The 246,768-nt window shown below is 38.3% G+C and overlaps 1 protein-coding gene and 1 pseudogene across 20 annotated transcripts; one reads left to right on the top strand and one right to left on the bottom strand.

Moving 5' to 3' along the window:
* The first annotated feature begins 3,816 nt into the window (after positions 1-3,816).
* UBE3D (ubiquitin protein ligase E3D) lies at positions 3,817-220,495 on the top strand. Of its 20 annotated transcripts, none has more exons than XR_011974386.1 (12): positions 3,817-4,123; positions 10,349-10,545; positions 14,869-14,959; positions 25,619-25,847; positions 50,980-51,049; positions 58,962-59,087; positions 59,971-60,040; positions 63,907-64,015; positions 66,031-66,200; positions 130,498-130,636; positions 188,180-188,398; positions 189,634-189,732. XR_011974386.1 is itself a non-coding variant. In XM_072642683.1 (12 exons), exons 3-12 carry the CDS (start codon positions 10,407-10,409, stop codon positions 188,231-188,233), a joined length of 1,197 nt encoding a protein of 398 aa, XP_072498784.1. In that variant the 5' UTR covers positions 3,932-4,123; positions 4,275-4,308; positions 10,349-10,406; the 3' UTR covers positions 188,234-189,732. The 20 variants fall into 20 exon arrangements, 12 of the variants coding, with proteins under 12 accessions (XP_072498783.1, XP_072498781.1, XP_072498782.1 ...); XM_072642683.1 differs by adding an exon at positions 4,275-4,308 and having other exon boundaries at positions 3,932-4,123; positions 188,180-189,732; XR_011974390.1 differs by lacking the exons at positions 188,180-188,398; positions 189,634-189,732 and adding an exon at positions 126,846-126,909 and having other exon boundaries at positions 130,498-130,572.
* LOC140526471 (TATA box-binding protein-associated factor RNA polymerase I subunit C pseudogene) lies at positions 149,848-152,338 on the bottom strand (annotated as a pseudogene).
* Positions 220,496-246,768: the final 26,273 nt, after the last annotated feature.

The raw sequence follows: 246,768 nt of genomic DNA, 5'->3' as shown, positions 1-246,768 counted from the left end.
TGAAAAGCCAGAGGAGGGGGAAGTTACCTGTGATAGCACTATGGGAGTTTCAGAGAAGTCCAAAATCAGCATAGCTAGTGGGTAATGGGGAGAAAAACTGTGCTGAGTTCCCTCTTTAAATGGAGTCCCTATCAATGGAAACACTTGGGTAGAGGTTAGATGACCATCTGTCAAAGATTTTGTCCATAGGATGATGGAGTACAAGGGGCACCATTAGGGGAATCACTGATTGCCAGAGTTATGAGATAATAATAGGTAACATTTTTAATGGTTTTCAAAACAGATTAGTACTCATTTGAGTACCACATGGCCCTGAAAGTACTACAGAAATTATTCTCATTTTTCAGATGAAGAAACAGAGGACCTACAGAAGTTCCATGACTTTTATGAGTTGGAGGTAGTATTCAAAGGCTATTTTCTACTCCTAGTCTTTGTCTGTCCTTCGTTCTGGAAGAGGACCAATCATATCAGGAAGATGATGCCATGACTTGCAAGTAAATTGGATTTAAGTGAGGGAGGGCTGTGCAAAATCATGGTAAATACCTTTTTGGTTTTAGTAGGATCAAGTGCCTCTGATTGGTAATGTGATTCAAGAAGATCTTCCCCACCCATTAATAGGCCTGGGGAGATTTGTAGGAAAGCCACACCTTTTGTTAATGAGGCACTGGTTCTCAAGGGTTGTGATGCCCTCTGCCTCTAAAAAGTGTATAAAGACTCTGAGGTGAGGGTTTACTTCCTTATTGACTGGAAGTATTGGTTTGGCCAGATGAGATTTTGCGCATCTGCTAAAGCTGTATTGCTTATGTCAGACAGTTGGAAGCCATATCTGTTGATTATTATTTCTTTGTATTTTCTCTGAAGTTCAGGGTGCTGACTTTTTCCCCTGAACTAAGTGAATGATACATGTGCTTGATTAAAGTGATTGTTGATCCCTCAAAAGCTGCTCTCCTTTTACAAATGCAGATCTAAGAACCTGTGATAGTAGGCTCTCCTGTGTATGCCAGGGTCATTGCTTTTACAGTCACCAGCCTCACTCTCTCCTCTGGACCCCTTTGTGTCCCATGACAAGATATAGATCAAGATGACTGGAGGTGGTCCTAGTCTAGATGCCTGGTCTAAAGCTCATTCTACTGTATTACAATACCTCTTCATGATCTTAGTGGTTATCTAATCCAGTTCTTCATTTGAAAGATGAAGAAATTGAAGCCTTAGAAAATTTAGCCATTTCCTAATCAATGGACAGTATTTCCAAGTTTGTGCTGTCCCCCAAAGTGTTACTATACTTTCTTCACTATCAATAGCCTTTTTGGGGTATAAACCTAATACTGAAATCTCTGGGTAAAGGGTATGCACTTTTCGTCACTTTATTTGTTTAATTCCAAATTGCTTTCAAAAATTTGTTGTGATGATCACAGCTCTAATAATTGTGAGACCCACTTGAGCCCCTCTTCACCCAAAGAAGGCTGAAAACCTGGACTGGCCAATCAGAGAAGACAATTTGAGCCCTTCTGAACTGACATACCAATAATTCAATAATCCTTTGTGATGTTCTATGAGTGAACCCAAAAATCCTCCTGCTGTTTCAGCAACCACAAGACTAGATTAAGGTTGTACAGGCATCCTGAGTAAGAGGCACTGTCTTGCTTATTGGAAACCTTATTCAGGGGCACTTCCTTGCTTCATGGCTTTATAATCTGTGTAGCCTAATCCCAAAGTTCAGGTTGAACTGCAGTTCCACATGTATGCCTGCCAGCTCAAGAGAAATAAACATACATATAACCTAATTCTGTTTGTCTTTCTTAGACTGAACTCTGGAGGTTGACACAATGCACTAGTGTGTACAACCCCTGCAACATAGATTCTTCCTTTCTTTTGTTGTCTTTGCAAGCTTGCAGGGTGTGATTGTGAAACATCAGAGTTATTTTGATTTGTTATCTGTCATATTATTTGTGATTTGGAACACTTTAATACATTTGTTAATAGTATGGAATTTTTCTTTTGAGAATTGTATATATCTTTTACCATTTATTTAATGGTGAATAACTTTTAGTTTCATTGAATAACAAATTTGATACTTTTTTTTTCCTATTCAGCTGCTTCTCTTCTTATCCTTGGTGCCTCTGAAAGTTAAGTGCTTTGTCCAACAGTAAGGAAGCCTGCAGTTTAAATCCTAGCCCTGCCCCTAATTCAGAAGTTCCCAAACTTATTTGGCTTACTTTCCCCTTTTCAAAAAAAATCACTCCGTGCTTCCTTGGAAATATACTTTCTTTAACCCTTCAACAGATTTTTTCTTTTGGAAATTTGCATCATTTCAAAAAATATAAATTTTTTTTGAAATGATGCATCTTAAATTTAATAATTATTGTAAATTTGTGATTTCTTCCTGCATTGAAGTTTTGAAGTTTTGATGATGCAGTATTGCCAGCATAGTATTGTATTGTAAACAAATCATTCCATGCACGTGTTCTTGCCAATGCATGCTGGACTTCTGGTCTGCCAGCACTTGATTATTAAGACCTGTCTTTATCACTGATCCGTTATAACTTGCATTTTGTGTATTTATTTGGAAAATAATGTAATCACTACGACTTTAACTATTACACAACAGATGAAACATATGAAACGTACAAATGGTTTTTCAAAATTTTCTTCTTTCTTTATGTTTCCACTTCCTCAAATTTTTTTTCAATTTTTTATTCAAAGCCCCCCCCCCCCCCCCCCGCCCCAATTGCACTGGAGTCTACTACTGCTCCCCCTATTATTCCAGTGCCCCTCAGGGGGTGATATCACCCACTTTTGTAACCTATGCATTAGTTGTGTGTGTGAAAAGTCTCTTGATGTCTATGGGGCCTCTGTGCATCTGTCAAATAAGGGGGTTAAAATAGGCAACCCCTGTGGTCACCAAATCAGTGAGAGATAGTGTAAAATAGTGAAAGGAGTGATTGAACTTGAAGGCTGAAGTCCTGGTTCAGATCCTTTACTGATATTATAACCTTGGGCAAGTCATTTTACGTCTTGGAAACTTCAGTTTCTTTATCTGTAAAATGGGGATAAGAATACTTCTCTTGCTTACTGGAAATCATCAACCACAACGTTTCATATTAAATGAGCTATTATTAACCAAATAGTAATTTTTTCCCGGGGAGAAAACATACATGAATCCTGCAACTTGTCTGCTATTTGATCCCACTCAAAATCCTTTTCTGGGCCTCATAGGATCACAGATTTAGAACTGGAAGAGGCCACCAAATAATTAATTTTACAGATGAAGAAACTGAAACTAAAGGACCTGCTTAGTCCAAAGCGGGATGTCTCGTTTTTGCCTTTCTAGGTGTCCGCGGGGCTTACCACGATGCCTCCCTAGCAGCGATAAATAAATGTTTTTTGACTGACTTTAAATCTATAGCCCTATGCACCGTGTCAGGCTGCCTCAGTTTCTTCCATCTGTGAAATGAAGAGTTTGGATGAGACGTCTCGCCCACTCCGAATAGGAGTCACCTATGCTGTCAGACGAACGAAGCCCCCACACTCACTCTGCTCACTCCTTCAACCCCTCGGTGTTCACAGCCCCGCCTGGCCCCCTGGACACGCACTCTCCTCGCCCCTGCTCTCCTCCCCAAGCTAGCGAGTCCTCAGACCGGGCTGCAGGGAGCAGCGGTGGCCAGCGGTGGCCAGCGGTGCCAGAGGCTGCTCCGGATGGGGCTGAGCGCCCGGTGCGCTGCTCCTGCTCCTCCTCCTGCTCCTCCTCCTCCTCCTCCTGCTCCTCCTCCTGCTCCTCCTCCTCCTCCTCCTCCTGCTCCTCCTGCTCCTCCTCCTGCTCCTCCTCCTCCTCCTCCTCCTGCTCCTCCTCCTCCTCCTCCTGCTCCTCCTGCTCCTCCTCCTGCTCCTCCTCCTCCTCCTCCTGCTCCTCCTCCTGCTCCTCCTCCTCCTCCTCCTCCGGCGGTGGGGGCGGGCGGCGCTTCTCTTGAGCTGCGGCAGCGTGAGTTACCGTATCCCTACCTCCTTCCCAACACTCCCCCTCCCCCAGGTCACTGCCTGGCGGGAAGAGAGGCCAGGGAGCGCTGGCCATGGATATGTTCCTGGAGATTAGGAAGCGGCTGCAGAACGCACTGCTGATTATCCGGTATAAAGCTACCCACCTCTCCGTCCCTAACTTTGTAACGGCTGGCTGGGCAAGGGAAAGGGCTGGGGGCCCGAGCGAGGGGTGGGGCGGGGTGGACTGTCCACGGATTTGCGCCCCGGGCCCCAGCCAGCGCATCCCACTTCTTCCCCAGGATGCAGACGTGACTGGGCAGGAGAAGGCTGCAGGTGTGCGTAAAATGCCTAGCTGGGGAGCGGGGTACACCTGACGCGTGGCTGATGAGCCAACAGACTGTGTACTAGCTCCGGAGAGCCTGGCACGTTCAACTCGCTGACGCCTCTGGAGGCTTAGGCGCGAGCCTACCCTGCTGAAGGCGCACGCGCCGGGGAGCAGTTGTTTCTGACGTCATTCCGGCTAGGGGAGACTCCGAGGGCCTGGCCACCTTGTCTCTCCCTCCGCCCTCCCCTTCCTTCCCTTTCTCTTCTCTTTATCTGAAATTAACCAACCCTGAGCCCCGCCCTCTTCGTTAGACCTAGTCCGCGATTCTCCTTTGAGGTTAACTCTGGTGTGATACATTGTTGTTTTTTCTGGGCGATCTCTAGAATATTTCCAAACAAACTGATGGTTATTTTTATAATTATAATAATTATTATAATCCTATGATTATTCTGATTTGCTCATGTCACTTGCTCTGTGAAGAGATGACTTATTTTTGTTAAAAAAAAGTGGAGTTTATCTGAGAACTATCCTGTGCCAAGCCAGTGTTTTATTGACCTGTTTGAGTCCTTACTAACCTAGTTAACCCGTGGGTGCTTTTCCAAATTGCCCTTTGAATAGGAGTGGCATGAGTGTCTCAGGGTGTGTCTGTATCCTCTTCACCTTTGGTGCTCCTCACCCTTGTTACCTATCCAGTCCCAAGGCAAATCTCACTTAATAGAAACAAAGCAGACCTTACCTCTTCTTGTTTGATCCTCCCATTTTGTAGATGAGGAAACGGGTCGAGGCACAGGAAGTGATTTTCCCTAGGCTTCACTGGTAGTAAGATACATACTCTAAGTCTCCTGACTCCAAATTCAGCATTCTTTCCACTACAGTGGTCATTTTGACAGCCTTCTTAAATTAACTGTACACTATTTTTCCATTACCTTTTCAAATTGAATAAGAAAGAAAGCACAAGTTTTATTTGTTGTTCAGCTGTGTCCATGATCCCATTTGGGGTTTTCTTGGCAAAGATACTGGAGTGATTTGTCATTTCCTTCTCCAGCTCATTTTACAGAAGAGGAAACTGAGGCAGACAGGGTTAAGTGACTTGCCCAGGGTCACATAGCTAGTATGTGTATCTGAGAACTCAGGAAGATGAGTCTTCCTGACTCCAGGCCCAGAGCTTCCTCCTCTGTTCCACCTAGCTGCCCAGGTTTTCTTTGCAAGAAAAGAGGTACTTTCCTTGTTTTCTCTTGACATGGTGAGGATGCTGTTGTACATACATGCTGTTCATCAATTTTCTCTTAGATTCTCTATGTGACAAATCCATCTTTCAGATATATATTTCTCTGGTAACATCCTTTGCTTCTGTTTTTTAAGTTTCCTTTTATTGACTGCTGTCCCCTGATCACACCCACCGTAAGCCTTTTCGTTGCCCTCTTTATGATATTTATTTTCATTTATTTAGAGTTGTATTTCATGTACTGTATCCAGTGATAGTTAACTATCATTAAAGGAGTTTTGTAATTTTCTGAAGGCAATTTGACTTGCTTTTGTGTTTAATTCTGGGCTTAACTTATCCATTGGTACTTTGATCCCATCCATATATATTGATGCATAATCCACATTGATATTTATATCTACATCCATACTTATACTACTGCATAGATACAGATCTATATGTGCCTACATATTTCTCATACGTATATGCATACATATACATATTATACATGTGCATGTATAAATATACATGCATGTAAGCTTTACAAGTTATCTTTTCACTTGTATGTTATAATATAGGCACTTGGCTTTTCTTGTGTGGATGTTAAGCCAAATTCTTTGGAGTTCTTATGGATCTCTTAGGATGGTCTTCAGTGTTTGATATCTGGAGACTCACTGTCCCTAGGGAATCGATCACCTTTTATCTTATACTCTTTGAAGGACCTTTACTTAATTAACTGCAGTCATTTCCTATTGCTTCTAGGATAAAGTATGAATTCTTCTGTTTAGCTTTTAAAATCTAGCTTCAATCAATCTTTCCAGACCCGTATGTTCTTCTCCGTCCTGTACTCTATGACTCAGTCAAGCCAATTTTCTCTCTGATCCTCTGATATGATGTGCTATTTCTCATGTCTGTGCCTTTTCACTGGCTACCCTCTGTGCCTGGAATGCTCACCAGGCCTGACTTCTGCCTCATATGATTCCTTTCTTTCTTCAAGATTCAACTTAGATACCACCTTTTCTATGTGAAATTTTTCCTGCTCCCCTGACTGCTTATTCTTAGCAAACTACTTTGTATTGATTCTTTTTATATTTATTCTCTATATATACTTATATATGTATTTGTGGTCCCCATTAGAAAGTAATGCCTTTTTCAAGTAGAGACTTTTTATTCATTCTCTTTGTTTCTCAAGTGCTAGACCATAGTAGGTTCGTATAGATTTTCCTATTGTATCATCTCATTAAGGAATCTTGAATGAAACTGGGACTGTGTATGTATATATAGAGGGGACACCTCGTTGGAAGAGAGACTTTATAGTTGGATCAAATGATTTTTTTCATAATCAAGTAACAGTAAGCACAGTGGAATTTTATATTTCTGACATCTTTTAGCCAATTTGGTGATGGCAAAGATGCGCTTTACCATATAATATTGCACTTTAAAGCCTTCCTTTTAGTATAGCTTCACTGAAGATGTCATTGATTAGAATTCAGATGATTTGATAAACATTTATGTAGATGAGAAAGTAGGCATATAGAATGTCAATTCTCAGTCATCTTTTAAAGGTATTAATAAGGTCCCATTTGATATCTTACACTTCTTCAAATGTATTGTGACTTTTGAAGTAGTGAGATGTCACAGTGGATAGAGGGCCAGGTCTGGAGTTCAAATATGGCCCCAGATACTTTCTAGCTATGTAACTCTGTTTGCCTCAGTTTCATCATCTGTAACATGAAGGTACTAAAAATGAACATACCCTACCTCCCAGGGTGGTTGTGAGAATCAAATGAGATAATGATTGTAAAGTACTTAGCACAGTGCCTGGCATATAGTAAGACTATATAAATGCTAGTTATTATTAATAATCATCCATAAGACCTTCCCTATTGTGTACCTGCCACCATGGGTCTCCTCTCCGTATACTTGATCTGAACCAGCTCATTTTTGTTCCCTTTAATGACATTTCTCATTCTTCCCTCCTCTGGAATTCATATTGGAGTTGTTGTTGTGTTCATCCTTCGTTTTTGAAGAAGACCATGCCATCAGAGAAGTGATATATGACTTGCACTTGACTTTGTTTTGAGTATTGGAGTACAGCTCTGGTGACTTTGTTGTACTTAATGGTTAAAAACAGTTTTTTATAAAAATCTTTGCAGATTTTTTATATTTTTCTTCTATTTGTCCTCTTAAATACTCTTTGGATAAATTTGCTTGGTTAAATCTTAGCCAAACTAGTTTTGTATAAAAGTGAACCAATGGGTGTCAGAATTGAAAAGGAGTGTTCCTATTTTCCTGAGGTTGGATTAATTGCTGTGGATACAGGATAATTTAAATGTTTTATATCAAAGTGAATCTGAAATAACCTGCAAATTATACATGGGAATGAACCAATGCCAAGAAATCTGGTCTGTGGTAGCTAACTGGTGATCATCAAGACAACTTAACTTTAACCTGGTAAAGACAGCTGTGTGATTTTTGGATAAGTCACTTAAGTTTTCTGGGTTTTCCTTATTTATAAATTGAACGGGTTAAGTGATCTTAAAGCTTTTTTCAGCTCTAGCCCTATATAACAATTTGTTACATTATGTAATTATATTGTGAGGAGTGCAGGGCACTTATGAAAAGTCACAGACTTTGGAGAGTTTTTTCCTACTTCATAATCCTATGTTTTTGCCTATTCTAACTAGACATATTATTTATAGTTTCACTAACATTATTAGGATTGGAAGAGACTTTAGAGACATCTAGTCCAGATCTCTCATTTTACAGATGGGAAAACTGAGGCACAGGGAAGAGAATGAATTGTCCATCATCATAAGGATAGTTAAGTATCAGAGTTGGGATTTTAGCACAGCAGATCCACTGAGATTTCTACTATGAGACTGCAAGTTTTTGCAAGATGGCAGTTTTTTACAAAAAAATTTTCTCATCCATAAATGAAGCAGTAGGATTTAAGCTGTTTTCCAGGTTAGGATACTTTGTGACTTTGTGATTTTGTTTCTGGATTTGAATGGGAGATGCAGCTATGTTGTTAATTGTATCTGTATCTTCCATATAAAAAAGGGCAGCTAGGTAGTACAGTGGATAGAGCTCTGGCTCTGGAGTCTGGAGAACCTCTTACTAGCTGTGAGACCCTGGGCAAGTCACTTAACCTTGTTTGCCTCAGTTTCCTCATCTGTGAAATAAGCTGGAGAGAAAATGACAAACCACTCCAGTCTCTTTGCCAAGAAAACTTCAAATGAGATCATGGGGAGCTGGACATGACTGACAACTAAAAGGACACAACAACGTAAAAAGTTGTGTTAATTACATTCTTTTTGGCCAAAGAATTTGATTTGCCCAGAATTAGAGAATAGGGAAGTAGATACATAATTTCTGAATTTTTTTCAGAAATTCCATTGCAAATGAGGATAAAAACCAAATCCAAACAAATTTGACCCAAGTTGATAAAATCATCCTACCTCTTTCAAGCATTGTCATAGGACAACCTAAATGCAAATCTTGACTCTGCTACTTGCTGTTTTACTTTTAAGAAAGCTAACTGTTCAACCTTTTTTGGCCTCCTTTTCTTCTGTAAAGTAACATTGTTGGACTAGGTGGCCTCTGAAATGCCTTCTATCTCTAGATCTATGATCCTGTGCCCCACGTATATTTAAGATGACTCGCAAAAATGACATTCAACTTGTGAAATTTTCTAAAGCCTTTTCTATTGCATATTCAAAATGATTTTTATTAAAATATTGCCTAATACATTACCTGAATTATTCTCAACAAAACTAAATTGTAATGGTCCTGCCTCTACCTTGACACATTCTTCTCCCATTCCTTGTAGGTGAAAGTGATCTCTCCTTTCCAAAATCTCTTCGTATTTTGCCTAGATCTTTTCCTTTGTACTTTTCTCATCCTTCTTCTATCAATATTATTTACATATTCATCCTTCCCCTCTATCAGATTGTAAGCTCCTTGAAAACTGATACTGTGAGCTAGAATGAATCCTTTAATGAGTAAGCCATTATGGACAATAGGTATTATGGTGTAGTGAATAGAGAGCCAGTCTCAAAATCAGGAAGACCTGAGTTCATAACTTGCCTCTGACACATACTTGTGACAGTGTTCTTGTCATTTAATCCTTGAGTGCCCCGGGCACCTCTTGAATAACAGGAGTTGCAAAGGAAGTAGCCATATGCATTGGTAGAAATAGTTGACTCACCTAAGAGTTCCGTGTATCAGTGAAACTACAGGTCCAGTCAAAAACAAAAACGCACATTACAACGTTGGTGTCAATTGTTCTTCAGTAATTCTGACTCTTTTCATGACCCTATTTGGGGTTTTCTTGGTAAAGATACTGGAGTGGTTTGCCATTTCCTTCTCTAGCTCATTTAACACATGAGGAAACTGAGAGAAACAGGGGTAAGTGACTTGTCCCAGGGTTGCACAGCTGAATGTCCCAGGCTGGATTTAAACTCAGGTCTTCCAGGCTCCAGGGCTACCTAGCTGCCCTAAATATGAATAAAACCTATATTACAGACTTTCTTTGTTATAAAAATGGAAGATACTATTGGGGTTGGAGACATGGTTGAATTCGAGGTAGAAGGAAACCCATGAGACAATCTTCTTAGAGAATTTACTGTTGGTATGGACAAGAATTGGAGGAGATGAGATGGTATGTGTGGACCATTATCAGAAGTAGCCACGTTGATAAGATTATAGATCTGTGCAAATATTGAAGCATGGTATGATTTGATACATTATAAACAATTTAATGCACTTAATGTTAGGTTTGCTTAATTAGTGTTCTTAAAGTTGAGTTAATGGGAAAAAAAGTTTTATTTTTCAACCAACAGAGAACCAAAACAAGGAAGCTTGCCCGTGGATGTTTCTATAACTCCATCAGTGTTGAAGATGAAAACTCTTGAACAGTGCAGAGAAATCAACTTTCCACCAGAGGTCAGGCTTGTTCCTTCTTCCCTTCGTGGGCTGCAGTATGTGTCTGGAGATGGGATCCATATGCGACTTCTCGTTCAGGCTGACTTGAACAAGAGTGAGTAAAATGAACACGAATTACTGTGATAGTATTGACTTCCTCATAATAAATTAAAGATCACATCTGTCCTGAAAAGTTAAACTTATCTGTCAGATTGTCACTTCCAAAACACATGATTATTTATTTTGAGGAAAATATATGTGGTTCTTAGGAATGGATTGGACAAGTGGATAGGATGACATCAAAGACAGGTGTGAAAGGGCACAGGGCTGGTCATTAAGAGGGAAATGATTTTCTGAAGGAGCATGAATAAAAACACCCAGTAAATAGGTTGATTGAGGCACTAGTAGTCCCATTTCCCAATAGGCAAAAGGTTTTCAGGTAAGCCCTGGGAATACTGATCTAGATTGGGAAGAGTTCTGGAGATGGTAGTACAGATTCCTTTAGCAATGACTTGTTAGTTGCTTAATGTTATGAGTCTGAATCAGAATATGTCTTAGGAGTTGATTTTTGGAAACATTGACATTTAACCCTATTCTAAAGTTTCAAAAAACCTGACTTTTCAATTACAGGAAACTTCTGTTTGGATTTGAATAGATCACAGATCAAATCATTGAATCATAGATTTAAAGTTGAAAGAGACCCTAGAGGCCTTCAAGCCCCACACTCTTGTTTTACAGTTAAAGAAACTGAGGATCAGAAAGGTTAAATGATTTGCCCAAGGTGACACACCTAGGGTCTGAGGCAGGATTTGAAGCCAGGTCTAACTGGCTGTAAGCCCTGTACTTGATCCATACTATCAATTGGTAGCTTTTAGAATTTGATTGCTGATAAGATTGTGTGTTGAAGCTTTATCAGTAAGCACCCCAACATACACAGGGGGGCCTGCTATCACAGGTTCTTTGATCAGAGTGGGAAGCACCTACATCTGGGTTCCTTAGTGGCTTCCCAGAGTCTCTCTGGACAAATAAACACTTCCAGTCAGGAAGCCCCAAAGTAAAACTTGACCCTCAGAGTATTTGTACACTTTTTAGAGCCACAGGGGTGTTGACCCTCTGACCCAGTGCCTCAAAAGAAAAAATGAAAGGTACTTAGGACCCTCCTACAAAACAACTCCTCTAATTAAGCTTCCCTCAATGGGCAGGCCCACCAAGGGGTGGGGAAGATCTTTAATCACATTATTCATTCAGCGGCACTTTTAGTAAAACAGAAACGGCAAAAGATTCTACTTTGCTTGACTCTATAGAAGCAAATATTATACTGCTTTTATTTTAACCAGTTGCTTCCGTTACTCAACTCTTTCTTGTTTCCTGAAAGTAGAGTTTCACCTGCAGTGAAAGAATAGCAAATGACATGTTAGTATAAAGCATAGGCATCAGACCTGTCCTCAGAGCTCTGTTGTTCCTGAAAGCCTTTCTTGGTGGGGAAACAAGAACTTTCCCTCTTCACCCCCCAAAAAAGGACAAAGTATGGTTTCTCTTGTTTCACCAGCAGATGGTAGTGCTGTACTGGTAATTGACCTTTGAGTCTTGGACAGCTCCTTAACAGCCTCTAATTTGAACAGCCTACTCTGGCCCCTCTTGCAGTTCAGGAATACTGTGTTTTCTTCCTCACTGAGCACTGTTAAGCTGTATTTCCATCTTTGTAATTTGTAAATTTTCTCATTTGAGAGAAGCATGCAACTAGAGTTTGTTCAGTCCTAAGTTCCCTAAATACTTTCATTTGTGTGGTTACTCTCAATTCTGCAAAGTCTTCTGCGCCCAATTTTATTCAGTTTTGTACCATTATCTGTTGTATCAGGAACGACTCTTTTACTTCGTAAGATTTCAGGAAAAAGGAGTGATGTAAACCAAATTACTGCATTCTGCTGGTCCAGGGCAGGGAAGGGGGCGTAGTGGAGAATAGAGAATGTTATTTTTCTAGAGAATTTAAATAAACAATTATGCTCTTATCCTCTGAGGAACTGAAATTAATAAAATGGACTGACTGTGTTCAGATAACCTTGCAAATGGCTTGGTAAAAATGATACAAATCCCCAGAATTTTCACCAGAGATGATTTTTGCTTTTGAGAAAGAGAATACTCTCTTGGAGCTAGCTTTTCCATCCTCAGGCACATGCTGAATGTAATGATACTTTTTCTTATTGTCAGTAAATAATATTCTAGAACAAACTGAAGTTTTTTTTGAATTCTATGGAGCTGAATTAAAATGGATGTAGTTTGTTTCTTTTACCTAAATCACTTCAGAAATGATATAGAGCTTTTGGTCTGGGGACATTGTTTTAGGTCCTTGGTGGCAGCATTAATACCAGGAGATGAGGGTAAAGGAGAAACATTTTGGCCCCATAGAGCATGTGGGGACCTGCTTATCTGCAAAATATGTGATGTGGGCCAAATGAGACAGGCTGCATTGAGGGAAATCTAACATCCTGCCCTGATTAAGCCACATTTGGAGTCTGGTGTTCAGTTCCAGGTACTATATTTCCGGAAGGACATTGATAAACTGATGAGCATCTAAAGGCAATGCAACTCGAGTCCATGACTTATAAAGATTGTTCCAAGGGCTGTTTAGTCTGGAGAATAGAAAATTTAGTAGGGAGAGGCTTTTCCCATGGGGTGGTAAGAGAAGTGAAAGAAGAGAGTTATATTTCAAGGGTTCTTATGTGGGAGAGTGATTCACCGTGTTCTGCCTGACCCCTGAGGGCAACACCAGTAGTAATTGGTAGAATTTGCATACAGGCAAATTTAATTTTGATGTCAGGAAGAACTTTCTGATAGAGCTGCAAATGTGTAATACAGAAGTATCACACTGTTGGCCCATGATTATCCTGAGTGCTCCTGAACCAGATTAAAATATAATTGGGAAATATTTAGCAAAATAAATAAAAATACAATAGAGTGTAGATGATGTGAGGTTTTATAAGTCAATATTCAAGGGGTAGCTAGGTGGCACAGTGTACAGAGCACAGACTGTGCAGTCAGGAGAACCTAAGTTCAGATCTGGCCTCAGACACCTAATATCTATATGACCCTAGGCAAGTCACTTAATCCTGATTGACTCAAAAAAAAAAAGTTAGTATGTGGTTGTTTTTCAGTTGTGCCTGACTCTTCATGACCAATCTGGAGTTTACTTGGCAAGGATACTGGAGTGGTTTGCCATTTTCTTCTCCAGCTCATTTTACAGATGAGGAACTAAGGCAAATAGGGTTAGGTGACTTGGCCAGGGTGACTCAATTAGTAAGTGTCTGAGGCTAGATTTGAATTCATGAAAATGAGTTTTCCTGCACTACCTAGCTGCCCCTACATGTGCCCTTATTTTTTCCTTATGTAATGTTTAGTGGCCCCCACTTCTCTTTGAGTTTGACACCCTTGGTGTAATGGGGTTGCCTTAGGAGGTTCCCATTCCCAGGAGGTTTTTAGTCCAATGTTGAATCATCACTTGTTGGAGATATTGTAGAAGGCGTTGTTGTCCAGGTAGAGAAGACGGTGTCTGAAATGCTGTGCTTTTGTCTTACTCTCTTTTTGTTACACTCAATCTACAAAATCAGAGAAGTGACATCTTACTTCAAGTAACCTGTAGAATAAATATTTATGAAGCAGTTTGCAAAGTTCTTTGACATTTTTTGGAGACAATGCAAAACCCTTTATAGTGTTTGCTCCTGGTTGAATGAAGTAAAAGATTATTTGTAAAATGGATCTGGGGAAGGTGTCATCATTATTTGGTGGTAGGAGTCTAGTACTGCTTTTTTTTGGGTCACTCCTCTCTCTGGCAGTCACACAATTATGTTATTAAATAATTGAAGGAAGTGCTAAATTTCAGGACAGGTAGGAAAATAAAGATGTAATTTTTTTCCTTATTCAAGTTCGTGGACCTTCTGACATCCTTAGATAAAGAACCTCTGATTCCATGTAACCCTTTTATTTTCCAGGTAAGCAACAAAGGCCCTGGAGGCTAAGTAATTTGTATAGAGTCCCAGAGAGAATGGGGCAGGTAGATGGTACAGTGGATAGAGTGCTGGCCCTGGAGTCGGAAAGACTCATCTTTCTCAGTACAAATTCAGCCTCAGATACTTACTAGCTCTGTGACTATGACCCTGTTTGCCTTAGTTTTCTCATCTGTAAAATGAGCCAGAGAAGGAAATGGCAAACCACTTCAGTAGCTCTGCCAAGGAAACTCCAAAGAGGGTCATGAAGAGTTGGACACAACTGAAATGACCAAGCAACCACAAAACACTCAGAGAATAAGTAGTAGAGATGGTATTTGAACTCTGGTCCTGTGACTTACCCCTTTGACTTCATCATGCTTTCCATTGCATTCCATGGATGCTAACATGTATATCCTAAAAGAAAAATGATTTGTTCTTTTGTTTTTTTCCTTCAGAACTGGTTTCCACTTTGAACCAAAGCCTGGAAACCCCCAAGTGCTATGTGTTTTATTGCCAGTCCTGTGGTGAAATCATCCTAAAAGAAAGGTAAGGAGCACATTTAGTGGTGACTGATGAAGGCTGTGTATGCTAGGTGTTGTTGGACCACTCTGTGGTGCCTCAGATCTTCCCATGGTTCTGCTGCAAGACCAGCATATGACAGCTTTAACATGAGTGTGCCAGTGTGATTAAATTTAGGCAGGACCAATCAGGAGCCCCTTCAGATCATAAGATATACTTGAAACCCCTAGGTAGCATCCCTTTGTCTCCAAAGATACAGCAGCTCTTCTTTACGTACTTTATGTATGATTGAGGAAGTGTAGCGTTCCACGGAAATGGATTTTCTAGGCAGATGGCTGGAAAATTTTTCTCTTGTTTGCCACTTTTAACAAAATCTGCTTGAGAGACAGCATGATGTGTCAGAAATAGCACTAGATTTGAAGTTGAGATATCTGCATCTCAGTCCCAAGGCCCAGTACTCACTAGCTGTGTGACCCTGGGTAAGTCACTTTGTCTTTTAACCCCCATTTCCTCATCTGATCATGAACATAACAAGACCTCCTGTATGACCTACTTCATAAGATTCTTTCTGAGGGAAGTGCTTTATAATCCTTACAGGGCTGTATAAAAGTGAGTTGCCATTGTACTTACTTGGACCTTTCTTGATGATGTTGGCTTATCTTTATGATTATGGTAATTTTTGAAGTTAAATTTTTTTCCATTAACAAGCATTTTTCCTCCCCTTTCATCTTCTCTCTCTACCATTTGGAAAAACAAAAAGAAAAATATAGAAACCCTCGTGACAAATATTTTTTAGAGTGAGGCAGAGGAATTGCCTGCATTGACCACATCCAAAAATGTTTCTCATTGTCCATTTCAAGTCTGACAGAAGACGGGTAGTGTGCCTCCTCGTCCTTCCTTTGGAATCCTGGTTGGTCGTTGCCTTGATCAGGGTTCTTAATGACTTTGAGAGTTTGCTTTGTGATATTGTTATTAAATAAATTATTGAAATCTGGAAGGACCTGTTGGATTGGATGCGGAGTGAAGCAAGCATGACCCTTGGTTTGTGATTTCACAGTTGAATGTTACTTTTTGTCCTTCTAACAAATGGACCCAAGATGACCATGCTTTTTGACTTCTTGCTTCTCCTGAAGGACTAGAGTGTACCTTCCCTTTTCTCTATTCCCTTCTTATTTGCTGCTTCTAATCTTACATTCAGATGCTTTGTTAAAATTCTGGTTAAGGTAAGTAGGCTGCTGAGAATGAAGTTCACAAGCCCTTTCTAAAGTCAAGAAATTTGCTCTATTTATTGGGCTTTCCCCCTTACTTCCTTATCCTGGCTTTCTTACTTCTTGACTCTGTAGGTTAGATTGCCAACAAATGTCTTCAAGGTAATTGAAGTGTTACTGTTTTATTATCCACCAAATGAATATTTGACAAAGCTGTGATGAGAATTGGGGTTCATTAAAACATATGAAGATAGTGAGAAAGCACTCTAGGTGCAAATTCAGTTCAACAAACATTTATTAAGTGTCAACTGTGTACAAAGCATTGCATTTTGCATAGATTATCCAAGAACCCCAGATAAATGAAACAATTTCTGCTCTCAAGGAGTTTGTATTCATCTATGTTTTGGGGGGAGGTGGTTCATACAAACATGTACGCAGGTGAATAAACACAAGATAACTGGAGAGTAGTAACAGCTGGAGGAGATCAGAGGTGGCCTCTTACAGGAGGAGCTGAGCCTTTAGTTCTGAAAAGTAGAGAGGATGAAGTACTTTGGGAGAAAGGAAGAAGTTGGGGAAGAATGCATGGTGGCAGGTGATGGAAAATTATTATCCCACCTGTTAGAGTTTTGACTAGTTATATTTAATTTGGGACTATGAATGTCTAGTCTGTGGCCATTATGACAAACCTCCTTGGGATTCTGGGTCCCCGTATCTCTGAGAATGTGGGAGAATGAGTCTTTCCCTTTTCTCGTGTAAGTTTTGTTGTAGTTAGTCTTGTGTATTACCCGCTGGCTGGAGGTTTCCTTTCTTAGGTTGAGTTCATTAAACGTTCTTCCCTGCGAAGGTTATCTAGCCTTTATGCCTGCTGTCAAGTGCAGTGGCATCTTATCCAAATTCATTTGATAGCACTGATGGTAATGGAGGACATGCAGTCTCAGTCTTTGCTGGCTTCTGGATGTGTTTGAATGGGGAAGAAATGAGGAGGATAAAATCTTATTACTAAATCCAAATCTCCTGCTTCAATTTTACATCTTTAGGAATCTCATAGGATTGTAGCTCTAAAGCTAGAAGGGATCAACTTCATTTTATAGATGAGGAAACTGAGGCCCAGAGAGGTTAAATACTTTGACCAAAGTCACACAGTTGGTAAAAGTGGCATGATTTGAACCCAGGTCCTCTGACCCCCAATCAAATACATATTTCCTTGCAAGTTTTGCTCGTATCCATCTTCTAGAATGGTCTAGAACCATCTACTAGATAGAGCTAAAATAAATCTTCTTAACTAGGGAATAGAAGGGAGGAAGAAGAGTTTGTAGGGCTTTTCCTCCTTTTTTCCACAAGTTCTTCAAATGACACAGTTAAAATACAAAGTAAGAAGAAATTAATTTCTTTGGAGCAGGTGACTTTCTGGCTTAGTGTTTTCCAAACTTTTATTATTTAAGGCTGACCTTATTCCTGACTTCCTTCATGTTTGTATGCCATGGAAATTAATCCTCTCTGTCTCTGTCTTTTTCTCTTTGGCTCTCTCTCCCTCTCTTCTCCATTTCTTCCTTCTTCTCTTTCCTTCTCTTTCTCCCCTTCCCCTTCTCCCTTCATTTTTTCCTCCTTCTTTTTCTACCTTCCTCCCTTTTTGTTCTCTCCCTCCTCCTCCTCCACTCTCTTTCTTTCTCTTTCTCTGTCCCCCTCCTTCCCTGCCTCCCTTTTTGCCTCTCCTAGGAGGTAAACAGTATGGTTTATTTAGTGTCTGCCTCACTTAGGCAAGGCCCTACCTGCCCTACCTATGTCACACCTGGTGTATTGAGCTTCTGCTGGTTTTTGTTACAGAGGTCATCATCGTTAAGTGCTTACAGTAATTAGTTTGTATTCAGATGGCTGCCTCTGAGGCTTTGCACTGTCACCCTGCAGTTCTTTTCCCCCCCTATTACAGACACTTTCCCCAAGATATGTGGATTTGTGTAGATGGTTTTTTGTTTACTGACTATATGGCTGTCTCCTTAAGCTCCCTGCCCAAGGGGGAAGGGGATGACAGTGGTGGAAGAGGAGAACCCAGCTTCTGTGCTTATTAAGGAGGTCTTTCAAAGGAGATTTTCTTATGGCAGCCATAGAGTCAGGACTGCCTTACTTGGGCAGGTGCCATAGACTACTGGTTCTCTTTGCTGGAAACTACTACGTAAAATCTTACTCATTTGTACCCCATTGATTGGGAATTCACACTCTCATTTGAACAAGTCCAGATTAATGGCTGAGTTTTTTTCAGTACAAAGAAAAAAGAGTCTTGCTAAGTAAATTGTATAATTAACATTGTAGGGAGCAATGTTTAACCTACTTTGGAAGCCACCTGTTTTCAAGCCTTTGGCAGACACTTACATGTAATATTGCCAATTACATTCATCCATCTTTGAGTGCTATAATAATAACTCAAATTTATATAGCACTTTAAAGTTTGTAAAGTTATTTACATATGTTATTCCATTTGGTCCTCACAACAATCCTCATGCAGATGATAAAGCAGGCCTAGAGAATTAAATGACCAGGCCAGCTAAAAAGTCTGTGAGGCTGAATTTGAACCCGTAGGGTACTTAGTCTGTTCAATTTTAGAACTTCTTTGGTGGATTGAAATATTTTCATTACTGAAGGGCCATTTTGCCATCTCCTCTCTCCCTGCTCCACCTCCTATTTCCTTTTCTGAATTCTCTTCTGGGTAGTGTAATCAAATCAAAACTACCTTTGTATCTGGAAAGGCCATATCAACTGGCTGCCCTATGAATCAGCTCACCATCTATGGGATTCCCTGACCAACAACTCTGTGTGGGCTGTCTTCGTCAATAAGAATATAAGCTTTTCTTACCTCCTTTCACTTTTTTCCCAAGGTGGTGGGATATGTGCCCATAAGTGTGCAATATAGCATATACTATCAAATTTTTAATAAATATATTGATCATTTTGCTTTTTTCTCTTTTGTCTTCATCTTTGTTTTCTATCTTTTCTCTGTTATGAAGGAGAGCTCTCTGAAAGGGGGAGGGTTAAAGAGGGAAAATTTCAGTGACATTAAAAATTTATTTCTAAAAAAAAAAAAAGAGTATAAGCTTCTTCAGACCAGTACTACTCTAGCTTTTGTATTTACATTCCTAGAATTTAACAGAGTCCTTGCCACACAGGAAGAGTTTAATAAATACTTGCGTTTGTTTTTATGGAACCTTTGTAAGTTAATTTAAGTAACTTAAGAAACCCTCAATTTATTAATTGACTTAATTTGTTAATTATCATAAATTGAGAAAATCTCAGTTTCTTAATTTGTAAAATGAAAGGGTGGACCTGGTGACTTTTAAAGTAGCTTCTAGTTCTAAATCATACCACAATCCCCAATTATCATAGAGAAGATAATAGTGATGGAAACAACTATAATAAAAGGCAGACTTTGAAAATACAGCAAAGGGAGAACTAGGATGAGATGGTGTTTGAGGTCCTTTCTAACTCAGATTCTGTGATTCTGGGGAAACCCAAAAGAACAGGATCATTCCTGCCAATAATAGCCCATATTTATAGAATGCTTTACAGGTTGCAAATATATTGCCTCTTTTGAGCCTCACAAAGGTAGAGTAAATGCCCTTATTATCCCCATTTCACAGATAAAGAAACTGTGGCTCACAATGGTTAAGGGACTTGTCAATGGACTCTTAGGCATTCGTTTACTGCATTCTTGATATTTGGAAGTTGTAACTGTTGAATCATGGTTGACTCTTAGTGATCCCATTTGGGTTTTCTTGGCAAAGATACTGGAGTGGTTTGCCATTTCCTTCTCCAACACATTTGACAGATGAGGAAATTGAGACAAACAGGGTTAAATGACCTGTTGAGGATCACATAGCTCGTAAGTGTCTGAGGCCAGATTTGAAATGAGGAAGATGAATCTTTCCGACTCCTGGCCATGCACTCTGTCTGCTACCTAGCTGCCCTTTGGCAGTAGTAATGATATCACTTTAAGGTTCATATTGTGCTATATATACAATGTGTCCCCAGAGTCTTATAGTAAACGTTAATAGCTTAAAACTACACTAAGACTTTTGAGATACTGTATACCTTATTTCATACGATCCTTACAGATTACTGTGTGGTAAGTACTATAGGTATTGCTACTTTCATTTTATAGATTTTAAACTGAGGCACAGAAAGTGTAAGTGACTTGCCCAGATTTATACAACCAATAATGGTCAGAGGTAGAATTTGGACCTAGCGCTTTCTTAACTGTAAGATCAGTGCTCTTTCTTCTACAACACACTGCTCAGAGCAAGTATAATTTCCTTAATAATTTTTTAAAAATGAAGGTGTTTTTTGTTTTGATTTTTATTCTTTTTTAATGAACTTTTTTTTTTTAATGAACAGGATGTTTCTTCCAAAATCAGCCTCAGTTGTGGAAATTTTGCTGTGTTTTGTGTGCTTGAGACCACAATATAAAGCCTACAAATAAGTACCTCCTCTAAGATCTTAGTTTAATGGAATTTGATATGGATGCTATTACTTTAAGGGCAGCTAGGTGGTACAGTGGATGGAGTGCCTGGCCTGGAGTCAGGAAGACTCCTTGGCCTCAGACACTTATTAGCTGTGTGATCTTGGGCAAGTCACTTAACCCTGTTTGCCTCAGTTTCCTCATTTGTCAAATGAGCCAGAGAAGGAAATGGCAAACCACTCCAGGATCTTTGCCAAGAAAACCTCGAGTGGGATCATGAAGAATTGGACACAACTGAAAAACAATTTACGTTACTTTTAAGAAGATATTAACTTAGAGAGAGAGAATCAGCTGATCTGTATAGCATTGAGATGAAAATGACCAAGTTTGGAATTGGAGGACTCATCACGCTAGATCAAATCACAGACTCTGTGGCCTTTAGTAGGTTCAGTACATAAGCAGCAATGAAGTCCTGTCCAATGTGAGCATTGTCCTGTCAGAAATTCAGAAACACTAGGCCTAGGCAAGCATTTTTGCCTAATTGGGTCTTTCAGAAAGAAGTTCAAGGCCAGTTTAAACTATGTTAATGGACTAAATGGACCTTCTAATTCTATACCTTTTATCGGCAGGGCCTCATTGTCAGAGACCTTCTGAATGAGCATGTTGTCCAGAGTTTTTTGGAGAGAGAGTGTCCATACCACTTTGAGTATACCTGGCAGTTCTTAGGATCAAGCCAGTCTCTCAAGGGGAGCTTTGTAATTCTAGAAAGAAACAAGTAGACGTGCTTTATAGAAATATAACGAATGTTGGAATATCTAGGCAGATGAGGTATCGGTATAGGTTTAAAATAACCACTCACGTCAGGTGGGGTTCCCTCTCCCCCCTTTTTTTTAAATCAAAGGAGATTCAAATACTTGACTGTAAGCCAGGATCTCATTGTCAACTGACATTGTACCTAACTCTTGGTGAACTGGTTCCAGTGTTTTCTCCTTCATGCCACAAACATTTATTAAGCACCTCCTTGGTGCCAGATTCAGTGATAAACACTCTACAAATATCTCATTTGATTCCCACACCAACTCTCTGAAGTAGGTGGTATTATTATCTCCATTTTTACATTTGAGGAAATTGAGGCAGACAGAAGCTAAATGACTTGTCTGGGGTCACACAGCTAGAAAGTGTCTGAGGCTGGATTTGAACTCAGGCCTTTATTGCTCTAGATTTGAAGGAGCTGGCTTTGGTTTAAAATGAGAAGCTCTTTTTGTGGCTTAGCTTTTTTTTTTCTTTTAGACTTTAATACTGAAACTTAAATATACATAAGAAAGGAAAAGGAAACATATTATAAACTTATATATTAAAACTTAGATATAAAATAAGAAAAGAAAAAAAGTCATGTGCACAGCAGAACATAAGAGAGGATTCAAAATATATAGCAATACATTTCTATTGTGGCTTATCATTTTGATGGCATCAGCTAGATTTGTGCTTGGGCCTAGCAGTAGTTCTCAGATCTTTCAGAGCTGGATATAATTTTAAAAATTGAAAATGTAGACCCTGCCCTCAAAGTGGGGAAGTCCTCTTTCCTTACCACTGAAGGTTGGGGTGGGGAGGGGGTTTGGTCAGGAGGAGGTGCAGCTGATTTATGATTTACCTTAGAATTAATGGTAATTTCATTTTTCCCTACCTTGTTTATGGTATTTTAAACTTGAAGCCTTTCCTGATCTGCCCAACTGCTACCAAGCTATGCTTTCTCCCAAATTACCCTATATATAACTAGATTGTATATATCTGTGTTTATTCTCTTTATGTTTATTCTGTACGCACTTATAGGTGTTCCTGTTGTCTTCCCATTAGAATGTAAGGTTCTTGTGACTGTGGATTATTTTATTCTTTCTATTCTTAACACCGAATACAATGCCTAGCACATAGGAGGGGCTTAATAAATGCTTGTTGATTGATTGAAACATTATTTACCCCTCGATGATACAGAAGTAATTCATCCCTATCCCATTTTCATGAATTTCAAAAATTGTAACCCCAGTGAAAATTGGTCAGTAGTTCAGAAATGCATCTGAAATTCAGCTGTGTTGCTGGTTATAGGATCCTAAGATTAGACCATTCCCTTTCAGATTTTCATCTAAAAGCTACCCGGATGAATAGTAATCTACTTTCTTTTTAAAACTTCTCCAGGGAAGTAAAGTCTATAACTCAGTGGAGATTAAAAAAATAATATCAACCTTCTCAGGGTTTAAACTACCCTTTAAAAAATACTTTTTGTTACCTTTTGTTTTTAAATCACCTGCATTTCTCACTGTATTCCCCTCTTCATTCCCTTATGAAAGCCTTTTTTTAATAATAAAGAAGAAAAAGATTCGGCAAAATAACAAACATAAAAACAATACCTTGGAGTCTTCTTTGACATTTCCCTCTTCTTCACTCTCTTTCCTATGTAGGGAAGGAGAATAAACATTTTCTATAACACTATTGTGTACCACCTCTTTACAAGTATTATTTCATTTGGTTTTCACAACAATTCTATTAAAGTAGGGAATTGTTATTATTCTTATGACATGTGCAGGGTCACATAATTAGGCAGTATCTGAGGCTAGATTTGAACTCGGGTCTTTCTGAATCCAGGCCCAGTGCTCTATCTATGGCACCTGCTGGCTGTCTCTGTAGCTAATCAGTTGTCAGATCTTGTTCATTTTAACTTCATGAGTCTTCCTGTGTCCATCCCTATGTCACACTACTGTCATCGTAGTTCAGACTCTCATCATTTCTTTCTTGACTATTATAATAATTCTCTAATTGATTTCTCAGTTTTCAAATCCTCTCCTTTCCAATCCATTTTCCATCCAACTATCAAAATAATATTCATAAAGCAGGAATTTAACCATGCCACTCTCCTGCTGAAAAATCTGCGGTATCTCCCTAAGATAAAATATGAACCCTTTAGCCCAGTGTTTAAGCTCTCCACAATTTGGACCTGGCCCTACTTTTACCTTAGTCCCCTTTGTGTATTCTGCCATTCTACCGAATAGAATTACTGATTATTTTCAAAATACAACATTACTGTTTCTTGCTCTTTTTTTTTTTTGGCCATGGCTTGCATGCTAGGCATTTGCACAAGCTGTCATTCTTTGCCTAGAATGCATTCTTATCCTTGATTTTCAGAATTTTTAATTTCCCTCCATCTTTGGCTCAGTTGTCACTTCCTCCATGAAATCTTTCTTGGTTCCTAGGTATTAATGTTCTTTCCCCCAAATTTTCCTTGAGCATTGTCTGATTCTTCCCTTGCTAACTTCACTCAGTGCACCTCACATTATGTTTATCTGTGTATGTATTGAATTTTCTGCTGTAATATTATTCTTGTCTTTTTATCCACAGAATTCAGCACATAGTAGGGACTTACTACGTTTTTTTTTTTGTGAATTGAAGTGCCTGTCTCCTCTTTTGCATGATAAACCATTTGAAGGCTGTATCTATCCTTTAGCACTTACCCTTTAAGTATACATGTTATTGTTTATGACTGCCTCTCTCACTTAACAAGCATTTGGTTTGATGGATGTCATTTCCTGTCCCTTTTGTTTGTCAGGGGAAGCTGTGGTGAAGTCTGATTAGTTTTCTTGGCAAGATTCTCAATGTCACCTTCTAAATACGGAGGACTCCAAAATCTTCTTCCTTTCCTGTTCCTCATTTCTAACCAGGCCTTAGAAAAGACAGGTGTTAGGACTCTGTTAAGGCAATGGCTTTCTTGTGCCATCATGACAAGATTCTCTCATTTGAAACTGATTTTTGCATTTTAAGGGGGTGGGTGTGGAGAGGGGAGAATTCCAACAGAGTTGGATTGTAGATGGTGTGATTTTTGGTTCCAACTCCCAGAGGACTTGAAAGGACCAACGTAATTTCAGCTAACATTAGTAAAGTACTGACTGTGCTAGGTACCAGACAAAGATAAAAATGAAACAACTTACCCTCAAGAAGCTTACTTTCTTTGGAGAGCAGACTGTAGGGATGTAGTAGAAAGGGAGATTTTGCTGTGTTCATTGGATGTGGAAATCACTTCTGTTTCTTTCTTCCAGGCCAGTGACCAAACCATGTCTCTTCTTTCTTTCTCCTTTTTTTTTTATTCCTGTGTTTCATTCTTCCAAATGCTTGCAGCATGGAGCTTCAGTGGGGTCTGGAAAAGGCACTGATTTGTTATTGAGATTCAGTCTACCACAGTGTTCCACTGGCCAAATGCTAAACTCCCCTGGAATTGCTATTGGAAAAAGGGAGTCAAAGTGAGCCTCAAATCCCTTTCTGAAACACTGTTGAACACTACTGTCCCCAGTGATAAACCTCAAGTCCAGAGGATTGAAGATAAAACATATCTTCCACCTACTGCCAGAGACTTATGATACAGAATAATACATATATTTTTGGATATGGCTAATATGGGAATTTGTTTGTTGGACTATATGTATTTGTTTTGAGGATTTTCTTTTTCTTTTATTATTTAATTGGGAAAGGGTAATAGGAGGGAGAAATGATAAATACTTATAAAAATAAATAGGACAACAGTCCTCAACTCCTATGTGTACTTAGAATTTTAAAAAGCAAGTAGATATAATAAAAACCCTTTTATCTAGGAACATGCATTTTCTTTTTCTAAATTTATTTTTATTCTGACCTTAATCACTAAATTATTTCTATGAACATGGTAGACTAGGAAAAGAGGACTGCACCTGGCAATAAGCTGTTTCGAAGAAGAGGCGTTTTAATATGATAGAGCTCCAATTTTTTTCAGCACTATATAGATGCTTTATTATGCATTTGTCTAGCCACGTTATGGGAAAAAAAATTGTAAAAAGAAACAGCAGTGGGTGCTGTTTGAAAAAGACGATCAATGTAGAATGTGGGTTTAAAAACAAAGTGAGGTAGAGCCAGCCTTTCCATCTTTTTCAGTGTTTCATTTACATAAATGCTTAATACCCCTGTTGAGATGTGGGGGTGGTGGGGAAACGCTTAACATTTTTCTCTTTTAACTAGGAAGCTCCTTAGAGTTCTTCCTCTGCCAAGTGGAAACTGGAATGCCTTAGTTGAAGAATGGTGTTGCCACCCAGATCCCTTTTCTAATAAGCCACTTAATCCTGGAGTGAACGACTGTTTCATTGGAGACACTCACTTGCTGGTGAATTTAAGAAGTGACTCATGTGCGCCAGGACCTGAAATAGCCCAAGTGGAGATTCACCAGCCTTCAGAGAGCTATTTGGAATCGGTAAACTCTTGTCTCAAAAATAAATGCTAATTTAGATGTTGCCTTCGACACTGGCTTCTCCAACGTTTCTTAATTCAAGGCTTGTTAGGGAGATCTATCAAGTGAAATCCTTTATTTTCATCTCCCTTTGTTCTTCTAGGCTATGTTTAAATGCTACAGAATGCATATATACTCTTTAAAAGCTTTTAAAAACTGCTTTGGAGGTAGGAGGAAGAGGAAGAGGTGGTGAATACAATTTCATATCTCTTAATGTAGGAGTGGGGAACCTGTGACCTTGAGGTAGCATGTGGCCTTCTAGGTCCTTGAGTGCGACCTTTTGACCGAGTCCCAATTTTATAGAACAAATCCTTTTGTTAAGGGGATTTGCTCTGTGAAGTTTGGATTCAGTTAAAGGGCCACACTTGAGGGTCTGGAGGGTCACATGTAGCCTTGAGGCCGTAGATTCCTCACCCCTGTCCTAATGGATAGGCATAGACTGGAGTACTCTCTGTGACCTTTCTTTGTGATGCTGGCCAAATAATGCACGCTGCATTAGGGAGACGTGCAATCCAGGAACCCATCAGACCACAGTATTCAGTCAATAAGCATTTATTGTTTACTCTATGCTAGCCACTCTACTGACGGCTGAGAATACAAGGAAACAAAAATGGTTCCCTCCCTCAAGGAGCTTAAATTCTAGTGGGGGAAACATTTTATACACACACTACATAAAATATATATGTTTATCTTATATAATGTATAGTATTAATATAATAAAAATAATGTATAAATCTAACAATATACCATTTATAGAATTCTACACATTATATAAAACATAGGTCTATATGTATGTAGCACAAACGTGTATATATACATTTGTGTATAAGCACATATACAATAAGCATGTATAAATATGCATATTACACATGTAATACGTAAGTGATAGATTAATGTGTATATAGAATTGTATGTATGCATATGCACATGTAAATGATATAGAGATAGAACATGTAAATATGTAATATAAATATGCATGTATATGTAAATATATTGTACAACTATATAATACAAATACATGCATATATTATATAAGCATGTGATATAAACATATCAATATATAAGAAATATATATTAGATAAAAAATTTACGTGTGTATAAATTCATACAGAGTTGATGTAAGGTAACCTTTGAAGGGAAGGCCATAGTACCTGTGAGGAATGGGACAGACCTCCTGCAGAAGATGGCTTCTCAGCTGAGTGTCAGAGGAAATGAAGAGTTTCTAAGGGATAAGGGTGAGGATGAGAAGGGAGAATGTTCCAGAAATAGAGACTAACCCCTGGGAGGGGGAACATCGCAAGGGAGGAAGAGCAAGCTGACCAGGATGGCTAGACTGGAGAGTTTGTGGAGAAGAAGAATGCCTAAGAATTCAGTTGGAGGGATGACGGCAATCGAGCCAGGGAGCATCATGGTCTGCATGGTGAAAGGACTTTAGTTCATAATAAGAACTCACATTTGTATGGTGCTTTAAGGTTTGCAAAGTGCTTTACAAACGGTACCTCATTTGATCCTCAACAGCAGCCACACTGGAAGGTAGATACTATTATTATCTCTGTTTTACAGATGGGGAAACTGAGGCAAACAAGTTAAGTCACTTATGCCCAGGTAAGTGTCTGAGGCTACATGTGAACTCAGGTCTTCCTGAATCCAGATCTAGCTCTCTAATCACCACTCGACCTAACTGTGACGCTAGATGTGTCCCTTTGGACAAGTCACATAGCTGCTTTTTGCCTCATTTTCCTTGTCTGTAAAATGAGGGAGTGATTCTTAATGGCCTCTAAGGTACCTTGTAGCTTCTCCAAATCTATGATCCTATGACTCTGTGACTTGATGTGTGGTCTCTTCAAACTCAAACAAGGGTTTCCTGTACTTGAAAGATCAGGTTTAGTGTTTGCTTTTTCAAACTTTAGAATAAGATTAAATGTTAGGGTTAACAAAGACCGACTCCTGAAACACATTCTGATTCAAACTTGTAGCATTTTGCATCTGTCGAGCAAGTGCTGAGCAACTTGTTCTACTCATCTCCCCCTCCAAAAAAAAAAAAAAAACCAAAAATAAAACTTCCTAGAGAAGTAATGAATTTGCAAAGAGACAAATTTAGGACTTAGTATGAGGAAACATTTCCTAATGATTAGACCTATGCAGAATGTCGTGGTGAGTTCCTTGTCGCTGGTGGTTGTCACACACAAATAAATAATAACTTTGAGGTATATTATGCGGGGGGGATTCTTTTTTGGTTATGGGTTAGGCAAGATGGCCACAGGGGTGCATTCTGACTCTGAAATTCCATGGTCCATTCTTCAAACCACAGAAAGTCATGCTTTCTCATTTTCCCACATCAATTGGTTGTCCAGGTATGTGTTACATTTTGCCCTCAGGGTCTGATTTAAATTAAGGTTGTGTTTCATTGCTCTAGGATATATATTATGTGAGTAGGCTTGGGTAATTTCCTCTGTCTGCCCAACGTCTAGACTTCTGATGTGATAAAGACAGATGCCATTTAAGGAACAAGCAATAGAAGTTCCAAAATAGAAGGCAAAATTTCTATTTTTAAAAAAATTCATTTCTGGACTATGTCAGGCTAAGTTGGTTCTTGCTCGAAGTTCTTTAAGAAAAAGGGGTAGTTTTCTCCTCTCCCCAGAAAGTAGTTGATTTAATTTTAAAGGCTAATCAACGCCATTGAATCGACACTTAAATCATAGTATCACAGAGAGTTAGAAAGGGTTTTTTAAGGTTATTTAGTCCAATACCCTCATATTACAGATGAAGAAACTGAATCCTTGACATAGGTGAAGTGACTTTGCCAGGTCCACTGGTAATAAATGCCAAAGCTGGGATTTGAACCAGATACTCTGACTCCAAATTAGACTGTGAGCTCCTTGAGAATGAGGAATTTTTTTTTGCCTTTCTTTGTATCCTCAGTACTTAGTACAGTGCCTGACACAGAGTAGGCACTTGGTAAAATGCCTGTTGTTTCTTGTTAACTCCAATTCAACACTCTACCTTGTAGCATTCTGCCTTTCCATGAAACCAGTGTTATAAATACATAGCTAAAGTTGTGGCTCTGAATGGTTGCTAAAATTTATTCTAAGTTCTAAAGCATAGTTGTCAGTAGAAGTAGAAAAGTAATTTTCACTTTGTAATTTTTTTTTAAAGTAAGGACTAATGTTAATGTTCAATAAAAATCAGTCAATGAACAATTGTTTATCAAGCCCCTGTGTACCAGGCTCTCTGCTAGGTGCTGGGGATCCCAAACCAAAAATCCAACAGTTCTTTGCCCTCAAGGAATTTATATTCTATCAGGGGAGATTAGATATACTTACAGCACATATAGAATAAATACAGAATTTATACAAGGTAGTTTTGCAGGGATCACCTAGCAGCTATTGGGGAATGGCTAGATAAGATATATAGGGATCAGGATGTAGGGAGGAGCAGACATTTATTGAGCATCTACTGGTGCTAAGTATTTTACAGATATCTCCATTGATTCTCATAAGAGTACTGGGAGGTTTCCATTTTACAGTTGTGGAAACTGAGGCAGACAAGTTAAGTAACTTGCCTAGGATCACAAAGTTAGTAAGTGTCTGAGGTCAAATTTGCACTCAGTTCTTTCTAACTCCAGGCCCAGGGTTCTATCTACTTTTCCATTTAGCTGCCTCCAGGAAAGGTGTCATGTAGAGTCTTTTGAAGGAAGGCAAGCATTCAACCAGATAATGGAGAGGAGGAGGTGCATTCCAGGTAAGGGAGTGAGACAGAGTGTTGTAAATTAGGCACCAAGAGCAATTGGGGGGGACCATAGAGCACAGAAAGGTCAATAATGTATAACGAGGCAGAGAAGTAGGTTGAGGAGATAATGTGCTGGAGTTGGGCCCAGGTCTTACTTAGTAAATAGGTTTATAAAACCTCTTAATGTGTAGAACAAGATTTCAGAATAAGGGATTTCTTTGGGAGTATCAGTCAAATTGTTATCAGTGAGAATTATTTAGGTACCTCATCCATCATGTTGGGCCTAAATCCCTTTGCCCAGATTGAATACATTATCATTGATGACACTTTAGTAGCTTGCCTTGGTAAGAGATAAAGGTTAGGTTCCAGCCCAAGGCTATTGACAATAGCTTCGAGGTTGTTTCAAATGCTTTACCTTTTCATCATTGTCATTGGATCTTAAATTAATAATCATTCAGATATCTTTATTGTGCCAGTGGTGGGGGTAGGGTTGGTGTCAAGGTAAGGGAAGAGTTGTTTAAGTAAAGTGGAGTTGTGGCAAGTGCCCTATTTAAAAAAAGAAAAAATTATAGACAGTCTGAGACTGAAAATAACTGACCCTCTCCCTTCCTTTTAAACTTTGAGAGGTTCTATGTCACTGCCCTGAGAGCTCTCGTGAAAACCTTGGGACCTTGTAGAGATGCAGTGAGTTCAGAAGTTGAAAAAGGGAGCAAACTGTGAAAAGCAGCAGTGATAGAGGGGATCTGACCCAGGGGTGGATTCCCAGGCAGGATTAGACTGTGTTTGTGTGGCTTCCCTGCCCAAATATGTCTCTCTTCTCTGCCTTAATTCTTTTCTCATCTTCCAGTGAGAGATTCGTTGGGATTACCAGTTATCTTCTTTTAAAAATCATTTTTAATATTTCAGTGGATGTCTTTTATTTTAACATCATCTTCATTTCCAAATGCATTCCTTTTCTTTTTCCTACCCAGTGAACCATCCCTTGACATGGAAATTAGAGAGGGAAAAAAAAATGGCTGTTAGCAAAACTAACCAACACCTCAGTCAGCTCTGATAGAATATGCAGAATTTCATACCCGTAGACCCCCCATCTCTACCAAGAGATGGAGGTGCATTTTCTTATCACTTTGGAGTCAAGCTTAGTCACTATGGTTAGAAAGTGTTTAGTATCAGATTTTTTTTTTTTGAAAGTAAGGGCACTGTCCTTTTCATTTACATTGTTGTCATTGGTATAAATTGTTTTTCTGGTTCTGTTTTTTCTGTTCATTCATGAAATTGAAAAGTCACTCTATTTTCAAAGGTCCTGGAGTTTGAGGGAGATTGGGTGAGTAGGTGGTGTAGGAGCATTTGGAAGGTAGGACAAGTTTGAATGTGGAGAAAGGGTGATTAGAGGTAGTAAAGGTATATAGAAAAGGACGTTGGACAAACTTCATACGTTTCAGGGTTTGATCTAGGACTATAGCTCTGCCCAGCAAAGTAGGAGCAGCTAGATGTGTCAGTGTACAGTCTGTCAATAGGCATTTGTTAGGTGCTTATTTTGTGCCATGCTGGATGTCTTTCCCAGGCAGGATTGGGGTTACCATGTCAATTGTGGAAGAGCTGAGTTCAGTTCTGCCTTAGACACTGCTTATGTAACTGTTTTCCCTCAAGTTCTTCGTCTCTAAAAATGGGGCACTGACAGCACCTACCTCCAGGGTTGTTGTGAGGATAAGTGCTTTCCAAACCTTAAAAATGTGATGATGATGATATTTTTAAAGGGCATTTAAAAAATACCTTTCTTGTACTCTTTCCCCCTCACCCCTTCCTTCTACCTGTCTATTTCCTTTCCTTCCAGTTTCAGAGTCAAGGACTCAGCATTCCAGCTACAGTTGGGACTTTTGGAAGGCTAATCTTTATAACCTTTATAATCTTTATAACCCCTTTATAACCTTCTTCCTATGGGGAAATGTTGCCCCCAGTTCTAAGCAGTCGTGGTCTAAACAAACTTTTGGAACAGAAGCATTCCATTTGTAGACTTTGGCACTTCCTTATCTTCTGAAAGCCATGCTTCATTTGCATCTTTGGTAACAGTGGCATGTCACTGCCAGTGTCCCATTGATTTTAAAGCCCGCCCCTGCCATGCCATTAAAGGAAAGAGCCTGCATTTAGGCATGATTTTTCATTGTAGCAAGCAGAGTATTGGAAGCAAGTAGCACGACAAACCAGTATTGGCAACACCATTCTTGGAGTTTTGAAGCCTCCCTTGATCAGTTTCCCCTCTAATTTCATAGTGTAACTGTTGTAAGATTGTGCTGGTGACCAAAATAGTAACATAAATTTAGGAGGGACATGCTTAAACACTGATCCTGCAGCTAGCTCCTAGGGGAACCAGGCAGCTCTCTGCTATTGAAAACCTATTTCTCATCTCACCTCGTTTAGTCATATAGCGGTACTTTGAAATGTCACATGGTGACATAGCATCCTAATGGTATCTCTTGGGAAACATTTTCTTGGCGAGACGATATCAAGGGTCCTTTGGAGCCGAAACTGAACAAAGGAAAATAAAAATGAAGACAGGAAGGTAATCCACCTTTGTGTGCAGAACCCTGGCAGCAGTGTTTCCTCTCAGATATATTGATTTAATTAGTCCCTGTAAAGGTGTCATTCTCAGAGGTTGGCTCCAGAAAGTTCCCAAAATGTTCAGATGCTTCCTCACACAGCTTGTCTTTAGGATTTTCTTTAAGTTGTAGGTCAAGAAAGAGAAGTTTGGAAGGACTATTTCTCTTTAAACATAATCGCAAAGACCCTTTTTATTAAAACATGTCTGTGACCAAAGTACTAGAGGGCCTCATCTCTTTCCCCCCAACAGTCCTTTTCAGTTTCTTAATTCCTTCAGTCCCTCTGTCTGCTTGATGTAGACGATCTTGCTTCATATTTTAAAGAGGTGCCCACTCATGCTTTTCCTTAAGCTTGAACCTGTTTTTCCCTCTCTCGATTTTGGTGGCAGTCACCAAAAATAGAACAAGGCTCTGCATCTTGTACAAGGACAGCAGAGAGGGGACCTCGGCCTTCTGCAAGATTCATAAATATTCATGTAGACACAGTCTATCTAGACACAGGAGTGGCTTTATTCCACCTCAGTGAGAGCAAATGAAATCAAACACGTTGAATTTACATGTTGCCATTATAAGCAAACATAACTGGAGCTATCGTTTTGTTATCTCTTTTGTAAGGGAGAGGGATGGGACATCCATTTGATTTGCTTATTTGCAGTTTAAGTTATGAGATACTGTGTTCAAGTAACAGACTGTGGTTTATCCCTATATAAAACATAATGGTGACTTCATTAAAGAGAAACATTCTTTGAGAATGATTATGATTGGAAAAAAAATCATAGAAAGGCAGCTTGATATAGTTCCTAAAATGCTGGACTTGGAACCCAAAAGACCTGGTTTCAAGCCCTGTTCCACATACTTACTAGCTGTGAGACTCTAGGCAAGTCACTTAATTTCTTGGAGCCTTAGCTTTCTTGTCTGCAGAATAAGAGGGGAAATGAAAAAAATTAAAGGAAAAAATAAGACTATGTTTAGAGAAGATATATCACTTTATCTCTTTGTAGAAGTGAGAGGGGGAGGGTCTGATGGGTGTGAAATATTGCATGTATTATCAGATTATCTTAATTTATTGATTAGTTTTGCTGATTTTAATTTAAAAATTCAAAAATTTTAAATTAAAAAAGTATTTGTTAAATGAGATGGCTCTCTGGGAATTGGTAGGGGGAAGTATACATGAGGAAATCTAGTTGATGTGAAAACAAAAGATGTCAGTAGTTGTTTATATTTTTAAAAATCATATGTAGAACCTAGCTTTGGTGAAATTCCTGCTTTCTTGTCCAGAATTGTTAGTCTAACCCCATGATTTTAGGTCAGATTTTATTAATGAAATTTTCAGTCTTCAGTAGGCAGATCCAGGGGTAAGTTTGTGTGGTTAGCTTAAACTCATACTTACTGGGATCTGAGATGCAGTACTATTAAAAAATCTATTTTTAAGAAATAATTGTCAGGGTATACCTAGTTCCTGCAAAGTGATTCCTTCTCTAATTCTCTGTGCCTTCATGTCTGGACCAAGGACAAAGGTCCTTATCTTACCCCAGACCAGCTGTAGGTACTTGATCCCATCTGCAAGGATCATTTGCCTTGGCCATCCTGTGAGCTTCAGTGATTGGCTGGGACTAATCACCCTAGGTAGCTACAGAACTCAGAGAGCTTAGGAACTCCTGTCTCTTGGATGTCCCTGTTCATTCAGATTCCTGAAGCTTATATCATGGGTATGCTATGCTGAGCTTTTCCATTTGGTGTTTGATGCTGGTCTGATCTGGCTCTCCAATAGTGTTTGGTTTCCCCTAAGAGAGGAGGTCTTAGAGGCTATTGGAAAAGCTTTTCTGCAACTATGACTCAAAGGACAGATGTGGAAGAATTAGTTATATTATTATCAAAGGGCACTTTGATTTTTCAAAGTTTTACTTTGGAAGACCCATAAAAGAATAAGGTTCAGTGAAACATTTATTTCCAGGTCACTAATTATTTAATTAGATACTCAGTGTTGTCATGATATAATACTAATTACAACCAACACATATATAGTACTCTAAGGTTTGCATTTTTACTCCAGCAACAATGCTGGTAGGTAGGTGTTAATATTACATTTATAATTACATTTTATAGATGAGGAAATTAAGGAATTAAGGCAGATAGAAGTTAAATGAATTCCCCAGGGTCACATAGCTAGTAAAGTAGATTGGATTTGAACTTAGGTGTTCCTGATTGCAAGGTCTAGGACTCTATTCAATGGGATACCTTTTAGGTGCTCCAGAGTTAGGAAGAACTGGGTTTAAATTCTGCTTCTTACACATACTGGCTGTGTGATCATGGGAAATTTACTTATGCAGCTAGGTGGTACAATGAAACAGAACGTTAGACTTGCAGTTGGAAAGATCTGAATTCATATCCTACATTAGACACTTACAGGCTCTGTAACCCTGGGAAAATCATTTTACCTCTCTCTCCCTCAGTTGCCCTTATCTGTAAAATGGGAATATAATAGCACCTGCCTCACAGGGTTATTATGAGGTTGAAATGTGATAACACATATAAAGAAATTGGGAAATTCAGAATATGGTTGGTTTTGCAAGGGGGGGAAGGGAGTTTATGAGTTCTGTTTTGGACATGCTGAGTGAGATTTTTATGGGACCTCTAGTTGAAATGTCCAGGGGCATTCATAAATATAGTGCTGGAGTTAATGAGAGAGTAGGTCTGGATATATCGATATGGGAGTCATCTGTGTAAAAATGATAATTGAACCAATCCATGATAGCTGATGAGTCAATGGCCCTGGACAAAACAGAGCCTTGGGGTATGCCTATAACTAAGATGCTGGTCACAGATGATGATTCTGCAAAGGTCAGGCAGGCAAGAGGAGAACCAAATTAGAGCAATGCCGTGAAAATCTAGGGAAGATGATCCAGAATGAGAGGGTAGTCAGATGCTGCACAGTGTTAGACTGAGAAAAGGACATCAGAGTTAGTATTTAAGAGATCACTGGTAACTTTGGAGAGAGTGGTTAATGTTGGTAGGAAGCCAGATTTCAAGGGGTTGGGAAAGAAATAACAGAGGAAGCACCTTTTTCTGATAGTTTGGCTATGAAAGGGAAGTGATATATGGGATGATAGCTTGAAGAGACGGTAGGGCCAAGAGAGGGTTTTTTAAGATTAGGGGAGATATAGGCATGCTTATGGGCAGTAGGAAACATCAGATAAGGAAAGACTGAAGATTAGAGAAGGAATGCTTATTATATAACGTTATATAACACATAAGTATGTCATAATGTAACATGTAGCAATATACAATGTAAAATATATGATTATATATTCATTATATGAATGTTATACTATAACATGATAATATATGAGATATTTATATACGTACACTATATATGAATATATCATATCATATATATGAGAGGGGAAGAGTCAGTAGCTTATAATACACAGCAGAGGGTGCATTTAAGGATATAATAGAGAGGTTGGTCTTGATGAAGTGACTGGAGTGAAGGAATGGAGAATGGGGAATGATAGCAAGGGGTTATGTTAGTCAGGGAGAAGAGGGACCTCATGGAAAATGGCTTCTTTTTTCCTAGAGTTATAGATCTAGAACTTGAAGAGACCTCAGAGGCTGTGTACTCTAATCCCCTCATTTTATAGATAAGAAAATTAAGACCTGTGCAGGTTAAGTGATGTAACCAAGGTCACGGAGGGAATAGTAAGTGGCAGAGGTGGGATTTGAACCCAGGTCTTTTGACTATAGTATCAGTGTTTTTTTTCACCGTATAATGTGACTTCTTAGTAAAGAATGAGTGAGTCATCAATTGATTTCGGGATGGTGTGGGAGGCTTGCACAGGTTTGGAATAGCTGCTGTAGGAATGGTGATTGAGGATCATTTAAGGAAGAATAAAGAGATTGGGCTGCTACAGTGAAGGTCCAGTTGACATTAGACAACAAATCTGCATTCCCATTTGGCACGTTATGTGACTTTTATCATCAGTAGAGAGTGTAGTGTCCTGGCAAAAGAAGATGAGGGGAATAATTCAGGGTTGGAGTTTTGGCAAGGCAAAAGTAAGGACTAAACAAGGTGCTAAGGAGGAAAGTTAAGGACTTTATTAAATACATAGTTTATGTTCTAATATTATCTTTTTATTATAACATCTTGTCCCAATTATAACTCCTTTAGATTAAGCCTTGGCACATTGTGTATTGATATATTTATAAAGATCAGTGTGACTCTGGGCTTCAGTTTCTTCATCTGTGTAATGAGAGAATTGGACTAGATGACTTTTCTTTTTCTTTTCTTTTTTTTATTTAGTATTTTATTTTTCCCCCAATTACATGTAAAGATAATCTTTAACGTTTCTTTTTTTTTTTAAATTTTGAGTTCCAAATTCTCTCCCTCCCAACTCACCCCCCTCATTGAGAAGGCAAGCGATAGGTCATTTCCAGCTTTAAATCTATGGACCTTTGATTGTCTAAACCCTCCCCCCCCCCCCCGCCCCTGCTTGTTGCACAAATTTCTGTAAATTGGTGGTGTTTTTTGTTCAGTTGTTGTGTCCAACTATTCGTGACCCTATTTGGGATTTTCTTGGCAAAGACATTGGAGTGGTTTGCTATTTCCTTCTCCATCTCATTTGACAGATGAGGAAACTGAGGTCAATAGGGTTAAGTGACTTGTCCAGGGACACACAGTTATTAAGTATTAAGTATCTGAAACCAGATTTGAACTTAGGAAGATGAATCTTCCTGACTCCAGGTCTGGCACTTTATCCAGTGCACCACTTAGCTGCCCTCAAATTGGTGGTTATCCAATTTGAACATTTTTAATGATGGGGAATTCATTATCTCATTAGGCATTGTTTTCATTTTTAGGGCATTTTAGCTGTTGAAAAATTGTTCCTTATATTGGGCCACATATCTTCCTTATAGCTTTCTCCAACTTGTGCTAAGTTTCCTTTCTGGAATTATGCAAAGTATAATTTTCTACAAGATAGTCCTTCAAGTTATTTGGAGATAGAGATCATCTTTCTCTTAAGTTTTTCTAAGCTAAACATCACACTTTTTGCCTGCTGATTGTCATGTCTCATGGGTTTAGGACCTCTTACTATTCTGGCCACTCACTTCTTGGCATAATCTGGTATAGCTCAAAAGTGGTGTCCAGAACTGAGCATAGAGAACTGCTCCCTGCCCCACTTCTGAATGCTGTACTTGTTTATTTTGGCAGTCAAGTCATAGTTGACTCATTGAGTTTGTTCTCCCCTAAAATCCCTCACTCTGTCTTTTTTCACATGAAAAACTTAGTCGTTTTCTGACTATCCAGCATTTATTTGTTGTTGTTCATTCATTCAGTCGTGTCTGATTCTTTGTGACTCTGTGGACCACAGCATACCAGGTTCTTCTGTCCTCCGTTATCTCCCCAAGTCTGTCCAAATACATCGTTGTTGTTTCCATGACACTATCTATCCATCTCGTCCTCTGCCATCCCCTTCTCCTTTTATTTTCAGTCTTTCCCAGTATCAGTCTTTTCCAGTGAGTCCTGTCTTCTCTTTATTTGGTCAAAGTGTTTAAATTTCAGCTTCAGTATTTGTCCTTCCAAAGAATAGTCAGAGTTAATTTCTTGTACTTATGCAGATGAGTTTTTTAAGCCTAATTGCAGGATTTTTATTACCAAATTTTATTACCAAAACCAAATGACTGAGAATATCAGTGACTACTGAACCATATGCCTACTTCCCCATCTCTACAAATTCTTTATGAGAAGTGTTATACATATGTTTAGAGTATCCTTGATGAAGCTATGAACAAGAATGCTTTCGAAAATATGCTATGATGGATTACATCTTTATGTTCATATATTTAGCTAAAAGATGTAGGGCAATGGTGTTAAATTCAAATAGAAAGAGGCCACTAAACCATACCTAAGGATCTTTGCAGGTTGCATGTTGACTTAGAAAACTGTATATTAACATCATGTGCTATTATATTTATACTTATTTTGTTAAATATTTCCCAGTTACCTTTTAATCTGGTTGAATGCACTGGAGAATACTGTAGTCATGACCCTTAATTCCTTTGTTGTAGAGGATAACAACTCCAACTGTGATTATTGTTTGTTGACAATAAAAATATTTTGATTAAAAAACTGCCTTTGTATTAAAATCATACAAGATTTCTTTGAAGTGGTAACAATAAACATAACTTTGTTCAAATGACTTCTCATTAATATCCTCAAATAGACTAAAACAGGGAGACATACTTAATAATGGTATTTGCCACCACTGTGGAGGACAGAGTCCAAATGGAAGAGGGAGTCACTATAGATGGTGAATTTGTGGATGACATTGTAATGATTCCTGCAAGCCCTGATACATTGCATTGCCTCCTTAGGGAAATGAAAAGTCTTTAGCCTTACTATCCTCACAGGGAAAATCAAGTGAATGAATAATACTTTATGGGCATACCATGATGTGCAATTCATGTGCTGCCCATAGAGCTGGTCAATCAGTATATATATCTTGGAAATATACTGTTGGATGGACAGTGAACTCTGCCCCTACGTTGAATAGGAGGATAGCAGGATGGATTGCTTTTGTGAAATCTCAGTACTTTGAATAGTCCAAGCTTCTCTGTAGAACAGAGGCTCATTTTTTAGTGTCAGTATTCTTCTGATGGTGTTGTTATCTGGGATTCATGTATTGCCACAGTTTTCAAAGATCTTAAGTTTAGGGTCATCCCAAGAGCAATGGAAAGGCACTTATTGATCATGAATAAGTGAAAAAATATTCTTGATGAAGTGATATGAAGTATGTCATCACAGAGATGTAGAAGTAGTGAAATAGATGACTAATCAATGGATATCCTTCATATGCCATGATCTATGCCAGTGCCATAAGAAGTAGAAGAAGGTCCCTAATGCATCAATTGGAATACCTGTAGAGGATTCATGGGGAGAGACAGACAAAAGTTGCACAGGATACAAAGATATGAATGGGTTGTGATCTGTGCCATTGGAAGGAGTGAATTGTGATGATATTGTAGTCTGTTGAAGTAATGCAAAACGAGACATTTATCCTGATTACCTCTTTTCTTGTTAGATTGAAATGGTGGACCAAATCTAGGAAGATTCTTTCACCTCGCATGTAATATATCCCTTTCTGCACCCTGTCATCTTTCTACCTGGTAAACCTATCATCTATCTTAATCCAACTTAATGATGAAAATTTTGAACAGAAAAAAGTGAGGGGTAGATCCCTGGGGTGTTCCCGTACAGACCTGCTGGTTGACATCTATCCTTTAATTAATACTCTTTTGGTTTTTTCAAACAGTTATGAATACACCTAACTTACCATTTGTCTGGTTCCTATCACTCTAGTTTTGTTCAAAAGGATGTCATGAGGCACTTTCTCACATGCTACAAAAAAAACTAGATATACTGTTTATAGTGTTCCTTAGTTCTACTAGTCTAGCAATCACATCAAAAAAGAAAATGAGGTTAGTCTGACTTGATATGTTCTTAATGATCCCGTGTTAGCTTGTAGTGATCACTGTTTTTCTTTCTAAGTGCTCACAAATTCATCCATGTAATAATCTGTTCTAGAATTTTGCCAGGGATAGACATAAAGCTCACCAATTTTCACAATTTACCTTCGTCCTCTTTTTTGGAAAATTGGGACAGTGCTTCCCCATTTCTAGTCCTATAGCACTTCTTTAATTCTCTGCTCTTTTTCCAAGAATACAGGTGGTACTTCAGTAGCCTCAGCTGCAGGTACTTTTTAATATATATCTTGGCATGTAATTGATTGGGCCCAAGTGACTTGAACTCATTTAGAGCAGGTAGGTTCCCTCTTACTATCTCCTCACTCATCTTGGCTTTCTCCTCCCTCAAAACCATTTTTATTCTCCCGTCTTTCGGGCTGAAGATCATTCTTTGTGACAAGGAAGGTGAAAGCAAAATAGAAATGGAATTATTTTCTGCTTTTGCTTCTGCCTAGAACAGAGCTTTTCTCCCTTTCTTGTTCTTCTTGGTCCAATGATAACATTAAAAAATATTAAATTTTAAAAAACCCAACTGTTTTTGCCTTTAACTTTCCTGACATTACTCTTATAGAATTGGGTCAATCTGTCCTTTCATTTCCTTGGTTACATTCATGCAAACACTTATTTAAGGGAATTCTATTTGCAAGATGTGGTGCCAGATGTTGGAAGAAATACAAACTTAGCCATTGTTCTCTTTTTCTTGGAATTTATCATCCGGTGGAGGTGATAAGACATGTATAAAGATAAGTAGAAAACAAATTAAAACGTTTATGCATAGGGATGAGGACTGGACCTTTGATTTAATTGGTACAAGGAGCTCCTGGATGAGGGAACACCCTCCACCAATGCAGATTGGTGCCTACTGTGCAATTTATAGTCTTCAAGAACACTGAGAGATTAAATGACTTGCCCATAGTCTCATAGCCATTATGAGTCAGAGGCAGGGCTTCAACCCATGTCTTCTTGGCTCTATCTGTTTTGCCATGGTGTTTGTATAAGAGCACTAAAATAACATAAAGTACTTTGAGACCCATTGAGGAATAGCTTTCAGTTGGAGGGATCAGAGAAAATTTCATGGAGGAGGTAGCATTTGAGCTGAGCCTTGAAGGATGGCTAGGATGTTAGTCGGCAGCAAGAGAAGAGAGTATGTAAAAGGCTCGAGATGCAGGGTGACAGACATCCCTTTGGTTTAATAATAATGATAGCTAACATTTTTATAGCATTTTACCATCTACCAGGCACTGTGCTTAGCCCCTTAACATTTGAATCTCACAAAAATCCGGTGAGGGAAGTGCTATTATTATCCCCATTTTATAGATGAGAAAACAGGTAAACAGAGGTTGAGTGATTTGTCAAGGGTCCCATAGCTAGTGAGATACTCAGGCCAAATTTGAACTCAAGTCTTCCTGACTCTCAGTCTGGTGCTGTACCACCTAGCTTCCTCTGTATCTTGTCATTAAAAAAGTGTAATAATAATTCAGGTTTATATAGCATTTTGCAGTTTACAAAGTGTTTTATCACAGTGATTCTCTAAGGTAGCCAATGTGCAGTGTTTATTCCTAATTTATATTATTTTTAAAAAATAATAAGCATTTATTTTTCTCTAGTTCCCTCATCCCCATTAAGAAAAAAACCACAATACTGGTAACCAATGCGCATAGTCAAACACGACTAATTCCCATATTGTCAATGTTAAAAAATGTGTGTCTCATTCTGTATCTTGTGCTGTTCACCTTCCTTTCAGGGAGCAGGTTGTGTGCTTTATTGTTGGTCTTTGGGATCGTAGCTAGTTTTTATTTTGCTCACCGTTTTTAAGGCTTTCAGAGTTCTTTGTCTTTACACCACTGTGGTTTTTGATATATCATACTGCTGGTTCTACTTCACTCCGCATCAGTTAATACAGGTCTTCCCAGGGTTCTCTGAAACTGTATCTTTTGTCATTTGTCATTATTTTCATTGCTGTTTCCTATGCCTAGAATTCTCTTTTTTCTCATCTCTGTCTTCTGGCTTTCTTGACTTTCTTCATGTCTGAGTGGAAGTTCTGCAAGAAACTTCTCACAGTCTCCTTTAATAGTAGTGTTTTCTTTTTGGATTAGTTGCATCATATTCTGCATATACTTTGTTTGTACATAATTGTATGCTTGTTGCCTTACTCACTTAGACTGGGCAAGTGAGCTCCTTGAGAGAGCAGTGACTTTTTTTTTTGCCTTCCTTTGACTCCCCAGTGAGTAGCATGATGGTGTTTAATAAATTCTTATTGCCCTGACTTCTTAAGGTATTGTAGTATTCTATTACATTCTAATACCATAATTTGTTCAGACATTCCCCAATTATTGGGCACCCCCCCCTTAGTTTCTTGTTCTTTGTTATTACCGAAAAGACTGGCTATACATATTTTTGTACAAATGGGTCCTTTTTTCCTTTGATCTTTTGAGTATCATACCTCTTCTATAAACGAGGCTTAGAATTTAAGTGACTTTCTCCATCATCATATAACTAGCGAGTGATACAGCTAAGACTAGACTCAGGTTTTTTGACTTCTAAGTCTTGTGTTCTTTCGTCATATCACATTCTGTCTTAAAAGTACTCCCTTCCTTTGCCATATTCTTATCATGAGTGGCATACCACCAAATGGCAGTGAGATGGGTAAGCCTGTATTTCCCTACTTGTGGTCAAATTATCGGTTTCATTTTTGTTCGTTTTTCCTGTTATTTTGTGCATTGGTATATGAACATCTGAGGCTAATAGTAGTATTTTTACTTCTTCTCATTCCCTGGCACTTTTCTTCTTTCTTTATCAAATGTTGTATTATGCCTGGGATCTGGTTTGACACATGCACCTCTTTCCTCCCTTCTCTTTCATTTCATCTTAAAGCCCTCTATATAGGAACATAAATTTGTTATTGACTGTCTCAAAAATTCATCTACTTGATAGATCTCATTAAGAGATCTTAAAATGGCCCTTAGAGGTCATGAATTCCAATTCCTTCATTATACAGATGAGGAAATGAGAACTTAGAGAGATTGTGATTTGCACAAGGTTGGTGTTTACTTGTCTGTCTTGCTTTAGTTCCTGAACTGGATCTTTGTTTGAGGGACAGATACTTCCCCTTGCTACACTTTTGGGTGAGGTAATTGGCCCTACTTGGTCTTGCTTGGGTCACTGTAACAGTAAGCACCCTGACATACACAGGAGGGCCTGCTGTACAGGTTCTTAGATGTACTTTTTTGAAAGGAAAGCAACTTTTGAGGGGTCAGCAATCACTTTTATCAAGCATATATATATCATTCACTTAGTTCAGGGGAAAAAGCATCCTGCACTTCAGAGAAATAAAGAAATAAATACAGAGAAATAAAGATCAATAGACAGGGCTTCCAATTGTCTGACCATAAGCAATACATACACCACAGGTCAACAGACAGATCCTACTGTCTGACCAAACATACGCTGTTACCAGGTAGAGAAGCACCAACATTTGTATTTTCAAAACCAGGGGACTCCTAAGTGGCTGCCCAGAGTCTCATCTGGCCATACGAACACTTCCATTGAGTAAGCCCCAAAGTAAAACCTCACCTTAGAATATTAATGCACTTTTCAGAGCCAGAGGGCATCACAACCCTTGAGAACCAGTGCCTCATTAGAAACTAACAAAAGATGTGGGTCTTCTAACATAAAAAAAAAAAATCTCCCCTAAACAAGCTTCCCTTCATGGGCTGGACCATCAATGGATGGGGAAGATCTTTAACTCTCTAATTAACATGACAGTCACCTAAGTTCCTGTACTGACCTTCCTGCTTGGGTGAGAGCACTTTGGGTCTTTAGTTTCAGAGTCCTGACTTTTCAAGGTCTTCTGTGGAGCCTCAGGACAATACTACGGACCTCCTAGACCCTGGCCTGTCTGGGTCAGAGTGCTGCCTTGCCTTTACTGCATGTTTCCACTCTTCCTGGCTTCCAAGGTCTCCACTGAGAGTTTCCAACCACCTTGGCCCGTCATTCTATCAGAAAGCATTTATTAAGTGCCTGCTATGGGCCAGGCACTGTGCTAAGTGCTGGGTATGAATACAAGTAAAAACAAAGACAGTCCCTATCCTTCAGGAGTTTACAGATTAATAGAGGAAGAAGTTGTAGGGTTAAGTCACATCTGGACTCTTCATGACCCCATCTTTGGAGTTTTCATGGCAAAGATACTGGAGTGATTTGCCTTTTTTCTTCTCCAGCTCATTTTACACCTGAGGAACTGAGACAGATAGGGTTAAGTGACTTCTCCTGGGTCAAACAGCCAGTAAGTATCTAGAGCCAGATTTGAACTCAATGAAGAAGAATCTTCCTGATTCCAAGTCCAGTCCCTGTATCCACTGCATCACCTAACTGCCAATAGGAGAGGACCACATACAAGAAGAAACAGAAAAGTGCGGAGGAAGAAGAAGTTATCTGATGCCAGGGCATGATGGAGAGTTCCAAAGAAGTCCAAAAGCAGCGTAGCTGGTGGGAAATGAGTTGAAAAACTGTGCTGAGCTCCTTCCTTAAAGCTTCTTCTATTTAAAAAAACTGGATCCCATGGACCTGGTGTCCAATCAGTGTATCCAAACATAGGGTCCCAATGAAATGGGACTGATTCAGTCTTGCAGGATAATGAGGTTTCCCATTGGTGAGTTTCCTGGGGAAGGAAGGCATGATGGAAACTTCTGGATATGTCGAAAAGCAGGATAGTTAGTGGGAAATGTGGAAACCCTGGGAATGTTCACCAGAGCCTTCTGCTATTCCTGAAGTTGGATACAGATTTCTGTAGGCTGTAGTGTCTCTGGCCTATCTCTGGTCCATCTGAGAGGTTGTAGATTTGTCTGTCTACACTGGTACTGGCTTTGTTGATGGCCTCCTTTCTAGTTGCCACAGGCTGATGTGCAGTTTAGAGTAGAAGAATCTACTTACTGTATGTAGGTTTCCTATTGGAGTTCTTAATCATTTATTCAACGTCATGTGATTTTTAGTTTTTTGTTGGAGTAAGTTTTGGGCGAAGCTGATCTGTCTGTCTCAGTTCTGACAAGCATCTTGTCCAGAACCTCTTGTGATAAGTTTTAACTTGTATTGGGTTTGTATATTTGTTATTGAGGTAAGAATTTCCCCTATAATCCATATACTTGATATTATTAAATCTTTGTGATATCATTAAATCTCTCTCTCTCTCTGGCAAAATTGTATTTTTATTTTGTGGGATTTGGTTGACATTTGTTGACTGATGCCAAGATACTGGGAGTTCTGTCCCGCAAAGGATTGTGGTACAAACAAGTTTGTAACATACTTTTCTTGCCCTTCTCATCTCTCATGCTTTAATTGGAAAGTATGATGAAAATACCAGCCTGTGCTCCTAGTATCTTCACTTATACATTTAGGACCCCAGAATCCCTTGAGAGTCTCTGCTGGTTTCTTCTGGGAGTATCTCATTAATCTTCACTTGAATCTCCACCACTGAAGAACAGTCTTCAAGTCTGGTATGCCTCAGGTGTATCTTCGTGTCCCACATAGCATTTCTCCAGAACACAGAGCACCACTGGAATGGCTGTATCACATCTATGTCTACATCTACATCTGCATCTGTATCTGCATCTATATCTACCTATCTATAAATATATATATATGTAAAATCACTTTCTGTCTATATATAATCCCTTTCTATCTCCTCAGCTACCAAACTGCATCATTTGTTTCTTTTTCTCAAGCTGGCCAGTTATGAGTTGGTTGACATGTTCTAGCACTTGTCAGTTCTCTGTCACAATAATAAGAATATACCTGGAATGCTCTCCCTCCTCTGCTCTCCATTAAAATCCCACCTTCCGCAGGAACCCTTCCCCATCCCCTCTAAATTGCAGTGGCTTCCTCCTGTAATTATTTCTTATTTATCTTGAGTGTAACTTGCTCTGTATATATTTGTTTGCAAGAGCTTGTAAGCTCCTCGAGGATCGGGATTGTCTTCTGCCTCTTTTTGTATCCTCAGAATTTAGCACAGCACTTGGTACTTTTTAAGTGCTTAATAAATGTTTATTGATTGATAATAATAATAGTACATAAATATATTGCTTTAAGTTTTGCAAAGCTCTTTACTTTGGTTATCTCATTTGATCCTCACAACAGCCCTTTAAGGTAGGTGCTGTTTACAGATGAGAAAACTGAGGCGGAGATTATGTGATTAGTCCAGGGTTGTACAGCTAGTAAGGGTCTGAGGCAGGGTCAATACTCTGGACTTTCTGATTTCCAAATCCAGCATTCTATCCACTGCTTTACCTAACTATTTTTTTAATCTTCTCTATGGAGTTTGGTAAATCACTTGTTCCTCAGAAGGTCCAAATCTGCAATTTATTTTAAGTATTTCCTGCCTGTTTTATAATAATAACTCTAGTAGTTGTCTTTTCTCTTTCCAAAACTCTATCCTTTGTATAACATTCTTTTTTTTGCCAGCCTGTCAGCACCTCCTTTACTTCCCTTCCACCTCCTTAAGACATTGTTTCTTATTTTCTTCCTGGATCATTTATTCCCATGTTCCAAACTCCACTTCCTTCCTTGTAACAGGGAGACCAATTTTCTCTTGACACAGACAAAGTTGTCAGTTATCTTATACAGAAATGCAGACACAGCACAAACCTATCAAGTCCCTAGATCAATCTTCTGGCTTTCGATACATCTGAGATTTCATCCTTCAGGTCTTTGGGCCCACCCATGATAAATGTGTTGTTACTGATAATTAATCAATAAGCATTTATTAATGCCTTACCGTGTTTCACTGTGGTAAGCATTGGGGATACAGAGAAGGAGTAAAAGTTGTCCATGCCTTCAACGAACCTACATTTGAGTAGAGGAGACAACATGTACATAAAATAAGTATATAAGATACACATGTAGAGTATAGGCAAAGGCAAAGGCAGGAACTAGTAGCCTGGGGTCTAGGTAAGACTTCCTATGGATGATGAATTTGAGCTGAATCTTGAAGAATTGTTGGGTTTCCAAGAGGTGGGTAAGAGAAGTAAGAGCATTCTAGTCATGGGAGATGGCCCATGAAGAGGCTCAGAGATGAATGCTGTAACTAGACCATAGATTGCATGAGGGGAATAATGTATAAGAAGACTGGAAAGGTGGGTAGGGATGAAGTTGTAAAGAGCTTTAAATGCCAAACAAGAGTTTATATATGATTCTAGAAGTAATAGGGAACTGTTGAGAATTCGTGGTGTGTCATGATGGTACTAACTTAAAGAATTCAGTCAGACCACCTCTAATCCAAGTACAGGCATTTATTGAAGATTGATGCTCCTCAGAAGCAGGCTAGGTTTCAAGAGGAGCCATGAACTTAGTAAGACAAGACAGGCAATTTTTATAGTGTAATAATGCTGATTGCAGAACAGGAATTAGGAATATTAAAAAGGCAGGAGGAGTTTGTTAAGGGATTAGTAATAGGGGAGGTGTCTCTTCTATGGTTTGATGGTCAGACAACCTAGTTGTGCTGCTTTCTGATTGGCTAGCTATTGTGGTCCTGTTGTGGCCCTCTCTTGGGCCAAATGAATGATGTGATTGTAGATGGTGGCAGTGGTTGTACTGAGTCTGGGGGCCTAAGGGGTGGTTAAAGCCAGATTTTGTGGTTAAATCAGGACAAGCCTGCTGTTCAGTGGGGCCCATAAGGAAGCTAGAATGTTGGGGCTGGGGGCAGCTTTATTAGATTCCATCAGAACGATTAGAGTTTATTTAGTGGAGGATATATGTGACATGGTGTTCCGGGGCAGAGCCTGACTCAGGCCAATCCTCTTGACAGTTTAGATATAGGAACAAAGTGAGATGCTTTGTTAAGTCATTCAATAGTTAACAAAAAAAGAGATTTAATGGGAGAAGGTTATTCTGTGAGGATAGATGTAGAGGATGCCTCCATATGAATGAAGCATCTTGCCTAATCCACCAGCCAAGAATCAAAGAAAGGACTTGGAGCCCTTTTTGACTGATTTGTACTCATGTGAACAGGAAATGATCTCAACAGCCCAACCTTTAGTTTCTGGAACCAATCAAGTCTCAAGGATGGTCTTCATAGTGTTTAAAGAAAAATTAGCCAAACTTGCAACCTGACCTTACATAGATAACTCCCAACACTTCCATGAGTCTCAGAAATAAATAATACCTTGCATCCATACAGAACTTAATGGTTTTCAGAGAATCACCACACACACACACACACACACACACACACACACACACACACACACACACACAGATATGTTCTGTTGATTCTCATATAAACTTTATGAAACAGTCAAGAAAGGTATTATTGTCCCAATTTTATAGATTTAGGAAACTGAGGCATAGGCAGGTTTAGTGACCTGCCTGGGGTTAAGCTGTTGCTCCTACCACATATGGTCAGACCTGGACTTTAGGTTGTAGTGTAAAGAGCACTGGGTTGGAACTACGATCTAGTTTCAAATCCTGATTCTACTACTTATTATCATTGTAATCTTGGAATGGTAATTTTACCTCTTGGTCCCTTTTTATTGTCTCTGAAATAAGAGATTTGGACTAGACATTCTCTGTTGTTCGCAGTCATTTTTTTAGTCATTTTTTTAGAGTGGGGTCCCACTCTTTGTGACCCCATTTGGGGTTTTCTTGGCAGAGATACTGGAATTATTTCCTTCTTCAGCTCATTTTACAGATGAGGAAACTGAGGCAAACAGAGTTAAGTGACTTGCCTAGGGTCACATACCTAGTAAGTGTCTGAGGCCAGATTTGAACTCAAGATGAGTCTTCCTAATGCCAGGCCTGGCACTGTATCCACTGCACCACCTAACTGCCCTAGATATTCTTTAAGGTCCATTAGAATCTATGAACCTACGAAGTTTGAAGGGTTCAAAAAAAGGTGTGTTTGGAACTGACATTGCTCAGTAGTGGATCTTATCTGTTTTCTGTTCTAGATATCTGTTCATCTGAGGGCTCTCAAAATTTCTTAGATTGTCTGGTTCTTGTTTGACTAGGCATCAGGAATCTACTAATCTGTTAAATACAAACATATAACAAGGTGTCTTGATAGAATATATTTAGTTTTATGTTGAATATTATCATTATGCTGTGTTATATCAGAGAAGGATGTTAATAGGAACCTATATGAGATTTTCTCAACTTTTTCTTTAAACGGCCATTAACAAACAGTTCGATGTACAAAGAATAAATGATTGTATAAGTGAACTTTTTGACTTTAATTTTTAAAAAAAGTATATATTAAATTTACTGGATAGTAACAAAAGTGCTCTGTTTGTGTATCTGTCTGATGTTTTTTTTATCCTCTGTATTTTTATTGATACTCGTCTTTCTTTTTATTTTTTGCATCTTTGTTTCTACCTACCACATCCCATCTCATTCCTTTCCCCAAATCCTTTCCTTACAACAGATAAGTATATGTAGCTAGGTAGTACAGTGGGTAGAGCACTGGTCTTGGAGTCAGGAAGACCCCAGTTCAAATTCAGCCTCAGATACTCACTAGCTATATGACCCTTGGCAAGTCACTTAGCCCCTATCTGCTTCAGTTTCCTCAACTGTAAAATGGGGATAAAAATAGCACCTACCTACCTTGTAGGGTTGTTTTGAGAATCAAATTTTGAGAATCAAATTGTAAAAGCACGGTGCCTGATATTTAATAAGTGCTTAAGAAATGATTATTCCCTTCCCTAGTCAAGGAAAACAAATCAACATTTAGGCCACACCTGAAAATGTTTGTCTAACTTCTAGATCTCTAGCCTCTTTTCTTTGCTTTTTCACCAGTCTTCTGAAGTCATGATTGGCCATTTGCTTTAATCAGAACTCTGAAGTCTTTTAAAGCTGTTTTTCTTTATTGTGGTGATTGTGTAACTTGTTCTGCTCTGTATCAGTTGATATAGGTCTTCCCATTTTTCTCTGGATCTGTCATATGGTTTCCTTTACATCTCTGTTGGACTGGCAGATGCTTTTCCATGTACCAGTCATTCCAGGTTTTTTCACCTGGACCAACACAAACTATTCTGTTGATTTCCAGATGGGCTCTACTATTAAGAAGCACCAACCACAATCTACTTTCCCTCAGTCTATTTTTATTTGACATCTAACCCTTCTGTATGGAGTTCATTGTGTTATTAATAATGTTTTTGTGCTGTAGATGTGAGAAGGGAGGCTTTCATAACTAATTTCATTGATATCTTGTTGTGTAGGTTAATAGTCCAATAGCAAAAAATGACCTCTTTTAGAAAATGTATTTTTAATATTAAAAAATAATTAAGCATACTTTTAGGGTTTATTTTAGGATACACATCATCCCTGTACACTTAACAACATATATAAGCATTGGGTGCAAACATTAGTCTACTAGAGTGAATTCAAATGAGGCAGCTAGGTGGTATAGTAGATGGACCTAGAGTCAGGAAGACCTGAGTTCAAATTCAGCCTCAGACACTAGCTATGTCATCCTGGGAAAGTCACTTAACCATGTTTGCCTCAGTTTCCTCATCTATAAAATGAGCTGGAGAAGAAAATGGGCAACCAAGAAAACCTCAAATCAAGTCATGGAGAGTTGAACATGACTCAAATGACAGAACAACAGCAAAGTTGAATGAACATCTATCAAAAATTTGAGTAATGAGCTGTTTCAAGAGATAAGCAGCTTATAGTAGAGGCAGTGTGGTATAATGTAAGAGCACTGTATTCTAGGTGACAGAAAGTCAGGCTTCTAGTCTCTTTTATGCTTCTTACTAGCCATGTCAGGATTGGAAGGGACCAACTCTTACTAGCTTATATGATTATCCAGAAGAGGAAAGGTCACCAAATCTGCCTCTACCTCACTTTCCTCAGTCTATAAAATGGACTCAGTAATACCTTTCTTGAGTACCTCATAGAATTTATATGAAGATCAAATGACAGTTGTATATTGTGATTCTTTGAAAACCATAAAGCCTGTACCAATGTAAGGTACTATTTATTGTTCAGAATGATGGCAGTGTTGGGAATTATCTATGAAAGGTTAGGCTGAGGGAAGTCAATCTATATATTGATGAGTCTTTGGAATGTTATGCTTGATGTGGAGAAAAGAAGTTATATCTGTATGTAAATTTTATATACAAATCCAAAGCAATCTCAGTATTTGAAGGGCATATAGAAGCATAAAGTTCAATCAGTACTCCAGAGAATAGGTTAAAATTATACATTCCTTTTAGGAAAAGCTGAATGACATTTAAATGACATTTTTTTTTCCTGTTCCACAGAAACCAAAGGCAAATACCAAGATAATTTGCAAGCGTTGCAAAGCAATGCTAGGAGAAAGCGGATCATCAGGTAAGAATTTCATGGTAAATACCTATGTGATATACCTCATTTGCAAAAATTTCTTTTAGGGAAACATGAGGAAAAAAAAATCAAATGAAAAAGATCCGAGGGTTTTAGTGGACTGCAAGCACCATCTGATTTCAGTGACTTTGTACCAACTTTTTTGACTACCATCTGAGGTAGCATTAAGATAATCAAAGTGTACAGAACAGAGGCTGCAGTATTCCAAGGTTGCGGTCCTACTCTACTTGGAGGATTGTGTTTAGTTCTGGGCATCACATCTTAGGAGGAGCCTGATTACTTGGCAAGAAACCAGAGGAGGATAGCCAGGATGGCAAGAGGATTTGAGACCATGCTGTGTGAGGATTGATTGAAGGAACTGGAAATATTTAGCCTGGAGAAGAAAGGATGTGGGAAAGAAGGTGTGGTGAAGTATCTGAATGTGATATTATCTGAAAGTGACATATGGACGAGTGACCATTTCTTGTTGGCCCCAGAGGGCAGAGGTAGAAACAATGGGTAGAAGATGCAGAGAGCCTGACTAAGCCTGCCATAAGAGAAAAGACTATAGCACAGAGAGCTTTCTAGGAGTTGTGCAGGCAGCCACAGGAGGGCAGTGGTTATCCCTTCACTCAAGGTCTTCAAACAAAGACTGAATGACTAATTCAGTCCAATTAGACTGAATTAGTCAATCAGACTAATTGGAGAGGTTGTAGAGAAGATTCCTCTGCAAGTATGAATTGAACTTGTATGAATGAATGGTCCCTTCCGGCTCTGAGATTCTGTAAAGAAAGATTTATATGTGTTATAGAAATAAACTTGTTCAACATATTAACAGTTTTATACGTAGTATCACAATATCAGAAATTGTTGGTGGGGGGAGCTACAGAAAAGAATAAACTATTATATGATGCATACTATATAAAAAGCACTGTACTAAGCACTTTACAAATATTATCTCATTGAATCCTCACAACAACCCTGGGAGGTAGGTACTATTGTTGTGCCCACTTTACAGTTGAGGAAAATGTGGCAGATGGAGTTAAATGACTGTCTTAGAGTTATACGGCTAGTGAGTACCTGATTCTGGATTTAATCTCAGGTCTTTTTGACTCCAGGTCCACCACACTATCCACTGTGGCCCCTAACTACTTCATTTCTTTTTATTGTTTTTATTTTGACCCTTGGAAGTGTACTGTAGGCTGTTTTTAGCATTCACAAATATAAAAAAGGGCCCCTTTCAGAGAGGACACCAAAAGGTTGATAAAATTGGAATCAGGAAGTCCTGGGTTCAAGTCCTGTCTCTGACATATACTTATAACCTTGGGAAGGTCTGTTAGGTTCTCAGTGCCCTGGGCAACTCTCAGCCACATTAAGTTGAAGAGCATTTACTTATCTCTGTCAGTAGAGATAGAGAACTCCTCCTAAGAAATTCCTTACACCAGTGATTTTGTTTCACTCCCTCTATACTCTTTGAAGAGACAAAGAAATTGTAAGATGTAGGATTCAGTCTTAGGAAGATCTTTCTTATCCTTATTCCTTCTAATTCAACCTCTATCTAGTGTCAACTTTGTGCCTCTATCACTGGGGATGCAAAGATTTACATTCTACTGAGAAAGCATTAGCAACCAGAACGTATGGAAGGATCAGAAAATATCCCAGTGTGTATGGTGTATAGCACATGCTACCTGGATTGATCCAATCTATAACAATATCATCTGTGGTGCTCTTGCTTTCCTCTACTCCCCCTTCTCCGCACCCCCAATACTTAGTCTTTCTCTTTCTGGCTCTTTTCCCTTTAACCTGTCTTCCTGTTATCAGGAAAGGGGGCTACTTTAGCTTCCTACTCCTAGGTGAAACTCTTGTGGATGACTGTTCCTACTAACACTAGCTCATGAGCCCCCATTGGTGTACTTCCTTCTAATCAGTTACTTATTCTTAGTCAATATTAATCAAAACATGCTGAAAATGCAAAACAAACACAAAATGTTTACATATCATTCCACACATAAATCTCCCACCATTACACATACTATTTTTTGGGAGACCCTTTAAATCTCTGGATCCCCATATGTTGGGAATATGTGTGCTAGGACAACTCACAACTCTGGAATTATGGAATTCAGTGTCCTCTTTTGGGAAACTGGTATACTTCAATATCCACCTTTCTATCCAACTTTAGGAAATGTCCATAAGAATTTTTTGATTAAGTGCAGCTTCTGTGTCAGCAAATGCTTCTACTGCTAAGCTGAATTGATCCACTGAATTGATGCCAACCTAACACCTCACTAGACACAGGCTCTCAGTTGGATGAGTCGATTTGCTTGGCTGCTTCTTTGATGTTCCACTTCTAAGTGTTTCCTCTGCCCAGCTGGGTTTGCTCATCGGAAGCAAATTTAATATCTGCCACTTCTAGCTTCATGCCTTCAGCTGATAGAATGTTATGTTCTTTTGGGAAAAGGCAGTGACCTTTATCATAAGATTAACAAAAGCCTCTTCAACTTTGTTCCTTTGGCAGGATTCTTTTCTATCTCAGCACTAACAGGTGGTTATACAATAAATATCTTCTGTCTTTTCTTTTCTTTTCCTTCTCAGCAACAAGTGGCAGTATAAAGCACAATATCTCTTCTTTCCTCTCCTCTTCTTTTTCCTACTCTTACTTCTCTTTTTCCTTTCCTTTTCCTTCTCCTTCTCTTCCTCCTTTTTTTTCCTTGTCTTCTTCTTGGCAGCTGATGGCAGTTAAGAGAGCAAAATTTATCCTTTCCACCTCTTCTTAGCAGCTAGCAGCAAGTCATATATAGATGATCAGTAAGTCCCCTGTAATATGCAGGTTGGTCATTACTTTTTAAAAAAAAAACCATTAACGAACTACTTTTCTCATAACAGTTAAGGAAATTTATGACCCAGATAAGTGAATTGTCAAAGGTCAGTGTATCACCAAGGCAATATTCACACGAATATGTCAGCATGGTTCTGGATCACAAAGTGTAACAGACTCTCCATATAGAAGGCAGAAGAAAAACATTGATCCCAACACCAGAAAGCCAGATCCCAACACCAGAAAGCCAGATCCCAACACCAGAAAGCCAAATCCATCATAATAACCAAGAGATCAATCATATTAGCACTGCAGGGGCAATACCATTCCCAAGTCTTCTCCCTATCCCCTGCCAAACCAGGGCCAACACTCACAAAACTAGCTGTGCCTGCCTGTGCCCTCTCTCCTAGTCCCATAACCACTCTCATCAACTTCCTCCTGGTTCTGTGCCATCTTTCCCCTCCCACTTGTTCAGCAAGCTCCTTCTACCACATGTGACTTAGGCTTCCATGTGGTTTAAGCAGGTCACATGGGCCTATTAATGGGAGGGAAAGATCTTCAAATTAAGCAAAAATACATTAAGAATACAGTCAGTCAACTTAAAAGTGGAAAGATCCTTGGCTCTGGAGTCAGAGGACTGGATTCAAATCTTACCTCTAAAGCATATGCTTATATGATCTAAGGCAAATCATTTTACCCCTGTTGGCCTCAATTTCCTCTTTTTTTTCTCTCTTTTTTCCTCGAGAGAGAAAAAATTGGAACTAGATGACCCTTGAGGCCTCTTCTACTTCTTGATCTGTCATTTTGTGGTCCTTATAATCTTCTTTCCGTATTCCCCCCTCTCCTGATATGGGTGGATAAAATAATTTTTCTGAACTGCTTTAATTTTTTCATGGGACATTATGCGATTAAAGAGTTCTAAACAAATTCTGCTCTGTGTCCCTCATTTGTTGTTCCAGTGTTAATTTTAAAGTCTGGTAGTGAAAATTCTCATAATTGAAATGAATATCATTATTTCAATGTATGCTTTTAAAACATCTTGAGTGCTACAGCCTGCTGTGCTCCCACTGGGTGTGATGACTAATAGCTTTTAATATCATTAATTATGAAAAGTTGGAGTTTAAATGAAACTCAGTTTCAGTTATGCATAAAGGCAGAAGGTATTTGCTCCTGAATATGGCAATAATCTTGAAAATAGTTACTGAACCACTTGCTAGGATTAATGATGACTTGTTCTGAACAAGTATTAATGAATGCTACAGTTAATGCCTCATTTATCCAGTATTGTCAGGACACAGAGTATGCACCCTAAGTGAATTTTTCCAATTACTGAAATTTTTCCCTACAAACAGCAAAACTTTATTAACTTTACAAAAAAACCCCCTCACTTTATAAAACATTTTTTAAAAGAGTCTTTTTATTTTTTTATCCAGACCTGTCCTTGATGTAGGGAGCTCACAGTGAGGAAAGTTAGCAAATTCACTTTTGTTAACAAATATTCTGTAACTTGTGGTCTTAGAGATGCAGATTAACAGATGTTCTATAGCTTGTAGTCTTAGAGAGTTCTCTGGAGCACTGGGAGGTTAATTGCTTTCTGTTTGGTTACACAGGCAGTGTATGTCTTACTTGAACTCAGCTCTTTCTAGTTCCGAGGGTAGTTCTCCCTCCATTATGTGCTATGTATGAATACAAGTTAAACTTTTCTTCAAGGTGTAGAGATTTAAATCAACAAGTATATATTAAGCCCTTGCAGTGTCCTAGATACCGCAGCTTCAAAACATCTTAAAATGGTTTGAGAACAAAACCAAACAAACAGACCAAAAAACCTCCCCCAAACCGAGCCCCTGTTCTCAAGGTGCTCACACTCTCCTAGCGGAGACATCAAGGCAGTAACGCTGCACAAGTACCATATAGACAGAAGAAAAAATTGGAACTAATATCAGAAGGAAGGGACCGAGAGTAAGGAGGACCATGAAAGTCTTCTTCAAGGAGGGTGGACTTTGGCTGAGACTTGGAGGAGGCCAGGAAGATCAGGCAGAGATGAGAAGGGAAATCGTTTCAGGAATGGGGGGCAGATGGTGAAAATGTCTGGAGTTGGGAGGTGGAATGGCATGTGTGAGAAACATCAAGGAGATCGGTGTCACTGAAGGACACTGAAGTATTAGAAGATTGTAAAGGTAGGAAGGGGCCAGATGATAAAGGGCTTTAAAAGCTAACTTTAAATTTGATCCTAGAGGTAATAGGGACCTGTAGAAGAGACAAGGTAGCACAGTCAGACTTATGCTTTAGGAAGATCAATTTGACAACTGAGTGTAGGATTGACTGGAATAGGGAGAGACTTGAGAAAGGCACACCAACCAGCAGGTTATTGCAATAGTCTGGCACGAGGTGAGGAAGGCATGCACCTAGGTGGTGGCAATGTCAGAGGAGACAGAGGGATGGCATGGGGGGAGTATACAAGAGGGATTATGAAGGTAGAAACAACAGTACTTCACAACTGATTAGATATGGAGAGGAAGGATGAGAGTGAGGGATTGAGGATGACATCAGAATGAGCATTTGTTACTGTCCTGTGCAGTTGTACCATTTTCTGTGCATTTCTTAGCTGTTCAATCTCTTAACCTTGATGTTAGAATGTCAGCTGCTCCTTGCTCACTCTCATTGTGCCTGCTTGTGATAGCCTGACTCCTGTTTCTCCACAATCAGTCTTAGAATTTGAAGGAACCTTAGAAGGCATTCAGGAATCCTCCTTCTCTGTATTTCAGTCCCTTCTCTAGCATCCTTAGCCATAGATGGTCTTCCCTCCTTCTCTTTAACAATTCTATGGAAGGGAAGCTCATCCATCCCCATGGTAGACGGCTCACGTTGTTAGAAAGTTTTTCTTAATGTTCAGTGGAAATCTACCTCCCTGTAACGTCTACCTATTTGTCCTAGTTCTGGCTAATAAAGTAGTATAAACCACTGGATAGCCTTGAATACTTGGAGACAGTTATTTTGACCTTTCCCTCTGATCTCTAAGCCTCTCAGAGTCTTCTTTTCTCAGCTAAACATTTTGAGCTTTCTCAACACTTACTGATAGGACAAGGTCTTTCACTATCCTAGGAGCTTTCCTCTTTTATCAACATACATGTTAGTGATATCCATAATTCTATGTAGGACTTTCGATTGTTGTTGCCTGATCAGGGAAGAAGTCAATACACTTAATATTTTCCTTATCTTGGCCCTGTACTTTTATTAAGGCAGCCTAGATTGTATTATTATTTTTTTAAGCTGCTGTGGCGTATTTCTGGCTCATTTAAATTGCCACTAGGTCCTTTTCACATAAGGCACTATCAGAGAAGGTGTCCTCAAAAAGAACTGGATCTAACTCCTGGATGAGGAAACCCCTTTTGCCAATTCAGATTAGCACCTTCTCTGCAATCTGTAAATGTCTAATAGCACTGAGAAGTTAAGTGACTTTGCCCTGGGTCACGTGGCCAGTGTTTATTAGAGGCAAGACTTGAATCCAGATCTTTCTCACTTCAAAGCTGACTTTCTACCCATTATGCCTTGCTGGCTCGCTACTCACTAAGCCACTCTGTCCCTCATTCCTCTAGTTAATGCCCCTAGATTTTAAGAATCTAAATGAATGTCTTTAACGCCATTTAAATTCCTGGTTTATTGCTTCAGAGCCTCTGTAGGTCCCACAATCACAAGATGATCTGGCTTTGAAAAAAAAAAATCAGGGTGGATTCTGAAGTGACTCCTATCAGTATCTAGTCATTTCCCTTTCGGTAGAATGGAGCCAATTCCACATTTTGTGATTTTGTTTGTTGCTTGCCATCACCAGTGTTTTCTTATTCCTGTTGAGGAAAAAATATACTTGTTAAAGATAAGCATTGAGCTTCCGAGTCCTTGATACCTTTGATCATTTTCGTTCCTACTTTGGGCAGCTAGGGGGTGCAGCAGATAAGAGTTTCAGGGCTAGAGTCAGGAAGACTCATCTTCTTGGGTTCAAATCTGGCCTTACACTCTTAACCTTGTTTGCCCCAGCTTCCTCATCTGTAAAATAAGTGAAAGAATTGCAAATCACTCCAGTATCTTTACCAGGATAACTCCAAATGGGGTCATGAAGAGCTGGACACAATTGAAAAATTCTTTATTTTCCAACAAACTTTTTGTCATCCTTTCCTGCTCAACTCTATATGGCAATCGCAGAGTATTAATATATATTTTGACTTTGAAAGATCTAAATTTTACTTCTCTATCCAGATATTGGCATATAAGCTGCCATTATTATTAGAGAACTCTTTTTGCTTATGCTTATAAGTGCAACAAGGTAAGGTGACCAAGCCATGAAATTCTTTTTAATTGCATTGATATTAGCTCTACCAACTTCTCTACCTGTCTGTCCAAGGAGATCCTAAGGAAGAGGTGCAGCTTCACTTTGTCTTCTGAATTTTGCAAGAATCAGTTTTTGAAATTGATGTAGTGCATTTGCTCCAGTGGCATATCAATTCATTGGTCAGTGGACAAAGATTTCATGTTTAGAATCCCAGTATTTAAATTGATGTTTATTGGTGGTCTAAAAACTGGTGTTTTCTTTAATACCCTCTGCCCTTTTTTTCCATCTTTTCACTGCAGTATTCTGTGGAAAGTGAATAAGAGTGCTACCAGCAGTGAAGTCCCATTTTGTATTTGTCTTTGCTTCATTGACTGCTGTTAATAAAGAATTTTGCATCTGGTCATCCACCAACTACTGATGAGCTTCTTCAGACTTAGCCATATTGGTCCTCTGATAACAGATTTAGTTCATCACTGATAACTCTACTTCAAAGCCTTTTCAACATGGCAGAATGTGCCAGAGTTATAGTCCACTGGTATAGCCTCTGATAATACAGTGCTACCTCTGTGCTGTGATAGGACATTGAACTAGGACTTGGTAAATGTGTAGGAAGACCTCCTTCCTCATCATGTTGAGTAGATGCTTTGTGGAGGAACTTTGGAAGAACCTGGCAAGAGTCTTGTAGGATAAAAAGGCCTGGAGGAATGGTAGTCTGTAGGATCCATGTCTATAAGGTCATAGATCCATTTCAATCAATCAATAAACATTTATCAACTCAGGCACTGTGCTGACCCCTGGAGATACAAAAAGAGGCAAAAGACTGCTTCCTGCCAATGTTGAAGATTCAGATGGGAGCATAAACTCTGGTAGATCTTACCTTGATGGAAAGCTTCAGATATGGATTGGTGAGGAATATGTTTCTGTTCTTGGATGACTAGTCTAATTAATTAAGAGGGCTTATTACTAGAAGTTTGGCTACCAGGTGACAAGTTCATGGGATCATAGATTTGGAGATGGAAGGGATTTTAGAGGTCACTGTGTCCAGCTCCCTAATTTCACAGATGATGAAATTGAAATGCAGGTTAAGTGACTTTCCTGGGGTCACACAGTGAGTGTCTGAGGTAAGATTTGAACTCAGCTCTTTCTGACTTCCAAGTTCAATGCTCTGTCCATCTAGCTGTCTCTACTTCTTTGCGCTAGCAGCAGGTTGTTATCTTCATGGGACGAGAGGAGAGAGGACAATATATCTGTGAGTACAGCTCTTTAAATAGCAAAAATATACATTATATATATACATATATATGTATATGTGTGTGTATGTGTATATATATATATATGTATGTATGTATATTTTCATGTAGGTGGCCTACACTCTGCACCTGTTGTGTCAGAATGGTTCCGTGGAATTATATGGTCATAGATTTAGAGCTATACAGGATCTCAGAGGCCATATAATCCAAATCATTTTTTACAGATGAAGATTTAAGACAATTCAAGTGACTTCCCTAATGTTACATCTACAGGTAGTAAGCAGCAGAGACAAAATTCAAACCCAGATCCATCACTGCAAGTCCCATACATTTTCTACTGTAGCCCCCATAGAAAACTGATCACAAGTCTTGACTCAGGAATTCTGAAAAGATTCACAATAATGTTATTTCGTTAGGGCTTTAAATATTTAACTTGAAAATGTCATGATTTGATTTTGGGATGTATGAAATGAAAGTTTTATGTTTTAGTATTATTGTGGGAATTGCTTCCTCTTAAATTTTTTTCTTCCTGTTTTAGGGACCACAAAGTTTTATATCACAGAGATAATTATCCAGCCATCTGGGAGAGATTTTGACATGATACCAAGGTACAAATAGCAAATTGAGTTTCTTTTCTAGTCTCAAATGATGCAGGGAATTGCGGAGAGAATTTATTCTATCCTAGAATTTGTTTTGGTTACATAATGTAATAGACAAAAGTGTATGGATCCAGATTTATTGATACTTTTTGCAGCATTGAAATAATAAGTGCCTTACATTTATAGAACATTTTATAATTTTCAAAACTTATTTCATACTATATTTGGTTCTCACAGCTAACTAGTGAAGCTGGTTAGGGCTAGTCTTATAATAAATGAGGATGTTATGACATCCAAGATCACAGTGCTAATAAGTGACAGAGCTACGATTAGAACCCAAGTCTTCTGATCACAATCCCTGTGTTTTTTTAAATTATTTTATTTGTTTTGAGTTTTCTACAATCACTTCCATATATATTAGTTTTTTTCCCCTTCCTCCCCACTCCCTCCTCGAGATGGTGTGCAATCTTATATAGGTTCTACACATACATTCTTATTACATACATTTTCACCTTAGTCATGTTGAATAGAAGAATTAAAATAAATGAGAGAAACTATGAAATAGAACAAAACATAACACAAGACAAAGTGGTCTGCTTCATTCTGTGATCCAATTCTGTAGTTCTTTCTCTGGGTGTGGAAGGCATTTTGCCTCAAGAGACCATTGGGAATTTTTTAGGTCCTTGCATTGCTGTGAAGGATTTAGTCTACTAGAAAAATTCCTCACACACTGTGGTTGTTGCCATGTACAAAGTTCTCCTGGTTCTGCTCCTTTCACTCAGCATCAGTTCATATAAGTCCTTCCAAGTCTCTCTGAAGTCTTCCTGTTCATCATTTCTTATAGCACAATAGTATTCCATTACATTCATATACCACAACTTGTTCAGCCATTCCCCAATTGATGGGCATCCCCTAGATTTCCAGTTTTTGGCCACCACAAAGAGAGATGCTATAAATATTTTTGTACATGTGGGACCTTTTCCCATTTTTATGATCTCTTGGGGATACAGTCCTAGAAGTGATATTGCTGGGTCAAAGGTATGCACATTTTTGTAGCCCTTTGGTCACAGTTCCAAATTGCTTTACAGAATGGTTGGATCAGCTCACAGCTCCACCAGCAATGAATTAGTGTTCCACCTCTCCCACATCCTCCCCAACATTTATCATCCCCCTCTTCTGTGTTAGCCAATCTGATAGGTGTGATGTGGTACCTCAGAGTTAGTTTGATTTGCATCTCTCTAATCAATAGTGGTTTAGAGCATTTTTTCATATGACTGTAGATAGCTTTAGTTTCTTCCTCTAATCCCTGTATTTTTTGAACTGTGTCACAGTCTCTCAATGAAAGAAAATGTATCTAGAGCCTGTTTTGTGGATAGCACTGTGCTAGGTGAGCCATTATTCCAGGGAATCTGTGATCTTATTGATGTGAGTATCGTCAGTTCTGTCATGACAAGGGATATGCGTTTCTCAAATGCACATTATTTTGCAAAATTGCTTAATAAAAGCCAAGGAACTTACAGAAAAAATGAGGGTTAAGGGCATAATGCTTAAATACTTTGCTGGTGACACGTAAAGAAAAATTAGGCACCTAATAACAATGCTACCACCGTTCTCCACATGGTTAAGTGGTTAAGAAATACATAACTACTCCAATAAATACAAAAAATACTCCAACAGTAGTGTCCATGACTTTAGGCTGCCTAGGCCCCAGGTGAGTAGGCCATGACAGATGGTTATAGGGGGAGTAGGGGGAGGTGTGTGGACCCACCCTTCTCAACCCATAGCTTCTACTGTACCCAAACACATACCATAAATATGGCACTTTAAAATTTTCTTGTGGAAGTGGGCATTAGAACGGTTGCAACTTATGAGTTACTGAAATGATAAAGTTTTCTACGTTCTCACTGTTTCTCATGGAAGAATTCATGCATAAGCAAATTGAAATTCATGGTATGCTCAGAATTTTACCTGATATGTCCAATTGCATTGGAAGAAATTTGAGTTCTTGAAAGAAACATTATGGCACAATTGACTGTAATTCCTTCATTATGACAGAATATCACCCATTCATGCTTGTCCGTCCTGTGCAATTCTTATCTATACCTTTTTTTTTTTTTGTGGGACTAGATCTTCCCATCTCACACATGCTAGAAAGTCAGCAGCCTCTCATGGGCCTGATGACAATTCTGATTGGCATGGAAACTTTAACTTGGCCCTCTTTGCCCTTTTTGAGGTGTCCTAGTGTCCCTACCCTGCTCTTGGGGTTCGCCATATTGGTTCCACACTTAGTGTGGGCATCCATTGGCTTTAGCCCTCTTGCAGCTCAGAACTGCCATATTCAAGTGCTCCACCAATCTCAGCCTTCCCAGATCCAAGGACTACAAGTGCTGCCCCCATGCCAATCCATCCATCTCCTTTTACAGGTTTGACACAGACAGTCTGCCTAACGTGCTAGATTTCTTCCTTGTGTTCTCTTGACATTAGGTGACTACTGAGAGGGTGTGAAAACTCTCCATCAGTTATCTCTCAGTTATCTCTAGCTATATGACTGACATTTTTTTCCCTAGTTATAGGTTTCCCTGCAGATATCCTTTGCTCTTTTTAGATACCAAGTATTCAGGGGTATTTATTTGGGGAGGGTCTGGAGCTGTATTTTCATTGGTGTAGGACATATCCAATGAGGAAGCCCCTTCATTAGTATGGATCACCTCATTACAGATTCTGTCTTAGAGAATTACTTGAGGACAAAGAGTTTGGAGACTTGTCCAGAATTAGTATCAAAGGTGGGACCTACGTCCTCCTGATTCAAGTCTGGCTCTCTTTACCCTAATCCTGTTATACCATGGTGCCTTTCTGCATGTTACAAAAGAAACATATGATAGAATTTCTCCTCTCCAGGAACTTGGAGCCTGTTTCTCCTTGTGTTCTTAATAATTAACCATTGGTTATTTAAACTGACATTTAAAATTCAAGAGATATTATGGATTAACTTCCTAGTAGTCCTTTCTATTTATATATCATTGGAAGATCTATTATGGCAAAATAATACTTCCCTTGCATCCTACAAGGTTCTATGTTTTCAAAATCTTTTTGTTCTTATAGTGAAATTTACTGCAACATTTCTATATCTTGGTCTTGTTGGTATCTGAATTCATAGTAATCTGGCCATATTCAGCCTTGAGTATATTAGACTGTAAATATCTTCACCTCGGAATTCAGATTCTGTATAAACTAAAAGAAAGCCTACATCATGACAATAATACTAACACCATCAACTATTAATATTGTAGACATTTTCACAGTGCTTTAATATTTCAGTTACAATTCATAACAAATCTGTGGGGTAGGTCCAACAGATATTTTCTTTCCCTTTTTACAGATAAGGAAACTGGGGCTTAGCAAGTTTAGGTGACTTGCTTATGTTCACTCAGTTCCCAAGTGTAAACTAAGGTCTTCCTGATTTCAGGTACAGTACTCTCCCTTTGTCACACTACCTTTCAAATATATAGATGGTAACGTATAATCCTTTTCTCATTTTCCTTTGAAACTTCACAGTTCAGAATTGCCCCCTAGTAGATCTTTTGTCTTGGTCTGCTGGGGCATTTCTTTAATTTTGAATTAGTGGAAAGTGGCTAGGTTCCTGGGCTAAGAAATGGGTCATAGTAAAAATTGGAAGAAGAAAGCAAACATGTTACCACATTAAAATGTATTAAATCCACATCTGCTCCAGATTGTGAGAAAACCAGCAGTATGCAGAAAAGTATGGCATCCAGATGTCTCTGACTTTCAAGCACCCTGTGGGTATTTTTGGCTCATCTCGCCAGTTACAGTTATTATGAGAAACACACTGTGAAAATTGATTTCTGTTCAAACAGGTCTCAGTTTGTACAGAGTGTTATTGCTCAGTGTCTGGTGGAACTGTCCTCTGCTAGAAGCACATTTAGATTCACTGTTCAAGGACATGATGGAAAAACCTACATCTTGGTAAGAAATTCTCTTTTCTATGAGGGTGGGCCCTTCCTCCCTTCTTTGCCAAGGTGGGGGACTATGGGTGTGGAACACGGCATATAGTGTCAGATTTGGTTCATGAATTGGGAAGTTTTGCTGACGTGATTTTTTTCACCTCACTTTAAAAAATTTCTTTGAATGCATGGCTCCTCATGTGGTAGAAGGGAGGGAAATATTGGAAAATGAAGATGATATAATAATATAACTAATTAAAATGAGTTACCATTTCTAGTTATTTGACTTGGTTTCTTTTAAATTCTCTTGAGGCCAGAAACCTTGTCTTGCTTGTCTCTCTCTCTCTCTCTCCTACCTCACCCAGGACCTTGTATATAAATAGGCACACAATAGATATCTGTTAAATTTAGTTGAGCTGTAGTCTTTTGTAATAAATTTTCCATGGGAGACATGTTCATATCACAGATTATGAGCTTTTATTGAACATTTTTATTTAATTTGTCATGTTGATGGATCCTCAGAGATATATCTGGCAATTAGACAGTACAGTGAGCGGAAGACTGAACCTGGGTTCAAATTTGGCCTCAAGACACCAGCTGTGTGACTGTGGACAAGTCATATAATTTGAATGCCTCAGTTTTCTCAACTGTATGGAGATGTTAATAGCACCTACCTCCCAGGGTGCTTGTAAGTATCAAATGGGATAATATTTGTAAAGAGTTTAGCATAGTGCCTAGCACATAGTAAATATTTAATAAATGCTTTTTTCCATTCTTTCTTCCAAGATAGTGCCCTTCCTTCACCTCCATTGAGTTGGAAAGGTTCAGTAGTTGAACAGTGTCTTTCTCTGTAGGTATCCCTGAATTATATGGATTAAGTTTTGCCGAGGTCTGCCAAGAGTCCAGTCATCCTGCAAAGAGGATTCTGAGATGCCCTCAGTAGAATGTCCCCATATCACTTTTGAACTTCTATCAGGACACAGCTTCCATCTTTGCAAAAGGACTTTCTATGAAATGCTGAAAAGCTGACTTAAAGCAATCTTCAAGGAAATTTCACAGACTATGAAGTCAGAGTTTTGATTTGTTTTTGACTTACTTAAAGACCTTATCAATCAATCAACATGCATTTTTTGAAATTAAATTTTATTTTTTTAAACAAATCTATTTTCTCTCTTTTCTGTCCTTTACCATATTGAAAAAGAAAAGCAAGATCCTTGTAGCAAATATTCAGTCAGGCAAAACAGATTCCATCGTTGGCCATATCTCTCTCTCTTTCTCTCTCTCTGTCTCTATCTTTCTCTCTGTCTTTCTCTGTTTTTCTCTATGCACACACACACAGTATACATATACATATAAACATACATACATATACACATATATGTTTTATTCTATATCTTCTTACTATATGCAAGGCACTATGCTAAATACTGAAGAAACAAAAATCAAAACTAGCCCCTGCCTTCAAGGAACTTGTATTCTAATGAGGGAGATAACGTGTACATAAATAGGTATATATGAAATGTACAGAGAGTGGGTGGATAGTAGCCTTATAGAGGAAGGCACTAGAAGCAGGACGAACTGGGCCAAGCATCCAGCAGAGTGTAGGACTTGAGTTGAGTCTTGAAAGAAGTCAGGGATTGTTTTCTACAAAGTAGGGGTGAAGAGGATGAGCATTACCAGGCATGTTGGGAAAACCAATACTAAGGCATGGAGATAGGAGATGGAGTTTTTCTCTTCATTGCTTTTCATCATTCATCCCCAAGAAATGTGCCTATATAAGACTGGGAACTTAAAATCAATACATGCCATATATGTTTTGATACCCACTGGCTGTTCTTCATCTTTCTCTCACCCTCTCATTTGGCCTCCCTATTCCTTGAGACACAGTGCCTTTCTCATAGTGGGCACTTAATCAATGCTTGCTGCTTGATTGATTGGTTGGTTGATTGATTTTGAGATTAAGAAGAACATATAGAGAATCATTGTAACTCTTGATTTCAGTTTTGATGTTTTTTCTTTCCTTCTTATTATCTGCAGTTGTGGCTTTTAAACTCTGACAGTTTACTGATTGAATGTCTGAGAAATTCCAAGAACTTCCAAGCATTCTCATTATTTGAAGGCACAGAGAGGTTGGATTCCAACTCCGTAGGCATCTGGAATGTTGTCAAGGTTCTTTTCCATCCATGCACCAAAAATAGAAACAATGAGTGAGTTGCAGTTCTTTGTTTAATTATGTTCTCTCTTTTCACATTATGCTTTGGTTTCTGCTTGCGTGTTTGTAGTTCAGGGGATTACTTTTGAACATTTCAATAATGAATTCCATAGGAAACTTGGATTATTATTTTTGATTAGATAAAAATATTTGAGGTTTTGGTCCTTCTTCTCTTTGGAAAACCTGAGAACCTTACTGTTAAATTCCATATTTTCAAGATTGAGAGGAGAAAGTCGACTTATCAACTTAGATAAAATATTTGCTGTTGTTATCATTCAGTCATTTTTCAGTCATGTTCAATTCTTCATAACCCCATCTGGAGTTTTCTTGGCAAAGACATTGGCGTAGTTTGCCATTTCCTTCTCCAGCTCATTTTACAGATGAGGAAACTGAAGCAAACAGGGCTAAGTAACTAGCTCAGGGTCACACAACCACTAAGTGTCTAAGGCCGAATTTGAACTCAGGAAGATGAATCTTCTTGATTCCAGACCCAGGGTTTTATTCAGTACACCGCCTAGCTGCCCTTGAAATATATACCTATTTAATTAAATTACAACAAATTATTATTATTTTTTTACTTAACAGTTAAAAAAACTTCCTCTTCTTACCACTGCTTGCAAATTTTTTAATAACTATCTCAGCTTCATGCAGCATACCTCCCTGTATAAATTGGGATTTCATCATTCTCAGAACTATTCCAGTTTATAATGCACCTCTGTTCTCAAATGAACTTTAGTTTAACATTATGTGTCTTATAAATGTTCTAAGAAGAAAGGGCTCCAAACTTAGACCATGGAGCATATTCACCAGATAAAGATGCTGTTGACATCTTTAATACTAAATATGGTCATTCAGTCAGATTCCAAAAGAATATAAAAGAAAGGACAAAAAGTTGTCAAATAGAATATTAAAAATGAAATTCTTTTATGCTTTTCTGCCCCCATATGCCTTTTAACAACAAGGGAAGTGTTGTAGATGCAAGAAACTGTGTTAGGAAAAAGTGATGGTTTGTGGAGTGGTTGGTAATGGGGTGAGTTTCATGCTTCTTCCTTATGTAGCCTTCCTTCCAAAGGGCTCTAGGCAATTCATCCCTTTAGATCTCATCTTATTACACTTATTCTGTCAGAGTAGAGTATTTAAGAATAATATTGGAAGTGTTAACTTATAATGAGCTGAGGCTGATGAGAAAAGCAAAGGCAACACAAAGTTGTTTTTTTTCTTTTAAGACATATTGAGGGAAAAAAAGGATGAAAGAAGAGATGTTGCTTTGCATAGATGGGACGATAATTGACAACAGTGTTCCTTCATTCTTACTTTGCAGCTGCTTTCTTTGCCAGAGTGTGACTGATGTACTGGAAAGGACAGAAAAAAAATTAACTAATAGGAACTAAGATGAACGATAAATGAGGAGATAGCAAGTAAGAGAAACACCTAGCTGTACTTGATGAATTCAAGGCATCTAGCCCAGATAAACTCAGTCCTCAGTTACAGGAAGAATGGGTGAATGTGATTAAGTCATTTTTAGGGATATTTTGAGAGGTTGCAGAGAATGAGAGAAGTAACGGAGAATGTTATTGTTGAATCATTTCAATTGTGTCCAACTCTTTGTGACCCATTTTGGAGTTTTCTTGGCAAGGATACTAGAATGGTTTGCCATTTCCTTCTCCAGCTCATTTGACAGATGAGGAAACCGAGGCAAACGCAATTAAGTGACTTGCTCATGGTCACACAGCTAGTGTCAGAGGCTGGATTTGAACTCAGGTCTTCCTCACTCCATCTCTGGCACTCTGTCTCCTAAGCCACCTAGCTGCCCTCGTGGTGAAGTAGAGAAGTCAAATGTTTTGATTTGCAAATATAGGACAAAAATGGAGTCAGGGAGCTTGACTTCCATCTTAGCCAAATTCTAGACCATAGGATTTAGTTGGCAGAGTGGATAGAATGCCAGACTAGGAGTCAGGAGAATTTGAGTTCAAATCTGGCTTCAGACTGTGTGACCTTGGGCAAATCACTTAATCCTGTTTGCCTCGGTTCCCTATCTATCAAATGAGCTGGCAAAGGAAATGGCAAACTGCTCCAGTATCTTTGCCAAGAAACCCTGAATAGGGTCACGAACATTTGGACACAACTGAAATGACTCAATAACAACAAAATTCAAGAAGGGATGCCATGATGGTAAAAGGTAACATATGGAGATCATTTGAAAGAACTTAGAGAAAAGGTTATTGGAGTTTTTCTTTCATCTCTTTTGTTTCGTGATCTTTTGCTTTATTTGGCAGCTTTCAAAAAATTGTCATGAGATGGTTTTTAAATGAAGCCCACCTTATATTTTGGCATGGTTTTCTGCCTTGAGTAAATATCCTGTGTACTGTCTAGTCTTCTTTTGAATGTAAATAGCATTGATTTCTAATGTTCCTTTTCAATTGGGGCCTAAGTGGGGAATTCAGGCATGTTTTAACTACTTGAGCTTCTTCAGCAGTTACAACTTTTACCATTGGAAAAATATGGAAAAAAGCTAAGATTTCAGGGGTCTGGGAAACTCCCAATGTGGAAAATACCTCCAGCAGTATAAATCTCTCTTTTTATTTGACTTGAATACTAAAACTTAAATATATAATAAGAAAAGAAAAAGAAACATTGTAAACTTAAATATGAAAACAAATATAGAATAATTTCTGGGCCCCTATGGTGTTTTTCATATTTAATTTATATTGATTCAAACTATTTATTGGAAGGATGAATACTGAAGCTTAAATATTTTGATCACACACTGGAAAGAGAGGACTCATTGGAAAAGACCCTATTCTTGGGAAAGATTGAAGACAAAAGAAGGAGATAGAGAATGAGATCGATAGATAGTGTCATGGAATCAGTGAAGTTGGACAGACTTTGAGAGATTGTGGAGGACAGAAGGGTCTGGCATGTTGTGGTCCATGAATTAGACAGGACTGAATGACTGAACCACAAAAATGGTCTTTTTTCTTTGAAGGCTCTCTTTTTGAAAAAAAAATATTCTATTGATGCCTTTTGTTTTTCTGTCAGTTATTTTTAAAAATGATTTCCCTTTAGCAAGAATTTAACCTTCCTATGTAATAAAGAAGTCAGTCCAGTGATAATCTGACTGAAGGAAGTATGTTTCATTATCTTTTCTCTAGGACCATGATTGTTTTTTCACACACTTAAGACTTTAGCTTCCTTTTGGTGATTTATGCTCTTGTACTAGCTGTATATTATTCCCCTGGTTATTCCTATTTCTTTCTGCATCAGTTCATATGAGTCTTCCCCAGCTTCTTTGAATTCCTTATAGTTGTCATTTCTCATAGCACTATACTATTCCATGGCATTCTTTTATCAAAATTTATTTAGCCTCTTACTAGTTAAGTGTCACTCACTTTGTTTCTAACTCTTTGCTGCCACAAAAAGTGCTACTACAAATATTTTGTTGTTTGAAGAACTTTTAACATTCAGGATTTGCTAATCATGAATTAATTAACATGGGCTGGTCATGTGACAAGAGTGAGGTGTAACTGATGGACAGCTTTTTGACTCCCTTGTTAAGAGACCTAAGGGAAGGCATCCAGCAAATTGGGTGGATCCCAACCCTCTGTGGAATATTTAGAGGAGGTCATGGATAGGAGTCAGATAAAATGAGATGACATGAATGGGTCAAGATCTGAAATGTTGGAAGGCATAACCATATGGAGGGGTCACAGATCCATTGACATATTCATTAATCTTTATGTTAGAATCTAGTTTTTCCACTCATCTAAAATATCAGTTTTTCTCCCAGTACTTTAGACTTATGCAGCTTAAATTTCAACATCATGTCTCTTCCTTCTGTCAGTATTTCAATAACTTTTTCATATCCCTTAGTGACTCTAACATAAACAATTTGATGAGTCTTTTCTCAGGGTCCTATGGCTAACCCTTTTCTGAGAATTGTCATGTCTTTGGGTCAGCAAATGTGAGAGAATATTATGACATGAACCAAACTACCCTTAATTACACATGCTGAATATCTTAGAATAAACAGGATAAATGGTGAGGTAAAGTGTAAATGTTTAATGTTATCTTTTCCTCTCTACTTTAAATAAACTTGAGAAATAGATATATTTTCATTAAATCCTAGAGAGGGATTTTATAAACATTTAACACCTTGTTCTGCAGTGTTTTACAGAAACAGGAAATTAGAAAAATGAGACCGTTCACTCTAAATATTTTAGAAAGTGAAGAAAAAGTGGGTTTTTTTTAACTGCTTAAGTTAGATAAGCCCTAAGTATATAATTTGTTGGGTATTTTTTCCCCTAAGGAAACATCTGATTTTAGCATTTTGGGGAGTTTGGATTAAGAACCAAAATAAAAGCTATAATCATGCTTTTAATAGCACCATATCCTACTAAAGTCTATTAGGGATTCAGACAGAAAGATCTGGAAAGGTGATATTCACCAACACTATCATTGTTTGTCCAACTGAGGAAAAAAAATTACGAACTAAATACATTTGAATTTTTTGCCTGCATTATGATAAATATATGTAATATATATTGTAATATAGGAATGTTTCTGTCACAAATGTCAGGTTGCTTTTCTGAGAAATAGTAAACTTTTTTTGGTAAAAAAACCCCAAACAAACCATTAAGTTTAACAAAAAATTTTAAATTAATTTTTAATTAACTAAATTTAAAAGTATTGTCAATTTAAAATGTAATTAAAATTAAGAGTAGTTCTGCGGTGGCATTTAAATACAAAAAATATAGGCAATGTTCTTTAGAATGGAATAACAATGTGATACAGTATAATAACTGCATAGACATCTGTATTAGTATTTCCTATCACACTTCATGAAAATACTTATAATTTTTTATGTGTGATAAGATCTTGTGTGATTTAGTTATTTTTCACACTTTTTTTTACTCTGATCACTAGAGTAGGTCAAATTTGGGATATAAATGTCTTAAGACATAAAAATTCATAAAGTACTCTTATACAATTTGATCAAAGTGCAACTTTTCTGGTGGTAAGAGTTTTCTGTCTGAGAGAGATGATTTAATCAGGGTTGGATGAGGTGTAAATCAAGATTCCAAATGCCTTCAATTCCATAATTTGAGTCAGTCCTTAAAATTAAATTTTTTTTTGAAGGTTTTAAGACTTCACCATTTAAATAGAGTAGAGATCATAGATTTACCCTGGCATATTAGATGCTGGTACAACATTTTGAAATGCATTTTGTGTGTGTGTGTATGTATTTGTAAATTTACAAACCACTTTAACATAATAAATTGCATCCTAGGTAATGGAGGAAAATCTAAACAAATATATTAATTGTATGTAATACAGAAATATATGTATTTGTATTACAACATTAACACTTATAATAGGTTTTTGGTACTTACAAATAATATACAAAAGAGATTGATAATTACAATGTTACTGGATTGAAGGGGCAATGTAACTTTATCCACCTATTTATTCTTTAGAGACAAGATGGAAAAAGCTTTTTGTCTTTTTGTGAAAAGAGCAGGTTGAGTGTGTACACAGCTACAAAGAGCTACGTAGGAGTGTCTGCCTTCCAGACTAGGTTTTTCCGTTGTATGTATTAATATATTGGAAATTCTACTTTTCAGATTAAGGATTGAAACATTTTTAAAGCTACATTATTTTTAAATGTGTTGGCATTTTCTTAGTTGACTTAGAGTTAAAAACTCTGTTTCAGCTCATCTTGGTTGAGTTAGAAACTTTAACAAACCCAGTGAAATATATGTGGTAGATATATTTATCTACTCTACACATTTTTGTGTCTCATTTTCAGGAGATGAGACTGTTAAAGACACTATTAAAGCTGATTTTTTTTTAAAGAGAAATTAAAAATTTACTTTAAGAATTTTATCTGAAAAAATATTGCCTGTCTGAGTAATAAATTTACCATATATATGAGAGTTTCTGCATTTTTTCCTTGAGACATTCAGTGGAAAAAGAGTGAGGGGTTTGGAGCTGGAGGACCTAGGCTCATGCCTTGGCTCTGCCTCTTTGTGTATTATATGAACCCCTTTGACCTCATTTTCCTCACTTGTAAAATGAGGAGGTTGAACTAGATGTAGTGAATAAAGAATGGCTGTTAGAGCTAGGCTGACTTGGGTTCAAGTTCTGATTCTGACATATGTTAGCTTTGTGATCCTGGACAAGTCATTTTACCTGTGAAGGCTCCAGACAGCTTTCTAACACACTTCAGTTACTGAAGATCTGTATCAGTGCAGAGGACTTCCTCACTGGGATTGCCCTAGACTGATAAAATCATAGATTTAGACCCTCCTCTTCCTGACCCTACTTCTCACCTCAAAAGAATTATTATATTCAAGGCTAACCTTTAAAAAAAAATCACAATAGCTCATAAGTCTAACCCAAGTTTTTGTCAATTAATTTCCTAGTTTCAGCATTTGTTAAAACAATAATGCATTATTCAAAGCAGGATACTATTATATGCATGTGGAAATGAAGAAAGTGCCTTTGGATTAACTGTAATAAACGTCCTTTACATGATATGTATTTTCCTTATATCAGATAGCTCTCATACTTCAAATTTCTTTGTCCTCTTTACCCTAATGATTTCCTAGTGACATTATAAAAAGTAAAACTGGTAAAAGAACACGTAAACAGGTATTTGTTTTGCAGTTTAAACCCCTTACCCAAGCTCGTTCTCATTGCTGCTAAGTGAAATTTCTGTAGCTTACGGTTTATTTCCACTTCCCTCTCCCCCAAGTTTCAGTTGGAAGAATACGCTAGTAGAACATTGAAACAATAAATGACTAAAGTGTCAGGACAAATTAAAAAATTATTAATATTGATTTGTGAAGCTTCATTACCCTATGCTTTTTTTTGGTTTTTTTAACTGGTTGGATTATGTATTTCTGAGTGTTCTGTACCTGCAATGAAAAAGATAATCTTTTCCAGAAAAATTTTAGAGAGAGATTTAGCTAAAAGAATATCATTAAGTTTCTTTGGAGGGGATTTAAAGGACTTTTTCTTTTTGAATGACAAAGTAGTAAAACATCAATATATTACTTATGCTAATTTAAAATAGAATAGAATATTGAAGGCTCGAGATATTTACTTAATGATTTTATGTAATTTTAAAATACTACAAATTAATTTTTAAAAAGAATTTGATAATGTGGCATTAGAACAGTTATCTTGGAATGTCACCAACTCAAGAATGCTTTAATTAAGTTACTTCAAGTAGGATAGAGTGAGGTATAGATACATTGATAATGATAAAGCATTTCTTAAGTACTTGCTCTGTGCCAAACACTACGGCTGGAAGAAAGAATCTTGGACCATGAGTCATTAGTGCTGGCTTCAAATTTTGATCTTGTTACTAACTAGGTGCGTAACCATGAGCAAGTAAGTCATTTACTTTCCTAGGCCTCAGTTTACCATTTGTAAAGTGTGGGAGGTAATATAGATCCTTTCTGACATCTTTTCCAGCTCTGACACTTTAAGAATCTAAGGTATTTATTTTTTCGGGACAGGTGAGTAACTAAGTAAATATACATACATATCAGAGTGATTGTCAGTACAAATGCATATTCTCACCATGGACACTGTTATTTTTCTGTAAAGGGGGATATGGCTTCTGAATAGGACCATCCCTGAAGACTAACTTAAACTTAAGATTCTCTGGAAAATTTCAACTGTAGAATAGAACTGTAGCATTTTAGAGCTGGAAGAGATTCTGGGAAATTTACCGAATCCAATGATTTCACTTTGCAAATGGGGGAAACAGAATCCTCAGAGTCATACATTTATAAGTGGCAAGGCTGAGACCAGAACCTAGGTATTTTGATTTCCAATTTAGTGTTTTTTTTCCCCCTAGTACAGCATTTTGCTGCCTTATTATGAAAATTTGGAAGACCTGAAAATGCTTTGAAAAAATTAATTCTTCTTTCAAAAAATACCTACAATGGTTTAGAATAATCTTATGTTTTGATCAGCCTCTTAAAATGCAGTGTTCACAATACTATTGTGAACTGTTTAACATTGGTAAATGTCATCTTATTTGAGTCTCATGTCTCAGCTTCTTCAAATGCGAGTCTGTTGAATGGAAATTAATCTAACAGCATGGGAAGGTAGCCAGATACCTATGGGAAATGTAATGATTCTTTGGATGCCACTTTATACTCATTCATCTCCTAGCACCTTGTCATCTAGTAAGGCTCATCCATCCAAATCCTGGATTGTGGTTCTGGGGAACATTCTTCATCGTTAAGCAAGTTGAGCACATAACTCCTTTGAATGTAATTGGAAAAATAACTCCTTTGAGTTGACTACATTATGGGGACCCAAACTCAAATTCATTTTAATTGGAATGTCTCTTTGTAGCCATAGAGTACTGTATCTGCAACGATCAAAGAAGATATAGAAAGTGATACCATAGTCTGGTTAAAATTGTGTTCCTTTTCTTGGGGGATCTGGTGTGAAAGTAGACTTTATCGCAAGAGAGAGAAATCTCTTGGGATGCTTCCTAGAGTAAGCTCTGTTTTCTTTCTTCCCATGAGAAGCATTAAAGATGAATGTTGTCATGACCTGTGAGGAAAGGAAGAGTGGGAGAATGTGTATACAAAATGTCATCCTGTTTCCTCACAGGCTTTCCCTGAGCTAATTTCAGGTTTTATTACCAGTCAGTGTAAATTGCTGAAAGGAAATAGCCCCCTGGGAGAGAATTCATCCAACAAGCATGTATTATGCTTCATATGAGTGTCATGTTACTAATATGTGTATGAGAAGCAGCGCATGGAGTGGATGGAGTACTAACCTTGAAGTCAGGAAGGCCTGTGTTCAGGTCCTGCCTTTGACACTCAGTTGCTGAGTGCCTGAGTAACTCTCCAAGACTTAAATTATAGACAAGCTTGCTAGACCGCAGATCTGAGTAGATGGTGGGAGCTTCCACATTTGGAGCTCTCCGATTGAGACCAAGACAACATGAATAACACTTTTAGAAAAGTTTGCAGTTTAGAGATGTCAGGCAGAACTTGGTAGTCAAGGGTGAGGAAAGATACAAGTAAGCAAGACAGAAAATACCTTTACTAAGTTTCTACTATGTGTTAGGCTCTGTGTTAAGCACCTTATAAATTCTTACATCATTTGATCCTCCAAACACCACTGGGAGGTAAGTGTTATTGTCATCTCCCTGTTATAGTTGAGGAAACTGAAGCAAACAAAGGTTAAGTGGCTTGCCCAGGATTATGTCAATAATAAGTGCCAGAGGCTGGATTGGAACTTGGGTTTTACTAACTTCAAGGAAGCCATTTCTGGTTGTCCTGATCTGGGACCCAAGATGGTTTTGAAAATAGTTTGGGCTCTTTATGACCTTTTCCCAGAACTGATCCCATTGAGTGGGCTGGGATGTAGAAGCACTGACTTCCGTGTCTTCCCCTGATGGTGAGCACCGCTCTTCCTCATCAGAAGGGAGGGGAGGAGAAACCTGCTCACCAAGAAAGTAACCCTCAATAGTCTTGGTTTTTTTCCCTTTTCTGGGCATTTTCCCAGCCAGTGACTTGAGCTCTGAATATTCTCCTCACACCCACCTCACCTCCTGATCCTCCCAGCCCGCGCTTGGGGTCTGAGAATCAAATGCTGCTTCCCAGCCTCAGTGCTTGGGGCGGGGGCAGAGCTGCTATTCAGTGTGAGATTATGTTCAGGTGCTCAGGTGGGGGCAGGGCCGCCTCAAGGGCTCAGTTCCCTCAGGGGGTTTATGCAGAGACCTTCAATAATGGATCCGGGCTCCTGTCTGCTTGGGGAGCCCTGGTCTGCTCCTGCCTCCGCTGTTGCCTTCCGAGGGGGCCTGAGTATGGGGGCACCCCACTCCCCTCTCGACCCACCAAAGAGACCTTCTCACTGACCCCCGTCACCTGTGGGTGGAGGGACCCGCGTGGCCGCTGGAGATCCCATCCCTGAAGTCAGATCTGTTCCTCTCGGTGCCGGGCCGGTGCAGGGCTGGGCTGGGCTTCGCGTCCGCAGTGCGACGGACTTTTGGCGAGAGGTTTGCAGGTCCCTCTGGAACAGAAATCTTATCCGCTCTGCTATTATGTGGCTTCTCCTGCTCCCGAATTTATTGGCGGCTCTTTACTACAGATATTTCATGGGCTGTGGGTTCGGAGCTAGCGTATTTGTGTGTTTCTACTCCGCCATCTTGGCTCCGCCCCCCCAAGATGGTTTTGGAGGAAAAAATGAGGCTGGTGACTTTGCACAGCCCTCCCTCACTTAAATCTAAGTCACTTGCAAGTCATGACATCACCTTCCTTTTGTCATGGTCCTCTTTGAGAATGCAGTACAAACAATAACAATAACCAAAGCCTTGGATACTTCAGATAGCATGAATGATAACGCAGAACTGTCAGGGAGGATGAGATTCGTTTTTAGTTGTTCTTAATTATAAAATTTCTGAAAATGTCATTAAAAATCCACAAAATTCTGTGAAAGCACAGTTAACAACTGGAAAGTTTTCTATAAGGCTGGTATCTGGAAACTATGTATTTAAAATACATTTAAACAAGCAAGCCACTAATCCCTTAATGGAGTTTTAGTACTCAGTGGAGTATGTGACCTTTTTTTCTTCGTTGATTTGCCCATATGATTTTTTTTGTCACCCCTACATGTAAGACTAGACTGTCCCCTTTTAGTTGAAGAAGAAGGTTGCTAATCTCTCAAATCTACTGTAGCATTAATTTCATGAATGCAATAGAAAGCAGCTGCGGTGTTGCTGGTTAATTCCACTTTTATACTAGAGGCTTAGATTGACAAATGAACCTTGGAGACAAATATTCATTGGTGTAGACTGAGACAGCCAAGTTCTTTGAATGTTATATGGAAGAGGACTCTTATCCAGATGGCTTGAAGAGCTATGTAAGTATTTGCGTCATTTTTGAGAGCTGGAGAAAATTGATTGTTACATAAGTAGTCATATCATTGAGACTGGGTGTTTTGTAATTTCAGATGATACCAAAGAGCTGTTATAATCATTTTATTCCTCTTTTGTTTTTACATCCACAAGATTTATGCTTGTACCCCTCTCCTCCCCCTTCCAGAGAGCCATCCTTTATAATATTTTTTTGAAAAGAAAAAAGAAAAAGAAGAAAACTCAGTAAATGATTACCACATTAAAAAATAGGACTTTATGTGCCATGTTCCATATTTACAGGCCTCTGCAAAGGAGCGGGGGGAGGTATCTTCTCATGTCTTCTTTGGGGCCAGGTTTGTTCTTTATAATTTGGTAACAGTTTTGATATTTGTATCCTTGTTATTCTTTTTGATTACCTTGTTACTGGGTATATTTTCATGGCTCTGTCTACTTCACTCTGCATTAGTACAGGTAGATCTTTCCATATTTCTCTTCATTCATCACATACATCATTTCTTTCAGCACAGTAATATTCCATTACATTTATGTAGCACGACTTGCTTAGCCCTTGACCAATCAATAGGGATCTATTTTGTTTTCAGCTATTTGATACCATGAAAAGTGCTTCTATAAATACTTTGGTGTGTATGGAATTTTCAGGGAAGCTGAAAATGTGAATGAAAGGTGTCAGGAAGACTCATCTTCCTGAGTTCAAATCTAGTTTCAAACATTTACTAGCTGTGTGACCTTGGGCAAGTCACTTAATCCTGTTTGCCGCAGTTTCCTCATATGTAAGATGAGTTAGAGAAGGAAATGGCAAACCATTCCAATATCTCTGCCAAGAAAACCCCAAATAGGGTCACAGAGAATGAGACATGATTGAAAAATGACTGAACAACAACAGATAGGGTATTTTTGGTGAATGACCGCCTTTGGGATATGTGCTAAGCAGTGCAATTTCTGGGTTTAAGGATATTTAGCCACTTAATTTTTTATTAATTGAATTTTTTTTCCAGAATGATTTTGCCAGTCCAGAGTTCTATCAATAATGTATTAGTGTGTCTATCCGTAGTCCCTTCCCACATTCACTATTTTTGTCTTTTGTCAACCTTGTCAATTTTGTTGGGTGTGAAGTGAAACCTCGAGGTTATTCTGATTTATATTTATTTTATTATTAACAACTTGGAACATTCTCTTATATGATTGCTTATAGTATGCAGTTCTTCCAAAGAGCCATTATGTAGAGGATTGTCTGTAACCGTATTGATTCTATAGTCTTGCGAATGCAACATGTATGCTTGCCAAAAAGACTATTTTATGGAGAACTCTCATGGGGCAGGTGATCACATGGTGGTCAGAAGAAGCGATACAAGGTCTCTCTCAAGAACTTTGGAATTGATTGTGTGACATGGGAGACACTGGCACAGGACCATTCAGCATGGCGTGCCCACATCAGAGAATGTGTTGTGCTCTGTGAGCAAAGCAGAATTGAAGTAGCTCAAAGGAAATGTAAGATGCGCAGATTTAGAGAATCCATCCCAAATGTTCACACGGACTATTTAGAGTGCCAGACCTGTGGTAGAACATTCTGAGCTCATATTGGTTTGATCAACCATGGTTGGATTCATTGAAACTTGACTCGAGCATAGTGATGTCATTTTGGTCCTCTTCAAGAACGAAGGACAACAACGAACCAGCAGTCTTTCTTAGAATGACTGTAGTCAACAAATATTTTTTATTGTATTGTATTTTAGAGTAGAATAGAGCCGTACTATAACCTTGTCTCAAGAGCCTGCACTCTGGTACTGCTTTATAGAAAGAGAGAAATCATAGTACAATAGATAAAATACTCCATGAGGAGTCAGGGATGCCTGGGTTTGGATCTTGCCTGAGACACTACCTGTCTGACCTGGACAAGTCACCCATCCTCTCTGAGCCTTAAATTTCTCTTGCAAAATGGGGATAACAAACACATCTAGGGAATTCATGTAAAATAGAATGGTGGTGATAAACAGTGAGAACAATAAGGAATCCAGGCCTTGATGATAATGAGCAAATTTGGGAGGAGTTAAGACAAAGAAGAGGTAAAAAGTGAGGTTGTGATTAGAGGTGAGAATTTAAAAGTTTGAAAACTTTGAAGTGGAGTAATTGGGAATGATGGTAAGGTCCAAGCAGGGGACAAGGAGATGAAAGTGATTGAAACTTGATATTTTCTTTAAATAAGTACTTGGCACTGGGGACATAAAGAAACATTTCCTGGACTCAAGCAGCTTATAGTCTACCAGGGGAGACAACTTATACATATATTAGTATAAACAATTAAATACTAGGTAAAGTGTGGGCAGGCGGATACTAGGAGATGTGACAGATCAGGAAAGACATCATGGGGATAACATTTGAGCTTAATTTTGAAGGAAAAAGGCATTCTGAGGAAACAATGGAGAAGAAATATTGAATCTCAGGCACAGAGTATATATAGCCAGGGAAAAGCACAGTGTATTGGTAAATAAAGTATTATCTCTGAAAAACAGCAGGAAGGCCAGCTTGGCTGGACTGTAGGGTGCAAGAAGAGGAGTAATGTTTAATAAGTCTGGGAAGTAAGTTGGGATCAGATTTTGAATGACTTTAAATGTTTAATAGAGGAGTTCATATTTTATTCTAGAGGCATTAGGAACCACTGAAATTTATTGAGTAGGGTAGAAACACGATCAGATCTGTCCATTGGCAGCTCTTTGATGGACGGACTAGAGCCAATCAGTCATCCATTGCAATAATGTAAGCAAAAGGTGATGAGGGACTGAACTAGGATTGTAGCTTTTTGAATAGGGAGAAAGGGACTGAGGTAGGAGATGTTATGGAGTACGCCTGCACAATATATGGCCCATAGGCCACTTGAGGTCCACCAGAGTATTTTTGGTGGCCTGCAAAAAATGTGAAGAATATAAAAGAAAGTGAAGATGTAACGAGTGCTTTGTCTGTGCTCCACCTATCCTGTCTTCCACTAGTCACTATTATGCCCATCATGCAACTTGGTGGGTGGGTTGCCGTTGCGCACTCTCCTGTTTGTCCCGTTACCCGTGGTAAACAACCATCATCAGTCTGTCTCTAGTTTGAGAGGAGCAGTTTCATGATAAAAATCTTGTGTAATTAATTGATATTAATTGAAATTTCCATTTTAAAAAAATATGGTTTATTTGCAAAATAATTTAATCATTAATTATAGCTTTATTGGAAAGATAGCTGCAAAAAGCCTCCCTGCGACCCGAAGAAGTTTAGCCTATTTTAGTTTTGGCCTCTATCTACTGCCAAGTTGTGCAGATCTGTTATAGAGGTTGGAAAATCATTTCAGAAAGTATATGGAGGAAGAGACTTGAGGCAGGGATACCAATTAGAATCCTATTGCCTAAAATGTTCCTCCCTTCTCCCCCTTTGCCTTTCTACTTTCCAGAAGCTTACACATCCTTTAAGACTCACTTTCCTCCACTTGCCAAATAGGATTTGACCTTTTCCTCCTCAGAACTCCCATGTTATTTGTACTTCTGTTAAACTTTCTGTATCATTGTCTACCTTGAAGCCCAGATTTTATTTTGCTCCTATCTGTGTCTCTCTTCCCCTTGTGGTGCCTTGTTATTGGTTTTCATACAGTAGGTGTTCAATAAATATTTGTTGAATTGAACTCAGAAGAGGACAGGCTGTTAAGTGGGTGGCAGGACAGTGCCCTGGAGGTGGTTGTGGGAAGCAGAGAGAAGGCTGACTTTTCTTCTTCCTTGCCTGCCTTGATTAGAGGTGGTGCTAGGGAGGTGGAAAGGGAAGATATTTTAAAGGAGTTGTGGTTTCTTCAAGGGAGAGCTAGATTTCATTTATGGTGATGAAGTAGGAACCCTTGTGAGAAAGGTAGAAGATGTAAGGGAATTTGATTGCTCAGGGCTTCCCCAGTGGAAGGGATTAATGGGAATAAGGGAAGCATCTGCCTGAGAGAAGAGGGGTGAGTGGAATAGGGGCACTATAACAATAATAACTCACCTGTACATAAAGCTTTAAGGTTTACAGAGCACTTGATTACATTTCTGTCTACTATGGGTCTCTTTGTTACACTTTGGGAAGTCTTCTCCACTTGTGTGTGAAGAACAGCAAATAGGCCTGTGTGATTGCTGTAATGTTGTCCATTCTTTGTTCTCAAAGAGGACCAATGTGATCAACAGGGTGATGGCTTGACTTTTGAGTGAATTGGGTTTAAGTGAGGCAAAGCTGAACTATCAGTCTCAATTCTTTCCTCCAGTCATCAAAATCCGTTGGTGAGGCAAAAGTCAGGACAACTGGCCCAGGATGCAGTGGGTCACCTTGGCCATTCTAAATTAAGGTCTTTCCCAATTTGTCTGAGGCCATGCCCATTCATTGAATAAGGACTAGGTAAGAACTGAGTCAAAAGATTGCCTTTTAGAGTATATAGAAGTAGTAATATGTAAGGAGACTGAAAATATAGGAAAGGGTCAGGTTGTAAAGAGCTTTAAATGTCATAGAAAAATATATTGGATCTTAGCAGTAATAGGGTACCATAGAATTTGGATATAGAAGACCTGGGTTCAAATGCTGATTTTGCCATTTATAACCTTTGTGATCTAGGGCAAATCACTTAATGATCTGAAACCTCAGTAGAATAAGGAGATTGCTTTAGGTGATTGCTAAGGTTCCTTCTAGCTGGAAATCCTATGGCACGTATAAACACAAATTGATCTCAGAATGCTGCTCAAAGGGTTATCTTGTCCCTTTACTAAGTATGGTAATTAAGAACCATCTGAAAAGAACTATAAGAATAAGAATGCATTGCCATGGGTTGGATAATTCTTGTAACATTTCATTTGTGGCTGAGAAGACAGATAATTGAGCTGTTTAAACATCACCTCATTTATTGAACCTGAAACAGTATTCTCATTTACGCAGTATTGTTAATTCCACCAGTTTCCTCCTTTAAGCATCAGAAACTAATGATAGTTCTTTTGGCAAAGTGACTTTAACCTGCTAATTTTATCTTGCATTTTGTTTCTAAATCAATAAGTACAAAAGAGGGAATTGGAAGACACAGCTGACATTTCAGATGTTGGGGTGATCATGTTAACTTTTAGAAGTTATCCAGGCTTAATTTTGTTTTCTAAATAGACTCTGCCATGTGTTTTCAGCAGTGAAATTAGCAAAATAAGGACTTCAGTTTGCTATTTCCTAATTGATGCAAGGAGTTATATTCCTGTTCTCTTCCCCCACCCCCTTTCATTTATTCATGTAACTGGATAATTAGCTATCATAGAGGTGGGAAATATCAGTTGTAAAGTTTAATATAGTTCATATCTTTTGCTCTAAAACCTTAAAGAATGGATCATATGGATATCATTCTTTATGTGTTTCTCATGACCCACTTGTATAAATTTCACAAACCTTGATCAAACATACTTAGTTGTTTTTTTAACTATTTCTTCTAAGTGAATTAGTGATAGAGGAAGGTAGGAAGGAAAAAAGGAAGTACATTTATTAAATTCCTATTGTGTGCCAGGCACTGTGCTAAACACTTTACAAATATTATCTCATTTGAACCTCACAACAACCCTAGGAGATTGGCGTTGTATTATGTCCATTTTGCAGTTGAGGAAACTGAGGCAAACAGAGATTAAGTGACGTGCCCAGGGTTGTACAGTCAGTAAGTATCTGAGGCTAAATTTGAACTCAGGACTTCTGACTACAGACCCAGAGTACTCTCTACTGTACCACCTAGCTAGCTCAAATGGTAGAAATATACCTCTAAGTCTGTGCTCTATATCAGCGGTAACTGTAAAAGTTCACCCTAAACCTAGCCAAGCCTTTGGTCAGAATGGAGATACGAAGCTTGGATTAATATTAAAATGTCTGAAAAACTTGAGTGGAAAATTTAGGTATAGCAGGAGTTCGTGCTTAAATGACCTGAATAGCTTCACTCAGTCCCTTTGAAAAACAACACCAAAAAAAACTTTTTGAAAAAGCCACATACAAAACACCCATTCTAATAGTGTAAACAAGTCTGGCTCCGCAAAGTAATGGAATGCTGCAAATCCAAGATTCTGCCCATGAAAACAATGATGATGCATCTTTAATACTAAAGTTTCGGAGCTATAGAAAAAAGTGCTCATTCTCAAAGCCATTCTCCAAAGCTTATTTGTGCTCCTTTGTTGGTGCATAATAAAGTTCCAGGGGTTTGTTCACTTGCCAATAATGGAAATATCTTTTAGAGAAAAGTTGTAATTTCTCTCATTGGCTGGTTGGCGGTTTTCCTTTTTTTTTGTGGAGAGACAAAAAAATAATCTGAAAGAGAAGGGAGCTAAAATTGGTGGGAAATTGCTTTAGTATCAGGCCATGGAAGAGGCTAGTCACCGGAAATTATTCTTTAGTTAAGATAGTCATCAAGAATGGGCTTTTCAAGTTCAAAGCTCAAATTTAACACATCACTGTTTAGCAGAGAGCATTTTGCTATATGCTAGAGGAGAGAGAAAGTTTAGCTAAGAACCTAAACCTTACTTTATGGAGATACCATGAGGCCTCGATGAGAATCAGGATGAGTTGTAAAGAAACATTCTAATCTAGAATTGAAATAGGACTAATAATAGTTAATGACTAAGGCAAAAGTTACCAGATTATACACAGTTCGTATCTTCAGATGTTTATTTATTTAAATCTTGAGTATTGTCTTTTTAAACATAAAATAAGGCCTTATAAATAGCCCATATTCTAAAAAGTTATTTGAAACAGAGAATAACATTTTTTTATATAAACAATGTGGTAACTAACTGGTAGCAAATTTGATAGGCAAAGCTTATTTGAACCATTGTGTAGCTATGATATTGTATATCTCCAATAAAAATAATAGAAAATAAGACTACCACAATATTGATTTTTTAAAAAAATTTAATGCTGGCAGTATGATGGGAAAAAGCTAAATGGACACAGACCCTGCTTTCTGTAAGCTTTCATTAAAGGGGCAAATGTGATGTAGACCCTACACAAAAGGACATGTGCCCATAGACACATATATAAATAAACTAAAGGGAAGTCAGCCAGATTCTCTTTGTGCCTTTTCTATTTTCTGACAGGTTCTTTTGAGGAAAGAATCTACTTTTTCTTTCAGATCAGAAAATTTTTTACCTTAACTTTATTTTAAAAAAAAATACTATATGGATACATTTTTTTATTTGTTTTTTTGAAATATTTATTTTTTAAACATTCTTAACATTAAACTTTTTACTTCTGTAGTGTTTTCAAGTTACCACCTGCAGTGCCAGTGTGATGTTCACAGTGCCTATGGTGGCTATGAATGTACCAGCACAGTTCTGAATCGCAAAATAAAACAGACTCTCCACATGGAAAACAGAACCAAGACATTTATTCAAACACCAGAAAGCCAAAACCATCATAGCAACAAAGAAATCCATACACAGTAACAATGCAGGGGCCACTACCATCCCCAAGCCTTCGCTCTATTAGGCTTCCCACAAACCACCTCCCTTAAAACAAATTACAAACAGGCTCCCTTAAACAAAATCACAATCAAGTTCTGTGCATGCTAAGTACTTCCTGCTCTCTCATTTGCAGCTCTGACTGCTCTCACTTCCTGTTCCACCTGTTCAGCAAGCTCCTCTCACCACAGGCTCCATGTGATGCAGACTTCCATATGATCTAGGCAGGTCACATGGGCCTATTAATAAATGAGAAAGATCTTCCCATTTAAGATCTTCCCATTAAAGATCTTCCCCACCTACCTCGTGCCTTTTTTTTAATAAAACAAAATGAGTTAAGTAGATTTGTAGTAGCTGAAATTGATATTGTATGTAACATTCCACTTAGTTTGCCTCCTCTCTACTATAATATTGTTAATTTAAAAAAAAATCTGAAGCAGAAAAGAAGATTGAGAAGATAAGAAAGTCTTATTTTTATTGAATATTAATACTTGGTTGAAGAATAGAACAGGATGAGGATGTAAATGAATACTTGGGGAGATTCTGAAGAGATTTTCTGGGCAATTTTAAAGAATTTTGAGGTTGAAGGAAATGATTCTTTTAAATTCTACTTCAAAACTTATGTTTTTTTCTGTTCCTTTATTGGCATCACTTTTATCCTTATTACCTCCATTAGGATTTTTTTTTTTGAGGTTTGTAGAGGAATGAAGGGAGAAGGTGGTAGGAAAGAAGACAGGGAAAGTTACCATGTTTAAGTTGGAACAAGCCGGAAGAAAGGGCAAGGAAGAAGTCATATTGAAGACACATGGTGGGGGAGATTGTCCGAGGCAGAATTAACTTAGTTGTGAATGATGAAAAAAAGAGGAAATGAAAGACTCAAATCTTTGGGCAAGTCATTCAATTGGACTGCTGGCCCAGAATGGATTTGTTTGGGGAGCAGAGATGCCTCAGGAGGAGGTTCTGTGCAATCAGCACTTCATATAATAGGGCTGTTTGCAACTCAGATGCTTGGGTGGGGCGTGGGGCAGAGGATGCTGTGCAGTGATAATTAATAAATTATTGTGCGTGTACTGCAGCACTTTGGTGACTCTCATAATTGTTGGTTTTTTGTCAAGCAACGCAAGTTACCATCCATTCTTATCCTTATGTTTCTCTGATTCTTTCCCATGGCCTTTCCTAAATCCTCTCTAGGGAGTTCATCAGACATGCTGAGGGCACTTCCTTTGGCTCTCTTAAAATTATGTGAGTTCCAGAGAAGAATGAAAAATGTCTACCTTCTATCATTTGCCTAAGTGTATTACCATCCCTTCTTCATTTCCGATCATACATCTCTTACTTGACATTTTTTACACAACTTTGTGCATGCAAATCGTTGTTGGTAACATATGATATAGCCTATGAATGCCCATCCTTTGTATGGCCCATAATTTTGATTCCTTAGCTACTACAATATACCAAAAGAATATCAGAATGAAAAAGATATCATTTTTTTCTAGAGAAATGAGGTTGTTAAAAGTACAGTTCAATTTCTCAAACTCAGTACAGTTTATCACTATCTCTTAGTCAGTTCTTTTTTTTTTAGGCTATACATGTACAATTATATTAGACATATTTCCACATTAGTCATGTTGTGAAAGAAGAATCAGAACAAAAGGGAAAAACCATGAGAAAGAAAAAACAAAAACACACAAAAAAGAGAAAATACTATGCTTTGATCTATATTCAGACTCTCTAGTTCTTTCTCTGGATGTGGATAGCATTTTCCGTCATGAGTCTTTTAGGATTGTCTGAGATCATTGTATTGCTGAGGAGAGCTAAGTCATAGTTGATCATGTCACAATGTTGCTGTTACTGTGTACAGTGTTCTCCTGGTTCTGCTCACTTCACTTGACCTCAGTTCATGTAAGTCTTCCTAGATTTTTCTGAAATCTTCCTGCTCATCATCTCTTATTCTGTTCTGAGCCTCCTTCATTGTTCATCTGCTAATTATTCAGCATCTTGATGGTTTATCTACCTAAAGTCTTACAGTCTGTGCAGAAACTTTTCTTCATCCATTGGTTTTTTCTTTATGGATTGCTACATTGAACTCCTTTGAGTAATTATGGATCTCATTAAGGAGGTTCTGTAGTGTTTTGGGGCTGGGTGTATTCAATGCAGTGTCATCCACAAAAACCATGTGATATAGAATCTCTTTTCTGTTTGGACCCAGTGTTGGACCTCATCCATGACAATGGTAGATACCTTGGTGAATATGTCTCTCCTTGTTTTATGCCTTATTTGATATTAATAATCAGAATTGTTGACCAAAGTTGACCATTACAGCTTTCAAAGAATGCTGCATGAACTTAACATATTTTTGGAAGACACCTTGTTGAAGAGCCTTTAAAGTGACTTTTGGTTCTACTGAAATAAAAAAGCATAGGGGGATTCTACTTTATGTACCATTAAGTCTGTTAGGTGAAAGTGGACATGTGATCTGCTGTAGAATAATATTTATGAAAGGCTTTATATGTTAACTTCTAATTTTTATGAATAATACTCTTGCTGTGGGTGGAGATTATTGCTGGGCCTGAAGTCGGGAAGACCTAAGTTCAAATTTGGCCTCAGCCATATATTAGCTGTATGACCCTGGACAAGCCATTTAACTGCTGTCTGCCTCAGTTTTGTCAATTGTAAAAAAATAGGGAAAATAATAGCCCCTACCTCTCAGGGTTGTTAGGACCAAATAAGATATTTGTAAAGCATTTAGCATAGTGCCTGGCACACAGTAAATGTTCCTTTCTCCCCTGAAACTTAATATAGGAATACTTTGGAGATATTGTGGGTTTGGTGCCAGACTACTACAGTAAAGCGAATATTGCAATAAAGCAAGTCACATGATTTTTTTTGTTTCCTAGAGCACATAAAAGTTATGTTTACACCATAATGTAGTCTATTAAGTGTACAATAATATAATATTTAAAAAACCAATGTGTATACCTTAATTGAAATACTTTATTGCTAAAGCATGCTAACTATCATGCAAGCCTTCATCAAGTCATAATCTTTTTTGCTGGTGGAACATCTTGCCTTGATTTTGATTACTACTCACTAATCAGGGTGATGGTTGCTGAAGGTTGGGGTAACAGTGGCAATTTCTTAAAATGAGATAAGAATGAAGTTTGTCGCATAGATTGACTCTTCTTTTCACTTAAATATTGAGAGACCATTGTAGGGTTATTAATTGACCTAATACTAATATTGTTGTCACAGGGAACAGGAAAGGGAGAGAGCCCAGGCAGGTTGGGGGTGCAGTCAGAACACACACAACATTTATTAAATTCACCATCTTATATGGGTGTGACTTGTGGCACTCCAAGACAATTACAGTAGTAACGTCAAAGATCACTGATCACAGATTACCATAATAGATCTAATTGTGAAAGTTACCAAAATGTGACAAAGAGACATGATGTGAGCACATGCTGTTGGAAAAATGGCGCCAATAGACTTGCTCATAAGGTTGCCACAACCTTCAATTTGTAAAAAACACAGTATCTGTGAAGGCACATTAAGCAAAGTATGCCTGTAAGCACCAATTCAACTAAATATCTTTTGCAACTGTACAGTCAAATGAATTCATTTCAATTTGAGAAGGTCAAGATCAATGTGATTGGCTTCCTCCAGGGATATTATTTATTAATAGCTTGTTGTATAGAGATCTCACATTTAGAATACCAACCGCCAAGTTAATGTTTAGACCATCTCACAGCCATGTGAGTCTGCCATCTTCCACTTCTTCTAGTCTTCCTGCCATCATTACTGTAGAAGTGGGAGTGACCACATGGGATTGGGGGCAGTTCTCTATTTTTCTTTGAGTTTCTATTCAGTCACTTTTTTCAGAGCTTCCATCAGAATTCTTTGTCCATTAATTCTCCTTCACTTTTTATTAACTCATCTCATTCTCCTTCACTTTTCCTTGTATGTATTGTTAATGCATAGTCTGGTTGTTCAGTTCTGCTTTTATTGCTTTGCATTATTTGACAAAGTTCTTTTTCAGATTTCTTTATATTCCTCATACTTGCCCATGTGGATTGAATTATAATATTGCAATATATTTATGTACCACAATTTTTCAGTGGTTCTTTAATTATTGGACATTTAGGATACTTCCTCTTTTTTTTTTTTGAATTATGAATGATGCACTGAGAAAATCTTTGAACAGATAACTATTTTGTGTGTTTATTTTTAGTTTTGAACATTGCATAGGTTTTAAATTTTTTCCCCTCCTTTTCCCCTCCCTCCCCAAGACAGGTTGCAATCTGATATAGGCTCTACATATACATTCCTGTTAAACATATTTTCACGTTAGGAGAAACCATGAGAAAGGAAAAGCAAAGCAAAACAAAAAAGAAAATAGTCTGCTTCGCTCTACACTCAGACTCCATAGTTCTTTCTCTGGATGTGGATGGCATTTTCCATCATGAGTCCTTTGGATTTGTTTTAGGTCCGTGCATTGCTGTGAAGGGCTAAGTCTATCAAGAAATAGTCCTTGCACACTGTGGCTGTTACTGTGTACAATGTTCTTCTGGTTCTGTTCCCTTCATTCAGCATCAGTTCATAGAAATATTTTCAGGTATTTTTGAAGTCTGCCTGTTCATCATTTCTTATAGCACAATAGTATTCCATTACATTCATGTACCACAACTTGTTCAGCCATTTCCCAGTTGATGGCATCCCCTCAATTTCCAGTTCTTGGCCACCACAAAAAGGGCTGCTGTGTGTATTTTTGTACCTGTGGGTCCTTTTCCCATGTTTATGATCTCTTTGGAATACAGCCCTAGAAGCATTATTGTTTGGCCAGATAACTATTTTTAAAAAATTTGTTTTTAGTAATCATGGAATATTCCACAGAAGCCAGGTCATTCTACCAAAAACTTTACAAATTTTTGTAACCAGCAGTGAATGTGTATGTATATTTTTTACTATCCCACTAGCATTGAGTTGCTTTTAATTATTTTTTCCATTTTGATAGATGTCAGGTGGTACTTCAGTGATTTTAATTTTTAAACCTTTATTAATAAGCTTGAACATTTTTGAATAATTATTAACCATTTGTTTCCTCTTTCAGAAATTGTCTCCTTTGATCACTTACCCATTGTGGATTATGAATTGCTTTTGTAAATTTTCCACAGTTTCTCATATATTTTAGGTATTATGTTTTTGTCTGTTATTTTTCTAAAAATAATGTTGCAATATATTATTACTTTTTTCTTTTAATAGTATCTTTTATATGGAAAATTTTTATTTAAATGTTTTTGTAAGCACACCTGCCCCCAGTTTTAAAGTACTTCCATCTCCTTGTTGATTAGAAAAAATGTCGTTTTCTTTTCATAACTGAGATGTGTCACATTCCATTTTGTTTGTTATAGTTCCTTCCCACCCTTTAGAATACAAACTCCTTGAAGGCAGGGACTTTTTTTCAATTTTTGGTCTTTGTATACCTAACACCTATTGCAGTGCCTAGCGCATGAGGCCCTAGGGAATGCATGTAGAATTGAATTATATTTAACTCCATGTCATTCACATTTATCGGTGTGAAATGTGGACCCGCCAATATTTGAATAATATTTTATTTCCCCCCCCCCAAATATCCAATTTTTAACATTCCTTTTTTAAAAAACTTTTTTTGAGTTTCAAATTCTGTCCCTCTCTCCCTTCCGCCACTCTCTGTAAGGTAAGCAATTTGATATAGGTAATACATTTCTTACACAGTTTTCTCAAGTACTTTTGTTAAATAAATGACTCTTTTACCTAGAATTTATTTCCTATAGATTTATTTTTTTAAACTAGTCTTTTGTATGTATGTGGCTAGATATCTTATAAGCAATCGATTCCATTGTTCTAATTATCCACTTTTTTCCATGTTGGGGAAGGGGAAAAATTAAGCATATTATAGTGCTTATGATGTTCCAGGTATTGTGCCAAGTGCTTTTTATAAATCTTACCTTATTTGATCCTCATAATAACTGGGAGAGAGGTGCTATAATGCCATTCCCATTTTATAGCTGAGGAAACTGAGATAAACAGAAATTAAATGTCTTGACCAGTCACACAGCTAGGAAGTATCTTAGGCTAGGTTTGAACTCGGGTATTCCTGACTCCATGCCCAGTGTTCTATCCACTGCTCTACCAGGTGCCTACTATTAGATGGTTTTGATAATAACCACTTTGTGGTCTATTTTAAAGTCTAGGAGTGCAAGAGCTCTGATATTTCCTTTATTTTTTATAACCTATCCCTCATTATTACCTGGTTGTCTTCCTGTATAAATTTCCTTATGATTTTATTGAATTCTGTGAAGAAACCCTTTGATATTTTGATTGGTATTATGTTACATATGCATGTTAATTTTGGAATATTGTCATTTCTGCAGTATTTTTCTAACCTGTCCAAGAACACTGACAATTTGCCAATTATTTTTCTTCCTTTATTTCAGTTGTCATAGTTTTATGATTGCCCTTATACAGAGCATAATGTGTATTTCTAGGCAGCTTAATTCTCAAATCAAAGGCAGCATGGTATAGTAGAGAGAGGTGGCCTTAAGGTCAAGAAGACCTGGGTTTAAGTCCTGAATCAGACATATAGACCGCACTAGGATTTTGGGCAAATCATTTTATTTATTCCTTTTATGGACAATTCTCTAAGACTGTAGAGAAGGCTGCAGAGGAGGTGTTGATCTGGGAGAGGATGTGGTAGTCTGGTATAGAGACTCCCTGGAGTCTACGTATAGAATACGTATATTCTCTCTATATAGAAACTCTATACCACTGGTATAGAGACTCCCTGGAAGGAAAGTATTTGAAACCCTCTAGTTTCCAAATATTTGGTGACTATTATTATAAATAATATTTTATTTGTTTATTGCTGACAAATAGAAATACAAATGATTTTTATTGGTAAAGCATAGTTTGCTTTATTTATTTATTTTCACCATTAATTTTTTTCACTGAAACAGTTGAATTTTCTTTTTTTATTTGAAATAGCATTTTTTCAATTACATATAAAGATAGTTTTCAACATTCATTTTTATAAGATTTTGAGTTCCAAACTTTTTTCTCCCTCAAACCTCCCCAAGACAGCCAGCAATCTAATACAGGTTGTACTTGTACAATCTTGTTAAACATATTTCCACATTAATCATGTAGCGAAAGGAGCATCAGAACAAAAGGGAAAAACCAAGAGAAAGAAAAAACAACAAAAGGTGAAAATAGTATGCTTCTATCTGTATTCAGACTGTAGCTCTTTCTCTGGACGTGGATAGTATTTTCCATCATGAGTCTTTTGGAATTGTCTTAGAGCATTATATTGCGGAGAAAAGCCAGGTTTATCCAAGTTGATCATCACATAGCGTTGCTGTTTCTTTGTACAATGTTTTGCTGGTTCTGCTCACTTTACTCAGTATCAATTCCTGTAAGTCTTTTTAGGTTTTTCCAGGTTTTTTTCAACTGCAGCAGTTGAAATTTTCTAAATTCATCTGCAAATTAATATTTTGACTTCTTTATTTTAATTGCTGGTTCCATTTACTACCTTTTTTCCTGTCTTATTTGTATGGTTAGCATTTCCAATATTATGCCAGATAAAAATGGTACAAGTATCTCTGCTTTGAACCTGTTTTTAGGGGAAATGTCTCTAGTGTTTCTTCATTGAATTCTATATTGGCTATTATCATAAGGAAGATAATTTTTATAGTGCTGAGGCAAAAATTCCTTTCCCCCCTTGTTTTTAAGTGAATGGTGAGCTTTAATTAAAAGTTTTTTGATACATATATTAATATAATCAATAGGGGCATTGTGGGGTTATTAGCTAGAGAGCTGGCCAGAGAAACCAGAAGGCTTTAGGTTCTGTCTATGTGATCCTCGGCAAGTTACAACTTTTCAGAGCTTCAAGTTAGTTATCTAAGACTATATATTGCTGAGCAGTTGCTGATTTGCAACCTTATTGAAAGGGTTTCCTCCTTAGGAAACCTTGGTGAAATCTCAGGTACAGGGAAACAAAACAAAACAGCCTAATAACTGCATAGCTAGACTAGCTTGAATTTATATAGTGCCTATCAAGTACTTTATAAATATTGTCTATATATAATTATATCTATAATTATTTTTGCAACAACCATGGGTTGTAGGGTCTGTTATTATCTGCATTTTACAAATGAGGATACCAGGCCTGACAGAGGTTAAGTGACTTACCCAGATTCATACAACTACTAAGTGTCTGAGGCTAGATTTGAACTTAGGTTATCCTGATGCCAAGTCTAGCACTCTCTCCACTGTGTCACCTATCTCCCAAGATCAGTCACTCAATCTTAGCCCTTTGCCTCTCCCTCATTGTATCCCTCTGTCATTATTATCATGGCTGCCTAGGACTGGAAGTCATTTTGTATTTTCCTTTGTTGCATAAGTAGCCATGTTTAGTTTTGACCATAGAATTTGTCATCTCATGTTCAGCCTTCTGAGGTGGAGTTTTTCCCTTTTTAGCTAGGCTGCTTATCAGATATCAACAGAGTTCATCATTTTACTATGTTAACATTTTAAATAATGAATTGTATATTTTATTGGGGCAACTAGGTGGTGCAGTGGATCGTGTAAGATCTGGAGTTAGGAGGACCTGAGTTAAAACCAATATTTTATTACTTCTGTATTTCAGTGGCTTATTCATAACTCAACTGTATCTTTTTTTAAAAAATTATGTATATTTGTTACGTATATGTATATGACACCATTGTCATTTTCCAGTGTATCTCCCCCATCTCCCACTCCCTGAAATCCTTCCTTGTAATAAGATAGTATAGTTATGCAGTACGTTGACAACACACTGGTAACATATAACTCACTGAGGACATGTTCACCATCTCTCTTTTAAAAGAGAGAAGGCATTTCCTTATCAGTCCTCTGAAGTCACAATTAGACATTGCATTGATTAGAGTTCTGAATTTTTTCCTTACATTATCATGCTCATTGTGTAATTCTTCTCCAGGTTCTATTTACTTCACTGTGTAAAAGTTCATACACATCTTCCCCAAATTCTCAAAATTCCCCAAATTATCTCAAGTGAAATATTCATGAAGCACTTAGCGCAGTACCCAGCACATAATACCTATATAAACATTAGCTATTGTTATTATTAGCTGTTACTCTCTGAGTTCTTCATATTTGTTATTTTTTGATGGTACAATAATATCCATTATATTCCTCTACCACAGTTTGTTCAACTAGTCCTTAATCAGTGGGCACTCACGTTTAGTTTTTAGTTCTTTGCTACTACAAAAAGTGCTGCTATAAATAATGGGACCTTTCCCTCTTTCTTTAATGCCCTTCGGGTATTTCCTTTGTAATGGTATCCCTGACTCAAAAGATATTTACAATTTAGCGACCTTTTTGGGGGGTATAATTCCAAATTGTTTTCCAAACTCCATCTATACCTTCTTATCCTATACAATCCTTATTGGTCATGATAATTTGGACTTCAGGTTAAAGAATATATCTTGTTTTTTAGACCATGAATTCAGCATGACAAAAAACATGCTGTTAGAAACCCGCTAGAAGCTTCTTTCCATTGATTCATCACCCATAAAGTAACCTAGGTGTTGAATCTCTTCTTTGCACAGGTACAAATAGATAACTAAGTTAAGTAGACTCTTGTTGTCCACCCCTGTGGTGTGCAGAATTGCCACAGAAGTTCACAGTCAGGGGAGTGCTGGAGTGCAAATTGGCTAGTGAGAGCTGACTGTTAAATTTTCATCATGAGCATTTACACTTTGGAAATAGAAAAATGTTATTGTTTTAAAATTATTGTCTAGCCAGTAATTCGTTTTTAAATATTAAATATTATTGAAAAATTATTGTTTTGTTGTCTAAATTTAAGAAAGTAATGGAGGAAATAATTCAGATTAAACTTAAAAAGTGTGTTCTGTGTACATTCCCCTCCCCGCCAAGCCCTTCCACAGAGCCAGGTATTAAACATTTACAAGCATATCTTTGTTGACAGAAGAGGCAAAGAGGCAACCAACTCAAACACAAGTAGCCATACTTTTACTCACCCTTATCTCTTCTATAAGTTTTGGCTTCTCCTAGGTTCATCTTTACTTCTCTTTAAAAATTTAACAAAATCTTATGGAGACTTTGATGTAATGTGGTGGAGTGGATCTTATGCTGACTGGACTCGAAGTTCTGGGTCCAAATTTGATCTGGGTTCAAATTCAGCTTTAGACACTCAGTACCTGTGTGACCCTGGATAAGTCTTTTATCTTCTCTGACCTTCAGTTTCCTCTTCTATAAAATGAGTTAGACACAGTGAACTCTTAAGATCTTTTGTAGCTTTAAATCTTTGATCCTATGACTTGAAATGTTTGTATAAATCCTATACACACACATATCTAAAATTTTAAAGCAAAGAAAAATATCAACATTAACAATTTACAACTGTTCTTTTCCTGATAGAAAGATCTTAATCTTCCACTGATGCACATGGGGCTTTTTGCAGATGACACTAATTAATGGTGATGTGGTTTGTGCTTCTAATTCTCTGCTGCCATATTGATTATGCCCTACAGCTGTACCTCCTAAGGCTGTGTTCTTGGCAGGCTTAAAGATAAGCAGAACCTGGATCTGAAATCTTTGGGGAAAATTCCAAAGCCTGGAAATTCAGAAAATATTCAAGGGAAGGACAACCAAGCTTGAAACTCATTTTATAGCCAGATCTGAATTGTCATTCCTATTGGTGAGGCTGCCATCTTTTATAAGTGAGGGAGTTGTGAGTTGCTATATTTTAGAAACCACAACAAAAAGTAGAGCCTGACCTCTAATCTCATCCTTTAAACATAATTCCATGAATTTCACTCTTTTGATAAGGTCTGTCTTTGCTAAAACGTCTTGGAAGCTGATTTGCTCCTGAGCAAGCAGAAGTTGAATTGGGATCCATTCTCATTCTTGCTGTCAACTTGGAGAACTCACTTATACAACAGATAAGCAGAGAGTGTTTGAATATCCCTAAAGATGCCATGTAATGAAATTCACAGGGTTGTTGTAGAGTTTAATAGCTATGCCATTGTCTAACTCAGTGTGTCAATCAATCAGCAAATATTTATTGAGCTACAGTATGGAATCTGCCGACTAGTTGGAGAGGCTAGACTCATGTAACATCAGAAAGTATATAATTGAGTGCTGAATTACTTGGCACAGGCTCTGGGCCTGTGCCTTGTGCCTAGTACTTTCTTCCTTCTCATCTCTGCCTCCTAATTTCCCTGGTAGCTTGCAAGTCTCAGCTACAATCATACTCATTTCAAGAAGCCTATCCCAATTCCCACTTTCCCTCCCTTTTTTGCTTTCCCTCCATCGATTGTCTCTGTCTTAACTTGTTTATGTCTGGTTTCTCTGCAGTAGTTTGAATGTTGTCTCCCCATTAGAATGTCTTTTACATTTCTTCATATCCTCAGTGCTAAGCACGTCTTAGGTACTTCGTAAATGCTTATTTACTTGTAAATAAATCAGTAGAGTGTTGACTGAATTTGGAGGAGAGAATGAGTAAAATAGTTACAGGAACTGAATGGGAATGAGGAAAGTTGGAGGAAACACACTGATGAATATTTATTGGTAGTTCTGGCAATTGGGTTTGAGCTGGTCCTTGGTGTAGGATTTGATTTGGTAAAGAAGGCAAATGAAGAAGGAAATGAACGAGATATGTTTGTGAGATGCCAGTAAAATCACTTCCTTTAAGACTCAGGTCATGTGTGGTGATACTGCTTGTGCTATTTGGGGCTGAATTCCCATTATTCAGATGAACATTGAATGATCTGTAGGTGCTTGATTGAAAACTAGTTTCCTGGTTTCCTAGATGAAGGGCTGGCAAGAACCTCAGAAGGACCAAAGAATCCAACCCCCTCATTTTGTAGATGAAGAAAAGGAGCCCTAAGTTTTGCTTAATCATTTTGCTTTGTCGTAGTGTCCATCTGATTTGTTCATTTTATCAACCAAACCAAATGTAGTCTCGTGCCTTGTTAGGAAAATGGGATCAGATTAACCCGTAAAATGGTGGTCTAGTATATCCATAATGAAAAAATGTCTGGGTTTATGCCAAATGATAGATAGGAATTTTGGAGAGTCATATAATTTTAAAGCTAGGAAGGAACCTTGGAGATAATCTTGTCTATAAATGGGAAATTGAGATCCCAATGACTTGAACAGTATCTAGTCTCTTTTTTTGTAATTTAAAAATTTTTAAATTTAAGTGCAAAATGAGAATAGAAAAAAATTGCCATGTGCACAGAATATGAGTATTCAAAATATAAAGAAATACATTTCCATTTAAAGAAAGCCTGTGTAATAAATACTGCATATGTATTCTGATCTGTCCTTCTTTGTTTCCTTGTAGGTTTCCTTTTGTTCTCTGTTGTGTACTTTTTACTTGGTTCTTTTCTCCCCCTCCTTCCTCCTTCCCCCTACCCCAAGAAGGCTATAATTAAGTGTAGATATATTTATATACATACACATACATATATACACACACACATATATACACATATGCACATCCATATATACACATATGTACACACATATATGTGTATTTATGCACACATATATACACATATACATTCATATGCATTTGTGTAAGACTATACTGTATTCTCTGTTTCTCTGAAGGTGGATAACATCTTCCTTCGTAAGTCCAAGTCTTTCCATATTTTTCTGAATCCACCATCTCCTCATTTCCTCCACCACAGCAACATTCCACACCTTAAAACTCTTTAGTTATTTTAAATAGTCTATACTGATTAACATTGCTGACATATCATGTAGTTTCCCTATTTTTCTCTTTTGATTAAATTTCTTTTAGCTTTAACTTTGAGATCATGATTACTACCCCTGCTTTCTTTCCTAGTAAATTTTACTCCTGATCTTTATTTTGTGTTTGTGTGTATCTTTTATTTACTATCCCTCCTAACTCCTCTGCTTTACTTCTGTTACCTTGCCTGCCTATTACTTAACATACCCGCACCTCCAAGGATCCCTCCCTTATACTCTCTCTCCACCCTTTCCCCTTGCTCTTTTGTTTCTATCTGAATTTCGAATTTTATAGCCTTCCAGATATACATTTTGTTCCCTCTTTATCCCTTTCCTGGTAATCTAAACACTCTTCTATATGCACCCTTATCCCATTTCCTCACTATCCTCTCCGTCCTCCATATCCCTTAGGCCTTTATTTTTTTTCTCAATGTAGAAGACTTTTATACCCTTCTAGACAGATATGTATTGTTCCCGCTTTAACCCGTTACTGATGAGAGTAGGGTTTCAGAACTACTTGTTCTCCTCTCCCATTTACTTCCTGTGTCAGTTTTTCCTCTCACATCTTATTTGTGTAAAATAATTACTCTTTTTACCTTTTCCTAGATGGTATTACTTTTTAGAATCACATCATACTCAGCTCTACCTCCATCTTTTTTTTCAAACTACTCAATTACTAATTACCATGTTAGGCATACAGTTTACATTTCTTCATGTAAAAAGTAAACAGCCTGTCCTTATTGAGTCTGTTGTCATTAGTCTTTGTTGTATCTTGTCTGTCAAATTTCCTATTAAGGTCAGATCTTTTTGCAATAAAATCCTAAAAGGCTGGCAGTTCATTGAATGTCTCTTTTATCATTCAGGATTATGCTTAATTTTGCTGGGTATGATATTTTTTGCCACAATCCTAGTTCTTTTGCTCCTTGATATATAGTGTTCCAAGACCTGTGGCCTTTTAATGTAGCTGCTGCTAGGTTTTGTGTGATTCTACTTGTCGCACCTGCATATTTGAATTTTTTTTCTCATTCTTATAATATTTTCTCCTTGAACTGTAGGTTTTGGAATCTAGCTATGATATTCCTGTAGGTTTTCCTCGTAGGATTTCTTTCAGGTGGTGATCAGTGGATTTTTTCTATTTCTACGTTCCCTTCTTGTTCTAACACTTCTGGATAATTTTCTTTAATTATTTCATGTATTATTGTATTAAGATTCTTTTTTTGATCGTAGTTTTCAGGTAGTCTGATTCTTCTTATGTTTTCTTGATCTGTTCTCCAGATCAGTTGTTTTTCTTATTAGTTGTTTCACATCCTCTTCCATTTTTCATTCTTTATGTTTTGTTTTATTATTTCTTGGTCTTTTATAACTTTGTTGGCTTCCTCTTGCCCAATTCTAATTTTCAAGGAGTCCTTTTCTTCCTTAAGATTCTGCATCTCTTTGGGGAAGGGGGAGGGGAAAGAGGGGGTAGAAAATTTAAAACTCATAAGCTTGTGGAACTGAATGTTGTAAACTAAAAATAAGTAAATAAATTTAAAATAAAAAAAAAAGATTCTGGATCTTCTTTTCCAGTTAGTTGACTTTTATTTCTTGGATTTAAAATAATTTTTTTTCCCTCAATCTCTCTCATTTGATTTTTAATTTCTTTTTTAGGTTCTGTGAATTCTTTTTGGTCAGGTGACCATTTGATATTACTCTTTGGGGGAGGAAAGGCTTTTTTTGCTTCAGTATTGTCCTTTGAAGCTGAACTGCAGTTTTCTATATTCCCATAGTAACTTTCTATGGTTGGGTTCAATAATAGCTAGTCTCAAAGTTGATAGAACCTAGATTTCCTGATGACTCTTGTCCAGGGCCCATGCCACTCTCTCATGTTACCTCTCCTAGAATTGACAGATTTATAAAATAATGTGACCTGTTAGGAAGAATGATAATCTAAGCATGCCTAAATGGTAGATAGTTTGACAGTATAGGCCTTGGACATTCTCATTAGGTGCAAAATAGCAACTCTTATGCAGTATTAGAATTTTTTTCCATATCTTGTGAGAAAACTCTCTTTCAGAAAAGTTACTTATCTGTATGTCTGCTGCAACTTACATAGAAGAGGTTAGCATTTGCCTGACCTAGAAGCATTAACTGAAGTATACCTTGATAACTGTCATCATAGAGGAGTATAGTACAAATAACTGAACAGCCTGTTCTGCATGTGGGAAGTAATATCAACCTGTATTCTCAATACTCCAAAGTGACTAAAAAGTCCCTGGCCAAAGGATGTTAACTCCAGGTACTGTAACAAGTGGGATTTTTAGATGTAATTTACCAATCTTTGCAATAATTGCTGCTGGTTATGTAACTTCCTCCCCCCCCCCCCCCACCTTTTTACATATCTCTATATATTATCTATATATCTATGTATCTAGATAGATATAGATATATAAATACAGATACAAAGGACAGGATAGGTGGCACAGTGCATACAGCACTGGACCTGGAGTCAGGAAAACTCATCTTCAAGAGTTCAAATCTGGCCTCAGACACTTACCAGCTGTGTGGCCCTGGGGAAATCCCTTAACCCTGTTTGCTTCAGTTTCCTCATCTGTAAAATGAGCTGAAGAAGGAAATGGCAAACCACTCTAGTATCTTTCTCAAGAAAACCTCAAATAGGGTTATGAAGGGTTGGACATGACTGAAACAACTGAATAAATTATATGTATGTGTAAATAAATAAAATCGTATATATGTATTTATGTATATATGTATATACACTCATACATACATGTATATACATATATACATACACACACACATATAAAATCTCTTTATAGATGAGAAAACTGAGGCACAGAGACATTGAATAACTTGCCCAAAGTCAAAACAGTCAGAGATGGAATTAGAATTAAAGTCTTGCTGACTTCAAGACCAGCACTCTCTCCATTGCACCATGATGCAGCACCTAGCGCATTTGCCTTATGTTCATCAGGTACTCAATAATCAATCAATCAGTATACATTTATTAAGTGCTTACTGTGTGCCAGACCCTGGGTGAAATACACTATAAATTTCTTCAATTAGATTAAATCAAAGGGATTCAGGAGCATGATGTTAGATCAAGCCTTTCTCATTTAGTAGCCATAAACTTGTGCTTCAGCAATGGAGAACTTTGACCCATGTCCATTTTCTACTTTTTTTGATCTCTCTCAGAATGCTCAAAGTGCCTTGCACATATTATTTCCTTCCCATGATCCTCACTTTAGAATATTCTATAGAAAATTCATTCCCTTTCTCATGGTCCTTCTCATTAGTTCTAATTCTTTCTTTGTATCATGACTAATGTGAAAATATGTTTAATATGCATGAGTAACTAGAGCCTATATCAGATTATATACCATGTTTGGGAGGGGGGAGAAAAGAGTAGAGGACAAAATTCAAAACTCAAATATCTTATGGTAGTGAATGTTGAAAACTAAAAATAAATAAATTATTAAAAAAAGAAAATTCATTCTTTAAAAAAAGGATCATTGAAGGTGTTTTTTTTTTTTTTAACATTCCTTGCAATGTTCAGTATAGTTGGATATATACAGTTGACTTTGAAAATCACTACTTGCTCGAACTATGAATATTATTTGTAGGCACAGTTCTAGGATTTCTTCTTTAATTAATTTTTTCTTGTTATCTGTTAATTATCTAATAATTATTGTTCTGACATGAGAAAGCTTTAAGAAGTTAAATCCACTACACCTTTAGAAGTCCAGACCTCTCTGGTTTCATAAAATCAGAGAACTTTAGAGATGGAAAGGGACTTAGTGAGTTAGCTCAATTCCTTTCCCTTAATATAAGAGAAACTGGCGAGAGGGCAGGAGTAGAGAAATTCTGCCTTGCCCAAGGACAGACAGCTAATTTAGTGGAGGTCTAGGATTTGAAACCCAAGGTTTCTGATTCCCAGCTCTTTCTACTGTACCACAATAAATTCAGACATAGACCTCTGAGAAGAACTGGCACACAGGCATGGGTATGCTACACAGAGTTCCTTATAATATTGCAATTTACTGTAAGTGGCTATGTAAATACTCTGCCTCAAGACTGAGATCTCTATGTACCTCATCGACTGAACACAGGCTAATGTCCCCAGCAGGAAAGAACAATTAGCAGATTCTATTTCCAAAGTTAATTGTCCAAGAGTTTCTCTCTTGATGACTACTTCAGAGTAAGTGAAAGCATATTTGCATTTTTCATAGCTTTCTCTTCACACCAGGAGCCCAGGCTCACCAAAGGCTTTGATTGGCTAACACTTCTAATCAGACTGAAAGGTTTTACTTAATAATTACTGAAATAATTTTGAGAATGTATGAAGAGTCATCATTGATTGCGTCTTGTCTTATCATCCCTTCCTGCAATGGATTTTTAACAATGTGTTTCAAGAAAAGAAATGAAATGGAAAAAGTGAAGTCTTCTTTTCTTTCAGTAAGAATCTCCACAACACTTTCTAAGTCTCTACAATAAATAGTAGTTTTTTCTTCTTATTTGAAACCATTTTCATGAAAAGTTTAGAATGAAAGTGAAGAGCCACTCTTGTGCTTTATATAGCCATTAACTTATTTTTGATACAACTCTGGGAGCTTTTTGTCACAAGCAGGACAGACCATTCCCAATTTGCTAACAGGTTGCATTAAAAAATTTGCATATGAAGCAGGTATTTGGAACTGAGAATTTGTCACCCCCTAAGAATTCTATTGTAAATGATGGTTAACCCACAAAAGTCCATCTAACTCATAATGTAACTGAAATAGTACTAATAATATTTCAACTTTGCCAAACTTCCATTTATAAAATTATTTCTATGGCAAAAGTGTGTTCTGAGATTTTGATTTGCCCCTGAGAACATGGAAGATGGTGTAGAGCAGTGGAAAGGGTGAAGCCATTGAATACTTAGGATCTGAGTTTGAATCCTGGCTCCATCATTCATTACTTTTTTGACCTTAGATAAGGTGCTCTCTCTTTCTGGACATCAGTTTCCTCATCTGCAAAATGAAGGGGTTGGACTAGATAATGTCTAAGTTTTCTTTGAGATTTGTTAATTTACTTTATTCATTCAAAGATTTCTATACAAATTAGAAACTGCTTTTATGTAATCAGTATACTTTTTGGTCTGGGAACCTAAAATAAATAAGGCAACAAGTTGAAATGTAATGATTTTGCACAAGGAGAAAAAAGTTCCTGGCTTGATAGTCTGGTTAAGTATAAGATCAGCTATTTTAATGTAACTTGTATGGGAGGCAGTATGATGTAGAAGAATGAAGGTTGACCTTGGAGTTAGGAAGACCAGAGTTCAAGTCCTACCTTGGACACATACTAGATGCTTGACCATGGGCAGAGTACTCAGGGCTGGGTCACAAAAATTATCCATCTTCAAAAGAAAATGAATTGCTGATCTGCACTGATGAAGAGATTTGCCAAGCTAGTAGTTTTCACACTGCTGAAATAAGTCTCTCGATCCCTAATTTAGTAAAAGGAATTCACATTTCTTTAGCCATTTAGAGTGTGCAAAGTGTTTTCTTTTGGGTGGCTAGCTTATCAATAGGTTAAATAATTTTCTTTGTACCTTCTTTAGTATCCCTTTAGTATCCGTGATCACTATCACATCACTCACTCGCCCTTTAAATATACTGTACAAGATTTGGGATGAAAGGGTTTCCCTGGGATGTGGTGATATGGTAACGTTGTTCCTTAGCTCTGGTGGTTCCAGTGATCACTTTCTGTGAGAGTAGCTGATCTTATCACTTTTTCATATCAACACTATCTGCTCCTCTCCCATTTCTTCCAGGACGTAAATTCTCTGAGTGGGGTAAAAAAAAAAATTGTAGGTATCGATAAAGTGACCTCTTGAAGAGGAAGGGGGAAAAGGATAAATACAGATTAAAAATTACCCTATATGTATTTGTACAACTGCTACAATAGCCCCATAGGCATAAACTGTATTCTTGCCAGGGTAATGTATTAGAATCACAATACTTGGTAAACCTATGGATATGTGCTTTGTGTTCGTGTGTGTATGTATGTATTTTGTGTACTTAAAATGAGATTTTTGTTTGAATAGTGTCTTTCATTTGGCATGCTTCCCCGTGATTTATCATAATAGGTTGTTTTAAATCATTTCGAATAGCTAGACACATGAATTTCAACAATAACTTCCCCAAGGCAATGGAAGTCAGCAGGAGCTCAAACTGCTAGGTAGACATTTTTTTTTTCCAAACTCATATGCAAGTGTAAAACTTTTATGAGGCTGCTTTAACGAGGCCCTTTGGGATTTGGGATTATTTATCCGAGTCCTTATTAAAAATGAAAACTTTTCTATGTTTAGCTCTGTAAAGCAAAACTCATTCTAACAATACAGTAAGCGAGAGGGATGGATTGAATTTTAGAGACGGATGCAAAAATAAAATGAAAGAAAAAGTTTGGGGAAGAGGTTTTAAGAGCAGCATCTTTTACACTTGTCATTATGGTAAAGGTATTTCATTGGTAGCAGGTGATTTATTTTAAAAGTCATCTTTAAGAAAAACTTAGTAGCCACTGAACTTATAATGTAGCATTCTCTGATGTGGAATTCATTTAATAAAGAGATTTCCAGCACTGGATCCAGCCTATCCTTCCTTCAAAAAAGCCCCATGAAGCTTTCCTGGGGTCTCTGAGGGAGACCTACCAACTTGCAATCTGGACTTCACTCCATCACTTTGTAGGGAATATGATTTACTCATTTGACTTACAGTCTCTGCCCTTTCATAAGTAGTTCAGTCTCCCATTCATTCTTGCTGCTAGCCCTAGCTTGGGAAAGAGGTCATTCTGGAGATTAACGTACTAGTTTCACTAACTGAGGAGCTAGAACCATAGTCAGAAGTTGTGCTCACTTCACTTTGTGTCCTGACTTGATGAGTCTCATATCCAGTAGTAAATCTGTTCTCCACCTTGCCCTGCCAGCTAGAATGAGAAATTTACAGTATTCGACAGTCTCTAGAAGTAAAACCATTAAGTGGGGAAAAGGCAAGTGTTACAGTCAGTAGCATAGTCTTCTGCTGGACCTTGAGAGTGTCAGAAATGATTCATCTTGGCTAGTTGTAAAGATTTCCAAGTTAGTGTCTTTAAAGGGCTTGGCACTTAGTAGCTGTTCCCATCAGGAGGGTTGTGGAGAATTGGACAAATAGGCACATCTGAGTGATATCATGGTGATCAGGGAATGATTCTGAAAATATTTTTTTTAGTACTGAAAAAAATGAGAAACCTACTGGGAAGCAATTTAGGAAGAGCAAAGATTCTTTTCTCAAAAGTTAGGCAAGGTGTTTGTCATAAAAGAAAATTTCACTGGAAAGTGTTTTCCCTAAATGGAGTTTAGCTATTTCAACAATAGATTGTGTGTCTTGCAAGGACAGGAAAGTTACGTCCAAGGCAACAAAGCAAATAATAAGGAAGGAAAGCCCATGGTGCCCATTCTTGATGTAGATGGCAAAGAATCACTTAAGTGATCACTTGTAGGCCAACCCTAACTAATGCTATTTACTGGTTCCATAGAAACCCTTGTTAGGTGAAATTGTGTCAGAGAGTGCAATTGGTTCCTTAAGAACAATGATGTAAATCTATGAGGGTGATTGGCCAAACACTTCGTGACCAGTTTTCTCAATATTATGTTGGTCTTTGATTATAATTTATTAGTAATATCATGGCGGAAAAACGTTGGTTGGGGAGCATCCTTATGAAGAGGATATGTCTCTACTTTGGAGTATGGAGTAGAAAATTAGCAGAGAATGAAGGTTCTGGGTAGAAGTGAAACTAGGATTAAAAATTTAAACAGGTGCAGTGAATTAATCAGAATGGCAAAGCAGAAAGTTGGGGAACTTCTATTCTGAAAGACTCTCCAAGCAGCTGCAAATGGGATGCAGACTGTATTTGGGATTGGTTTTAACTTGTAGAGTGGAGCAGCTGTTTAACAGTTGAGTTGCTAGGCACTGTCAGGAATAGAATATTATAATTTCATAGCAACCCAACTGTTAAAACAGCTGTTTGGTTTGATTAGACTTAAAATGACTTTGCTTAGGTTGCTGGATCTAATGTGGTCAGAGTGCAACATGGAATGGCTGTAGAGAGTGTAAGAAATAATGTCATCAATGGGACTTTTGTGTCATTGAGGATAGTGGTATATCAAGGTATTGACCCTTCAAGTTCTTCTTTTTAAAGAAAGCACATGAGCAAAGATAATAGGCTTTTCCTTGATTCCCACTTCACTGGAAAACTTTGAAGTCGGTTTGCCCAACATAGAGTGTGAGACAATAAGAAAACCATTGGTCTTTAAAATAATGTCTGATTAGTTCTATTTAGACTTGTTAATCTGCTTTTTAGACTAAAATAGCCTGCACGATCTCCACTGAAATCATACAAATCTTAAGCAGTCAGTGATTTTTATTCATCAGCCAAGAAGAGAACACTTTTATCCACAATTGTCGAGTATTCTCAATTTGAGGCCAACACATTTTTAATATCTGGAATGACTTGATTGATAGTGATACTGGAGATGTTGAATTTCAAGGTTATAATCTTTAAATATGCCCCCAGTGGATCTACTTTGCTATTTTCTATTCTTCAGAGATAGCTGGCCAGAAGGATTTAATCTAAATCAGATTAATTTAAACCTCTGGCTAAGGTAACTTGTTTTTCGGGAGTTAGGGAGCCAAGGGGAGAAAGACTCTTAAAAAAGTGAGATTTTATTTGATGTAAGCTTGGGAAGCAACTTGGTATCGTCCACAGGGAGCTGCTTTCTAAGTCAGCAAAGCCCGAGTTTAATTCCTGTTTCTGACATGTTGGCTGTGTGACCCTGGGCAAATCACTTAACCTCTCAGTATCACAGGCAACTCCAAGGCAGTGAGTTAAAGAAGTTGCTGATTGGCATTGGTAGTTGGAGTTTCCTGTCTATGAGTTCCCTACACTGATGAGGTCATCAGTATCGAAACCAAATAAACAAAAACCAAAGAGAGAAAAAGAGAGCCAGAGACAGAGTATGTGTGTATGTGTCATCACAATTCAAAATGTAAACATCTTGAAAACAGTTCATTGATGCCCTTTGTTTTTATAATATATTCATTTCTGAATATATCTATCCTACCTCTGTACTCATTGAGCTATCCTTTGTAACAAAGATTTTAAAAGAGAGGGGGGAAGTTTTGAAGAAATTAGGATAAAAAATGCTACCTACCTCCTGGGAAAGAACTGAGTCTGAATGGAGACCTAAGCATACTTTTTAAACTTTATTTTTCCTGAATTTTTTTTGCTCTGTGTTTTCTTTTGAAGCTAAGATGGAAATATATTTTGCATGACTGCACATGTATAGTCTCTGTCAAATTGCTTTCCTTCTCAGGGAGGGAGAAGAGGAAAGGAGGAGAAAATTTGGAATGCAAAATTTAAAAAAATGAATGTTAAAATTGTTTTTACATGTGATTAGAAAAAAAATATTTTTTTTAAAAGAGGGGGGAAAAGCATATCAGAAAACCAGTCAACACGTTGACTGTGTCTGACAGTACATTCAGTATTCCACACCCATCGTTCCCTACCTGTTTTGTACCACAAGGAGGGAGCATATTTCTTTAGCTCTTTTCCTGACTCATGTGTGGTCATAATTGCACTGCACTCAGTTTTATTGTTTGTTGTTGTTTTGTTTGTTTGCATGATTGTAGTTATTTGGAATATTGTTTTCTTCCTGGTACTATTTTCTTTACTCTTTATCAGTTCACATCAGTCTTTCTGTCCTTCTCTGAATTCTTCATATTTGTTGTTCCTGTGCTTCAGTCATATGTTCTCACATTCATATTGCACAGTTTTCTTAGCCATTTCACATTTGATGGGCACCCACTTTGTTTTCAGGTCTTTTAAAATAGAAAAGTGCTGCAGTAAATATTTTGGCATATATTCATTTCTGCCTTTGACCTCCTAGAGTGTACCATACTTAGTGGTGGAATCTCTGGGCCAACAAATATTGTTGTTAGAATAATTCCAAATTGCTTTCCATAAGAAATGGAAATTGTCAGAACCAATTGGCAACTCCACTAACTGTGTATCAGTGTGCCTCTGTTTTCTGTAGCTCTTCCAAGATTGATTCTTCCATTGCTATCTTTGCCAGTTTTCTGGAAGTGAGGTGAAACCTCAAAGTTGTTTTGACTTGTACCTTCAATTAAATTGTTAAAAATTGATTTTTTTTGTTTTTAAAATTATTACCATTTCTAGATATACCCCTATTATCCTTTATTTCTCTCCATTCTTCTCTCAATCTCTGATGTTTGGACTCTAAATGAAAAGAGTGAATCATACTCCCTACAGAGTGATGGAGTGAAGACCAGATTGCAATTTGAAGAAAACTTCATGGAGTTTTTCTGAAGGGACTAGAAGATAGATCCAGGACTGGAAATCTCTTTATTAAATGAATTCCATATCAGGGAATGCTACATTTTAAATTCAGTGGCTGAATTTATGTTTCTCTTAGTTAGAGTTTTAAAATAAAATAAATAACCTGCTACCAGTGAAGTTCCTTTACCATAATGACAGGTGTAAAAGATGCTGCTTTTCAAGCAACCTTTCTTTGTCACAAATAATCAAAAACAACCAAAGTGATTACAAACCCTGATACTGTATCCACTGTTCCACACCCCTAGTTTCCTAAGAAAGAAAGGAGATACATTCCCTCATTTCTTCTTTGGTTCTAAATTGGCCGTTATAAGTACAGTCTTTCCCCCTCCACATACTACATTTTAAGGCAGTAACTTGGTGTTTTCTTCTCAAATGAATTTCACAACTACATAAAAGGGTAGAGTAGATAATTTGGTTATTTTATTTACCAAAGTTAACTGAAACAAGATAATTTGTAAAGTTATTAGGAGGGGGAAACTGCAGTTGAATTAGATTGTAAAGTCCTGGAGGGTAGAGAATAACATCTTATTTTTGTAACCTTGCCAGCACATTAGCATTGTGCTCTGTGCACTGTGGACAGTTAATACATGTTCATTCAGTATTAAAGGAAAAATTACTTTCATATTTGGAAGATATTTTTGTCACCCTGTATAACTTTAGAAACATTGCCAAAAGAGATTTAATACTTTTATGTAAGCCTCCTAATTGATCTTCTTGCCTCCAGTATCTCCTCTCTCTAATCCATTTTGCACATAGCTTCCAAGTTCATATTCCTAAAACATAAATTTGACCATGTCAGCTCCCCACTAAAACATCTTCAGTAGCTCCCTATTGCCTGTAGGGTCTGTGAACTTAAAAAATGATAACTGTATTTGGATATAATTGGTTTCCTTTGAAATTCTATGTATATTATGCATTTAACAATATGATTCTGAAAAGGTGTCTGTCCATAGTTTTATCAGACTACCAAAAGAGTCTGTGACACACACACACGCACACACACACACACACACATACACACGCACACACACAAAGAGGCTCCATGGATAAATGATAAAACCCTTAGTTTGACATTTAAAGCTCCTCATAAGCTGACTCTTACCGATCTTTCCAGCTTTATTTTATCCCCTTTCCCATATTTTGCATGCTAGTTAAACTGACTGGTAGCTGTTTCTACCAATAGCATTCTTTTTCCTAACCTAAATGTTGTCACACAAATGACCTCCCCAGTCTAGAATTCACTCTCTGATTACCACTGCCTCGTAGAATTTCTAACTTGCTTCAAATCACTTGTGCCCCCTGCTATATGAAACTTCTTTATCTTTCTCTCAAGGTCTCCCCAAGTTGCTAGCATTCTTTACCTTTTGAAATTACTTTGTATGTACTTTTTTTTCTTATTTCTGTACACGTTATTAATCCCCCAGTAGGAAGAAATGGGAATTCCTTAAGGCAGAATTTGCTTCATTTTTGCCTTTGTATCTCCAGGGCCCCACACAGTGCTTGCCAAGGAGGCATTTAATAAATGTTTGTTGCTGAACTGAACTAAACCAGAAATTTTATGTAGCCTGGATGTTGTATTAATAAAATATAATTTTAAACAAAGATTTTTTTAAACCACATGCATATTTGATTCTAAAAAATTTTAATTTTATGTGTGAATTTAAAGTTGCTTTACCTGGATCATCATGAGAAATTTAAAATATTCTTCCATCATCTTTGACCTGTTAATTCGTAGATTAGAAAAGAAAGGGAATTTTTCCTGCTTTTCATTTGCAAACAGTTTATGTAGAATGAATTAGTCTAAGAAGAAAACACTTTTTTTATACTTGCAGCCTCTAAAAAGCCAACAAAACAAAAGAAAAAACTTCTTGATAATCATTAATCTTTGTTTGGTTTGAGTCTGAACTTGTGATTTCATCGATGTAGGGTACCCCCTGTGTAGAAATTGCCCTTTGATGGACAACTTCTCTGTAATCTCTAGCCTTTGAGAATTTCAGGGAGCACTGATTTGCTGGTACTCACAGAACTAATATGCATTACAAGGCAAGACTTGAACCTAGATCTTCTGGACTCCAACTTGTTGATTAGCTGTCCTACTCTTTGTGACCCTATTTGGGGTTTTCTTGGCAAAGATATTGAAGTGATTTGCCATTTCCTCCTCTAGCTCATTTTGCAGATGAGGAAACTGAGGCAAACAGGGTTAAGTGACTTGCCCAAGGTATAGAGCTAGTAAGTATCTGAGTCTGAACTTGAACTCAGGTCCTCCTGACTCTAGGCCTGGCACTCTATTCACTGTACCACCTCACGACCCTGGACTTTAATACTGTCCTTCATCCAATGTATCATTCTAATGAATATAAGTATTGAAATGACTTTCATCTGTAAATACTTTATTTGAAAGCTATCCTGTTAGCCCTGAAATTTACAATTAATACTATGTAGGGATGATTACTCAAGTTCTCCCTATTTTTTCTTCAAATCTTCATGCCAGATATTGAGGAAACCATCTCCCTGGTGAGCTTGAGGTACATCATAGTCAGTTTCTATTATTTGTAAAAGGTATATACTAATATGTAAATATGTAAAACACTGTATCCCTAACATGATAATCACAGTGTCTACGGTGGCCATGAATATGCCGGTGCAATTTTCAATTGTGAAATACAACGGGCTTGCCACATGGAAGACAGAGCCAAAACATTTATTCAGACACCAGAAAGCCAAATCCATCATAGTAACAAAGGTACCTATACACCATAGCAGCGTGGAGGGCAACACCAACCCCAAGTCTTCTCTCTGCTAGGTTTCCCACAAACCAGCACCCTTAAACAAGTCACAAACAGGCTTTCTCACTCACACTAGCCAGCTGTCTGCCTCCTTTCTCTCCTTCAGTTCTGACTGCTCTGACCAGATTTCCCCTCACCTCTGCTCTAGCTCTGCCTCTTCCTGTTCCACCCTTTCTGCTTCACCCCTTCCTGTTCCATGCGACTTACTTATGTGACTCAGGCTTCCATGTGACTTAAGCAGGCCTATTAATGCATGGAAAGATCTCATTAAGAAGCAAAATTACATTAACAATAAGCAAAAAGGTCTTATCAATGCAAACATACATACATATATAATATGATATATATAAAAGGCATATACTAATATGTCAAGTCAAACATTTAAAAATGCTTTTAAAAACCAGACCTGTGATTTTATTAATGTAGGGTACTCCTGGTGAGGCACATCCTCTGCCATTAGAGTCCAACATCTTATAGTCTTTGAGTGCCCTGGAGGGGCTGAGAGTTTAAGGGATTTGACCAGTGTAGTACATTCACTTTGTGTCCAAGTTAGGATTTGAACCCATTTTTCTAAGTAGGAGGTCAGTTCTTCCCCATTCTGTTGTGCTGCTGCCCCTCCGTATGAATCACTCAACATGGGACTTGAACCCATGACCTTCAGAGTCTCGTGCTGTATTGTGAATAAGTACTTTTTATTATGTCCAAACTGATTGCTGCATTCTTTTATGTGATGATGGGCATCTGTTTGTATCATTATTATTTGAGGTTGTGCCATTAGCTGTCCCTTCCACTGGTATCTGTGTACATGTTACTGTCAGGTCTCAGGCCTTTCTTGTATTCTTCAAGTACAAAAGACCTGAATTTACAAATGTCAAGGTCACCCACTGTATCCTGGGCCAGCCAGTCATCTTGCCATTTGTCTTGCCACTGCACTTCAATGATTCTGGAGGAGAGAGTGAGGCTGATGACTTGGTGCAGCTCTGCGTCACTTAGATCCAATTATTCAAAAGTCACGACAGCCCTTTTATGATGTCATTAGCTCTCTTTTAGAATGAGGTCCCAGCAACAAGAAGAAGCCTTTCCATGTGATTTAGACAGAATTTCAAGTTAATGTTTCTAAAATTTAAATTATCTTGCTAATTTTTTTTTAAAGAAGTAAAAATGTTGATAAATGATAACTACAGCTAATGTCAAAGTTCATTTCACTTTATGGCCTTTTTTTTTTTGAGTAAAGGAAAGAGATTTTTAAAATAACCATTACAAAAACAGCTAACAAGTATTAAAGTTAGACTGATAATTTGTTACTTACTTTTTTTCTCTGTCATTCCCCTACTTAATGATGGAGGTGCTAGTGAGGAATGAAATGGACCAGGAGCAATTATCAGGAATAAAAAGGAAGGTTTTACGGTCTCCAAACTAGATAATTAGCCTGTGGATAATTGACAGTCTCTGTTTCTTTACCTGGTAGGAAACTACCTGACTTTCAGCTAATGCAGCCAGAGATCATAGGGTCCCTTCCTCTCTCCTCCCTTTCCTATCCCCCCCAGTAATATTTAAGGACCTTTCAGGGTTCACTTTAACTGATAGACAACAAAGCCTAAAATCAGAACAAGGCATGGTGGATGGGGAGTGGAAGTGCGGTGGGGGAACGATTGGCAGTTGAATCCAATAGCAGTGAAAGATGGCAAGGAAAACAAAGAGTTAAGTGAAGTCTGGTTTATTATTTTGCTGCAGTTCTCCCTTCAGATTTCCAGGTTCATCTAGAGTGTCTTAGCTCAGGGCTAGGCTGTAGGAGCTCAATTTGGTTTTCTCCTATTAAGCCAGTTTCTAGCATTAGAGTGCCTTCTGTCCTAATCATCCCAATAATAAATGATCCCTTGTTTTTAGTAGTACTTGTTGCCCTCAGGCCTATAATGCTTTCTAGAGAGGGTCTTATGAATCTTTCACACATGCCTGTGAGAGAGCGAAAAGGATGGCAGTACTTTATTTACTTGGGCATTTTCTTCCTTTGAAAATTCTCCTTTCTGCCTCTTGGTAGTGATGAGAAAATAAAACATCCTCTTCAGACCTTCCCCTTTGTTTCTGGAGCAGTCTAAAGAGCTTGAATGACCCTATTAAGCCTTCAGAAGGAAAATTATGTTCTTGGTTATAGCATCTTTGAGCCTAGAGCAATTTGATCGTGATTCCCCTTCTCCCTTTAGTGGTAAAATATCTTCTAATAAAAAAGGGGTGGGAGTAGAGCATGTTGTGAGTAAATACAGTGATACCTTAATGAATGAATTATTTGGTGGCAAGCACTTTATTTTACATTTTTAAAATTGTATTACACCTGTTTGATGTGTGGTGCAGTAGAAAAATCATTATATTTGGAGTCAAACTTGGAGTCATGGTATCTGGATTCCAATCCTTGATCAGTACCATAATATGGATATTGTCCTGGGGAAGTCACTATTCACCTCAATGGACCTCAGTTGATCATCTGTAAAATGGTAGAGCTGGACTAGGTGACTCTGAGACCCCTTCCAACTATAAAATTATGATATCATGACCCTATTTTGATAAAAATATATACTTTTCATACTCTGCATCTGCTTGTTCCCATATAGGTGAAGTTAAACCAGTGTAATGCCAATGTGATACCCATAGCAACCACTATGGATATGCATGCATATTTCCAGGGTAGATTCACAAAATATAAATTCTCTTCCCCAAAGATAAAACCAAATATTTATTCAGATATCAGAAAGCCAATTCTACCATGGTAACAACAGAGTTTGTACGCATTACCAGTAAAGGGAGCACGGCCATCCCTAAGCCTTCCTTCTGTCAGGCCTCGCCACAAAAAAGTTCCCTTAGGCAAAATCACTCCCTCTCTCACTCATGCTAGCTGCTCTGCTCTGCCTCCTCTCTCTTCCAGCTCTACCTCACCCTCTCTTCCTGCTGTACCCTACCTGCTCCACCCATTCATCAAGCTCCTCCTACCATGGGCTTCATGTGACTCAGGCTGTGGGCTGGGCCAAAGCTCAAAGCAGGTCACATGGGCCTATTAAGGGGCAGGGAAGATTTTTAAATTTCCGTACCATTATAGCCAGGCCATAGGATCTTGTGTAAACAAATTTCCCTTTGTGTCCTCTTCCTCTTCAGTAGTGTTGTTCTCTTACCTCTTCCCTGATCTGTGTAAGGTTCTTGAGGAGGGTATTCACTATCTCGTTTTTGGTATATGTATTAACAGTGTTTAACAGTGCTTGGCAAAAAGGTGCTTAATTAAATGTGTGCCGGTTGATTAAAGAAGATAAGAGTCTTATATCAATGAATACATTTTAGTGGGCTTTTCTTCCTCAAGCAAGCATAGTTTTAAAAGTCTTATCTTGAACCATGGAGTCAGAGATGGTATTCAGTTGAAAAGAATTTCAGGCATCATTAAAAACAAAGTAGGGGAGAAATTTGAGTGAGCAGGAGGGTACTTGGTTTATTCTTCATTCCTGTCATGTAGTTAAATTTGATTTAGATAACTGAGGTTAGCTTGATTTGGATGGTGAGGTAGGGAGGTAGAAGAAAGAAGGAAAGGGTAGTTCAGAAGGGAGCGTTCCCTTCTACTCACCTCAGATTTCTTTTTCTTTGGAAGAGGATCAGCTTGAAGGAATTTTGAGGTAATGCCTATTCTCAGAACCAATATTGGAGGTAGAAAATCTTGTTATTGCCAAATATCTATATCTCAGCTCTTGTCATGGTGAGCATCGAGCAGTTTTCCCCCCAAGTGAAATAAACACTACCTTAACAGACCAAAGGAACACCTGCAGCACAGCTTGGCAATTGATACGTCATGTGACAAATCTACTCCAAGAAGACCACTGACTAGGTGTAACAAAGGTCAAAATTAGCACCAAATTAGATGGAAGGATCAAGACAAGAACAAGATTCTGTATACTGTTAGAACATTTTTAAATCAAACTGTTTAAATAAGTTATTGACTCCAAGAAGCATAAAAATAAAGCTATTGAGTCTGGTTATACTTTTTTAGAGAAACTTAGCCAATATATAACATTCACTTCAAGGAGGCTGAGAGAATCAAGAAACAGCTCCAGTTTTATCACCCTGCCAATTGGAAAAACAGGATAATGAAGGGCACTAGAGGTAGCACAAACTCATTTGCAAAATATTACAGATTAAGTAATATTGCTAATGATGTGATGCTGATCTGAGTTAGTTGGCTTTGATGACAGTGTATTCAGACGAGTAGCATGAAACAAAGTTAGAGAAGAATGTGAAAGATGATGTGGAGTTAAGTAAAGTCAACAAAATTTAGCAGTGTGTTTATTGTGGGCTTAAGGAAAAGTTGAGGGTTATAATAAGGGTGTAAATCTGAATAACTGGAAAGTCAGTGATGCCATCAAAAGAGGAGGGGCATTTTGGAGGGGAGAGATTTTGGAAAAATGAATTCTGTTTTGGACATTTTGGATTTGAGACACCTAAAATATGTTTAGTTGGAGATGTGCAGCAAGTGATTGTTAGTATAATAATGGAATTCAGTAATAGCAGTAATAATGGTAGAATGTAATAATAGTAATGAAATTTAGGAAAAAGATTAGGAATGGAAGTAAAGAGTTGGAAGTCATCCACATAAGATTGCTAACTATTTTACAAATATGATCTCATTTGATGATGCCCATCAATGCTTACAAGCTTCACTGTATTTTTCTGATTTCTTCATATTTCATATGGGAATAGGCTCCATTACATTAGCTCTATAACATCTTGAAGACAACAGTGTATACCTGTATTGACAGTATCCTTGATTAAAATATTAAAAAGAAATAAACCTGTTTTCACAGATCATTTTCTCCAGCAGACCATATCTTCATAGTCAATCACAATTGTTTGACAGGCATAGAGAATACAGAATCCTGCTATATTTCTTGTTTGTTGATTGCAGAACATTTGAAACTAGGAGTAGTTTGTGCATACCTTAAAATCATACAATATGCCTGATGTATATCACCATAGTAATCCCTTTGTTCAACTATCCTCTAGTTATTGATATCAAACAAGGCATAAGACAGTACTGTTCAGAATTAATGTGGAAGGTATTACATGCAAAATCTAGATAGAAGAGATTGCCCATGGAAGGTGGAATCCTCCAAATATTTCTATTTGCAGATGACAATGATGTCTTTAAGACCCAGAATACTAGTAGGACTCCTCATTGAGACTAGTAGTTATTCAAAAGAAATCTGCCTAATAATTCACATGAAAAAGAGGGACATGAAGAAGAAGGCATACCACTTGGAGTACAATAATAATAGCTAGCATTTGGGGTAGCTAGGTGGTGCAGTGGATAGAGCATCAGTGTAGGAGTCAGGAGGATGTGAGTTCAAATCTCACCTCAGACACTTGACATTCACTAGCTGTGTGACCTTGGGCAAGTCACTTAACCCTGTGTCTTCTCCAGTGATCCTGATGAATATCTGGTCATTGGATTCAGATGGCTGTGGAGGAGAAGTGAGACTGGTGACCTGCACAGCCCTCCCTCACTCAAAAAACAAAGTGAAGTTGTTATTTCTCTGATGGCATGGTCTTCTTTGGCAACAAAGGATGAACACACACACACACACACATACACACAATAGCTAGCATTTATACAGCACTTTAAGGTTTGCAGAAGTACTTTACAAATATTTTTTCTTTTATCCTCACAACAAACCAGGGAGGTAGATGTTATTATCATCCCCATCTTTACAGATGAAGAAACTTGAAGCAGACAGATTTAAGTGACTTGAACAAGGTCACAGAGCAAGTAAGTGCTTAAGGCAAGATTTGAACTTGGGTCTTCCTGACTCCAGGGGTGTAGAGCTTCATGTGCTGCCCTACTTAGCTGCCTCTGCTTGAGACAGATGAACCGAGATATATAAGGAACACGAAGAAATTCAGTTTTGCCATACCATAGAACATGTGAAGGGGAATAATGTCTACTGAAGCCAGAGCAAAGTTGTGAAGGACAAGAATTACACAGGGTGCAAAGGTGTGAATGGGTTGCAACCCATAGAAGTGAAGGTATTACTCATGTCAATCTGTCCTCTTATCCTCCGAGTTGTTAGTGCTCTTCCTCCCCACCCCCTGAATATGCTTTGTATTTACTCTGTATAGATTTTATACATTTTTTCCCCTTTCAGTAAAATGTAAGCTCCTTGAAGGCAGGGATTGTTTCCTTTTTGTCTTTGTATGTATAGTGTCTGGTACAGGGCTTGGCATATAATAAGTGCTAAGGAAACGATTATTCAAATTGAACTGAATCTTTGAGGTCACAGGTCCATTGGAGTGGAAAATGGGAAGATAGAGTGGTCTGGCAAAACACACATTAAATTGAGAGTCAGGATACTAGGACAGGGTGAACCTCTGGGTCCCTCTGATGTCTAACATAACATGAGACCCATGGTTAAGCTTGTGTGCTAACTAGTACTGTAACCTTGGACAAGCCACTTTGCCTTTTTTAGCCTGTTTCCTCATCTGTAAAATGATGAGGTTGTAGAATATAATCTCTAAGGTGTCATCTGGCTCTAAAATGCATGATACTTAAGATAGATAAGTTTGTAATAGTTTTATATCTTCTTAAAAATTCAAGATAAATCTTGTTTGATTTCTTTTGTTTTTGTAGCACTATTTCCTCCCCCTCCCAGAGAATTATCTCCTTTACTGAGGAATTAAAAGAAAAAAATTTTTAAAATGTCAGTAAAACTGATAAATCAAAAAAGTTTAACATTATATGCAGTGTTCTACAACCCTAGTCTCTTCCCTTTGCAGAGAAGTGGAAGGATATGTCTTCTCTCTCATCTTTGGGAGCAAGTTTCATCATAATTTTGCAGCATTTAGTTTCAATTATTTCATTGTTTTGCCTTCTTTCTATGTTCATTAATGTAGCCCTGTATACATTGTTTTCTTGGTTCTACGTACTTCACTTTGTAGCAGTTTATGTAAGTCTTTTCAGGCTTCTTTGGATTCATCATATTCTTCTAGCCCAATAATATTCAATTACACCCATATACCAAATTTGTTTAGTGATATTACCCAATTGATGGTTATCTACCTTATGTCCAGTTCTTTGGTAGGTTAGGTTAGGTGGATAAATAGAGAAATAATACAAGTATTTGTTCTTTGCCAGCCTCTATGGGAAGAGCTAGAAATACAAATGAAGCAAAAACAGAAGCATGAAATGGTGTTTATCCTCTTGGAGTTTACATTTTAATAAGGAAGGATAACATCATAACAGCTGGAAAGTAGGGAGGGGAGGGTAAAGGATAGTCGTATAAGGGAAAAGCCTAAAGATATAGAGAGTAGCAGATCTGGGAGAGCAATAAGCATGGACACTTCCTGAAATGGTGGTTCTGCATAAGAACTCACTAATTAGAGGAGGGGGAAGACAGGAATGGAGGCATCTCCAGTGGGAGAAGACTGATGGTATGGAGAGTTGGAAAAGTCCAGAGTCAGATCCATAACCACAAAACGTGTTACTGTATTTTTGTGTACATGAGTGGTGCTTTGGAGTGGATAGACTGGGGTTGAAGGGGGATGCAACCATAATGCCTAACAGTAGAATCTCTGGGTACGTACATTTTAGTCATTCTCTTTGAATACTTACAAATCATTTTCTGGAATGGTTGGACCATTCCACTCACAACTTTGCTCTTTCTTAAGAGAGATGTTACTATGTAGTGCTCCCTTGTGATCTGTGATGATCATTTTTATGGTCTGGGCTCTTATATGATTAATATTTTATACTATTACTATTAAATATTATTATTAAATCATTAATATTATTAAAATTATAATTATCATAAACATATAATTATTATATTATAAGTTATAAATTAATATTATTAATTTTATACTATTTATGTATTTTATACTATTAATATTAATATTTTAATATGACAGCATCTGTATTTGTGTTCTGACTACAGTAATACTTAGATCATTTACTGATATCCCACCATTTACCATATCAGTTTTCCCATCCATTCATTCTTGATCATTCTCAGTTATTATTGTTCTTATATACTAATAAATTAATAATATAACAAATTTTATTGCTATTATAGATAATATATAAGTTAAATAATAAAATTTAAAAATTAATAACTAAATAATATGATAACTATATTATAATTATCCCAGTTATTCTCCTTGCTTTACTGAAATAGTCTATATATGGAAAGTGTGAAAGTCATTGCTAGAGGATGTTAATCTTAGGTTGTACGAGATTGAATTTCCTGTCTAAAAATGCCACCAATTCAAAAAAGAAGGGAATCAGTAGAGTACTGTTCACAGACCATACTTTGCTAACCCCTGACTTAAATGTTTCAATTTTTTTCTAACCTTGAGTCTTTAGGAAAAAAACTTCTTAAAGAATATATCATGCCACTTAACAGACCTGTTGATAGATCACTCTCAAGTTTAGAGGTAGAAACTGAATGATTCATTTGGCTTTGCTAATTCATTTTAAAAAATGACTATTATTCAAGTATGGTTTGAAATCCTCTGTGTTTCAGATTCCACGTAAGTTTTCCTAGCATACCTAATAGCAAGCTATAAGGAGCATGCTTTTATATAGTCAGTGAATCTGAATTTTATGCGGGCCTAACAGCTACTTATTGATGAAATTCAGCAGAGCATCCATTAAAGTAGTATGCAGGTACCACCACTTCACTATATCAAATTATGGTTGTATTTTTATGATAAGCCCTACTATCTGAAGATCAATTCCTTTAATTTATATTTAATCTAAATGGAATTAAGTTGCTGTAACTTATCTTCAATAAGGCAGTATGGTTATTGGTTGTTCTGAGAATTCTGGGTAGAAGAATTTTTGGTTTGTTTTTATTTCTTGGCCAAAATCACCCTATGAAATATATTTTCCCCTTTTTTTGTAGCTGTTGATGCTTAGTCAAGGTCAGTAAACCTTTTTTTAATGGTTTGAGCTCATAAAAACGTTTATATTAAATTTAAGAGCTTGGCTCATTTTAACTTGGAAATTAAATTCTAAAAATTACTTGCCTATGAAATATTTAAATTTAAAACATAAAACTGTGTCAGGCAGGAATTAATTCTTAAATGTGTAGTATCATAGCTATATTTTCTGAGGTTCCAGAGTCATTAAAGAATACTTCTGTCTGTACCTCCCTCCATCTATACACATGGAGCTTGCTTACTTTCTTCCTTTTGTATTCATTCATTCATTGATTTATTCATGTTCATTAAGTACCCTCTGATATAGTGGATAGAATACTGGATTCTGAATTGAGAAGTCCTAGATTCAAGTCCTATTCCTTTAAAAAATATTTACTTAATATTTTATTTTTCTCCAATTACATGTAAAAACAATTTTTAACATTCATTTTTAAAATTTTGAGCTACACATTTTCTCCCTCCCTCTTCTCCTGCCTCACTGAGAAGACAAGCATCAGATCCTATTCCTAAAGCTTACTGGCTGTGTGATTATAGGCAACTTACCAAATCTCATATCAGCTTCTATTTCTTCATCTGTAAAATGGTGATAATAATACTTATGGTTCCTACTTCATAGGGTGTCGTGAGCAATGTATGTAAAGCTCTTTGCAAACCATAACAAACTACAAACCCTCTTTGCCTCAGTTTCCTCATCTATAAACTGGAGAAGGAGATGGCAAACTACTCCAGTATCTTTGCCAAGACCCAAATGGGGTCAAGAAATGTCAGAAATGGCTGAAATCACTGAACAACCACTTTCTCCATAAAGCTCTCATGAACTTTGATAGTACTTTCCACTTTTCCCTTGTATGAATATCCTTTCCCTTCCCCTCCCTACTTTCCAGCTGTTATGATCTATTATCTTTCCTCATTAAAATGTAAGTTCATGAGGACAAACACCATTTTATGCTTTAGTTTTTGCTTCATTTGTACTATATAGTACAAATGCATGTATCATATTCTCTTTAGTATTACATTTATTTGTGAACACATCTTATTTCACCCAAAACATTTTAAGCTCCTAACTTGAGGGCAAGGATCATGTATTCTATATCTATATCTATATCTATCTATATATAATATATATATATTCTATATATCATCCAGCTTAACATACTTTCATAGAACAATAATAATAATACTTGTAACAATAATAGTTGAAAGTGTCTTGAGGCCAGTTTTGAACTCAGATCTTCCTGACTTTTCCTGACGGGGGTAGCTAGTTGGCTTAGTGGATGGAGTGCCAGGGTTAGAGTGAGAAAAACCTCATCTTCCTGAGCTCAGATTTGGCCTCGCTCACTTACTAGCTGTTTGACACCTGGACAAGTCACTTCATTCTGTTTGCCTCAGTTTATTCATTTGTAAAATGATTTAGAGAAGAAAATAGCAAACCATTCCAGTATCTTTGCCAAGAAGATCCCAAATAGGGTCATAAAGCATCAGACATGACTGAAAACAACTGAACGACAACTTCTTGAATGCTATATCCACTGCACCACTTAGCTGCCTCTAAATATGTGATACTGGGTACAGAAGTAGTAGAGGCTAAATGAGGTAGTACCATTAATTATTCTCAGTGAGAATATACTCTAATATGTTTACTAATTGAGTCCATTGATTTAGAACTGGAAGCAAGCTCAGAGGTCATATAGGCCTTATTTTATAGATGAAGAAAGTGAACTTCAGGTTAGTTAGGTAGTTTGCCCAAGATCCTGTAGGTACTAGGTAGGAAACTTTGATCTCCTCTCTAGCCAGCTTATGGTCTAAAAGTTGCTACTGCTATTTGTCCTTCATTCTTGAAGAGGACAATGATGTCAGGAAGGTGATGCCACAACTTGCAAGTGAATTAGATTTAAGTGAATGAGTCATCAGCCTCACTTTCTCCCCTGGAGCCATCTGGGCCCAGTTTCAAGATATAGATCAGGACAACTGGAAATGGCCCCAGTCTTAAAGTACATATGTTTAGAACAACCATTATGTCTATAACTATTCTAATTGTTAAAATAGGCTTGATTTAATTTTTGTAGTGGTGGTTGGTGCTCACCATGTCCAGTACTTACATACTCTTCTTAAGGTATTTATAGTTTTTATTGAGTCAAGGCTTCTATTTGGTTTACAAACCTTTAGCTACTTTCATAAGTAAAAATTATCAGTCATAAACCATATTTTTGCCAACCTTCCTGTTGAAGTTACAGTGTCTTAAAGTATAGGTGAATTTAATTGGAAATCCTTCATAGAATTTTTCTACACTCTTCATACTTGTTATTATATAAACTGTAATTGTCTTCATAGTGGTCTGTTTGCTTATATTTATCATAAAGAGAAGAAAGGCAGGATGACCAAGGAGTCCATAAAATTTTGTTTATATTTTCCATGTATAATGAAATCAACCCCCCAACTCCGTTATTTATACCTCTAATGAGGGCTGGAAGTTGGCCTTCATTTGTAATGTGAATGCCAATATGGATATGGTTCAGTTTCTCCAGTATTGGAACAACTCCTTGATTGTTGGGTAGAGATTGCATATTGAAAGTACCAACAACTGAATTAATATTAGTTGGCAGGATAAAATTTATGTGATGCTTAGCACTGTCTTCTCCCCTTGTCTACTGCTTTATTACTGCAAAAACAGAAGTGAGCCACACAGGATGGAAGAACGTTTTGTAGGTTTAATGAGTTGCCATCTCTAAACAAAATTTATCAGTTGGTAGTCAGTCTACTGATGATGAAATTCTCTACACATAGCAAAGCTATTCCTCAGTACAACAGATAGAGTCTATTTCTGGGCTCATCTTATAAGAGTTTTCAGCTTGGTAGAACCTACCAAAGTTTTGCTTTACTAATGAAGCACTTTAGTACAACAATTCAGAGTTACTTCTATACCATTAAGAGACATCAGAATAGACTTTATTAGAGATTGACAACTTACAAGATGTGGTGGGGCAGTGGCCCTTTGTCTATATTTTGGTCTTTTAGTACTGTTCTCATCTAATAGTATTTTCATTCTAATACTTTTGAAAATCATTGAAGCAGGTCTCAACACTTTTTTATAACTTTCCTTTTTTTCCTCAAAAAGATAGTGATTCAACCCTAACAGTCTCTCATTTTATTACCTTTCTATATAGATAACTCTAGAAAATACTTTGGACCTTCACTCTGTGTTTTTGGGAATATCAGGGTCATTAGCAAAGTTTGTGTTAATCATCCACAGCCTAGATAATTATACGTTTGAACATGGTGCAGTGAGAATGTGTAGCAGAGATAATCACTGGTCCATAACATTCATGAGAGTCACACAACATAATTTATTTTAAAATACACTGAATTAAAAGATGCTGCCGAGGCAGTATGGTGTAGTGTATAGAGAGTTGGTCTTGAAACCAGGAAGACCTGGGTTGAAGTCTCACTTCTGACACATATAGGTTACATGACTATGGACAAGTCTCTTAACCTCTTAGAGTTCTAGAAAACTCTCTAAGTCTATAAATTGCAGATAAAATGCTGACCCACATTGGTAGAAGGAATTTCTTTATTTGAGCATTGTCTGTGCTAATAAAATCACAGTTTCAATCCCTATCTATATCCTTAGAAAAAAATTTCATTTTAACTTTTGGGAAAACAGGCCTTGTAATTCACAGAGGAAAAAAATGCTCTGGGTAGTGAAATAGGAAACATTAATATTTATGAAATAGGAAAGGTAGGATTGATTCACTGTCAAGATTTTTTTAATAAGTTCTATTGGTTGGCATATATCTGTTTTAAAAATAAGTGCCAGTTATTCAGAATGAGTAGGGAATCATGTTTTCTGCATAACTGAATTTTCTGGATAACTGAATTAATTTTATAAACCCATTTACTTCTTTGACCCTTTTAAAAAAATAAATACTTCCACAATATCAAACTATCTTTTAAAAAAATGCTGAACTTTATGTGATCTAAGATCTTTCATAATTTACAATTATTATGACTGATTATTATGTAGTGATATAAATGTACATAATTTGAATTAACATGTTGATCTTTGAACATACCCTGGAATTTACTTTCCTAAATAAATCCCTAATACCTTCTTTTCTTGTCATCCTTAATTCCCATAGACGTGTTGCACTGATTCAGCACCTAGGACAGTGCCGTTCGCATTGCACCTAAAGTAGGCACCTTTAATGAATTTTGCAACTACGTGATCTTTTAGTATAAAACATTTATTCATTCAGCAAGCATTTAGTAAGTATCTACTACGTATAAGATCCTGGGGAGACAAAGACAAAATGAGAAACAGTTCTTGCCCTCAAGATGATTACAGTCTCTGTGTGTGTGTGTGTGTGTGTGTGTGTGTGTGTGTGTGTGTGCCAGTTGGAGTTAAGTTACTTTTTCAGTAAGTCTCAGGTGTCTGAGGCCAGATTTGAACTTAGGCCCTCTTGACTCTAGGGCCAGTGCTCTATCTACCGTACCATCTAGCTGCCCCAATGAGGTTACATTCTGCTGGGCTATCACTCTGCAAAAAATATTGAATCTAAGACTGAAGCAACCTCCTTTTGTTGTGTTGTTATTTTTTTTAAATTAATAATATAGTCATCTTCATTGTAAACACACACACATATACACATACACACACACACACACGGATAAAGATGCTTGTCCAGCATCACAATAAATAAATGCTAATACCGTAACTGAGACATAGGTCTTCTGACTCCAAGGACCATCTTACATTTCTATGCCATTTTATAATTTTTCAAAACAATTGCATTCATATGATCTCATTTGAGTCTCACAACAAAGGCAACATGTTGTAGCAGAAAAAACAGCAGATTAAGAGTCAGGACATCTAGTTTCCTATTCTAACTATGGCACCATCTAGCTGTTAGATCATAGTTCTCTTCTCCCTGAGCCTGAGTTACCACATCTAAAACGATGGGGCTAGACTGGATTTCTGCCTTTAGCTCTTAAAGCTGTGTTCTAACAGCCTGTGGGATGGCCAGGGAAGGACTTAACTTCCACTGTTGAAGATGAGAGAATTGGGCTTAGGGAGGTTAAAAGAGTTGTTCCAAATCACGTGACTGGTCAGTGGCAGAGCTCCAACTAGAACCCAGGTCCTTTCACTCCTTTTTCAGTGCTTTGCAAAATGCTGAGATGCCTGTATTTATCAGTGAAGGTTGACCTTTCAGCAGCTTTGCAAACATTCTGTCGTTTCATCTTCACTAGTGATATCAGCCTCTCAGTCAGGCTTAAGTCTGCTTTCGTAATTCATTTTTCTTAACTTCTTGGAGCAACATTTCCATCTTGTAAAATTTTAGAATAGTGATGCTAAATGTTGTTGGGACCAAGTCACATTGTAACAACTGTAGACATAAATAAGACAATATTGCCAGGCCTAGAGGCCTGAGGGCTACCCGAGTCTTCTTACCTTACCTCTCGCAGGTCTTCGGCTGGCCAAACCGGATAGTCATATGAGAGAAGAGACCTCCCAGAGTCGAACAAGGGTTAAGCTTTTATTCAGGGTCCTGGTTACAAGTGCAGGGGGAATTCTTCCTTAGGAGGGAGCGAGGAATCTCCCAAGGAGGCAAAGATCTTACAATAAGAGATTGGAAGTAGAAGTGTAAGTGGGGAGAGAGGGGGAGGGAAGAGCGAAGAGAGGGAAAGGGAGGAGAGGCCTTCTGTCGGTCAGGGCCCCTCCCGAGCTAAGAGTGCTTTCAGGCTTTCCCGATCCTAATTAAGCTCTCCAGCCGCATAGTTTGCACCTGAATACCGTGCCTGTTAGATAACAATAGGTGTGCCCAGATCCGGGACAATCTCGAGGGGGATGCTCCTCCCATCACGTTTCTCACGGGAAGAGGCGGAAATACACGAGATAGCTCGGTTCACCTCGATTCCCAGCCGTTTCCTGGGGGGCCTCGTGAGAACTCTAAGATTTAGAAGTTCCCACCTTTACCCGCCCGAGACTGTCCACATGGAATTGAGCTTCCATCCCCAGCACAATATCTGTCTGTAGACTATAAAGAATGAGTCAGTGAGGGGGAGGAGAGAGAGAGAGAGAGAGAGAGAGAGAGAGAGAGAGAGAGAGAGAGAGAGAGAGAGGAAGAGAAGAGAAGAGAAGAGAGAAGAGAGGAGGTGAGAGAGATGGCAGAGGAAGAGGAAGAGAAAATCTAAATGCTAAATTACTAAAGGAAATCAAGGGCAAAAGTAGAGAGGGATCATCTTTGGTGAAGATGAGCACCCTCTTACCCTCCCTCTCCTTCCAGTACTAGAGCAGAGGGAAAAATGGGAAATGTTGATGGAGTTAGTTAGGAGAATGGCATTAGGGAGAAGAAGGTGCTAACAACAGATGGCCTCCATTTCCTCATGACTTGAATGTTGAAGAGAGAAGAGTTTGGGAACTATGGTAGAAAGCTAATCAGGAAAAAGATGATGGGGAATGACTGAATAAACTGTGGTACAGAAAAGTAATGGACAATACTGTACTGTAAGAAACAAGCCTCATGAATACAGAGAAGCTTGGAAAGACTTACATGAATTGATTCAAAGCAAAGTAAATAACCACCAGGAAAATAATATACTCCTTGACTCCAATAATATAAATGGGAAAAACTCACCACAAAATAATCAAAATTTAGTATTATGACATTATGAAGAAAAAAGCTTGATTCCAAGGAAGAGATGTGAGAAGACACCCTCTCCCCCAATCCATATGTGTGAAACACTGCATGTAATGTTAGACTTTTTTTGATATATTGCTTGACCTTATTGAATTTTTCCCTCTCTTTAAAAAAAAATCCTTTGTTATAAAGGATAGTTCTCTGGAAAAGTGAAGCTGAAGAATATGGGGTAAGCATTGTAAAAACAAAAGATGTCAATAAAAATCTGTTTGAAAAAGTAAGTCTTCCTTGGTATATATTAAAACCTTTTTTTCTCTTTTTATTATTTTTTTTTAGGAGGAACATAGCTAATTTTGTTCTGTATGACTTCATATTTGTAATGAGTTTATATTTCTTGCCTTCTCAATGGTTGCAGGAGGGTGTCAGAGAAGGAAACAATTTGGATATGAAAATAAAATGAAATTGAGTAAAAAATAGAAAGCTTATCATAAAAAAGCTTCCGGGATTTATATTAACAAGCTACTGTTTGACTAGTACTTCAGATTTGAGAAAAAGAAAGTCCTGAGATACAAGAAAATAGAACTAAGGAAGCTAGACTTGTCAGGGATGTTGGTCATTAACTAGTCCAACACTCTTGTTTTACAGAGGAAGAAACTGAGGCCTGGAGATTTGCAGTGACTTATCCAACATTATAGTGAATAAGTGTCAGGTCAGGAACGATATCTGTCTTTTGACTCCTACTCTAAGGCTATTTTTGTTAAACTCCACTGAAAAAGAAGCATTTTAAAATTCGTTTAACCAGTAGCTATTTTAAAAATAGCCTTTTCTTTACCTTGAACCTCATCGATCTCTATTCATGGAGCAAGAAGTTAAGTATTGCCTTTCAATCCCACCCTTCTTTTCTACCCCATTCTCCTTCTACCATGAACGTTACCTGTTTTTAAAAGTGCTATTTGATTTTTTCCTTCCAACCTTTCTTATCCCATTTTTCAAAGTCATTCTTTTAAGTTGTAGCCAAAAGTTTATAAAAGAATTTGTAGCAGTTAAAAAAACCCAACAACCCAAAACACTTAGAACAGAAGGTTCATATCACAGCTGAAGACTGGACATAAACATGCAGTAGCTATTAGCAAATTCATTAAACTTCTTGTTTTGGATTTCTTTATGTAAGGTAAACATTTCTTAGCTTTTAAGTAAAACCTCCTATTCTCCAGAGAGTCATCATTCTGTAGAGTTGTTGATGGAAGGGTGGTTCCTTTGGAGGAAAATTTAGGTACATATAATTCACATGTATTTGTAAAATACTGCTACTTTCTTCTGGAGACCTGTTTTTTAATAATTGGTATTTAATATTGAAACCTTCTCTGGAAAATTCAGCTCAAGTGTACATTTCCCCCTTCCAGATTGGAAATGGTTTTTTTTTTCCTAGTGCTTTGGCTAGCACTTTATTATGCCTATGTTATGCTTTTACAGTCATTCTATAGTGTATTTGTTGATCCTTCAATCTTGGAGAGAACCAGTGACATCACCAGGGTGATGTCTTGACTTGCTCTTGAATTGGATTTAAGTGAGGCAGAGTTGTGTGAAGTCATCGGCCTCACTCTTTCCTCCAGAATCATCAGTCTGGTGTCAAGACATAGGTCAAGATGATTGTCTGTGGCCCATGATGACTTTGACCTTTTTAAATTAAGGTCTTTCCCAGGTCTCAATTTGTCTGAGGCTATGGCCATTCAGTGACTAAGGGTTAGGGTAGATTTGAGACAGATGGTGGCTTAATTCACTATCACAAAAGTATCAGTCTGGCAGGGACCCTCTGAGTTTCTGACCATAACAGAAAACAATTGCTATTTGCACTCACTCTCACCCATCAAAACCCAAACAATAATCAACTGAGGCTTGAGCTAAGGCCTATTATTAGCCATTCGATGAAAGCCAGAGTGATTTGAATAGAACCTAGTAGGAAGAAATAAATAGAGAAATTCAACTGAAAATAATTCCAGACAGTGTAAAACATTTGAGAGTCTACACATCCATTCTGCATTATAGTTACTTGTTATGGTGCAGGGAGGAAGGAAAGCCACCAGACTGTAAGCCATCCAAGGGCAAGGGCTGTTTCTCTTTTTTAATTTTTGTATCTGCTCCAGGATTGAGCATTGATTTTTACACCATAATCCTTAATAAATGGTTGTTGTTGTTGAAATTTACTTGCATATATAAGAGCTCCATTTAGCTCCTCCAGTGTTCATAATAACTGTTTGAGGTTGATAACTATTTAAACCATGGCCCAAGCCCCCATCTGATTTGTCATTTTATTACCAGACTTGCCAGAAACATATAAATCCAGTTGTAAAAAACCCATTTTATTAAGTTAGACATGATGTGGAAAATAACAAAGAATAAATCAAGTAGTGAAATATTCTCTATACTCTTACACAGAGAGATATACATCACCTATACCTTTAGGAGAAGTATAATTGAATTCTCCCTTAATCCCCATAAAGCCCCAGAACAGCAGGAGGCAAATCACTTTGTGCACGGAGAGGGGAATGCACAGGGTGTAGTGAGGTCTTCTCCTTTGCCTCAGGCTGCCATGACCCTTGCCCCAAGTGTTGATCGTCTCTTGCTTTCCCCCAGATCCAGCTCCATGTTTTGCCTCTGTTACTCTCTCAGCCCTATTTTCTTGCTTTTTTAAAGCTGAGTTTGCCATGTTGTTGCCTCATTCCTGGCCCAAGTATTGTAAGAAATGAAGTCTGCTGGAGGTACCTCCTTTTAGTTATTTCTTTTCCACCATTAGACATGGGCAAAGGAAGTTTGTGCAGTAAAATTCTCTGAATAATTCTCCTCCTCTCTTCCTTACTTTCTTATCTATCAGTATTAGTAGTCATGTGCCAAAATTAAGTTTAATTGATTTTAGCTATTAGGTGTGTATATTAAAGGGAACGATGATGATTAAAGGTTCTCATAACAATTTCAAATTATGATCATAGTCATTTAAATGTAAAAGGATTGCATTTTTCTAATATAATTAAACTGTTGTGGAAAAATTTCTTCCCTCTAGTTCAGAATTCTATCATTCTATCATTTAGTAAAGATTTTATTTTCAATCTCAGAGGGAAAACAGCAGACCACCCCCCAGCTATGCTTTTATTGCAATGTGAACTTTTTTAAAAATCCAAAAACAAAACAAAAACAAAATCCAACCCAAACACAGAGAAACACGAAAAAAGTCCTTCAAAAATCCCTTTAGGTCAGGAGTTCTTAACCTCTTTTCTGTCATTGACCTCTCTGGAAATCTGGTGAAACCTGTGGAGCCTATCTTGGAATAATATTTTTAAATGAATAATAAAAATACATGATATAAAAATACTTGGGATTGATAATAATAATATTTATGTAACACTTTAAAGGCTTGAAAAGCACTTTCTAATTATTCTTATTTTATTCTCCAACAACCTTGGGATTTAAGTGCTATTTTTATTCCATTTTACTATACCTTAATACCTGCCCTGAGTCACATGGCTAGTAAACATCTAAAGGAAGATTTGAATTCAGGTCTTTCTGACTCCAGGTCCAACTCTTTCTATTCATTGCACCTCCTAGTTTCCTATGGATTAGAATAGAAAATAACTATATTGAAATACAATTATCAAAAATTTTTTAAAAAGTTCACAGATTTCAAGTTAAGAACCTTGCACTAAAGCCATGAGAGCCCACCCTGGGGTGGAAGAAAATAAAAGAAAGAAAAAAAAAGAAAATCTTGTACTATTATTTTAGAATTTTGGGGATTGGTGAAGAGGGAGATATAGGGTAGGTGTTGGGTGTGAAGACAACACGGAGTAAATGTGATCCTAGATGATATAGAGTAAACATGACTCTAGTAAATGAATTTTGGGGCAAGCATTACCTGCTTAGACTTTAGCCTGGTTTCCATCTTTCTGTGTCACATATGTAAAGTGTAACTAGAAGTATAATGAGGCTATTTCCACCAGCTGCACACAGAATCACTCTCATTACTTTATAGTCACACTTCATATACTTTTGAAAATGAACTGATGACTTGGAAAAAATTGTTTAAACCTTGTCTTCTACCAGCAGTACCGGGAGTGTACCTTGGACAGCTGCTTCTTCACTTGTGCTCATGTCTGGGGATTTTTTTTTTCACATCACCATTGAATCTTTTCCCTGCTTTGAAAATTTTGACACTTATTTAGCTCTGACTCTTTTCTTCTTGCATATCAGATTGTGAGTTCCCTAATCAGAGAGCATTCACAAAAATGTGAATATTGGTGTGTTTCAGGCTTGCCAGTTCATGGGAAAATGATATTGGAGTCCATTCCCTTGTCCTCCCTTCCCAAACCTGCTTGGAGCTACTGTTGATATTATCAAGGAGCAATGATTCTTTGCCACCTTCTCTTCAATATATGAACTCCTTTCAGGTGAGAAATTGCCTTACCAATAATATGTTTGTTTGGGTTTTGTTTTCGTGTATATATTGATAGGAGAGGGGAATGATTTGTGTGTGCGTGTGTAGGAGTGTGTGTATGAGAGTGTGTGTTTTCTGTGTCTCTTTCTGAACTTCCTTATACCCTCTTTTATTTTTAAATGATTCATTGATGCTCTTTTCTTTCTTTTCCTCCTTTTTTTAGTAGTTGTGTCCCTACCCTGAAAGGTATTGAAGCATTGTTGTTATTTAACAGATTGTTGTGAAAGAGTCATAGCTAGATTCCTAGCTAGGCTCATTCTTTAGCCTATACGTATATTCAAAAGCACCATAGTGTAGTGAACAAAATGTTGGACTTGAAGCCATTTAGACTTAGGTTCAAATCATGCCCCCAATGCTGAGAAGCTATGTTACCCTGGACAAGTCATTTCACCTGTCCAAGCTTCCATCCTTTCTGAGAAGTGGAAATAGTAAAAGCATTTGCTTTACAGAGTAGTTGTGAGGTTCAGTGAAGTTAATGTATATAAAATGTTTTTTAAAATTATATTATAAACAAGAAATATCAGTAAACATGGAACATTTTAATATACAGAGATTAACAAAAAGGGGGATTTATAATGAAATTGTAGGGTTTTTCCCCCATGTAGAGCTTTTTTTATTTCACATTTAACATGCTAGATCTAACATCTGCCCTATTTTTCTTTATCCCTTTCTCAATTTCCTTGTATTCTCCTTTTGTTTAAATGATTCATTGATGTTCTTTCCTTTCTTTTCCTACTTTTTTTTGGCATCCGTGTCACTATCCCCATGAAGTACTTTATGTTGTTAATATTACTACTACTGCTGTTATTACTATTTTTTGTTACTACTATTATTTTTATTATTACCACACCACCGCCACCACCACCACCTCCACCACCACCACCGCTGCCGCCGCCACCACCACCATCACCGCCGCCGCCGCCGCCACCGCCACCATCACCGCCACCGCCACCGCCACCACCACCACTACCACCACTACTACTAATACTCCTGCTACCCCTACTACTCCTACTACAGGGCCCTCTAACTGGGAGCCCTGCAATACTGGGCATTTCCTACCACTTTAGTTCCTTCTAAAATCTTCAAGAGGAAGGCCAAGAGCAGTTGTCTTGAGCAGCTGACTCTCATGTTGAGAGTCTTCAGGCTTTTTTCACCTTTGTCCTGAGCAGAATTCCTAGAACAGAAATGGGTGAATGGTTTTCATGCAAACTTAGGAGTGATTCTGGACAAAACTGTGATGTAATCAGACAGTCTTTTCCCCAGTACCTCTGTCTTCAGCCTCCTTGCCCTCCTCCGTGGGTACTCTCTTCCTCTAATTTTCTGTATTCCGACCTGTTCTTCGTTTTGTGTTCTTTTGCCATCTGGCTTAGTTAATTTTTGCTAATTTTCATGGTATTCTGCTTTGTTATCCTTGCTCTCTCCTGCCCCCAAAACTTACCATCTTCTTTCTCCCTTCCTGATTCCCCCCACTTGGGAGTAAATAACGAAAGCATGCTCACTGACTTCACTACAAATTCTCAATAATTCCACCGGGGTCTTTTTTGCTCCAGTTGGTCTTTTACTTAATTTCTTTTTTGAATCCCCTCACCCATTCCTGACAGCAACACTTCCAAAGCTTTCTTCCTCTCCTTCCTTCTCACCCTCAGTAGAAATTCAGCCTTTACTCTTTTAAAAAAATAACTATTCCTGATATTTTACTGAAGAAATTGAAGCTATATATCCTTAGGTCTCTCACCTTTCCCAGTCCTCCTTAATCTTAGTGTCTTCCCCCTGAGATTATCTTTAATATACCTGAATATATAATTTATATATTAGAGTCCCCTTTAGACTATGAGCACATAAAGAGAAGGGACTGGTTTTTGTCTTTCTTTGTATCCCCAGGACTTAGCACAGTGCATAGTATGTAGTAAGCACTTAATAAATTTAAATTGACCGGCGGGCACATAGGAAACAAATTCAAAACAAGTACAGAGCAAATGTATAATACATTTATTCTATATGTGCTCACATATGTTTCTGTCTTATGTATGTTGCAGTTGTCATAATACGAACTTCTTGACGATAGGTTTTGTTTTCATTCTTTTTATTTGCACTTATTGTTCAGTCTTGTCTGACTTGTCATGACCCCATTTTGGGTTTTTATTGGCAGAGATACTATTTGCCATTTCCTTCTCCAGCTAATTTTATAGATGGGGAAACTGTAAGTGACTTGCCCAGGGTTACACAGCTAGTAAATGTCTGAGGTCTGATTTGAACTCAGGTCCTTCAGACTCCAGGGCTGGCACTCTATCCACTGTGCCACCTGGATCCTCCTTTATTTGTATGCCCAGTAGCTGACGTGGTGCCTGACACAGAGTAGGTGCTTTATAAATGCTTTTTGATTGATGTTAATGAAGAGTTAAAAAGAGATGATTAACAAAGGAGGGCACTTCCATTTGTTTCCCATGAGCTGCAGAATGCTTGTCCTCTTTAAAATTATTTTCTTTTAAAAAATGGCTTTATTGTTGCCTTTCATCTTAATTTCATAGTTATTTCTCAAGGAAAAATAAAAATTCTTTCTTACCCCTCCGGATTGAATCCATCCTTGTGACCAAGAAGAACAATTGAGCAGAACACATCTCATATGGTGATCCTACTGGATAGCATCTCTCTGGTCTTAGCAGAGATTTGTTTTCTAGTATTTCTCTGGTTTTTCAAGTACTCACTTTAGGAAGTTTCACTTCCTTATATTAGGCTGCTTGGTGGCACAATGGTTAGAGTGCTTAGTCTGAATTCAGAAAGACCTGAGTTCAAATTCAGCCTCAGACCCTTACTAGGAATGTGACTCTGAGCAAGCCATTTAACTAACCCTGTTTGCCTTAGTTTCCACATCTATAAGATGAGAAGGAAATGGCAAAACACTTTAGTAAACTTTGCCAAGAAAACCCCAAATGAAATCATGAAGAGTCAGATGCTACTGAAAAACAGACAAGCTTCCTTTTATTGATCATTGTTGAAATGATTGTACATGTTGTTCTTTTGGATCAATTCAGATAAATCCCAAAGATTTTTGCCAAACATAGAATTTAATGCCTTATTGATATCAACCTGTTGTCATGTAAATATTTGTATATAAGAACTTTGCTCTTTAAGCATTGGTAATGGTGCTTCCACTTTTAATCAAATAAGAAATGGCTATTTCTGTCGGAAAGAGTTGCTTGGGACATCTAGAGGTTAAGTCATTTGCAGGAAGAGTTGTGGATGTACTCCCATTTCAGTCCATTTGCCACATCCTGTTATATGCATATTGTTGGTTTGTAAGGCGCTACTATTGATGTTGACGGAAGCACTCAGGTTGTTTCTGCTTAAGGCATTTTATCCTCTTTTCCTAGGAATGAGGGTGGGAAGCGTCCTTATTAGAGAAAGTACCAGATCACTTTTCATCCCAGATAAAGAATAAGGGAAAAGACAGAATGTCTCTTTGCACATATCAGATAGAGTTGTCTCTCTCATTCATTTTCTTTTTTTTTTTTTTATTTTTTTTTAATTTTTTTTTTGACATTTTTTTTTATTTAGCTTTTAACATTCATTTTCACAAAATTTTGGGTTACAAATTTTCTCCCCTTTTCTCCCCTCCCCCCCCAAACGCCAAGCATTCTAATTGCCCCTATGACCAATCTGCTCTCTCTTCTATCATCCCTCTCTGCCCTTGTCTCTGTCTTCTCTTTTGTCCTGTAGGGCCAGATAGCTTTCTATACCCCTTTACCTGTATTTCTTATTTCCTAGTGGTAAGAACATTACAGTTGATCCTAACACTTTGAGTTCCAACTTCTTTAGCTCCCTCCCTCTCCACCCCTTCCCTTTGGAAGGCCAGCAATTCAATATAGGCCAAATCTGTGTAGTTTTGCAAATGACTTCCATAATAGTTGTGTTGTATAGGACTAACTATATTTCCCTCCATCCTATCCTGTCCCCCATTACTTCTATTCTCTTTTGATCCTATCCCTCCCCATGAGTGTTGACCTCAAATTGCACTCTCCTCCCCATGCCCTCCCTTCTATCATCCCCCCCCACTCTGCTTATCCCCTTATCCTCCACTTTCCTGTATTGTAAGATAGGTTTTCATACCAAAATGAGTAGGCATTTTATTCTTTCCTTTAGTGGAATGTGATGAGAGTAGACTTCATGTTTTTCTCTCACCTCCCCTCTTTATCCCTCCACTAATGAGTCTTTTGCTTGCCTCTTTTATGGGAGATAATTTGCCCCATTCAATTCTCCCTTTCTCCTCCCAATATCTTTCTCTCTCACTGCTTGATTTCATTTTTTTTTAAGATATGATCCCATCCTCTTCAATTCACTCTGTGCACTCTGTCTCTATGTGTGTGTGCGTGTGTGCATGTGTGTGTGTGTAATCCCACCCAGTACCCAGATACTGAAATGTTTCAAGAGTTACAAATATTGTCTTTCCATGTAGGAATGTAAACAGTTCAACTTTATTAAGTCCCTTATGACTTCTCTTTGCTGTTCACCTTTTCATGGTTCTCTTCATTCTTGTGTTTGGAAGTCAAATTTTCTTTTCAGCTCTGGTCTTTTCATCAAGAATGCTTGAAAATCCTCTATTTCATTGAAAGACCAATTTTTCCCCTGAAGTATTATACTCAGTTTTGCTGGGTAGGTGATTCTTGGTTTTAGTCCTAGTTCCTTTGACTTCTGGAATATCCTATTCCATGCCCTTCGATCCCTTAATGTAGAAGCTGCTAGATCTTGTGTTATCCTGATTGTCTTTCCACAATACTTGAATTGTTTCTTTCTAGCTGCTTGCAATATTTTCTCTTTCACCTGGGAGTTCTGGAATTTGGCCACAATGTTCCTAGGAGTTTCTCTTTTTGGATCTCTTTCAGGTGGTGTTCTGTGGATTCCTTGAATATTTATTTTGCCCTCTGGTTCTAGAATCTCAGGGCAGTTTTCATTGATAATTTCATGAAAGATGATGTCTAGGCTCTTCTTTTGATCATGGCTTTCAGGTAGTCCCATAATTTTTAAATTGTCTCTCCTGGATCTATTTTCAAGGTCAGTTGTTTTTCCAATGAGATATTTCACATTATCTTCCATTTTTCCATTCCTCTGGCTTTGTTCTGTGATTTCTTGCTTTCTCATAAAGTCCTTAGCCTCCATCTGTGCCATTCTAATTTTGAAAGAACTATTTTCTTCAGTGAGCTTTTGAATCTCCTTTTCCATTTGGCTAATTCTGCTTTTGAAAGCATTCTTCTCCTCATTGGCTTTTTGAACCTCTTTTGCCAATTGAGTTAGGCTAGTTTTCAAGGTGTCATTTTCTTCAACATTTTTTTGGGTCTCCTTTAGCAGGGAGCTGATTTGCTGTTCATGCTTTGACTTCATGTCTCTCATTTCTCTTCCCAGCTTTTCCTCCACCTCTCTAACTTGATTTTCAAAATTCTTTTTGAGCTCTTCCATGGCCTGAGCCCATTGAGTGGGCTGGGACACAGAAGCCTTGATTTCTGTGTCTTTGCCTGATGGTAAGCATTGTTCTTCCTCATCAGAAAGGAAGGGAGGAAATGCCTGTTCACCAAGAAAGTAACCTTCTATAGTCTTATTTCTTTTCCCTTTTCTGGGCATTTTCCCAGCCAGTGACTTGACCTCTGAATATTTTCCTCACACCCACCTCACCTCCTGATCCTCCCAGCCAGTGTTTGGGGTCTGAGATTCAAATGCTGCTTCCAGCCTCAGGGCTTTGGGCGGGGGCAGGGCTGCTATTCAGTGTGAGATTAAATTCAGATGCTCAGGTGAGGGCAGGGCTGCCTCTCAGGCTCAGTTCCCTCAGGGAGTTTATGCACAGACCTTCAACAATGGATCCAGGCTCCTGCCTGCTTGGGGAGCCCTGGTCTGCCGCTGCCCCTCAGCTTCTGTCTCCCGAGGGGGCCCGAGCCATGGGGGCACCCCACTCCCCCCTCGACCCGCCAAAGGGACTCTCTCACCGATCCCCGTCACCTGTGGGTGGAGGTACTTGTGCGGCTGCTGGAGATCCCGTCCCTGAAGCCCGCTCGGATCTGTTCCTCTCGGTGCCGCGGCCACGGCAGGGCTGTACTCAGCTCCCAGTCCCGGCGCCCAGTCCGCAGCACGAAGGACCTTTTACGAGAGGTTTGCAGGTCTCTCCGGAACAGAAATCTCCCTCGCTCCAATGTTCTGTGGCCTCTGGGTGCAGAATTCGCCGTGAGTTACTTCTTTGTAGTTCTATGGGTTGTCTCTCATTCATTTTCTTAACAAGTGCTTAATTATCTGTAGCTAGAATGAGGAAAGTGCTATTAAATTTTGGAAATGCTTAGGGTTTCTCATAGGTCACATCATTTAATGCTAGGTGTTGTAGTGGATGGAGTGTTAGGCTTGGAGTAAGGAAGACCTGAATTCAAATGTGACTTCAGACACTTATTTAGTGTGTGACTCTGAGTGAGTCATTCAACTCCTGTTAGCCTCAGTTGCCTGATCTGTAAAATGTGGATAATGATTGTACCTATCTTCTAGGATTGTTGTGGGGATAATTGTAAAACACTTAGCACAATGGCTGGTACATAGTAAGCACTGTATAAATGTTAGTTATTTTTAATGGGCAGCATTTGTGAGGAATATTGGTAAATATTTCAGTAGGATCAGAAGATCCAGATACTGTCTCTACATTTCCAATTCTCTGACTGATGTCACACAGGGAAGAATGTTTCTTTTTCTGCAAGGCAGATTATTTTAGGTTTCTTCCAATTTTAATATTGCTTCTATTAGAACTAATAACATTGCTGATAAAGCCTGGAAGGAAGGGTGTTTTTCTTGAGTTAGAGCTGTACAAGTGTTCAATATTTAAATTCTTAACTTAAACTAAAGAGAGGCAGTATGGTGTAGTGGGTACAGAGCCAGCGCAGGAACCAGAAAGATCTAGGTCCAAATCCCACCTTCCTCATTGACCGGCTCTGTGACCCCGGACAAGTGAGTTAACTTTTTAGTGTCCCAGTTCACTCTTTTTTTTTTTTTTTTAAATTTTTATTTTTTTATTATTTTTTAATGTTTAACAATCACTGCCATACAATTGAGATTTTATCCCCCCCACACCTACCCCCCACTACCCCCCTCCCTCCCCACAACTGCATACAATTCTGTATAGATTCTACATATACTTTCCTATTGAGTATATTTTCACTATAGTCATGCTATGTAGTCAGACTAAAATAAATGAAAGAAATCGTATAACAAATCAGAACATGATACACAAACACATACACATACACAAACATGATCTGCTACATTTTGTGAGTGACTTCCATATTTCTTTCTCTGAGTGTGGAAGGCATTTTGCCTTGAGAACCACCTTTGGGATTTTTTTTTTTTATAAGAAGTTTTTGCATTATTACAAAATTCCAAGTCTACCAGAAAAAACTCTCGCACACTGTGGTCATTGCTGTGCACAAAGTTCTCCTGGTTCTGCTCCTTTCACTCAGCATCAGGTCATATAAGTCCTTCCAGGCCTCTCTGAAGTCTTCTTGTTCATCATTTCTTATGGCACAATAGTACTCCATTACATTCATATACCATAATTTATTCAGCCATTCCCCAATTGATGGACATCCCCTTGACTTCCAGTTTTTGGCAACTACATAGAGTGCTGCTATAAATATTTTTGTACATGTGGGACCCTTTCCCATTTTTATGATCTCTTGGGGATATAGTCCTAGTAGCGATATTGCTGGGTCAAAGGGTATGCACATTTTTGTAGCCCTTTGGGCATAGTTCCAAATTGCTCTCCAGAATGGTTGGATGTGCTCACAGCTCCACCAACAGTGAATTAGTGTTCCAACTCTCCCACATCCTCTCCAGCATTTATCATTTTCTTGTTCTGTCATGTTTGCCGATCTTATAGGTGTGATGTGGTACCTCAGAGTTGTTTTGATTTGCATCTCTCTAATCAATAGTGATTTAGAGCATTTTTTCATATGTTTATAGATATCTTTGATTTCTTCCTCTCAAAATTGCCTGTTCATATCCTTTGACCATTTATCAATTGGGGAATGACTTGTATGATTATATATTTGAGTCAGTTCTCTATATATTCTAGAAATGAGGCCTTTATCCCCAAGCTTAGCTGTAAAAATTCTTTCCCAATTTACTACATCCCTCTGGATTTTCGTTGCATTGGGTTTGGTTGTGCAAAAACTTCTCAGTTTAATGTAATCAAAGTTATCCATTTTGCATTTCATAATGCTTTCTATCTCTCCTTTAGTAAAGAATTCTTCCTTTCTCCATAGATCTGATAAATACACTATTCCTTGCTTCTCCAGTTTATTCATGGTATCAATCTTTATACCTAAATCATGTACCCATTTGGACTTTATTCTTGTGTACGGTGTCAGGTATGGGTCTATGCCTAATTTCCTCCACACTGTTATCCAGTTTTCCCAGCAATTTTTGTCAAACAATGAGTTCTTATCCCAGAAGCTGGGGTCCTTGGGTTTATCAAACAGAAGGTTGCTATATTGCTTGCCTACTGCATCTTGAGTGCCAAGTCTATTCCATTTGTCTACCTCTCTGTTTCTTAGCCAGTACCAAGTGGTTTTGATAATTGCTGCTTTATAGTACAGTTTGAGGTCTGGTAGTGCTAGGCCACCTTCCCAAGCATTTCTTTTCATTAGTCCCTTTGATATTCTGGACCTTTTGTTTTTCCAAATGAATTTTGATATTATTTTATCCAGCTCTAGAAAGTAATTGTCTGATAGTTTAATTGGTATGGCACTAAATAAGTATATTAATTTGGGTAGGATTGTCATTTTTATTATATTAGCACAGCCTATCCATGTGCAACTAATGTTTTTCCACTTACTTAAATCTGAGTTTATTTGTGCAAAAAGTGTCTTGTAATTGTGTTCATATAATCCCTGGGTTTGTTTTGGCAGGTAGACTCCTAAGTATTTTATACTGTCTACCCTAGCTTTAAATGGGATTTCTCTTTCTATCTCTTGCTGTTGGACTTTGTTGCTAATATATAGGAACGCAGAAGATTTGTGTGGGTTTATTTTGTAACCTGCAACTTTGCCAAAGTTGTTTATTAATTCAAGTAATTTTTTACTTGAATCTCTGGGATTCTCTAGGTAAATCATCATATCATCTGCAAAGAGTGATAACTTAGTTTCTTCTTTGGCTATTCTTATTCCTTGAATATCTTTATCTTGTCTAATTGCTACAGCTAACATTTCTAGTACCATATTGAATAATAGTGGTGATAATGGACAACCTTGTTTCACCCCTGATCTTATTGGGAATGCATCTAGCTTATCCCCATTGCATATAATGCTTGCTGAAGGTTTTAGATAGATACTGCTTATTATTTTATGGAAAGTTCCCTTTATTCCTACGTTCTCCAGTGTTTTTAGTAGGAATGGGTGTTGTATTTTGTCAAAAGCTTTTTCTGCATCTGTTGAGATAATCATGTGGTTTTTGTTAGCTTTGTTGTTGATGTGATCGATAATGCTAATAGTTTTCCTAATATTGAACCAGCCCTGTAGTCCTGGTATGAATCCTACCTGATCATAATGTATTAATCTCGTGATAAGATGCTGTATTCGTTTTGCTAAAATCTTATTTAAAATTTTTGCATCTATATTCATTAGGGAAATTGGTCTATAATTTTCTTTCTCTGTTTTGTCTCTTCCTGGTATGGGTATCAAAACCATATTTGTATCATAGAAAGAATTTGGGAGGACTCCTTCTTCCCCAATTTTCAAAAATAGTCTGTGTAGTATTGGAATTAACTGTTCTTTAAATGTTTGATAGAATTCACTTGTGCATCCATCTGGCCCTGGAGATTTTTTCCTAGGGAGTTCATTGATGGCTTGTTCAATTTCTTTTTCTGAGATGGGGTTGTTTAAGTATTCAACTTCCTCTTCTGTTAATCTGGGAAATTTGTATTTTTTAAAATATTCATCCATCTCATTTAGATTATCGAATTTGTGGGCATAAAGTTGGGCAAAGTAGTTTCTAATTATTGTTTTAATTTCCTCCTCATTGGAGGTGAGTTCACCCCTTTCATTTTTAATATTAGTAATTTGATTTTCTTCTTTCTTTTTTTTAATCAGATTGACCAAAGGTTTATCAATTTTATTAGTTTTTTCATAAAAGCAACTATTGGTTTTATTTATTAATTCAATAGTTTTCTTAATTTCAATTTTATTAATCTCTCCTTTGGTTTTCAGTATTTCTAATTTGGTATTTACTTGGGGATTTTCAGTTTGTTCTTTTTCTAGCTTTTTCAACTGCAAGCCTAAGTCATTGATCTCCTCTTTCTCTATTTTATTTATGTAAGCATTCAAAGATATAAAACTTCCCCTAATAACTGCTTTTGCAGTATCCCATAAGTTTTGGTATGTTGTCTCACTATTGTCATTCTCTCGAATGAAATTGTTGATTGTTTCTATGATTTCTTCTTTAACCCAACCCTTCTTTAGAATTAGATTATTTAGTTTCCAATTGATTTTTGGTTTCTCTTTCCATGTCCTTTTATTACATGTAATTTTTAATGCATTATGATCTGAAAAGGATGCATTGATTATCTCTACCTTTCTGCACTGGATTGTGAGATTTTTATGTCCTAGTACATGGTCAATTTTTGTAAATGTTCCATGTACCGCTGAGAAAAAAGTATATTCCTTTCTATTCCCATTTAATTTTCTCCAAAGTTCTATCATATCTACCTTATCCAGAGTTTTATTTACCTCCTTAACCTCCTTGTTTATTTTGAGGTTGGATTTATCGAGTTCAGAGAGGGGGAGTTTGAGGTCCCCCACGAGTATAGTTTTGCTATCAATTTCTTCCTTCAACTCCCCCAACCTCTCCTCTAAGAATCTGGATGCTATACCACTTGGAGCATACATGTTTAGTAATGATATTGCTTCATTGTCTATGGTGCCTTTTAGTAGGATATAGTTTCCATCCTTATCCCTTTTGATTAGATCTATTTCTGCTTTTGCTTTGTCTGAGATTAGGATTGCTACTCCTGCCTTTCTTACATGAGCTGAAGCACAATATATTCTGCTCCATCCTTTGACCTTTATCCTATGTGTATCCCCCCGTTTCAAATGTGTTTCTTGTAAGCAGCATATTGTTGGATTATGGCTTTTAATCCATTCTGCTATCCGTCTCCGTTTTATGGGAGAGTTCATTCCATTCACATTCACAGTTATGATTACAATCTGTGTATTTCCCTCCAACCTCTTTCCCACCATTTGTGCTTTTAGCTCTCCCGTCTCCCTTCCCCTCCTCAATACTATTCACTTTTCTCCCCCTCCTCCTGCAGCCTTCCCTTCCTTCTTTTAGCCCCCCTCCCTCTTACTCCCCTTTACTCTTATTGCTTCTTCCCTCCCTTTTAGCCACCCTCCCCTTTCTTCCCCCTTCCCCTCCTACTACCTATCAGCTAGTTAGGCTTATCTACTTAAGATTATTGTTCCCTCCTTTGAACAAATCAGATGAGAGTACCTCTCAAACAATGCTCATCTCCCTCCCCTCCTTCCCTCTACTATAGTTTTGTACTTCTTCCTGTGATATAATTTGCCATTTTCTGCTTCCCCCTTTCCACACCTCCTATTACATTCCCTTCTCATACTTAAATCATATTTTTGACATGACATCATTTACTTTATGCCCGTTCCCTCTACATATATCCCTTTTATCATAATAGCTGCACAGTTCTCAAGATTAACAGGTATCATCTTCCCTTATAGGGAGGTAAACAGTTTGCCCTAATTGAGTAGCAAGTTTTTGTTTTTGTTTTTTCCCCTCTGTTTACCTTTTTATGATTCTCTGGAGACCTGCATTTGAAGATCAAATTGTCTATTGAGTTCTGGTGTTTTGGTCAGGAAGCTCTGGAAATCCCTTATTTCGTTGAATGACTTTCTCCTTGCCTGAAATGTTATGCTGAACTTTGCTGGGTAGTTGATCCTTGGTTGAAGTCCCAACTCCTTTGCCTTATGGAATATTGGGTTCCAGTTCTTTCGATCTTTTAATGTAGAAGCTGCAAGGTCCTGTGTGATCCTGACTGTGTGTCCTTGATATTTGAATTGTTTCTTTCTGGCTGCTTGTAGTATTTTCTCCTTCACTTGATAGCTCTGGAATTTGGCAACGATATTTCTTGGGGTTTTGAGTTTGGGATCCCTTTCGGGAGGGGAACGGTGGATTCTTTCGATCACTGTTTTGCCCTCTGAGTCTAGTACTTCAGGGCAGTTTTCCTTGATGATTTCCTGGAAGATATTGTCCAGACTCTTTTCTTCATCATGGGTTTCTGGCAGGCCAATAATTCTTAAATTTTCTCTCCTGGATCTATTTTCCAGGTCAGTTGTTTTTCCAATTAAATATTTTACATTTTCTTCTATCTTTTCATTCTTTAGATTTTGTTTGACTGATTCTTGTTGCCTCATTGAGTCATTAGTTTCTACTTGCCCAATTCTAATCTTCATCGTATTGTTTTCTTCAGTTAGCTTTTGCATCTCCTTTTCCATCTGACCAATTTTTCCCTTTAAGGAGCTATTTTCTCCATTTAATTTTTGTACTTCTTTTTCCATTCGACCAATTTTCCCAGTTAGGTTTTGTGTTTCCTTTTCCATCTGATCAATTTTCCCAATTAGGTTTTGGGTTTCCTTTTCCGTTTGATTAACTCTTCCTTTTAGGGAATTATTGTCTCCAGTTAATTTTTGAACTTCCTTTTCCATTTGTTCAATTTTCCTTTTCAGATTGATGTTCTCATCAGTGAATTCTTTTTTTATAATTTTAAAATCATTGGCCAGTTTTTCTTTTATTTCCTTCTTCAGATGTTCCAGGTAATCTAGTTGTACTTGAGAGAAATTCATAGTCCCTTCTGAGGTTTCAGATGGAAGTACAGTCTCAGCTCTGACCTCTTTGGTGTTTGTGTTTTGGTCCTTATCCCCATAGAAAGATTCTATGGTTTTTTCACTTTTTGTCTCCTTTTTCCGATTCATGATGTTGGCTGAGTGTTGTAGCTTCTGGTTCTTTCAGTCAGAAGGTACAGATCTTTAAGTTGAGCTGATGTGTGTCTAGGCTAAAAGCAGGCTTTTGTTTTTTGTTTCCCAGATCAACCCTGGGGTTAGCTTGTTAGGTGTGTGGGAGGGGTGGTCTGGTCTCAGGAGATCTCCTCAGCTGACCTGAGGCAAAGGCAAGGTCAGGGGATGGTGATCTCAGCTTCCCTATTGTCTTCCCTTTTCCCCTGGAGGGCTGGCACACGCCTAGAAGCTAATGCGTGTTCCCGCCCCTCCTGGGGCTTGTCTCCCTGCGCTGAGGCTTGCCTGGGTCTCAGTGCGAATTTTCTCTGCCCTGGGTCGTCTGTCCTTCCAGATCGCCTCCGCCGCAGTAGGAAGAATCCTCCTTTGCTAATTTTGTAGCCTCTGGTGTTATGAGACTATTTGCCCCCTTCTGCTGTTCCTGCTGATCCAGGATTTATCTGGGGAAGTATTTTATGGTTCTTTCATGGTCATCAGGGGGGAGGAGAGAGCATTTACTGATCACTCCACCATCCTGGCTCCCGGAAGTTCAAGTAGGTGACTTACCGAAGTTTAGTCTTCAGGCTGAAGGTATCAAGGGTTGCTGCGCTGATATCTGGCGCTCAGCGGCTCTCACCGGCTCGGTTTAGCTTGTCTCCTGCTCCGCTGGTTTTGCCCGCCACTCTTGGGCTTCTCAGGTCCCTTCCGCCCTGCTGCGCTGACCGCGCTGCACTGCGCGCTGGGGGCTTACCCCCGCGGAACAGATCCTTCCCGTGGACCTTCCAGTCCAGCCTGGGCTCCGAATCTGTCAAAGTCTGTCACCCACTGGATTCTACACCTCCAAAGTCTGGTCAGTTTCTCCTTTCAGAGATACCCAGAGGAGTTTGTCCAGGAGCTTAGGTGAGTCGTTGCTTTCACTCCACCATCTTGACTCCACCCCCCCTAAAATCCCCAGTTCACTCTTTAAGACTGAAATTGGATGAGGAGGTGCTGACCTGCATTGGTAGAGGGATTTTCCTCTTTCTAGAGGACATTACATGAATGAAATCACAGGATGTCCTCCAGTTTTGGCCTTCTTGAGAATGTACAGAACTGGGTGAAGAACTTGGAGGGATCCCAGGCACAGATTCTTGTTTTGTTTTCTCTTCAGGGGCATCTGTTTCCGTTGCTCTCTAAATTGAAACTCTAAATTGTGCATTTTGTAATTTGGTATTAGCATGGCAAAGAGGTCGATTAGTAGGTTGCTCCATCTGTGTAATATCCCTTCTCCTAACTCGTGGCTTAACTCCCGCTGATAGCGCCCAACGGGAACCTTCCTTGGAAAGTTCTTTGTAGCTGCAGTATAGAAAGAGAGTATTCCTTGATCTGGGCCACTCTGCTGAAGAAACCTTTTGAGTTCCTTCTATTTCTGATTACATTTAGATCTCTGGTACCACCCAGAGTGTATGGAGTTCTCCAAAGGAGAATAAAGTACTGTAGTGGAAAGAATGCTCGATTTGTAGTCAGAGGACGTAGATTCAAATCCTACCTCTTCTATTAACTACCTGTGTGACCCTGGGCAAGTCATTGCCTCTTGGACTAAAGTTGTCTCATCTTTAAAATGAGGAGATTGGATCTGATGACTTTTGAGGTCCCTTTCAATTCTATACTTATCCTATGTTCACAGACAGCTTCCTGTCACAATTATATATGGGCTTCTCCAAAGGAACACAGTATACTGCAATTGAGAGAGTGCTAGATTTGGTTTTTGAGGACCTGGATTCAAATTCTGACTTCACAACTTCCTGTGTAACCTTGAACAAAGTCATTGTATCACCTCTAGTATGGATTTCCTTTATATTTGGTAGAATCTGGAAAGTCATTTTCCATTGGTGTATCAGATATTGCTGATTCTGAGCTAGTTTTATTTTTTGTGATGTTGACAGGGCCAATATCTTCTTACTCTTTTAATGAAAGAAGTATTTCTGATATAGAGCCTTCTAACTCACCAACAAGAGTTTAGATTTTTCATTTCCTAATGCAAAACCATGTTTTCCACCATATTTTCACCAGCTGCTTCTATGTCCACCTTCTCAATGAAGCTACCATATAGTCATCTGTAGGTTGATTTGTTTTGGAAGGTCTTGTCAAGTTCTTTTTTGCAGTTTCTCTACTTAAACATCTAGATATTTTCATCTAGGCTGCTAAATTTGCTATCGTGGACCTTGTCTAAAGCTCATCATGAAGACTGGAAGGTAAGGTGACCAACTATCCTATGAAATCAGTTTCCTTATTGACCTCTGGCACAAAAATGAAATTAATTTGCTACTGAGTGTTGCTCACCTCTTTTTTTCAACTGAATCAATAATGTCATTGAAAAGGGAAAGAGGGGAATAAGCATTTACATAGCACTTACTATGTGCCAGGCACTGTGCTAAACCCTATATAAATATTACCTCCTTTGATCCTCATAGGAACCTTGGGAGGTACTATTATTATCCCCATTTTACAGCTGAGGAAACCCAGGCAAACAGGTTAAGTGACTTGCCAGGGTCACACAGATAGTGAGTGTCTGAGGTCGTGTTTGAATTCAGGTCTTCCTGACTCTAGACTCAGCGTTTTATCCACTGTACCATCTGGTCCTGCTCATTGATTTTACAGATGGGGCAATCGAGGGTCACACAGGTAGTAAGCATCAAAGGCAGGACTGTCCTCTGCCTCCAAAAGCCATTGCTCTTTCAACTGTACTGTTTCTCCAAAGAGCATTCCTCCAGCCGTTGTGCATGTGTATCTTTTTTCATACCTTTGAGGGGTTTTTTGGGATTTTTTTGGTCATATAGTGACGTCAATATCATTGTGGTCTGTTTCCTCCAACAGCCTGTCAACTTTTTAGTCATGTTCTAAAGGTCTCACATTGAGTTCCTATGGGTAAATTAACATGTGTTGACCACATAAAAATTGTATGATTCTTGGAATTGTCAGTGTGCATCAATGAAAAGGATTTTCAGCCTTGTTCCCAAAGCTGGGAACATCCTCTGTTGGTTCTCTGTGGGAGCTATTTAAACTCATCAGAAGAGTCCGGGGGTTTACCTCTTAACATCAGATGTTGTAAAGCTGTGACAAATGCAATATAAGAGAAGACTATCAGACTTCTGCTGGGAACAAAGTTACCTAGGTGATTGACAGTTATGGCAGCTGCTCCCAAGGAAGAGCATTCTCTATGACATTCTAATACAACCATCTCTACATCCTTGCATATATCTCTCTGCAGCAAGGATGAAGGGAGCTATGTTGATGCGTATGGATCTAGAGAGATATTGCTACTTCTTACTCTGCTTCCAGTATCCCTTTCCTCTATTAAGGCAGAGAATCACAAATAGAATGCTGGTTAGCATATTGGGGAATAAATTCTCAAGAGGAATTGATTGCTGCTTTTAATTTAATTTTAATTTAAAAAATTTAAAAAAATTTAAATTAGTAAGCATTCAATTTTCTTACCTTCCTAGCTTTTACTCCCTTTACCCATCAAGAAAAGAAAACAAAATCCTCTTACCCAATAAGTCAAGAAAAAGATATTTCCATATTGACCATGTTCAAAAATATATATCTCATTCTGTATCATGAGTCTGCCACCTCAGTGGGTAGCATGCTTATCATCTATCCACTGGAATTGTGGTTTACTAGTACCTTAATCTTGTCTTTTAAAATTATTTTTCTTTAGAATATTGATGTTATTGTATAAGTTCTTCTCTTGGTTCTGCTTATTTCATTCTGCATCATTTCATACAAGTCTTCTCAGCTTTCTCTGAAACCCTTCTCTCATCATTTCTCATAACACAGTGGTTTTCCATTGATTTCATAGACTGTCATTTGTTTAGCCATTCCTTGGTTCATGGGTACTTAATTAGTTTCCATTTCTTTACCACTATAAAAAGAGCTGTTATAAATATTTTATACATGTAGGTCCTTTTCCTCTTTCTTTAGATTGGTAGATCAAATGACTTTTGGGACATAGTTGCAAAATGCTTTCCATTAAGACTAGATCTAGTAATTTTAAATGCCTTTTCTCAAAAAGGATTTCTAGGGCTTATTTCAGTCTTGGACAATTTGGATGTGAAAAGGATAACATCTAGTTCTAGAGTCCAGATGTTCATATTTTTTGCCACAGAAGTAGTTTTCCTTGGAGTCTTATATGGTTCTCTTTCTTTCTGTCTCTATCAGACATAGTCATTGTGGCTAGAAGCCCTGCCAAATGTGCCGGTATAATTCTGCATCTCTAATTGCTTCTTCTTCTCTATTTTCTGAAGAGGACATAGAACAGGAACAGGAAACCTGTAGCCTCAAAGCCACATGTGACCTTCTGGGTCCTAAAATGCAGCCCTTTTTAATGAATCCAAACTCCACAGAACAAATCCCCTTAATAAAAGGATTTGTTCTGTAAAACTTGGACTCAGTCAAAAGGCTGCACCCAAGGACTTAGAAGACCACATGTGGCCTAGAGTTCTCAGGTTCCCCACCCCTGACATAGAAAATTATGCAGAATCAGAGAGCCTAGTACAGATCACAAATACAGCAGTTTGTTTTGTATTAGCTATATTGGAGAAAAGAGGAGAGAATAAAAGAAGGGATAAGGCTGGTGGTCACAGTGTGGGAGGTGTGGGAGGTCAGACTTGACCCAAGCTGGTCTGGTATCACATGGTTTGAGATTAGGATGAAATGAGACATTTGTAGACTTTTTGTCAGTTAAGTTTTATGTATTACCAGCAAACAAATATTTGTCAATATTTGTCTTGGAAGGAAGTTTGCTTAGCTGTAGCAAGGGAAAAAATATTCAGAGCAGGGAAAAAATACTCAATGAGGATGCAGCCTCGATTTAGTTGAGCACAGCTTTCCTCCCTTTGTGTTGCCTATATTGGTCAGACTGAGGGAACAGCTGGAGCTCTTTGTATCCAGACTTGTTTGTGCTCCAGTCGCTGGGTGTCATTGACCTGGCACTTAGTCCCCTGAGAAAATTAGTTTTAATTACTTTTATGGAAAAAAAAATGGCTTAGCCGAATGGTGGGTCACCCTGGTAGCCTTTCCTTCTACTGCAGGTGGAATATAGAAAGAAGGCAGAACTACTTGACTCTATTTTTTTTAAAATTTATATTCCTTTGACTTCTTTAAGGCATTATATTTTCATATAATTAAAAGCTCTTTTTTCTCCAGTAGAATTCTATACATTTTAAGTAACAGTACCCTGCATATCTTGCCTTTTCCTTCTGTTATCAATTCATGGTGATGTCCAAGAATACAGATGGTCAGGTCAGGCATAGAAGGAAATAGATGGGCTTATGTTAGCTGCTCAGATCTGAAAGTTGGAATGTGGGAAGTCTTGAGTCTCTGTATGTATTCATTACCTTGAAGGTCATAGTGAAAAGATTAGCAGGTCATTCTGAAGAAGGGAGTTAGCTAAACATAGAAAATTTAAAATTTTAAAGGCTCAGAGTTTGGAAATTGAGTCGATTCTAATGGAGAAATGTGAGAAAATGGCTACAAGATGGCTTCTCATCCACACTCCTCAGTTGAGTCTTCAAAGTCCCTCCTTCAAATATATCTATTGTCCCTGGTTAAATTGAGACTTTGCCCAAGGCTAAGGGCCACCCTTTTTAAAAACTTCATGTGCTGGCTCATGGGCACCATGGTGCCAACTACAGATGGTCTGTAACTGGGTCTGGGTGACTCTTCCCATTTGGCTCTGGTACTGTGAAAAAAAAATACCTAAGTCCAAATGGTCTAATTAACTGACCCTGCTTTCAGTAGTCAATGAGAAAGTGTCAGAACCAGGATATAAAGAGAGGGTAGGGCATCTTCCAGTGATCTTTCATGAACTTAAAGAGTGATTAGTATTAAAGCAGTGGGTCAGATTTGGACTTTTCCAGGCAAAATGAGTTGGAAACTTTTCGTGAACACCAAGTCTGATCCAACTCCTCAATGGTGGAGCTAGACTCAGAGTGAGCTTTCAGTTCTGCAAGGTAATAAAGAAAGTTGAATTGGGAAATGACCTTTAATGCTTGTACAACTCTTTCTGGGCTCCAGATTCCTCATCTGTAAAATGAGGAGGTTAGACAAAAGCTACAATCCCATGAAGTCTGAGAATTTCTGGGGATCCTTCAATCCACCGAAGTCCTTAGAAGCCCATATGAGGTTTTTTTTTGAGGGGTTGTGAGCCTGCAAAGGAAGGAGTGTGACAGGAGGGCAGGCTCTAGATGCTAGAATTCTGAGAGCAGAGGGGCAGAGGAGCTCCCTGAGTAAGGACAAAGAAGGGTCTGGGTTCTTGGATCCTGGGAATGTGGTACTGAGTGACTCCCTGGCTCTGAGGTAGGCAGGGTCTGGCTGCTTGGATTCTGGGATTGGGGGGTAGAGCAGCTTCCTAATTCTGGAGAAGGAAGGACTGCAAGGTAGTTTCCAAGTGTTTGCCACTGCTCATGGGGTATACTTCGAGCCCACGGTTCTTGAGACAGTTCCAGAGAGTGAGAAGCTTCAGACATCCTGTGGAGAGGGCTAGGAGTCCCATGGTGACTGTCAGTGTCAGAGAAGTCAGAGGTGCTTCTGACAGAGGAGAAAGAGCTGGAAAGTTGGGTCTGCCTCTTCTCCCATGATGGCTGCTTTCTTGGCACCTGAGTACTGCCTTGTTGGCTGTCTCACCAAATGGTTCCCTTCCCCTCCCAGGATGCTTCCAAACATTCAGTCAATTTGTCCTCAGGAACAAAGGGCTTATGTGCAGGGGGAGGATCTGAGGGAGGGAGGGGGCCCAGGTCCCGTTGTTGCAGCAGCTGGCCTTAATTCATGGTGGCCTGTAGGCCCTCTTGGACCTTCTCTTTGACTTCTCCCTTCAACCATTGGAGAGGGTGTTGGGAGAAGGTAGGAGGTATCCAAGGAGGGAGGGCTGGGAGAACCTGTAGTAGGGTCTTCAACCAACGATGGCAGCAAGCAACAGCCTGAGGATTCCAGGAAATAGCACTGGGGTCAGGATCTGTGTCCAAGGATGAGGTAGCAGAGGACTGATCATGAGAATGGAGGCCTGGATCATCTGTATGGTCAGTGCAAGAGTTACTATTTTGGAGAGAGTCAGCACTTTTGGAACTGGTATCTGATTGGAACCAGAGGCACTGATAAAAAACATCTCCAGCAGCTGAGAGCTGGAACAGCAGCATGATGGGGCTGGGACAACTAGGTGGTACAACAGCAGCCAAGCCTGTCAGAAGGGCCTTAAGACAATCCTGCAGCAGCTGCTGACCATGTGCCTTGAGGACTGGAAAGACAGGGAGTGAGTTGCTAAGTGAAGGGAGTGACTGTGGTGGTGCCGCTAGCTGAGGGGTGTGCCTGGAACCTCCCAAGAGATGCAACATCCAAAGATGGTCCCCAAGTCCTCGGAGCAGCAAGGGAAAATGTACCCCAGGACAGGGTGGGGGCAGGAGCTGAGCTAGCAACGAAGGTGACATGAGTGCATGGTTTCACTTCAGCATTGGCACAAGAGGTAAACGCTCATCCAGTAGGTAGAGAGAAAGCTGTGTATAGATGAGATGAAAGGTGGGACTCAGGGATATCAGACTGGATGTCCCCAAATACTGAGCCAGTAAGACATGCTTCCCTTGCTGACATGTGGCTTCAGCCCCTACGTGAAAAAGGAGCTCACCACAACCTGAGGGACCCTGAATATCTGTGATTCTGATTCTAGTGTGGTCAGCAGCAGTCAGCGTATGGGGGTGAGCAGTAAAGTCTGGCCAGTGCCACGAAGAAGGGTCTTTGAACACAAGGGTCTTAGGGTCTTTGTGTATTTGCTTCAGCCCATCCTGGGGGCTCCACAGACACACAGCTCCTGAACAAATACAGATTGCCAGCTCTCCAGGAAGATGAGGGCTGAGGCTAATTCCTGTGGCTCCCTTCTCTGTACCCAGCACCTGCAGGGACTCAGGATGCTCTTGATGACTGACCTGCCAAACAGTACAGTGATAATCAGAGTGGACAGCCAGCAGAACTTCCCCCTGGATTGTGCAGGTCACCACCTGCTGGACTGGTCCCTGGAGCAAGATTTGGGTTGGGACCCCAAGGGCTTGGAGTTCGTTGGTGGTGGGCAGTTTTACCTTCTGGAAGTTCACCTGGTTGTAGGCTTGCCCAGTAGGATACACCAGCTGCCCAACGTTGGGTTTAGCCCCTGAGACCCAAGTGAGAGCCCCACATGCCTTGCGGGATTTCTTTGGTTTTCCCAGGTTAAAATTCTCCTGTAGCAGCTTTCCTAGGTGCCTGAAGACAACGTCCCCATGATCCCACAAGAACTGGTTGAGCTGCTCTATAACATCTATTGTGGCTTTGGCCCCAAATAGACACCTCAGTCTCCCCTGGGAGAGCAGATCTTGAGGGTCAGCTCAGGGTCCCAGAACTCAGCACCAGGGTGCAGGAAGGGCGGGTGTCTGGGAGTATCAGACTTCTATCTTTCCCACTTTGTCACATATGATGTCTCATGCTGGGGCTTAACCCATGGATCCCGGTTCTGTGGGAGGCTTCAGCATATGCATATAGTCACTCCAAGCAGGGGCCAAATAGGAGCCGGGGGAATCACTCAGGCCAGGAGGGCTAGGCAAAAAGAACATGGGAAAGAGATTGTCAGGAAAATCCATCTGTGTTTAAGGCTCGTGCTCAATTCTTAGGTCTTGGTTTCCACTATCCTGCCGCTCATCAGTTCTTGACTCTATTTTTAAAAGCATATATATTTTTATTTATTTCATTAAGTATTTCCTAATTACTTTTTTTTTGGAGAGGGGAAGGCAAGAAAATTGGGGTTAAGTGACTTGCCTAGGGTCACATAGCTAGTAAATGTCAAGTGTCTGAGGACAGATTTGAACTCAGGTTCTCCTGACTCCAGGGCCAGTACCCTACTCACTGTGCCACCTAGCTGCCTCTCTTAATTACTTTTAAAAACATTTTTAACACTCATTTAAAAAAATTCTTTGAATTCCAAATTTTCTCCTTCCCTCCTGCCCCTTCTCCACTTCTTAAGGAGGCAAGCAATATGATATTGATTATTCATGTGAAGTCTTGCAAAACATATTTCCATATTAGCCATATTGCAAAAGAAAACACACACACCCCTAAGAAAAATGAAGTGAAAAAAGTGTTCTTCAGTCTGTACTCAGTTTATCAGTTCTCACTCCAGGGGTAGATAGCATTTTTCATCATGGGTCTTTGGAATTGTCTTGGATCAGTGCCATGATCAGAAGAGCTAAGTCTTTCACAGCTGATCATCAATACAATATTGCTGTTACTGTGTAAGGTTCTGCTCACTTCACTTTGTATCAGTCCATCTAAGTCTTCAGAGGGTTTTTCTGAAAGCATCATGCTTGTCATTTCTTATAGCATGATAGTATTCCATCACAATCTTGTACCATAACTTGTACAGTCATTCCCCAGTTGATGGACATGCCCTCAGTTTCCAATTCTTTTCCACCATAGAAACAAATGCTATAAATATTTTTGTGCATATGGATCCTTTTCCTTTTTCTTTGATCTCTGGGATACAGATAGTGAGCATTTAATAAATCTTTTCTTCCTGTCACCCTTTCCCACTCCCTTTAAATCTGTCATCCAAAACCATGAAGTGCGTTGTTCAGCTCTTTCCCAATTGATAGGCATTCCTTCAATTTTCAATTCTTTGCCACCACAAAAATTGCTGCTATAAATATTTTTGTACATATATGTAGATCCTTTTCCCTTTTCTTTGATCCTTGGGATACAGACCTAGTAATGGTGTTACTGAGTTAAAGGGTATACATAGTTTTATAGCCTTTTGGGCATAATTTCAAATGATTCTCTGGAATGGTAATACCAGTTCACAAATCTCCCAACAGTGTATTAGGGTCCCGGTTTTTCCATATCCCCTCCAGTATTTGTCATTTTTCTTTTCATGTTAGCCAATCTGATAGGTGGTAGCTCGGAGTTAGAACTACTCTATTCTTAATTTGCTTTTGTTTTGTCTATCAAAAATAACATTTGGACCAGAAAAGAGAAAACAAAAATGACTAATAGGAAGTTGATTCCCAAGGCATCGAAAGACCATTTTAGGATTGTAGATATAGACCTGAGACCTCAGAGGTCACCACCCGCCTCATTTAACAGGTAAGGAAACTTTAGACCCAGGAAAGTTAAGAGATTTGCCCAAAGCCAAACAGATAATAACCACATAGACACAGGATTTCAATCCAGGTCCCCTGGTTCTGTGGACAGGGTACCGTGCCTGGAGGCAGGCTCTTCTTCCCAAGTTCAAATCCACCCTCCCGTATCTTTGCCAAGAAAACCCCGAATGGGATGACAAAGAAACAGACAAGACTCAATACCAAAATCTTTGGTTCCAAAGGCATTGTTCTTTCTACTGTAACATGCTGCCTACTCACTGCCCTTGCTTATTTCTAGTTACTAGGTCTAGAATTCCAGTATGAAGATCCTAGAAGAATCGATGGATGTTAATATTTCTCCAAAAAAGTTTTGAAGAATGGGAGAGGAGCTATAGGGCTATTTGGAACTTCAGATCCTCCTATTACTTTGGGCTATGGAGTGTGGGCTAATGCCAGAAGAGAAAGAAGCAGTAAATAAACCCAGGGCTTGGGCTAGGGATTATGGGAGAGGAGGAAAAAGAAAATGCTTTGTTTTTCCTGTAATCCCTCCTGCTTGATGCCTCATTCTCTGTGCCCTCAATCTTCTGCGTCCTTTTGGGTTTACTTTTAGCTTCTGATTTTTTTTTTTAATATTTCAGGATGGCCACACAAACCTATAGGTTGTAAGATTTCAGGTAGTCAAATGTTGATACTTGTTTCCAAACATGGATACTTCTGCAAAAAGTCAATTTAAAAAAAAAGAAATTGAGCATCTTTCATTGCCTAAGGCTATGAAGTAAGAGCATAATCTTATGCAAATTGAATGCAAATTTGAATGTGTTTAGTCAAAGTCTAGGTTCCAACTCTAGCTCTTTTATTTGTAAAGGAGAACTTTCTGTTGTTACTTTTAGGGAGAAAAGAAAGATTTGTCATGATTGAGATAACCAAGAGAGTTTTTCTAGGTCCAGTGTAGAAAGCAAGTTTAGGAGAAAGTATCAACCTTCAAGTAAGAGATTAGGTAGGAAGTAATAATGGTCCTAGATCTCCTCCCCAGGATGACTTGTAGCTTCAAAAGAGTAATTAGATAGACAATGGAAAGGGCTTTTGAAGATGTAGGAATTTGAACTTTGAGGGACAATTGTGAAATCATTTTATTTTATCAGCTAAGTTCTAAATCTTGATAATATAGACATGAAGTATCTATCAGATATCAACAGCTAGTAGTTCGGTAAATATTAAAAATGCCAAAAGTATTTGTGTAATGTATTACAACTTTGTTTTCATTCATTGTTTATAGATTTAGAACTAGAAGGAATATTTGTTGTTCATCATTTTTCAGCCATGCCCGACGCTTCGTGCCCTTATTTGAAGTTTTCTTGATAAAGATGCTGGAGTGGTTTGCCATTTCCTTCTCCAGCTCATTGTACAGATGAGGAACTGAGGTAAACAGGGCCAGATGACTTGCCCAGGGTCATACAGCTAGTAAATGTCTGAGGCATGATTTGAACTCAGGTTTTCCTATCTCTAGGCCCGGTTCTCTATCCATTGCACCACCTAGCTGTCCAGGGGCCATGTCATCCAAACTCCTCATTTTGCAGATGAGGAAGCTGAGGCCAAGTAAGTTTAAGGGACTTATCCAAGGTTATTAGATAGTGAGTGGTAGAGTTGAGGCTTGAACCCAGACCTTCTGTCTCTAAATCTAGCTATTTTTCATTGAACTCTGCTTATCTCCATGACTGTGATTTCATCCAAGTCTCACAATAGCCCTGTCAAGTAGTACTGTGGTGTTATTAGGCCATTTTGCAGATGAAGGAACTGAGAGTCAGAGCTTCCCCAGCACACCCATTAAATGAACCCAGACAGGGTGTCATCTAAGTTTTTGTCATTTCCTCATCCTTGGGTGTGGAACTCTCTCCAGTGTGGAGTTCAGAGTCTTGGTACCAGACTGCACCGGTGGTGCAGTGGATAGAGTGCAGTCTGGAGTCAGTAACGCCCAAGTTCTACTATGGTTTCAAATTCTACCTGTGTGACCTCTGGTTTTAAATCCTTTACACGCTGGCTGCCTCAGTTTCCTCAACTGTAAAATAAGGATGACAATAATGCCTCCTAAGGTTATTGTGAGGATCAAATGACATAATATACATAAGGTACTTAGCATATATCTGCCATAGTAGGTGCTTAATAAGTGCACATTCCCTTCCTTCCTTTCCTTGCCCCTGGATTTTGCTATAGCTTTACTAGAGAACTTGAAGAGTTGGTGAGGGAGGGACAGGTGGTGCAGTAGATAAAGCACTGGCCTTGGAGTCAGGAGAACCTGAGTTTAAATCCAGCCTCAGACACTTAACCCTTACTAACTGTGTGACCCTGGGCAAGTCATTTAACCCCCATTGCCCCCCCCCCCCAAAAAAAAAGTTGTTGAGGGAAACTGAGTGGTTCTGTGGGCCACATGCTAGTGGACTCTTCTCCTGAATCTCAGCATACCCTTTGGCCCAGAGAGGTTTCTTAGGCAGTCTCTTCTGATGAGTATAAGGCTGTCTCATTGTTGTTTTCAAAGTTAATTATGACTAAAACAGCAGAGGCAAGAAATCAGGATGCTAAAAGAGGATTACAGTCAAAAGCTCCAGTGATAGCTGATCAGAGTGCATGTCTAACGCCTAATGGTGACAACAGTAGCTAATATTTATATAGGCTTTAAGGGTTGTGAAGTGCTTTACATATATTACATCATCTGATCTTCACAACAACCTTGTGAACGGAAAATGAATTGAGACCTAGGAGGAAAACTAAGAGTGACAAAAAGAGTTTTTTACATTTTTGTACTTTAGTGATTTTATTCTCATTTAACAGATGAGGAAACTAAGGCTGGGAAAGGTCATGTGAATGACCAAGGGTCATAGCTATGGATCTGAACCCAGCTCTTCTCACTTCTTTGTGTGCTATTCCTGTCATCATGATGCATTGGTTTATGGATCTTCATGAGAAAATCCCACTTCCTCTGGTTAAGGTTGGCATTTGTCCTGATTAGTTTTTAGGAACTTCAGATTGATTGATGTAGGGTATTTGTGGCACCCAAAAGGATGTAGATGATGACCCATCAGAAGAGGTGGAAACCAAATTCAGACCTAGTTATAATAATTAGTTATTCTTTGGGTCTTGGTACTTTTGGGTCTATATAGAGCTACTCTGTTCTCTTAATCCTCCCCTCTCTCTCTTCTCCTTTTATTTACTACTCTCAGACAGAATCTCCCTCTGTTTATCATTTATAAAAGTGGTAGGAATTCATGGCAGATATACATTCAAGACAGCTCGTACAGTGTGACTGCCCCATTCATCTGCTGCTTTTTAACTGAAGGCACAAAACATGCTAGCATTCTCAGCACAAGGGAGCTAATGCAAGGAAATGTTTTTAGGCATCATGTCATCTCTGCCATGTTTTGCCATCCATGTCTGTTTTAGAGTCCAAACATGTGGTAGACATGATGTTTTCGGTGGTCTTAAAAATTCACTATCCATGGGCCATTTAACACATTCCCCCATCTTGTTCCCCTCATGAAAACACCCAAGTTTTTTTTTTACTTTACTGTCAATGTGTTAGCTGTTTAGGTCACAAACTGCACAGTGGTTTCTAGAAGTAAATGGATTGTGGTGTTGTTTTGACTTTTTAGAGCTGCATGAAATGGAAAGGAAATTGGGTTCAATGAAGGCATAGCTCCCTCAGTGTTTTACTGGAAATATTCAGAATTTTATTGCCCTTTAATTTCTGTGAAGCACAGCTATGTTTGTTCTTCGTAGGTTCAGAGATCTAGAGCTAAAAGGGACCTTAGAAACCATCAGATTAACCCTCTCTTTTCACAAATGAGGAAACTGAGGCACAGTGATCAGTCCAGGATTCTGCAGTTAATAAATATCTGAAGCTCATTTGAAACCAGGACCTCCAGACTCCCAGTCAGATGCCCTGCCTATTGTAGCATGCAAACTCTCTTCTACACCAGAACCATGGATTTGATTGGTGTATGAAGAATTGGCTTTCTTTAGCTTTCTCTTATTGATCTCTTTAGTTTCATGAAGATGAAGGATAACATCATTACCAGTTTGCAGAGGCTCTACTTCAGTGGCCCTGCAAAGCCAATGAATAGTGTTTCAGGCCATTATGTTTGGATTTTTTTGTTGTTGTTATCCTTAGAGCTGTAGTAAATAAAAATGCAGCCAATTCTCCACTTAAGGTGATTTGCATCTACTGGGCTCAGCCACTTACTGCAGGCTTGGCCAGCAGGTAAATAAACTCACATCCGTCTTGCTCCTCCTTCTGCTCCTAGACTCAGTCAGACCTCTTCCCTAGCCCTTCTTGATCTCAGCATTTAGGCCTGTTCCGGGTCCAGCCCCAGCCTCAGCCCCATTCCCAGGAGCCCCTTTCTGGAGCTCTTTGAGTCTCAAAGGCAGACTCTCAAAGGGAGAGCAAAACAGAGCAAGGGAGCTGGAGGAAATGGTAGTAGATTAAGAGAGGGTATCCTGTGATTTTTATGTGTGCGTGAGTTTCTATCCCCAGTGCCAAATAGAGTTCCTGGCATATAATAGGGGCTTAATAAATACTAACTGCTTCATTTAAAATAATGAGACTGCTCTTATAGCTAGTAAATTGACTCAAACAACGTGGTGCTACAAGTCTGCTGTAGACTCCTCTGAGTCATGGGGATAGAGTGGAAGGAGGGTGACAAAGGAGAAGGAGTCTTTGGCTAGCTCTAAGACTGGTGGCTCCAAAAAGTGATTTACTCAGCCAGTGATTGAGGGAAAGCCAACTCCCCTTGGTGAGTGAACTCAGTAGACATGGCCTTTGTGGCTGTTTTGCTGACCTCCACGTTATTGACTTGCCGCTTTGCAGCATGGCTCTGCTTTAGCGCTTTTTGATTGACCATGTTACTTCCATACTCAATAAACTTTAGTGGCTGTTGTCCTCTGTAGAGTCAGATATGAACACTTCCACTTGGCATCGAAAACATTCACAATCTGGCCCCATCCTACCTTTCTAGTCTTATACATTGCCTCTCTTCATGTGCTTTATGGTCCAGCTTTCCCTCTGTTCTTCACACATATAACATTCCATCTCCAGTGTCTATGCCTTTGTACTGACCGTCCTGGAATGCCCTCCCTCCTCCCTCTGCCTTAAAATCTCTGGTTTCTTTTAAAGGTCTACTCAAGTGCCACCTTCTAATGAGGCTTTTTCTGATCCCCTGTTTGTCACCACATTCCCCTCAATCTCCCAACTGCTAGTGCCTTCTCCCTCTAATATCCCTATATTTATTTGGTATGTATTTTGAATATACATATATTATACTGCATAGGTTTATTTATACATATCTCCTCTGAAAGAACATAACCTCCTTGAGGGTAGGAACAATACCCAGCACATAGTAGGTGTTTAACACCTTTGGTGATTGACTGAATCTATACTCTCAATCCCACAGAATCAGAAAATTGTGTTGTATGACAACCCATGCTTACAGTTAGCAAGGAAGTCCTTAAACAGAGGGTATACCTTAATGAAGTATCCCTCTCCCTCAAAAAATGTTAATAAGATCTGGCCTCAGCCAATTTGTGTAATATCAGGGTGCAAGATGAAACTACTTGTTGAGTTGTTTTTCAGTAGTATCTGACTCCTCCTGATCCCATTTAGGGTTTCCTTGGCAAAGATATTGCTGTTTCCTTCTCTAGCTCATTTCAGATAAAGAAACAGAGGCAAACAAGATTAAGAGACTTGCCCAAGATTAAGACACTTAAGTGTCTAACAGGAAGATGAATCTTTTAGACTTCAGGCCCAGCACCCTGTCCACTGTGACACCTAGCTGCCAGAAGCAGCTTGTACCGTGAAGAATGTACCTTCTGCTTTGGTGTCACAGTGGATAGAATGCTGGATCTGTAGTCAGGAAGACCTAAATTCAAATACTATCAGACAGACTAGCTTAGGTGACTGCAGTGAACCACATAGCCTTCAATTTCTTGAACTGTAAAATGGGGATAATAATAAGTCCCTGCTTCCTAAGGTTGTTGTGGGAATCAAATGAGATAATATTTTTAAATTCCTTCCCCTTTTTCTTCTTCCTCTCCCACTTTTTCCCTTGGTCTTTTTCTTCTTCTTTCTCTCCCTCCCCCTCTCCCTGTCTCTTTTCCTTCCTTCCTTCCCTCCCTCCCTTTTCCTTCCTTCCTTCCTTCCTTCCTTCCTTCCTTCCTTCCTTCCTTCCTTCCTTCCTTCCTTCCTTCCTTCCTTCCTTCCTTCCTTCCTTCCTTCCATTGCCTATGCTCATACAGAGGAATTTACAGTAAGAAAAAGAAGGCAACAAAACAGGTGTCTTTGGAACAAATTATCAACATCATCCTCATTATATAAAAACTGACATTCATATAGCATTTGAAGATTTTTAAAGCATTTTACGCACATTATCTTATTTTATCTCCATAAAATCCTCACAAAGTAGTAATTTACCGGTATTATCCCCATTTTACAGAGCAGGAAATTGAGATGTGAATTGTGATATGTTTCAGAAGTGAGATGGAAACCTACCTCTCTTCTGACTTTAAATCCTGTGTTCTTACCATTATACCAGATTACCTTGTAGCCCAAAGGAGCTCAAAGTCTCTCCAAAGATACCCGTCCAAAATCATTCCAAAAAAACCCTTTGGAATCCTATGGCCTATAAGTATCAACTAACCACTCACTTCTGTGTGCAGTTCTGTGCTTTGTGCAGGGGATAATAAAGACAAAATTGAAACAATCCCTGCCCTCATTTTCTAATTCAGCATTCAGACAATAAAACCTTTTTAAATGCCTACTGTGTACCAGACACTATGGTAAGTGCTGGGGCTACGAAAAGAAGAAAAAAGACAATCCTTGTTCTAAAGGAGCTCACAAACTAATGGGGGAGATGATATGCATACAGATGTATATAAATAAGCTAGATACAAAATAAATAGGAAATAATTAACAGAGAAAAGGCAATCGAATTAAGAAGAGTTATAGTAAAAACTCAAGTGAACAGGCAGTATGATATAGTAGAGACAGACTATAAATTACACATGAGTTCCTAGGATTTAGAATTGGAGGAAACCTGAGGCCATCTAAGACCAGCCCCCCTCTTTTGACAGATGTGGACTGAGACTCAAGGAGGTTGTTGAGTTACTGATCTGTATTCGTGGAAGGAGTTTCCCAAACCAGAATTCCCTACACCAATGGAATCACAGGTCTTCCCCTTCTTTTCCCCCTAAAATTAAATCGGAATTATGAGACGCATGAGGCACTGTGGCATGGTTGAGAGAAAACTGATCTCAGAGTCAGGAAAACCAGGGCCCAAGTCTGATCTCTGAAACGTACTGACTCTGTGACCCAGAGCAAGTCATTTAGGCAGTTCTCCAAGACTATAAGGTGATGAAGAGGTGCCAGCTTTCATTGCTAGCAGCAGTTTCCTCACTTGGGAATTCCTTTTACCAATGAAATCATAGGTCCAGACTCTATTTCTACCCCTAACTATGAGAAATAAAATGAGAAATTGTGTGGTATATTTGTGCCGTTTACCATTGCATATAATTGTATGTGATTGGTTACTGTTTAGTATGGTGTGATCTCTGTTTGCTCCAAAAAGCATTCTGTCATATACTGCATAGCTATAGAAAGGTCAGAGAGACTATAGATTTTCAGAACTGATCAAAGACCTCAGTAATTATTTAAATTAGATTCAGTATAATCTGATTTTATATATGTAAATATATACGTGCATGTGTATATTTTTTTGTTGTCATTAGTCATTTTTCTAGTCACGTCTGACACTTTGTGATCCCATTTGGGGTTTTCTTGTCAAAGATGCTGGAGTGGTTTACCATTTCCTTCTCCAGTTCGTTGTACAGGCAGGGTTAAATGACTTGCTCAGGGTCATACAACTAGTGTCTGAGATCTGATTTGAGCTCAGGAAGATGAGACTTCTTGACTCCAGGCCACGCACTCTATTGACTGTGTGCTAGATTGATCTGTCTATATGCATATACATCTATATACGTAAACATATATTTATATACAAACGTGTATATAAACACATACACAACGTATGTATGTATTTTGAATAGGCATCATTCCCTCCATCAGGAGTATCAATCACCCTACCATTTTAATGATTGTTTATTCAGATTGAATGTACGTCATTCTCAATTTATAATTCCTTTTCCAGGAAAATTTCCTGTCAGAACATTGACTGTGTTCCATAGATTCTTTTATCTAGTATTCTCTTAGAGGAGGAAAAGGATGTTTTTATGTATAATTGGAAGATAATGATACCAGTAATGAGAGCTGCCATTTAAATAATGATTTGTGGCTTCTAAAATGCTTTCTCTACAGTCTTTCATTGGAGCCTTGTAACAGCCCTGTGAGGTAGGTAGGTTAAGTTACATTATTATCCCCACTGGAAGGAGGAGGATTGACCCATGGTCATGTGTACAGCTGTGGACCAAGGACTTTTGATTGCAAATCTAGTCCTTATTCCACTTGTACCCCAACTTTCTCCTAGATAATGAAAATAATTGGAAGCATAATGAGAACTTACATTTGGCAATTTCTGTGTACTTCTTTAAAATAAAGTTGTTGCTGAATCCATTTATATTTTTACATTTTCATATGTGGTAAATGATTCTGACTTTCCAAGGATGCTAAGGGGCTCATGTCAGGTGGCTGAATCTGCCTAAAAACAGGTGTTTAGTTAATAACCTTACCACTGGCATTTGGAAATTTCTCATGATGAAGTGACAATTTGGGTTATAGAATTGATCACAGAAATCAAGATATATTTGAACTGTGTTTTTAAAAGTTTCCATGTTCTAGACATTATCTTAAACCATCATGATCTTATTAGGCAACAGAGTAGAATAATAGATAGAGGCCTAGGGTTGGAGTCAGAAAGAAGTAATTTGAATCCTGCTTCAGACACTAGCTGTGTGACCTTTGGCAAGTCCCAAGTCTCTGCCTGTACTGGCATGCGGTAAGTGCTTAGTAAATGTGTGTTTCTTTTCCTTGTGTGACTTTGGGCAAGTCATTTGGCTGCCCTGTGCCTCAGTTTCCCCTTCTAAAAATGTGGATGATCACAGTAGCACCCATCTCACTTGGGTTATGATGACAATCAGATGACATAATATATATCCAGTGCATAAAAAGCTCTACAGGAATGTTAGTAGTTATGATGTCACATACACACATAAAAAGTTAGGGCCCTACAAGAAACAAATGTTTTTTGTGCAGTGCTAATTATTTTAAGTTTCTTTTCAGAAGAAGAATTTTACCAGTGATCCCTAAAGAACTTTCCACTGCCTCCCTCCCCTCCTTTATATGGGTTTTATTGTACATGCATGTTTCCTTTCGAGAAGGGAGATGGTGATTCTTTTTCTTCATTTTTCCTATTTTAAAATGCCAGGTATGCTGAGGCTGGCATATCTGTGTGAATTTGATTGTATCTTGTGGGGATATCATTGTCCAACAGAGAATGTTATAAAGCTTAAATTTAAATTTGTACATTTGGCCCCAGGCTTTCTGAGGACATAAATATTTAATAAGGATACTTTATCTATTCAAAGGATTTAGTTGATTCTGAGGTTTCTCTGCGATTTTACTGGGCTAATTTCTATGGTATAATTTTTCATTTAGCAGACTCTAGTTTTTAGTAATAATTATTTAAACTTACACAGACCCATGATAGTGTTTATCCAATCATTGCCCAAGTTCTTTCAATCTTTTTGCTGTATAACTCCCATTATTATCTCAAATGAGATATTTATAAAGCATTTAACATAGGGCACATAGTAGGTACTTAATAAATTAAATGCTTATTTCCTTCCCAATCCTACTATGTTTAAGAGCAGCAGCATCTCACTTCTTGACAATTAGAGCTCTCCTAGGATAGAATAAGGGCATTTGGGTGGCACAGTGGATAGAGTGCAGGGTCTGGAGTCAGGAAGATTCCTTTTTATGAGTTCAAATCTTGCCTCAGATACTTACTTAGTTGTGTGACTCTGGGCAAGTCACTTAACCCTGTCAGTTTCCTCATCTGTAAAATGAGCTGGAGAAAGAAATGGCAAACCACATCAGTATCTTTGCCAAGAAAACCCCAAATGGGATCATGAAGAGTCAGACACAACTGAAAAATGACTCCACAATAAAAAGGATAGAATGGGATACCTTGGAAGGATGTGACTTCTCGTCACTAAAAGTGTTCAAGTTAAGGATGATTGGCTACTTGTGGGAGATGGTATGTAACAGAGGGGTAAAACAGCCCAAAGTGGGGCCAGAACCAGATTAAAATATAATTAAAAAATATCTAACCATATAAATAAAATTACAGTAAAACATCAACAATCTTCATATGTGGTTTTCTAAGTCAATATACATCCCTCAGGGATTCTTGTATATAGTTTAGTGGCCCCATTTGTATTTGAGTTTGATACTCCTGGTGTAGAGGGACTCTTGTTCAGGTGTGGCTTGGATGAGGTGAGCTTTGAGGTCATTTTAAATTTTGAGTGTCAACATTTTGGTAATGAGGGCTTTTAACTATGCAAGAGGGAGTGCAATATTAATTATGTTAATGAGAGTTAAAGACCTTTTCCACCCATTAATGGGCCTGTCCATTAAGGGAGGTTTGATTAGGGGAGAATTGTTTTGTAGGAAGGCCCACACATTTGAAGTTTCGTTTTAGGGCTTATTTTTTGGAAGTGTTTGTTTAGCCAGATGAGACTCTGGGTAGCTACTGAGGAGCTCCCCCCCACACAAAAAAAACCCAGATACTTCTCTCTCTGGTAACTATGTACATATGTAATGATTAGATAGTTGGATCTGTCTGTTGATCTGTGATGTATGTATTGCTTATAGTCAGACATTTAGAAGCCCTGTCTGTTGGTCTTTATTTCTCCATTTGTATTTTCTCTGAAGTTCAGAGTGCTGACTTTTTCCCTTGAGCTAAGTGAATGGTATATGTGCTTGGTGAAAGTGATTGTTGACCACTCACAAGTTGCTTTCCTTTTAGAAAAGCAGACTAAGAACTTGTGTATACCGGGATCCCCTTGCTGTTACAGGAGGTTATCAGGAAATTTACTATTGTAGAACATCTAGTTCACTAGTAACAACAAATGACTAAGATATTACTATGTTCAGAAATAAACACAGCAAAGACATATATGAGGAGGCTACTTAGCCCCCCAACTCAGTTGTTAAATATTTTTCAGCATTCTCATCTTGCTCAGAAGTGCAACAGAAAGTTCAGGGAATGAACTCATAATTAGACTGGTGATCTGATGACTGTAGGCTAATAGCAATAATAAGACCGGCATTTATGTCATTCTTTAAGGTTTGCAAAGTCCCTTACATCCGTTATCTCATTTGAACCTCACAGCACCCCTGTCTCTAAAGTTTAGAGCTATAAGGTCTAAATCTTAACCTGATAGTTCAAATATGATACAATTGATCAGTCCTAAAGAAGTCTTTATTATATTCTTAAAAAATTGTTTAATGTAAAATTTTCACATCACATTTTTTCAATGCCCTAATCCTTCAAAGGACTCTCTTTTATAATAAATGCAATTAATAAAAAAAAATGGACCCATTGAACAATTCTTACAGCATGTGCCTTATTCTGCACTAATCTATCACTGTTCCACAGAGAACAGAGAAATATATTTTATCATCAGTCCTGTTGAGTAAAGATTATCCGAGTTCTTGTGCTTTTTAGTGTTTTCTCCCCCCTTACATTATTTCGGTCATTGGTCGTTATTTTTCCCTGCATCAGTTCATACAACTCTTCTCCTATTTCTCTGAATTATTCACATTCATCATTTCTTATAGCACTCAGATATAGTATGTCAGCTTCCCATTGTAGGAGTTACCTTTTCTGCTGCTACCTACATCCATAGGATCGCAGAATTGTAGATTTAGAGATGAAAGGAACCTTGGAGTCCACTGAGTGTAACTTCTTCATTTTACAGATGAAGAAAGTCACACAGCTTCTAAGTATAATAGGTGGGATTTGAACCCAGGTCTTCCTGACTCAAAGTTCAGTGCTCTCTTTACTATTACACTTCATTTTGGGATCATTTGGAAACTTTTTTTTTTTTTTTTGGAAATTTTGCCACTTTGGAATCAATTGCATGACATGGGAGACTGTCAAAAGACCTCCCAGCATGGTGTACCTGCATCAAAGAAGGCACTGTGTTCTAAGAGCAAAACAGAATTGCAGTAGCTGAAAGGAAATGTGAGATGTGCAAATTTAGAGACATCCCCACCCCAAATATTCATATGGACTCTTTGTGCCTGACCTTTGAGCCTGAGCTCATACTGGTTTGATCAGCCACAGTGGGACGTACTGTACTTTGACTCCAACATAGTGATGTCATTTTAGTCCTTTTAGAGAATGAAGGACAGCAGTCCTTTAATAATAATTAATCCATTCCTCAGCTGATGAGCATTCACCTTGCTTCTATTTTCTTGCTACCACAAAAAATTCTGCTATAAATATTGAGTTATGTATGGCTAACTTCCATCTGTCTGTGACCTCTTGGGTTATATATGTGCAGTAGTGATATCTCTTGGTCATTCTGTCAGTCAACAAATATTTATCGAGTGCCTACTACGTGCCAGAAAAAAATAGTCCCTACTCTCATCTGTTCTAAGCAGTTATCTGAAAATTCCCATCAGTCGCTTGAAGCACTATCTTTCTTGGACAGTTTCGAACTATCATTTTTAGTTTATTGATTCTCTGGACTATAAGTGTATTTCCTGACCTTTAGATTTCAGTGTGAGAGGCAACATGCCATAATAGGTTGAGTGCAGGCTCTGAAGCCAGTAAAGACATAGTTTAAGTCCTAATCATTTTCATATACTAATTGTGTGATCCTGGGTGAGTTACTTAATCTCTGAATGTTCTAAGTAGCAAAGAAAGTTGCCTACCTGCATTGATAGAGAGTTTCCTTGTTTGGAGATTAGACCAATGAAAGCAGTTTCAGTCCCTATCTGTGTCAGTTTCAGTACAGTAATTTATCTAGGCAAAACTCAGCAGATGATCTGGAATGTTCTTAAGTATTCTTCCACAGCTCTGCCATTTTGTCACCTTGGGTATATTTATTTCTTAGCATCCCCAGTGCCTTTGCTTTCCCATCTGTAAGCTGGGTATTTAAAAATGCATGCCATATGGCCAATTCACTGTGAAGATACAAGGCTTAGTTAGATAATGTCCATGATTCAGGAAGCTGAACAGGGTGTAATTTCTTCTTTCTTTTTCCGTTGAAAGTGTAAATGGGCATCCTTTGTTCAAAGATGAAAAGAGATAATGGAAAAGAAAATATAAATCTGTCCTTTCATGATAAGAAAAAATGGTCTGTTTCCTTCCTCTGTTCCTTTCATTACTATTTATACTAGTGGGAGTGTTTAAAAATAATTTGAGTGTTTGTTTGTTTTTTTCTTCTGGTACAACTTCTGTGATCTCTACAGATTAGCTCAGGAAAATAGAATGAAAAGATATTTCTTTAAAGGAATTTATATTTCCATATCATTTCAAACTCATGCGGTTTGATTTTGTATCCTGTGAAAACGATGAGGAATGTGTGAAGAACAGCCTAGAGTTTCTTACCTTATTCATGTGCTCCTTCTCTCACAAATCTTATATCTTTTAGAGTCACCTTGGCCTGCCTTTCTGACTCAGTAGGTTGAAGCTGCAATATTGGCAATGCCAGTTTGAGTCCCCATCCTAGAAGCCAAAAGAAAATGAGACTAACCAAGGAGGTTGAAGAAATGGTACCTTCTCAAATGTAGTAATCAGTATTACTTAAAACTAAATACCCAAGCAGGTAAATAAGTAGGTAAATAAACAAGGCTGGCTGGCATCAGGGAACTGCTGAGTATACTCAAATGTGATGTGCCAACTTCCCATTTAAGAGTTACCTTTTCCACTGCCATATTCCACAGTAAATGCATGCTTAGCTTCTTTTTATAGAGTGGTTACAAGCACTGAGCTAGATTAATCACAAGCGCACAATCCTTAGGAGTGTCCTGGGGATATTTTCCATTGGTAGCTATTTTTCCTCTTTAAAAGCAATGCTTGAAATGGACCTAGATATTATCTGCAAAGATTTTTGTGTTATAATATTGCCCAGACCTTGCTGGGTACTGATTAATCTAGCTTTCCCCCCTAAACTTGTGTGCTGATTTGCTTATCCCACTCCCATACAAATTTCTGTGTTAGATTTGGAACTCTTAAACCCAGTAAACCTGAGGAAATAAAGTAAAAAACCTTAACGTTCCACTTATTGCAGGATTTAGAGGTGGGCCAGCCCATGACATGTACATTCTGAAGCTAAATCTTAAAGATGGATAGGTGCATGGTGGGTATGAGCAGGCTATAACATATCCACAAGGGGAAGAGCAGTAAGTAATAAAGGACATCATTAAGGAACTGTTTGATAGGAGAAGAAGATAGATTAGTTACATATATGGTACAAAAGAGAGAGGACAGATTCGTCTCCAGAATGCTTCACTTGGTTACCCACTTGATGTCAGGAGAAAGCAAGGAAATCCTCAGCATGTTAGGTGGACCTTCTGTGGGGAAATTTAGAGAGCATATCAACAAAAATCACACAAGATGGCCACGGATGGTTGGGTTGTGATGTGCATTGTTGGAAGGAAATCCTGAATCAAGGGAATCATAGATTCATTTGAATAGTTTCATTCCCCTGCAGAAGTTCAGCTGGGTTCCTCTGAGGCTAAGCTTTCTCAGCCAGCAAAGGAGTTATAGTTAGTGATGAAGGGTGTTCGTCTCAGTCATCTGCTGATACCTCACCCTAGCATGGAGGTGAATCCAGATTCTCAAAGGTTTTTTTTTTTTATTCCAGCAGGAGCTCAAGCTCTGAAAGATTCTGCCAAGCTTTGGGTATGGCATGACTCAAGCAAGAGACTTCATGTCTCCCTGAAAACCAGTCTAGTGTGGAGATGGGCCATCAGGCGAGACATTTTTAAACCTTTGTAATTCATAAAAAAGTTTATTTAAGGGTGGAGCACTGAAATACCCATATCAGTGAAACCGGTGTTGGAGTATTTGCTTTATCCAGTGCTCCAGAGGATAGAATGTCTGTTTACTTGGCTATTTTGAAAAATTCATGATATCATCATTGTGAGAATTGTTAGGGTGAAATATGGTATGAAAAATGAAAGATTCTAAGAAGATCCTTGCAGGAAAGTCAATTCTGAATTTTATAGGCTTTCTGTGTTTCATAACCAAAATTGGTATTTTTCATAACTGAAATGCTATGTTTGTGTGTTTCTTTACTAAATATGTAGTTTTTCTTTCTTTCTTTTTAATACCTTCTGGCTTTTCTGGCTACCTTCAAGTCTCTGCTTGAGTCCTTTCTTCTTCAAGAGGTCTTTTTCAGTAGTCCTCAACTTTAGTTCCCTCCATCTGAGATTATCTCTAATTTATCCTCTATTTACATTGTTTATATATAGTTTGGTGTTGTTCAGTTGTTTTTCAGTTGGGTCCAACTCTTCATGACCCCATTTTGGGTTTTCTTGGCAAAGATACTGGGTGGTTTGCCATTTTCTTCTCAGCTCATTGTACAGAGGAGGAAACTGAGGCAAGCAGGGTTAAGGAATTTGCCCAGGGTCACACTACTAGTAAGTGTCTGAGGCCAGATTAGAAATCAGGAAGATAAGTCTTCCTCACTCCACCTCTGTCACTCTATCAAGTGTGTCACCTCGCTGTCCCTAGGCACTGTGATAAGTACTTTATAAACATCTAATTTGATCCTCACAACACCACTCGGTGATAGGTGCTATTATTATCCCCATTTTACAGTTGAAGAAACTGAGGCGGGCAAAAGTTAAATGATTTACCCAAGGTTATACAGTTAATATGTAGAAAAATGTCTTATGAGTTTATGTGGTCAAGAAAATCCATCTCATTGATTGCCAATACTTGGATAACAAGCCTTTTCAAGCTTCACAAACTGCTCTTCGGACTCTGGATATACAGTTTGTCACCAAGGTATTGTTAGGGTGACAAATCAGAATGGGACTTAGGTGAAAAGATCACATAGTGTTTATATGGTGTCTGAACTTGTTTTGTTGGGATTTGGTGGTTGTGAGAGAATGAAATACTTATAAAGTGCATGGTAATTTCATTGTATTATGTAAATACCAGTATGTCTCATTGAAAATAAAATCCACTAGATTTGGAAGTGGAGGACCTGAGTTTGAATCCTGGCTGTGCCATTTACTATTTCTATGACCTTAGACAAGTAAATTCATGCCTGAGTGCCTTAGTTTCCTTCTTTGTAAAGTTAAGCTTAAATTTAACTAAATAACCTGCTGCAAGATCCCTTTAGCTCTGAATCTCTGATCTTCTAATACTAAATCATATTTATAGTAACAAAGAGTTATTATTTATCTTTTCAAGTCGGACCTGGGTTTGAATTCTGACTGCCATTTGCCTTTTCTATGACCTCATTTCTCTCTGGCCTTCAGTTCTCTCATCTATGGAATGAGGAGATTGGATTTAAGTCCCTTAAGTCCCTCCCAGCTATAAAACTATGAGGCTTTTCTTTGTTACTTAGAGTCTTTGTAACCGTCTACAACTTGGCCTCTCTGGTACTCAGTTTTGTCATTTGTAAAATGAAGGGGTTGGAATAGATGCCCTCTCCGGTCTCTTTCAGTTATAAATTTGAGTATCTGAGCTTTGCTATTTACCACCTGCATGACCTCAGGTGGGCCTCAGTTTCCCTACTCGTAAAATAAAGGAGTTGGGCTTTATTACCCCTAGTAGTTTCTAGCTTTGATCCTATGATTCTAGAACTATAAGCAATGGTTTCAAGTTGCACATTTAGTCTTTAGATTTAAAAACAAAACAAAGCAAAAGAATCCCATCCTACTGGAGATCCTTCAAAGACTGGGAGACCACTTGTCAAATACATGGGGGAATTCATTTTCGGGTATAAATTGGACTAGGTGGCTACCGATGTCTCTACCAAATGAGATTCTACGTCTTTGTTGTGACTTCATAGTTTTTTGTTCCACAGTTGAAGGGATCCTTTGGACATGACCCCAGATTCATCATTTCCTGCTGGTACAGCATAAAGAGACTGTCAAAGAGGGTTGGATGGAATGCTTGAGTTCACACTCTGGAACCCCTAGATGCTTACTGGAGTTTACCTTTTCAAGTTCCTGCTATATCCTTCTCCGTTAATGTCTTTGCCCCAACTATTTGGATGCTATTGTGGCAACAAGGAAGGCCCCAGGTGCCTCACCACCATTTTGCATTTTCTGTGCAAATGCTTCATTTTTCCCTCCCACTCCCTTACTTAGCTCAGGCAGTTGAGAATTGATTGTATTTTTAGAAGCTAGAAATTTTAAGTTTTATGAAATGTTATATATAACTTGGGGTGGGGGAAAAATGAGAACTGGCAAAAAAAATAAACAAAGCAATAAAGCATAGAAAGCAATATATTTGGTCATTTTTACCCAGAAGTAGGACTTCATGCCTGGAAGACACAAGCCGAAATAATGTTGTTTTTGTTGCATTAACCTAGAGCAATAATATGGTAAAAGTGGATTATGAGAGATCACAAAGAGCAGTTATAACATTAGAAGCAGCCAGCAGGAATAGTTTGGTGAGTAATCACTCTTACAGATTTCTGTTAAGAAACTCTCGATAGATGTCCTCCATTGGAGTCCTGAAGGTTAAATGTATACATGTAGCAAATTTGTTAAAAAAAAAAAAAAAAAGAAAAGAAAAGAAAAAAAGGAAAGAGAGAATGAGAGAGAGAGAGAGAGAGATCTCAAAAATTACCAGACTATTCCAAATTTGTGTCTTTCTGGCTATGATCATGCAAAATAACATGTTGAAAGCACCTAAGACACTTACTAGCTGTGTAATCCTAGGCAAGTCACTTAAGCTGTCTGCCTCAATTTCTTAATCTGTGTAAAACAGATAGTGATAGAATCTACCTCATAAAATTCTTATGAAGATCAAAATTGAGATAATATTTGTAAAATGCTTAGTATAGTGCCTGATACATAGTAAGTGCTCAGTAACCTTTACTTCGCCTTCACAAACTTAAAGCACTGTAGAAATGTTATTATTATAGGTTTCCTCAGACTTTGTATATACACATGTACATATTTGTATGTATATATATTATATATGTATGTATATATGTATATATATTATATATGTGTACATATATTGTATATATGTATTATGTGCACCACCCTTTCACCTGTCTATCATAGACTTAGTGCCTTAGAATAATTGTGTAGTTTTATGTTTTTAATTCAATTAATATACAATCATATAAAAACTTTTAGCTCTGCACACACACACATACATACACGCGCACACACACACACACACACACACACACACACACACACACACTGACACACTCATCCATAGACCCAAGACAGTAGTAAGAGACGCTGTTGGGAGTACAAGTGTAGAATAAGGCTTGGCCCATATCATTAGGGAATTTACAATCTCATTGGGGAGACCAGATGTGAATCTCAGAAAGCAGCTTTGCAAGGCAACCTGGTGTTGGAGATAAGATTTGGGTTCAAATGCTGTCTCAGTTAATTGTTGCCCATGGTGCCAGACAAGTCACTTAAATTCCTTGAGCCTTATTTTCTTCATCTGTAAAACGTGAATAATTGTACCTGCTGTACCTACCTCACAGGGTCAGTTGCTATAAGGATCACATGAAATAATAATATTTAAAGTACTTTGTAAATGTCAAAACATTGTATCAGTATCAGTTATTATAATTATTACTACTAAATACCAAAATGAGTAATCCTATTTCACAGTTAGATTTCAACTTTCTCAAGACAGAGACCATATTCTCTATGTTTTTGGTTTCATAGTACCTAACACAGGGGCTAAGTAAATGCTTTAAAAATTTTAAATAGGGGCAGTGGATAGAATATCAGACCTGGAGTTAGGAAAACCCAAGTTCAAATCTGGCTTCGGATGCTTACTAGCTGCATGACTCTGGGCAAGTCACTTAATCCTGTTTGCCCTAGTTTACTCATCTGTAAAGTGTACTGGAGAAAGAAATAGCCAGCCACTCCAGTATCTTTGCTAAGAAAATCCCAAAAAGGGGACATGAAAAGTCAGACATGACTGAAAACGAGTAAACCACAAAAATAAATGCTTTACAAACTGAACTTAATTGCAGGAAACAAGTGAAATCGATATTATTTTCTACTTGACCAGCATACCATGTAACTTGTCCACCCATCCATTAATGTCACTCATGAATGAATATCTGTTTCCAAAGCTGCTGTATAGGTATTTTAGATTTGGTATGATGAGGGTCAAGTCATTGTGCTATGAATCTAGAGAAGGAGTTCAACTTGGTCAGTTTAGGTCAGTGATTGTCAGTTTTTCAAATTGAGGGAACATCTTTATTGTATCCCTTTATATTCCCCAGTATTCTTATTTACCCTCTAAAAATGACAGAATTTTCATTTCAAAAGTATCTGTAACACCTTTCTCTCCCCTCTCCACACCCCAGCATGTAGTAAAAATGATCCAGCTTCACCCCAAGACAATAATGGGTAGAAAAAGATAATGTGGTAAATGGAACAGACTCTTGGATTTTTAGTCAGAAGACCCAAGTTCAAATCCCAGTTCAGCCACTTACTACTGTGATGTATAAAAAGTTGAGGGACATAGTTTCTGGGTAATTAATCATTTTGTTAATCATGCTAGCAGATAATAAAAGGGGTCAGTGGCACTCTTGAATGCCAAAGATACCTCATATAACCCTCTCAACACTTATATGCCCTTAGAGTAGTCGGTGTTCCTGAGGATGGTAATCAACTCTGGTTAACAATGAGAAAAAATAATATAATGAGAGGTAGACCCATTCTAATGAAAGGCTGGTGGGGAGGGTCCTGGGGATGAGAGTCAGATTATTCTCCTTCCAGACTACCCCCAACCTCAGGTAATCTGTCTATACTCATCTGGGGTGAGTGGAACACAAAGGGGCAGAATTCACTTTAGATTAAATTCCTTCTAAAGTTCTCTAGTTGGGTAGAGTGACAATTCCAGCTCATCATTCCCTGCCCTTCAGAAAATTAAGCTTTGACCTTATCTCCAAATGAGGAAGGGAAAAAATGCTGAATCTCCCCAATATTTGGTTATTTAATAATCATTTCTCTCACTACCATTGTTACCTTGGGCAAATAACTTCACTCCTACCCCCACCTCAGTTTCCTCATCCGTAAACTAAGATCCTGGAGAAAAGGACATCTCTGTGCTCCTTTCTAGTTTCAAATCTAAGCTTCCACAATCTTATGATAAAGAAGGCTGTAAAGGATGAGGTTCTCATAGAAAGAGTGGGCATATGAGTTGACAGCATATTGAGATGGGGTACACCAGGGCACAACCAAAAGTCAACCAAGCATTTATTAAGCATCAAACTGTGTTCTAGGTGCTAAAGATTCAAAGGAAAAAAGGAAAAAAAAATCGCTGGCCTCAAGGAACTTAATTCTATCCAAGAATATAATATAAGTGCACATATGTAGGTATATAATAAATACAAGGCAATTTTAGGGAGAAAGAATTAGTAGGTGTGACAGTCAGGAAAGGCCTCATGTAGGGTTGCATTTGACTTGAGCCTTGAAGGAGTTTAGGAGATTCTAAGAGGTGATAGTCAGTGAGGAGGGAATTTGTGCCAGGTACTGGGGACAGGCTATACAAAGGAAATAGAATGTCATTTGTGAGGATCAGTTTAGGCCAGTTTGGTTGGATTATAGAGCACATGAAGGGAATGTGTGATTATGCTTTAAAGACAGCCTAGGCTAGAGCAAGTGGGTGAAATTTCAACGCCAAATACAATAGTTTATATTTGATCCTAAAGGCAGTGGGGAGATGTTGGTGATTGCTGAGGCAGGGAATGATGTGGTCAGACATTTATTTTGGAAAAGAAATATAGGAAAAGGACCTATATGTACAAAAATATTAATAGCAACTCTTTGTAGTGGCAAAGAATTAGAAATTGAAGGGATGCTTATCATTTTGGGAATGGCTGAATTAGTTGGGGAACAAGCTATAGTATATGATTATGATGGGATACTATTGTGATATAAAAAAATAGCCCTGAGGTTGGGGGGAGTAGTTTCAGAAAAACCTGGAAACACTTAAGTGAACTGATGCGAAGTGAAATGAGCAGAACCAGGAGAACATTGTATACAGTAACAATAATGTTACAGTGATGATCAACTGTGAATGACTTAGCTGTTCTTGGCAACTCCAAGATCCCAAACAGTTCTGAAGGACTTGTCATGAAAATTTGCCCACTTGCAGAGAAAGAACTGATGGCATCCGAATGCAGACTGGAGTATACTTTTTTTGCTTTTTTTGTTATTCGTGGTTTTTTGGTCTGAGTTTTCTTTTGCATCTTGGCTAATATAGAAATGTTTTGCATGACCATGTATGCATAATCTATAGCTTGCTTTCTCAAGGGGTGGGGAGAAGTAGGGAGGGAGAGAGTTTAGAACTCAAAATTTAAAAAACCAAAATGTTAAAATGTTTGTTTATGTGTAATTGAGAAAAAAATGGAAATAAAAATTAAAAGTTAAGAGAAAAGAAAGGCTAGGGATGGTAAGGGTTGACCAGGGAAGAGGTAATAATGAAAAAAACAAACTTTTCTTAATATTGAAGCTCAACACCTTCTTAGAACTTGCCTGTCACCATTAATTTGGGAAACAAGTGATCTAATACATTCACTTCTTTTAATTCGGTTTGATTGCTGGTTAGGAAAGTTCTAACCTAATGGTGTTAATAACGTAATAATGTTATATAACCCATGAGTATTCAGTGAATAAGATCTTGTAATGGGTTTCATTAGTAGTGTAGTGCCCTCTGCATTTTTGTTTTTCCACCGATCTTTGCTTCTAACAATATAACCAAATCCAATCAGCATTTGTTGATTTTTTTTTTTTTTTTGGGTGAGGCATTTGGGATTGGGTGACTTGCCCAGGGTCACACAGCTAGTGGGTGTCCGGTGTCTGAGGTGGGATTTGAACTCACGTCCTCCTGATTCCAGGGCTAGTGCTCTATCTGCTATGCTTCTGTGCTACATAGCTACTTGCCCCCCAGCATTTATTGAGCCCCTACTATGTGCAAAGAACTAGGAATACAAAGACATAAGTCCTTGTTCTCAAAGACCATACATTCACAGTTTGTACATAAAACAAGCTAACAAAAAACCCTAAGTTGTACTGGGAAGATTTTTATGGACTGATACCAAAAGAAGTGAGCAGATCCAGAAAATGATATGCACAGTGACTCCCACAGTGTAAACGGAAAGAACAAAAACAAAAACTAAATGCTGTGTAATTATAATGACCTCACGGCTCCAAATACAGCATGAGAAAATGCACCTCCTTCCCTTTTTTGCAGAGTTGGTACATGTCTTCTCCTTTAGAATATAAGCTCCTTGAATTATTTTGTTTTTTGGAACTTGTATACCCAGTGAATTCTACATCCGTTGATGTATTGATTGAACTGTATTTTGTTTACCTTTTTATATTCTTTACTCCAGTGGTTGGCCAGAGGAAAAGTGATGATTTAATTGGATGTGAAAAATTTAAAAAACAAAAATAGCAATGAAACTGTTTTTTAAAAGTAGCTTATGACTCGACCAAGGTTATAGGTATGATGACCATATTTTTCAAATTCAGAACACATGGTCTGATGAAGGACATTTCTTCTTTTGCAAAGCCTTAGTAAAAGAACACTTCATTTTCTTGAAATTGGTACTTACTTGGAAAAATCTAGGACATGAGTAGGTGTTAGGCTAGATGGGATTAAGAGTCAATTACTGAATGCTACTTCTACCCCTGAAATCCAAAAAGAGACAACATGCTCTATTACAAAACCACTGGACGCAGTATCTGACACTTAATAAGTGCTTAGTAAATGATTGATTGGCTGGACAGATAGTCAAGGTTTGGGTTCTAGTCCAGACCCTTTTATTAATTAGCAGCATAATCTCAGTCAAGTTACTCAAATACAATTTCTTTACCTGTAAAGTGAGGGATAGGGTAGGGGATTTGGGCTAAATGATTTTTAAGCTTTCCTGTAGCTCCGAAAGTCTGTGATTCTAAGTTTAATTTGGTGCAGGGGTTATTATTTGTACATACAGTTTAGTTTTTCAAAAGTTTCTCCTTCAGCATTTCAGTGAACTGCTAGAGCAAATGGAATAGGAAAACCAAGCATTTCAGAACAGCGTGGCTTCGATGTCTCAACACTCTAGAGACACAATATTCCTTCCCCTTTGCCTCTAACTCCAGTTTTGACATCCCTAATTGGATTCTTTGTGTCCCAGTGGCTGAATCCTTTTGTGTGGTTATAGGTAAAACGTTATGCTTCTTTCGTAGGAAAAAGGCTAATTTTATATCATTATCATTGTACCTACTCTGTGACAAAGCCTTAGTGTGTGTGTGTGTGTGTGTGTGTGTGTGTGTGTGTGTGTGTGTGTGTATGTGTGCTATTTTCCAGTTTAGTATCTCAAGGAAGAAGGCTGTCTCAGGAGAACCAGGGCCATGGTGTAACAATTTACTCATTGAACAATTATCCTGCAGTGCTTGAGTGGAAAAGGAAAAATAGAAAATAAGAATGAATGTGGAAGGGAAAAACTTAGCAGGGCTGACTGAGCCTGAAGGTCATTAATGACACTAAAAGGAATAAAGATAATAAAATAGACACAGAAAATCCTTTTAACAAAAATACTGCATTTTTGTGGTACCTAACTAGGTATTGCGGTACAGGGTAAAAAATGGTTGCAGAACGATGAGACATAAACTTTGAATGTGAAAGCTTGATAGAATAAAAGGGGTAGTTAAAGGGAAAAAAATGGTAGAAGGGTAGAAATCTTCTGTATGCAGTTGAGGAGGTGGAGGGTGAATAACTTGGATTTGGAAACTGAAGAATGGATTCTAGCCCTTATCAGAATGTCAGAGCAAAGAAGAAAAAATGTAGGGCAATGAGAGCAGGTAGTTAGACTAGAAACATCATTTCTCGGAGACATTTTGCCTGTCTTGAGGAAAGGAGAGTGTTGCTCTAATGAATCCAAGCATCTGGGTTTGCAGAGTTAGAACATTAATTGGAGAAATGGATTGGGAAAAGAATAGTTTTGTGAAGAAGAAGGAGGGGGAGCAGAGGGGGACAAAGGGAAGAAAAAGAAAGAAGAGGAAGAAAAATGTTTCAGATATCACCTTTATGGACTTTTTTTTTATTATGTAGGTTGTTTCAAAGTTAGACGATCACTAATATGAATTCAGCTCTGTAAACATATACTTAACAGATTGTTCATCGCAAAGACTTGTGCTGTATACAGTTGGTACTGCAGGGAGTACAAGACATGTTCTCTGCCCTCAGGGTGCTAATGTTTTATGAACAAACATTTATTACATACCTACTATGTGCCAGGCACTAGGCATAACAAAGGCAAAAATGCAACAGCTTATTATAATAGCACTAAGATAAACATAGTCATCCATTCAGCAAATATCTATTAAATGCCTACTATGCTCTTGGTGTTATACTAAGGACTGGGCATGGAAATACACAAAATGAAACTATCCTTGCTTTCAGGGAGCTTATGTTCTAATGGGGAAACATATATATATAGACAAAGAAATATAAACATGAATAAATATACATCTGCAAAATATTTTGGGAGGTGTGTATGGGAGGGGTGAACTAGCAGTTGGGGGCCCAGGAAAAGTTGCATGCAGAAGATAGTACTTGAACTTAAAGGAAAAGAGGAGGGAATGCATTTCAAATGTATGGTTAAAACGAAAAGCAAAACCACAAAACTAAAGGAGGGTTACAGCAGAGAATTTAGGAATAGAAAGTAAGGAGAAAACTTCATTAAGAGTCTGGTCCTTTTGCTGGGCCAGGATTTTGGTTGGTGGGAAACTGGGTGGAGGAAAAAAGGATTCCAGGCAGCAGAAAGAAATTGTATGAGCGGAGGCTGGGAAGCTGTGTGTGTCTTCAGAGGATGGTTGCCAATCCAGTGTACTGTGGACGGAAGGCACACCAAGAGGAATTTAGGGGAGATCAGGATGAAGGGGAAGGAATAGCAGATTTGAATTGGATTGTGGAGAATCACGGATACCATGCTAAAGAGTTAAACTTTCAGCTTACAAAGGTGTTGAAGAATTTTTCAAGGCTGTTTAGTAGAGGGAATGACATTGGATTTGTGTGTTTCCCACCATAGCACAAAATATGTTTCCACACTTATCTTTTAGCATATGATCAGGGATGATAGTGACAAGGGACAGTGATGTTGAAAAATGCTTAACTCCAAATGTCTTCCTTTAGTCTCCTTTCATGAATGGTTATTAGGAGTCTGGCTATATTAACGTACACATTTTGTTAACTAAATAAAATATACCTTCACATGTCTGACTTAAGATTGTTTTGTTGAGAGGGATAATAATGTAGGCTTTATACTCATACCTTTAGTTTGCGCTTTTAACAGGGTTGCTATTTCTGGCTCTACATGTCACCCAAGAGAATGGTGTTACAGAAAGAATAAAGACAGTCACTTGGTTGTTGTTGAGTCATGTCCAATTCTTTGGGACCTCATGGACATAGCTGTCCACAGAGTTTTCTTGGCAAGGATACTGGATAGTTTGCCATTTCCTTCTCCAGTGGACCCTTTTGTCAAACAATCAGAGGTTAGTTAAGTGACTTACCCAGGGTCACACAGCCAGGAAATATCTGAGGCTGGATTTGAACTTAGGTCTTCCTGACTTCAGACCCAGTACTCTATCTACCAAGCCACCTGCTGCCTACCAACCAACTGGTACCCTTTGAGAATGTTGACTTGGAGGCAAGAAGACCTGACTTTGAATCCTACTTCACACATTTAATGAATTAAATGACCTTGAACAAGTCAGCCTTTTCAGCCCTGGTTTTCCCCATCTGTAAAATGGGAATGATAACATCTGTAGCATTTAGCTTCATTGGGTTGTTATGAAGGGAAAATGAGCTAAGGTATGTAATTTACTTTGCAAACCTGAGGAGGGGAGGGAAAGAACTTGAATCTATGATTTCATTCATATAGGGAATTCCTAGAAGGGAAAACTCCCTCTGTCAATGCAGATCAGGAATGTTTTCTGCAACTTATAGAACAGAGTTGTCTGGGGCACTGAGAGACTAAGTGCCTGGAGTGCGTACCAATGTGTCAGAGGTAGAAATAGAACTCAGGTCTTCCTGCCTCAGAGACCGCTCTCTGCTACTACACTATGCTGACTCATGAAGAATTTAATGTGTTCTATAAAAGTCAGTTGTTCTTGACTATCGTTGTCTCAAAGCCTTGGACTGTTGGGATTTGGAAATGAAGTATTTTTCTCTTCTATTTTGTATTCTTTCACTAAGTGGTTTTCAGATGGACTGTGTTTTATAAGCCACGAGATAATTTACTTTTTGGCCATCTCCTACATTCAGACCATGGGTGTCATCATGCAGAAAGAGGAATGACTAGGGAACACCAAATGAGTCAATGATCAAGTCTTACACCACAGTGATAAATGAATAGATAGTGTCACAAAATCCATTTGTGTTCCTTCTGATTTTTTTTTTTTTTTGCCAAATGTTCTTGCTGTGACCTACTTCTATGGATGTGAAAAATGATTTTGCCATCCTTCTGTGACATTATGGCTGTAGTAAACTGTTCCCAAGTCTCTTGGTGTAGGTGGCATTACTGGGATAAGCATTAATTATTTTCAGACTGCTGATGCATCACCTCTGCGGGGTCTATATTTGTCTTCCAAGTGTGCATCGTTGCTCTCTAATTATAGGTGATCTTGTGGGATTAGATTTTTCTGCATTAAACAAACCAGGGTGACATGTGATATACATTGAAGAGTACAGTTGAAGAATGTAAGTGAGCCATGGCCCTCATCAGACATGAACTGTGCCTCAGTGGTGTTTCTCATATTGGATTGCCCTTGCTGCCACCCTCTTTGGCTCTTGTATATTAATGTTTCATCTATAGAAGTCTCTTTATCAACTATTATTTGAGCTTGAAAATTGTTGCTGGCACCTATCTGTGTACTTTTGTGATTCTGTCAACATTATTTCACTTATGTCTTTTTCCAAAGAAATAAGAGTCACAAATAAAACATGCATTGTTGGAGGTGGTGCAGGAAGTCAAGCACACATTTTGTTGGTGGAATTGGAAATGGGTCCAGTCTTTCTGGAAAACAGTTTGAAGTTGTATGGAAAAAGTTACTAAATTGTTTGTAACCATTGATGCAGTGGTTAGCACAATACCTGGCATATGGTAGTATTTAATAAATGGTTGTTGATGGACTGTCATTGGATAGATAGATAACAGGCAAATTGGAGAAGTCTCACATACCAAAATATTTATAGCAGCCCTTTGTGCAGTAACAAAAATCAGGAAATAAATTGAGTGTCCATGACTGGGGAATGACTGAACAAGTTGTGGTATATGACTGTAGGGGGAATATTATTGAGCCTTAAGAAATGACCAGTATTAGGAATTCAGAGAAAAAAATATGGAAGATTTGTACAAATTGGTAACAGAGCATAGAAACAGAATCTAAATAACAATAGACATGACTCCAATAGTATAAATGAAAACAGCGCCAAAAGCATATGAATTCAGTTAAATGCAGCAACCAGTCTTGGTTCCAGTGGACAGATCTCTACCAGGGTGGGAGCCTAGAGGCATGGAATGTGGTGGATGCTGTTAGATGTGTGGTTGCTATGTCATTCGGTCCTCTTTAAAACTAATTTTATTTGTTATGAGGGAAAGTTCTGATGGGGAGAGACGATTTGGCAGAAAGTGAACAGGGTGATTTAAAAAAAAAGATACCTTTAAAAAAAGAGAAATTACTAGGTCTGTAGATTGCGCTTTGTCACTTAAACACACTCTGTACTGAAGAAAAGTAGGTTAGAAAAAGATGTTTTGGATCTGAAGGGCCTTGAGATGTCTGTGGTTCTGGAGATCAACCCTCTTGACTCCTGTCTTCTTGTGATAAGAGCTTTTTGCCATAACAGAGTGAAACAATTCCATGTGTGAGAAAGACTCTATGGTCCAGACTTTGCACACCGCAAGGTAATGGGAGGTTAACGCAGAACTTTCCTCATGTGCTATGGGAATAAAAGTATTAGAGATCAGACCATCTTCTAGCCTTATGTTTGGTTACTTAATAGTAAAGAAAAATAGCATACTGTACTATGGTGCTGAAGTTGGAGTCTGAAGAAAGTGGTTTCTGAGCAGGACTGTGGTAACTTGGGCCAGTCCATCATTTAATCTCTCTGGAGTCTCAGTTTCTTCATCTGTAAAATGGGGACAATAATAATACATTGCTTGCCTCAGAGGCTTGTAGTGAATATAGATCAGTCAGTCAATCAGTCTCCAAAATATTCTGTTTGGGATCAGAGCCGTTCATTACCTGTCCCCCTCTCTACCTTTCCCATCTCATACCTTACTCCCTAACATGTATGTACTTTTTGATTCAGTGACACTGGCCTCCTGGCTGTTCCACAAACAAGACCCTAGAGACTTCATCTCTGGACTCTGAACATTTTCTTTGACTGTCCCCTGCCTGGAATGCTCTCCCTCCACTTGTCAGTCTGCTGGCTTCCTTTTAGCCCTAATCAAAATCCTAGTTTCTACAAGAATCCTTTTCTAACTTCTTTTAATTCCAGTGTCTTCTCTCTGCTAATTATTTCCTATTTATGCTATATGTATCTTTTTTTGTACATATTTGACTGCTTGTTGTCTCTCCCCCATCATATTGTGAGCTCCTTGAGGGTAGGGACTATACTTTGCATCTTTTTGTACTCAGCGCTTAGCACAGTATCCAGCATATAATACATACTTAATAAATGCTTATTGATTGACTGGGGATATGAAGATAAAAAAGAAACAGTACTTGCTTTCAAGTAGTTTACATTCTGTTGTGAGTAATGTGTGTGTTGTGTGTATACATTTTTACACACATATATACATACACATTCACATATATGCATGCACACATACACATACATACACACATTCATGTATACATAGACATGTTCATATACACACACACATATATACAGAGAGAGAGAAAGAATGTTATTTTGAGGGGGAAGGCGCTAAGAGAAGGCTTCATGTATAAGGTCATACTTGACCTTAGCTTTGAAGAAACTAGGGATTATAGGGAGTGGAGGTGAGGACAGATTTTGGGGACAGCCAGTCTAAAGGCAAGGAGATGGGAATATGGAGGAAAAGCAAGGCCATTTTGGCTGGAGCAAGAAGTATATTGAATGCTGAAAAAGTGGGTTAGAACCATGTTTCAAACGACTTTAAATGACAGAGGGGGAACATATGGAATGTTATATTCATACATACATACACACGTATACTTACATAGGGTGACCTCATGAAAGACATATATAAGGATTCTACTTCTCATTTCACATATGAGGAGACTGAGACTCCTCATTTCACATATGAGGAGACTAAATGCTTTGCTTAGGGTCATATAGAAGTAGGTGTTGAAGTAAGGACTCAAAGTCTGACTTTCTGGCTCCATTGCCAGGATTCTGTTCTCTATACCACCCTGATAAAATGTTGAGTTACTCCTCCTCCCTAGGTAATAGATTGTTTTTAATTAATTTTTTTCAATGATCAAGAATAGATTGTTTTTAGTTAATTTTTTTCAATGATCAAGAATTAATATTTTTTCCATTTCCCCTCCCCTTATACACACACACTCACACACACACACACACACACACGCACACACAATTAAAAAAAAAGAAAAGCAAACCACTTGTAACAAATGAACATAGTCAAGCAAAACAAATTCCCATATTGGCCGTGTCTTAAAATGTATCTCATTCTGCATATTAATCCATAACTAGATAGCCTATTTTAATGGGTACTATACACCATTGCTAAACCTCAAGACCATTTTAATACCATTTAAAAATACCATTCAAAATTTAAAATGACCATTTTAAAGAAGTCTTTAAAAAAATTGGTAGAATGCATCAAATCTCCACCACCCCCTACCCCCCAAACACATACCCTACTGTGTCAGATGTTTTCCTAAAGATACAACTGCATAGCCTGGTGTTGCTGAGTTTTCAAATAGAGTTTCACTAATGGGCTTCATTGCTCTTAGTTCTGACATCCTGGAAAAGCTACTCAGAGGGGAGGAGGCAGGAATAAAATTTTGGAGTTAAGAGAGAGAAGTAGATATTCATCTGTTGCTTGATGTGAGAATAATAATATTTTGGGGGAGCTGAGGTTTCAAGTTTGTCCCATCATAAGTTAAAAATGAGTGGTAGTGAACAGAACACGAAAAAATGAGCTTAACAACATATCTGTGATTGAGATGTGGAAGAATTTCACAGGCAGCTAGGTGGTAGAGCACTGGGCTTGCAGTTAGGAAGACTCATCTTCCTGAGTTCAAATCTGGCCTCAGATACTTAGTAGCTGTGTGACCTTGGGCAAGTCACTTAACCCTGTTTACCTCAGTTTCCTCATCTGCCAAATGAGTTGGAGAAGGAAATGGCAAACCATTGCAGTATTTTGTCAAGAAAATTCTGAATGGGTTCACAAAGAGTGGGAAATGACTAAAAGCAGCAACAAAGAATTTCATGGCTGGCTTGGAGAGTGGTGAGGCATATGGGAAGAGGAAATAGTTTCTCATTGTCTGGCCATCTCTATTAGGTGATAGCAGATATCAGTGCAGTGCCTCTTTAAAAGGGCAACTCAAGATTCAGGTGAGACATTTCTCTTCTGGACATACTAGTAAATGTTAAGAATGGGCTACAAGTCATTTGTAGAAGGGCTCTGTTTGTGTAAAGGACTCTGTCTTGGGGACCTTGGGGAAGTCACCTCTGTAGGTCACAAATTCCCCATTGGGAAAGTGAGCTCTGATGTCCCTTCCAACTCTAGATTTATGATCTTTACCCACAGAGGTATGATGGGATGATGTTGTATAGCTTAAAATTCTCAAAAGGAGAAATATTGAATTAATTAAATTTAATGTGTTTCCAGTTGGGGCAGCATATTTATGAAGCCTCTATGATGAGTCAGACTCTGTGCTAAGTCCTGGGAAACAAAGAAAGCTAAAAAGACAGTCTCCACTTTCAGGAATCTCACAGTCTGTTGAGGAAGGCAAACTACAAATAACTATGCACAAATAAGGGAGATGCAGGGTAAATGGGAGATAAACGCAGAAGGAAATTACTTATTTTTGATCAAGGTTTATAAAGTTAGAATGGGTGACCATTGATTGGGAAGTGCCTAAATAGTGTGCACGAATGAAATGGAATCTTGCTATTCTGTAAACAAGGACAAAAATGATGAATGTTGAACAGCATGGGAAGACTTCAATGAACTGATGCAGAGTAAAGCAAGCAAAGCCAAGAAATAACATTTATAGGGCATAGTGACTACAGTCATGCCATTGGAAAGAACTACCACAAAACAACTGGAGAAGGGAACATCATCAAATTACAAAGAATAAACACTGCCCTAAAGAAGGGGAAACTTCCCTTCCCTCTTCCCCACACTGACTCCTTGCAGAGGTAGGAGGTCACAGCTGTGGAACATTGCATATTTTTTCAATGTTTTCATTGATTTTGCTAGTTTTTTCTTTTTAAAAAACATTATTTGTGTTATCAGATGGTTTCTGGTAGGAGACAGGGAGAAGGAAACAAGAATTTAGGTGAGGTAAAAACAAAAGTTATTAATAAATACCTATTTTTTATAAAAACTAACGTTGTTAACAGGCTTCTGCTCTCCATGGAGTTGGCCCAGTGGCTAGAGTAATGAACTTGGGGTTAGAAAGTTCTGAGTTTGAATTTTGCCTAAGTTAGTTACTGGCTCTGCTACCCTAGACAAGTCTTTTAAGCTCTCTCAGCCTCAGTTTCTCTTTCTATAAAATGGGAATAATAATAGGACCAGACTTACAGAGTTGTTTTGAGGATCAAATAATGTATGTAAAGCACTTTGCAAACTTACAGTGATATATAAATACTAGCTACTACTGTTACTACTACTACCACCACCGCCGCTGCTGCTGCTACTACTACTACTACTACTACTACTACTACTACTACTACTACTACTATTACTACCACCACCATACCTTGGTAAAAAAATTTTTTTTTCTATATTAGGAACATAATTGCTGGTTTCCTACTGTGCGCTAGATTAACTTAGAGGAAAGGGCTTAGAGTATATGCCTGGTTCCATACTAGCTAAACCTGTGGCTATGTCTTTCCCCTTCCTCTATGAAGCAGAAGAGCCAGGGTAGAGATATTCCCCAACTAGTTCTCAGTGACTGTTGTTGTGTGTTGGAAGACAAGAGTGAACTTTCATGTTTTCTTTTCCCTTTTCTCTATTCCATATGTACTTCATCAGACTTATCTCTGATTTTTCCAGTGGCTGTTTGAACACTACCCTCAGACCAAGGTTAAATAGGGTAAATTAAAAACATACTAAAAAACTAAAGTTGGGTTCTAAAAGAAGAGGAAAAGGAAATATAGACAGAATGTTTCTTAGAAAGAAGAGCAAAATGTTGTTAAAAATTTTATTTCAAATAGCTTTTTATTCTTCCCTTGATTTACTATATTTCTCCGAGACAAATGTCTTTTACTTAGAAGAAATTTGGTTCTAAATGATAAAAGAGTTAGGCAAATATGTTCTTTTGTTTTCCTCTCCTTTCCAAACACACTCTGAAGCCTATAGAGTTTTCCCCCAGAGAGTCCAGAAATAACTCTACCTAATTAACTCAACAAGGGTATAAAACCACTTCGATTCTTTTTGAGGTGACTTGGAACCCCCACAGTCTCCTAACAACATGTAGCCCAGCATCCTCCTCCTGCCATTGTGAGGTGAGCATATTAGCAGCAAGAACTGGTTGTCACAACACAAGGCAGTGAGTCACCTGTATCATTCCATGCCCAAGGGAGTTTCTTGGACCTTTATTCTGAAGGAGGTGCTTCTCTCTTCCCCTTTTCATTTTCCCTTTACTTACAGAGGACTGTTCTTGCCTGATTTAAAAAGTTTGCTAGCTGAAAAGATCACTTTTCCCATCCTTAGTTGCTGATAGCAGAATTTAGCTTTTTTTTCTCTTTAAACTCCAGTAGAAAAGAAAAGACATACTGAGCTTCTTTGGGACTTATCTCTTAGCTTTATATTTTCCTGTCTCTAGAAGACAGAAAGGTTCATCTGCGAAAAGTTTGGGGTACCATTTTTTTAAGCTAATAGTTAAGAAAGCTCTTTGACTTACATATATATACGTATATATATATATATATATATATATATATACATATGTACATATATGTATATACACTCATATATACACATACATATGCTAGGACAACTTAATTACGTCAGTTCTGTTGACCAGTTTTTGACATGGAAGGAAAGCAGAATCCTAACATTATAGAAGTCAGAACAGAAAGGACCTTTCAAGATCATCTAGCCCAGGGATTCTTAACCTTTTTTTTAGTGTCACAGACCAGACCCTTTGGCAATCTGGAGAAGTCTCCAGACTCCTTAGAAGAATGTTTTTAAATGCATAAAATAGAATACATAGAATTACAAAGAAAACTAGTTATTGTGAAATACAGTTATCAAAATATTAAAGAAAAAGAGTTGATGAAACTTTTTTTCTCAGCTTGAGAACCCCTGATCTAATCCAACTGCCCTGATTTTACAGTGGAATTTCTTGCCTGAGATTGTACTGCTGCTAGTTAGTGATAGAATTCAGTCATTTTCAGCCATATCTGGCTCTTTGTGAGCCCATTTGGGGTTTTCTTGGCAAAGATGCTGGAATGGTTTCCCATTTTTTTCCCTGGCTCCTTTTACAGATGAGTAAACTGAGGCAAACAACATTAAATGACTTCCTGAAGGTTACATAGTAAGTGTCTGAGGCCAGATTTGCAACTCAGGAAGATGAATCTTCCTGACTCATGTACACTATGGTGTCCCCTCACTGCCCCCAAACTCTTTATATATGACCCCCGAGTACAGCTTTCTTTCTGCTGTGCCAGGCTAGTGGCAGTGATCATGCTGGAGATAATGGGAAGGTGATGTTTGGGGTATGTGTGTGTGCCTGCATGAGAGCAACTGGATGGCATGGGGGCAAAGTACTGGACCTAGAGTCAGGTAGACCTGAGTTTAAACTAGGCCTTCTTAGCAGAAGGTAATGTTTTAAGTTGAATCTTTGAAGAAAGCCCAGAATTTGAAGAGTCTGAGCAATTTTCAGTACTGACTGAAATAATTTTCTTTTTCTTGATTCCATCCAAGGGGGTTGAAACCTCCCTGCCTGAAAACTCTAATTTTGCATCAGATCGGCTTTAGACCCTTAAAGCATATGGTATGGAGCCTTCTCCAGGTGCCAAATGGTTCCTTGAAGAAGAATATGATTACAGAGCAGGTCGGAGCAGAATTCATTTCTCTGGGTCTTAGCGAAAAGAAAGCCACTTATTTTTCCGAGAATTGGGAGCAGAAATCTCCTGCATAATGGTCAGTATTGATAATTACAGACATTGATAATTAATCAGCTTATTGATATGGAATGGAGATTTGGAGTGACATCAGGAGGCAGTGAACTGTAGAAATTGGAAAGTTGTTTTGTTTTGTTTTTATGATTGAGATTCTGGGTTAAAAAAAGAAACCAGAACTAAAGTATGTATATAGAGTTAACCCTGCCTCGGTTCTGTAACTTCCTGAAGGAGGTGGAGCATGTGGAAGCTGCTCCAGGAGAAATAAGAAGGCGTGGAGGAATAACTTGTTTATTTTTGCGGACAGCTTTGCGTAGCTCAAGGGCGAGAGTGTTTCCAGTAAGTGCTGCAGTTCAGTCCTAGAGAGTCCAATACAGTCACTACATGAACTCAAGATTCATGAAAAAGTGATACATCACACATATTTGCATCATAGCAGTCCTACTGTTGAGAGAGGAGAAAAAAATGGAGCCAATTTGTGACATTCTGCCTTTCCCACCTCCCAGAACCCCCATTTCTCAAATTCTAAGGGCAACCCTCAGATTGCAGAACAGAGTTAATCCGAAATTAGGAAGAGGGCCCTACTATCAGCATCTTGAGAACAAAAAACAGACAAAACCCAAAACAGACAACCAGACAAAAATTTGGAAAGTACTGGGGTGTTCTATTTAATTTTTTTTCTCTATATTTTTCTCTATATTCTATATACGGTGGCAGTATTATACTGACTGTTGATGTAGGCTTCAGGGCAAAAGGGACAAGCCTAGCCCACAGCCCAAGCAAGACCCCTTGACTTTGTAGGGGGTCTTACTGCAAGGCTACCATAGCACCTCCAACGTGGCTCAGTAGATTGGCTCCAGGTCATTTTTTCCATTGTCCATTTCTCTCTTTGTAAAGCTACGATAGATTTCACCTTCCCCTTCTCCCCTCAATAAACTGGAAATACTTAAATTAAGAATCTTTATTTTTTTCCCTAAGACTTTTTGTTATCCTCCCCAAATTGGTGAAATTGTGTATATACATTTAAAATATACTGTGTATATTTCAAACCCCTCCCAATTCTTCTCCACTCCCAACAGAAACACTAATTAATTCAGGTTTTGTGCTTTGGCTTTAATTTACTGGAATGATATCTCTTACCCTGTCTCATTAAAACTTTGTAATTTCTCTATCCTCTTCCTGAGCATTACTAGATGACTGAATTGCTAATCCGTGATAAACTTATATTTGACAGTATGCAATGTTCTATACCCTTAGGAGGCTGTTAGATGGTGCAGTGGATAAGAGTACTGGGCTTAGAGAGGAAGATCTGAGTTCAAAACTGGCCTCAGATACTTACTAACTTTATTACCCTGGGTAAGTCACTTAACTTCTGTATACTTCAGTTTCCTGGCTGTATACTGGGGATAATAATAGCACCTACCTCCCAGGGCTATTGTGAGGATCAAATGGGGCAAAATGCTTATTAGCACAGCGTCTGGCACATGATAGGCAATTAATAAATGCTTGTTTGTTCCTTCCCTTCAGTGAACAAGAGAGGGAGGTGCATATTTTTAAATCTCTGGGACCAAGGTTGCTCATTATAATTACACAGTGCTCAGTTTTAATTTTTGCTATTGATGTACTTTCCATGCATTACTATATTAACAATTGTGCTAGGAGTCCAGACATTCAGCTAGCTCTGAGTCCATCCAACTGTACAATTGTCTTACTCTCTCCATCTTCTCCATAAGAACAGTTAAGATCGTTCATCAAGTGCTTTGCTAAAATATAGGTGACCAAAATTTATGGCATTTCCCTGATTTACTAGTTTATTAGCCCTGTAAAATTAAAAAAAAAAGGAAATAAGGTTAGTCTGGCATATGATGTTTTTTAAAATTGACTTTTCCCCATTTTTATAACACTTTCATTTCCAAATGTCTCTCTCCTATTTCTCTTTGTCCGGTGAGTGCTCCCTTTTGACAAAGTTTTTTTGAATCAATAAAAAAAGCACTTTAACAAAGCTAACCAATATATTAAATCATACCATATATTTAGTGTTTCATGCCCATAGTTCCTCACTTTTGCAAAGATTGAAGGGGAGAGAGTTTTTCCAACTCTTCTCCAGGGCCTAATTTGGTCATATTTATGTAGCACTTTTGTTTCATTTTTTGGGTATTTCTAGTTACTTTGAGTCATTGTACTTATTGTTGTCCTGGTTCTGTTTACTTCACTTTGCATAAGTTCATTTATGTCTTCCCCTATTTTTCTGAATTCTTAATATCCATCATTTTTTAGGGACAAGTAATTTTCCATGTTAATTATGTGCCATGTGAATTTGTTTTGACATTCCCCATTATACTTTGCACCTACTTCTGAAGGAACAACATCTCAAGAGAAAGAATTTAAAAAAAAAAACAAAACTAGAAATGAAAGGGGGAATGGCACTTCCCAACCTCAAATTATATTACAAAGTAATAACCATCAAAATATTTGTTACTGTTTAGAAACAGAAAAGATCAGTGGAACAGGCTAAATAAGGAAAAATTGGAAACAGTCAAACAATAACTCAGTGTTCAATAAACCGGAGAACATAAATTATTTGGGGAAGAATTCTTTTTATAAGAACTTCTGAGAGAACTAAAATTTGGCAGAAATTAACTTCAGAACAACATCTTACTCCATATATCGCAGTAAGTTCAAAAATGGATATGCAAACCAAATATTAAAGATTGTGTCATAAAAAGTAGAGAACTTGATAAGGTGATAGTGTGATGTTCCAGGAACAGCAAGACCACGAGTGTTGCTGGAATATAGCGTATGTGGAGACAAGTAAAGTATAAGAAGACTGTAAATGCAGGAAGAAACTGTGTTGTAATGGGTTTTCAAGACCAAAGAGAGGCTGTTATGCTTGTTCTTGGAGGCAGTAGGGGGTCCCTGGGGTATTTGAGTCGAGGAGTGACATAGTCAGACCTATGCTTTGGGAAGACCACTTTAGCAGATGAGTTCAGGATAGACTGGAACAGAGAGAGAAACAGGGAGACCAATCAACGGACTATTGAAATAGTCCAGGTGTGAAGTGATGAAGGTCTGTATCAATGTGATGACCATGTCAAGAGGAGAGAAGAGGACGTACAGAAATTGTTGCAAAGGTAAAAGCAAGTGAACTTGCATATGTGGGATCAATGCGAGTGAAGAGTTGAGGATGACATTGCAGTTGTGAACCTGATGATGCCTTCAGTAGTAGTGGGGAAGTTCAAAAGAGGAGAAGGGTTTTTTATTTTTTTATTTTTTTTAGAGAGGCAATCGGGTTGAAGTGATTTTCCCAGGGTCACACAGCTGGTAAGTGTCTGAGGCCATATTTGAACTCAGGTCCTCCTGACTCCTAGGTTGGTGCTCTATCCACTGTGCCACTGAGCTGCCCCAAGGGGAGTGTCTTGAGGGGAAAGATAATGAGTTCTGTTTTGGACATGTCGAGTTTATGGACCAACCAGTTCAAGATGTACAATAGACAGTTAATGAGGAGAGACTGGAAGTGCTTGATAATTATGTCTCAGTATCCCATGCAGAGAGATGATCATTTAATCCGTGAAAGCTGATGACACTACCAAGTGAGATAGTATAGAGGAAGAAGAGAAAGTAGCCAAAGATAGATGCTTGGGAGGCACCCATGGTTAGTGAGTTAAAATAGAAGGAGAATTACCATATTCCCTAAAATATTCCTAATAACACTTTCTTTTGATAGCAAAGAACTGGAAACAAAATAGGTACCCATCTATTGGAGGATAGCTAAACAAAGTGTGGTACAGGGTGGAAAATTACTGCTTCTTAAGAAATGATGAACATGAAGAATTCAGACTAGCTTGAGAAGACATAAATGAACTCAAGCAAAATGAAGTAAACAGAATTAAGGAAACAAATTACACAGTAACTATAACCACAGAAATGGAAAGACCAAAAAAAAAAGAAAAAGGAGAAACTAGCTCTTTGTAATTATAATGGCCCTGGAGAAGAGATGGAAAAATGCATCTCCCTCACTTCTTTGTAAAAACTGGGACCATATACCATATGACTAGGTTGATGCTTTGATTGGTTTAGTTGTCCTGTTTTGTTTTGTTTTTTCCTTCTCTTTTAAAAAAACAACCAACCTTTTATAAGGGATGGCTCCTTGGGAGGAGAGGAAGGGAGAGATATATTTAGAAGTGAAGGTGACTCTTCTAAGCACTGGAGACACACGCAAAAAAAGAGATGGACCTTGGACTCAAGGAGCTTTCAGTGTCCTGGGTGTACACAATGCATATTGGGGAAGGAAAGGGAACAAGGATTTATTAAATACTTGCTATGTGCTAGGCTCTGTGTTAGCACTTTACAAATATTTCATTGGATTCTCACAACAATCCTGTGAGGGTAAGTGCTATTATTATTGAGGAAACTGAAACAGAGGTTAAGTGACTTGTCTAGGGTCACATAGCCAGTAAGTGGCTTAGACAGAATTTGAATTCAGGTCTTTTTGACTCAAGGCCTAGCCTCCATCCATATCACCTCCTAGCTGCCTAATAGAGGGGAAAGGTGGTCAGGAAATGTCATTTTGGCTTAACAAGTATAACAGCAAGCAAAGTGGGATTTTTTGTTGTTTTTCTTTTTGGAGTTCAGTTTCCCAGGCTCAGGCAGAATTGTGAGCATCTCAAGGCTCAATCTTCTTCGAACCCTGATAGCTCACAGCTGTGCTGAGTCTCTGAGCCAATCAGGAGCTGAGTCTTTGTTTTATATATATATATATATATATATATATTTTATAGGGCTCACTCTTTGGAAGAAGGCTCATGTGCCAGATGAGACTCTGGGTAGCCTTTAAGGAGACACCCCCACCCCCACCCCCACCTCACCCCCCAGAAACCCAGATGTTGGTGCTTCTCTCTTTGGTAACTATGTGTGTATGTAATGGCCAAACAGTTGGATCTGTCTGTTGATCTATGATGTATGTATTGTTTATGGTCAGACAAAATCCTGTCTTGGTCTTTATTTCTCTGCTTATATTTTTTCTGTATATTCTGGATGTAATTAAAAAGGATTGTTGACCCCTTAAAAAGCTATCTTTCCTAGTAAAACAGATCTAAGAACCTATGCTAGCAGCCGTCCTGGGTATGCCAGTGTGGTTGCTTTTACAGCAAATCACAAGACAAGAAGTCACTTGACACTTGCTTTTTTCAGAATTAGTTGTAGTATTGGCTTGAATACAGTTTCCAGAGCAAGGATCGAGAGTGGGTTGTTGTTGTTCAGTTGTTTCAGTGGTATCCAGCTCTACATGACCCAATTTGGGGTTTTCTTGGCAAAGATACTGGAGTGGTTTGCTTTTTCTGTCTCCATTTCCTTTTGCAGATGAGGAAACTGCAACAAACAAGGCTAAGTGACTTGTCACACAGATAGTAAGTATCTGAGGACAGATTTGAATTTAGGTCTTCTGACTCCAGGTTTGATGCTCTATCCACTGTGCCACCTAGAGGCCTTGAGTAGTGGATAATGGGTTATGAAAATGATTGCCAATGAGCAGAAGAGCATGCTCAGATCTGGGACTGGCTAAATAGAGTGATGCCTCATGTTCCAGGAAAGCCAGGAAGAAGGTGATGGGCTCTTTGTGCTCTCATCTGGTCACACCACAACTGGAGGACTGTGTTCCGTTCTGATTGCTACAGTTTAGGAAAGACATTGATTGATAAGCTATCCAGAGGAGGGCCACATGAATTGTGCCACATGAATATTGATTGAAGAAACCCATGTTTGGTATATAAAAGAGAAGACTTGGAGGGTGCATAATAACTTCTGTTGAGTGTTTCAAAGGTTGTCTTTTGGAAGAGGGATTAGACTTGACCTCAGAAGGAAGAAAAATTTAAGGTTAGTATTAAGGGAAACATCACCAACTTCCTAACAGAGCTGTCCAAAGGTGGAATGGGCATCTTCAAGAGTTGGTGGGTTCCCCCTTCTACTGGGCCTTCTAACAGAGCGACTCTATGTTGGATGTGTTGGTGAGAATTTTCACTGGGTATGGTTTAGACTAGATGACCATGGAGTTCTCTCCCACCTCTCTGATTGTGTGATTATATGATTGAATTGCCAATCCCTGATAAACTAATTCATGCTAATATGTTAATAACTGGGTAGAACAAAACAGAAAAAGGCCCAGACCTGGGATTTCATTATGGGGAACTCCCAGGTGAGGAAACTCCCTCTCCCGAAGCATGTTAGCACTTTTGTGAAGCAGTCTTAAAGAGTTTCTTTGGGCATTGAGAATGATTTGGCCAGGGTTATAAAGCTAGTGTGTGCCACAGGAGGACCCTGAACCTTGAGCTTTCTGGTTCTTGGGCCAGCTCTCTATTTACCACATTATTCTGTCTCTTGTTAATGGAGTCCCAGGTAAAATCTCATCTTGTACAAGAAACTTTCCAGACCTACTTTAAGGTTAGTACTTTCCCTCCTGATTATCCTGTATTTACATCATTCTTTGAATGTTGTCTCCTCGATTAGAATGTGGGTTCTTTAAGAACTTGAACTATCTTTTGGATTGTCTTCCTCGCACTAGCACTTAGTACACTGTCTAGCACATTGTGTTGCTGTTGCTTAGTAGTTTTCAGTCCTGTCCAACTCTTTGGTGAGCCCATTTGGGGTTTTCTAAGCAGGAATACTGGAGTGTTTGCCATTTCCTTCTCCAGCTCATTTTACAGATGAGAAAACTGAGGCAAGTAGGGTTAAGTGGCCTGCCCAGGGTGTCACAACTGTGACAGTGTCTGAGACCAGATTTGACCTCAGAAAGATGAATTTTCCTGACTTTAGACCTAGCACTCTATCTGTTGCATCACCTAGCCACTTGATAAATGATTAACTTATCTTGGATAGAGCTTAAGTATGCTAGCTTATTCTTACTTTTTTTTCTTAAAAGGATACTTCTAGAGAACTACTGTAACCCAAGAGAATGAATTTCATATACACTGATAATCATGTGGGAGAAAGATTGGTGGTGGGGAGGGATAGGGAGGGATGCAGATCAGGCTTAGTGGTATCCTTTGAAATGGTACCATAGAAGCAGCTACCCGCCTTCCCAATGTAAAAAGACTATCTCTGCCTATTAATGTGTGGTGCCAGGGAGCTTAATAGCAGAGTATGAATGATGTTCTGTGTAGCTTCAATTCCTTTTGGGGAAGAGCCAGGTCTAACCAGGGGCTTCCCTTGAGAGTCAGAGGCCAGTAGTTTGTAGCACAGATTGCTGGCCTTGATCAGCTCTGTCATTTCCCAGGAAAATTTAATTGGACACAGGTCATCCGCAACTACTTCATGCCCCAGTCACTGGAAGAATTCACAGTACAATAGTCTAATGACTATGAATTTATAATTATAAACCTTGTTTATGTCCAATTCCACTCTTTTCCAGTGTTCTGGATACTTAATTCACAAGACTGTTATCTAGTTGGTGTTTTGATGTGTGTTTGGTTTAGTTGGGGAGGGGATAATTTTTGCATGAAATTTACAAAAAGGATTTATAGTAAAGGCAAAAAAGCTGACAATTCTTACTGTCATGAAGCTTATATACTGTTGGGTTAAACAGCAAGTTACATATATAAGCATGTGGAGAATAAACATTTACTCATAAATATTTATTACAAATAAATACAGACTAGTTAAATATAGGACAGAAAATGAAGGCACTAGCAGTTGGGGGAAATCAACAAGCATATATTAAATGCCTGCTATGTGCCTGACAAGGGTAAAGTGGATAGAGTGCTGGACCTGGAGTCTAGAAGACCTGAGTTCAAATCTGGCCTCAGACATTTACTAGCTGTTTCAGTTTCCTCATCTATAAAGTGAGCTAGAGAAAGAAATGACAAACCACTCCAGTTGCCAAGAAAACCCCAAAGGGGTCACTAAGAATTGGAAACAACTGAATGACAAATTGTGCCTAACATTGTGCTAGGTGCAAAGAACAAGAAGACGACAAAGTTCCTGCTCCCAAGGGTTTACTTTCTGATTTAATGTTTTGCATAATCCCCCAGTTTCCAATCTCACAGTACTGTGTGTACCCTAATTTTAAACCTTAGTCTATATTTATAGCATAGAACATGATTTTTCTTGTGTGGAGCAACTGAAACTTCATATATGCTGAATTGTTATTGGCCCTAGACAAGATACTTAATCACTCTGTGCCTCAGTTTTCTCATCTTTAAAATGGAGTTGGACTTGATCACTTCCGAGGTCTCTTTCAGCTCTAAATTTGTGATCCTTAGACCTTGTTAGAATCACACTTACAGACTGTCAGAGCTGGATGGGACCTGAGATGGCATCTAGGAATTCCTACAGCCTATCCAGTGAGTGGTCATCCAGCCTTTCTTAGAAGACCTCTCCCTAGTAAGGAGGAACCACTAGGAAGCCCTTTCTCCTTGGGCCAGCTCAGATTGTTAGGAAACTATCCTACAGTCGAGTAGGATGCTTCAGGAGGGTAGGGAGTCCCCCCTTGGAAGGAAAGCTGACTGATCTCTTGATGAATTGATTGGTTGGTTGTTTGCCCTTCATTTTCGAAGAGGACCAATGACATCATGATGTTGGGGTAAATTAGTGGGTGATGGATGATGTCTTGACTTGTGAAATGGATTGCACAAAGTTATTAGCCTCACTCTACTTCTTCCTGAGTCATTTTAGTCCAGTGGGAGGACAAAAGTTAAGATGACTGGTGATGGCTGTAGATGCAGTCTCTGATGTCTGACCAAACTCTAGCATTCCTTTTAGAACCCATTGGAATGTCCTATTGTGACCTTGCCCAAGGCCTCCCAGGATCTCAGAATTCACTGGAGCAGGCTTCCTTTGTCTTTGCACTCCCCCAATATTCTGGGCCTGAGGCCAGGTCCTGCCCTTGCTCCATAGTGTCCCAGAATGAATGTGGGTTCCTCCCCTCCTTCCCTGATGAGTAGGTTGTAGAAGGAATACTTTTTCAGATTGGACTGAATGTCCCTTCCAACTCTGATCTCCTGTTGTCAAGTTTCAGGGGTGCTGGGGACCCCAAAATACTGACCCGCCGGGTTCTGCTCAAATGAATTCGACTCAAGCTTTCTTAAAGGCAAAGAAAACATTTTATTAAATATTCACCACCTTGGGTTGACTCTTAAGGAGCCTAAGCATTTGTAATGCTTGTATTCACAAGTGGGCCAGATAGAATCTCAGCTAGACAGAGTCTGAGCTGGATTGAATCTGAGCGCCTTTATGGAGGCTAGATGGAATTTATATACAGAAAGGCAGTGGGAAAGATCTAGAGGTGGTCTAGTGGTCTGGGAGGAGGGTCTGAGGAGGATCTTGATGGGATTGGGGTAACTAGTGATGTAATTCAGGGTGGGAAACAGCTGGAGGGATCAGGCGATATCAGATAATGGAGGGTTTGGGTGGAAAGCAGGTGGGGCAATCCCGAGGTTACAGACTACGGAAGGCCAGGCTAGGCCAGGCTAGGCCAAGGGGAACAGATTTGAATATGAAAGGCCAGATTAAGTGGGAAGATTCAGGGGGAGTTCAGGGAGGTTCTCCGAGTCTGAACCCCATCACTGTGATGCTGCGATTTTTAAAATAAGGAATTTTTTTCATTATATCAATGCAAAATATACCTCTCTTCATCTTCTACCTATCTTCTACTTAGTCTCTTGCCTGACCATGCATACAGAGTGAATCTAGAGCAGCTAGGTTGTTCAGTAGATTGAGCCTGGTGGAGTCAGAAAGACAGGAATTGAAATTTTGCTTCAGATACTTGTTAGCTGTGTGATCCTGTGCAAGTCAGCTTAACCTCTCTGTGCCTGTTTCCTTATCTGTAAAATGAGGATAATTATAGCACTTGAGTCACTGAGTTGTTGGGATCCACAGAATTAACATATGTAAAGCCCTTTTGCAAACCTTAAAGCTTTGTAGATGCTTGCTACTGGTATTATTTCTTTTTTTTACCCCATTCTTTAGATATTTGGAGAATGATGTTTTGTCTTTCCCCTCCCTCCAGTCTCCCACCCCTTTTCTCTACTCTCCTCTTTTCCAGATTAAAAAAATCCCCAGTTACTTCAACTGTGCTTGTAGTGGTATGATAACAAGACCCTTAAACAGCTGCTTGTCCACCTGTGGACACTATAAAGTGCTTCGATGTCCTTGACATACGATAGCCAAACCTATTGTGGTCAGACCCAGAATAAAGTACATCAGCACTGTCATGTCAGCTCCCTAATTCTGGGCACCTTTCTTCCGGGTGCCTCTCAGCAACCTGTGTATCAGAACTGGATGGATGACGAGGCAGAGGACACATTTACTGCATCTTGAAATCTCATGCAGTCAGCTTTGTAAGTTAGCCACTCTTGCAATCAAGGCTATTGAATTCCCCCCAAGTGTTTTGCTTGCGATTAGGGTAAACTGCCATTAGCTGGGAATGGTGCCTTGGTCATATCGCATGGCCAGTGAACTATTATTTCACTGAAATAGGTTGAATGTGTAAGACACAGGGTAGTTATTTCCTCCTGAGGTCCTATAACTGTTACCTGGAAGCTGCTTCCAGACAATAATTATATCTAGCATTTTATCTAGCACTTCAAAGGTTACCAAGTGTTTTGCATATATTTGATTCCTGCAATAGCCCCTGTGGTTTGTGGGTGTTATTATTATCCCCATTTTATGGATAGCAAAGACCATATGACTTGCCTTGAGTCACAAAGCAAGTGTCTGAAGCAGGATTCAAATTCAGATCTTTCTGTCTTCCTGACTCCAAGTATAGCTTCCTATCCACCATACCAAGTAGCTGACAGGTGATACCATGGTATGGAGGAGAAGAGGAGCCCTAAATTTTAGTTCTTGCTTTATCATGATCGATCGTGGAGATAATCACTTAAATTCTCAGTTTCCTCATCTATAAAATAAATGACTTGGACGAAAAACCTTATTTTCCCTTAGGAAGAAAAATATAATGAAAGGAGAAGCCTTTTTCCTGAGTTTAATATTAAGATGACAGAGAGGACACAGAACTACTCAGATGTTACTTTATTAGTTTGAACATAGCCTCAGTGCTTCGCCTTCCCCACTCCACCACTATTTGACTCATATTAAACATGAGGATGGGCTGTTGTCATTCCCTTAGGGTCTTTCACTATGCTTTACCCTTTGTCTCCACTTCTGACATATAGATAGGTAAACCCCCAAGCTGCTTCTGTAGGCCACAGGCACAGTTTTCATCACTATGCACAAAAGTGACTTCCTTGGAGTCAGGGAATGGTTTTATTTTCTTCTGCTTTTTTCTTTTTCCCATTCCCCCTTTTTTCCTTTTCCCTTTCCCCCTCTCCTCTTTCCTCCTCCTTTTTTCACTCTCCCCTCCTTCCCTTCCCTTTCCTTCCTTCTCTCTCCTCCTCTCCTTTCCTCTCCTCCTTCCCTTCTCCTTTCTTCCTTCTGCTTTCCCCTCCTTTCCTTTTTCCTCCCTTCCCCTTTCTTCTCCTTTCTTCTCTTGGTATATCCCCAGTGCTTAGGACAGTTCCTGGCGCACAGTAAGTGCCTAAGTGATACTTGTTGATTAACTGAACCTGTGAATCCTTCAGGGTTGTGGAAATTTCTAGGCTTTGCAACTGAGGGGAATGGTTGCCCTAGAAAGTTAGGCAGAGAGTGGGAGAAAACAAGTGAGAATGACTCACATCCATTGAACAGCCTGGAGTCTAACTACTTTCTGTGTTCAAAATTGTGTGAGGGGGAAGGTAGAGATCTTTAATCAGCCTGAGGCCAGAAGTAAGCTGGAACCCATAGCCTGGATCCTTAGAATCTGAATTGCAGCCCAAGCTGAAGGTGGAGGATTATTGAAGAAGACAGCAAGAAAGAAAGCCTAGGAAGGAAACATTTCACCTCCCTCTGATGATACCCTTAGCACAGGAAACAAGTTCCTACTTTCCCATTGCCACTTGCCTCTGTGTTCATCTCACGATTATAGATCTAGAAGTCAATATCTGGTTTTTCACAAGACATGTCATGACATTGGATCCTAAATTTAGAGACAGAAGGGTCCTTGTTGCTCATTTGTGTCTGACTCTTCATGACTTCATGGACCATACTGTCCATGGAGTTTTCTTGGCAAAGATACTGGAGTGGTCTGCTATTTCTTTCTTTAGATAAGGCACACAGAGGTTAAATGACTTGCCCAGGGTCACACAGCTAATACGTATTTGAGGCTGGATTTGAACTCGTGTCTTCCTGACTCCAGATCTAGCATTCTCTCCACCAAGTAACCTAATTAACCCTAAAAGAGACCTTAGAGATCATCTAAGTTGGCCCCCATTTTTTTCAGATTAGGAAACAGAGACTCAAACAATCACAGAATTCGATAATTGGAATGGAGCATGGCAGCTATCTTGTCCAACCCATACCCAGTGAGGATCACCACTTAACAAGCCGTCATCTCGTCTCTGCTTAAAGACTTCTAAGGAGGTTACTGTTCCTCCTTTGGACAGCATTAATTGTTAAGAGCTTTTCTTCTTGCTCCCCCTCCTCCCCCCTGACATTAGGAGTCTAAATTTCCCTCTTTCCCTCTTTTACCCATTACTCTTGGTTCTATGGCTATACAGAACCTCTCCCACATGATAGTGCTTTAAATATTTGAATGTAGTTGCACATTCTCTTTGAGTCTTTTCTTCTGGGTAAAACATCCCTAGTTTGCTCAACTGGTCATCATGTGGCATAACTCAGTCAAGGCCCTTCCCTGGTTGTTCCACTCTTGGACATTCTAAATGCCAGATTCTCGATGTCCTTCTTAAACTGTGATACTTAGAGAAATGGATGCAGTACTCCAGAGGAGGTCTGATCAAAGCAGAGTGTAATTTACTGTCACTTCCTTATTTTGGAAGGGATACCTCTTAATGCCTCTCAAGATCTCAGGTTTTTGTTTTGTGTTTTGGCTGCCATATCACATTGCTGACCACTCTTTAAACTTTCAGTCCACAAAGACTTCCCTCCCCCATCTTTTTCAGTTTAGCCATGCCTCCTCTATTTTGTACTTGTTAAGTTGAGTTTTTGGTTTCCAAGTATAAAATTTCACATCTATCCAGTCTTCTTTAGGATCCTAACTCTATCATTTAGTCCAGGTTTCTTGTCACCTGAAATTTTGAGGTATATGATATCTCTGCCTTTATTGAAGTTATTGATTAAAAAATGATAAAAATGTTAAGTGGCTTGTTCAGGCTCATGCAGGTAATACGTGACAGGGCCATAGTTAGAACCCAGATTGCCTCTGACTGCAAACCTGGCACGCTTTCCATGCACCATGCTGCTCCCTTGATTTTTTACAGTATCTTTATGATAAGATGGAGGATTATGACCAAAATGATGGCATAGTTGGGTGACTTCAACACGGACTGAATAGCTGTTCAGAGTTGGTTAATGGATTTTGATCAGCCTCAATAGAGCTCCCCAATTCTCACAGGTTTCTGTACTTATCCTTTGCCTCATCAGTTTTTTTTTTCACTAATGTTTATGTTTCTGATCTCCCCCCTTTTTAGAAGAGTGTAAATTAGCTGTAGAAAACCATTAGCTTTGCAGTTAAGTGACTTGCCCAGGGTCACACAGCTAGTAAATGTCAAGTGTTTGAGGCTGAATTTGAACTCAGGTCTTCCTGACTTCAGGGTTGTTGCTCTATTCATTATGCCATCCAGCTACCTCTATTTGGGCTTTTCTTGGCAAAGATACTGGAGTGGTTTGCCATTTTATTTTCCAGCTCATTTTACAGGAAACTGAGGCAAAAAGGGTCAAGTGACTTGCTCAAGGTCACACAGATAGTAAATTGCTGAGACTGGGTTTGAACCCAGGAAGATGAGTCTTCCAAACTCCAGGCTTTTCATCCATCTGCTGTGCTACCTAGCAGTTATTTACTAAGTATTTAATCTGTGCTGGCTAGGTATACAAAGGAAGGCAAAAATAGTCCCTTATCTGAAGGAACATTAATGGGGGCATTAATACCAGTTAAAGTTTTGCTAAAAATTCACACTTCTTATCTAATTTGATCTTCAGAACCCTGTGAGTTGGGTGCTCTTATTATCCTCTTTTTGCAGAGTGAGGAAACTGAGGTTGAGATGTTAAATGACTTGTGCTGGGTCACAAAACTAGTAAGCATCTAAGAAAGGATCCCTATTAGGTCTTCCTGGTTCCAAAACCAACACTTGATGCTACCTCCCTGCTGCACTCTTCTGTAAATAGAAAGGAGACTATGGTCTTGAATACTTAAAATAGATATTGGAAGCATCAATGGAAAAACCCTTTATGCAATTACAGGATTATACTGTAAATTAGGATAGAGAATGTGTAGTCACTGCTCCTAGCCTTTGTGTAGCTCGTATAAAGAGTATAATTTCAGTTGCAGGGAGAGATATTTGGCATTGTAAGTGTTCTTCCACCCTGAGCTCAAGATCAGTCTTGGGAAAGAAAGGCAGACACCTGCCCTTCATACTCCCAACACTTGAAAAATGCGTTGTCCTCTGGGAGTACAATATTTTAAAAGCCCCCTGACACATATTAGAATTAGAAGATTCAGTTTCATTGTCCATTTACCTTCGCAATGTCTGACTTCTTTTTGGGGCATATCTACTCCTATAACTGGGGCTTAGTTTTCCCTGAGTCAGATTTTATATTGAAAGTGAGAGTTTTACTTGGCTAAGATTCCAACTAGAATGTATTGAGGTTAGTCAGCCTGTGTTTTAGGTACCACTAGATCTCCTCCCTTGACCTAACTACCCTGCTTTCCTTAGGATGGGAGTGAGGGATACTTGAAAAGTTAGTCTGATACTTTTCAGTAGGCAATAAAATTCATTATTTCTGTAGTTTCAAGGATTATGTTAAAAAAAAAGTACAAAACTTTTAGCTGGCTGGACATTTACCAGCAAAAGTGAGGCAACTAACATCTGAGATAAATTTATCCAGTTTAGATTTTTGAAGACAGCTGTGACCTTCCCTGGATTTCTTCCTGAAAGAGGGTGGTGAGTCACCTTGGCTGTATGCCCTGTGTCATTCTTCCTACTTCAAAGAGTTCTGTTCTTACTTGGCTAAATGCAGTGGCCTCTGAATCACTAGAGTTAGCATGCTATTATGTACTTAACATTTTTGGAGAGCCTTGCCAGCCTTTACAGAAGCTGAGTTGGCAAGACCTTTGTGCCCATCTTGTCTAATTTCTGCCTGGATAGGATCTTCTCTACTTTATTCCTGGAAATTGTTTATATGGTCTCTTCTTGGATGATCTCTTGTGTCTGACCACTCACTAATTCCAGAAGAAGCACATTTCACATTTGGACACTTCAGGGTATGACCAGATTTTTTCTTTATTATGTTGTGCTGAAATGTACCTCCCTGTAATCTACCCTCTCCTACTCCAGCCATCATTTGAACTAGATCACACTGACTTTCACAGAATAGATACTGGAGAAATGTCAGTACATTGAATTAAAATTCTGGGTCCTAGAAAAACACATGCCATCTTTCTTTAATATAATAACTTTCAGATAATAACGTCATAGATTTAGTGCTGGAAGGGACGTTAGAGGTCATTAAGTCTAACCCTATTATTTTACAGATGAGGAACCTGAGGTGTAGAGAGTTTAAGGGAGTTACTCCCAGGGTCACATAGTCACCATCTGAGGTAAGATTTGAGCCCAGATCTTCCTGAGGTCAACCTGGGGCATTATCTGCTCGTTCTCTGAGTTCTTTAAAAAGTTATAGTCTGAAGCTTTTCAACTATATGTTCTCTTTTCTCCAGACTAACCTCCCACACCTTTCAGCTGCTCTAAAATTTAACGTTGTGGTCGCCAAGCCTGACATCATTTAATCAATCAATCAGTGATCAATAAACATTTATTAAGTGCTTCCCTGTGTGACCCAGTTCTATGCTAAGTACTCAGTTCAAAGAAAAACACTCTTTTCTGTTTTCAACAGAGAAAATACCAGCAGCCATACAAATAGATGAAGTACCCTATCCATACCATATCTTGCCATGGTGCCAGATTTGTGATGTGTTTCTTTAGTTTATCATCCATTTCTTTCTTTTGGCCTATAGTATACTTCACTTACAGTGTCACTTCTTTCTCCATTTATTCTCATCCAAATACCGTTCACTGTGTATCTTTCTTCAAGTGCGGGGCAGCTAGGTGGTGCAGTGGATAGAGCACCAGTGCAGGAGTCAGGAGGACCTGAGTTCAAATCTCACCTCAGACACTTGACACTCACTTATTGTGTTTCCTTGGGCAAATCACTTAACCCCAATTGCCTCATCCTGGGTCATCTCCAGTCATCCTGATGAATATCTAGTCACTGGATTCAGATGGCTCTGGAGGAGAAGTGAGGCTGGTGACCTGTACAGCCCTCCCTCACTCAAAACAAAGTCAAGTGCAAGTCATGGCATCATTTCTCTGATGGCATGGTCTTCTTCGGCAACAAAGGATGAACACATACTTCTTCAAGTGCAAGGATTTTTTCTCTGCTTTTTATATATGATTGTAATCTGCCACCCCTCACTTTTTTTTGTTTTTTTTTTTTGTTAGTGAATTTATTCCTTTTGAATAAGATATGCCCTTTCCTAGTCTTGTTTCTGTTATGAATTACATTAATTTACTTCCTTGTATAAGATTTCTAGTTTACCCTCTCTGTTTGCATATAAACATAGGAGATCACAAGTTATATCACTGCCCTCTTCTCAGATGCTGTCTCACATGAACTGCCAGCCCTTTTCATGGATGTTCTTCTTCCTATGTTTTATGTGCTACTGTCCTGATATTCTGGCATCAGACTTGGTAAATATGTATGGGAAGTTTTCTCCTTTTTTCTCCATTTTTATTTTAAAACTCCCATAACTAGATCTTTAAAATTTCAGGCAAATGTATATTTCACTAGTCCTCATTAGGTCTGCTCTCTTAAGGATTGATCTAGAAATACAAGCACTATCTTAACCAGCATTATACTTCCAAAACCAGCTGTTCTCTTTCCTTTTGAGTACAGATCCTCAGCTTCTCCTCTGAAAACTACCATTCTATTTTATAACACATTTTTCAGAAACTATTTTACCTAATTGAAGCAGATTTTGCTTTTGGTTGCTTTTCTGATGAGCAAACAAAATTAGAAGGAGCTTGAGAATGGGGCTATCAGTAAGAAAAATCAACGGAAATATCAGAATTTCGTTATATCTATTGCAGAAAGCTGCCTTATGCCCTAGTGGGGCTCATACCACTTGCAATATTCCATTGACCCCGGAATTTGTAATTCTGCTCAAGTCTTTAAAAAGTAACATCTGAATTTTGATTTTTTTTCTGTATGTGTGCTCCTCAGTTAAAGACTTGAGTAAAAACAGAGCTATATAAAACTGCGTCAGGTGCTAAATGCTTTCCCCAAACCATTTATTATTTATTAAAACTTTTTCTATGCTAAATGCATATCTTTCCAAAGAGACAGAAAGATTTCATTTATATGATGATACAGCTAACTTGTCAGTACATTTCTCTCATCATCTGTTATTGGCTGTCTTAATGATTTCCTTTTAAACTTTGCTTAGGCTGAAGCATACTACTAGTATAGAAGCAAAGTAGCCACTTTAAAATAATATCCAAGATAATCCAAGAGGGGAGAGAGATCTCTTTTGTATGTTTACTTCTGTTCTATCTTAAGCAAAAGCTCCACGTATTCCTTGAAAATACTAAATTAAAAGAATCTGTTGAGCCACAAGTGATAACATAGTCTTTGTTCCTGGAATATATTAAATCTTACACTGTTACTCTTGCCGTCCATGCTAGGTTTACAAGAATATTCCCATACAAGCAGGTTTTATCAAAAGGCAATATGTTTTGAGTAATACCCCCCTCACCCCCCAAACTTACCTCTATATAAATCTTTGATCTTAGGAGTTTGAAAGTTTGGAAGATTTAATTTAAAAACTTGTTTGCTTTGCATTATAATAACACCATCTATGCTTTTACACAGTCCACTTAGCTGGGAAAAGATGGATGGTGAGAATATGTTCAAGACTTCCTTCTATTCATGTCTATGAACCTACTTTATGTATATGATCTCTTCCTAAGCAGGCGGTCAGAAGATACTTAGTTTCATTGTATTTTTCCCATCTCCCTAAGCATCATATGTGTCTCAACACACAGTGAGTGACATACCTAGCTTGTCCATCACAGCTTCATTTACCTGGACTATTTTCCAGGGAGAAGACAAAAAAGTTTTTTAAAAAGTATGGTTTTGTGTGAATTAGCATGCATATTAGGGCAACTAGGTATGCGGTAGATAGAGTGCTGGGCTCAGGAAGACTCATCTTCTTGAGTTCAAATCTGACCTCAGACATTTACTAACTGTGTGGCCATCCCTAACAAAGTCAACTTAGCCCTGTTTCCCTCAATTTCCTTATCTGTAAAAGAAGTGGGAGAAGGAAGTAGCAAACTAGTCCAGTATCTTTGCCAAGAAAACCCCAAAACTTGGACACGATTGAAAACACCTGAAACAACAGTAACAAAAAGAATCCATTACTGCTTATAGGAAATCAGGAGGACAGATTAAAATGAAATTATAATAATAACTAATTTTCATTTACATAAATGAACTAATTTGAGCTTCACAATAACCTCATGAAGTAGGAGGAACTATAGGTGTTATCATAACAGAATCACAAAATTTCCATGTTGGAAGGGACCTTACTAGTATCATACAGTGTAAAGAGAGGGGGGGGTCTGTGTTTTCACCTTTCTTTGTCTCCCTAGTGGTTAGCACAGTGCCTTGGTACATAATAAGTATTTAATAAATGCTTGTTGGACCTGAGTTCAAATATTAGTTTTTTTACTTCTGACCTTGTGATTGTGGGTTAGTCATTCCTTATCTCTAGGTCTCAGTTTACTCATTTGTAAAATGATAGAGGTTGCATTAGATGGTCTCTAAATTCCCTTCTCTTTCTGAATCTGTAATCTTTTGATTAAGGCCTCCCCTTCTTGAAAAAGAACGGAGACTGGGACATACCCAACAAGTGGTCATCTAGCCTTTGCTTAAAGGCTTCCAGATGAGGAGCCAGAATTGGAGAGAAGTTAGATGACTTGCCTGTATTCACTTACACAGGGTCACACAGCTAATCCATGTCAGAAATGGGATTTGAACCAAGGTCTTCTTCATTCAGCGTCCAGCAACATTCCATTCATAGATAGGATTGAGTAGATCCCATTCCATCCATAAATAGGATAGCCATGGCCTTCTGTCAGTAATATCTGACCTTCCTTTTCTTCCCTTCCCTTCCTTTCTCTTCCCTTTCCCCTTTCTTCTTCTTTCTCTTTCTTTCTTTTCCTTCCTTTCCTTCCTTCCTCTCTCTTTTTCTCTCCTTCTCAGTTTCTTCTTTTCTTTCTTTTCCTTTCTCTCTTTCTCCTTCTTTCTTCTTCTCTTTTTTATCTTTCTCCTTCTCTCCCTTTCTTTTTCTCCCTCTTTTCCTTCCTTCCTTCCTTCCTTCCTTCCTTCCTTCCTTCCTTCCTTCCTTCCTTCCTTCCTTCCTTCCTTCCTTCCTTCCTTCCTTTTCTGGAATTCATGGTGAAAACATATATTCAATTAGGGGCAAATACTTGATGTTCCTTTAAGCCAGTTTTTTTCTCAGAATTGGTGGGAGAGGGAGGGCTGTCAACACTCCAGAGAACTGCGACTCATTGTTATTGTGGTATTCATATGTTTTCCTACTTTTTGTGGCAAAAATCTCCTACCTCAATTGTCTCCTTTGCTCCCTTTCTTCATGTTTCCCTTTTGTGGGTAGGAAATTTTCCATATACTAGCCATCTTTATTGGGTACAAACTGCATCCAGAAGGCTATAAATATATTAGAGTCCATTGCCTTCCCCCATAAATGTTATAATAAAAATATCAGAAATTACTCCTTAGCCAGTCAGCAGGCAGTTATTAAGTGCCCACTATGTGCCAGTCACTCTGCTAGTCACTGGGGATATGCATAAAGGCAAGGAGCTTGTCCTCAAGAAGCTCACATTCTAACCGGAGAGACAACAAGTGTACAGCTAAGTACAGACAGGATATATACAGGAAAAGTTAGAGATAATCAGCAGAGGAAAGACATTAGCATTAAGGAGGATGAGAAAGGTCTTCTTGCAGAAGGTGGGATTTTGGCTAGGACTTGAAGGAAGCCACCAATGCTGAGCACGTGGTCATGGCCTGGTAACCTATTTTTCCCATCCCTAACAAAAGAAATATTTGATCTCTTCATAACAGAATTAGAAGCCTATGTTTTAATCATAATTCCAGTTTCTATAATGTCTTGAGTTTTGCAAAGTGGTTTACTTACAACAGCCCTATGATTAAGATGAGAAACTCTGGCTTAGAGATGAGAAGTGATTGACCCAGGGCCATACAACTTGTAGGTGTCAGATGTGGAATTAGAAGTCAAATCTGGCAGTCCTAGTATGTCCTAGCTCCGAAGTCCAATGTATCTTCCAGTAATGAAGATGGCGGAATGCATAAAGTGGAGGAATATGCTTTGTGACATAAGAGGAGAGAGTGTCAAGAAAAAAGAAAAAAGAGGTCCCTTATTGACTTCAGCGTAAAATACAAACTCCTTAGTTTATGCATTCTTGATCTCATATAGATTTGAAGACTTCTTTCATTTTTATTTATGACTTTTAATTCTTTTTCACATCGTCATTTCCTTATCTAAACCACCACAGACTCACAACACCATGACCGCGTACATGATTAAACCCTCTTTTGTAGCAAAGAAACAACAAATACAGGTATTGCAGCTGATAGTGTATGTGACATTATAACTTTCCTTCCCTTCCCTCCATCCACGAAAAGGAGGGAGCTGTGTTCTATCACTTATATTCTAAACCAAAATTGGATATTGCACTGAATCTGGCTACCTTTTTGTGATGTTTCATGTACATCGTGGCCATTGTGTGAGCATACTGTTCTTTAATTTTGCTTATTTGATTCTGCATTAGGCCTTTTTTACTTTGGAAAATTTCTTTTTATGAACTTAAACACCAAAAAAGAGTATTTTCATATGTATAGCAAAAGGAAAAAAAGAGGACTCTATGAAATAAGGAGTTTCTATTTCGTACAGTTTGACTTTTTTGAAGCATAATGAATGCTACATGACACTTAAAATTCTATTCTAAGATTAAACATCAATCCCCCCCCCCAAACATTTCCATATACAGAGCAGAAAACAAAAAAGAGCATTCATTCTATGTGAAACCATGAATTTTCATTTCATGCTTTTTGGTGGGTTTTTTTTTGAGTTACGTATTTAATTCTATATGTTACTTTCAAAACTGTCCTGTTTGTACTTTCTTCTGAATGTCCTTCTGTCCTCTTGTTCATTTTGAAAAATATTACAGTGACTTTTTTTTTTTACATAGCATTATTTCTTATGTAGTCCTTATGAAAATGCATTTTTTTTTTCCTGAGTATCTGCTTTCAGTTGTTATAGTTACTCATTCTTATCTTTAGGAGTTAATAACGTAGCACCCCCGGTCCTGGAGTGTCCTGGTCTGAGCCAGCTGGTCAACACAAATGTCTTGCTCCCTAGGGCTTCTAAGAGTCCTCACCTTTTTGTTCTCTGACCACCCTGAGGAATTTTTGATCACCCTGTAGCTTTACTGGGTAATGCCTCTAGACACAGAGCCTTGCAGGCTAAACATTTTGTTGGCCCTCTCTGTTCACTGTGGGAAGCCCTAGCATCAGTGCTAATTTTATTGGCAAGTAAAACCCCCATTCCTATTGATTGTAGACTTCTGGCTGACTTTTTCTGTAGTTCTGGGATGGAAGAAATAATATACTGTGGTTCTTCAGTGGATTTCTTGATCATTAATGGGTTTGGTCTGAACTTCAAGGTTTTACTGGAATAGGTTTATGGGAGCTTGATGGTTTTTGCCTTCCGTTCAGGCAGTCTTTTTAGCCAGAAGTTTACTTCTTACATTTTAGTCTAGTTTGCACATTCTTGTTTCAGCCAGACTGTCTTACCTGCTTACCATCCCATCTTGCGTCTCTATGCCTTTGCATTCCTTGTAATTTTTAAAGTTTTAGAGGTTATTTTGGTCACTATAATTTTCTGATATTCTTCCTCTTGGACCCTTCCAGAACCAAAACCAAATTATAATTAATCAGAATCAACACAATAATTATGTTGTAAAAACTCTGCTTTGTTCCATGGTTAGGCCCTGACATTTCTACCAAGAATAAGGAGATAGTCAATGCAAAAACCTGTTTGATTTTGTCTTCAAATACCACTGCCTAGTACAGTGCCAGGCACATAGCAGTCATGTAAAAAAAAAGATGCTTGTTGAATTAAATTGACAAGTTTTTGATAATAATAAAACAGTTATATTTTTATGGTGCCAAAGTACCTTACGTAGATTATCTCCCTTAGTCCTCACTACTGTTCTTTAAAGTATATAGTTCTTGGGACTGGACCAAGCATGTGATTTCACTGGCAAAAAAAAAAAAGAACTCTGAATGAGGAAACTCCAATGTAGATTAGTGCCTGTTTTCCTCAGGGCAGTGAGAGTGAAGTGACTTACCCAGGTTCACAATCGGTCCCCATCAAAGACAGGATTACTCTGAAGATGGCCCTCTGTCAACTATGTCTTGCTTTCCTTTTCTGGAACTGGGGGAATAGAAGTTGCTAGGACAGGTATTATTATCCCTGTTTTACAGATGTGGAAACTGAGGTGCCAAAAGATTAAGCCATTTCCCTTGTGTCCCTGACAAAGTTAAGTGTCAGTGCTGGGACTTGAACCTATTTCCCCTGTCTCCAAGCCTAACATTCTTTCTACTATGCTATAGCATCTCTCAGTTTTATTTTTTACTCCATTTCCAGTACTTTTTTATACCAGTATTGTCATAGCAGCCATTCCATAGCATATACCTACAAAGTTACTTTTAAAAAAAAGACAAAACAAGAGTGCACTGTTTTGGATATGAAATCTTGGCACCCCAACTAGATTTTCAGGCAGGTGCACTGTAGTTTTTTCTTAGAAAAAGGCCATCTGATTCCAAGTTAGATCAATCTTCATATGTAATTTGAAATTGCCTTCAGTGGAAGAATATGAATATCACAATGTTTCTTTTTTGTTTTTTTTAAGATTTTAAGTACACGATGCCATTATAAAGAAACCTTGCTGTCTATCTCTAAAACGCCTTTTCCACCCACCTCTGATACTTATGAAACTCATATTTTTCAATGCATTATAATTTTATCTGGTTTGTATAGCACATACTGAGTTTCTGTGCCTTTGCAGAAGATGCTAATGTTATCTGGTGCAGTCGACTTTGGCAGCAAAGGAGTTCTTTCCATTGAAATTTCAAAAGATTATTAAGTAGAAGTTAATCATACAAGTTTGTGACTATTGTTATTAAAAGATTTTCAGGATGTTTCAAATGCTGAATGTATATACTGCAATTTTCTAAGCATAGCTTTTAGTTTGACCATATATCAGCCTATTATTATTTGCCAAATGAAAGTTAAAAAAGAAAACATTTTGCAGAATTTTAGGCACGAATATCTCAACTTCATCATCGCCATTATTGTGATTCTCATTTTTATATGCTGTGATGGAAGAGGGTTGCTTTTAATGATGACTTAAACTGGAGACTTTATTTTTAGTCAACTTTGGGACAGTGTGAAAAGCACTGGACTTAGAGTCAGTTAAGATTTGACTGCCTTCGAGACTTACTAAAGTCATTTAACTTCTCTCATTCTCAGTCTCCTCATGTATAAAATGGGGATACGAAATAGCACCTCACTCACAAAGTTGTGAAGATCAAATGAAACACAGCACTTTGCAGAACTTTAAAACATCATGTAAGCACTATTATATTATCATTAGTATTATTAATATTATTAGTAACTCTTTTATTGGACCACAAAAAGGAGTTATTTTCTTCATCCATGCAAATAGTCTATTGTTGTTTTTCAGTCATGTCCAACTCTATGTGATCCCATTTGGGGTTTTCTTGGCAGAGGTACTGGAATGGTTTGTTTACCATTTCCTTCTTCAGCTGATTTTACAGAAGAGGAAACTGAGACAAACAGGGTCAAGTGACTTGGCCAGGGTCACATAGCTACTAAGTGTCTGAGGCCAAATTTGATGACTCTTCCTAACTTAGGTCCAGCACTCCATATACTGCATGCCCTAGCTGCCCCCAAATAGTCCATAGAACATTAAAAATGTTGGACAGATACTAACCAGTCCCAGGTCTGTTCCTATCTCAATCCCATTAAAGTGATAAGGATGATATGATGCCAATGCTAATAGTTATAATAAATGTTTAATAAAAACCTCTGGGTTATGCAGAAATGAAAAGCTCTCAACATGTAGACACCTGGCTTAAGGAATCAAGACGATGTGGGAACAGGATGGTACTCATTCTGTACGTAGCCTTTCTGTCTTCTTGTCTGCTTCTGCGTTTATCCTGAAGATGCTTTCAACATTTCCATGAAGTTATAAAACGCAGTCACGTTATCTACCTGCACCTGAATCCAGACGGTTTCTATCTGAACTAATCTGATTATTAGATTGGAAAAAACAAAAATAATTCTAAGAACAGCAGCTCATGTTTACGTAATGCTTTAAGGTTTGCCAAGCATGTGATATCTACTTTGTCTCATCTGAGCCTCACGAACAACGATGCTATCAGGTAGATGGTGCTGTTATTTCTGTTTGACAGATGAAGAAACTGAGGCACAGAGAGTCTGAATGAATGACTTACCCAAGGTCAGTTGGTGTCTGAGGTGGAATTAGAATCCGAACATTTCTGACTTTTCACTTTGTCACTCCAGTTGCCGTGCCAGGTTGCTTCATGTGGCATCTCTGCAAATCTTGGTGATAATATATTTCAGCAGCAACAAAGCCTGAAAATCTACAGTCATATTCTTACATTTTCAAGTGCCTTGAAACATTTACTTTTGAGGGTAAAACTGGAAAGATGAAATGCAGAGATTTTTCTCAGTGCAGTGGAACAAAATCAAATTATCCTCTCTTAAAATAAATGGCAGTCAGGGCAGGCAATTTTTCCTGTCATGGATAAGAGCTAGGGAATACAAAATCAGCATTTAAAATGTTAACTCACAGTATTTTAAATAAAAGAAGCCCAAATGCAATGGATGGTTACCTGTTCTCAGGGATGATTACAGTTTCTTGTTATAACTTCCTAAAAAAACATACACATATACACAATGTACTGGGATTGCTGAATCGTAGAAATCAGAAGTGAGAAAAGACTTGTTGGACCAACTTTTCCAAGAGTTCTTTCTGGAGCCTGCATTTTATTCTTATTCATAGTTATGTAATTAAATCATGGCCAGCCTCTGCAGCTTTGGAATGGAGACTGTTGGGCTGTTTTTACCTCTGGGGTCGAGCTCACAGCAAGGTTTGTTCAAAAGAATCAAAAATTTCTCATGGTAGGTCATAAGCCAAGACCAAAGATTCCTCAGTTTCTAGAATATTATGGTTTTTTTCCTAACTTTTCTCTTAGAAATAGAAATTCTATAATATCCCTCTTAGCACCTTTCCCTTTTCAGCTTCCCTTTGAGGATTGCCTTCCCCTAAAAGGGGAACTTGAGTGCAGAAATTGTCTTTCTGATTGTCTTGTATTCCCACAGTGTTTGGCACTTAGTAAGTGCTTAATAATCCCCCCTCTCCTTTTCTCTCTTCCTCCATCCTTTCTTCCCTTCCTCCCTCTCTCCCTCATTTCTTTCCTTCCTTCCTTCCTTCCTTCCTTCCTTCCTTCCTTCCTTCCTTCCTTCCTTCCTTCCTTCCTTCCTTCCTTCTTTCCTCCCTTCCTCCCTCCCTTCCTCCCTCCCTCCCTCATTTTCTTCCTTCCTTCCTTCCTTCCTTCCTTCCTTCCTTCCTTCCTTCCTTCCTTCCTTCCTTCCTTCCTCCTTCCCTTCCTCCCTTCCTTCCTTCCTCCTTCCCTCCCTCCCTCCCTCCCTCCCTGTAGGTGTGAGACTCAAATTAAACAGGTAAGAAATACTCTGGAAGTTGCAAAGCATGATATCATTGTAAGGTGGTGTTTTTCTTCTGTAATGTAATGATTTTCAGCATGCCTTGGGAGCAGTGAACCCCATGCTTGAAATGCTCTCCTTCCTGCCTCACCTCCCCGTCTCCTGAATCTCTGGCTTCTCTTGAGGCTCAGTTCTAGTGCTGCCTGCTACAAAAAGCTTGTTTTGAGCCTTTTCCTTCTCCCCACTTGTGCGTATATCCTTCCACCTTCTCCAGAATTCCATCCCAGAATTATAGACCTTCCCAAATGGAGAATGACTTGTAGTAGTGCTATAACAATACTAAAATCTTGATAATGACAGCAATACTAAGAGCTCACATTTATATAGCATTTTACAGTTTACAAGAGATGTCTTTCACAAAAATCTCATGAAGTGGGTATCATAGGTGTTCTTGTTCCCCTGTTGAAGCTGAAGTATCCCAGGTATTTTATACATTCTGCAGTCATTTTCAATGGAATTTTTCTCTCTCTTCCTGCAGAGTTTTATTGGTATTATTTGGAAATTCTGATCATTTATTTTATATCCTGAAGTTTTGCTAAAGTTATTGTTTCAATTAAATTGTTAGTTGACTCTTTACTCATGGTTATTCCTTCGATTTCTTTTTCTTGTTTTATTGCTAGATAGTCTTCATTTCTAGTACTATGGTAAATAGAATTGGTGACAATGCATATCTTGGTTCACCTTTCAATTTGTTAGAAACATTTGTAGTTTATTTCCCTTACAAGTAATAATAGCTCATGGTTTTATATCTATGTATATGTGTGTGTGTGTGTGTATACATACACTATTTATCATTTTAAGGAAATGCCTATTTATTCCTATGTTTTCTAGGGTTTTTAACTTCATAACCATCACAGTGGAAAAATTACAGAAAAGAAAAGTAATCAGTGACAAGGGAGACTGTAAGGATACAGGCTCATCGATGGCATTTTGGGTCAGCCTGTCAACGGCTCACCAACTATTCTAGAAAACAATTTGAAATTATGCATAAAAAGTTATTAACAGTGTGTGTGTGCCTTTTGACCCAGCTACGTCCCTGGTAGGCCTCTATCCAAAAGAGTGTAAAGAAAGAGGAAAAGGTCCTTTATATGTATAGATATTTATAGCAGCTCTTTTCATGGTAGCAGAAAAGCTGGAAACTAACAGGGAGTCCATAAATTGAGGAGTAGATAAACAAATTATCATATATAATTATATAGTATATACTATAGGTGATAAATTACTATTATATAGAAAAACGTGAGGAAATAGATGGTTTTGAAAAGGCACTGAAAGACTTATGTGAACTGATGGAGCATGGAATAGACAGAACCAAAAGAACAATTTATAACATCAATTATAAAAATGAACAATTTTGAGGACTTTTATAAATGGATAAATTAAATGAATGGACAGAACCAGGAGAACAATTTATCTAATAACAACACTGAAAAACAACTTTTAAAAGTGTAAGATCAGTACGATGCCCATTCATGATTCTAGGCGACCAATGATAAAACATGCTATTCATGTCAGTGGTAGATTTAGGGTGCAGATTGAGGGATACATCATTTTTTATACAGCCATTGAGGATTTGTTTTTACTCAGTTATACATATTCATTACAAGAAATTTTGTTTTTTCTTTTCCATTTTTTTATGAGGTTGGAGATATAGAAAGTTGATTTCTGTTCATTTAAATTCTAGTAAAGTGCAGCTCCAATGGGCTGGCCACGTTGTTTGAATTCAAAATGTACACTTGCCAAAAAGACTATTTTATGGAGAACTCACATGGGGCTGGTGGTCACATGGTGGTCAGAAAACTACAAGGATGCTCTCAAGATCTCTTTCAAGAACTTTGGATTTGATTGTGCAACATAGGAGACACTGGCACAGGACTGCTCAGCATGGTGTGCCCACATCAGAAAGGGTGCTGTGCTCTATGAACAAAGCAGAATTGAAATGGCACAAAGGAAATGTAGAATGTGCAAATTTGGAGTATCCACCCCAAATATTCACTCGTACTATCTGTGCCCAATTTGTGGTAGAGCATTCTAGGTTCATATTGGTCTGATCAGCCATAGTCGTACGCATTGAAACTTGACATCATCATAGTGATGTCATTTTTGGTCCTCTTCAGGAACGAAGGACAACAACCAACCATTTGTGTGTGTGTGTGTGTGTGTGTGTGTGTGTGAGTGTATGTGTGTGTGTGTGTGTGTGTGTGAGAGAGAGAGAGAGAGAGAGAGAGAGAGAGAGAGAGAGAGAAATGGGAATATTTAAAAGTTGTATGCCCTTTCAGAAGAAGTTGCTAAGTATTAGTTTTACTTAACTATTTTACTTTGTTAAAAAAATACCTCTCATGAAGTAGTAGTGGTCTATAAATACTTGTAATGCGAATAGAAAACAGCAATAAAACTTTTAAAAAAAATTTAAAAAAAGGATCTTCATCCAGGTCATCCCACTCACCATGGATATCTCTTCTATCCTGCTTGGTGATGTCACCTACTTCTGTGAATTTAATTTTCTCTATGGGGATGCTATGTCTTGTTCATCAACTATCTCGTAGTTGTCTCATCTTCTACATGTCCAAAAGAGAACTTAGTATCTCCCCTCTCCCAACCTCACCCTCAGTGTCTGGACAGCTAGGCAGTATAGTGGATAGAGTGCTGGTTCTGGAGTCAGGAAGACCTGAGTTTCAAATCTGATCTCAGACACTTACTAGCTATGTGACCTTGGGTAAGTCACTCAACTGCCTAAGTTTCCTCATTTGTAAAATAAGCTTGAGGAGGAAATGGCAAGCCATTCCAGTATCTTTGCTAAGAAAACCTTAAATGAGGTCATGAAAAGTTGGATGCAACTGAAACGACTGAACAACAAATAACCAAAGCATCCCTTCTTTTGAACTTCCTGTCATTTTCTGGGGCACCACCATCCTCCCAGTCACCCAGACTCCCTCCCTGATGTCATCCTAGACCCTTTACTCTCTCTCACTCCTCCATATCCAATCTGTTGATAAGTCCGATTGACTTTTTATCTTGGTGTAACATCTTTTGTCTTGTGCTCTCTTCTTTTCTTTGATCCTGCCAGCACTCTGGTATAGTTCCTCATCATCTCTGGACTATGACAACAGCCTGCTGGTTGGTCTCCCTGCCTTGAAGTCTCTCCCTACCCTAGTCTATCCTCCTCTTAGTTGCCACAGGTTTGATTCTGTCATTCTAATACTCAGTAACTTTCAGTGACTCCCTATTACTTCCATGGTCAAATACAACCTCCCTTTCCCACCCACCCCTCTTTTAAAATCCTTCATAACCTGTCTTCTACCTGCCTTTCCAGTTTTCTTTTGCTTTTCTCCCTTCCATGCATTCTACCATCCGGTGTCACTGGCCTTCTTGTTGCCCCTTGAACACAATGCTCCATTTCTTCATTCTTTGCCTTTTCGGTAGCTTTTTTTTCCATGCCTTCTCTCCCTCCTGGCTTCCCTGGCTTTCTTCAAGACAGCTCAAATCTCTCCTTCTGCTCAGTGCCTTTCCCAGCTCGCTCCCTCCCATTGCTTGGGCCAAGTTGTTTTCCTGTTGTCTCCTCCATTAGAATATAAGCTCCTTGAGGGGCAGAGATTATTCTTGCTTTTCTTTGTTTCTTTAACCTTTAGCACAGTGCCTCACACAACTACTTACATAATGAATGCTTACTGATTTATCGACTGGGGTTTTGGGGCTGAGTCAGCTGTCAAATTAATGAGCACATTGCCTATTTTACAAGGTGGTTGTGAAGAATGGATTTCTCAAAACTTAAAGTGATATGTAAATGTGAATTATCTTTAAAATTACATTTTGGGGCTCCATATTTTGTCCTTTATTTCATGAGTTTCCTTTTGGAGATAATAGGTTTTCCAGATTTCTTCATCAATTGAATTGTTTGTATTTCTTTATTTAAATCTTACATGTCTGACTGCTTCCCATGCCTAGAATGTACTCCTTCCTCATCTCTTTTCTTCATGTAATCCCTCTCTTCCTTCAGGATGCAGTTCAGGCGTCACCTTTTATACTATGCCTGCTTTTCCTAATTTTGTTTACATAACTATTTGATAATTTTTTCTACATATATACTTAGATGTTGCCCCTTTTGATAAAATGTACGCTCTTTAAGAGTAGGGATTATTTCTCATTGTTTCATTTTTTGCCTCTGTATCCTGAGTGCCTAGCAGAGTGCCTGGCATATAGTAGGCACTTAATGCTTCTTCATTGATTGGTTGATTGATCCATGCCTTGAATCCACATTTCTATACCTATTCAGTTGGTATACTTTCTGAATTTATAGCATGGCATCATGGGTAAAGAGCCTTAGAGTTAAGAAGATCTAGATTTAAGTCCTGTATCTCAATCCATCTTGACTGTGTTACCATGGGCAAGTAACTTAACCTCTCAGTGTTCTAAGCAACTAAGACTACATGTTATTCTAGGCAACTCTCTAAGACTGTGTCTTGTTCTAGACAACTCTCTCAAGTCAGTGTTTTGTTCTGGACAACTCTCTTAAGGCTGTGTCTTGTTCTAGGCAACTCTCTAAGGCTGTGTTTTGCAAAGAAGACACCAGCCTGCATTTGCAAAGGTAGTTTCCTCACTGGAAGCTTACTGTAGCAATGAAATCATAGTTCTAGGTTCTATTCCTATCTGAATTTATAGCCTAATTCATGATTTCCCATAAATCTCTGTGTCTGAATGGATTATGTTTACAATTATCTTTCTGTGCTACGGCAGGTTGTTAACACCATTAGAAATTCAGAAAGTATCCTACCTGATCCTCATTAAATACCTTGCAAATGGCCCTGTGTAGAGGCCTTAAATGAAATAAAAATTTAATAAACACTTGATTTTAAGATGTTCTTGTTGACAAGCACAATAAACATGATTAAAAACATTAGGGTGACCTGAGTAAGGTGGATGTAATTTAATGGTGAGGAGGACTAGAAATTGCTTCATGAATTTCTACAGCTATGGATATTTACAAAAGATTCAGAAGAACCATATGAGTCAGTAGAAAAATTTGATTTGGTAGGAGCACAGTTTTAAAGTCAATAAAATCTCCATCTCTTCTTTAAAGGATATGTTAATCATTTTTAATTACTTTCTGGTTCATTAATTAAGTTCTGCCTGATTGGTACTGTAAAAAGCTCCTATACAACTGTACTATTTAGCTGATCTGAAAGTGTAGGATTGTTTTTTTTTTTCCTTATTTAGATTAGTGTGGACCCTTCCTGACCGGATGGAGCTGACTTTGAATGTTCATTCAAACATTATCAAATTTATAAATAAAAAATTGTGGTTTGTTTCTGTCTTTTACAGGTGGCTTTTTTGAAGATGTGATTGTTGGAGACTGGGCATTCCCCTCTCTGCAAAACAACTTTCCAATATAATGCCTTTCAAAGGGGCCAGGTGTCTCTGTGGCAGGCAGCTATTTGGAAGAAAGAGGTTAAGTTATAAAAGGAGAGCATCTCATCTAATTCTTCCTGTGTATTTGTTTGCATTTGGCAATATACCCCCCATGGGAATAGTTCTCGGTTGGGCCCTTTGAAAAGCCAAGGCTCAGAAGAAACTCACAGTTGTGGGTTGTCAGAAGTTGGAGATGGATACAGAAGTGACCTCCCTAACCCCTGCAGAGAAGGACATTCAGCTCAGTGCTGCGTCAGCACCACCTGGAAGGAACAGGGCTGGTTGCTGGGATATCAGCTAATGGGAACCCATCTGTCCTGTATGGAAGCTTAAGAGACAGTCAGTGAGGACATCAATCAAGGGGTGCTGAGTGTCGAGTGCCACAAATTCTGAGAAGCAGACTTTTGAAGAGCATCATAGACATAGCTTTGTTTTGAAAGAAGAAAAGAAAATAGATTATTTCTAGCTATTGCCATCAGATTAAAATGTAAACTGGATGTTTTATTAAACCATTTTTCATGATGCCTAATCTGTTTCCTTCTCATGTTCCTTTTTTTGTACTATTGCAGTAATCTTTATAACGTTGCCCCTACTCTCATAACTTTAAAATATATTGTTTTTAAAATTATGATTTAAACATTTTGATATGCAATAAAGAATTAAAAAGAAGGATTATACAATAAACTGTTAACTTCTGTTGTGTACAATTTGTTTTTTTAAAATGAATTTTCAATTTAACACAGGAATGAAGTGGAAAAAAATGATCCTCTTTTGTGTTTCTTTCTGAATTGTTCTTTTTCTTCTGTGTATTTTTTAAAAGGTTTATTGCCCACTTTTTTTCTTTTTTCTTTTTACTTCTCTAGTACTACCCACTAACTTTCCCCCACATTGAAACTTTCTCCTCTTAGCATAACTGAACTATATTTATGTTTTATGCAGTAGTTATAAATATATAAGAATAGCTGAACAATAACTATACTCAAGTAATTGAGTCATAAGTATATTTGAGCAAAACAAATCAACATATTCATTCCTCGGTAATTTCACAATAACCTTGTTGAAACTTTTTTAACTAAAGTCTACAAAAAGCCCCAGCAATGTTGTGACCAGAGAGAACAGGCCATTGATTCTTTCTACATCATTTCCTTCTACAGACAATGAATGACATTAGGCTCTAGCAACAGCATGGTCCAGATGACCCAAGATATTCATACATGTGTATCTCATCCTTCTCCCTATATAAAAATAATTGTTATTCATGTGTTCCAGGGCAAGTGACAGGATCTTATTTCAGTTCTCCAAGATGCATAATTTCATCCATATGGATCCTAGATCTAGAATTTGCCACAATATGGCAAGGCAGTCCTTTTCCATCTCCCTAATTAACTTACTATCCCACTCACCACTCTTGCAGTGATTTCCACACTTTTTCATCCCTCCTCAAACCTCCTGTGGCTGCCTTGCCCCTGCGTTCTCTCCTTAGAACTTTACCTTATATTTTATTCAAAAAATGGAGGCCATTTGCCAAGAATTCTCTTTCCTCCTTATCACATATCTCCCAGATGTTTTATGTCACTTTCTTTCCCCTTTGTCTCTCGTGATGGGGTGGCCCTTCTTGCCAATTTGAACTCCTCTAAATGTGTAAGTCTTCCCATCCCATCCCATCCTATCCCATCTTCTCCAGCAGATTGGCTTCTTGATCACCTCTGCTCTCTTGCTTAGCTTCGGTCTCTCCTTGTCTACTGGCTGATTCCCTCCTGCCTTGAGAGGTAGCTAGGTGGGTTAGTGCATAGAGCACTGGCTGGAGTCAGGAAGAGATGAGTTTAAATCTGGCCTACAACCCTTACCAGCTCTGTGATTCTGGGCAAGTCATTTAACCTCTGCCTCAGTTTCCTCAACTATAAAACAGGGATAGTAAGAATAGTACCTACCTCTCAGGGTTGTTGTAAGGACCAAATGAGATGATAATTGTAAAGCATTTAGCACAGTGCCTGCCATAGGGGGTGCTACATAAATGCTAGCTGTTCATATTAATTACCAACACACATCCTCAAAAAACTCTCAGTGGATCCATCCCTCTTCACCAGCTATGATCTCATATCTCTTTTCTCATGACTAAAATCCTTGAGAAGACCATTTATAATCAGTGCCTCCACTTCCTTTCCTTTTTTATTGTTAGTCATTTCATGTGAGTCTTCCTCTTTGTCACCCTATTTAGGCTTTTCTATTTTTGGGGGAGGCACTTGGGGTTAAGTGACTTGCCTAGGGTCACACAGCTAGTATCGTGTCTGATCTGAGGCTGGATTTGAACTCAGGTCCTCCTGACTTCAAGGTTGGTATTCTATTCATCGTACCATCTAGCTGCCCCTATTTGGGCTTTTCTTGGCAAAGATGGTGGTTTTACATTTCCTTCTCCAGCTCAATTTACAGATGAGGAACCAAGGCAGACATGGTTTAAGTGACTTTCCCAGGGTTACACAGCTAGTAAATATCTGAGACTGGATTTGAACTCAGCAATATGGGTCTTCCTGATTCTAGACCTGACTCTCTATCCACTGAGCCAGCAAGGTGCCCTATTCTCTTTTTAACTCTACAATCTGACTCATGATTTTGTCATTCAGCCAAAATGGTTCTTTCCAAAGTAACCCACTGGTCTCTTAGTTGCCAAATCTGATAAGTCTTTTTCAATTCTTATCCTTCTTGACTTTTGCAGCCTTGACCACTTGATTACCTTCTCTTTAAGTTTCCATGACAGTACTCTGATTCTTTTCCAGTCTGTTTGACTGACAACTCCTCAGTCTCCTTTTCTGTATCTTTATCCAGGTCATACCCAGTAAAGGTGGATGTCTCTCCAGGACTCTGTACTGCACCTTTTCCCTCTCTCTCTACTGTTTCACTAGGTGGTTTTATCACCTGTCCTGGATTCAGTGATCATCTATGCTGATGATTCTCAGATTGACTCATCCAGCCTTAACCTTCCTTCTGGTTTCCAGTCTTTCATCTCTAGCTGTTTATTGGACATCTCAAACTGGACATCCCATCTTAAACTCAACATGTCCAAATCTGAATTCATTATCTTACCCCCTAAACCTTCCCCTCTTCCAAACTTCCCTATTGCTGTTAAGCACACACCATCATCTTTCCAGTTACCTAAACTCACAAACTAAGTGGCCCTCAACTCCTTACTCACTGTCACTCCCCATGGCCAATCTATTGTCAAGTTCTATTTTACCTTTGTAAAATCTCTTGCATGTGCCCCCTTCCCTCATCTGACACTATCACCACCCCAGTGCAGGCTCTCATCATCTCATGCCTGAACTATTTATTGAAATAGCCTTTTTGTTGGTGTCTTTGTCTCAAGTCTCTTCTTATTCCACTCAGCTGTCAAATTACTCTTATAAAGTACAGTTCTGATCAGGTCACCATCAATCCCTCCCTCCCATTCAATAAGCACAAGTATGTCATATTAAGATCATTCTCTTTAGCATTCAAAGACCTTCATAACTTGGCTCCTTTCTGTCTTTTCAGTCTTCTTACACCTTATCCTGCCTTTCCCCTTACCGGTCCTGTGTTCTCTGTGACACTGACCTTTTTAGTGGTTCCACATAAGATACTCCATCTCCAGACTTAGTATTTGCCCTCCATGCCCAGAATTCTCTCCCTCCTCATTTCCTGGGTCTCCTGGCTTCTTTCAAATCTCAGTTGAAACCCACATTTCCCATCTCCCTTAATTCTAATGACTTCCCCCTAGTGATTGTCTTCAGGTTATCTTGTACATATCTTGTTTATACATATGTGTTTGGCCCACTACATGGTGAGCTTCTAGAGAGCAGGGATTGTCTTATACCCTTTATTTACTACCAGTGCTTGGCCAAATGCTCAGCACATAGTAGGTGCTTAATAATTGCTCATTGACTGACTTAATAGGCCATCTAGTTCAACCCCCTTGTTTTATAGATAAAGAATCTGAAGCCCAGATAGGTTATATAAATTATCCAAGGTCATACAGGTAGTAAGTATCAGAGGCAAGATTTTGACCCATGTTTTGACTGAGAACCAGTGCTCTCTCCACTGTAACCACAGACCATCTTCTACTGACATGACTTGTATTCCCCCTCTATGCCAAGTACAATGTTATATAAGTTGTGGTGGCTAAAAAAATTCATCATCAGGTGATGACTTACACTCAACACCTTTTTAAACTTAAGTTGGCTAGTTTTCAGGCAATAGTTTGTCATCCAGCCACATCTCAAAAATTAGAATGGGATTTAAGCGGAGAAGACTATGAATGATTCATCATAATATTCTTGAACTTTGGTCTTTGCATGGTATGTGGGATAGGTGCTAGATTTTGAGTCTGTGCAGCTACCTCTGGGACCATGGTCAAATCACATCACCCCTGTGTACCTCAGTTTCCTCATCTGTAGAATGAAGGGGGGAGGTTGACTACTTGACTACCAAGGTCTTTTCCAGCTCTTAATCTATGAACCCATGACTGATGAATCTGAAGATTGTAGATTTAGAAAGGGATCATTTAGCTGGGCCCCTTCATTTTAGAGATGAAGAAACTAAAGTTCAGAGTGGCTAAGTGATTTGTCTAAACTCATATTCAGTGGTAGAGCCAGACTAGAAACCTGGTTTTCAGATTCCTAGCTTTTCAGTTCTGGAAAATGAGGTTAGTGGCAAATACAGAGTCCACATAAATGGATGGAAGTGAAGAGAGGACTGGGCTTCTCTCCTTTCTTCAACATCCCTTGCCGCTTTTCCATTGAGGCAGCATGATACAATGGAAAGAATCCTACCACTACTCAGGCTCACAACTCTGGACTCTCTGGGCTGGACCTCAGTTTCCTTGCCTGTCAAATGTTTTGTAAAGTTCATTCCAACTCCATGATTCTGTGATTAACAAGGTCCTATCTAAGCTTCTTTCTGTTTTTCTTCTGCTAATGTTTAATTTCTGATGTTGGTTTGAGATAGGGTTTCTGAAGAAGCAGAGGGAAATTTTCTGGTGAGTATATGGGGTGCAAATCAGGCTTAAAATTGGATTCAGATTATCTGGTTTCTAACAGTTTCTGTTTTCCCAGACTAGGTTAATCCATTCAGAGTCTTTCCTTATTGGTCCCTTTGAACTGTTGTTTATTTATATGTTTTCTCATGGAGAATAAGTAGTCATTACAAACATCCATTAAGGATGGGAGGGAAAAGTCAAACTTCTTAGTTATCAAGTTTATTACGAAATCTCTCCATACTGGAGAATTTAATTTTCCAAATGTTGTAAATCCTTGTTTCTTTTTCATTGTTACTGACTCTCAGGAAAGCAGAATTTGTTCATTGAATTTGATTCTGATTCTGCGCTTACATTTCTTATTCATTTGTTTTCAAGTGGCCCATTTCTATTGCTTTCTGTTCCTACCCCTACTTCTCTAATACTTAAATTTTTTTTTAAATAAAATTTTAACACTTAAATCTCTCCTTGTATTCCTTCCTCTTAACCTTCCCTGAGAGGCATCCCTTATAACAAATAATATATATAAAAAAAGAAACTAATATGTTGAAAAAAATCTGACAATATATGCCCAAACCATTTATTTCACTCCTCAGCAAAGGGATGTGTGTGTGTGTGTGTGTGTGTGTGTGTGTGTGTGTGTGCATATGTGCGTGTTGGGGTAGGATGGGGAATGGGGATATATATCTTCAGATTTCTTTGGGACTATGCTTATTCCTGGTCATTTTGTAACTTTTTTTTTTTTTTTGAGACAATTGGTGGTAAGTGATTGGCTCAGGGTCACCCAGCTGGTAAGTGAGGCTGGTCCTCTTGACGCCAGGGCAATGCTCTACTTACTGCACGTCCTAGCTGCCCCTGTAACATCTACTTTCAGTTGTTTTGTGGTGACTTTCCACTTACATTGTTGTGATCGTTGTACATATTGTTTTCTTGGCTCTGTTTACTTCACTTTGTATCAGTTCATGTAAGTCTTTCCAGACTTCTCTAGCCATCCATTCCTTGTCTTTCTGAATTCAGTTCTCCTTAACAATGAAGAAAGCTGTACTTCTACCCCCAAAGTGAAATACTTGAAGAATCTGTAATTTTGTCAGTGTAGAAACTTAGCAAGAGTTGCTGTGAACCACAAGCTCCCCTGATGACCAACCTAATAATTAACTTCTGAGAAGTTAGCTAAGCACTTCCTCAGACAGCAGACCTACAGTGTGTCCTAGATTCGAAGCTTTCCCAGCTTAGAAGGACTTGCACAGGTTTTGCCTTGCTGGCATAACCTTTAAGAACCCAGGATAATTTAAGTACCTTAAGGAAGCATCAAATAAGGATTTGGGTGAAATGAAGAATGCTCATTGGGATCTGGGATCTTATGTACTTGAGTGTTCCTTCCAATGGTGCAGATTGTATCCCATGTCTGCCTGCTTATCCTGTATAACACTTGTGTAAGTCCACCCATAGATTTCAGAAACAGGGTGTTCCATTCGTCTGGGGTCCTTCATTTTCTTCTGATATCACAGGTATACTGGTGGAGTACTTGAACTGTCCACCTATCACCAGTTGCTTTTACTATGTGACTAGCCCAAGTCCAAAAGTTAAGTTAAATATTTAACTCTTCATGATTTAATTCCATATAATCCAACTCCTTAGAATGAATCAACAATCATTAACAACCAAGGGTTGCTATGCTAAAATTTTAGATCTCTCTCCTCAAAGAATTTTGTTGTTCAGTCCTTTTTCAGTGATGTCCAACTCTTTGTGACCCCATTTGGGGTTTTCTTGGCAGAGATACTAGAGTGGTTTGCCATTTCCTTTTCCAATTCTTTTTACAGATAAGCAAACTGAGGCAAACAGAGTTAAGTGACTTGCTCAGGGTCGCATAAATAGTGTCTGAGGCTAGATTTGAACTCAGGAAGATGGATCATCCTGACTTCAGGTCTGATATTCTAGTCACTGTTCCACCTAGCTGCCCCAAAAGAATAGGTGAAGGGATTTGAAGATCACTTCCACACTCCAGGGTTGTTTTTTGTTTTTAAATAAATTGTATTGATATTTTTTTTACACCACCTACATTTCCTAATGCATTCTCCGCCCCTTAGTACCATCGCTTATAACAAAGAATTGAAAGGGGGAAAATTAAACAGTTCAGGAAGACTAAGCAAACATTAAAAACAAAACTGGCATTCTATCTAGTTCTACACCATAATCCAATATCCTTGCAAAGAAGTGGGGGAAGGTACTTTCTCATATCTCTCCTTTGATGCTGAGTTTGGTTATTATAATTTCACAGCACTCATTTTCCATTCACACTCTTTGCAATCACTGTTTCATTTTTTGGATGTTCACTAACTACTTTAATAATTTATTTTAGCATTCGCCCAGGATCCAAAGTCAGGTTTACTGGCCTATAACTTACAGTCCCTATTCTCATCTCTTTTTTGAAAATTGGGAGACATTGCCTTCTCCAATCTCATGATATTGCTCTCATTCAAATATTACTTTCAGTGAAGCAGCAGTCACACCTACCAGTTCTTCCATTACTCTAGGATATAGTTCATCTGAGTCAAGAAGACATCCATATTTTTCATTTTTGTTCGGTACCTTTTTTATTGATTAATTTCTTTTTAATTTTCAACATTCCCTTCGATAGGATTGAAAATAAAAGCAAAATAAGAATTGGGCAGCCCTTCCTTCTGTCTGTTGTTGTTATCCCCATCAGTAAATCAGAAAGCTTTTGTTAAGCACCATGCTGAATGGAAGTCCTATGCCTTCTGTGAGCCTCTTCTTTCCCCCAATATTGCTAAAAAATCTCTTCTGTTTGTTCTTAGCTTTCCTCATTAACTTCAGCCCATATTGAAATTTATCATGGCTGACATTATTCTTAGGGATGATGGCATTTATATTCTTTACCTGTGTGTATTTCCATCTTCTGTACTGTATATGTTTTTTAAAAGTCCAGATAGTTGGTGAATTCTCTGTGCTAGATACTGGTCTCTTCAAACAACTCCTTTCCTAATCACTGGAATTTTTTTCCCTTTGTTTCTTCAGAATTTTATTATTGAGAGTTTCCCATCCTTCCTGGCCTGAATCCCTCTATAGATTTTTATTCCATGAGATTCTGTCTTTCCTCTTAACCCTGCAAAATCCCTTTTTAAATCATTGTGCCCATGACAATGCCCACTTTTCCTTTATACCTCCTTTATACTTAAAGGAAATTGTTACTTCTGTTAATGAAGAACAGATTAGAATTGAATTTTCCCTTGTTCATTCTTTTACCTTTTAAAAGGAAGTTATAGCTGTCAGGTCAAGAGTTATTAGTTGTTTTGGCTTTTGGCAGGAAGTTCCAGTAGATGTCTGGATAATTGAAGTGTGCCCCACCCCCATCCTGGCTGTAACATGCTTTTGTGTCACTTGTTTCATCTATTTCTGTTCAGCAAATCTAATGACAAAATGGCTTCTATTTGTCTTCACTCAAATGTCGTTCACTGTGCTTCCTGTCTCCTGGATTTCTTCATGAGTATATCTTCTTAATATACAATAAAAGGCAATGTGTTATAGTAAGTAGAAAGCTGGCTCTGAAGTCAGGAAGACCTTCATTCAACTCCACAGTTACTGTCTGTGTGACCCTGGATAAGTCACTTAATCTGTCAATGCACCAGGCAACTCTAAAACTGCAAATTTCAGAGTAGGTGCTGATCTGCATTAATGATGGAGTTCCTAACCAGGAGTTCCCTACACCAAGGAAATCTTAAGTCAGTTCACACACACACAATGCTATCCCATTCCCCATTTTTGCCTATATTTTAAAAACGCATCATAAATGTTTATTTGTATTTCAGCGAAAACTCTAACAAGATGAAATTTTGTGAGGACTGACCTATGCACATTTCATTAGCAGGAGAATCATGATGTACTTAATAATCATCCTTATGCTTGCATTTCACATGTGAATTGTTTCATACCTGTAGAATATCACAAATGAAAATTTTCCAAGAACTTTTAGGTCTTTTTTTTTTATTATATTCCTTTAGACAAATAAATAAGATATACTAATCCAGAGCCACATTCTAGTCATTAATCTCATCCCATCAAATTTTAGTGATAGTTGAGTCCAAAGAGTTCAAATTTATCTCCTTGTTTGGGATGAATAAATAGTTCATTCATCTTGTTTTTTTCCTATACATTTGAACCATGGATTTTTTGCTCCTGGTTTTTTCCTAACATTTTTCTTCTGGGTAGAACTTTTGGGTATTTTAACTGATATTTTTCCTGTATCCTTGTAGCTCTCTCTTTGGTATCTAGTTTGGTGGATATATATTGGTAACCCTCTCCTCCTGTCATCCTCTTTAGCATAAATGCATTTTGATTAGATTTATAAACTACTAGGTGAGCGTATTACCAGCCTTTGTTAGGTACACTCCTTGCCTGGACAGTAGCTTGTCATTCCTGTATTTTAAACCATGGTCCCAAAAATTCCAATCCCAATCTTAGATTACCATCTTTGCAATGAGATGTTCACTTTTCAAATATGATTTTTTTCTTTTGCATTCACTGTGTTCAAAGGGGAGCAGTGAGAAAAACACTACCCATGCCCCATTGGTCTCTAATTTTTTTATCCAAGACTTCATAATCTCTGGCAATATTTTCTAGGGTCCTTATTGAAATGTCATTTGTACCTTTATAAATCACCAGAAGTAGGTAGTAATTATCCATTGTGACAAGTCTTGAGAGGCTCACTGTTGTATCTTGGACACATGATTTGAGAAGACAGCTTTCTCTAATGTATTATCAAGTTGACAAAGAGCTACTCTGCTATCTCTGAATAGGGAGGGAATTGCTAACCACCACTACTTTTCACTTCTTGCTCTGATACTGACTGGATGACCTCTTACTTGACATCACCTGTAGATCTACATTATCATTCCTTGAAGGACAAGCAGCTTTTTCATTCCTTAGACAATCCAGCTCCCTCTTCAGCAAAAGTCTCAAATTTATTTTTAGCTCCAAATGTGCAACTTTTTACATTTCCTTTTTCTTCTGTGTGACAGTCTTCTACTTTCTAAGCTTCTGACAGGTCAACTTTTTTCTGTCTTTTCATATTTTTCTCCTTCCCCTTTTAAAGCACATTTCTGTGTCTGTGTGGTTTTTTTTTTTTTTTAACATTTCATTGTTCCTATTAACTTTGACTTCATCAAGAATGTTATCATGCAAGACTAATCTTTCTGTTTTTTGAGGGAGCCTAAACTAGTGAACCAGGGGAATCCTGTAGATAGTTTACCTAGATTTTTGAAAAGCATGGCATAAAAATTTATATGCTTTTCTTCTGAAAAAGTTAGAATAATGTCACCTAAATAATGGTATAATTAGGTACATTTGTGAATAGTTGAAAGACAATATTCAGAGTAGCTGTTAATGGTTAATTGTCCAATGACAACTTAGCAGGAATTCTTCAAAGAAATGCCCCAGGCATGTGTGTGTTGATCCTCTGCTATTTTAAGATGCAACCAGCAGGTGCCAATGTACAGCAAGGTTTGGCAGATGTTTACTTTTTTTTCTTCTTATACTTCCCTCCTCCCAACAAATAATCTGAAGAATTGGTTTTCAGACCATGCTTCTCTCCTTCCACAGCTGACCCTAATCCTAAACCTCCCCTTGGTCCATGTCTCTGTTCTGCTCTTTGTTTTGAGCCTGGATTTCCCCACCCTCCCCTCTGGGAAACAATGTTCTAGCAACCTGAATCTGGTTCAAACCATGATTCTATTAATCTAGGGATGAATTGTGTCTCACTTCCTCTGTTACTTTGAAGCTAATAAAATTATTAATAAAATCATAGCCATAAGAATCCTCTTCTAATAGACCCAGTCCTGAAGTCAGGCTAAACTCCTCACTATCTTAGACCAAGTTTCAGATCTCCATCATATTTTAATCCTGTAAATACCAGGTTAGTTGCTGGCATCCCTTATTTGCAATTTTCCCTGGTGTGTGTATGCACAAGTGCACATTTACATATAGACACAAACATGTAGCATAAAGCTATTATGGTCAATTTCAGATTTGTATATGAAACAAAAATCAGGAACTAGGAATAGCTTAATGAAAAAGAAAATCATATGCAAATATCCATCAGCAAATAGGCACTAGGGAGGGGAACTGAAGGGAAGCAACCTTTTTTCAGTCCCTCAAAAGGATGGTACACTGGAACCAATCTTTAATCTCTGAATTTGTGTTACAAACATTCAGAGGCTCTTTCTTCTCTGATCCCCCATTATGGTTGTCCCTTGGCTACTATCCTCTACTCTCTCTCCTTCCACTAATTTGTTCAAACTCCCTTCCCTACTCAAGTCTACTTCTCAGTTTAGAGCTCAGGATAATCCTGATCTCTTTCAGGGAAGTGTAAAACACTCTCCATTTCAATAACAAATCCTAGAATTTGTAGTTAAATGGTGGACTTTCCCTGCTTTCTCATAGAGAATTCAGTCCAATGATTTCCAAGTAGAATCAGTAGTAACAAGTTCGAATGGACAGTTTACAATATTTTTTAACCAAGTGACTTAGATAAAGACATAGGTAGTGTGTCTCTCAAATTTGCAGATGACAAAGCTAGGAGAGATAGCTGACACATGGGATGAGTCATGATCCAACAAAATCCTGACAAGCTAGAACATCAGTCTGAATTTTGTAAGATGACTTCTAATAGGGATAAATATAAATTCTTACACTTGGGATGAGTTTGCTGGAAAAAAGATCTGTGAATTTTAGTGGGCTGCAACTTCAATCCTAGAGATCAGTGTGATGTGGCAGCAAAAAAAGCCACTATGAACTTGGGTGGCATAAAGAGAAGCCTGCAGTAGCTTCAAGAATCAAGGGGATGATAGTCTCACTACACTTTATCCTGATCAGATCTTATAGGCAGTTTTATATTCCGTTCTGGGAACTATACTTTAAGAAGGACAATGACTGGATGAAGAGTGTAGAGGAAGATAATCAGCATGGTTAAGGACCTTGAGTTCTTGCCATATAGAATTGTTTCAAAGAACTGGGATTGTTCAGCCTGAAGTAAAGAAGACTTGGGGAACATTATAGCTGTCATCCCATATTTGAAGGGCTTTCATGTGAAATAGGAATTAGGTTTGTTCTATCTAATCTCAGAGGACAGAACCAGGAACAATAGGTAGAAGTTGAAAAGAGGCAATTTAAGTTTGATGTCAAGAAAAGTTTCTCAAAATTGGAGCTGTCCAAATATGAAATGACTGTCTTAGTAGAAAAAACTTCCCCTCATTACAAGGCTCAAGAAAGGACTTGGATATGATAAAAAATTCTAGGCCTAGGTGGGAGCTCAGTGGCCATTACATGCAACCCCCTTATTTTACACATGGAAAAGAGGCCCTGAGAGGTTAAATCTCTTGCCTAAGGTCAATGATAGCAAGCCTCAGAGGTGAGTTTGGAACCCAGGTCCTCTGACCCCAAGCCATTGCTTTTTCTCCCACACTCTACTGTCTCCTTTTTGCCTGAGTGATATTATATGGATTGGACTAGATGCTCATAGAGCCCCTTTCCAACTCTAAATTTGTGTGATTCTGAGATTTTATGAGCTCAGCAGTCAGCTTAATACACTGGGGATACATGTGTTCTTAGGGTGATGCCTATCTTCAAAGAGCTGACCTTATTATTGTGGTAGTTTTTTTAAAGATTTGACCATGAACATGGTGCTTGTTCCTGATCTGCCTTAATGTTCATGGATAACAAGGAAGAAGAGAAAAGAAAGGTAAGTATTGGGAACTTAATTCTGGCATTTAACTGATGACTGAATCCACTAAAAGCCCACCTCCACCTTGAACAAATATGTAAAAGGCCAAGTTTAATGTCAAATGGCTCACAGTGGGTTTTGGATTGGCCAAATTTATGAGATTCTGGGGGGAGAAGTTAGATTCAATTTTCACTGATTTTGGGGAAGGGATCAATATTAGTACCAGATTTCTCAGTTATCATGGTATCAGTCTTTTCCTTGCAAGATGGTTATCCTAGTAGTGACCTATCCTCTAATTATCAATCAAACTTCAAGAAAATAAGGTATGTCTGGACATAGATGATTATCACTCAGCCAGATAGTCCTTATAAGTCAACAAGTTTTGATTAAATGCCTACTATGTGCCAAGCTCTATACTAAGAACGTTAGTGATACAAAGAAAGGTGAAAACAGTTCCTGCCCTTAAGGAGTTCATAATCTATTTACTGAGAGTCAACACATTTTATTTAATAGGGAAAAGGGAGGTGGAGTAATAATTCTGTCATAACTGGCTTCTTCTAAAGTCATTGCAACTTGGTATACCTACCCAGCCTAGCTCTTAGACTTATATCATTAAGTTGGGGATAAAGTCATTTGATGTCATTCAATAAAAGTTATGTACTTCAGGATTTTTAAGATGTGCAATGGCCATGCCTGGTTAAATCATCTTAGCATATGGGTTAAACCAGGTTGAGGGTAACCAGTAGATGTCAAGCCAGTTGGTGAGGTAGGAGGATGTCTACCCCAAACACATGAAGAACTCCCCCCATGAAATGATGAGAACAATTTGTTCCAATGGCCATGAAAGCATTGAAGCAGGTACTGTGGAGTGTTTAGAGCTTGGTCAGACATGGAAAATGCCAAGGTCATCTACTGCATCCCAGGCCATTGCTGGTGGTTCTGACTTTTGTCTTGTACTGGACTTTGATGACTGGAAGAGAGTGAGGCTGATGACTTTGTGCAACTCTGCCTCACTTAAATCCAATTCACACACAAATCAAGACATCTCCCATGGTTCTCTTCAAAAACAAAGGACAAACAATATTAGTTCTTCTGGGAGAAAGATAACTTAACTTTGAACCTATTCTAAGAGAACTAGACTTAATATGTATCCCATTCACCTTTACTGCTAAATTGGGAATCATAAGTAAGGTTATGTAGAGATGCTTAACTAATATTGGAAGTTTCTGATTTAAGTTTGGGTGAAAGTTACTTTGGATTCTGTTGACCTTTTCAAATCTATTTAGTAATGGAAAGGGTGTCTCCATCCATCTTTGCTTAATCAATGGGATCTGATTTCACTGATGATATTTCTGTGAGGCAAACCTTTTTTTATGGAAAACTTGCTATTTGAAAGTTCTTTCCCCTTCCATTTTGAGGTCAATTTTATAATAATTTAGTTGATTTATTTTTCACAATGAACACCAGTTTCATATTAGTTGTTCTATTGGGACAGAAATGTGGTCCTGAAACTTGAATATTAAAAGAGTGCAAGTCATCAGGGCAATGTGATGAGAAGACCTTAGTTTTAACCCAATTCTGCCTTGACCTCATTGAATGACTAGTCTCTTCAACTGAAAAATTAGAAAGGGAAATTAGATCATTCAGTTCAATTCAATAAGCATTTACCAAATTTTGTTTTCTAGGTGTTTTGCTAGGCACTGAGAATACAAAAACAAAAGCAAACTATAGTCACTGCCCTCAAGGAACTCATATTCCAGTTCTCCCTGAACCATTCTAGTTCCTCTTCCCCAAACTGCAACATTTTGTTTTGTCTTTTGCATATTGTATCTCATAGTATATTGTGGCACAGAAACTAGAAAGCTGGACCTAGATTCATGAAAACCTGGATTCAAATCCCATCCTTGACACTCTCTGTGTGGACAAGGGCAATTGGCTCTCTGAGTCTTGGTGTCACCCTTTGTAAAATGGGGTCAATAATGACTATACAGGCTCTTTGTAAATGAGAGAATGTCAGTAAATTGATTTGCAAACAATTAAGTAACATATATGTATATGTGTAACATATATGAAAAGTATAACATGTAAGTATAATGTAATATATATTAAGTAACATATGCACAGATATATACATACATAATTTATCTGTATACATACACATATGGTGACTGTTATGATTGTAGTTATCTGTGTTGACATCTTTTCCTTCATCTAGACCACAAACTCTGTGAGTGGAAGAGGCAGGAGTATACTGGAGTCACCTTTAACTGGCTTGGAGAACCAGTTATGAAATTCCATTGTGAACATGTCTCAGAAATGGCAAACCATATTATTAATCAGGACTTGATGTATTGTTTCATTGATTGTTTAGACTTAAGAAAGTGTTAATAATGGAGATTAAACCGCATACATTCTCTATCCCCTTCCCCCTTTGTAGTTTAACATGATACCCCTGTATTATTCTATAAGTATTGCTTAAACTCAGTAGAAATGCAGGAGAAGGCTCAGGGAATGAAGTCATCACCAGCCTGGTGATTATAACCTAATTAGCAATAATAATTACCATTACTTATATAGTGCTATAAAGTTGGCAAAGTGCTTTATATCCATTATCTCACTTAATACGCATAACACCTTGGGAGGAATTATGCCCCACTCAAACTTTGTGTCTTCTCTTCTCTAGTAGTTAGCCCTGAATGTAGCAGTCACTTAATAAAAGTTTGAGATAAATGCTACTACTACTACTACTACTACTACTACTACTAGCTAACATTTGTATAGTGCTAATCCCTTTACAGTTATCATCTCATTTGATCTTTACAACAACCCTGGGACGTATGTGCTATTATTATTATCCTCATTTTACAGATGAGGAAACTGAGGCAAAAGGTGTGGTGTAACTTGTCTGGGGTCACACAGCTATTATCTGAGGGCGGATTTGAACTCAAGTCTTTTTGACTCCAGGTCTGGTGCTCTATCCTTTTTGCCACCTATAAAGTCTATGAGTTTATATATACGATTGACTTTACTGTCGTAACTATAGAGCATACCGAAGAAATTGCTTTCAAATTCAACTTCATTGTCAAGCCCTCTCTTTAAAACTTTCCTGTATAAGAGTTACTTTAAAATCCAGCTAAAGGTTATAATGCATCATTAAGAGTCAGTGTAGTATACTGGAAAAAAGAATGGATTTGGAGTCAGAAGAGCTGTTAGAATATTGGCTTTTTTTTACTACTACCTGTAAGATCTTGGTCAAATTGCTTAATCTCTGAGCCTCAGTTTCTAAACCTGTAAAATAAGGAGGGAAGGAGGAATGGTAGATTAGATGGATTCAGGTCCCTTGCTGCTCTAGATCTATGCTCTTATAAATATGCTGAGAATGTTGGTCTTCTCCCTCCCTGCTTGGAGCCAAGTAGAAAAAAACGTTCAAGATCTCTATTCCCCTTTGGAATTTCTTTTAAAAGCATTTTAACTGTAACTGTGAAAGTGAAGGAAAGAATATAATTTTTATCCGACAACCTAGCAGTGGATGAGCAGGATGAGCTAGTTTATAAGTCTGCTCTCTGTCATGACTCTTTCCTGACCTGCTTGGGTGCTTCCTGTAAAGTGGCACTTTATCTGTCCCTAATATGGAAAATGACAAGCGAAAGGACCTCATTGTCTTGTTAGCGGAGGCTGCGTTCTCCGATTAGCAGCTTTGCCCTTTGCCGGGCTTTGATTTATTTAGGCAGAGCATGCACTGGCTTTTGTGTGCACAGAAAGGAAACCAGGGCAGGGAATAATTTACACTTCTCTCTGCTTGCCGGAAAAGCAACACTAATTTCATTAAATCGCTGGAGCAAATGTACCAAGACAGGAGGAACAGCTGAAAACAAAGCCTGTCTCTAATAAGTGAAAAGCGAAAGAAGGCTATGAAGCTCATTGTCTCTGGTAACCTAGAGTAATGGTGAACATCATTTTAAGAGCCGGTGCTGGGCAAACGGGGGCTGCCTCTTCTAAACTCTTTTATCTTCATTTAACAAAGAGCAATGTGTCTTTCTGGCAAACACATCTGGGAGAGAGCAGCATTTCAGCAGTTTCTGGCAAAGCTCTGTTGCCAAAACAAGATGGCAGGAGTGGACAGAAGACGGCTGACCAATAGCCTTTTTCACCTGGAAAACAGCAACAAAAGCATAGAAACAAAGGGAAAAAAATACATTACTAACCATTAAAAGAAAGAAACAGAAATTGTGAGACATTTCCATGTCGTTTCTAGGCTTTCTGAAATTCTCTTTCTCTCCTCTTCCTACTTCCCTCCCTCTCTCCCTCTTCCTGTCTCTTTCTGTCTCTCTGTGTGTCTCTGTCTCTATGTCTCTGTCATTGTCTCTCCCTCCTCCCCACCCTCCTCCCTGGGTCTGTCCTTATTTCTCTCTCTCTTTCTCCTTCTCTCTATCCTTCTCTCTCTCTTCTCTTTCTCTCTTCCTCCCTCTCTTCCTTTCTCTCTCCCCTCTCCTTCTCTCTCCTCTTTTTCCCTCTCTCTATCCTTCTCTCTCCCTTCCTCCTTCCCTCTCTCTCTTCCTCCTTTCCCTTCTCTCTCTCTCTCTCTCTCTCTCTCTCTCCTCCCTCCCCCCTCCCCATGATGTTAAGGTTAATATTCTAAGGTCAATACACTGAGCCAAACAAAGTGTCCTAGTTTGTGATTGCTATCTTTAAAACCAATGGAAAAACTCACAAGCTCCAAGTTTTCCATAAAAGGATGTTATTTCTGGATTTCCCCTTATTGTTTGGGTCTATGTTAGCTGGCTCATCTTCATAGTGAGAGTGAGTGAAAATGTACCCTGGCCTGAAATTAATATAGGTATGACCAAGTGCTAGCTCATCACCCTGGATGAATCAAGATTTCCTTGTTATTCCAGGTTATACTTATAACACATTTAGATTCAGAAGGAATATTTGAGATTTTCTATCCATGCCCTTCATTTTATAGATGAGTCATTTAGTAGCATTCTAGATCTAGAGGAGTCTTTGGAGTTTGCCTGGTTCAGCCCCTCAGAGACAGTAGAACTACTTCTACGTGCATCTACCTCCCAGAGTTGTTTCCAGGATCAGATGACATAACAATTGTAAAACACTTAGCATGATGCCTAGAGCATGGCTATTGTTCAAATGTGTCTGACTCTTTGGGAGTCTGTTGTGAGGTTTTCTTGGCAGAGATACTGGAGTGGTTTGCTATTTTTTTTATCCAGACTCATTTTACAGATGAGGAAACTGAGACAAAGTTAAGTGACTTGCCCAGGGTCATACAGCTAGAAAGTGTCAGAGGCCAGATTTAAACTCAGGAAGATGGGCCTTCCTGACTCCAGGTCCAGCACTCCATCCACTGTGCCACCAAGTTGTTGCCTAGCATAGAGTAAACACTATATAAATATTATTATTATTATTACTGCCTAAATTCAAATCACCTCAGATACTTACTAGCTCAGTTACCCTAGGCAAGTCACTTAATCCCAGTTTGCTTCAGTAAAACTGTTTTTATCAGCTGCAAAATGGAGTTTATAATAACACCTGCTTCCTGGGATTGTTGTAAGGATTGAATGAAATAGTATCTATAAAGTACTTAACACAGTGCCTAACACATAGTAGGTGCTTAATAAATGATTGTTTTCTCTGCTTTTTCTTCCTTCCCTAAGATAATTCCTAGGGCACTGCTTGCTTGAAGCAAATAGATGTTAAGTGGCTTGCCCAGGATCATATTTGGACCAGTGTTTTCCTTAATCCAATTCCAGTTACCCATTCATTAGATTTTGTTGCCTTTACAGATATGGGGCCTACAAAGAGGAAGAATGAAGAGTCTCTACCTCCCAGGAGCTTATAATTAGGCTTAGGATCCAGGTCTCTAGCCTCTTAGTCTGATATACTTTCCTCTATGCCCCACTATTTAAAAAACTCAGCTATTCTCCTACCTATAACTATTTCATTTTTTTGTCACTCCCAAAAGAGCTGCTATAAATATTTTTGTACTTATGAGTCCTTTCCCTTTCTTTGATCTCTTTATGGTAGTAGCTCACTACTGGTATCTCTGGGTCATAGTACCAAATTGCTTTCCAGAATGACTCCACCAATAGAACATAAATGTGCTGTTTTTTCCCACACCCTTTCCACCATTTGCCATTATCCTGTTTTTTTGGGGGGGAAGTGTCACTTTTTCCAAACTGATGAGTGAGAGGTGGAGCCTCAGGGTTTTCTTAATCTGCATTTAATTATTACTGCATGAGAGCATTCTTTTCGTATGGTGCTTGGTAGCTTGGGTTTCTTCTTTTGAAAACTGCCTGTTTCTATCCTTTGACTTATCAATTGGACAGTTGCTCTTATTTTCATAAATTTTAAGCAATTCCTTATACATTTTGGAAGTGAAACATTTATTAGAAATTTGGTGCAATTAATTTCCCCCAGTCACCTGCTTCCCTTCTCCTTTAGTTGCCCTAGTTTGTTGTTATTCCGGATTCTGTGACTCTATATGGGGTTTTCTTGGTAGAGATACTGGAGTGGTTTCTCATTTCTTTCTGCAGATCATTTTACAGATGAGGAACTGAGGCAAACAGAGTTAAGTGTCTTGTCTAAGGTCACACAGCTAGTAAGTATCTGAGGCCCGATTTGAACTCAGGAAGATGAGTCTTCCTGACTCCAGGCCTGGTGCCCTTTCCACTGTACTACCTACTTACACTGCTCTGATTTAGTTTGTGCAAAACCTTTTTAATTTTATGTAATCAAGATTGTCCATTGTAATTTCTGTGATCTCTAGCCCTTGTTTGGTAATAAACTCTTCTCCTGGTCATAGATCCAACAGAAAATGCCTTTCTTGTTCCTTTAATTTTTTTTTAATGACATGACATTTCATATCTAAGTACTGCAACCACTCAGTCAGTGGTAATTTATCAAGTACTTACCATGTTCCTCCCCTCACCCCTGCTCCTACCTGTGTGGAGATACAAATAAAGACAAAAACCCCCAAAACAACACAACCTAATCCCTGATCTCAAGAACTTCGTAGCATATTGAGGGCTACAACATGCAAACAACTATGCACATGCATACGTACAATGCAAAATGATAGTAATATCAGAGGGAAACCATTGGCTGGAGAGTAGAGGGGGCAGGGAGGGGATAGAGTGGGAATGTGGGAGATTGGGGAAGGTAGAAGGTAGGATTTGAGGGGAGACTTGAAAGAGGTCAGAGAAACCTAGAGGGAAGGTAGAAGGTCGGTGTGTGTGTTCATCCTTCATTACCGGAGAAGACCACACCATCAGAGAAATAATGACATGACTTGCACTTGACTTTGTTTTGAGTGAGGGAGGGCTGCACAGGTCACCAGCCTCACTTCTCCTCCAGAGCCATCTGAATCCAGTGACCAGATATTCATGAGGATGACTGGAGATGACCCAGGATGAGGCAATTGGGGTTAAGTGACTTGCCCAAGGTCACACAGCTAGTGAATGTCAAGTGTCTGAGGTGAGATTTGAACTCAGGTTCTCCTGACTCCTGCACTGGTGCTCTATCCATTGCACCACCTAGCTTCCCTGTGTGCAGGTGGTGCAGGTAGAAGGTGGAAGGTGGTAGAAGGTAGAAGATGGAAGGTGAGAGAAAGTAGAAGGTGGTAAAAGATAGAAGGTAGAAAGAAGACTATGACATGGGAGACAGCAAGTAAAGATGCTATGGATTGGTAGATGAAGCTAATCTCATTGTTTTGTATGAGATATTCTAAATTTAATTTTTGCCAGACTCCTTTCTGGTTTTTCTAGAAGTTTCTGTTAACTTGAGAGTCTTTCCATCAGTAGTTGGCATCTTTTGATCACTAGATTACTAAGATTGTTTCCCTTTTTTAACCAGCACCAAATTGTCTCAATGATTCACTGTTTGAGATTTGCTATTACTAGGCCCTCTTCATTCCTTTTTTCATCATTTTCCCTGAGATTCTTGACCTTTTGTTTCTCTAGATGAATTTTCCCTATGAAATAATCCTGTGGTAATTTGGTTGGTATGGCACTGAATCGATAAAATTTAAGTAGTATTGACATTTTTATCATATTGGGTTGGCCTACTGATGAACAATTAATATTTCTCTAATCATTTTGGTTTGTCTTTATTTCAGTAAATAGCATTTCATATTTGTATTCATATGGTTCTTGTGTTTATCTTGGTAGGTAGACTCCCAAATATTTTATATATTCTCTAGTTATTTTTAATGGAACTCCTCTTCTTATCTCTTCCTGCTGGGTTTTGTTGGTAATTACAGAAATACTGATAATTTATTTAGTTTCATTTTATATTCTGCAACTTTGCAGTTATTTTTTTCAATTAAATTTTATTTGACTCTTTAAGGGTCTCTAAGTAAGCTACCATTTCATGCAAAAAGCATACTTTCGTTTCTTCTTTGTCTAAACTTATTAACCTCAATTTCTTTTTCTTGTTTTATTACTATAGCTAGAATTTCTTATTCTATATACCATATAGCAGTGGTGATAATGGTAATGATAATATTTTACCCCGATCTTATTGAAAAGGACTTTAGTTTATCCCTATTAAATATAATATTGGTTCTTGGTTTTAGAAAGATACTGCTTCTCATATTAAGGAAAAATTCATTTATTCTCATATTTCAAAGTGATTTTCCTAAAGCATAAGTTTGAGCATGTCACTCCACTATTCAATAAACTCCAGTGGCTTCATGTTGACCCTGTGATTAAGCATGATTTCATAGTTAGCTCATTATTTTAAAATTATTTATTGGGCAAGTTATTAATCTCATGGGTATACTATGTAATTTTAAAGTAAATAAATATACACACATTAGAGTTCATGATCAATTTACTAATAGGAGTGTTCTATCAAAAAGTCTAGAAAGTAGGGCTTTCAGGCCCTAAGTTCTGATCTGTATCAGTGGAGGAAATTTCCATACCAGGAGAGCCTTACTGCATGGAAATCAAAGGTCTAGAATATATGTTTTGAAAATGAGTAGTTCTACCATCTTGACAAACTTGATTAGTCTAGTTTACTCAAAATATTAGTCATATGCTTGTATTCTTTCTAAATAGTTGAACCAATTGCTTGTGTAAACAACAGTTCAAAGATAAAAAAATATCACATTTCTTTGCAGTATAACTATTCATTCACAATCTGTAGCAAGGTTTCTGGCAAAGTTTTCAGGTGTTGGAACAAGGATGAATAACTGTATTCATGAAAGATGAGTTCTCACTGGGTTCTTCCTTTTTTAGGGTCAGGCTGTTTGAGATTAGTAAGATTTTGTTCCCTTTTCTTCTGCTTGTTTTAGTGAAGGAGTCATTCCCATGAGTGCAGTGAACTGGTTTTTTTTCTTAGTCAGGCAAATACCAGAAACTATGTCCTTCAGGAAGTGTTTGTTGATCAGTATGTGAGCAAAGATGATTGAGGCAACAATAAAGGTCAAAAGTAGTTTCTTCTGTGTCTTTGAATATGTGGATGTAGAATTTACATTTCTGACCCAGTGCCACTTTAAAAAGGATAAATACAGATGTGCCTCACAAAAACCTATATTCTTCCCTTTATACTTGAGATCAATGATAGACAGATGTATAGACAGATGGATGGAGGGATGGAGGGATACATAGATGTATAGATGAATGGATGGATGATGCATAGATAGATGGATGGATGGATATATGATGGATAGCTAGAATTATTAAATACCAGGCACTGTGCTAAGCTTTGGAGATACAGATATAAGAAAACAAGACAGGTTCTCTCAAGGAAACTACCTTTTAATAGACTTAAAAGGGAGCTTGAAAGTATAGATGGAAAGTTAAGCACTAGAGATAGAAATATGAGGAAATGAGATGGCCCCCTACTCTCAAGGAACTTATATTCTAATAGGGAAAGATGTAACATAAAAGGGAACTGAAAATATAACCTAGGTTGGGGAGAGGATGCTGATGAAGACGTGGTATAGTTAAGAGAGTGATTTGGTTCAGAAATAAAGTGAGCATGGTGAGTTGTCTTTAAAATACTTGTTGATGCATCTTAAGCATAGCTTTCCAATTAATCAACTTTTTCAGCTCCTATGACCTATATCTTCGCTACTTATCAGCCATTATAAATTTGGTCATGCCTTGATTCTCACCATCACTCCCAGTACCACTACCTCTATGACATTGGGCTCTGAAATTTCCCAGTGCTTATCTTTGTCTCCATTTGTCCCACTCCTTCTAACCTTATTCTTCATCCTCACTGCAACTTCCAGTTATTACATCTATCTCTGTTTTTACCATTCATCACCCCTACCCTGGCCTATAAGAGCAAACAAAGTGGGATTTTTGTTGTTTTTTTTTTTTTAGAGTTCAGTTTTCCAGGCTCATTGAAAACATCTGAAGATTGATTTCCTTTGAACCCTGATGATTCAGAATTGTGCTGAGTCACACAGGTTTTGTGCTTACTGGTTCTGAGCCAATCAAGAGCCTCATCATTGTTATATATAGTTGGAGGTTGGTATTTTACTTTGGGGGTGTGCTTATGAGAAGGATCTTTTGATTCCCTGGACAGGACTCTGAGTAACCATTTGTTAAGACTAATCAGAGGCTTGTCCTCCCCTGATGGTGTATGTAGGTGGTTGTATTACTTTGTTCAGACAGTAAGAGCACTGTCTGTTGAGTCTTTGTGCTAATTTTTCTGCTTGTATTATTTCCTGTTTGTATTTTCTCCATGTTCAGGGTGTTAACCTATCCCCTGAACTAGTGAATGACATATATGTTTAGATAAAGAAGGATTGTTAACTCCTTTGAAGCTTTCTTTATAAAGAAGATCAAAGAACCCATGCTGGCAGCCCACCCTGTGCAGTAGGGTGCTTTCTAATACATGGTATCATTTTCCTAAATGTATAGACTTAACCCTATAGTTAACCAGATCAACTATAAACTGTCTTCTACCCTTGAATCCCTCTCCTCTTTGTCCTACTACCATTTGTGCCCTCCTTATCCTAACAGTGTATCAGCCTCACCATCAGCCTTTCAAATTCTAACCCCCTGGTTTCTATCTGACAACATTACAATTTTCTTCCTGTTATTTAATCTCAACTGGTCTACCATTGCCTCACAACAATCATTTTATTCCACCCTGATTGACTCTCTAGCATTCTACTCATAGTTGTTGTTTCAATGTTCACCTCATTCGTCAGACCTCCAACGTAATCTCCAATTCCTCTCTGAAGACAACATTGCCTCCTACTTAGGAGAAATATGTCCTGAGATCTATCTCCCTTGTGTAACACCTCAAAACACCTCTATATTTTCACTTGCTCTCTCTGTCTTTACTCCAGGGAGTCTCTGAGGGAGAAGTGTGCCTTCTCCATAAGGTGGCAAATCCTTCTGCATGTGTCCTGGATCCTATTCCCTCCTGTTTTCTCCACAGACCTTTGCCCCAAAGATCATTCCCTCCCTCCATCTTTAATATTCTGTTTGTCATTTGTTCCTGTTTCCTTCCCTACTAATTACAAATGTGTCTAGGTATGACCAAGCTACTCCCATGCTCAAAAGCCTGAAAAAACTTGCTGTTGCCTTTAGAATGGGGTAAGATACACACTCCTCAGAATGATTTTTAAGGTTCTCTACAATATAATACCAATCTATCTTTCCAGGTTTATTTCACATTCCTCCCCTTCATGCCTTTTATACTTTAGTCAAACTTGAATTATTCCCCTCAACTAGTCATTTCATCCAGTGCAGCTACATTTCCACAAGCTGTTCTCCAAGTCTGGAATGCACTGCCTCCTTCCTCACCTTTATCTGTTTCAAGATTTGGCTGAAGTACCTCTTCTAGCTCCATACTTGCTCTTCCTAATTGTTAATGCTGTTTCTCTCGTTGTCTTTCAGTTGTTTGTCATGTCTGATTCTTCATGACACCATTTTGGGATTTTCTTGACAAAGAAACTGGAGAGGTTTGCCATTTCCTTCTCCAGCGCATTTGATAGATTAGGAAACTGAGGCAAACAGTTAAGTGACTTGCCCGGAATCACACAGCTAGTAAGTATCTCAGGCCAGATTTGAACTCAGGAAGATGTCTTTCTAATTCCAAGTGTTCTATCTATTATACCACCTAAAATGTGTCAAATGATCAATTGAGATAATATTTGTAAAGTTCTTAGCATAATGCCTAGTAAGTGCTTAATCAATGCTTGTTCTCTCCCTCTACTTCTGCCCCCTCCACCATCTGCTTAAATGTACCTGTATATAGTCTCTCCCTCAAATGTAGTGCAAGATCTTTGAGTGCAGGGGCTATTTAATTTTTATCTTCTTATCCTCAATACCCAGCATAGCACTTTGTATATAGTTAGTGTCTAATAAATGTTGGAAAAAATATGGAGTGGCAGCTAGGTGGTAGAGTAGATAGAGCACTGGTTCTGGAATCAGGAGGTCCTGAGGTCAAATGGAGCCTTAGACACTTGACATTTACCAGCTGTGTGACCCTAGGCAAGTCACTTACCCCTGATTACCTCAAAAAAAAAAAAAAGAATATGGAAATCCTAATTTAAAAGAAGGATAAGTTTAAGGATGATTATTCACTTTACAAAATGATGAATTAGAGTTCTTTTTTAATGTAGTGAGTTCTTCCAGTTTTAAGAGTATTTATGAGACAACCTTTTTTGTCCTTATTAAGAAATATATATCAGTGCAGTCCAGATTCAGACCATAGTTAAATTATTCTACCTTAAAAACTGTGGGTCAGTCAATAAGCAGTTATTAAATACAGCTGTGTGACAGGCACTGTGGTATGTGCTGGAGATAAAATGGCAAAAGACAGTGCTTGTTTTCGAGGAGGAGTTTACAAGCTAATGGGGGCAGAGAAACAAATAGATACAAACAAACTATAGATAGGATAAATAGGATTAAGAGAGATTGAGAAAGGCTTCCTGTAAAAGGTAAGATTTTAGGTGGGATCTGAAGGAAGCCAAGAGGCAGACATGAGGACTGAAGGCATTCTAGGTATGGGGGACAAACAGAGCAAATGCCCAGAGCTGAGATGGAGTATCTTGTTCATGGAATAGTAAGGAGATCAGTGCCCAGGAAGAAGACCCAACTTGGATTATAAGGGAGGGTGCAAGAATTAGAGTTAGAAGACCTGCATTTGAATATTGAATCTGATTTAACTTGTGATTTAACTATGGGAAGGTCACTTGATCTTTCGGAACCTGAGTTTCCTTGTTTATAAAATGGGACTAAAACATAATGCTTATGCTCTCAACCTTCCTGGATTGTCTTGAGTTAACTACTTTGCATACCATAAAGCTCTCCAAGTTGAATTATTATTGTTTCAGTTCAAGCCCTTTCCCTTTCCCCCACTTCTTCCACCTCTCTAAATATTTATCAAACACCTTTTGTGTCCATCAGGTCCTCAGTAACAATTGAAAACAGCTGGTTACCCTTTTCCTATATAACACCTCTTCAAATATACAAAACCTATTTTTACATTATTTGTCCTCTCATTCTTTTCCAAGTTAAATAAATCAACATCATTAAACTTTTCTCCTAGGCTGTTTTCCAACCTTTGGTTCTTCTTCAGTTGTTGTCTCAAACCGGAAAGTGGATTAGAAAGTTCTGACTAAACCTAATATAGAGAATTGCTTTGTGGTTGTTGCTTATGCACAAGAGTTTCCTGCCTTTTTCTTAAAAAAAAAAAAATCTTGTTATATTGTGGATACGTATTTAATTTGTTGAACCCCACCTTAAAGCCCCTAGACCAGAGGTTCTAAACCTGAGGTCCACAGACCTCTAGGGGATCCATGGATAGATTTCAAAAGGTTTGTGAATTTTTTTTTTTAACATGGAATACTGTATTTCAGTCTAATCTTGCATATTTTATTCATTTAAAATATAATTCTATCCTTCAGCTTCACTAGATTGCCAAAGGGGTCCATGATATCAAAAAAAGTTAAGATCCCCTTCTCTAGACTCTCCGTCAGATTTACACATTTACTCTTTGCCTTTCAATTTTATTTTTTCTTTATTGCACTATTCTGTATCAGTTGTCCTGCATCTCTTTTTCTGTACTCTTCCTCAAGTTGTCGAGGTTATGATGGATTCCAAAACTTTCCTTCTGGTCTTGGGAGGAGATGAAGCTTCTTCCAGTTTGATTCCATCTGCAAACTTAATGAACACTCTCTGTAGGTATTGATGTGGTTAGCAGTAACAAGAGGAGGGAAGCATGCTGAATTGA

The sequence above is a fragment of the Notamacropus eugenii genome, chromosome 2, assembly GCF_028372415.1.
Source record: "Notamacropus eugenii isolate mMacEug1 chromosome 2, mMacEug1.pri_v2, whole genome shotgun sequence".
NCBI classification, from domain to species: Eukaryota; Metazoa; Chordata; class Mammalia; order Diprotodontia; family Macropodidae; genus Notamacropus; species Notamacropus eugenii.
The sequence above is the reverse complement of the archived record's forward strand: the minus strand, read 5'-3'. Positions and strand labels throughout refer to the sequence as shown.

Excerpts from the sequence above, each read along its gene's own strand:
- UBE3D (XM_072642680.1), top strand. The coding sequence starts at position 4,068 with ATGGATATGTTCCTGGAGATTAGGAAGCGGCTGCAGAACGCACTGCTG. Across the intron at positions 59,088-59,970 it reads AAAGCTTCAGATATGGATTG|GGACCACAAAGTTTTATATC; the intron begins GTGAGGAATATG and ends TTCCTGTTTTAG. Across the intron at positions 66,201-130,497 it reads ACCAAAAATAGAAACAATGA|GCTTGCCAGTTCATGGGAAA; the intron begins GTGAGTTGCAGT and ends GGTGTGTTTCAG.